The sequence below is a fragment of the Rana temporaria genome, chromosome 2, assembly GCF_905171775.1.
Source record: "Rana temporaria chromosome 2, aRanTem1.1, whole genome shotgun sequence".
NCBI classification, from domain to species: domain Eukaryota; kingdom Metazoa; phylum Chordata; class Amphibia; order Anura; family Ranidae; genus Rana; species Rana temporaria.
The window spans coordinates 393,222,023-393,435,138 of NC_053490.1; the positions used below are offsets into that span (position 1 = coordinate 393,222,023).

The following is a 213,116-nucleotide window of genomic DNA, read 5'->3' on the forward strand; positions in this document are numbered from 1 at the left end:
TGTTTAAGCGTATCTCTGTTTGAGCATACGCTTAAACATAAGTCGGCGTAGATTCTGAGTTAGGTCGACTTATCTACTGATAAGTCGGCCTAACTCTACCTGAATCTACTTACTGGAGAACAGAAATCTGACCCTGGGCCTGCAGAGCATGCCGGAGCTGCCGGAGCTGCAGGTATCTATAGAATTGGTGCCTAGGAAGGTTGAATTCAGTCTGCAAGTCCTTAAATGATTTAAGTATATTTTGTTAAAATAATTAGGCAATATTGTAGATACAGGCCAGTCTCCAGGACAGGAAGCCGTCTAACTTGTACATTTCCACTAAGTTGGGATTGTCCCAGAGCAGTGTATCAGCAATAAATCCTGAGACGCGCAAGTTAGACCTCATCATGGACCATAATTTCTTAAGGAGAACTACAGTAGGCGCCGTCTGTGGCAGGTGAGGAAACCCTGCCTCCAAACACGCCAGCAGGCATATTATCTTTAGACACAGATGCTATAACCCTCCCAGTGCTGCAGTCTAACCTCCTTACTGCCTTTATCAACACTGACTACAGGATACCAGAATTCACCTCTTTGCTTCCCTAGTAGGCAGAGATTCTTTACACACACCACTTCAGACTTGATCTATCCAAGTGCTGGTTCCATTTAAAGGGACATACTGTACTTCAGCCAAAATCTGTTTTCCCCTTTTCCTTCCAAAGCAATCTCTGTTACCATCTGACATCCTTAAAGTGACTCTTGACCCTACCTGCGTTTATTGAAGGGGAACGCCGTTAGCTATTGTACCTTCTTTTGGGCAACTCGGTTTACCCCACAGAGACTACATTTCTATTGCGCACCAATATAAGGGCCCCAACTAGCCGGCAGAAGAGTTCCTTATGTGCTTGGGGTATCTGCTGAAAATTTACTTGCCTAAGTTAAACTCTGACTGTGTTCACCGACAGTCAGCAAGTGGGCTAGCCCAGTGTTTGTTCTTTCTTTCTCATCTTATTCCCAGGGCCGGATTTGCTCTCCCTGCCGTCCCAAGGCCAGGTTCCGCAATGCACCCCCTCCCCGCCAACCAAACCCCCCCCCCAAATCAACGGAGAATGGGCGGCACGGTTAGTTGAAATATTTTTTATTTATTTTTTACTTTTTTACTTTTTTTTTGTAGCTTGTCGCTTACTTTTATAAATTTTTGTATAATTTTTTTATTATTTTCCTTATTATTTTTCTTATTCTTTAAATTTTTATTTTATAAATTTAATTATTATTTCTTATTATTTATTTATTTTTTATCAATTTTTTTCACCTAACTTTTTTGCTATGACACAGGAGAAAACAATTCCCTGTGTGATAGCAATTGGAGGTGACATGTTCTCTTTATTGACCCTGTCACCTCCAAAACAGGAGTCCTAGCACTGTGCTAGAACTCCTGTCACAGCTGAGATGGGAAGAGCACAGCTCTCCCCTCTCTCTGTGTACATCGGCAGCAGTGACAAGAGACAGACTCGGTGGCCGGGGGGAGGACGGAGTCCCGAAGACAGAGCCAGCAAAGAGAGATATGTGGGGTGGGGGGAGAGGGGAGGACAGACGAGAGCACACATTTTACAAGTGATTTCGGCGACATCGCCGCAATCACTTGTTAACGAGCGAGCGGATTCCCCCATAACTTACCGCCCTTAACTGTATGTTACTGTACGTCGGGGGACTCCATGCCACTGCCGCCCCTTGGTGCCCTGCCGCCCCAAGGCCTGGCCTCAGTGGCCTTGTGGGAAATCCGGGCCTGCTTATTCCCTCACTTGGGGAACATTTCTTGGTTTGGGAGCTCATGTTTACATTTTCAGTCCTGCAGTACGGGTGTGAGTGGCTTACAGTGGTACTGTATTGTGTTATTCTGTTTTACCATCTCCATGACATTAATACAAGTTAAACATTTATGTTATCAGTATGTGCATGTTTATACTTTGTGTGACAGCCAGGGAGTAACCTAGCCAAGGTATTTTGGTGGTGTCGGCAGGGGCAACACGCTGCTCAGGGCTCAATAGTGAACAGGGTAACCAGAATACTCAGCGGCTTCTGAGGGGGTAGCTGTTCTGGTGTGAACACAAAATTTGGGATTTTCTTCTACTTTCACTTTCAATGATAATAGTAAAGAGGACAAATAAAGATGTGGAATCTCTGCAACAGGGGTCACAGGTGTCAGGTGTTCTAATCTCTTTCCACTCTATCCAAAACAAAAAGAAAAAAAAAATCACACTTTTCTGTGTGAGTACTCATCCTTTTTTTACGTGCATTTCCAACATTTATATGCACTGCCATTGTTAATGACAGGCTCTTTAGTTTACGTGGATGCATAAAAAATAGACAGAGGTCAACTAGCACCATTTAAAAACAAATGGTTAATTAGCAATTCGTTGTTACATCGTTTATTGTCTGGAGGTGGCATTTAACTACTTGCCACCCATATAACTTACTTATACAGCGGCAAGGTGGCACTACTGCGCCAGGTCAAGTACCTAATATGTGATCCGACACTTGCGGGTCTGGGGCGTACATGTGGGCCCCTGGCGACCCTCTCCAGCTATGATTACACACAGCAGGAGTTGATCTGCGGGTACCGCAGACTCATTTTCTGCCAGCACCCGCCAATCATCCAACGCAGAGGCAGAATGGCGATCTGTCTATGTAAACAAGACATATCGCCATTCTGTCAGTAGGGAAGGCATGGATCCTGTGTTCCTGCAAAGCAGAGACATGGATCCATGCCTTCCCCTAGTAAAAGCACCTCCCACAGTACATAAACACACAAGATAGGCACACCGCAAACCCTTTGATTGCCCCTGATGTTTAACCCCTTCCCAGCCAGTGTCATTATTTCGGCAGACACTAACCGACACGTTTAACACATTTTGGGGAACCAGTGACACTAGTACAGTGATTAGTGCTAAAAATATGCACTGATCACTGTATTAGTGTCACTGGTTCCCCAAAATGTGTCAAAAGTGTCAGTCAGTGTTCAACTGTCTGCCGTAATATTGCAGTCCCGCTTTAAGTCACAGATTGCCACCATTACTAGTAAAAAAAAAATCCCATAGCTTGTAGTCGCTATAACTTTTGCGCAAACCAATAAATATACGCCTATTGGGATTTGTTTTACCAAAAATATGTAGCAGAATACACATTGGCCTGAATTTATAAAAAAAAAAAAAAAAATGTTATTGGATATGTTTTATAGCAGACAGCAAAGTTGTCTGTATTTTTTTGTTTATAGTGCAAAAAAAACAAACCCGCAGAGGTGATCAAATACCACCAAAAGAAAGCTCTATTTGTGGGAAAAAAGGGACCTACTTTTTATTTGGGTACAGCGTGGCATGACTGTGAAACTGTCATTTAAAGTAATGCAGTGCTGTATTGCAAAAAATTGCCTGGTCATGAAGGGGGTAAATCTTCCGGGGGTCAAGTGGTTAAGAACTGCAATGCCAAAAGATAGAGGGCCAGATTCATGTAGATTTGCGGCGGCGTATCGTATCCCGTTTACGCTACGCCGCCGCAAGTTTCCAGCGTAAGTGCTTGATTCACAAAGCACTTGCGTGTAAACTTTCGGCGGTGTAGCGTAAAGCCGTCCGGCGCAAGCCCGCCTAATTCAAATGGGGCGTGTACCATTTAAATTAGGCGCGTTCCCGCGCCGAACGTTCTGCGCATGCTCCGTTTGGAAATTTCCCGCCGTGCTTTGCGCGAAATTACGGCGCCCCGACGTGTTTTTTGAACGGCGACGTACTTTCGTATTTCCGGACGTCTTACGCAAAAAAAAAATTTTTAATTCGACGCGGGAACGACGGCCATACTTTAACATGGATGCTGTAATTTTACACCATCTAAATAGCACACTTAACTTTACGACGGGAAAAACCGACGTTAGAGAATGCGACGTGGATCGCTGTAAACAGCTAATTTGCATACCCGACGCTGGAAAACTACGCAAACTCCACCCAGCGGCCGCCAGAGAATTACACCTACAATCCGAAGGCGTACGAAGCCGTACGCCTGTCGGATCTATGCCAAAAGCCGCCGTATCTTGGTTTGAGGATTCCAAATCAAGATACGACGCGGCAAATTTGAAAATACGCCGACGTATCAGTAGATACGCCGGCGTATTTCTGCTGTGAATCTGGCCCAGAAATTTTAGTTTTTTGGTAAAGGTCTTTGTATGCCTTTGCCGGTAAAAAACTACTTCCCCCCCATCATTCTCAGCATCCTTAAGCCCAGTTCCACTTTAAGGCATGTAGTTATAAAAAAAAAATTGCATAGCTATTTATCTGTGAAACTGCATGTACATTTGTTTTGTATGAATACCAGCAAATTTGAAAGTTACTAGGCTATTTTTTCCAGGTTGGATGTTCTTCATTCATAAGATCATAATGCAGCATTTTCCTGATTGATTTTCTTTTGTGTAAATCAAGAACATTCGAATGAAAGAGAAAATAGGTTGGTGACATTCAATTTTAGCAAAGAATGTATGTGCATATATTTCAGCAGTATGAATAGCTCTGCAATTTTTAATACATTAGGCTGCATTCACACCTAGGCGTAGGCAATAGCGGCGTTTTCCGGCGTTTTTTTCTGGCGTTTTGTCGCGCGGATTCATGCTAATATGCACGTTTGCATACAGCGTTGTCCGACGTTTTTGTACTTTGACGTTTTTTTTTTAGCCAATAGGAAAAACTATCATCTTTTCATCACTTGTTGCTATGTTGGTAGATTTTTTTAATCTTCTGCATGGGCGACAAGTTCTATTGACGAAACGCCCGTAGCAAACGCCCGTTGTCGCGCAAGTCGCTTGAATCGAGCGTTTCCATTACTTTCTATGGGAAATGGAAACGCTCAAATACGCGCATATCGCTCGATATGCGTGCCAAAAAAGGGTCCGGAACTTTTATTGACTACATGCGATGCGCGTCAGGCGCATCGGCGTTCAGATGTGAACCATGCCCATAGCCTTACATGTATTTTGGTCCCTCTGGCGTTTGTGCACGTCGCGCTACAGGCGACAAAACGCCAAGGTGTGAATGGGCTCTAAAGTGTTAATTCATGTGGCTCAATTCGCTACACTTTATACAAGAATAAATATTTTTATGTACAGCTGCGTGACTGTCATTTTTAGATCTCATTGGGGTCAGCTCTAAAAAATTGTCTATTTTTACAAAAAATAATCCGGCTTTTTACTTTGTCAGGATCACTGCTGTAAATTTGACAGCATGATTGTAAATGTTGCGGGCAATCTAACTATAGTTTAGCTATTCTGAATCTGTAGGCCACTACTTGATCCTTTAAAATAGCTTTGATGAAAGTTATTCTAAAAAACAGATGTTTAGTTTCCAACTTGTTTGAATAATCAGTTGAGTAAACTAATGATTCTGTGTGTGAACTGGTCCAAGTCCCTCCTATTCCCCATTGACCCGGCTGCCCGGGAACAGGCTTCCCCAGATTTGCCGCTTTTGTGGGTGGAACATTTTCGCTACCTTGGAGTGGAGGTTTCTAGGAAGGCCACAGACTATATAGCTCTGAATCTGTCCCCAGTGGTCCGAGAGGTTAGGCAGAAGCTGAAGGCATGGGAGTCCCTACCCTTATCACTGTTAGGTAATAATAAACCTGATTAAAATGAACGTTCTACCAAAATGTACCTATCTTTTTAGGCACTCACCACAATGGATTCCCAAATCTTTTTTCACTCAACTTAACAGTATGTTCTCCTCCTTTGTCTGGGGCCCTCAGTCTCCAAGATATAGGTGGACCACATTGCTGCGACCGGCCTCCCAGGGGGGACTGGCATTCCCTGACCTATACGAATACTTTTTGGACACACAACTGGTCACAACCGGTATGGTGGCTGAATCCAGATGCTACCAACTCCGCAGTGCTACTGGAGGCGGCAGTGGTGCAATCTCTTAAGGCCCTCAAATTATTGCTCTTCAATGGCCCTCACGCTCCTTATAACCTAACCCCATCAATGCGTACTACCTTACAGGTGTGGAGAGGTGGTCTAAAACTTGAACATTATCCGAAAGATGCACATTCCCCGAACGCTCTGTTGTGGTGTAACCCCAATCTGGCCCACTTCTACATGATACCTGAGCCTCACGCCTGGATCAAATTCAACGTGAAAACGCTTTCCCAAGTAGTTGAAGGTGATTCCTTGATTCCACTATCTCTCCTCATTTCTAAATTTAATGTCCCAGAGTCATAATTCTTCAGATATTTACAAATCTCCCATGCCTTCAGCTGCCAATTTCCCTATTCTAGCCCTCAGTTTATACAGGCCTCTCTGGAGGATATCCTCAGACTCGACTGTTTAAAAAAACCGACTTCCCAGATATACTCTCATCTCCTTAGAGTCTCCCTACCAGTCATAGAACGACTCAGGGCTCGTTGGCTCCAGGACGTCCCAAAACTCCATAGTGATGACTGGGATGATATCTGGGACTTCCCTTTCCGATCTCTAGTCTCTCTTAGAGACCGTATAATGCATTTTAAAATAACCCATAATGCCTATTTTACCCCATACAGACTACACAAAATAAATTCCAGTCTTGCCCCAGAATGCTGGAGATGTGGGGGAACTCTGGGAGACTTTACCCACATCTTCTGGACCTGCCCAGCTATATATATATATATATATATATATATATACTGTATATATATATATATATATATAGTGGAATTTTGGGAGGAAATATTGTCATGTATCGGTTTGGTTAGCAACATCTCTTTGCAGCTCTCTATGTCGATATACCTGTTAGGACTGGTTGAGCAGTTCATCCCCACTGTAGCAGAGCGCACTATGGTGAGTTTGTTACTATTTTATGCCAGAAAAGCCATCACACTCCATTGGAAGAAACCAACCCCACCGACAAGCATTTTCTGGAAAAACTTAGTGAATCAGAACCTTCCCCTTTATAAAGACACTTACTTTAACAGAGGTTGTCCCAAAAACTACCAGAAAGTATGGTCTAAATGGTTAGCAGAGCCGTCCACAGCATAAAATATCCCCCCCGCTGGTGAGGGGAAGATTTTTCACGTTCATGTCCCATAGACTTTAACCACTTCCGGACCGGCTCCTGTTTATATACAGCAGCAGGATGGCTCTCCTTAGGGAATCGCCGTATATATAGGGCAATCCCTTTAAAAAACCAAATCAATATATGCTTATTGTTTACCAAACATATGTAAAAGAATACATATTGGCCTAAACTTTTTTTTTAATTAGGGGTATTTATTATAGCAAAAAGTAAAAAATATTGGGCCAGATTCACCAAAGAGATACAACGGCGTTTCTCCTGATACGCCGTTGTATCTCTGTTTCTATCTATGCGACTGATTCATAGAATCAGTTACGCATTGATATCCATAAGATCCGACAGGTGTAATTGTTTTACACTGTCGGATCTTAGGATGCAATACCACGGCCGCCGCTGGGTGGAGTTTGCGTCGTATTCCAGCGTTGGGTATGCAAATTAGCAGTTACGGCGGATCCCCGACGGATTTTCGCGTTCGCTACGTCGTCCGTAGTCAAGTTTCCCGTCACAATTTTAGTCGTTATTTGACCTGCCCTAACTTTAGTATTGCTGTCTAAAGTATGGCCGTCGTTCCCGCGTCAAAATTTTAAATTTAACGTCGTTTGCGTAACACGTCCGGGAATACGGAAGTACACTACACGCGTCGCCGTTCGAAAAAATTACGTCACGGCGCGCAAAGCACGGCCGGAGTTAGGAAACGGAGCATGCGCAGTAGGTCCGGCGCAGGAGCGTGCCTAATTTAAATGGCACACGCCCATTTGAATTGGCCCGCCTTGCGCCGGAGGCCGCCAGCGTAGTTTTCATCGCAAGTGCTTTGTGAATCAGGCACTTGCGATGAAAACTTGCGGCGGTGTAACGTATGATACGTTACGCCGCCGCAGTTCTATGTGAATCTGGCCCATTGTGTTTTTTTTCTTCAAAATTCTTGCTCTTCTTTTGTTTATACCGCAAAAAAATTAAAACTGCAGAGGTGATCAAATACCACAAAAAGAAAGCTCTATTTGTGGGTAAAAAAAAGACTTAAAGTTTGAATACAACCTTACAGGACCACGCAATTGTCAGGTAAAGCGACACAGTGCCATATCGTAAAAAATGGCCTGATTCTTCCAGGGCTGAAGTGGTTAAGCCAGCCATGATACATTCTTCTTCCTATGATTTGCCTGGTAGAGTCTGCCAGTCAAAGGTACAGTGCACCTATATTGGGTGTTTTGTGAGTACCATAAAAAAGGGAAGTGATCCTTTGTATGAAATCTTGCACAATGTATCTGAATGTGTTTCCATGGTGTTAAAGATGGAGCAATGCAAATTCTTTACTAGAAAGAATTAATCATGGGACATAGACGTATATTCAGGATATGATTATACACCCTTGGCAGATAAAAGGGCGAAGCCCTAGGATCAGCACGTCTCTTATTAAACAACTAACCACAGTGTGATGTCAAGCGTGTCTAGGCAAAAATGCACATATTATTTCTCAATAGGGAGACACACCAATGCTGATACACGAGTATCGTCAAATTTTTATTATGCAGTATTTTGGGAGGGTATATTATGTCGGTGTTTGTTTTCGTCACTGGGGCAAAGTGGGGATGACGTATTGGTGCCATGCCAGATGAAATTAGACTATTGCGGGAGACTTCATGAGATAAGATTTTACCTGAAAGGTTTGTTTCATGCCTCATACATCAATCAGCCTGATTCAGCAAGTAAGTGTTATGAACAACAAGGATGTGCAAACTACAGTAGCAACTGGAAAATACAAAAATTATTTTCGTAACTGATTTGACTACAGGAAACTGAAATCTAATGTGTTGCTGAGGATTGTGAACTTTAGCACAAGCTCCTTACTTTTTACACTCACTACTTTTTTAGATGAACCTTTGTACCTCAAGGTTTGGTTTTTGATCAGAGCAGTGTGAGCAACCGTCTAGAAAGTCATCATGGGATGGGAGTGGATTTAGGGCATCATCAATAAAGCATCATGTCTTGTTCATTCCATCTACTGAAGTAGCCTTCCTGTGATTGATACTAAACTCATGCTTTTTTTGTCTACACCTTGCCTTTACTTGCATCTCTCCCTTTAAAGGCCCAAGGGGATGGGGTACTGTGCCATTCGTTCATGTTCCCCCGGGAGACCTTTAGTATCCCTAATGGGAAATATATAATATAAGGCATATCTCTAGTGCTATTTAACCACTTGCTTACTGGGCACATAAACACCCTTCGTGCCCAGGCGAAATTTCAGCTTCCGGCACTGCGTCGCTTTAACTGACATTTGCGCGGTCGTGCGACGTGGCTCCCAAACAAAAAAAAAAAAATCGCAATAAACGACTGGTTTGCGCAAAAGTTATAGCACCTACAAAATGGGGAACAGAATTATGATTTTTTTTATTATTCTTTTTTTTACTAATGGCGGCGATCTGCGATTTTTATTGAGACTGCGATATTGCGGCGGACGTATCGGACACTTTTGACAGACAGAGCTCCACGTCCCTGCTGTCACCTGCCGTGTCACCGATGATCGTGTGTACCCGGCGGACATCGCGGCCGCCAGGTACACGCATCGGCTCTTCGGCGATGCGCCGGGACAGTGGTTACCCGCTGCGGGTAATGCATATAAAAGGACGTCTAAAGACGTCCACTCGGCACTTGAGAGCCGCGCTATGGACGTCTTTTGTCAATAGCACGGATCTCAAGTGGTTAAGCAAATGCCTGCCTGTTTGGGATACAGAGTGCACACAGGCCACTGCAATGAGACAAATTACTGAGACATGGATTTTTAGTCACGTTATTTTATACTGAAACTGTTAAAGAAAATGTTCCTCTTATAAGAGAAGTATGGCCAAAGATTTTTTGCCCATACTTCTCTTCTGGGTAACAAAAATTAAGATTCTTTGGCTTTCCTTTGACCCAGACTCAGGCTAAAGCCCGCTGTCAGCTGATGTCACAGATCGGCTCCAGGCTCTGAAAGGATCCTGCCCATATTGTCAGGATCGACCCAGCCGTCTGATGGACCCGCTGGCTTAGGCATGTAGCTAAGAGCTGAAGACAGCTGTGCCCGCTTCCTCTCCTGCTTGGTGCTCCGGTGAGCGCTGGAGCAGCAGAGCGGCGAGGTGTCACATCCCAAAGTCTGTCCAGGAAGTAATAGAGACGTTTTTTTTTTATACAGCCAACTGGGCACAGAGAGCCAGATTCACAAAAGAGATACGACGGCGTATCTCCTCATAGAATCAGTTACGCACAGTTTGCCCTAAGATCCGACAGGTGTAATTGAATTACACTGTCGGATCTTAGGATGCAATACCTCGGTCGCCGCTGGGGGGGAGTTCACGTCGTAAACCAGCGTCGGGTATGCAAATTAGTACTTACGGCGATCCACGCCGGATTTTCGCGTTCGTTACGTCGTTGGTAGTCTAGTTTCCCGTCGCAAAGTTAGTCATCGTTTTAGGTGCCCTAACTTTACACAGCCCACGTATGTGCTGTTTAAAGTATGGCCGTCGTTCCCGCGTCAAAATTTAAAAATGTTTTGTTCTTGCGTAAGACGTCCGGGAATACGAAAGTACGCTACGCACGTCGCCGCTCGAAAAAATGATGACGATGACCCGGCGATGTGCGCGGCCCTGGCAGTTCAATGCTTCCACGCATGCGTCGAAGTCATTCGACGCATGCGAGGGATGGCGGCCGCTCGGACATGTACGGTAAGTCTGTACAGACGACCGAACATGTCCGACGGACAGGATTCCAGCGGGCATGTTTCTAAGCAAGTTTAGAAACATTTGCCCGCTCGAAAACGGTCTGGCGGGCAAATGTACGCTGGAATCCTGTCCGCTCGGCTGTACAGACGACCGAACATGTCTGCTGAAACTGGTCCGCGGACCAGTTTCAGCAAACATGTTCGGTCGTGTGTACGGGGCCTTAGGCCGGGTACTAACGAGCAAATATGTACGATGAAACCGGTCCGTCGGACCGTTTTCACCGTACATGTCTGCCCGAGGGCTGTACTAACCATCGTACAGAAGTCCGCGCGTAAACAATACGCGGGGCGTTGCCACGGCGATGACACGGCGACGTGGGCGGGCCTGCCATTTAAATGCTTCCACGCATGCGTCGAACTCATTCGACGCATGCGAGGGACGGCGGGCGCTCGGACATGTACGGTAGGTCTGTACTGACGACCGTACATCTCCGAGCGGTCAGGATTCCAGCGGACGGTTTTAAAACACGTCCAGGAATATTTGTCTGCTGGGAAAAGGCCCGGCGGGCAAATGTTTGCTGGAAATCTGCCCGCTCACGCCTACACACGACCAAACATGTATGCTGAAACTGGTCCGCGGACCAGTTTCAGCATACATGTTTGGTCGTGTGTACGGGGCCTTAGAGTCATGGTTTATTGCCAGCAAAATTTACTTGGAAGTCGTTGATGTTCCTCCTTCATAGTTATTTTGCCGACACATGGTGGACTTTATTTTCATTTCTGGACTTTGAAGCTTTTCACATGCATTCCTTATATAATTCATGTTGATATCACATTTATTGTCTTTGTCACAGTGAGCACATCATCATTATATATTAATTGGGTTTTATTTCCTATGTAAATTGTATAAGTGCTACGCTTATTTTATCCAGAGCGGAGAGCGTTGACTGACAGTCATGTGATTGCTCACTTCTCAGTCTTATGCCACGTACACACGGCCGTTTTTTGTGATGTAAAAAATAAAAAATAAATTTAATATCATTAAATACGATTGTGTGTGGACTCCACAAAGTTTTTTTTGAGACGTTAAAAATGGGCATTAAAAATTTAGAACATGCTCTAAATTTTCGCATAGTTTTTAACATTGTAAAAAATGGTCGTGTGTGGGCATTAACGACGTGAAAAAAACACGCATGCTCAGAAGCAAGTTATGAGATGGGAGCGCTCGTTCTGGTAAAATCGTTCGTAATAGCGTTCGTAATGGAGATAGCACATTCATCACGCTGTAACAGACTGAAAAGCGTGAATCGTCTCTCACCAAAGTTTTACTAACACTAAATCAGCAAAAGCAGCCCCAAGGGTGGCGCCATCCGAATGGTACTTCCCCTTTATAGTGCCGTGGTACGTGCTGTATGTCACCGCGCTTTGCTAGAGCATTTTTTTTTTCATGATTTACGATCGTGTATAGGCAAGGCCGGCTTAACAATAATCGGGTTGAAAAAAACGTTGTTTTTTCTAGACCATTAAAAACGGTCGTGTGTACACGGCATTAGAGCTGGGAGGGGACAGCTGCAGCATTACAGTGATGCTGCAGCACCAAGGTGAGAATGTATTTTTTTTTTTTTGATAACTCCATATATCTACTTTAGGTTAAAACATTTTTTTTATTGGATATCCAAACATATGAACAATCAATCATTCCAACCACCATTAAAAGATGTTGTGTAATGATGAGACAGGTACCATTAACAGAAGAAGCCAACAAAAGAAATAATAATAATAATAATAATAATTGTCTATAAAAGCAAAACCTGGTGTGACAGCCAATCACAACGGTCACGTGACCCGAATGCCTGCCTCTGTGCTTTTAGAATTTCTTAAAGGGCCAGGACACGAGAGGGGGAATGGGTTAATACACAGTGCCTTGAGAAAGTATTCATACCCCTTGACATTTTCCACATTTTGTCATGTTACAATCAAAAACTTAACCAAAAACAAGCCTCTGAGGGCTTTACAGAACAGCTGTATTTATACTGAGATTAAATTACACACAGATGGACTCTATTTACTAATTAAGAATGCAGTTGGTTCCACTAGATTTTAGTTAGGGGTAACAGAAAATACAAATGCATGTAAATAATGTGTGATTTTTGCGAATTGACTGATTTAGAGATAGATACCTCATGAATTATTTAAACTCTAATACTTATGCAATATTTAACTCTTAGTATACTGAGCCTGTTGACCTTTTGTTCCCTCTTGTATTAAATTGCATCTGTACTATATCCCCCCATTTTGTAAATAGCAACGCAAACTGTTGGCGCTATATAAATCCTGTATAATAATAAAAATAATAATATTGATGTGGGCATACATCCCTGGGCCTGTGAATATGAAGGTCAGGACTGTTACCTGATGAATTAGGGATGTGAATCTGGCACTAGTTAGAGCAGAATAAAACCCATCAATTTACCAGGTTATGGCAGAGTTCCACCCAAAAGTGGAACTATCACTTATCTGATTACTCCCCCCTCCGGTGCCACATTTGCCACCTTTCGGGGGAGAGGGGAGCGGGTACCTGTTTTTGACAGGTACCCTGTCCCCACTTGCATCAGACCTCTTAGCGGCTTGATACGTCAGAGGCTCAGCCCCCCTCCTTCCCCTGCTGCCAGGTCAGTAAGAGAGCGCAGTGCGCTTCGGGCACGCGCAGTAGGGACATTGGCTGTGAATGCCGACATCGCTGGACTCCTGGACAAGTAAGCGTCCTAATATTAAAAGTCAGCAGCTGCAGTATGTGTAGCTGCTGACTTTAAATTTTCAGGGGGAAGCCAGAACACTTCTTTAATGAAATAGTTACATTACTGCCATGCCGAGAGCGCTAACGGTCATGTTTTTGTGCTCTCAACCAAACTGTCAAACCATCAAATGGCTGGTGTCATAACTAAACACATGTGCAGCACCATGGCAGTTGCAGATCAAACAGAGGCTAAGATGGCAGCTTCCTTGGCTTAAAAGAATAGAAGGGTTCAGTTCTGTTTTAATACAGCAAAACTAATGCGACTGTTTTTCAAAAGAACAAGCTATACTGCAGATGCAGAAGGTTTGAGGGATGAGACAAGCCATTTATCACTGACAGTGGTGCTTACAATGATCAGTTTTTATTTATGAAAAACCTTTATTCCAAAACACAAAAACTGTTATGCCTTGTACACACGACGAGAAAACTGCCATGTGTTATATTGGTCGTGAAAACCGGTCGTGTGTATGCTCCCTAGCAGTTTTCTCGATGAAAAAACTGCCTGCAAAAAAATTGAAACCGGCTCTCATTTTTCTCGCCGTGTTTTCCCGCCAGTCTTTTTCTCGTCGCAAAAAAAACGGTTGTGTATGTTTTTCCAAGGGGAAAAAAACACGCATGCTCAGAAGCAAGTTATGAGACGGGAGCGCTCGTTCTGTTAAAACTAGCTTTTGGAATGGAGATATCACATTCGTCACGCTGTAACGGACTGAAAAGTACGAACACTGAAAAGCGTGAATCGTCTCTCACCAAACTTTTACTAACACGAGGATCAGCAAAAGCAGCCCAAAGGGTGGTGCCATTTGAAAGGAACATCCCCTTTATAGTGCCGTCGTACGTGTTGTACGTCACCGCGCTTTGGTCGAACGTTTTTTTGCATGAACGTGTGTATGCAAGTCAGTTTGGAGAGGAATCACCTCAGAAAACTTCGTTTTTTTTCCTGCCGAGAAAAATGGTTGTGTGTACGAGGCATTAGGGCTCATTTACACTTGTTTTAACTCTGACATATATTAAAACATCTACCACTTTTTTATGCGTTTTTGATGCTTTAGTAAAACTTTTCTAAAGCTTGGCAAATGCCCTGTGTGTTGATTGTCTGTTTGTTTTAAAGGGGCCCAGTAGAACCTCCACTCAGCAAATCCTCAGCTTATTAGTACCCCTATTCAGCAGACCCCTAGCTTATTAGTACCTTTGTTCAGCAGATGCCCAGCTCATTAGTACCCCTTGTTAGCAGATCCCCAGCTTATTAGTTACCCTTGTTTAGCAGATCCCCAGCTCATTAGTACCCTTGGTTAGCAGATCCCCAGCTTATTACTACCCTTGTTTAGCAGATCCCCAGCTTATTGGAACCCCTGTTAAGCATGACTCCAACTCATTAGTACCCCTGTTCAGCAGATCCCCAACTTATTTATTACCCTTATTCAGCCGATCCCGTGCTTATTAGTAACCCCCAGCTCTGCTGTTCCCTGACTTTATTGCTTTCCCACTGCTCTGCTAGTTTCTCCTGCTCTGGTCTCCCAGCTGGGCTGATCCTCCCTCACCATCTGCTATAGTGCTCCCATGCTGCACACCACATGTGCTGTCTGCTAGTTGCTCCGCTCCAGTCCGGACGCCGCTCACCTTCCTGCTGCACACCAAATGTGACATCTGCACTAGACACTTCCAGAATATATACATGTGAACCGGAAGTGACTGCTGATGATGTCTTTCCAGTTCACTTGTTGGTTTCCCAGTGCATCCTGGGATACCTCATACCTTTAATATCTTCAAAACAAAGTGAAGCTAACACTAAATAAAAGCTCTTCCTAAGATTCAGGCCCCGTGCACACGTTTGAGGAACTCGACGGTGCAAAACACATCGTTTTGCTCGTCGAGTTCTTTGTGAAGCCGCCGAGGATCTCGTTGAGCCAAGTTTCCCTATTGACTAACGAGGAAATAGAGAACATGTTCTCTATTTGGCTCGACGAGTTCCTCGTCGGCTTCCTCGGCCAAAAGTGTACACACGACCGGGTTTCTCGGTAGAATACGGCTCCGATCGAGTTTCTGGCTGAATTCTGCCGAGAAACTTGGTCGTGTGTACGGGGCCTTAGATGCCTTAAGCGAGAATTGTCATAGCCTTCTATGGAGGCTCTGGAGATGGTCTGAGACACAAAAAAAGCAACATGGGGTATAATTTTTAAAGCAAAGCAAACACAGCATGTGAACAGGACTGTAAGCTTACCATTTTATTTAGTGACAGGTGCTTTGATTGGCGTTCAAAGTGCTTTAAAAAGCGTGTCCAATGCCAAATTTTTAAGCAAATGTAAAGGAGCCCTTAATGTGACAACTGCTTAAAATGTGTTAGCTGGAGCAGGGCTTCTATTTGACATTAGATGCCCTAAATTTGCTAGGGCATCTACTGCTCCTTTCCCGCCAAATGGACAATTCTGCTGTCCAAAGGTGTCAGTGTTGCTCCTTCATTCAAAGTGGAGACACTCTAATAATAGGAAGTGTGAAAAAAAGTCTTCAAAATAATCGAATGCATGCAGCCAGAACATCCAATGACTGGTAAGCTGAAATATACACTGCTCAAAAAAATTAAAGGAACACTTTTGAATCAGAACTCCTGGGATATTGATCTGGTCAGTTAAGTAGCAGAGGGGGAGGGGTGTATACAGAGGGGGTTGTTCATTTCAATTAACAGCAAAGCAGCTGAAACTGATTAACAACAGTTGCACTAGATGGGCAACAATGGGCAACAATGCGTCTTGCCCTCCAAAACAGGAATGGTTTTTCATGTGGAGGTGTCTGACATTTTTTTTCCCTACTCATCTTTTCTGTCTGTTTTTCACTAGTTTTGCATTTGTCTAGGGTCAGTGTCACTACTGGTAGCACAAGGCGATACTTGGACCCTATAAAGGTTGCACAGGCAGTCCAACTCCTCCAGGATGGCACATCAATACGTGTCATTGCCAAGAAGGGTTGCCGTGTCTCCCAGCACAGTCTCAAGAGCATGGAGGAGATTCCAGGAGACAGGCAGTTACTCTAGGAGAGCTGGACAGAGCTTTAGAAGATCCTTAACCCATCAGCAGGACCGGTATCTGCTCCTTTGTGCAAGGAGGAACAGGATGAGCACTGTCAGAGCCCTACAAAATGACCTCCAGCAGGCCTGACGTTCCTCTAGTGTGCTCTGTGCTCCCCGCCGGACACTGTGGAGCTCGATTGGCATTTTCCATTGAACACCAGAATTGGCGGGTCCGTCACTGGCGCTCCATGCTTTTCACAGATGAGAGCAGGTTCACCCTGAGCATATGTGACAGACGTGAAAGGGTCTGGAGAAGCCGTGGAGAACTTTATGCTGCCTGTAACATCGTTCAGCATGACCAGGTTTTGTGGTGGGTCAGTGATGGTCTGGGGAGGCATATTCATAGAGCCCTCTGTAGGTGGATAATTTTAATTTCCATCAAATGATAAGCCATCATTTCATTCCTAACACATTACCCAGTCCATATCAGTATAGATATCCAGCATGAGATTTTTGCCCGTTGAGATCTGATATGTTTTCAAAGTGTTCCTTTCATTTTTTTGAGCAGTGTACTACACTATTTGTTTGGGGTTTATTACCTTCTTCAGGTAAAAGTGAGAGGTTATTGCCTCTATAGTGTGTGTTTGTAGAGAACATATCCTTTGTTATTGCTGTAAATGTAGAGAGGATTGAAGTCTATTGAACAGACTTTTTTTTTCAGTGTAGATATTGGTACATCTTGTAACCCTCACCCAGCCTAATGAGAGTCATTGTGAGCCCAGCACAAGAATGCAGACGAGCCGCAGGCAGTTGCCTGATTGAGTGACACTTCCAAATTGGAGTTCCGGCTTTTCTCACTTGCTGATCGATACAGAAATTGGAGTACAGTGTGGAGATTCCGGTGGTGGAGGAGATCTATTTGTCTCTGCAGAAGGTTGTATCTGGTTGCGTGTATGACCTTGCTATTAAGGGTACACCTTATCTGGTAAGGGAACCCACTCACAGAGTGAGAACGATTTTCAATCGGAGACTCTCATACATCTCCTTTTCCCCTCCTCTTCTCTTCTTTGGTGATGGTGAATGAACCCTGGATTTTGTCTCATTGGACTTTGTTTTTCTTCCCATCAATGCTCTCTTTCCCAGTTTTATATGGACTTAATGGCCCGGATTCACAAAACACTTACGCCAACGTATCTCGAGATACGCCGCGTAAGTGTAAGTATGCGGCGTCGTATCTGTGTGCCGTGCCCACAAAACTAGATACGCCTGAAAATAGGCTTCATCCGACCGATGTAACTTTCCTACGCCGGTGTATCGTTGGCGCATATTTACGCTGGCCGGAAGTGGTACTCCCATTAATTTCCTATTCACCTATGCAAATGAGGGAGATACGCCGATTCACGATTGTACTTGCGCCCGGCGCATAATATACGCGCTTTGCGTAAGTCGTACGTCCGGCGTAAAGTTATTCCCCATATAGGAGGCGCAAGTCATGCAAATGTATGGACCAGGGAACATAGCCGTCGTATTTTACGTTGTTTACGTAGTACGTGAATAGGGCTAGGCGTAGGTTACGTTCACGTCGTAGCCAGTGATTCGACGTATCTTAGGCAGTTGTTTCGACGTGATTCTGAGCATGCGCACTGGGATGCGTCCACGGGACGGCGCATGCGCCGTACGTTATTCGTAACTTTACGACTCTCTTTCATTTACATGGGGTCACGCCTCATTAGCATGGCTCAGGCCCACTTCCGCTGAGGAAACCCAGCGTATCTTTAACAGCGACTGGGGGCGAGTGCTTTGTGAATACTGTGCTTGCCTCTGTGCGCTGCGTCGGCGTAGTGTATATTCGATACGCTACGCCGGCATAAATATGCGCCAATGTATGTGAATCCGGGCCTATGTATTTTGTGTGTGTTTTTTTTTCACTAATCAAGTTTTTCAATCATCTTGATGCCACTAGTTCAGTACAAGCGCAACTTATATTTTTACTATTTTTGTTCACCATATAGATATTTGATGTTTTTTTGTTGCAGCTGTTTTTTAGTTTATGCTATTTCCTCTTTTAGGGTGGTATTAACCCTTTTATACTACACAGATATTGGTACATTCTGTATATTAAGAGGTCTGTAGGCCGTGTAAATATAATACAGTAATGCTTTCACTGTTGGTACACTCTGTGTAGGAAGAGGTCTGTATACTGTGCAATAATGCCACAGTAATGCTTTCACAAGTTCTAGTAGTAAAAACCTTTTTAGAAAAATGTACCATAAGGTAAAAAAAGGAACAGCAATTATTTAATGAATATGACTCTTCATGCTGGTAAGTTTGACTGCATTTATGTAGAAAGTCAGGAACCTCCTTTTCCAACTAAATATTAACTTTTTGTGTAACTGAACATAAAGTGCTGTATGCATAGTACAACGTGTATCTGTTAAGTAAACAAGCCCAGTTTCCTCTGAACATCTGAAATTTGTGCAGAATAAAGACACATTATTATTTTAATAGAATGTTTATTCTGCATAGTTAGTGTCATAACATAAATTAACTAATAAATAAACAAATCATGATAAGACAACTAAAAAAACACGGTGAGTCATATAAAAGCGGGGTTCCACCCGCAATTTTTTTTTAAAAGTCAACAGCTACAAACACTGTAGCTGCTGACGTTTAAAAAGGACACTTACCCATCCTAAGCACCCGCGATGTCGGCCCCCTGAGGCCGATCCCTCGTTCGAGGCAGGTCCTGGCGCCGCCATCCTCACTAAGGGTAACAGACAGTGGAACCTTGCGGCTTCACTGCCCGTTTTCTTCTGCGCATGTGCGAGTCTCGCAGTGCTGTATGAATGGGTGGCTGCTCTCTGGGATACACACAGTTCCCAGAAGGCAGCGCGCCCCATTCCCCAGAAGACAACGTGAGGATGAAGACCAGCCGCAGACTAGGAAGAGGCAGATTAGGAAGATCCGCCTAGCAACCACAATTTCTGGTTAAGTAAAACATTTGTTTTTCTTTTTTTTTGTAGCATTTTGGTGCAATTTTGATTTTTTAGGGTGGAGCTTCACTTTAAGATATGTATATTTTTCGGGAGGGTATTCTGGCATACTGGTCTCCTGCAACACAAGTACCTGACTATATGTCCTTCAGCACCAAGTAGATACTTCAAGAGGGGGAATGTTGAACCCCCCCCCCCCTATTTCCTTGAGCTGTACCCTCGAGTTGATGGGCACACAAGGTGTTTTTTTCTTGCAGCTTACCTATGACTATGCATTGAACTGGTCAAGTTTGAAAAACAAGACACCAGGGAGAACTTTCTACAAAATAAAACATTTATCCAATCATGAAATTGCATAAAAAATAAGAGAATATGAAAAGTCCTATTAAAACTCCACATTATGAAAATAGGATTTTTTAATACAGCTTACCTGTAAAATCCTTTTCTTGGGAATACATCATGAGACACAGAGCCTTAATTACTTAATGGGTTATGTAGTCACCACAGGTGATTGGACACACCCAATTGCAATTGAGTTTCTTCCCCTATATAACCCCTCCCAAATGGAGAATACCTCAGTTTTTTAGCAAAGCAATAAGTGTTTCACGTTAACTCTGAAGAGGGGTGGGAGCTCTGTGTCCCGTGATGTATTCCCAAGAAATTGATTTTACAGGTAAGCTGTATTAAAAAATCCTATTTTCATAATGATCATACATCAAGGGACACAGAGCCTTAATTACTAATGGGATGTCCCATAGCAATGCTAACATTTGAGGGGAGGGAGATACAGATCAGAATAAGACCACTATACTGCAGCACACTATGCCTGAAGGCGGCATCCTTGTAACCTCTCACATCTACCTGGTAGAATTTAGTATGGACCGAAGACCAAGTAGCAGCCTTACAGATCTGAGCCATGGAGGCCTGGTGATGCACTGCCCATGAAGCACAAACTGCTCTAGTCGAGTGCGCTTTCACCTGAAAAGGAAGGATCTTCTTTTCTAAACCATAGGCCTGAATAATGACTTGTCGAATCCACCTTGCAATAGTGGATTTTGACGCTGCCTGGCCCTTCTTTGGGCCTTGTGGCAGAATGAATAGACAATCAGTCTTCCTTATCTGAGCCGTAGCTTGCAGATAAACCTTTACCGCTCTTACAACATCTAGAGAGTGTAGACACTCGTCCTCCGCAGACTGCGGATCTGGAAAGAAAGACGGTAGGACTATACCTTGGTTCAGATGAAAACCTGAAACCACCTTAGGTAAGAAATTCGGGTGAGACCGCAGCACCACCCTGTCTTCATGAATAATCATATACGGTTCGTTACACGAAAGAGCCGCCAATTCCGATACTTTCCTAGCCAAGGATATGGCTACAAGAAAAAACTGTTTATGTGTCTTCTGTAAAACAGACAACACCAAATTCAAATCCTATAGGCACACGGGAGACTTAATCGGCGGATTCAACCGCATTGTCCCCTGAACAAAGGCCCTGACTAGAGAATGAGAGGCAAGGGTTTTTTTTTAAAATACAGACTGAGACTGAGATTTGGCCCTTGATAGTGCTCAAGGCCAACTTAATATTTAAGCCCAACTGAAGAAAGGCAAGAATCCAATTAATGGCAAACTTCCTAGGATGCAACTTTCTGGGTTCACACCAGGAAACATATGCCTTCCAGATTCTGTAGTAGATGAGCTTGGAGGCTGGCTTCCTAGCATTAACCAGGGTGGATAGGACTGGCCCTGAGAGTCCACGTTTCCTCAGAATGTGGGTCTCAACAGCCAAGCCATCACATTTTTACTTTGTAAGTCAGGATGGAATATTGGACCCTGCGATTGTAGGTCTGGGCGTAATGGAAGAACCCAAGGACTTCCTACTGCCATCCTTATGACTTCTGCATACCAGGGCCTCCTGGGCCAAGCCGGGGCGACCAAAATCACTGACTTTCCTTCCTTTCTGACTCTCTGAAGGAATCGTGGGAGGAGCGGTACTAGAGGGAAAGCATAAATCAGGGAATACCGATCCCATGAGATTGTCAGGGCATCTGAGCCTTGAGCATAGGGATCTCTTGTTCTTGACACAAAGCTGTCCAGTTTTGCGTTGAACCTGGAAGCCAACAGGTCCACATCTGGGGTTCCCCATTTCTGACATATGATTTGAAACATGTTGGGGTGTAGAGACCATTCTCCTGGACTCAGGTGCTGGCAGCTTAAAAAATCTGCCTGCCAATTCTCTACCCCTGGAATGAAGACTGCAGATAGGCGAGGAATATGCCCTTCTGCCCAGGCCAAGATGTGATTCACCTCTTTTTGGGCATCCAGACTTTTGGTGCCTCCTTGGTGATTGATATAGGCTACAGCCGTAGCATTGTCGGACTGAACCCGAACTGGCCAACCTTGCAGTCTGAAAGACCAAACTTTAAGGGTCAAATGAATTGCCCGACTCTCCAGATCGTTGATGGGTAGGGGCTTTTCGGCCCGGACCACTTTCCCTGGGCAAATGCTTCTTCTAGCACTGCCCCCCAGCCCAGAAGGCTGGCGTCTGTGTTCACCATATTCCAGGTAACTGGAGTGAAGGATTTTCCTTCTGATAGATTTTGGGGAGCAACCACCAACTGAGGCTCTGGCGAACCCCTGGAGATAAGATCATAGGAAAATCCAGGGCCTGAACATCTTTGTTCCAAGCTGACAGAATTCCACCCTATAACGGTCTTGAGTGAAACTGGGCGTAATGGACAGCCTCGAAGGAGGCCACCATCTTTCCCAACAATCTCATGCATAGACGGATAGAAGGCCTTCTTTTTGCCTTTACCAGTCGGACCAAGACACCTATGGCTTTTGCCTTTGGCTTGGGAAGGAATACCTTGCTTATGGACATTTCTATAATCATGCCCAAGTACTCTAGCCTTTTTGAGGCTGCAAGGAAGATTTTTTCAGATTGAGGACCCAGCCTAGGTAACTAGGAAATTTTCCACTGTGCTGTGCTGTGCACACTGTGGCCCAAGCATGCGGCGGACTGATCTATGATCAACAGATCGTCCAGGTAGGCTGTTATCTATATGGCTCTTGCCCTTAGCCTTGCCGGGGGCCAGTATTTTTGTGAACACTCGAGGTGCCGTAGCCAGCCCTAAAAGGAAGGGCCACAAACTGAAAGTGGCGCTGATCCACCGCAAACCTTAGAAACCTGAGCGGGAAATATTGGCACATGTAGATATGCATCTCTGATGTCTATTGATGCCAGGAAATCTCCTCCCTGAAGGGTGGAAACAACTGAACGGACAGACTACATGCGGAAGGAGCGAATGTTCAGAAACTGATTCAGACTTTTTAGATCTAGGATAGGTCTGACATCCCAGTTTGGTTTTGGAACCGTAAACAGGTTTGAATAGAATCCTGACCCCTGATCCTCTGGGGCTAACTCTATGATTACCCCTTGGGACAACAGGTGTTCCAAGGCCAATAGTAAAGGCCCTTTTTTCTGTATATTTGGCAATTCTTGATCTCAGAAAACGGGGTGGCAGAAGTTCTCTGAACTCTAGCTTGTAGCCTGAGGACACTGTGGCGATGACCCACTTGTCCTGAACCTCGTTCCGCCGGGTGTTTGCAACATGCAGCAGCCTTCCCCCCACTCGGCCGGGGGCATCCCTTCATAGGGAAGTTTTGGGGGTCTGTTTAGACCTTGAACCCAAAGTTCTTTTCTGCCCTTGGGCTTGGCTCTGGGCTTTTCCCCTAGTGTTAGACTGGGGCGGCCGTCGCCACTGCCTGGAGACCGTGTTCCCAGGGGCTAGAGAAAGACTACGTTTAAATGAGGGACGCTTACTCTTTTTCTTAACCGGCAATAGAGTAGACTTGCCTCCGGTAATCTTTTAGATGCATTTATCCAGGTCATCTCCAAACAGGCGTTCTCCCCCAAAGGGTAACGCTGCCAAGTATTTTTTGCAGGAAGCCTCTGCCTCCCAAGGTTTTAACCAAAGGGACCTGCGCATGTGTACCTGTAGGAGATTCAAGCGAGATGCTTGTTAAACAGAGTCCATAATCGCATCAATCGCAAAGCACAAGGCCTTAGAAAGGTAGGGAGGAGGTTAATCATCTGCTTCATTTGTTCCTTGAGGAACTGACATACACCAATGGCTGTAACTGCAGGTTGTACTACAGCCCCAGCCATGGGAGAGGAGGCTTTTAATAGGGACTCCAGCTTTTTATCAGTTGGATCCTTAAAACCCTGCGCGTTGTCTAAAGAACGGGTCGGGTTTATGTTTGCACAAGAAATAGCTGCATCTATAGCAGGTACCCCCCCATTTCTTAGTGAAACCTGCCTCCATAAGATAAAAGGAGGGAAAACTGCTTAGGAGGAGAAAACTGTTTATCTTGGTGAACCCAGTCATCATACATCAGTTTATCCAGCAAGAGATGAACTGGAAAGGCGCATGCAGCCTGTGAGGATTTCCGGGATCCCAAAGAGGAAACAGAGGGCCTAGGAGCTTCAACAGGAGGCAATTTGTAAATGGCACGCACCATCTCTGCATAATATTGCACCTGCATCTTTAGCAACTGAGAAGAGAGAGCCAGAGCAGATGAAGGGGATCTACCCCGTTTTCTGCCATCTCTCAAGGAGGTTGCGACAATATTAGCAATCCTTCCTTCCAGGCCATCCAAAGGAACTTTTAAAGCATCCTCAGTGACGTATACAGGAGCTGCCATAGGAGAAGCTGCAAAACCAGACAGGGGTTCATCCTGTGAGGCTGCTATAAGGCTGACAGAGGGGGATGGTAAACTGCAGGCAAGCTCAGAATCCTTAGCCTTACGTCTGGATTTTCTGGTGCCTCTTTTACTAGCCCTAGACCCTCTTCTCTGGGACATAGTCCTTACTGCAAAGAAAAGGTACTATCCACAAATATAAATGCAATCATTGTTGTGCTATACTGTAGTCTTACAATACCTGAAAAATGGAAAGAAGCACTCACAATGCCACATCCATATATTGTAGAGGGGAACATAGAAAGTTACTAAAAGGAAAAGTAACCAAGGTCGGACAATTTCCCCCTTTTTTTCCTGCATAGATTCCAAACTGCACATAATACACTCTCCCTCCCTATATTATCCTCGAAATTTAGTTTGTTTTCATTCTAGTGTGGTTATTTTTCATCTCTCGTTATATAAAAAAAAAAAAACACAATTCTGAAATGCGTTGTGTGTGGTTCTCCACCACGGTGGTCCAGAACCCTTCAGTAATATACAGTCTTGTGTCATTTTGACGTGCATTTGCACAGCTACGTATTATGTTTACATGTATCTTGATATGAATTTTATTATACAAGAATAAAAAATAAAACATTTTCATACATTTTTATACTCTTTACTATGATATTATGTAGTATCCATAATGACTGTACTTAAAATCACCAGGGCCTTAAAAAGTCCAGTGAGGGGGACTCAACTTTCTTGTCCTATGTAGTGTAAGGAAAGGAGAGGGACACCAGGTAGAATACAAAGAAATACTACTGTTAGGGGTAACAGATGAGAAAGTTCTGTTCTTACAGGGGTTCTCTATAAGTGAGCGGATCTGCATTCCTCTAAAAGAAAGAAGAGATTTAGAGGTTCCCTATCTGATGAATATCAGGGGATTAGAAATGCTAGGCATTCTCTTGTGAGAGTCTGTAGAGCAGTCACATATTTGAATATGTTTGGAGAGATGGGCAAAAAAAAGTCTGGGAGGTGTCTACAGAAAACATGTGCAGGGAAACAAGCACATTAAGGGGATACTGAGGACAGATGCAATGCAATGTAATCTTTTTCAGTATTAGGTTGGCATAGAAGTTGACTAGTGTCAAGGCTATATGACGGTCCCTATATTCACAGTGTTGTTGATCGGCACGTTCCACAGCATAAGAACCAGTGCAGTTGGTATACCATGCAAAGGAAAACTAATGCCTCGATAGTGTAAAATCAATGGTATTTATTGGAAGTAACAAACAGTAAAAACTCACAGCACGCCGCTCGTTCGGCCTGACGTCATCACCCTCCACTGCTCGATGTCCATACGAACGGTTTTGCCTGTTTGCGTCCGGCCGGCACAACAGGCTTAAGGCTGGTCTTATCTACAATTAAATTCGAGTTTTTACTGTTTGTTACTTCCAATAAATACCATTGATTTTACACTATCGAGGCATTCGTTTTCCTTTGCATTGTATATCAACTGCTCTGGTTCTTATGCTGTGGAACGTGCCGATCAACAACACTGTGGATATAGGGACCGTCATTTGCCTGATGGGATTTAACACATGCTTTTTTGGGTCCTCTGTCACAAGGGACCAAATTGCTCTGGTAAGCAGTTCTACTTACTAATGGTGGTCGACTTCACTTTGGTTATCATAGTCTGAGAAGAGAGTCTGGGTTATTTCTTCTCCACTTATATTTTCTGTATTTTTGAATTTTTCATATGTGGTCACTTTACTGTTGGCATACTTCATAGTCTTTTGCACCAACTATTATTGTTTTTGCACTGTATGAACTTATTCACTTAACTTACAGTTGTGTTCAAAATTATTCAACCCCCCAATGCTGTAAAGGGTTTTAGGGAATTTAGTGTACATTTGTAATTGTATTCAGAATGAAATCCTACAAGGACTTCTTAAAGAACCATATGCAACTAAAATGACATCAATTGGTTTTGAAATACAGTAGTCAATGTTTCTTTTGTGAATTCTACATTTACACAATTATTCAACCCCTTAAAGACTACCACTCTGAAGAACAGAGGTTCATTGAAGTGTTTTCAATCAGGTATTGAAAACACCTGTGGATGTTAGGGAGCAGCAATATAGCCTAATATGCACCAATTAGGCAGCTTTAAAATGACTGATACTCCTTCTAGACATTTACTGGTGTGGTTACAAACATGGGGAAGTCAAGAGAATGGTCCAGGAAGACAAGAGAAGAGGTGATTACTCTTCACAGGAAGGGCAATGGCTATAAGAAGATTGCAAAGATGTTAAACATACCAAGAGACACCATAGGAAGCATCATTCGCAAATTCAAGGCAAAGGGCACTGTTGAAATGCTACCTGGTCGTGGCAGAAAGAAGATGCTAACTTTGACTGCTGTGCGATACCTGAAGCGTAGAGTGGAGAAAAGTCCCTGTGTGACTGCTGAGGAACTGAGAAAAGATTTGTCAGATGTGGGTACTGAAGTTTCTGCTTAGACAATACGGCGCACACTGCGTAATGAAGGCCTCCATGCCAGAACTCCCAGGCGCACCACCTTGCTGTCTCCAAAGAATAAGAAGAGTCGACTGCAGTATGCCAAAAGTCATGTGGAAAAACCACAGAAGTTTTGGGATTGTGTTCTGTGGACTGATGAAACAAAATTAAAACTGTTTGGGCCCATGGATCAACGCTATGTTTGGAGGAGGAAGAACAAGGCCTATGATGAAAAGAACACCTTGCCTACTGTGAAGCATGGCGGGGGGTCAATCATGCTTTGGGGCTGTTTTGCTTCTGCAGGTACAGGGAAGCTTCAGCGTGTGCAAGGTACCATGAATTCTCTTCAGTACCAGGAGATATTGGATGACAATGTGATGCAGTCCGTCACAAACCTGAGGCTTGGGAGATGTTGGACCTTTCAACAGGACAATGATCCCAAGAATACCTCCAAGTCCACTAGAGCATGGTTGCAGATTAAAGGCTGGAACATTTTGGAGTGGCCATTGCAGTCACCAGACTTAAATCCGATTGAGAACCTCTGGTGGGACTTAAAGAAAGCAGTTGCAGTGCGCAAGCTTAAGAATGTGACTGAACTGGAGGCTTTTGCCCATGACGAATGGGCGAAGATACCCGTAGATTGCTGCAAGACACTTGTGTCAAGCTATGCTTCACGTTTAAAAGCTGTTATAAAACTGTAAAAGGATGTTGTACTAAGTACTAAGATTGAATGTCACTTGGGGGTTAAATAAAACTGATAATGATGTGAGCACAGAAAAGACATTTGTGGTTATTTCATTATAAATGTTATGTTATATTTGTCTGACCTACACGTGCCTCTTTGATTTAATTGTAAGCAGGATGACTGAATGATCAAAATCAATGTCAAACTGGCCAAAACAATCAATTTCAGTGGGGGTTGAATAATTTTGAATACAACTGTATATGTAATGACCTATGACCTACCAGATGGTAGCCATTTATCACTAATCCATTTCAGGGTTTGTTTTTGAGGTTTAGCGCAACTATATATATATATATATATATAATTTTCCACTCTGTTCACTGTTTTTTGTTTTCAGGTTAGTTGCTGCTTATAACTAAGAGCCTTAGGCATTTTTTGCGCCAAATTTTTTTCTACATCCTAGCGCAGTTTCTTTATTCCTATTTTTCAAGGCTATATAACCCACGGTCTAAGAATCAATGCGTGTTCGGTACCATACAAGTAAAATAAGATTTTGGGTTAATATACAATGCCTTGAAAAAGTATGTATACCCCTTGAATTTTTCCACATTTTGTCATGGTACAACCAAAAACTTAAATGTATTTTATGATAGACCAACACAAGGTGGCACAGAATTATAAAGTGGAAGGAAAATGATAAATGTTTTTTCAAATTTTTTTTTTTAATAAATATCTGAAAAATGTGGCGTGCATTTGTATTTAGCCCACGAGTCACTACTTTGTAGAACCACCCTTTGCTGCAATTACAGCTGCAAGTCTTTTTGAGGATGTCTCTACCAGCTTTATTTTTGACCATTCCTCTTTGCAAAAAAGTTCTATGAACAGCAATTTTCAAGTCTTGCCACAGATTCTCAATTGGATTTAGGTCTGGATTTTGACTGGGCCATTCAAACACATGAATATGCTTTGATCTAAACAATTCCATTGTAGCTCTGGCTGTATGTTTAGGGTCGTTGACCTGCTGGAAGGTGAACCTCTGTCCCAGTCTCAAGTCTTTTGCAGACTCTAACACAAGAAAAACAGCCCTGTATTTGGCTCCATCCATCTTCCCATCAACTCTGATCAGCTTCTCTGTACCAGCTGAAGAAAAGCATCCCCACAACATGATGCTGCCACCACCATGTTTCAAGGTGGGAATGGTGTTCCTCAGGGTGATGTGCGTGTTAGTTTTCCACCACATATAGCATTTTTCTTTTAGGCCAAAAAGTTCAAATGTGGTCTCATCTGACCAGAGCACCTTTTCCCACGTGTTTGCTGTGTCCCCCATATGGCTTCTCGCAAACTGCAATTGGGACTTCTTATGGCTTTTTTTCCCAACAATGGTTTTCTTCTTGCCACACTTCCACTAAGGCCAGATTTGTGAAGTGCACAACTAATAGCGTTTCTGTGGACAGATTCTCCCACCCGAGCTGTGGATCTCTCTCTGCAGCTCCTCCAGAGTTACCATGGGCCTCTTGGCTGCTTCTCTGAATAATGCTCTCCTAGCCTGTCAGTTTAGGTGGACGGCTATGTCTTGGTAGGTTTGCAGTTGTCCCATACTCTTTCCATTTTCAAATGATGGATTGAACAGTGCTCCGTAGGATGTTCAAAGGTTGTGATTTTCTTTTTTAAAACCTGACTCTGCTTTAAAAATTCTCCACAACTTTATCCCTGATGTGTCTGGTGTGTTCCTCGGCCTTCATGATGTGGTTTGTTCACCAAGGTTCTCCAACAAACCTCTTTTGTCATGTTACAACCAAAAAAAACCTCTGAGGGCTTCAAAGAACAGCTGTATTTATACGGAGAATAAATGACACACAGGTGGATTCTATTTACTAATTAGGTGGCTTCTGAAGACAATTGGTTCCACTAGATTTTAGTTAGGGGTATCCGATGAAAGGGGGCTAAATACAAATGCACACCATACTTTTCAGATATTTATTTGTTGGTCTATCACATAAAACCCAATAAAATACATTTACGTTTTTGGTTGTAACATGACAAAAGGTGGAAAATTTCAAGGGGTATGAATACTTTTTCAAGGCACTGTACACTTTGAATGGAACTGGCTGTTTACTTATGTCACTCAAAGTTTGTCCATTAACTTCTGGGAAACCCACACTAAATCAACAAGTTGGCACGGATGCAGGTCACAGTCAGAGAAATGTGAGTGCACATAACAGGACATTAAGATTATAAAATAAAAAAATTGAATGTCTGCTAATTTCTGTATTCACTTTCAGCTATTTTCTAGCTAATACCATTATAAATATTAAATAAGGAGAAAAACAAAATCATACAACAGATTTGTTTAAATGCAGAAATTTAATCAAATAAGCATATTATACATTACAGAAATGTTGCATATTTGAATGTTTGGGGAAAAAAAAAAGAAGTTTAACGGTCATTAAAAATTGAGCTTTCACAGGATCTGGATATGGATGGTTGAAGTTACATTGTAAAATGCCGCGTGTAATCATATTCTATTGTAGGAATGACAGCCTGTACAAATTTTAGAAAAATAAGCAGGTACCTGAGGATAGATGGTTAAGGAAATGGTAGGTATAAACTCTATGCACAGTCATTGCTATCCCTTAGTCAATGCCTTTTTTCCCCCAGATTCTCCATTTAGTATTTAATACAAAAAAAATAAAGCATATTAGGTCCTTTCAAGAACATACTGCACATAAAAACTCACTGTAACGCATCAAAAATGCATCTGTGATCATATGCATTGAACATGAATTTTTACATGCGTTGTGTAATGTTTTTATCCATGTTGGAATCCGTTTTCATGGCATTTGTTGTGAAGCAACATGTCCCTGTAAGGGGGCAAATTACTAGCAACAATTTATTTTTTAATCTTTACTCTAAAGAGGCATTCCACCCGTGATTTTTTTTTTTTTAAAGTCAGCAGCTACTAACACTGTAGCTGCCTACTTTTAATAAGGACACTTACCTGTCCTAGTCGCCCGTGATGTCAGTCCCCCGACAGGCGATCGCTCGGTCCTTGCGCCTCCATCCTTACTAAGGGAAACAGGCAGTGAAGCCTTACGGCTTCACTGCCTGTTTCCTACTGCGCATGCGTGGCGCTTTGTGAATGGGCGGCTGCCTCCTGGGATACACACAGTTCCCAGAAGGCAGCGCGGCTCAGTCTCCAAAAGACACCGCGACAGAGGAAGAGGCAGAAGTTCCACCACGGTGGAGGAAGAGGCAGAAGAGCTACTTCTGCATAGCAACTGCCCTTTCAGGTGAGTATAAAAAAAAATGTTTTTTCTTTTAAAAAAAAAAAATTTATTTTAAGATTTTTTTTTTTGGAACTCCACTTTAAGTTGTGTTGCTTCTACATGCATTCATGTGCATTGCGTGAAAATGCAGACAGGTTGTATTTTATAGCATTGCACAAGTACACAACAATGTGGTGTGAATGAGGCACAGAAAAAACACAAGTCGCTGCACATGGGGTGAACAAGCCCTATAAGAGATCAAATTATAGGGACTCTAATAATGTCTTGGAAAAATTAAATAAACATATAGAATTCCCCTTAAGGCTGAACTCCAGGCAAATGACCCACAATACACATGAAATGCATATTAGGGGGGGCCATTTTCTCTGTCAAAGCATTTACATTTCTGTCCATCCAGTGTGTACATAGCTCTATGTGTACATAGCTCTGTCACAAAGCCCTGCCAGCCTGGTGACCTTATTTCTCAGTTGCTGTTAAACAACACAGTGAGCTCTCTCCTTGCTCTCAGCCTGTAAATAGATAGTAAAGAAGCATCAACAAGGTAATTTCTTTGCTCTATCCCTTTGTCTTCATGTTCCACGTCGACACATGTGAACTGGTAGAATTCTATTGAGGCACTCTTTAGAACAATTGCACTCTTTATTGGTCAGATAGTGCTGTAAGGAGACGGTCTCAATGGATGCAAAATCCTGTGTCGAACGTTTGTCTTGTATATTTGTTACAGTATTGAAGGGGTTAAAGAGTAACTCCACTTTTGTTGAAAAACAAAAAACAATACTCTTTGGATAATCAATGTACATTTCAGGGATTTTTACCAACTTTGCAGCGGATTCCAACATTTGTGTGTGAAGAAATAGCCCTCTTTTTCGAACCAGGATGATTGCAGTCCAATTTTAAATATGAGTGACTGGTTTGTTACAATCAGCTGGTGCGTTTTTATGTTTGAATGAGGAAATCTGCAGTGTCTGTATCCCTTTAGAAGTAATAAACTCTTGGGAGGTATCTTACCAATACTTAAAGTGGAATTGAAGTTCTGCTGTAAGAAACAGCAAGCAGGCAGGCTTTTTAGTGTCGAAGATACATGCACTGTCTCTTCTGCAATATAGTGCCCCCTACCTGCCCGCTTGCTGTCTTCCCTGGCGCTGTAAAGTGAGACACACATATAGAAACATGAACTTAAAGAAGAACAAAGGATACATATGAACTCCCAGCTCTCCTCCGCCGTCTGCGACTGTCTCAATTATCTTCTTCATTACCTCCGCATGCCTAAAAGTAAAAAAAGGAAAGGAAACAGTAGTGTATTTATGGAAATGGCATTAAAATTAGGATTATCCTGTATGTGTGTATATACATGTAACATAATAGAAACACTTTTGAATAGATAAAATGTTATTTGAACTGTGGCATACAACCAAGGTTGTTAGGCCATTCTGAAATAGTCCAGCATTGAAGTAAAGTGTACATGTAGGAAGATAAATGTGTTCTGTCCCTATCGATAAAAGATATTAAGCCAACCTTATCTTCTGATGGTATGCACCACCCAGTGCATGCAGACTTCACTAAAATCATCACATTTGCCTTTTCTGTGCACTAGAAGTCCCAAGCAGCAGTACTACATGAAATTCACCTATATTCAACAGTGCAACAAGGGCAATTCCCTACTCACCGCATTGCAGGATGTGGTGTCTTCTGAAAACCCAAGATCTGCTTGTAAAGATTTGAGTCTCCCATGGCACAGCAAAGACATTCTGAAGTTAGCAGCTACAATCTGCTAGTACCTTTAAAGGTAGGGGTGCCCAACCAGTTGCCCCGGGGGCCACATGTGGACTGGCGGAGCCCTCTGATGTGGCCCGTGACCTCCTTCTCTGGGATGACTGGTTGGCAAGCCGATCCATCATCCCAGAGCATCAGTCTTGTGAATGAAGCCAGCAGAAGAGAAAGCAAGCGGCCGTGGAGCAGAGCCGCATAAGACAATGCTTGCTATATAGCAATGGCTCCTGTCACAGGCAGAGTGATACCAAATATGGGCATATCTGTTCTGCAGTGGTTACTAGGCTGCTTTCAAACTGATCCGCAGAGCACCGCCTACCTCCAATCCACTTGCCTAAAAATAAAAATCCTGGGTGGATCGGATCGAAGGGCCTATAGAGCAGAGTGGGCTGTGTCCATGTCTGCTCTCCATATACAGTGGACACAGACCTGTCATCCGCTCGCTCCACTCATTGTGGCCCGTGACCAGTTACAAGTTTCTTAAGTGGCCCTCGCTCTTCAAAAGGTTGGGCATCCCTGCTTTAAGGCAACTGTAAAGACATGTTTTTGTTTTTTAAAAGGAGAAAAAAAAAAAAAGTTACACTTACCCACTCTGTGCAATGTTATTGCACACAGCGGCCCCTTACCTCCTCTTCTGAAGTCTCCAGACAGTTCCGCTCCTTCTCTGCTGCATGTGGCCCCCATAGCAAGCTGCTTGCTATATCAGCAAACATGTGGGTGCACTCCCGAGCCATGCTCAGACATACACAGCACAGCTTGGCCCCGCCCCCTGCTAACAGGATCTGACTGGCAGCAGGAGCCAATGACTCACACTGCTTTAAATATGTCTTGTAAGACCAGTGCTGTTGCAGGTGGGCACAGCGCTGGATCGAGAGAAAGCTCAGATACATTTTGTGGTGGGAGGGGGGGGGGGGGGAGAGAGAGTAACAGGAAGTGGGCCATGTTTTACCTTGAAACAGGTAAAGCATCAAGGTAAAAAAAAAATTGATGACTTTAGAATAACTTTAAAACTGAAGGCTGAGGCAATTAGTAGGATTCTAATCACATTAGGTTACTACATAGTTACTACAATATGCTGGGTTAAAATTATGTGTAAAGCCATATTTTAGTTTTGGCTTTAGGGACAAGGAATGGCTAAGTCCCCAGTTAAGTATTCATTTTTTTCTGCGGTCTGTATCCCATTCAGATTTTCCTCCACTCCAATTAAAGGTAAAAACAGGAAGCGAGAAGTTCTCTCCTAAGGGAAATCTTATTTTAGACAGTTGCCCCCAAAACAAGATTTGGTCTTTATTCCCGTTTCAGTTGCAACCCAAAAACTTTAGATTTTCCCTAAATTTCAACCGTAGAAACGATGGTCTCCAGGACAAAAAGAGGCACTGAATCTCTCCAGCGTGGACCAGACAGTAATATAAATCTGCCAGTGGTTCTAACCCCTTGCCAATCTAGAGAGGCATTTGATGAACTAAGAGGGTTTAAAAGACTACTAAAAGCATATTTATAAGGCAGCGAATGTGTCTCTGCAAACATTAACTGCAGGTGATTCAATCACTAACGGATAACAAATGCATCAGGAAGATACACCTGCAGTGAATGTCACATTCACTGCATTATAAATATACTTTGTTCACCTACAACCAATATCCACTAGAGGCTGAAACACAACAAGAAATAAATACCTGCATGGGTGTACAGAACACATTGGTGGAGGTGGGAGGTTAGGGTGGTTCTCAATGGTCACAGTTTTCTTCACATGGTCTTGGCTAATATCTTCATACATGTGTTCTACGGTCAATGGTTTACGTTGCTTAAAAAAGAAAAATGCAACAACATTTGGTTAGTAAAATTGCAAATTGTTATTTAAAGAAACTCAGAAATCTAACCTCAACAAGAAAAAGCTTTTGCACATACATACATACATACATACATAAATATATATATCCTTCTATTCCCACAAATAATAATGAATATGTAAGAGAATGTTAGAGGGGAAAAAAAAAAGAATTAAAAATGAATAAGACAATCATGCAAGGCCCAAGAGTTGAAATTGGAGCATTAGTTATAAGCCAAGCCTATGATAGCCTACGATAGCAAAGTCTGACAACAACTAAGTCTTATGCCCTGTACACACGACCGGGTTTTGCAACAGGAAAACTGCGAGAAGAGCTTTTGGCTGGGAATCCCGGCCGTGTGTATGCTCCCTCGCAGTTTTTCCAACGGGAAAACTGCCAAACATGCCGGTCAAAAAAGAGAACCAGCTCTCTTTTTTCCCCCGTCAGGATTCCCAACTGACTTTTTCCCGTCGGAAATCCAGAGGGTGTGTACAGGGCATTATACTTGAAGTCCAAACATGAAGTCCATATGGCTATGTATGAAGAACACAGTACTCAGATGTGCAATATACCCCTCATAAAACTTTTAAATAAAATCCTATAAAGCTTCCAGAGATTGAAGGATTAAACATAATACAATGTTGTCATCATCTAGGATCCTACCATTTTCAGACTGCACCCTTTGATCATTCAGTGGATGAGAGTACTTGAAATTGCTCCATTTATCCAGCTACCACCTTCTGGTGATGTTCGGCTGCAGTCAAGTGCACTTCAAGAATTGAATCTGCTGAACTGAGGACCTTGCTTAAATAACCAAGATTGAATCAGTAGAATACTTCACCAACTGAAAGATCCAAGGGTTCTATACCAAGAGCAACACAATTGTGGATTACTACAATGTGTACGCTGTTAACTCCTTCCCGATGAGCACACACGTTAGCGGCCTCATGGAAGGGGGTCTTTATCCGTGGGGAAGCATATATGTGCTTCTGTGTTTGTGCTGGGAGTGCACTGCCCAGCGCCCTTCCAGCACAGGGTTCAAGGTCTCACCGAGAGCTCTGGGTCTCCTACCAACGTTTGAAAACTGGGAGACCTGGTTCCCAATCACCTAATAACTTTGACAGTCCCTGATTGGCTACCACAATGATCAGTGACTACCATATTTGCCGGTGTATAAGGGGACTGGGTGTATAAGACGACCACCTAATTTTTTACTTTTTTTTTTACGATTTTTTTGCCTGTACTCACTGTATAAGACGACCCCCCTTCAGAGGCTTCATATTTCTTCCTTCTGGAGCCATATTCTTCTTCTTGCTGGAGCTGGAGCCAATCACGGCGAGCAATGTATTCTATTAATGAATACAAAGCCTGCTTGGATTGGCAGAGGCTGTAACATCAGGCCACGCCTGTCTGACTCTCAAAGCCAATCCAAGCAGGCTACCGTATGTAGCCTGCTCGGATTGGCAGAGGTTGTTACTCCAATCCGAGCAGGCTCTGTATTCATTTGAATGCATCGCTCACCAGGATTGGCTAAGCGGTATATACTGTATGTAGCCAAAGCTACATACAGTATTACTGCACATCCAGCAGGCATCCGAGCAGCTGACCCAGCGTATAAGACGACCCCTGCTTTTTTTAAGTGTAAAAGGTAGTCTTATACGCCAGCAAATACAGTATATAGCTCATCCCTGAGGTTTTTTCCCCGCCTCCTCTTAAAAGGGAGAAAAATAAATATTGTAAAAATAAAAATAAAATAAAAAGATAAAATAGCTACATCAGCATTTGATCTAGGTCAGTGTCAGGCAAAACACGCACTATTGTATCTGGGCCCTACTATGGGTACAAACAATAACACACATACACTGCAGATCTAATTTTGAGAGCAACCTACAATTATAAAAAAAGTCAAGGTCACTGCTTAGTCCTTTTTTGAAATGATCTAAACAGGAGTAAAAGAGCAGTTCTGAAAAGCATTATTTCATGAGTTGCATATATTAAAATAAAAGAATAAAAAAAACAACACTTCAATGAGATCTTAAAAAGAACATTGGTCAAAATTAGAGAACACTTTCAGATACCTCCCAATTATTGGTGTTAATCTGGCACCTTGTGCCAATTTCTTTAATTATCTGACAACCCCCATTTAACTGGCAGCCTTTCACTGACTTTGCAAGATGGTGAGCCATTCTAATGTGATTGAAACCCTCCAACAGCAGGTTGTCAAGATAAAGGGCAAAGGGATAACCCTTTCAGCCATAGCAAGAGAAGTTTGACGTTCCAAATCTGTGATTTCTAGAATATTGCATCTTTACAACTCATTCAAGAACCCCAAGAAGGCTGGATAAGCGGGGAAAAAAAAACAAAACAAAAAAAAAACGGATGGCTGCACTCTCACAAACTATGCAAATTGAATTTAAGAAGGAAGATCAATAAAAGCATAGCACAATGGCATACAGACAGAGGAGGAAAAGGTGTACTCTACGGATTTGCTTACTAGGATTGCAACATTGCTGGTGTCTTGTCAAAATGGTTCCCCCCCATCGGATAGGTTCTAACCTCTACTGCGCAGGCGTAGTTGGAGGCTATGGAAATCTCCGACACCGAAGGAGCTGTTTGTCAGCTGTAAACGGAGCATGCGCAATGAACACTGCGCTCGCTCCCGACCCAATGCTTGGCGCTGGTTATACACGCCCCCTCAGCTCACTCTATACATCAAGGGCCAGTGGTTATACACGCCCCCAGTTATTTGATAAAGCCATGGCCCCAAAAAACACTGCTTAACCACTTAAGCCCCGGACCTTTAGGCAGCTAAATGCCCAGGCCAGGTTTTGCGATTCGGCACTGCATCGCTTTAACAGACAATTGCGCGGTCGTGCGACGTGGCTCCCAAACAAAATTGACGTCCTTTTTCCTCCACAAATAGAGCTTTCTTTTGGTGGTATTTGATTACCTCTGCGGTTTTAATTTTTTGCGCTATAAACAAAAATAGAGCGACAATTTTGAAAAAAAATGCAATATTTTTTACTTTTTGCTATAATAAATATCCCACCAAAAACATATATACATTTTTTTTCCCCTCAGTTTAGGCCGATACGTATTCTAAGCGTTTATCGATTAGTTTGCGCAAAATTTATAGCGTTTACAAAATAGGGGATAGTTTAATTGCATTTTTACTATTTTTTTTTACTACTAATGGTGGCGATCAGCGATTTTTTTCGTGACTGCGACATTATGGCGGACACTTCGGACAATTTTGACACATTTTTGGGACCATTGTAATTTTCACAGCAAACCATGCATTTAAATTGCATTGTTTATTGTGAAAATGACAGTTACAGTTTGGGAGTTAACCACAGGGGGCGCTGAAGGAGTTATGCTTCACCTAGTGTGTGTTTACAACTGTAGGGGGGTGTGGCTGTAGGACTGACGTCATCGATTGCGTCTCCCTATAAAAGAGATGACACGATCGATGCAGCCACCACAGTAAAGCACGGGGTAGACGTGTTTACATACAGCTCTCCCCGTTCTTCAGCTCCGGGGAGCGATCGCGAGGGGGCGGCTAGAAAGGAATAGCCGCGCCCTCATCCCGGATCGCTCCCCGACGATTTCCGACCGCCACATGTACCGGGGGGGGGGGGGGGGGGTGTCCCAATCAGACGTGACCCGCGGAAAGGCAGGGACGCCCATCTGCCTGTACGTGCCATTCTGTGGACGTACATATACATGCGGCGGTCGTTAAGCGGTTAATATGACATCCGCCCCTTTGACAAAAGCACTGGCCATTGAGCGGAGGGGCCGTGTATAACCACTGCCCCTTGCTGTATAGAGCGAGCGTGTAGAACCACCCCCAAGAATCGGGTTGGGAGCGAGCGCAGTGTTCATTGCGCATGCTCCATTTACAGCGGACAAACTGCTGTTCGGCCTCAGAGATTTACGTAACCTCTGACTGCGCATGTGCAGTCGAGGTCGGAAACCTATCCGATAGTGGAACCATATTGTCAGAACACCGCCTCACCTGGAGCAGTGGGACTGGCTTCCCCCAAGAAGGCTGGTCGTCCATGAAAGACAAACGCAAGAGAGGACAGGATAATGCGGAGAATCTCAATGGGCAATTGGTTCAACACTGCAGCTGCGATTGTTCAGCACTGAAATGGCAAGCAGAGTAAAGGATCTGTCTCATCATACAGTGTCTCGCCATTTAAGAGAATTTGGACTGAAAGCCCACTCTGCAGTGACCAAACTGCTCATTAGCAGAAAGAATCAAAAGGCTAGCCTAATCTTTGCTGAGGAGCATGTTGTGTGGACAGAGGAGAACTGGTCCAAAATTCACTTAATGATGAAAGCAGGTTTAAATTTATTTGGGTTGGATGGGATTATGTTCATTGTCAAAATGGGGAAAGACTAACCCCAAACTGTGTAAAGAAGTCAGTGAAAGGTGGAAGGGAAGTGTCATGGTTTGATGTTTGTTTGTTGAAGCAGAAGCTGGGCCTCTTAAACAACTACATGGCAGAGTGAATGTAAATGTTTATCAGAACTTTCTTCGACAACATGCGATTCCTTCCCCGCGTTCATTACCCAATCAGCCAGCAATTTTGGTGCACGACAATGCCCCCCATCACACAGCAAAATGGGTAAAGCAGTTCCTTAAAGTTGAAAACGTTGACATGATAAAATGGCCAGCCCAGTCCTGATCCAAACCCAATACAAAACATCTGGAAAGTAACATAACATTTTTTTTTGTTGAATAGAATTTTGAAAAACACTGTTAGCATGGTATAGCCACAATAAAAATTCCATCAAAAAGTGAGTACATCCCTGACATTTTTGTAAATATTTTATTGTATCTTTTCATGAGACAGCACTAAAGAAATTAGACTTTGCTACAATGTAAAGTAGTGGGTGTACAGCTTGTATAACAGTGTACATTTGCTGTCCCCTAACAAAATAACTCAACACACAGCCATTAATGTCTAAACCGCTGACAACAAAAGCAAGTACACCCCTAAGTGAAAATATCCAAATTGGGCCCAAAGTGTCAATATATTGTGTGGCCACAATTAATTTCCAGCAGTGCCTTAACCCTCTAGGGCATGGAGTTCACCAGAGCTTCACAGGTTGCCACTGGAGTCCTCTTCCACTCCTCTATGACGACGTCACAGAGCTGGTGGATATTAGAGACCTTGCGCTCCTCAACCTTCCGTTTGAGAATGTCCCACAGATGCTCCATGTGGTTTATGTCTGGAGACATGCTTGGCCAGTACAACACATTTACCCTCAGCTTCTTTAGCAAGGCAGTGGTCTTCTTGGAGGTGTGTTTGGGGTTGTTTTGTTGGAAAACTGCCCTGCGGCCCAGTCTCCGAAGGGAGGGGATCATGCGCTGCTTCCCTATGTCACAGTACATGTTGGCATTCATGGTTCCCTCAATGAACCGTAGCTCCCCAGTGCCGGAAACACCCATGCAGCCCCAGACCATGACACTCCCAACCACCATGCTTGACTGTAGGCAAGACACACTTGTCTTTGTACTCCTAACCTGGTTGCTGCGACACACGCTTGACCCCATCTGAACCAAATCATTTTATTGTGGTCTCATCAGACCACAGGACATGGTTCCAGTAATCCATATCCTTAGTCTGCTTGTCTTCAGCAAACTGTTTGCAGGCTTTCTTGTGCATCATCTTAAGAAGAGGCTTCTTTCTGGGACAACAGCCACGCAGACCAATTTAATGCAGTGTTCGGCATATGGTCTGAGCACTGACAGGCTGACCCCCCCACCCCTTCAACATCTGTAGCAATGCTGGCAGAACTCATACGTCTATCCCCCCCCCCCCAAAAAAAACCTGCATATGACGCTGAGCATGTGGTCTTGGCCATCGCGCTGCAGCTCAGTTTCAGGGTCTTGGCAATCTTCTTATAGCCTAGGCCATCTTTATGTAGAGCAACATTTTTTTTTCAGATCTTCTGAGTTCTTTGCCATAAAGGTGTCATGTTGAACTTCCAGTGACCAGTATGAGAGAAATAACACCAAATTTAACACACCTGTCCCCCATTCACAGCGGAGACCTTAAAACACTAATGAGTCACATGACACCAACATGACATGTACTCACTTTTGTTGCCAGCGGTTTAGACATTAATGACTGTGTGTTGAGTTATTTTGAGGAGACAGCAAATTTACACTGTTATACCAGCTGTACACTCACTACTTTACATTGTAGCAAAGTGTCATTTCTTCAGTGATGGCATATGAAAAGGTATAATAAAATATTTACAAAAATGCAAAGGGATGTACTCACTTTTGTGAGATACTGTGTCTGTGTATATATTATATACATATATATATACACACACACACACACACACACATATAATTATATATCTATATATATCTATCTATCTATCTATCTATCTATCTATCTATCTATATATACACACACACACACACACACACATATATATATATATATATATTATACACACATACATACATACACATTTTATTGTGACAGTACAGTTCCCTGTCCTGGTAATGGTTGCCCAGGATTCTCAAATAGGCAGGTTGAGGGGCTCCAAGGTTATTTAATGTGGAGGAATCTGATCGGTTTCCTCCAAAGTTTGTAAAATCCACTTGGGGACCTGGAGCCCGGAGATTCCATAGCGATATGGGTGGGATGGAATCTCTAATCCTGGGACCGGGATTTGGAAACAGCCGGGGAGTCTGGCTGGTTGATTGAGCAGGTGGGTCCTGGGCTCATAGCGGAGTCAGGAATAGGGTTCTGGGCTCCACCCTCCCAAGGAGTCCAGGCAAGCAAGGGAGAAGCATACATGTCTGCATGGTGTAGTCAGAGGGCCCAAGGCTATGGGCTGAGCAGCACGAAAGCTGTTGTATGGCCAAGAGGGCTGAAGTGTAAAGCCTAGGCGGCAGCATTTCTCAAGCGAGCCAGGTGGCTCGGCATTTTCCTTTGATTATTATTTTACTACTGTAGCAACCTGAAACCCCCTGCGTGGAAATTCTGGATGGACATTTTTTTTTCTTTAATAAAAGTTGGCCAACAAGCCCTTAAAGAGCACAACTGGCATGGACCCTGCTCACTGGTATGCTTTTTAAATTTTAAGAAAACGCGAATCTCTACTGCTGTTTTTCGTTTCACAAGTATTGTGGTCTATTGCAATTTAGTTACCAATCTGACCTTGAGCAAACTTTTATTATGCAACATATGTAGTAATAAGAAACACAGACACACATATCTTACTGAGGGGTTAAAAGGAATCCACATTTCTACAATAAAGTAACATTTTACCATACAGGAATAAATATTTGAATTAATGTGAACCTGGCCTAAAACTTGGGGAGCTGCATGCAGAAGTTTTTTTTAATATTACCTTATACCTGCATCAAGGTAAAAAAAATGTTCTACCTTTACAACACTTTCAATTATCTAAATTAGAAATGGCTCCCTTTCATAATTTAAGTGTACCCCCCCACCCCAAACATTTCAGTCTAATGAGCTTTATCCCGATTAGTGGATATGGTGTGGACCTAGCATCCAAGAGGGCTCCACAGGGACCAGTTAAAGTCTATTACAGGTGCTCGCATAGACCTCAGTGTGTGCATTGTGGCTAGGTTACTTCAGAAATGTTTAAAGAGGAGTTCCACCTAAAAATGGACCTCTGCTTAACCCACTCCTCACCCCCTTACATGCCACATTTGGCATGTCATTTTTTTGGGGGGGGAGTGGGGGCTTCAGGAGAAGGGGACTTCCTGTCCCACTTCCTCCTTCCGCCGAGGGGCTGGAAAGGCGATTAGCTTAATCGCCTTTTCACAGCCCCTCCCTGTAGGCGAGCGCCTGTCCAATCGGACGGCGCCGCGCCGCTCGCGCATGCGCAGTGGGTGCCCGGCCGTGAAGCCGAAAGCTGTCACTGCCGGGTGCCCACACTAAGAATGAAGACGCCGGCCGGCGAGGGGGGGCGAGGAGTGGAGCCCCGGCCGGCGCGTCGCTGGAGCCGGTAAGTGTCAGTTTATTAAAAGCCAGCAGCTACACTTTTTGTAGCTGCTGACTTTTAATAAACTTAAAAAAAGGTGGAAAACCCCTTTAAGACTGGTTCAGGTTCACTTTAAAATACCTTCATATCCAGCTCCTCAATGCTCTGCAACTGCATATATTATACACACACCATATAGCAGAGAATTAGACATGTGCACTGTCCCTAATTAAATCAAGGTATGTTTTTTATGACCTCCTAAATCCCTGTAAAATATCTAGTGAACTGAAATCATTCTTCCTTTCTTAGCAATAGAAGAATCTGTTACCAGGTTATTCATCGATTAATGCAGAAAATCTGGTATTGAAGTGACTAGCTTAAAGACCAAGTTCACCCTTCGGAAAAAAACAACAACTCCAGCTCCCGCAAACTCTCAGGATAACCATACCTCGAATATGCGAAGGCCGTTACTTGAGAGTAGGATAACCAATGCACTACACGGAACCTCACCGCCACCCACATACTTCATTGAGAACTACAAACCGTCAGCTACAATGGATGACAGTACTTATCAGGAAAATATAAATGAATGACACAGTCGTGTGGGCGGATCCCCTAACAGCTGCGCTTTTTTCAAATTGTGACAGTGGGTGTCGGGGAGAAGGTGCAGATCCTGGAACATGTTACACCCTAAAAAAGCATGGAACATGCAACATGTTCCAAAGGTGAACTTATCCTTTAAAGCGGGAGTTCACCCGAAATTTTTTTTTTAACATTAGATTGATGCTCATTTTGTCAAGGGGAATCGGGTATTTTTTTTAAAAACAAAGCAGTACTTACCGTTTTAGAGAGCGATCTTCTCCGCCGCTTCCGGGTATGGTCTTTGGGACTGGGCGTTCCTATTTGATTGACAGTCTTCCGACGGTCGCATACATCGCGTCACGAGTAGCCAAAAGTCGGTGCGGCTCTATACGGCGCCTGCGCACCGCCGTTCGGCTACTTTCGGAAAATCGTGACGCGATAGATGCGACCGTCGGAAGCCTGTCAATCAAATAGGAACGCCCAGTCTTGCAGCCCATACCCTGAAGCGGCGGAGAAGATCGCTCTCTAAAACGATAAGTACTGCTTCGTTTTTAAAAAAAACTACCCGATTCCACTTGACAAAACAAGCCTCAAAACTAATGTTAAAAATTAACATTTCCGGGTGAACCTCCACTTGTAGTTCAGAAAGAAACTATTGTAAAAGATTTGAGGAAGGATCCTAACATGTTCCAAAGTTTCCATGTTCATCAAGTTCGTGAATAAGGTCTCATTCACAGGGGGCATTTTTACCCACACTGGGATGCACAGGTGTTCAGGGGCCGCTCATCTGCATGGATATTTCATTAGGAGTAGCGACTGTTTGTGCAGCGGCTATATCCCAATTTACAGCAATGCGAAAGCCTGCCCAGTGATGTACAGAACACCTGTGCATCCCCCATACGGGTAAACATGTCCCTCACATGAGGTTCAGATTCATATGCCGAGTCCTAACACCAAGGTCAGTTTACATTCCTCCGTCATCCGCAGCTTTCCTGTCCTCCTCTGTGCTCTCGTCCCCCTCCCTCCCTGCCTGTCGGATCCTGGTACAGTGCCCGCCCCCGCAACTCCTGTTGCTCGCATAACACTCAAAATCTTACACATTCCTCATTCTTTCATAATGACAGCTGCTCCTGTCTGTTTTTTATTTAAAAAAAATGCCTTATTTACCGAATATCAGAGCGTCTCCCAGCCGGCTCTCCCTCCTCCTTTTGTCCTGGCTGACTTCAGTGGGGGAATCTCGGCCACGCCCCGCTGCATCTGTCAGGCGGGCAGAGGTGAGAGCTGGCGGGTCATGCGATTGTGGAAAAACACTGAAATACGTAAATAAGGCTTTTTTTTTTTATAAAGCACAGAGACAGGAGCAGTCGTCATTAGGGAAGGGGGAGGTTTGTGTAAAGTTGGCAAAGTGGGTTAACTACCACTTTAAGAAACATATTATAGCATTCATATGTACCAATAGTTCATTAAATGCTAACATTTGACTTGTAATTGTAATACTATAAGGATGTTTGAAAAGAATACAAAAAAAGCTGAAATCTTCTGCCCTTGTTGATTTAACTTTGGATAGTAAAAAAAAAAAAAAAAATTCTGCCACCTTATACGGTCCACTTTCTGTTTCTTGTCTGGTAAAAGGCCTAGGCTTATGACATCATGCACAGTTCTCTCTTTCTCTCTCACTCTTGTGAGTTTGCCAGAAAGGGGGGTGAGTCATAAGAGGGCCAATGAGAGCTGCAGAGCTGGAGCTGTGCCTGTGTGTGTGTGTGTGTGTATATCCAGGAAGTGATCAGGCAGCAGCTTCAGCTGCCCACAGTTAAAACGATTGCAGCCAGACTTAATGGAGGGAGATTTCAGTGCATATGTGGCAAGTACAGAATCACAGTATATATAAAATATGCAAAGTGGTTGGAGGGAAGCTTCAGAATGGCAAAAAAAAAAATGTATTACAAAATTTTGTGAGCAGACTGCAGTTCCTCTTTAAGTTCTGCATAACCATTTCATGAACTGTTGCTGAAAAAGTTCTGTGTACAGAGTATACTACTCAGGTTACAAAACAAACCCCTATTTTTCGTCAAAAATTACAGGTACACGCCGAGATTACCACAGAGAAATAATAAAAAAAAAAAAAAATAATTCATGCAGTTTTATTACAACGTACTTTTTTAAACCATTTGGATCATGAAAGACCCTAAAAGCAAGGGGCCAGATCCACGTAGCGTGGCGCATTGTTCAATCCGGCGTAGCGTATATCTGATACACTACGCCGACGTAACTTACAGTGTATTTTCCTTATCCTGAAAGAATTTGCGCCGTAAGTTATGGCGGTGTAGTGCAACTTCGTCGGCGTAAGGGCGCGCAATTCAAATGGATGTGATGGGGGCGTGTTTTATGTCAATACGTCTTGACCCGACGTAAATGACGTTTTTTTTTTAACGGCGCATGCGCCGTCCGTGGGGGTATCCCAGTGCGTATGCTCGAAATTAACCCGCAACAAGCCAATGCTTACGACGTGAACGTCATTCTAAGCAAAGCCCTATTCGCGAACGACGTACGTAAACGACGTAAAATCTTCAAAATTTGACGCGCGAACGACGTCCATACTTAACATTGAGTACGCCTCATATAGCAGGGGTAACTTTACGCCGAAAAAAGCCTTACGGAGACGTAAAAAAATGCGCCGGACGGACGTACGTTTGTGGATTCGTGCATCTACCTAATTTGCATACTCAACGCGGAATTCGACGGAAGCGCCACCTAGCGGCCAGCGTAAATATGCACCTTAGATCCGATAGCGTACTAAGACGTACGCCAGTCAGATCTAGCCCAGCTTCAGGCGTATCTTGTTTTGTGGATACAAAACAAAGATACGCCGGAGCAAAATAGAAGTTACGCGGCGTATCAATAGATAAGCCAGCGTAACTTCTTTGAGGATCTGGCCCAATGTGTTTTATGGAAAAACCTGCTTCCTCAGGACAGAACGGTAATGTAACAAAGCGCTGATAAATAGTAACTTAAATCGACAAAATGGCACGACTGGGCACAAGGGGCGTACATGTACGTACCCTTTAAGATCCCAGGCGAGCGCTCGCGACCCGGTCCTCTTCTCCATGACCGTCCCCGCGGGAACAGCGGACCCGATCGCCGCTGGTGTCCCGCGACTGGGTCACAGAGAGAGGTAAGTGTAAACAAACCTCTCCCCATGCTTCCTAGTGAGCCTGTCACTGATCGTCTGTTCCCTGTCATAGGGAACGATGATCAGTGACGTCACACGTCCAGCCACACACCCCCACAGTAAGAATCACACATTAGGGCACACTTAACCCCTACAGAGCCCCCTCCTGGTTAACCCCTTCACTGCCAGTGTCATTTTTACAGTAACCAGTGCATTTTTATAGTACTGTTCGCTGGAAAAATTACAATGGTCCCAAAATGGTGTCAAAAGTGTCCGTCATAATGTCGCTGTCACGATAAAAAACTATCCCCTATTTGGTAGACGCTATAAATCTTGTGCAAACCAGTCAATAAACGCTTATTGCGATTTTTTACCAAAAATATGTAGAAAAATACGTATCGGCCTAAACTGAGGAAAAAAAATGATTTTTTTCTATATTTTTGGGGGATATTTATTATAGCAAAAAGTTAAAAATATTGAATTTTTTTCAAAATTGTCACTCTATTTTTGTTTATAGCGCAAAAAATAAAAACTGCAGAGGTGATCAAATACCACCAAAGGAAAGCTCCATTTGTGAAAAAAAAAAAAAAAAAAAGGATGCCAATTTTGTTTGGGAGTCACGTCGCATGATCGCGCAATTGTCAGTTAAAACGACGCAGTGCCGAATCGCAAAGAGTGGCCTGGTCTTTAAGCTGCATAATGGTCCGGGGCTTAAGTGGTTAATACAACTTGGCACAACAGAAGCACTGGCATCTCCCGGGCAGACATAGGGGCAAGAGGAAACCACCAGCAGGACACAGCGAATGAGAAACAGACCACAGCTATGGCAATCATTCAAGGATTAGAGGGCCTAGTGGTTGTTAGGCTGGCCATACTTTATTATATTTCATTTAGATTTACCAAAATATAATATGACATCAAACCTAAACACTTTTAATGTGAGTGAAATCAGACAGGTCCCTTGCACTACATAGTTGGAGGTAAATGTATAGGAAATTGAAGAAGAAAATTGTATAATGTATGACAACTAAAGTATGTAGATGTTAACAACCCCCCAAGAATCCTTAAAGCCATCACAAATCAGTGGTGTGTGTATGTGTATATATATATATATATATATATATATATATATATATAGATAGATAGATAGATAGATAGATAGATAGATAGATAGATAGATAGATAGATAGATAGATAGATAGATATAGAAGAACATGGTTTCAGGATGTGTGTGTTATGGTCTGATGAAACCAAGGTTGAACTTTTTGGCCATAATTCCAAAAGATATGTTTGATGCAAAAACAACAATGGACATCACCAAAAGAACACCATACCCAAAGTGAAGCATGGTGGTGGCAGCACCATGCTTTGGGGCTGTTTTACTTCAGCTGGAACAGGGGCCTTAGTCAAGGTAGAGGGAAATATGAACAGTTCCAAATACCAGTCAATATTGGCACAAAACCTTCAGGCTTCTGCTAGAAAGTTGAACATGAAGGGGAACATCATCTTTCAGCATGACAACGACTCAAAGCATTCATCCAAATCAACAAAGGAATGGCTTCACCAGAAGATGATTAACCACTCCAATACCCAGGCCCGTCGCAACAGGACAGGCAAACCAAGCATTTGCTTGGGGCCCCGAGCTGGCCTGGGGCCCCCAAGCAGGGCCCTTGCCTAGGGTGACCACGTGTTTTGGACTGCCCGAGATTATCCCGCAATTAATTTTCCTGTGTCCCAGGCACCTTGTTGTCCCGGAATGAAATTAGGACAGACACATCCACTGGTTGCTAGGGCCGCGGCCGATTCGTGTCTAGCAACGAGTGACGTCACATGTCAGAACGCAGAGTCTGTCACAAAGAGGGTGCTGCCTTTACCCAGTGCAGCCCTGCACTAGCCTCCGAGAACCACCTGACCCACCTCCTCTCCTTCTCCATCTGCGCGGCAGCAGAGAGAGCAGCAGCGAGTGTGTAACCGTCATCCTTCTGCAGTGCTGGCTGGCTAGTGGCTTAGATCCAGATCCAGTGCTCACTGCTCAGCTGCTTGGCCAGTGCCCGTCCCGACTCCGTAGTCCAGCTACATTGCCCGACTTCTCCTCACTTCCGCGGCCCGGGCCGACTCGCAGACCCACCCAACTGCCTGCAGCATGCTGGACCAGACCAGGGAGGGAACGAACATCATAGACCGGCGCTTGATCAACCGCTCACCGACACACAAGACAAGACTCCAGCAGCCAGCTAGAAGGTGAGCAAATTAATTTGGAGCAGCCAGGTCAGAATGAATGGCAGTTTGTAAATGTGGTCACCCTACTCTTGCCACGCCTCCTATAAATTCTGCAGCCTCTCTCGTTACTTCCCCAGTTCCCCTTCCCTGTAGCATGGCCGAGCTCCTCATCCTTCCTCCTGTCAGTCTGGCCTGAGTGCTCTCTTCCTTTCAGTCTGGCCGGGAACAGGAAACTGAATCTCCTGCCACGCGGTAAGGTAGAGGGGGGGGGGCCTCCATGTCCATTTTGCTTGGGGCCCCCTAATTCCTTCAAATGGCCCTCCCAATAGCAGGCACAATCTCCCCTTTCTGCCAAGGACAATTTTTAGCCTTCAGCGCTGTCGCACTTTCAATGACAATTGCATGGTCATGCAACACTGCACTCAAACTAAATTTTTTATAATTTACTTCCCACAAATAGCGATTTCTTTTGGTGGTATACGATCACCTCTGCGGTTTTAAAATTTTCCGCTATAAACGAAAAAAGACAGACAGACTATGGAGGAAGAATGGAGAGGCACACACACTGAAAGATGTGAAGTTTCCACAGTCTGTGTTGATTTGGGGAGCCATGTCATCTGCTGGTGTTGGTCCTCTGTGCTTCATTAAGTCCAGGGTCAACACAGCCGTTTGCCAGGAGATTTTGGAGCACTTCATGCTTCCTTCCACAAATGAGCTCTATAGGGATGCTGACTTCATTTTCCAGCAGGACTTGGCACCTGCCCACACTGCCAAAAGCACCAAAACCTGGTTAAGTGACCGTGGGATTACTGTGCTTGATTTGCCAGCAAACTCGCCTGACCTGAACCCCATAGAGAATCTGTAGGGCATTTTAAAGAGAAAGATGAGAGACATGAGACCCAACAATGCAGAAGAGCTGAAGGCCGCTATTGAAGTATCCTGGTCTTCCATAACACCTCAGCAGTGCCACAGGGTGATAGCTTCCATGCCACGCCGCATTGAGGCAGTAAAAGGGGCCCAAACCAAGTACTGAGTACATATGCATGCTTATACTTTTCAGGAGATCCGATATTGTTCTATGTACAATCCTTGTTTTATTGCTTGCATGCAATATTCTAATTTTCTGAGATTGTGGATTTGGGGTTTTCATGAGATGTAAGCCATAATCATCACAATTATGGCAAATCACGGCTTGAACTATCTTGCTTTGCATGTAATGAGTCTATCTCATATATTAGTTTCACCTTTTAAGTTGCATTAGTGAAATAAATGAACTTTTGCACGATAATCAAATTCTCACCTGTATTAGTTTAAGGGTGTGCACACTTATGTAACCATATTATTTATTTTTACTTCTCTCCACCTAAAAGATTGCAGTTTGTTGTTTAACTGAGTTGTACAGTTTACAGGTCACATTAAAAAAGGTGGAAAAATATGATTTACCTTTGTCTCATTTTTTTTTACATCACAGAAAACTGGCATTTTAACAGAGGTGTGCAGACTTTTTTTTATTTCCACTGTACATATAAAACTAAAAAGCCCCTCAACTCACACAAACAAATGGGGAGAAGGAGGGGTGTATAAGTACGAAGTGTGACTATCTGTACTACATAGAACAGACCATATACAAAAAAAAAAAAGTATTTTTTTTTTGCTGGTACCTGCTCCCACTTCCTCGTTCCTCACTTAGGCAAGGATGGTATTGTCCTCCTGCCTCTTCCACCCGAAGCCTCCTGGGATAAATGTCACACATCCCAGGAGGCTACAAGGCCAGTGTCACAGTAACATATGTCTCGTGTAGTAGAGGGTTAGCTGTGAACCGACTCTCTAAATGAACCACTTGCTGACCAGCTCCTATAGAAATACAGCAGCAATGGGGCTCTGTCCCGCAAAACGCTGTACCCATAAGGCGCTCCTTTAAGAGCCAAAGCAAGCGCATGCACGCTGCATGGCAGGGAGACACGGTGCGCGTGATCGCCACCGGCCACCCGCGATCGTGGGCGCGAGAGCCAGAAAGGGGAATTATGTATGTAAACACACAAATCCACATTCTTGGTGGGGATAGCTTCCCCCGCCCCGGGAGAACACAATGGCTCAGTGGGAGGGATTCCCTGTCAACACTGTGATGGGGGAATCAAGCAAATTTTTTTTTTTTTTTTTTTTTGCTGTATCTTAGAGACATTTAATGTGGCCTGGTGACACCTATGTTAAAGTTCTTTTTTATATATATATATATACACATACTCACACTTGTTTTACTAGGCCGACACGGTATAGAATGATTCATGAAGCTCGGTATTAGGGCTCTAATGACAATTTTATTTAGCATTATTAAGAGATTAACAAACAAAGGGGGGAGGTAATTTTGACATTAATTATAGTATGCACACTTGGGTATCCTACCCTCCCATTGCTTGAGGAGGGGAGGTGTAGTATTAACAAGGGGTGGGGGAGGGGACCTTCTTCCCCCCCCCCCTTTTTTTTTTTTTTTTTTTTTTTTTTTGCTTTTTGCCCTTGCACCTTGGAGGTATTTAATGATACCTGGTGACACTCATGTTAAAAGTACCTTTTTATATATATTAACACATTTTTTATTACGGTGTATAGTGATTTATGAAGCTCGGTATTAGGGCTCTTAAGATAAAATTTTTTTTTTTTTTTTTTCCTTTTTTTATGTGGGGCAATATTTGTCACAAATAGAGATACGTACACAAAAATTTCACTAAGGAATGTTGAGTAACACGTAAGAAACAATTAGCAACTAGTCAATTAGCACATTTGTACTGTAAGTATATTTATGATGTAAGGTTTTTCCCCCCTAGGGCTGTGTCCCAAGAGGATCTAATACAGGGGGTTGGTACTATATAGTTAAGGGGGGGAGTGGCTTGGTTATTACCCCGTAAAATTATTATTTACCTATTTATTCATTTATTTTTTTATATATATATATTTATTTATTTATTTATTTTTTTATTTTTTTTTATTTATTTATTTATTTATTTTTTTATTTATTTTTTTTTTTTTTTTTGGGGTGCCGGTTGTTTTGATTCCATTTTTTTTTTTTTTGAGGGAGAGAGAGAGGGAAGGAGGGACATGTGTTTGTGAGTCTGTAGGATGTGTAAGAGGAAATGTAGAGAGGTCACTAGACAGGTCCCAAAGGGGTGCCCAGCAGGGCGGGGTAGGAAGAGGATGGGGGGGGAGGGGAGGGTGGGGCTTTGTGGGTGGGAGGGGAGGGAGGGTATGGGAAAGGTTAAAGGGAGGAGGCAGGAAGCGTATGATGCTCGAACTAGGAGCTGTGCTGTTGGGTGGGCTAGAGAGGAGTGGGATGGCCACTTGCCTAGGCGGTAAAATAAATGTTGAGTACCTTATTACTATGGCATCTCGTCTAGATGCAGGATAGATTACTGACCATCACCTCCTGGAATGTAAGAGGAATGGGGGACCCAATTAAGAGATCATCTGTTATGTCACTCCCGGAAGATAGTACGCCGGGAATGATATGCTTACAAGAAACACATTTGATCAAGGATTCAGTTTCATTACTGAATAGCCGTAAAATTCAATCCCAGTTCCATTCGGTCCATTCCTCTTACTCAAGGGGGGTGAGTATATTGGTGGGGAGGGGTGTGACGTTCTCTTGTACCGAGTCTCAGATAGATGACCAGGGTCGTTACATATTTCTTTCCTGCCTAATTGAGAACAGCCCATATGTTTTGGCGAATATGTATATCCCCCCACCATTTAAGCTAGATGTGTTACACAAGCTCCTTGAGTTTACACTTGATAAAACAGGTGTTCCTGTCATAGCTGTAGGGGACTACAATGAGGTCTTGGATAGCAGCATGGACAGATTTCCACCTGGGAAAAAAACTGGGGAGGGGCGCCTAGCTCGGTTTTTGGAGGAAATAGGGATGAGAGATATATGGAGAACTTATTTTCCCCTGGACCGCCAATACTCGTGCTACTCCAGCTCCCATCATACACTTTCCAGAATAGATTTGGCTGTTGGTAGTGAGGAGGTAATACCACGGGTAAAGAGAATATATTATGGCCCCAGAGGGGTCTCGGACCACTCCCCTCTGGTGCTAATAATAAAGATTGGAGTTAAAGTCTCCTGTAAAGAATGGAAATTTAACCCAGGTTGGCTGGAGTTAATTGGTGATGTAGAATCTTTGGAGGCTAAACTAAAAGAGTACGTACATATTAATACAGGATCCGCACCGACGGGAATAGTTTGGGACTCTCTAAAAGCCTTTATGCGAGGCTTACTAATTCAGCAGGTTGCCAGGGTAAAAAGAGAAGGGAGAGAGCAGGAGGGTAGGTTGGCCTGTGAGACCACTCAGGCAGAATCGAGGTTTATCGAACAACCCACTCCAACTATGCAGGAAGCATGGCTGACAAAACAACTAGAGTATAGAACCGCCATTCTGAGAAGTGCTGAGAACAAACGAACTCTACAAAGACAGTGCCAGTTTGGCGAGGGAGAGAAGGTAGGGAGGATCCTGTCACTCCTGAGCAGAACTAACTCCCCCCCGTCAAACATCCTAGCAATAAGGACAACAACGGGCGAAATCTCTATGGATGGCCAAGTGATTCTACAAACGTTTTGCGAATATTACAAGGAACTGTATAGATCTAAAGGGGGGGCTGGGAGTGAAGCTATGCAAATGTTCTTTCGGAATATAGTAGTTTCTACGTTGCCTGATGAGGGCAGACAGGCCTTAGATGCACCAATCACCTTAGGCGAAATCCAACAAACTGTAACCGAGATGCCAAACCAGAAATCCCCTGGCCCGGATGGGTTACCTATCGAGTTATACAAGAAATTTGGCGATATTTTGCTTCCAGAGCTGTTAAAGGCTCTGGAGTGGGCTGAACATGGAGGTACACTTCCCCGTTCAATGTCGGAAGCAACGATTATAGTAATTCACAAGGAGGGGAAAGAAAAATTGACGCCCTCATCTTACCGCCCAATTTCTTTGTTAACCACCGATGTTAAGATCCTAGCTAAAATTCTAGCAAAACGCCTAAACAGATTCATTAGTAGCCTCATTCACCCAGACCAGTCAGGGTTCATACCAGGCAGGGCAACATCTACCAACACAAGAAGAACGTTTCTAAATTTACAAATACCAACGGATAATGAAAGACATAGAGCAGTCCTATCTCTCGATGCCGCAAAGGCATTCGATAGCCTGGAATGGAGCTACTTATGGGAAGTATTAGAGAAATTTGGTATTGGACCCCGCTACATAGGATGGGTTAAACTGCTGTACGGCGAGCCAAGAGCCAAAATTAAAATTAACAACGAGACGTCGGAAGTTTTCCAGTTGGAACGAGGGACGAGGCAGGGGTGTCCTCTGTCCCCCCTTCTGTTCGCCCTCGCTATGGAACCACTTGCAATAGCAACCAGGGCGAGGGAAGACATAATGGGGTTCAGGAGACACCAAGGAGAAGACAAGGTTTCATTATTCGCAGATGACATCTTGTTCTTCCTAGGGGATGTTGAAAACACTCTAGATAAAGTGATGCAATTGGTAGTTGACTTTGGTAATTTCTCAGGTTTGACGATTAACTGGGAAAAATCTGCCCTCCTACCACTGGATGATCCTGCCAACTTCCAGCTCTTGCCAGGTACCTCCCGATTAAGTGTGGTCACAAAATTTAAATACCTAGGGATTTGGATAACGAAAGACGTTTCCCAATATGCAAACTTAAATCTCGCCCCATTGTTATTAAAGTGGAAAAATCAATGTGATATTTGGAAAAGACTCCCCTTGTCAGTAGCAGGACGATGCAACCTAATAAAAATGTTGTGGCAGCCACAATTATTATACGTCCTCCACAATGCACCTTTATGGTTAGGATTTACATGGTTCAAGAAAGTAGAATCACTATTTAGAGAACTTATATGGAGAGGTGGCCAAGCTAGGATAAGCTTGCAAACACTCCAATTACCAGTAAAAGAAGGGGGCATGGCGGTTCCACACCCGAAGCTATATTTTATTGCGTCACAATTGCAACATCTGGCAGGGTGTGGAACCGCTGAGAGAGATGGCTCCATCAGCCGTTTGATGTTGACAAACAATCCTCACAAACTGCTGGTGGAAGCCCTAGAGGCAGATTTCTTCCCCGATAAACATCTAACAGTAAAATTAGCTATCAAAGTATGGCACACCACAAAGACCCTATTGGGGTACATTGGCCTAACAGAATTCTCACCTCTATGGAAAAATAATAACCTGCAGGAAGTAACAAGTATAGAAGAATCAAGTGAGTGGAAGAGACAAGGCATAACCCGCTTAAAGCACATATTTGAGGGCAATACCCTAAAAACTTTTCTAGACCTAACTAGGCAATTTAATATCTCAAACAAAACATTCTACAAATACCTACAGGTCCGCCATGCTATTCAAGCACAATTTATCTCCAAACCAATTATATGGACCCAGATCCCTGTCCTTCTGAAGATAATCAAGGCAAGTACGGCCAAGGGCCTAATAGCACTAACATACAATAGCTTGAGTGCTAATGCGATAAGCAGAGCAGGACCGGCCAAGAGTAAAGCAGCGTGGGAAAGAGACTTGGGAATAATATCACCCGAACAGTGGGATAGGATTCTTCAACAAGGCGCATTGGTCTCAATTGCCCCAGCGCAAAGACTCTCCCACCTGTTCTTACTACACAGGGTATATTTTACCCCGCACAAAATGTTTAAAATGGGGTGGAGACAAAACAACGAATGCCAGAGATGCAAAAATAAAGGGGACTTAATACACATGGTTTGGAAGTGCCCCAAACTCTATAGCTACTGGAGGGAAATAGTAGAGAGGATAAATAAGGCATTTGGAACATCCCTTGATCCAGTGGCTAGGACCTGCCTCTTGGGGAGCATAGAAGACACAAGAGTCCCTCAAGGCAGCGGGGAAGCTATACTGAGATGCCTCTTCCAGGCACGTAAGACGATAGCCCAAAAATGGCAGGCGCAGACCCCCCCGTCAGTAGTCAACTGGCTAGCATCCATAAAATTAACAATTTCAAATGAAAGAGTATACTTTACCAGACAGGGGAACTATGAGAAATTTGTAAGAATTTGGGGGCCATGGTTGAGGACGACGGGAAACCTAGTTTAGGGGATCCCGCGTAAACGATTCTAGAATGCCATCAGTCCCCGCCCCCCCCGGCATCGATGGTTGTTTTCCCCCGATGCCGGGGTGGGATTGCCGGGAGCGCCGTTAGGGCAAATCACCCCGGGGAACTTGTCTTCTCATATTAACACAAGGGGACTCGGTTAACAGAAAAGGGCAGGGGCCTCCTCCAATCTCCTCTTGTTGTCCTACACAGCAGATCTTTTAAAGGGCCAATACGCTTCCTTAGGTAGGGGTAGGTGGGGGGAAGGGGCAAGAATAGATGCATGGCTAGGAGATATAGCAGGCAACAGGTACCCAAGGGTAATTATGATAGGAGTGCGGGCAGTATTGGATGTAGATGCTGTTTCCCTTATTCTGTTTTTCTTTTTTTTGTTTTTTCTCTTGGCCCCTCCGTATTGTATGTACTCTTATATGGTGTAACACTGTTACCTGATGTAATATGTGCCTGCTGTACTAAGTCATTTTAAAATCAAATAAAAAAACAATTAATAAAAAAAAAAAAAAAAAAGGTGGAAAAATATGATTTACCTTTGTCTCATTTTTTTTTACATCACAGAAAACTGGCATTTTAACAGAGGTGTGCAGACTTTTTTTTATTTCCACTGTACATATAAAACTAAAAAGCCCCTCAACTCACACAAACAAATGGGGAGAAGGAGGGGTGTATAAGTACGAAGTGTGACTATCTGTACTACATAGAACAGACCATATAAAAAAAAAAAAAAGTATTTTTTTTTTTGCTGGTACCTGCTCCCACTTCCTCGTTCCTCACTTAGGCAAGGATGGTATTGTCCTCCTGCCTCTTCCACCCGAAGCCTCCTGGGATAAATGTCACACATCCCAGGAGGCTACAAGGCCAGTGTCACAGTAACATATGTCTCGTGTAGTAGAGGGTTAGCTGTGAACCGACTCTCTAAATGAACCACTTGCTGACCAGCTCCTATAGAAATACAGCAGCAATGGGGCTCTGTCCCGCAAAACGCTGTACCCATAAGGCGCTCCTTTAAGAGCCAAAGCAAGCGCATGCACGCTGCATGGCAGGGGGACACGGTGCGCGTGATCGCCACCGGCCACCCGCGATCGTGGGCGCGAGAGCCAGAAAGGGGAATTATGTATGTAAACACACAAATCCACATTCTTGGTGGGGATAGCTTCCCCCGCCCCGGGAGAACACAATGGCTCAGTGGGAGGGATTCCCTGTCAACACTGTGATAGGGGAATCAAGCAAATTTCAGAAATTCACTATGTCTATGGCCGTCCTTAGTCTGGTTTGGATTACACAGTGATCCCCGCGCTACAATGGACCACCCGTGGAGAAGGAAGAATGGACAAAAGTGATTGTTTTTAACCTGAAAACTTCAGAATTTTATTAAACTCCCATTAGGACAAACTACAGCCTTGAAAACAAAGGATTATCCTGCGGTAAAAAAAGGAGCAATTAAGAAGCTCCGTTTCATGTTACTACTCAATGTATGAAAACTGCATAAAATTCCTCTATATGTATTATGTGGACAGAAAATCATTAAAGCATAACAAGTGTTCAGTAAGAAAAATAACAACTGCGGTTTTAAATAAATAATAAATAAAAAAAAAGCATACACAATTTTTAGCCAGCCGTAACTTGTTCCACGCTCCATGGCGCCCCCGGGACTGTCGAGGCCTTTTGGATTTTGTGTCGCCGGGCTCTGTCTAGTGCGGAGGTTGTGGGATACACTAAATGCGCCGTGACTGCTGTTACTGCCTGTGCCCCCGCTTGCACCCCTAGGGGGCTTCCCCTGATTCAGTCTGGGGGAACACCTCTCCTACTTCCACATGTGGGCAAGAGATGGGGAAACACAGTGTGGAAGGTTTGTGCATGAGCTAGCTCTAGTCTCATTGGACTGGCTTTGCTCCCAATTCGGCCGATTCCCGATGGTCAAGTGGCGCTACAGACAACTTTATCCAAAGTTTGACTCATTCCATTTGACCTCCCTCCTTCCTGACCCCATTTAAAAGGCTGTGTATGTCTGCAGACCCTATTTCCCACTCTAATTCTGTGCTCTATGAGATGTTGCAGTCTGCGGAGTCCCAGAGTAAGCCAGTATACGTACGAGAATGGGAGAAAGACATGTGGCATACATTTACAGAGACTCAATTGAGTCATCTATATCATCTTACCCACAAGAGTTCAGTGGATACAAAGATGCAAGAAAATGGCTTTAAACTGCTGACTCGCTGGTACAGGGTTCCGGTCACCTTGGCCAAAATGTATCAGACAGCTTCTGATGCCTGCTGGAGGGGATGTGGGCTTCGAGGCACCTTCCTACATATATGGTGGGAGCCCTTCTGGTAGGACAGCAGGGCCCAGATAAAAGCTATTTTAGATATAGACATGCAAGAATCCCCATTGCAGTTCTTGCTTCACATGCCATCCACTCCTCTTAGCATCTACCGTAAATCGATTCTACTGCACCTTTTAAACGCCGCCCGATTCCCATACATTGGAAATCGGCCCATGTTCCTGGGTGACCCCGACTGGGTACGTTTGGTCAACACAATTATGGCAGCGGAGGAGTGGATGGCAAAGTGTAAGGACAGACATGACAAGTTCTACACTACATGGGCCACGTGGTTACATTATACGTCTAATACGGTACAAGCACCAAAAACTGCAATTATGCTCCCTCTCCCCCTTTCCTTAACCCCCCCCCCCCCTTATCTCGCTTTGAGTCATAATAGACACAGCACTCACGGTTCTGTCTCTAATACATGAGAACGCAATCCTGGCTTGATACAATGGTTTGAAAATACACACCCCTCAGTTTGGGTATAAATTGATGAAGTCATATGAAGCTGGCTACCGAATGTATCAAAGGGCCTTTTGCACTTGTGGCCTATGCCCCCCCCCCCCTCCTTTCATTTATTGTCTCATCTTTGTTTTTCTCAATGTATTTTATACTAAAAATATAAACTATAAATTATACAAAAAAAGCATACACAAATAAAACAGCCACAATTGGACCCTGCTGTAGGAACTTTTAAGAATGTAACTTCATCTGCCATAATTCCCCAAGACATACCTCATCGTAACCAAATAACCAAAGTCTTGGTGTTTGATAATACTTGTCATATGTGATGTAAAGGTCATAAGTCCTGGTTTGTAAGATGGAATCATCACCCGCAACATCAGCTTTTTGTTTGCATGCTTCTGCAATTTTTGCCGTGTCCACAGTTGCCTAATTTGAGAAGAAAAAAAAAAAAAAAGTCAACTCTCCCATTGCAATAAATGCTAAAATAATAACGGATACAACATTCCTAAATACAATTCCCCCCATGCACTTCGAAAAAAGCTGCAGATACACATATAGAAATATTTCACTCAGCCTGCAAGCTGAACGGATTTAACAAGTTCTTTCATCAACGCCAATAGCATGGATGGATGAATCCCCCCTGACTGGCAGTTGTTTTAAAATACCCAAACAGTGCCTGCATCTGGTTGGATGCAGGTGCTGTTTAGCAGACAATTTTTCAACAGACTCCTTCGACAAAAGTTGATTGAGCAATTGACATTTGTCAAACAGAGCAGTGCCAGCAGGCCATACACCACTTGAACCTGAGTACAAGGTGGTTACTGAATGGCAGAGGAGTGTCAACACGCTTGTTTGGGCGCGGGAGAGGGAAGTTTCTCCCGCCTCTTTGAAAGAGGACACAACTTACTGTATATAGTCAATACTACTACTGTACAGTGCATTGTGGTGTCCCCAGTAGCCAGACAATTCTATTATATTAATAAATAGGGAACTCCGCGCTATGGTAATAAAAATATAAATATATTAAAGAAGCTGTTCCCCTAAAGTGGTGTGAAAACAACTTTAGCAATGTGGGGGGTGTATAATAATAAGGGGGCGCTAATAGTAGGTGATAAATAAAATAAATTCCAAATTCTAGCTTGAAACAATATATTAACTATAAGGTCAACAATATAATAGTAATTTAAAGTGCAAGTGCTTATATAATAACAATATCAAAAAATAGGTGCAAACAGGTCCAAAAAATGCAGCAATGGTCACTAAATGATATGCATTGGTAAGCCCATGCATCAAATGGTTGACTTGAGAGTAGACACCATCACCACGGAACAGATATCAAACTGGCGACACCTGGGTGAAAGGTAGAGGTAAGTGCCTACTTACCAGACCACCATGACCCTTCGTTTGAAAAAAGGATCAGGTGGAGCTTTAGTACAGTTGGTGGCCTAAGGTCTGTACTGGTACCTGGATGTGACTGGCCAGGAATGGACTCCAACAGAAGAAATTACCATGAATAAAATGAAGAAAAACGGACCATAGTGAAGTTCTGCGATTTATTGTAAAATAGATTAAAAACAAAAGCAAAATGGCCGCTTACTTGTGCAAGTGCCGAGATCTTGGCACTAAGAAATCAAGCGTGTTACAGCTAGATGTGATGTGGAGCACCAGCTGCACTGTGTCTCACTCTCGTGGGTAGGTGTAACGTGCGTTACACCGCCTTTCTGTGACAAATCTGGAAGTAGCTGAACGCGACCAGGAACGCCTCGACGTACGTTTCATCTATTGATGTCGTCAGGTCCTGACGACATCAATAGATGAAACGTACGTCGAGGCGTTCCTGGTCACGTTCAGCTACTGACGATATCAATAGATGAAACGTACGTCGAGGCGTTCCTGGTCACGTTCAGCTACTTCCAGATTTGGCCCACATTTCACAGAGCCTGCCTTCTGATCTACAGAAGTGCTGAGTGGAAGTGGGGCTAATACAGGAATGGCTGCTTGCAGGCAGCAAGGTATCATGGGATATATAGTCCTTAGTAACTAGGGTTGTCCCGATACCACTTTTTTAAGACCGAGTACAAGTACCGATACTTTTTTTTAATCTCATGTGACAGCGGCACATGTGTCAGAAGTTATTTTTTTTATCTTTAACAATTTGTTTTGAATTTTTTTATTATAATGCTTTATTTTTTTAAGGGGGGGTGTTTTTTTTATTTTTTTATACAATCATTTTTTTTATTCTTTTTTTTTTATTAATTTTTTTCAGCCCTGTTGGGGGGCTTTGGTGAGATATCAGGGGTCTTAAGAAAACCTCTGACATCTCCCCTTTTACACAGAGAAAGGGACTAGGGACACATGTTCCCCAGTCCCTTTCTCAGCAGCATCAGCTGCGCTGAAAATGAATGGAGTGAAGACAGCCGCTTCTCCTCATTCATAAACTGAAAGATTGTAATCACAGTTTACAATGTGTCAGTTATGTGAATAGACAGAGTCAGTGACCACTGACTGTCTATTCGGAGCAGTAAGGAGCCGGATTAACCGGCTCCTACCCCACTCTCCATCCTGACAGTTCCAGGGGGTGGAGGAGGAGCACGGAGGGAGAGAGAAACACGGGGGGGGGGGGGGGGGGGGGGACACGGAGGGAGAGAGAGAGAGAGAGAGAGAGAGAGAGAGAGAGAGAGAGAGAGAGAGAGAGAGAGAGAGAGAGAGAGAGAGAGAGAGAGAGAGAGAGAGAGAGAGAGAGAGAGAGAGAGAGAGAGAGAGAGAGAGAGAGAGGGGGGAGGGGGAGGGGGGGGAGGAGGGGGGGGAGAGAAGAGGGGGAGGGGGAGAGGGAATCACTGTATCTCCCTCATTTGCATATTTGAATAGAAAATCAATGGGAGCGCCACATGCGTCCAGCGTAAATATGCGCCCACGATACGCCGGCGTAGACAAGTTACATCGGTCGGATGAAGCCTATTTTCAGGCGTATCTAGTTTTATGGGCACGGCGCATAGATACGACGGTGCATATTTACACTTACGCGGCGTAAGTGCTTTGTGAATCCGGGCCTTCCCGTCTAATGTGGGCCACAGATGTATAGATTTTCGTATGAGGATTTTCAGTTTAAAGCGGGAGTTCCCCCTGAAAAACTATTTTTAACATTAGATCTTCTCCGCCGCTTCCGGGTATGGTCTTCGGGACTGGGCGTTCCTATTTGATTGACAGGCTTCCGATAGTCGCATACATCGCGCCACGAGTAGCCGAAAGAAGCCAAACGTCGGTGCGGCTCTATACAGTGCCTGCGCACCGACGTTCGGCTACTTTCGGAAAATCGGGACGCGCTGTATGCGACCGTCGGAAACCTGTCAGCCCATACCCGGAAGCGGCGGAGAAGATCTATCTCTAAAACGGTAAGTACTGCTTCGATTTGAAAAAAAAAAACACCCGATTCCCCTTGACAAAATGAGCCTCAATCTAATGTTAAAAATTTACTTTTTGGGTGAACCTCCACTTTAACAACTTCAATACTGGGCACTTTCACCCTCTTCCTGCCCAGGCTTTCAGCAATGTCACACTTTGAATGACAATTGGGCTGTCACGCAACACTGTACCCAAATGAATTTGTAATAATTTTCTTCACACAAATAGAGCTTTCTTTTGGTAATATTTAAAGCAGAGTTCCACCCAAAAGTGGAACTTCAGCTCATCGGATTCCTCTCCCCCTCCGGTGCCACAATTGGCACCTTTTCGGGGGGAAGGGTGGACAGAATACTTGTCAAAGACAGGTATCTTTTCCCACTTCCGGGAGTCCGGTCCGTGGCCCGTGATGTCAGCACGGGGGTTCCCTCCTCCTCCCCTGGACCAGTAGGAGAGAGGAGCGGACCTCGCGCATGCACATTAAGGTTACCGACATGAAGCCGAAAGGTTACACTGCCAGGTAGCCTTACCCGCAATGACGGCATCAGCACCCGACATCGCTGGACTCCAGGACAGGCAAGTGTCCATTTATTAAAAGCCAGCAGCTGCAGTATGTGTAGCTGCTGGTTTAATTTTTTTTGGCCGGAACACTGCTTTAATCACCGCTGTTTTTTTTTTTACTAAAGAAAACAAAAGAATACCAAAAATGTTTATTTCCGTTTCTGTCAGAAAATTTTGTAAATAAGTAATTTTTCTCCTTCACCATGTGCGCTGATGAGGCTGCACTAATGGGCACTGATAGGCTGCACTGATTGGCATAACTGCTGGGCACAGATTGACCTCACTAATGGGCACAGATTGGCCTCACTAATGGGCACTGCTGGGGCTGCATTGTAATCAGGGCACTGATGATCAGTCTCCTGATTACATTTTCACATCTTCCCTTTGAGGAGATGCCGCTGTTCGGCTCTCCTCACCTCACACTGTCAGCGTGGGGCGAGAAGAGGCAATAAATGGCACTTCCTTGTTTACATGTGATTGGCTGTGAATGGACACAGCGGATTACATGGGCAAAGAGCTGCAGCTCTTTGCCGAGATCAGGGTCACGCAGTGCCCAAATAACACGGCACATTCACGATCGATGCTTGCCCACACGGGCGCACAATGCAAATATTTGCCAGCACACCACGGATCAACAAGATGGCGTCCAAACAGATTTTTTTATTGCATGATCGCATCACAAAGTAGTGCAACGTTTCGGAGGCGCGCAAAGGCCCCTACGTCAAGCATGTGATGTGGGCTCTGCGTGGCTCGAAACGTTGGACTACTTTGTGATGTGATCATGCAATTAAAAAAAAAAAAAAAAATCAGTACCTTGTCGATCTGTGATGTGCTGGCAAATATTTGCATTGTGACTTTTTGAACCAGTTCCCAGCTGGCCGTTGCTGAAGCACCCAAATCCTTTTGAGCTTTATCCAAGAACGTGTGGGATGGAAATATGGGGTATTTAGATGGCTAAACTGAAAGCCGTCATATGACGTCGTCCCAGAATGGGAGCCGCTCCACCGTCATTTGACTGTGGGTGGGTAGCAAGTGGTTAAGAAGGTTGGTTTGATTTTCTTATTGTTAGTGGAATCAAAATTGACATTCCTTTTCAACCACAGTGAAGAGAAAATTTTAAAGGATTAGGATGGAAATATTTTCTCAAACAGCCAAATTTCAGTGTATGTGGTTTTCATTCCAAAATCGAATGTAAAAAGAATGCGAGATTTTTGATCGACATTTGTCCGGTCATCGAATGTACAAAATACGTTTTATATGAATGTATTTATTTATTAATAGTAATTATTAATATGTTATTTCTCGCTTGAAAATATACAAGTGCCCAGCCAGCATTACAGTGGCTCCACTCTACTGAGGAGCAATGAAGTCACCTTAGGACAGCATGAAAATGGGTGGGAACTAATGCGCAAACCAACCTAACAAGGGCACAAAGACCTAAACTAAAAAATGAATAAAATAACTAAGCAGCAGCCACGACTAGTAGTGCTCACACACTGGTAACAGATAAAAAATGGGGGGGGGGGGGGTGTAATGGCGCTTGCAAACATAGAAGTGAATAAATATTTATAAAAACAATACCAATAGTGAATAATCCAGAAATAGAATGTGAGTATATCCGTCCCCTGCTGAGGGTCTAAATATGTTCCACTCTGGGTCTTTAACCAAGAATACCACCCAGCATCAATCACATAATGTGGAGGGTAATAAGAGTGAAATAATAATAAAGTCAGGTAAACAAATGTGCCAATGACAGCACAGTGTTGATGAGGTGAAAGAGTAAAATCACCATAAAGGAATTCCAGATAATAAAACCAATAATCAATCATTTAAACATAATTATGCAATGTGAAAATCCGTAAAGTGCTTCATCCATTAAAAGTGCAATGTGCAATAATCAATGAAATAAATGGTGAATAAAAGTCCAAAAAAAACAACAAGCGGTTTTGTAGACAAGGTTCCTGAAAACAATTTCAATAACCATGCAGGGGTGATCAGAACCAATAAAAATATAGTTTCCTGCAGTGAGAGTGTCCCATATAATCCACCAAGGGATCAAACACAAATAAGTGTCATAAATAATCGAACATATATATATAAAAGATATATATATGAAAAAATTAAATTAAAATAATATTAATAAACGTGTCCAGTGCACAATCGTGCAGAAGTGAAATAAAATCCAAAAATAAAATTCAATCATAGATTTCTAAAGTGCATAGGTGCTCCACTCAAAATGAAAAGTCCACAGGTAATTACTTCAGTGTATGATAAAACGTGCACACGTGCTTGTGAACACAGACGCCCGGCTTTCCACAGTGTAAAGATGTTTTTACCAGCCCCTTACCTTGAAGAGGCTTTTTACAAGCCTATAAAAATGCTGCTCAATAACGTGTCCCACAGCCAGCCTGCTGATCCAATCCAGTAAGAAGGCTCACAGAGTCACAGCGATGGCTCTCAAAACAAAGCACAAGGAAGCCTCCATAGCATATAATCATTTGACATTTTAATGAAGTAAAAACAAGTAACACTCACAGACAGTGCTGTACAAACAGCGTGTGTAGTAGCATGCGTCTCTGCTCTGCGGCCGCGAGCAGATGACGTCACCAGCAACCCTCCTCTTCCTCACGCGTATTTTGACAACCTATGATTAAGTGACGTTGGTTGTCACGATACGCGTGAGGAAGAGGAGGGTTGCTGGTGACGTCATCCGCTCGCGTTCGCAGAGCGGAGACACATGCTACTACACACGCTGTTTGTACAGCACTGTCTGAGTGTTACTTGTTTTTACTTCATTAAAATGTCAAATGATTCTATGCTATGGAGGCTTCCTTGTGCTTTGTTTTGAGAGCCATCGCTGTGACTCTGTGAGCCTTCTTACTGGATTGGATCAACAGGCTGGCTGTGGGACACGTTATTGAGCAGCATTTTTATAGGCTTGTAAAAAGCCTCTTCAAGGTAAGGGGCTGGTAAAAACATCTTTACACTGTGGAAAGCCGGGCGTCTGTGTTCACAAGCACGTGTGCATGTTTTATCATCATACACTGAAGTAATTACCTGTGGACTTTTCATTTTGAGTGGAGCACATATGCACTTTAGAAATCTATGATTGGATTTAATTTCACTTCTGCACGATTGTGCACTGGACACGTTTATTAATATTATTTTAATTAAATTTTTTCATATATATATAATATATATATATATATATATATATATATATATATATATATATATATATATATATATATATATATATATATATATATATATATATATATATATATTTGATTATTTATGACACTTATTTGTGTTTGATCCCTTGGTGGATTATATGGGACACTCACTTCAGGAAACTATATTTTTATTGGGTTCTGATCACCCCTGCATGGTTATTGAATTTTTTTTCAGAAACCTTGTCTACAAAACCGCTTGTTGTTTTTTTTGGACTTTTATTCACCATTTATTTCATTGATTATTGCACATTGCACTTTTAATGGATGAAGCACTTTATGGATTTTCACATTGCATAATTATGTTTAAATGATTGATTATTGGTTTTATTATCTGGAATTCCTTTATGGTGATTTTACTCTTTCACCTCATCAACACTGTGCTGTCATTGGCACGTTTGTTTACCTGACTTTATTATTATTTCACTCTTATTACCCTCCACATTATGTGATTGAAGCTGGGTGGTATTCTTGGTTGAAGACCCAGAGTGGAACATATTTAGACCCTCAGCAGGGGACGGATATACTCACATTCTATTTCTGGATTATTCACTATTAGTATTGTTTTTATAATTATTTATTCACTTCTATGTTTGCAAGCGCCATTACACCCCCCCCCCCCATTTTTTACCTTAGGACAGCAGCATTACCAACCTGTGGAGAAATTAGTGTTAGATGCACAAACAAATGAAGATGGAGTTGGATAACAAATTAAGCCAAACATCAATTAACATTTCTCAAGCAGTTATAGAAACTATTTTTACCCCCTTTTGGTATAAAGCAGTGGTCTCCAAACTGCGGCCTGAGGGCCGGATGTGGCCCTTTGCTTGCCTTTATCCGGCCCTTGGGGCACTATCCCTCCCACTGATACGAGACACTATTCTGCCATCTGACACCGACAATGGAGGACCATTTCTCCCACTGACACAACTAATAGAGCACCATTCCTCCCTATGATACCAGCAACAGGGCACTATTCCTCCCCCTAATACCAGATGTTTACTAACAATGATGCCAGGAAAATTTCCACTCCTGCTGGCCAAAGTTCGGCCCTCCAAGAGTCTTAAGGACAATAAACCGGCCCTTTGTTTAAAATGTTTGGAGACCCCTGGTATAAAGGTTTCTTCTATATAATACCGTGTTTCCCCGAAAATAAGCCTGGGTCTTATATTAATTTTGGCAACAAAAGACACAGTAGGGCTTATTTTCGGGGTAGGTCTTACCATGTAATGTGCCGTCTTCTCCCCCCCCTCTCCCTCCCTGCCTGTCAGGAATCCCCAGTGTGAACTGAGTTAAAATGCTTGTAAAATCCTATAATCCACTCTATTACAGTATTATATAATGTACAATGTGTGTGTTTCTATAATATAATTGTGCCAAATACCTTTGTTATAGCGCCGCTCTGCACTTCTGTTACCCGCCGGAGCTCTCTTCCCCGCAATTATATTACAGAAACACACACATTGTACATTATGTAATACTGTAATAGAGTGGATTATAGGATTTTACAAGCATTTTAAACTAGGGCTTATTTTCGGGGTAGGGCTTATATTGCAACTCTCCTGGAAAATAACGCTAGGTCTTATTTTCGGGGAAACAGGGTATTAAAGCTAACCATTGCAATTACTCCTGAGAGTTTTAAATGGTTTGTCTTAAAACTAACTGACATTTTTGCTGGGCAGCTTGGTCTGTTAGGAAAGTTGAAATATCACAGGCATACTGGCCGGACACCAGGTAAAAAAAAATAAAGAAAACGAATGCAGTCACCACATGTAGGCACTGATAAGCAGCAATATATTATACAATGTAGTAAATTCTGCACTTTGAATGGATAGAAGGTAAAAGCAACAGTAGATAAACAGGAGAATATGTTTAATCTCTGTACATCACCTGATGCCAGTGACTTCACTTGGTATATATGCAAGGGTTTGCAACCACTTTAAGTCTGACCTTGGCATCTAGTAATTACCGTATTTTTCGCTCCATAAGATGCACTCCCCCCCCCCCCCAAAAAAAGAAGGTGAAATGCATGTGCATCTTATGGAGTGAATACTGATCAGCCGCCACCGTGTTACAATATCGGGCACCTTTCCTTTCCCCGCTATGCCTTCTGGGTCCTGTAGGCTGGCTGGGGTTCATGTTACTGGTGCACGTGCAGTGACGATTTTTCGTACCTGCTCAATCGGTGATGTCAGATGCCAATCGAGCGGGGGATACAAGAGGCCGGCATCTCCAGCGTGTCATCTGCTAGAGTGACCATGCGATGTGTGTACATGACGACAGGTAATCTAGTCAGTCAATTTCTAAGTCTTTTTTTGTCAGTGCTGTGCTCACAGCCTGCATGGTGAATTTGTTATAAGATGGTGATATTTTTTGTGAATTGTATATAGACTGAATTTGGAGACAGGGTGATATTTGTTTGCTGCCTGGCACACTTGATAGATGCCCATTTTTAGGCTTCAGCTTTGATTGGTTGTGTAAGTTACAAACTATAGTATATTGTGGATGTGGGCATCCTCTCCTGTGCTCCAAATCAGCAGCATTTTGTGCAGAATATTTTTTTTCCCCCGTTTTCCTCCTCTAAAACCTAGGTGCGTCTTATAGAGCGGAAAATACGATAACGTCTTCTGGCCACAAAATAGTTAAAGCGGTTGTAAAGTTATTTTTTTAACTTTTACCTACTTGCCGGAAAGAAGTCTGTGCGGGAGTGACGACATCGTGGCTCCAGCCACTCACAACGCTGGAGCTGCGATGCCCAGAAGACACGCAGAGGAAAGATGTCAGCTGCCTCGACGTGGACCAGGAGGGACACCGACGCCTAGTTCCAAGGCAAGTATTTCATAATGAGCTAGAATGCACCGCATACTAGCTCATGCCTTTTCCCTTACAGGTGTAACCTCCTTGTCAGCAGGTGATTTGTCACACTATGCTCACTTGTAGGGTGGTACAAGAACTTATATGATATATGTTAATGTTTGTAGAGTTTAAGACAACTGTACAGATGACTACTGTCATGTGTGTGCCAGTGGTGGAGAGGAGTAGTTTGATTGGTCTAGGCCTGCCTATGAACCCTCTTCCTGGAGATTGATGACACAGTCACTACCACAGTATTTTATTTTGTATGGAGTTCCCCTTTACCTTGTCTGCTGGGTCATTGATTACGTTCTGCTACCTAGTTACCCTTGAGGATCCTAGACACAAGATACAATAGTATAGTGCATATTAAGAATGAAGCCCTAGTTCATAAAAAGAAACGTGTCAGTATTGTTCCCAAATGTAGCGAGGAAGGCCTGGGAAATCAAGAGAATTTTCCAGAGTTTTTGAAGCCGCTTTGTATTTTAATTTAGAGAGCCGCCATACAGAAGATATTCTATCAGACAGTTGTTTCATGAGACATTTCCCTTGTGTGCAAAATTAGCTTAATACTCGTGCAGATTAAAACTTACTGGTTACTTATCTATATAAAATATTTGTTTGCAGAATGTCTTTCAAAATATAAAATTCTAAGGCTTACGTCATCATTTTCCAGCAATCCGCTTTCTTCATACTCTAGAAAAGAAAGTAAATTATAAAATTTGGTTGCCAGCCTTTTCTTTTTGGTCAAGCTATCTATTTCACAAATATTTATCTAAAGTTTTGCATTTCTATCAGACGCAATACAATGACAACGCAATGCCCACGATTCTAGTTAAATGACAAACAAAAGGATCAGTGTTCTTAGGCTCCATTTCACACTTGTACGATTTGTCGATCCAAGTTACACCCCCTTCTTTTATAATGGCACCTGTTCAAGTCGCTGCGACTTTGAAAAGGTGCCTGCACTACTTTGGTACGACTTTTGATGCGACTTAGATCCATTGATGGTAAAGTTGGATCAAAGTCGCAGTGGAAATCGTGGAAAAACTTTGGAGACTCGCTAGTGTGAAGAAGCCCTATGCCGCGTACACACGGTTGTTTTTTGTCTTGTAAAAAAAACGTTGTTTTTTCTCTCATGAAAAAAAACGACGTTTTTCAAACTTCATTTTAAAAAACGAAGTTGCATACACACCATAGTTTTTTCAAAATGCTCTTGCAAAACGCGGTTACCTACAACACTTACGACGGCACTCTGTTCCATTCAAGCTCGCGTCATAACTTGCTTCTGAGCATGCGCGGGTTTTAAAACGTTGTTTTAAACGTCGTTTTAGCCCACACACGATCATTTTTTATGACACAAAAAACTACATTTTGAAAAACGACATAAAAAATTGAAGCATGTTCGATTTTGTTTTGGGACGTTTTTTAGAAGACAAAAAAACGACATAAAGCCCACACATGATCATTTTAAATGACGTTTAAAACGTCATTTTATTTCATCCCAAAAACAACCTTGTGTACGTGGCATAAGCGTAAATGAACTCTGGAAGCTGTGCCCATAAAAACAGGCAGGCAGAAGGCAAAGAACCAGTCAACATTATTGCCTGTGCGCTCCCTGCAGCCGATCCTTCTGTGTTATTGATCTACTATCCCTTGTTCTGCACTGTCTTTTCCATCTTGGTAGGGACAAGACTTTGCGTGCTAATGGCAAAGCTACAGGAGCAGCACAGTGGTGGCATCACCAAATCGTATAAGACTAGCAATTAGAGGCAGCAGTGCCTTAGATCTCACATTGCAAATATACAGTATAGAGGCTGTAGGCACAGGATTGCCTAGACACCCTCACATACCAGAAAGTGCATTAGGAGAAATCTCAAGTGCCAAGGTGCTTTTAGATAATGGGAAGGAACCAGGTAGCTTTCTTTACACATTTACAATAAATACAATCAGAACCATGCAAAGGATAATATGAAACTGAATTAGTGAGCATGGCAAGCACCAAACACTATGCTGAACCTCAATGACAAAAGGCAGCACAATCCCATTTGATAGATTACATTTCAATTAGTAGAGGTGAATAGCCAATGCATTTCAGGGAAGTGTCTTCTTAAAATGGAGCTCCAGGCTCCTTTAGAAATAAATAAAAGTCAGCAGCTACAGATACTGTAGCTGCTGACTTTTAATATTAGGACACTTACCTTTGCCCACGGATCCAGCAGTGTCTTCACCCGAGCCCATTTTTTCAATTGGTTCTCAGGTGCTGCCTCCACTATTTCAGCTAAGGGAAACCGTCAGTAAAGCCTTTCAGTTTCACAGCCAGTTCCCTATTGTGAATGCGCGAAGCTCGCTGCTCTTCGTGAATGAACCAGCGGTGGGGAAGAAGGAGGGGGCTAAACTTCTGGCTGGGTTTGGTGAAAGTGGGTACCTGTTGACAGGTATCCATTCTCCCCCCTCTTCCCAAAATGTGGCAGCAGAAGGGAGAGGAATCAAACAAGCAGAGCTTCCCCTTTTGGGTGGAGCTCTGCTTTAAGAGCTGTAAAGCTGGTCATAGACAGATCGAAATTAGATATTCGAATTTTCGATCAATGTATGAGCAGGCTGGTTGTATATATGCGCACACACAAAACAGCCATAACATTATGACCACTGATAGTCAATTACATTATTATATTACAATGATACCTGAAAGGGGGTGGGATATGTTAGGCAGCAAGTGAACATGCTATTCCTAAAGTTGATGTGCTGGAAGCAGAAAAGATGGGCAAGAGTAAGAATTTTTGCGACTTTAACAAGGGCTGAATTATAATGCCTGGGTGTCTGAGACAGAGCAATTTGAAAACTGCAGCTCTTGTGGGATTTCCCCAGTCTGCATTAATCAGGGCTTATAAAAAGTGGTCAAGAAAGTAATACGATTGATCCAGCAACAGGGTTCTGGGGTGCCAAGGCTCACTGATTCACATGGGGAGCAAAGACCGGCTTGTGCAGACCGATCAAATAGAAGTGCTACTATAGCTCAAAATTGCTGAAAATTATTGCTGGTTCCAATAGAAAGGTTTTAGAATGCACAGCCATCACAATTGGTTGGGTGTAGGACTGCATAGATACAGACCAGTCAAGGTGCCCATGCCGACATATGTCTACAGCCAAAATCAGCTACAATGGGCATGTGAGCATCAAAACTGAACCAGAGAGCAATGGAAGAAGGTGGCCCGGTCTAATGATTTTAAGAATGGTTTGGGGAACATGATGAGTTTGAGGTGTTGACTTTCCCTCGAGATTCTGAGTTCTCCAGTTTTAGTGACTCTACCCCTGTCTGTCATTCTCCCCCATATTCAACAGGCATGCTTGTAGACTGCCATTGGTTTAGTATGCTGCAGTTTTGTTCAATTTTTGTATTAGCAAGTGATGAAATTTGAATTGCAGTAATCAGTTCCAAGAAAAATTGGTGAGGGTAGATATGGAGAACCTTTACTATATAATTTTCCCCTCTAGCTAAAAAAAGAAAATGGGTAAAAAACAGGCATACAATAATATATGACTGGCACTGTGGCTATATGAAGAGAAAATGTTTTACCCCCGAATACAGGTTTCTTCAATCTAAAAAGGTCCTTCAATTATTTTATATTCTGTCTATACTGATACATTTGTCAGAACAGGAGCAAATCAGATAGTAATTTTTAACCACCATAAAACTCCCTCACAGGGAACAAATCTTCCTTTTAATTTATTGATACCAGTGTTGGGCATCAAAACAATTTCTGATAACTACCATACATTCCAAATTACTAGTGCAGGGTGTTTGAATGCTTGCCCTATACAGGCTCCATATGAGGCCACATTGTAGACTGGTATTTTTTTTTTTTTTTTCACAAAGAATCTTTATTGGGTGAATAATAAAGCATAATACATCGTACACTTACAGAAGCACAATAACTGTGAAGGAATGTATACATCAAAGAATTGACAATCATAAAGAGGTTGCAAATAATCAATTCCATTTAGGCATATATGTAGCAAAAGTGCCTTCATTTTAGAACTAAGATGAGAGAATATAGTTGCTAAGTCAAGCAAATTTGTGAAGGGGGGGGATGGGGACAGGAGGGGGAGGGGGGGAGGGAAAGAGAAAGAAAAAAAAAAAAAAAAAAAAAAAAGTTGTAAGTCCTGAAATGTTTCAATATCTACTCCTATCTATACCTTTATTTTATAATAGATTTGTAATGTTGAGAGTCTTTGAATGTTGACCAGTTAGACCAGGTTGCATAGAATTTAGTAATTCTTTCTTGGGAAATACTAATGAGTTCCTCAACTTTTTCCATGTTATTTATTCTCCTGAACCACTCAGCTTTCGTTGGGGTATTAGAAGAGCGCCAGTGTGAAGGGATACAGTGTCGTGCTGCATTAATCATGAACATGGGAAGTGATTTCAAATACAGATTCTTAGGCAAAGAACTAAAATGTAAGAGATACTGGGCCGGGGTAAAGCTTAGGTTTGACGATGTAACTAATTTAACTGTTTCATGTACCGATACCCAGAAGGACTGAATCAGAGGACATGACCACCAAACGTGCAGCATAGAACCCTCCTCTCTTTTACATCTCCAGCATCTGTCAGACACCAGGGGTGAAATTTTATGAAGAATTGTAGGGGTTCTATACCATCTGGTGATGAATCCACTTTCTTGTGTGGCCACATTTAGTGATCCTTTGTGTGCGTAAAGATAAATTGTCTCCCAGTCATCTTCAGTCAATTCTATGTCGAGATCTCTTTCCCATGCTTTACAGGATGAGCTGGAGAAATCATTGTCGTCTTCAAATAGAGAGTTGTAAACGGTCGAGATAATATGTCTGTGTGGGGATGTTTTAGTGCAGAGATTTTCTAGCGAAGTGAGGGGCCTTTTCCAGTGAAGGACGTTCTCGTTATTGGTTAAAAAGTGTCTAATTTGAATATAGTTCCATTGAGATAAGAGGGACGGTTTGATATCATTTAAGATGTCCTCTCTAGAGAGGAATTTCCCATTTTTAACAAAGTGTTTTGCCAGGATCTCTTTGTACGGCCATTGATGTGTTGGAAACGATTTTTCCATGCCTGGGGGAAAGTCAGGGTTGTGTCGTAGCGGCGTAAGGGGGCTGAGCCATGGAGACTGATTTTTGACTTTAAAAGTATTACGGAAGCTTTCGAGTGTGGGTCCAATAAGTGGATGTGTTTTTAGGAAGTTTGGGTGGTACTTGGGATTGATCCATGGTAAAGTTTTTAGCTCATGAGGGTATTGCGCTTGTTCTAGGGTGACCCAGTCTTTCACTGTGTGATGTATATTCCAGTCTACAATTCTTGTCAGTAGGGCAGCTTGATGGTACTTCCTAAGGTCGGGTAGGGCTATTCCACCTCTGCAAATGAATAAGGAGCACGCTTTTCTGAATGCGGCGAAAAATGACAAGGGGATTTTGATTGGAATTGTCTGCATAATATAGAGAAACCTTGGTAGGATGGTCATTTTTATCAGGGAGGCTCGACCGAACCAGGATACATTTAGGGCGTTCCATCTTTTCAAATCTTCCTGTGTTTCAGACTGGTATTACACTGTATGTAATTACATTCTACTGCTGTAACAGCACAGTAGGGAATCACTATAAATATGATTCCCTAGCAGCGTCACTATCTCAATGGTTTGCATTCCAATTGCTTCACTTGTTTAGATGCTGCCTGCCCATGCTCCTCATTGTAAGAAAACAAAAAAAAAAAAAAATGTACAGGGCACAACCCCCTCAGTCAGCATATTCCAAAATGTGCCCTTCAGTTTGGGATGAATGTCAGAAGGTAACTCATCCACCGACTTCCTATATAAAGCACCAAAAGTTGCTACCAGAATTCCAATAAAAAGTGACCCTGTCAATGCTTGTTCTTCCATATTTTTGTATTGTATTAGATTCAAAGATTTGTAGATTAGAGGTGAGAGGAAGACTAGTTTAACTACATTTCCATCAGTAAAATGTACCAACTTTGGGAAAAGTATTTTAGGTTGTTTAAAAATTCACCTTGCATATCGGCTGCTTCCCCTTCATCATCGTCGTCATCATCATCATCATTGCAAGCCGTGTTACCAACTGCTTTCCCAGAATCCTTGGGGATAAAAATACTACATGAAAAATTGGTATTAACCAAGGACAAACGCACTGCCTTTGTATTAGTAGCATATTAAAGTTATTCTGAAAACATATACACATCAAAACATATGTCAGCTAGGGAAAAAAAAGTGCATCTGTAACACTGCAGACCAGAAACCAAGAGGGTTTAAATAATGAATGTGGCAGAAAAAAAAAGTTTAAAGCGGAGGTTCACCCTCAGAGAGCACATTTTCCCCTTAGATTAATGCTCGTTTTGTCTAGGGGAATCGGCTAATTGTTTTAAAATATGATCCGTACTTACCGTTTACGAGATGCATCTTCTCCGTCGCTTCCGGGTATGGGCTGCGGGAATGGGCGTTTCGTTCTTGATTGACAGTCTTCCGAGAGGCTTCCGACGGTCGCATCCATTGCGTCACGATTTTCCGAAAGAAGCCGAACGTCGGTGCGCAGGCGCAGTATAGAGCCGCACCGACGTTCGGCTTCTTTCGGCTACGAGTGACGCGATGGATGCGACCGTCGGAAGCCTCTCGGAAGACTGTCAATCAAGAAGGAACGCCCGCTCCCGAAGACCCATACCCGGAAGTGACGGAAGAAGATGCATCTCGAAAACGGGTAAGTACTGCTCATATTTGAATACAAATAGCCGATTCCCCTAGACCGAACAAGCAGGAATCTAAGGGGACAAGGGCAAAAATTTAATAAATGGGTGAACTCCCGCTTTAAAGTGCAAGTTTACCTTTACAGAAAATCTGTAAGGCGACCTTACACTAGATCCCCTCCCCATCAAATGCATCAGCATTTCTGGAGGCAATTTCAGTTTTACGCGCATTTGTGTGTACAATACTTTCTTATGGAAAAATATATGAATATTCATGCTCATATGCGCATGTAATTGTGCGTACTGGCGCAAAATACTAATGGGGAAAGCAGCTCTTGTTTACGCACCTGTGTGTACAGGCACATTGTTAAGAATGGTTTGCATTTTAGATCAGTATAAAAAAAATTGTTCTCATTCACTTACACACTCCTACAAAAATTTGCCTTTACATTGTAAAATTTTTTTATTGCAAAAAAACAAAAAAATTATCCCCTTAATACCCGACGGTAAACATTTCAATTAAGTGTGCATTCACACCTGAGCGTTTAGTAGCCTGAAGCATGAAGCTCCAAAAAGCTAGAGGGAAAAAAAATACATTATTCTCAATGGAGATGGTTCACATCTCCACTCCAAAACATCTGAAGCCGAACGCCTGAAGCTCAAACAAGTTCTGGACCCTTTTTTGTTGCGCGAATCGGGCTGATTTGAGCGTTTTTGAACGTTTGTATTCCCATAGAAACTAATGGAAATGCTCGATTTAAGCGTCTAGTGCGGCAACGAGCGTTTCTACGGGCGTTTTGTCGCTTTAATCTGTTTTGTGAAATAGAATATTAACCCAGGAAGAAGATAAAAAAAAAATCTAAAAACATAGCAACAAATGATGAAAGAGATGATCATTTTTCCTATTGGCTAAAATAAAAAACGACGAAGCTCAAAAACGTCGGACAACGCTGTATGCAAACGCGCAAATACACGCTACGAAACGCCGGAAAAAACGACCGAAAACGCTACGCTCAGGTGTGAATGCAGCCTATTAGCTGGATTTAGAGAGAGTTAGGCCGGCGTATCAGTAGATACGCTGACCTAACTCGGAATCTGCGCCGTCCTAAGTTTAAGTGTATTCTCAAACTGAGATACACTTAAACCTAGCTAAGATACGACAGCCTGCGCCGTCGTATCTTAGGGTGCAATATTTAGGCTGGCCACTAGGTGGCGCTTCCGTTGAGTTCGGCGTAGAATATGTTAATGACTAGATACGCCTATTCACGAACGTACGTGCGCCTGTCGCAGTAAAGATACGCCATTTACGTAAGGCGTTTTCAGGCGTAAAGTTATTCCATCAAATAGCTGGACTAGTCAATGTTAAGTATGGCCGCCGTTACTGCGTCGAAATATGAAAATTTTACGTCGTTTGCGCAAGTCGTCCGTGAATAGGGCTGGACGTAATTTACGTTCACGTCGAAACCAATACGTCCTTGCGGCGTACTTTGGCGCAATGCACACTGGGATATGTACACGGACAGCGCATGCGCCGTTCGTAAAAAAACGTCAATCACGTCAGGTCACCCCCCATTAACATAAAACACGCCCCCTCATCCTAATTTGAATTAGGCGCGCTTACGCCGGCCCTATTTACGCTACGCCGCAAGTTAGGAGGCAAGTACTTTGTGAATACAGTACTTGCCTCTCTGACTTAAGGCGGCGTAGCGTAAATACGATACGCTACGCTGCCTTAAAGTTGCGGTGGCGTCTCTGAATCCAGCTATAAGTGTCAATTAAACTGCACATATCTTTGCAACTATTTTGTGTATTCAGGTGAATTATCCCTTATTTTTGGGACAAATTGGGCATGCGTTTGGTGGTAAATGTTAATGGATATGTCCTGAATTTATTTTATTATCAAAGGAAAACTGGCCCAAAATTGAATATTTCTTGCCATCACCATAAATCACAAAAAAAAAAAAAAAAAAAAAAAAAACAATCCAAACTAAAAATTACCCTACTCATGACAAGCATGCCATATGTGCATTAAATGTTGTCTTTACTTGTAGTAGGGCCCAGAAAACAATGTATATTTTGCCTTTAAAGAGGTAGTAAACCTGCTTTTGACACTACACAATAACAAATCCTTTATTTATTTATTTGAAAGAATTGGATGCTGACATCACCACTGGCACTTACACAAACGCTGACACACTAAAACAGTAAGTAACAGGCTTGGTTCACACTAGCCGACTGCAAAGTTGCGCGATTTTCAGCGCAACTTTGGAAACCGACTTTGATACAACTTTTAAGTGACTTTTTACACTCTCTGGTATTGATGCCGTATCAAAGTAATAAGGGAACCTTTTCTGAAGTCGCAGCGACTTCAGCAATGTCAATTGCAATGGCTCTCTTAAAGAGATGCATTGCATTTCACATGTCCTATGACTTTGGGTCTCACAAGTCAGACCCCAAGTCGCAGGAATATAAACCGAGCCTAAAGCTAAAAAATTTTTATCCCAAGACGCAGACAACAAGACTGCCACAGACACAAACACTGACAATAAAGGCATGCATTTTTATCCTGACATTTACACTGGCACTGACTCTATAATGACAACAGAACACTGAAATGGACACTAAAGCTGACAGGATCTTTTGATTTGTCATTAATAATGTCTATACAGTTTAAGCTTTTATACTTAGTAGGATGTTATGTTTGTGCAACTAACATGGGACTGACAAAATCAGTAGCTCTACCTTTATATTCTACCAGACCTATTCTTTGAGAAAATGTACAGCTTGTCGGTCTTTTACAAACTCTGAAAGCTGAAAATGAAAATATAAAAAATAAATGGTCTGGCCACCTGAGGTTTAAAGTGAAGAGCAGGGCCTGGCAGGGAAAGGGTTAAAGGATCATAGTTAGCTGCAATTACGCTTTAACAATGGTATAATTAAACTTTTTCCTGATTTCAAGCCTCACACCAACCTGGGACTCAAGCGTTATTTCTTTTACTGACTCGGTTAGATTGCCCACACCTAAAAAATAAATAAAAAAAATAGGCAAAAAAATTAATCCAGCTTTTAATGATTAATTACATTACTTAAAAAATCTTATATAAAAAAGGATTAAAATACATACACCTAAAAAAATCTGGAATTCAGGGTATGAAGATAATAAATATAAAAAAATAACAAAGTTGAATGGCCGAATTTCTATCAATGTATCAATTCCTGCTCAAGAGAAGTTGATTGTTTGATTGAATTCTGTCGAAGGGACATGCTGTAAAAATACAATGTCCTAGCGGGGGGGGGGGGGGGGGGGGGGGTTGGGGGGGTGCAGGGTGGTTGGGAATTCATTCATCAAACTCATTTGTGAGGATGGGGGGAATCCATTTTCTTTCACCCAGTGGCTTAATGATAAATATTACCTCTCTATGTTCACCTGTAGAGGTCTGTTAATACCACCAATGATGATTTTGGGTCAAATAGATTTTTTGTTTGCTTATATTATTAATAAGTTGTAAAACTTATTGTATCCCGCAGCACCGGTCAAGGGGTCTGCTGATACAGCCAGCGAGAGGCAATGAACTACCCAATATAACATTTTTACATGTACTGTATATTTCTTTAAATTTTCAGAGTTCAGAACTGTATTAGGGTATCTGGGGTATGAAGGCAAGCATTTCTTGCTTTAAATATACCAACTGTTTTTCCTCTATTCAAGAAATAAAATATGTATCGCACAGGCATTCATTAAACATTACACATACAGTGGTACCTTGGATTGCGAGCATAATTCGTTCCAGAAGAATGCTTGTAATCCAAAGCACTCGTATATCAAACACGTTTCCCCATAGAAGTCAATGGAAACTCAGATAATTAGTTCCACATTTACTTCTATTGTATGCAGTACTGCATGTGGCCAGAGGTTGGGGGGCGCCAGAGAGACTCAGAAACCGCTTGAATGCATTTGGAAACACTCAGGGAGGCTCGGAAACGCTCAGAAACGAAGTGTTTCCGAGTGGCTCCAAGTGCATCTGAGTGGTTCCTAGTGTCACCGGTGCCCCCCACCTCTCGCCAAATGTGGCACTGCACACCGCAGAGGCTTGAATCCTGCTAGTTTTGTGATACAACGCTAGCAGACCAAGTCAGGATTTAAACTAGGGTTGTCCCGATACTAGTAATCGGTACCGATACTGAGCATTTGCGCGAGTACTTGTACTCGCGCAAATGACCCGATGCTTCGCCCGATACTTTTTATTTGCAGTGACGAGCATGGGGCTAAGAGGGGGCGGAGAGCGGCCTGAGAACATGCTGCGGGGCGGAGAGTGGGCGGACGGAGAGTCGGCTGAGAACGTGCTGGTGGGCGGAGAGCGGCATGATGCTTCACCTGATAGTTCCTCCCCCCCCCCCCCCAAAGACGAGTGGGTGGAGAGCATGCTTAGAGGAGGCAGAGAGCAGCCTAAGAATGTGCTGAGGGGCGGAGAGTGGGCGGAGAGCGGGATGAGAAACTTCTGAGAGGGGCGGAGAGCGGCCTGAGAATGTGCTGCCTTTCTCTCATGAGTAAGATAACCAACTCTTAAGGAGGACAGTGCCACCCGCTGACAGTTATTCTGTATTGCACCCATAGTGCTTAATAGAAGTGTAAAATCCAGTAAGTTAATGTGAAAAAGCAGCAGTGATTAATTTACAACTCGCAAAATAGTGACCCCAATGAATATTTTCTTTTCGCCATCTGTAAAGGGGCATTCTTTCCACCGACCACCAGTGTAAGGGGCATTCTTGCTAATAACCACCAGTGTAAGGGGCATTCTTGCTAATGACCACCAGCGTAAGGGGCATTCTTCCCACCGACCACCAGCGTAAGGGGCATTCTTCCCACCGACCACCAGTGTAAGGGGCATTCTTCCCACCGACCACCAGTGTAAGGGGCATTCTTCCCACCGACCACCAGTGTAAGGGGCATTCTTCCCACCGACCACCAGTGTAAGGGGCATTCTTCCCACCGACCACCAGTGTAAGGGGCATTCTTCCCACCGACCACCAGTGTAAGGGGCATTCTTCCCACCGACCACCGGTGTAAGGGGCATTCTTCCCACCGACCACCAGTGTAAGGGGCATTCTTCCCACCGACCACCAATGTAAGGGGCATTCTTCCAACCGACCACCAATGTAAGGGGCATTCTTCCCAACGACTTCCAATGTAAGGGGCATTCTTCATATCATTAGTCTGTATTGTGGTTTGAAAACTGTCACATGACATTAAAAAAAAAGTATCGGTATCGGCGAGTACATGAAAAAAAAAAGAAAAAAAAAAAAAAAAAAAAAAAAAAAAAAGTATCAGAACTTGTACTCGGTCCTAAAAAAGTGGCATCGGGACAACCCTAGTTTAAACAAAATAATAGTTCGTATTGCGAAATGCTGGTTAGCTGTATTACTCGCAATCCGAGGTATTACTGTACAAGGAAAACCCTAAAAATAAAAAACATACCTGCATGATGAAATGTGTCAACCCAGCCTCCGTCTCCATCATCCTCTTCTATAATTGCCTCTTGTTCATCCGAATATTCCATCTGCTTACATCTTTTGTAACATGGAACTAAAGCAGTGGTAGCTGTATTATTGAATGCACTTTCTCTTGTAAATCAGAACATTAAAATGCAAACCACAGCTATTTGACCTATAAATATTTTTTTTTACATTTCATTTGTGCCAATGATGCAGCTGATTTTGCACAGAGCCCATCACTCCTTGCTCTCTATGATTTTACATAATGATAGTTAAAAACTGCCTAAAATATGTAATAAAAAAACAAGTAGAGAGTTCTGTTGGAAAAAATATCAGTCCATCCAATATCTGTTACTTGAACTGTTTTGTTATTGCTTTTGCACCACACAAAACGAACAAACCATTGTATAAGGTTGTTGAACCTTTAACACAGGGGTGTCCAAACTTTTTTCAAAGAGGGCCAGATTTGATGAAATGAACCTGCACAAGGGCCGACCATTTTGACTGACATTCTTTGAACCATTAAAATGTTATGCAAATCAACGAATACACTGCCCAACAAGAATTATCTTGCCTTTGTGGCGGTGTGTGGTGAAGAGTCCAAGAATGAGCCCGGGCGTATGAAACGCACCTTCACTTTAGGGAGGGAAGTTTCAGGAAAAAAAAATGTACATTTTTAACCACTTGACCACTGGGCACTTAAACCCCCTTAATAACCAGACCAATTTTCAGCTTTCGGTGCGCTCACATTTTGAATGACAATAACTCGGTCATACAACACTGTAGCCAAATGAAATGTTTGTCCTTTTTTCCCCACAAATAGAGCTTTCTTTTGGTGGTATTTGATCACCTCTGCGGTTTTCATTTTTTTCGCTATTAATGAAAAAAAGAACGAAAATGTTGTAAAAAAAATGATTTTTTCCTGCACTGATGGGCACAGGTGGCACTGATTGGCAAAGGTGGCACTGGTGTGGATCAGATGACACTGGTGTGGATCAGATGACACTGGTGTGGCTCAGATGACACTGGTGCGGCACAGGCGACACTGGTGCGGCACAGGCGGCACTGGTGTGGCACAGGCGGCACTGGTGTGGCAGTGTTGTAGCACAGGTGGCACAGATGGCGCTGGTAGGGCACAGATGGCGCTGGTAGGGCACTTACGTTTTGTCACTAATCTCTCTCCTCTTCTCTCACGCTGCAATGGTGTGAGGAGAGGAGAGAGATGACCTGCAGATGACCCATCCGCCCGTGTTTGTTTACATTTGTGATCGCGCAGTCATTGGACGGCACGATCACGTGGTAAGGAGCCGCTTCCATTGGCTCCTTACCGCGATCCTTGTTGCTGCGGGTCCCGTGTACCCGGCGAGCGCCGGTGATCGCGTGTGCGCGCCCGCTCGGGCGCGTGGGTCTGATTCTCCGGGAGGACGTATATTGACGCCCTCCCAGAGTTAGGGAACCACCTTGTAGCCGTATTTCGGCGATAGGGCGGTTACTAAGTGGTTAATAGAGAACTGTGAAGCAAAATAAGGGTCAGTGCCTCACCATTGCCATGAATGCAGAAACACAAGTGCCATCGGTGTAGCCTGATCCATGCAAATCTGCAGCCTCGGAGGGGACAGGGAGGGGGGCAGGACGAGGGCCAACAGATTACATACAGGAAAATCTCCTGTTTACACAACGGTCTCTTTAATACAAAGTCCCGCCTCCTATGAGAGACAGAACAGTCAACCAATGCCAGCCCAGGAGAGGGGACTTCCTATTACAGAGGCTGCCGAGTAAACAGGAGATTCTCCTGTATGTAATCTGACGGCACTTTGCCCGCCGCCTCCCTGTCCCCTCCGAGGCTGCCAGAACTGAACGATAAATATGGTATATAACCCAGAGCGCCAAACAGAATTGAAGACCTGCGTTCCAGCTTAGTGAAGCCAAATTGGGAGACAAAAGTGTGTCGCAATTGGAGGTAGCGAAAGAGATAAGGATTTGGAAGCTCAAATTTCTGTTTTAAATCTGCAGAGTGTAAAGGCTTGCCCCCTCTGGTGACATCACCCAAAGTTTTAATCCCCTTTGACACCCATATGATCGGATATAGTGAGCAGATGGGGGAAATGGGAGTTCCTCCACAACAGTGAGGCTGGTGAAATGGCAGTAGAGGCAGGCACCAGTAATTCCTGAACACAGTCCCAAACCTTAACAGTGTCTTGCATTGTGCCCCGTCAGTGGAAACTGAGCCCCAGAGCCTCTGTACACAAGGAGACATAGGCTCTCATAGGAGCCCACCACAGCAGCCATCTACGTGCAAAAACTCTCCAGCCAGCTAAGAAATATTTAAAAAGATCAGGGAGAACCAGGCCCCCCTGTCCCCAAGTGCTGTGAGGCCTATTCTGGGAGGAGAGTTTCCCCATATGAAAGAACCAAAGATGCCATGTACCCAATGAAAAAAAGTAGCGTGGAATACAAATGGGCGAGTTACGCAAAAAATATAGGAAAACCGGAAGTATCTTAATTTTTAGAATGTTTATGTGTCTCATCACCGATAGGGGAGATTCCTCCATATCTCAGTTTTCCTCTTAAAGGAGATCCAATGGGGGCTGCAGATTTAGACCAAAATAGTCTGCAACCCTGGCAGATATACGAACCCCCAAGTAGATAAACTGATTGACCCACTGTAGTGGCAGCCCAGGGTCTGTACCAGAATCCAGTGGGAGAATATTGGATTTGTCCCAATTAACTTTAAGGCCTGAAAATTTCGCAAATTCATCCAAAATGCCAAGGACTGCATGAAGAGACATACCCGGATCCTTTAAAAACAGCAGCATATTATCCGCCTACAGCGCCCAACATTCCTTAATGTTTTCCACTTCCAAGACCCCAACCTCAGCAGAGGAACGCAGTGCCACCGCCAATGGTTCGATCATTAGGGAAAACAAGAAGGGGGGGACAAAGGGCAGTCCTGCCTGGTTCCCCTACCCACCCCAAAAAAACAGCTTACTGTATTATAAAGGACACCCACTTACAATATTTTGGCTCAAAACCCATATGTTCCAACACCATTTTCATGTAGCCCCAATCAACGGAATCAAAGGCCTTGGTCATATCCAGCGAGACCACCGCCCTAGTTCCAGTTGTGCTGTGAGAAATCTGCAAATGAGCAAATGTAGATTGGTATCTGTAGCGTTCCCTGACATAATTGGTCCACATCAACCAGGGCCGGGAGCACTATGGACAATCTGGTGGCCAAAACATTTGTGATTATTTAAAAAAAAAAAAAAAAAAAAAAAAAATCGGTGTTGAGGAGGGCTATTGGCCTATAGGAGAAACAGCATGTAAGAGCCTTACCCGGTTCAGGTAGGAGAACCATATAAGCATCCAACATGGGTACACTAACCAGTGCCCTCTGATCTGCCACCAGCACTGCCAACAGCTTATCATTTTTGTCACCCTTTTCAAAAAGGGATTAAGCTCTATAAAGCAAGGTATTGTGTGCAAAGTTTGTGTCAAATAAAGTAAGCGGACGCTTAGCTCCCTCTAAGGATGCAAAGGTGGCATCCCCAGGGACAGCTGCATATTCCACCTCTAGCCTACATTCCTCAGACTGCAACCTCAACCTTTCTGCAATATGTTCCTTACAGGCTGCCTTGATGGCTGATATATACTGTCCTCTCATTACCGCCTTGAATGTGTCCCAAACCACTGACACCAGACATAGGCGTTTGCACCTGTTGTGTCACCTGCTCCGTCTGTATCCAACCAGGCGATAAAACCACCATGCACTTTCTCCAATCCTGGCAGCCAATGAGTGGGTCATTAACAAAGGATTATGATCCGACAACCCCCCTGCCAAATATGTGACAGTATGGACTAGATTTAGACATATGAGATTGGCGAAGGCAAGATCAATTCTGGATGCTGTTCTATGGGTGTGGGATAAACAGGAGTAGCTTCTAACCCCCGGATATTTCCACCTCCACAACTCAGTACGTAGAGCGGCAGATACCCAGGACAAAAAGTTTAGAAGCATCCAGCCCGCCATCGAGAATGGCATTAAAATCACCAGACAAGAGTAGAGGAAGATGCATATAGGGAGTCAAGATTACCAACATATACAATAATTGTGGTTGAAATGGCAGAGGAACATACACACAGGTCATCACCATTTTTGTTGGATACATTTCCAGCACTAGGATAACATATCGTCCTTCCGAAACCAATAGAGAAGAGAAGGGATCACCGCTCCAGGTGGGTCACTATGTAGAGATGGACTGACTCGGCATACCGTGGGTGCTGGCGATGCACTGACCATGCATAAGATACGAAGAAAGAGGATGGATAGCCGCACTCCAATGACCAAACGGTTGTCTTTTATTCAAAAAAACACAGCAAGTACATCACTTCACAAGGTGCAACAAAGGAACAGGTAGATAGCCATCTACCTGTTCCTTTGTTGCACCTTGTGAAGTGATGTACTTGCTGTGTTTTTTTGAATAAAAGACAACCGTTTGGTCATTGGAGTGCGGCTATCCATCCTCTTTCTTCGTATCATATCCATATCGTCCTTCCGGATGAGAAATCACCTTCTGGACTGTGCAAAGGAGGCATGGTACATCTTCTGTATCCACGGCCTACGTAGACAACACCTTGCTCTCATACAAATTGGTCTCTTGCAGAACAACAATATGGCCTGGCTGCTTTTAAATAAGTGAACAAAGCCGCTCTTTTAACTTTATCATTAAGGCCCTGTATATTCCAGGACAATATATTAACCGACATAGCCATTAGTACAATTTAAAGAACATAGTAATATACGTACTCCAGAGAAGATGCAAAGCATATTTAATATGATGTTGTTTCATAGACTCCCCACAAGATGGCACCCGGAAACTAGAAAAACATACCCTACTGTAATACCCAACAAAAAAAAATGAAACAGAAACCTGCCATTCAGCTTATACCCCAAACCCATGGCGACAGTCACTAGACCAGGGGTGGGCAATTATTTTTTCGATGGGGCCACATGAGAAACTAAAAATATTTTGGAGGGCCGGGCCAAAAGGCTAAACTCAATACTGCATAAAATCAATTGTATTTCTTTATAAAAAGCAGTAAATATCATTGTTGGAAAACTGGTACGAGTACTTGTTATAGACATGGCACAGGAGGGGGACAGAGGCTGGGGACATGACACAGGAGGGGGACAGAGGCTGGGGACATGGCACAGGAGGGGGACAGAGGCTGGGGACATGGCACAGGAGGGGGACAGAGGCTGGGGACATGGCACAGGAGGGGGACAGAGGCTGGGGACAGAGGCTGGGGACATGGCACAGGAGGGGGACAGAGGCTGGGGACATGGCACAGGAGGGGGACAGAGGCTGGGGACATGACACAGGAGGGGGACAGAGGCTGGGGACATGACACAGGAGGGGGACAGAGGCTGGGGACATGACACAGGAGGGGGACAGAGGCTGGGGACATGGCACAGGAGGGGGACAGAGGCTGGGGACATGGCACAGGAGGGGGACAGAGGCTGGGGACAGAGGCTGGGGACATGGCACAGGAGGGGGACAGAGGCTGGGGACATGGCACAGGAAGGGGACAGAGGCTGGGGACATGGCACAGGAAGGGGACAGAGGCTGGGGACATGACACAGGAGGGGGACAGAGGCTTGGGACATGGCACAGGAGGGGGACAGAGGCTGGGGACATGGCACAGGAGGGGGACAGAGGCTGGGGACATGGCACAGGAGGGGGACAGAGGCTGGGGACATGGCACAGGAGGGGGACAGAGGCTGGGGACATGACACAGGAGGGGGACAGAGGCTGGGGACATGACACAGGAGGGGGACAGAGGCTGGGGACATGACACAGGAGGGGGACAGAGGCTGGGGACATGACACAGGAGGGGGACAGAGGCTGGGGACATGACACAGGAGGGGGACAGACGCTGGGGACATGACACAGGAGGGGGACAGACGCTGGGGACATGACACAGGAGGGGGACAGACACTGGGGACATGACACAGGAGGGGGACAGAGGCTGGGGACATGACACAGGAGGGGGACAGAGGCTGGGGACATGGCACAGGAGGGGGACAGAGGCTGGGGACATGGCACAGGAGGGGGACAGAGGCTGGGGACATGGCACAGGAGGGGGACAGAGGCTGGGGACATGGCACAGGAGGGGGACAGAGGCTGGGGACATGGCACAGGAGGGGGACAGAGGCTGGGGACATGACACAGGAGGGGGACAGAGGCTGGGGACATGACACAGGAGGGGGACAGAGGCTGGGGACATGACACAGGAGGGGGACAGAGGCTGGGGACATGACACAGGAGGGGGACAGACGCTGAGGACATGACACAGGAGGGGGACAGACGCTGGGGAAATGACACAGGAGGGGGACAGACGCTGGGGACATGACACAGGAGGGGGACAGACGCTGGGGACATGGCACAGGAGGGGGACAGACGTTGGGGACATGACACAGGAGGGGGACAGACGCTGGGGACATGACACAGGAGGGGGACAGACGCTGGGGACATGACACAGGAGGGGGACAGACGCTGGGGACATGACACAGGAGGGGGACAGAGGCTGGGGACATGACACAGGAGGGGGACAGACGCTGGGGACATGGCACAGGAGGGGGACAGACGCTGGGGACATGACACAGGAGGGGGACAGACGCTGGGGACATGACACAGGAGGGGGACAGAGGCTGGGGACAGGCAGCCACTGTTTAATCAATAACAATTGATTAAACAGCGGCTGCATGTGATGGCACAGTGGCTGCGTGTGATGGCACAGTGGTTGCGTTTGATGGGCACAGTGGCGACAATTGATGGCACAGTGGCTGCGTGTGATGGGCACAGTGGCAACAATTGATGGCACAGTGACTGCGTGTGTTGGCACAGTGGCTGCATGTGATGGCACAGTGGCTGCATGTGATGGGCACAGTGGCTGCGTGTGATTGGCACAGTGGCTGCGTTTGATGGGCAGAGTGGCTGCGTGTTATTGGCACAGTGGCTGCGTGTGATTGGCACAGTGGCTGCGTTTGATTGGCACAGTGGCTGCATGTGATTGGCACAGTGGCTGCGTGTGATTGGCACAGTGGCTGCGTGTGATGGGCACAGTGGCTGCGTGTGATTGGCACAGTGGCTGCGTTTGATGGGCAGAGTGGCTGCGTGTTATTGGCACAGTGGCTGCGTGTGATTGGCACAGTGGCTGCGTTTGATTGGCACAGTGGCTGCATGTGATTGGCACAGTGGCTGCGTGTGATTGGCACAGTGGCTGCGTGTGATTGGCACAGTGGCTGCGTGTGATTGGCACAGTGGCTGCGTGTGATGGGCACAATGGCTGTGTTTGGGAACAGTGGCAACAATTGATTGCACAGTGGCTGCGTCTGATTGGCACAGTGGCTGCGTTTGATGGGAACAGTGGCTGCGTGTGATCGGCACAGTGGCTGCGTGTGATGGGCACAGTGGCGACAATTTATGGTGGCACAGTGGCTGCGTGTGTTGGCACAAGTGGCTGCATGTGTTGGCACAAGTGGCTGCATGTGTTGGCACAAGTGGCTGCGTGTGATGGGCACAGTGACACCTCCCGGCCCTGCCTACTGTTATCACCGCGGCGGGGAACATTACAGACAGCGTTTGTTTGAACAGCTGTTTTCCCCGCTGCGCATAGACACTCCCCCTTGGACGGATCTGTCCAGGGGAGGGCTGGCAGCCTTAGGCCTGGGGGGCAAGTCTAGTCAAGTGGCCCACTGAACCAGCTCACCATCCATCTGCTCCACATTGCCCGCAGAGAGAGAGAGACTTCTCCACATTGCCCACATTTCCGGAATTTGCCTAAACAGAGAGAAACCGTTTCACATTGCCGGAACAGAGAGAAAAATCAATCCACATGGCCGTTTCTCTCTGGAAGCAATGTTGCGCAGTCTCTCTCTCTGTGCGGTCAATGTGAAGTGGTCCCTCTCTCTGTGTGGGTAGTGCAGTGCAAGTGCAGGCACAGGCCTATGCACTGGCCCCCAGGACCAGATTAAAGGCATTGTGGGCCTGGTGCGGCAGTGGAGCAGATTTAGGAGCGGCATGGATATGATGCAAGTAATGTTCTATCCCAGCTTTCCTCTTACTGGCCACTCTCCTGCGTTTCCAGGAGCCTGTGCTGGCTTGTGCCCAGACTTGGTTGCAGCCACACAGGTGTAATGCTAGGCCTGGCATTTGATTTACCAAGCTTTCGTAAGAGAAATGTGTCAGTGTGTGCTGTGCTCTGAGGTGAACGTTTCCTAGCCATCAGAATACAGTGATCACTGCCGGCAGCTATAGCAGCCAGCAGTGATCGACAAAAAGAAAAAAGGACAGGCTGGCTGTACTGCAGTCAGCAAGCAAACTGAAAAAATTCAGAAAAAAACATCAAATGCAGCCACTGTTGCCCATCAAACGCAGCCACGGTACCCCATTAAACGCAGCCACTGTTGCCCAGAAAACGCAGCCACTGTGCCCCATCAAACGCAGCCACTGTGCCCCATCAAACGCAGCCCCTGTGCCCCATCAAACGCAGCCCCTGTGCCCCATCAAACGCAGCCCCTGTGCCCCATCAAACGCAGCCCCTGTGCCCCATCAAACGCAGCCCCTGTGACCCATCAGACGCAGCCCCTGTGACCCATCAGACGCAGCCCCTGTGCCCCATCAAATGCAGCCACTGTGCCCCATCAAATGCAGCCACTGTGCCCCATCAAATGCAGCCACTGTACCCATAAAACGCAGCCACTGTACCCTGTGCCCCATCAAATGCAGCCACTGTGCCCCATCAAATGCAGCCACTGTGCCCATCAAAAGCAGGCAATGTGCCCCATCATATGCAGCCACTGTGCCCCATCAGAAGCAGCCACTGTGCCCCATCAAATGCAGCCACTGTTCCCCATCAAATGCAGCCACTGTGCCCCATCAAATGCAGCCACTGTTCCCTGTGCCCCATCAAATGCAGCCACTGTACCCATCAAACGCAGCCACTGTACCCCATCAAATGCAGCCACTATGCCCCATCAAATGCAGCCACTGTTCCCTGTGCCCCATCAAATGCAGCCACTGTGCCCCATCAAATGCAGCCACTGTACCCATCAAACGCAGCCACTGTGCCCCATCAAATGACACCCCCTCCGGACACGGACACCTAAATAGGGGCTGGGCACGGCGGCCATGGATAGATTCATGCAAGGCAGGAATCTATCAATTTTACATATAGGGGGTGGCATGATAGAGGGGGCAGCGCCTGTGCACCCTTAATAGACAGGCCACCACTGCACTGATGTGCTGGCGGTTTTCCATAGCCGCAGTACCTCAGACTTCTTTTAAGTTGTGCGTTTTTGCTGCATTTTCTGGAATTGCACCAAAGATGAAGCATGCAGGACTTTATGTGCACTTTCAGAACATGTAGCAAAAAGGTACAACCTAATAGAAGTCTAACGGGACCGGGGGTAACATGCAGCAAGACAGTGCCAGTACACCAGCATTGCGACCAAACTGCAGCGTACGTGTGTGTGAACCCACATCAAAAAACATAGGAGGGCAAGAAACTGTCACAGGCTGCAGTGCTAGTAATGACAGGCTGCTGGTAATATGCAGAGGGGGGGGGGGAGAGAGAGAGCAGGAAGGGAGGGAGGAGAGGCTCAGTCACTTGTCACTTACTTGGTGGCAATGGACAGTCCCAGGAGGCTCACTTCTTCTTTTTTTTTTTTAAGCCTGTGTATGTCGAGCAGAGCAGCAGACTGCTCTGTTTTAACTTTCCCTCCCACATATCCTCTTCAGACAACACGGGCTGCCAGTGTGGGCGGGGAAAGAGCAAGCAGATCCACCCACCCCCTGATAGAGCTTCGTGTGGAGGAGGGAGGGGAGGGGCTGGGCTGAACTCAGACACACAGAGACTGTGTCAGGCTGTCAGCCCAGACCAGAGCCCATCGCTGCTGCAGTACTAAATCCGGCCGTGTCTTCCCCCCGAGCTGCCGCTCTCAGCCAGCTCAGCGGCCCTTGTACAGAACATTAGAGCGGCCCGGGGGGAAGATGCATGGCTGTCACCTGGATCTGTCCAATCGCGAGCAAGGGGGAGTGTCTATGTGACTCCCCCTTGTTCGCGATTGGACAGATCCGTCCAAGGGGGAGTGTCTATGCGCGGCGGGGAAAACAGCTGTTCAAACTAACGCTGTCTGTAATGTTCCCCGCCGCGGTGATTAACGTGGCAGCGGCGGCGGGGGTGGGCCGGATTAAAAGGTCCGCCGGGCCGTATACGGCCCGCGGGCCGTAGTTTGCCCAGGTCTGCACTAGACGGTGGCTATTGTATTAGCACACAATAGTCCTGAGGTAGAAACATCCACCTGCAGATCAAAGAAATAAACAAAAAAGTACCGGTATATAAAACTGTAGTACTTTCCATGAGCTCTTGACATGACTCCAGAACACAGGATGTGTCACCCCACACCATTAGGTAACAAACTGGGGATATCCCTGATGCAAACAGACAGCTATTGCATCCAGCAGAAAACGAACGGCAGATGAAGAGGACTCAACAAAATCATGTCATGGAAGGAACATATGAGCATAAATGTGGAAAACAGGTATGCGAAGGACCCTACATATCCGCACGCTCATTCACATGAACAACTCTTAACACCCTTAAGAAAACAGGCTTAAAAATGGTATCAAGCCAATCCGTGGCATCTACCGAGGATTCAAAATACTTAACAATACCTTGGTTTTCCACCCGTAGCTTACTTGGGTACAACATGCTATACTTCAGGCCTTTAATTCCTCAAACACTTACGAACCTCGGTGTAAGAGTGGCGTTTCTTCTGCGTTTCCACAGGAAAAAGTATTATTTTGGCATTCACACACTGCACCTCATCCTTCTTGCTTGCCTCTGTCATGAGCCAATCCCTGTCCCTGAAATTGAGAAACCGCACCAGGAACGTTCTCGGTGGGTTTCCTGCCGGACGTTCCCCTGTGGGCACCCGATGAGCCCTTTCTACCACATAAGGAGAGACCTGCAGCAGCTGGAGGAGATCTTGAAAGAACTGCTCCGCAAACTGAGCCAGATCATTCCCTTCAGCCTTTTCCTGGACACCCACCACTCTTTATGTCATTGCGACGCTGTCTATTTTCAGCGTACTCCATTTTGTTCACCTGGGCCCACAATTCAGCAAGCGGTGCAGAATGTGTGGTCGCCGAGTCCTCCAGTAGCACCCAATAGGGTTAAAGGACCTGACAGATCTCATGTTTAACCATACGTTTTCAAGGAGCAAGGGAACCATTATTTCACACATTCTTACCATTTTTTGTCACCAGAAACTGTTTTTCGTTAGGCAGATAAGGTTTAACCTTTGAGTCTTCACCTGCTGCCCTAAATAAGGTTGAAATAGAAAACAGGATTAGGAAAAGCTATTCAGAACAGATAAATAATTAAAAAATAAAATACATCAATTATAAAAAAGACTAGTGCATGGGCATCTGCAAGTGGAATTTGTTGCTTGACACAGAGGTGGCCCTAAGGTCCTGGCCTGTCAATATGTTCTAGACTCCAATCCTATTGGGGCCCCATTGGCAAGTCATTGGACCCTCTTTAATCCTCACCTCTCAGAGATGCTGAGCTTTGGTTGCCTCCCATGGAAGTTTTTCCTACAGACACAAGAGGACCCATGACATTTAGAATGGCTATCAGTGTACGTGGACTCTGCCCTTCATAAAAAAAAGATAATAGAGTTCATAATAATGCAGGTGGCCTTGTGTTTTTAACAGACTTAGTCAACCCTCTTAGTCGACATTATTGTTGATCCTCATGCCGCTCGCATTAGTAAATAGATAGGAAAGTATATATCATATTTACTCGTTAAACTTATTTTTTTACATTTCTTCAGTTACATCCTGGTTTCTATGCCTAGGCAAAAGGATGTCACACATCCCAGGAGTCTTCAGGAGGGGAGGAAAGGAAAGGAGGAATACATTTTCTCAGCTAAGCACACATGAGCTAAGGGCAGATGGATTCCAGGAAGTAAATGCTACATTATTCTCCCTGCAGAAGGTGAATGCTACAATGCATGCTTTTCCTCCTCTCTCTCCTACCGCAATTCAGCTGCTGCAGGGAGAAAAACACAGCCCATTTGTTCCACTAAATGACACTCCCACTGCCCCTCCTCTCCAGATTTCTCTTCTGTGTGTTGCCCAGTCCCCCTGTGTGCTCCATTTCCCTCTCCGCTGCCAGGCTCCCCTCCTCATCTCTCTCACCGGCTGCTGTAGGGGATAGGTCATGATGGAAAGCGGGGAAGGAGCTGGTAATGGTCTGGTAAGGAAGGGACCGATAAATGACAGAGACGGTACTGATCGCTTCTGTGACCATTTATCACTGTATTAGTTCCAGTATAGCGGAGGCAGCAGAGAAATTAACTTGGGAATCTCTCTCTCCTCAGTCCCTTTCTTGGTCTGAGAAGCGAGACCTCAGGGGTCTGTTAACACCCTTGATTTTTCACCAAAGCCCCCCCCCCCCCCCCTCCCAACAGGGCTATAAAAAAAAAATGTAATAGAAATAATAATAATGTAAAAAAATAATAAAATAATAGAAATAAAAAACTACCGACACAATCCTCTGCCCTTCTAACACGTCCACTGCTCTATAGACATCATCCACTGCCCTACTGATGGGACTTGTAGTTTTCCATTCACAGAGGACTATGAATGAGTGACGCAGCCGGGCGGGCGGAGACCCGCAGGATTGCGTTTTTTTTTTTAAAGCTTTGACAGCTAGCAGGGAAGCTCGGGGCCGCTCCCTTCATAACATATTACACCCTGAATAAGGTGAACTTATCCTTTAGTTTCTTTAAAAAAAAAAAGCTGTCGATCCCTGGTGACCTATAATCCGTTTCATGTTGATCTTCACCTCTCAAAAAGGTTGCCTATCCCTGCATTAGGGCCAGATATTCGTTATTCATTTAAACAGAATAAAATGTGAATAAGGTGGTGTCTAAGCTATTATTTAAAGCCAAATTTATGTTTTTTTTTTTTTTTGGTGGGTGGATTCAGTACTTAAAGCGGGAGTTCACCCTAAAAAAAAAAAATTCTAACATCACATTGAGCTGACTTCTGACACTGACAGTATGCTAATATTTATTTTTCCGTTTATACCGTTTTATCGCTATTTTCCACCCCGGCTTTCGGGTAGTGAATCCTGCGGGAGTGGGCGTTCCTATTCACAGGCTAAGTGATTGACGTGACGACAAAAGCTTCCCACCGGCGCATACAGCGCGTCACGAGTTGCCGAAAGAAGCCGGACTGCGAGTCAGCTCTATACGGCGCCTGCGCACCGACGTTCGGCTTCTTTCGGCAACTCGTGACGCGGCCGTATACGTCGGTGGGAATCTTTTGTCATCACGTCAATCACTTAGCCTGTGAATAGGAACGCCCACTCCCGCGGGATTCACTACCCGGAAGCCGGGGTGGAAAATAGTGATAAAACGGTATGTACGAAAAAAAAAAAAGAAGATCAGCATACTGTCAGTGTCAGAAGTCAGCTCAATGTAATGTTAGAATTTTTTTTTTAGGGTGAACCTCCGCTTTAACATTAGTTATGTGTAATCGTGTATATACCATTACCTGCAGGCAGCTGTTTTGGGCAAAAAAATTCACTCCAGTATCCCATAACCACTGGATATTGCCCCAATCGGCTGTCTTCCAGTGCTGTGAGAGTCAACAGCCATCATTTTCTGCTTAAAAAAAAAAAAGTTGCGCTAGTCCTTATGCCTTGTACACACGATCAGAATTTCCGATGGAAAAAGTCCTGTCGGTGTTTAGAAATAGAACATGTTTTATTTTTTTTCCAATGGAAAAAAAAAAACGATAGGAAATTCCTATCGTCTGTGTGGAACTCCGACAGAGAAAAAAACCCCACGCATTCTCAGAATGCATGCTCGGAAGCATTGAACTTAATTTTTCACGGCTCGGCGTAGTGTTTTACGTCACACGTTTTGGACGGTCGGAATTTGGTCCGACAGTGTGTATGCAAGACAGCTTGAACGGAATTCCGACGGAAAATTCCATCGGAATTTATCCCAGTGTGTACAGCGCTTTACTCGCATTACTAGTCTTCCGCAATGCATCGCATTCTGTAAAATTGAGGAGGAGCAGCTGAATGATAGATCTCCACCAGCCATTCATAGAAGGTCATGCATTATGGGAGAATAATAGTATGAGCAATATCAATGGGGAGAGAGCAGAAGGCAGCAGGCAAGTGGCCAACTTTTTTCAGTAGCAGTGGCAGCTTAAAAGTGGTTCAAAAACCCAAGTTTTTTTTTTTTTAAGCCTTAATGCATTCTAGGCATTAAGGTAAAAAACATCAACGTGTGCAGCTCCCCTCCCCCCACCCTGATGTCGATCCAACGCTGTGCAGAAGAGCGACATCTCCGCTCTCTCTTTCAGGCACAGAATGGGGAGCCATTGGCTCCTGCTGCTGTCAATCACAGCTAGTTAGGAGGTAGCAGGGTCGAGCCGCACTGTGTATTTCAATAGACACACAGAGTGCGGCTCGGAAGCGAGCCTGCATTAGTGCCCCTAAAGCAAGCAGCTTGCTATGGGGTCACTCAGTAGAGGGAAGTGCTGGCGAGGGATCCAAGAAGAGGAGGATCGGGGCTGCTCTGTGAAAAACCATTGCACACAGCAGGTAAAAATACCATGTTTGTTATTGAAAAAAAAAAAAAACACCTTTACAATTACTTTACACATCATAGAGCCAGAAGACAGTCAGTCAAGGCAATATTATGAGACCATGAAGGCGATGTAGCCATTTGCAGGTAATGGTATATGCACCATTACAAATAACTAATGTATTTAATGCAACCGCCAATGAAAACTGTCTCAAACTAATGGCATTGACACAAGCCCAAACCCTGTTATCAAGGCCCTAAAACCCCCATGTTCGTTCTCTTTGGACTCAACAGGCACATAGCCAACCTCTCTTGCTGAATCCTAACCAGCCAGCTAGATAAGAATGCTGGGAGGAAGTTTCTTTCCTGCTTAGACTGTTGGAGAGTCCCAGATAAAACGTGACAAGCAGTACTATATAGAAGACCTGGTTGTCCTGAACTGAACTTTCAACTCAACAGGCTGAAATAGGAACATACAGTATACATGAAAGGCATATCATATGACCCTTTGAAATGTCAGTGCCGGTGTACAAACATATTGTACTAGACTTCTAAGCACAAAATGAAATGTCAGGGTGTACTTTATTATTGTGCAAGAGACCCACTGATGGAAAGCACTAGATCTTCTATATCACTATATCTTATACCATACGGAACTCCAGCTAAATTAAAAACGCACAACACACTACCAGGCAGTCAATCCGATTATGTATTAAAATTAAAAAAAAGAAGAGCTGGTCACTTTTTTTAAAAAAAACGACACCGATCTCTACGCATTCCAACCTAAACCAACATAGAAGCCCCCTACCAAGCTGCTTTCTTACATCAGCATGACAGCCACACCTACAGAGTAAGCCCCTATTCACTTGAATAGGGAACTAGTCAGCATTTTGTCAGTCTCAGCGAAGGAGGCTGTAGCTGTCATGCTGAGGTAATTAGTTGGATGGGGATTAAAAGTTTGTTAGTTTCGGTTAGTGAAATAGTGCACTTTTCCTTTATTTATTACAGGTACTTACAAAGGGGAAAATAATTATACGATCCCTTGCAGATTTTGAAAGTTTGCCCACTTACTGAGAAATGAAGGGTCCATCATTTTTTTTCATAGGTGTATCTTAAATGACAGAAAACAGAATATCAGATGAAAATCCCCCCAAAAAAACATGATACAAATGTTATAAATTGAGTTGCAGTTGAGTGAGTAAAATAAGCATTTGATCCCCTACCAACCGACAATAATTCTTACTCCCACAGACTGGCTACAGTATGTGCTCATGTGGTACATAGATTAATCCTGTCAATATAAGAAGGTGTAACAACTCATTATGTGTATAAAAGACACCTGTCCACAGAATCTTTCTTCCATTCAGGCTGGGTTCACACTTGTCCGACAAACGGTCCTACATTGGGAGCCTCATGTAGCATGACGTGTGAAAATCAATGTTTCCCTATGGGAGCTGTCTTAACTGGTCCTACACAAGTCGGTCCGACTTTGAAAATACTCCCTGTACTACTTTTGGTCCTACATTGATCCTACTTCAACCCATTGAATATCATTGAAGTCGGACCAAAGTAGTGTCCTGTTCATGAAAATAGGATGGATGTAGGACCAATGTAGGATAAATGTAGGACCAATGTAGCAGAGCAAAGTAGGATGAAAGTAGTGTAGTAGTGTGAACCCAGCCTCAAACCTCAATATCATGGGCAAGACCGAAGAGCTGTCAAAGGATGTCAGGGACAAGATTGTAGACCTGGACAAGGCTGGAATGGGCTACAAGACCATCAACAAGAAGCTTGGTGAGAAGGAGACAACTGTTGTAGTGATTATCCCCAAATGGAAGAAATACAAAATAACCATCAATTGCCCACAGTCTGGAGCGCCATGCAAAACATTTTGCCTGGGGTAAGGATGATCATGAGAAAAGTGAGGGATCTGCCCAGAACTACATGGGAGGAGCTTGTGAATGATCTCAAGGCAGTTAGGACCACAGTCACCAAACAAACCATAGGTAACACAATACACCACCATGGATTGAAATCCTGCAGCGCCTGCAAGGTCCTCCTCCTCAAGAAGGTACATGTACAGGCCCGTCTGAAGTTTGCCATTGAACATCTAAATGATTCAGAGAAAAATTGGAAGAAAAAGTGCTGTGGTCTGATGAGACCAAAATTGAACTCTTTGGCATTAACTTCACTCTCTGTAGTTGGAGGAAAAAAATGCCGACTATGACCCCAATGCAGCGTACTATCGACGAGAAAACTGACCGCAAAAAAATTAGAACCTGCACTATTTTTTCTCGTAGTTTTTCCTGTCGTTCTTATTTTGGTCGCGAAAACAGCTTGTGTGTATGCTTTTTCGAGGGGGAAAAAAACGTGCATGCTCAGAATCAAGTATGAGACTGGAGCGCTCATTCTGGTAAAACTAGCATTCGTAATGGAGATGGCACATTCGTCACGCTGTAACGGACTGAAAAGCACAAAGACTGAAAAGCACAAATTGTCTCTCACCAAACTTTTACTAACATGAGGATCAGCAAAAGCAACCCAAAGGGTGGCGCCATTTGAAAGGAACTTCCCCTTTTAGTGCCGTTGTACGTGTTGTGCGTCACCGCGCTTTGCTTGAGCGTTTTTTTCATGAACACGTGTATGCAAGGCAGGCTTGAGAGGAATCACGTCGAGAAAAACTTTTTTTTTTTTGCATGACAGGAAAAACGGTTGTGTGTAGGCGGTATTAGAACACCATCCCTACAGTCAAGCACGGAGGTGGAAACATTATTCTTTGGGGCCGTTTCTCTGCTAAAGGTACAGGCAGACGTTGCTGCATTGAAGGGCCAATGAACAGGGCCATGTATTGTAAAATCTTGGATGAGAGCCTTCTTCCCTCAGCCAGAGCCCTGAAGATGGATCGCGGATGAGTCTCCCAGCATTGACAATGATCCAAAACATACCACCAAGACAACAAAGGAGTGGCTCAAGAAGCAGCACATTGAGGTCATGGAGTGGCCTAGCTAGTCTCCAGAGGGAGCTGAAACTTTGAGTTGTCAAGAGACAGCCAAGAAACCTTAAAGCTGAGGTTCACCCTAAAAACACACACACACACACACACACACACATATACAAATATATATATATATATATATATATATATATATACCAGGGATATGCAATTAGCGGACCTCCAGCTGTTGCAGAACTACAAGTCCCATGAGGCATAGCAAGACTGACAGCCACAAGCATGACACCCAGAGGCAGAGGCATGATGGGACTTGTAGTTTTGCAACAGCTGGAGGTCCGCTAATTGCATATCCCTGATATATATATATATACACACACACACACACACACACACACACACACATTACATTCTGCATACTTCCAACATTTACAGTATGCTGTTTGTTTTTTTGCTGTACATACCGTATTATTGCCATTTTCCACCCGGGCTTCCGGGTGCTCACTCCCGCGGGAGTAGGCATTCTATGCAGAGGCGCAGTGTCATGTGGGACTTCACCCAGATGATTGATGTCTTGAGAAAAAAACTCCCCACCCGGCGGATAAGGCGCGTCACGAGTTTCCGAAAGTAGCCGAACTGCGAGTCGGCTCTATACGGTGCCTGCGCAGTCAGCTCTACATGGCTCCTAGTCGGTGCGCAGGCGCCGTATAGCGCCCTATAGAGCCAACTCGCAGTTCGGCTACTTTCGGCAACTCGTGATGCGCCTTATCCGCCGGGGGGGAAGTTTTTCTCAAGACGTCAATCATCTGGGCGAAGTCCCACATGACACTGCGCCTCTGCATAGGAACACCTAATCCCGCGGGAGTGAGCACCCGGAAGCCGGGTGGAAAATAGCAATAATACGGTATGTACAGCAAAAAAACAAAAAACAAACAGCATACTGTAAATGTTGGAAGTATGCAGAATGTAATGTTATATACATGTTTTTAGGGTGAACCTCCGCTTTAAGGATTTAGAGAAGGGGCCAGATTCACGTAGATCAGCGGATCTATAGATCCGCTCGATCTACGCGATTTAAGATCCGCTCCCGCAAGTTTGAGAGGCAAGTGGCTAATTCACAAACCACTTACCTCCAAACTTGCGGCGGCGGATCCTAAATCCCCCGGCGGAATTCAAATTCCGCGGCTAGGGGGAGTGTACTATTTAAATCAGGCACGTTCCCGCGCCGATTTAAATGCGCATGCGCCGTCCGGGGAATTTCCCGGCGTGCATTGCTCCCACTGACGTCAGTGGTTTCGACGTGAGCGTGACTTGCGACGCGCGTGTTTGTGAATCGGCGTACGCAAACGACGTTAGAAAATTCAAATTTGACGCGGGAACGCCGGCTATACTTAACATTGGCTGCGCCTGATAAAAGCAGGGGTAAGTATACGATGGGAAAGCCGCTACGGAAACGTCGGAAGAAGACTGCGTCAGGTCCGCGTACGTTCGTGAATTTGCGTATCTCGCTGATTTACATATTATTCAAGGTAAATCAGCGGGAACGCCCCCGGCACCATTTTTAAATCGAAAATAAGATCCGACAGTGTAACACATTGTAACACTGTCGGATCTAAGCCCTATCTATGCGTAACTGATTCTATGAATCAGGCGCATAGATAGGACCAGTGTAAGTCAGAGATACGATGGTGTATCTGTAGATACACCGTTGTATCTCTTTGTGAATCTGGCCCAAGATCTGTAAAGAAGAGTGGACCAAAATCCCTCCTGAGAAGTGTGCAAATCTGGTAACCAACTACAAGAAATGTCTTACCTCTGTGCTTGCCAAACAAGCGTTTCTCCACCAAATACTAATCATGTTTTGCTTGCGGATCAAATACTTTTTTCTCACTGAATTGCAACTCCATTTAGAACATTTGTACTGTGTTTTTTCCTGGATTTTTGGTTAATATTCCGTCTCTATCATTTAAGATACACATATGATAAAAATGATAGACCCTTCATTTCTATGTAAGTGGGCAAACTTACAAAACCTGCAGAGGATCAAATAATGAATCTTCCCCACTGTATATAGTGCTGTCAATAGCGCTTTAGACATATATTGTACGTCTACATCCATCCCTGCCCCCAAGAAGCTTACAATCTAAGGTCCCTAACTTACACATTCCTTCACAAAACAACTAGGGTCAATATAGACAGGAGCCATAAAAATCAGCACACCAGAAATGCGTGGTGAGGGCCAGTACTATGGGGCTATAAGCTTCATTGAATTAAACAGTGCTGCCATTTAAAAATATTTCAGGCAGTGGAGGCTGGAGGAGTAAGGGTTTAGCACAAGGAGACTCCCAACAGATTAGTAATACTGAATCATAGTTCTATACAGCAGATGGGAGTTAGAGTTGAGACAGGAAATTAAGAGAGGAAGTCGTAAAGCTGTAGGCTCTAAATAGTGTTATCACCAGTCTATGCAAAAGTGACGGGAGCTGGGACTCACAACAGTGGTTAAGGCAAATGTCAGATATTTCAGCAGCCAAAACACGCTACAAACATCTGAATGACAACCAAAAGGTTTATGGTAAACTTTTCCACCCGTGCAGGATATTACAACAATAGTAAAAGAAATGATGTTGTTAGAATTAAAGGGGTGGTTCACCCTAAAAACTACTTTTTTTTTATTAGACTGGCCCCCCACATTACAATACGATTAAGGCTATTATTTTTTTTTTCATGCTGTACATACCTTCGTACAGCATATTCACCCGTGGCTTCGGGGTTGCGAGTCCCGCGGGAGTGGGCGTTCCCAACATGTCTGTGATTGACATTTTGACCAAAAACGAGCTCCCCCCGTCGCGTAAGCCGCGTCACGATTGGCGAAAGGAGCCGAACGGCGATGCGCATGCGCAGTATAGCGCCGACTCGCCGTTCGGCTCCTTTCACCAACCGTGACGCAACTTACGCGACGGGGGGGGGGGGGGGGCTCGTTTTTGGTCAAAATGTCAATCACAGACATGTTAGGAACGCCCACTCCCACGGGACTCGCAACCCGGATGCCACGGGTGAATAGCTGTACGAAGGTATGTACAGCATGAAAAAAAAACTAATAGCCTTAATCGTATTGTAATGTGGGGGGCCAGTCTAATAAAAAAAAAAAAAGTAGTTTTTAGGGTGAACCACCCCTTTAAGTTCACCTGCTGGTGGCACTATCCTGCTCTGGGCTGTTTGCTGCAGTTTCAGTGTCCACCAGCAGGTGTCTCCCAGGAGCCAGCAGGCTGGTGTAATCAGGCTAAATTAATGTTTAGCTGCCTGGGGGCTAATTAAGGCTTCTCCTCCCTTCCCCTGGCGCGTCACGATTTTGGTCCCTGCCTTGCTCCTGCCTCCCTCTGTTCCGTTCCCAGCCGTGATCCCCCTTCCTTGCAACCCTTGTCCCTAGCTTGGTATGTATGTATGTATGTATGTATGTATGTATGTATGTATGTATGTATGTATGTATGTATGTATGTATGTATGTATGTATGTATGTATATATATATATATATATATATATATATATATATATATAAATATAAATATAGTTGTTCAGGTTCAACAGCTCTTGTAAGAGCCCATTCACACAGGGACGACTTTGGATCCGACTTCAAGTCGCCCCAGGTGGCCTCAAGTCGCGCTGCATGAGAAAATCAATGTAAGTGAATGGAGCCATCTTAATGTATACTACTGCAGTCGCTCAGACTTCAAAAAAGGTTCCTGTGCTACTTCAATCCGACTTCTAGGCAACTTGAACCCATTGATTTCAATGGAAGTCGCCTCAGAAGTCGGATCACTGTCTTAACTGAAGCAACAATACAGGAAGATAACATACATTTCTGAGGCAAACCCCTCCCTCCCACAGAGCTGATTGTTGTTTGATTGGCCACTGGAAATCCTCCTGTCCTGGAGGCGACTTGAAGTTGCCTTGTAAGTTGCCTGATGATTCATACTCAAGTTGTGTCCAAGTTGCCTCCCAAAGTTGTGCTGGAAGTCGTGTTGCCCCTGTGTGAATTGGCTCTTAGTGGGGTTATTTGTCTTTTGGTGTTGGTTTATGTTCACGTTTGCTGTGTTTCACCACTATATAATAAAGTGAAATTTATTTATAGTGAAACACAGCAAACGTGAACATAAACAAACCCCGAAAGACAAATAACCCCACTTATATATATATATACACACACACACACACACACACATAATATAATATATTTATATTATTGCATGTCTACTATGTGCATTACTAGATTGAATTTGAAATCAGGCGGCATTGGGACATTTAATAGTGTCTTTTTTTTGTTTATTAGTTTTAGGCAAAGTGAGCAAAGATTAATACCTTTTTGGTGTTTTTTTTTGTTGGAGATATCAGTTTAATAATTTTTCAGGTGACAGATTTTAACCCCTTACACACTATTTAACCAGTTCCCGACCCCCGCATGTACATATACGTCCACAATATGGCACGTACAGGCACATGGGCGTACATGTACGTCCTTGCCTATTAGCGGGTGGGGGGTCCGATCGGGACCCCCCCTGCTACATGCGGAGGTCGGGTCCGCTCGGGGAGCGATCCGGGACCACGGCGCGGCTATTTGTTTATAGCCGCTCCGTCGCGATCGCTCCCCGGAGCTGAAGAACGGGGAGAGCCGTGTGTAAACACGGCTTCCCCGTGCTTCACTATGGCGGCGCATCGATCGCGTCATTCCCTTTATAGGGAAGACGCGATCGATGACGTCATTCCTACAGCCACACCCCCCTACAGTTGTAAACACATACTAGGTGCACCCTAACTCCTACAGCGCCACCTGTGGTTAACTCCCAAACTGCAACTGTCATTTTCACAATAAAGAATGCAATTTAAATGCATTTTTTGCTGTGAAAATGACAATGGTCCCAAAAATGTGTCAAAATTGTCCGAAGTGTCCGCCATAATGTCGCAGTCACGAAAAAAATTGCTGATCGCCGCCATTAGTAGTAGTAAAAAAAAAAAAATTAATAAAAATGCAATAAAACTATCCCCTATTTTGTAAACGCTATAAATTTTGCGCAAACCAATCGATAAACGCTTATTGCGATTTTTTTTACTAAAAATAGGTAGAAGAATACGTATCGGCCTAAACTGAGGAAAAAAAATGTTTTTATATATGTTTTTGGGGGGTATTTATTACAGCAAAAAGTAAAAAATATTGCATTTTTTTCAAAATTGTCGCTCTATTTTTGTTTATAGCGCAAAAACTAAAAACCGCAGATGTGATCAAATACCACCAAAAGAAAGCTCTATTTGTGGGGGGAAAAAGGACGCCAATTTTGTTTGGGAGCCACGTCGCACGACCGCGCAATTGTCTGTTAAAGCGACGCAGTCCCGAACTGTAAAAACACCTTGGGTCTTTAGGCTGCATATTGGTCCGGGGCTTAACTGGTTAAAAAACGTAAAACTATTTTAGATTGAGATACATTTAGGAACACAGCTACTGAAACCCATCAGTTCAAGCTGTTCATGAGGGCAAAAGCACTGGTGCCCAGTAGTAGCCTGGGAACTGCAAAAGACTTCAGACACCAGCATGCGGTTTATAGTTTTAACATATAAAATTCCCTTAGCCAGAATTCTATAATTAAGCCTGCCATTCATAGATAAACATTTTACTTTAAATGGATTATCACAAACAAAAGAAGATATTCAGTTACTTGCTAAAGACACAACAACTGTGAAAGTGTGACCAAAGTTATTTGGAGAGGACAGAAAACAAAAATGAAGTTTCAACATTGAGGGTCGGTCATCAATTAGTGTGAAATATAATCCAACCTATGGAGAAATTACTTACCACTGCCAAGTAGGACAGTGATGAACTAGGTGATCACCAGCAGCCAGAAACTGAAATAAAGAAAAACAGGGATAAATTTGCAGTTACCGATTCAGACTGAAATTGTACTCTAAAGTATTCAATTAGTCCCAAAATTTCTGTTAAGACAACAAAGTCATAATAAAAATGTAGGCAGAATAAATATGTCTTGCATTAGGAAGATAGAAATATGAAAATGTATAGCTCAATACCCACAGAGTATCAATAGGAAAGGACTAGGTTTTTGATGTTACCAATCAGTTTTAGACTACCGTATATATTCGAGTATAAGCCGAGGCACCCAATTTTACCACAAAAAAAAAAAAAAATGGGAAAACGTATTGACTCGAGTAGAAGCCTAGGGTGTCCATCTGCATGCCTCACTGTGTCCATGACTAGACTGAGTAGTGCTCGACTTTGAAAAATTGGTACTCCCCAGCCGTAGGTCTCCCAGACAATAAACTTTGCACACTTTCCAAATTCCAGGTCCAGGGGACCTATGACCGGCCAGTACCGGGTCCCCAAAGTCACCGGAGAAATTACCATTTAACATGGAAGTCTATGGAAGGGGTGCCCAGTTTGAAAATCGGTGCTCTCTGGCCGTAGGTCCCCCGGACAACAAACTTTGCATACTTGTAGAAGAGTGGGGCTACATGTGTGCCAAGTCCAGCGGACCTACGGCTGGCCAGTACCGGGGTCCCCAAAGTTTGGGAGATCAGGCGCAAAAAGGTGACTCGAGTATAAGCCAAGGGGGGCATTTTCAGCACAAACAAAAATGTGCTGAAAAACTCGGCTTATATTCGAGTATATACGGTATTTAAGTTTCACCTATGGGAAAAAACGAATCTGATTGGCGGCTGTGGGAAACCCCCTCCTTTTTTAGCATATTTTAGCTGAATTATAGAAAAAGATAAGGTTTTCTCCCTGGCTCAGATCTATTCTGATCCTGGAAGAGAAGTGGACCTGCACTGAAATCTTCAAATTTAGAGCACAAGCAACTGGCATGTGGAGTTATGGGAACACTATAAAATGGAAATTTTCTGCACAGAAAACGTGTAGATGTTATAAAATTATATCGAAGATATACGCTATGAACGTTATAGATACACACGCTTAGAGACTGTTCTCTTAAGTAGTATTAAAGTTAAAAAAATATTCTTTGCTCTACATGCAAGCTTAAAAAAGTCTTACGTGTACGTGCCTTGTAAAGCAGCTTAACCGTGTGCCATTTAGTAGATAATAACAGCTCCAGTCGAAGGCATCATCAGTGCATGCACAGGAATCTCTGCATTCACAGAACACGGAGTGTCATAACTGCAGAGAGTGCCATGCCACTAGGATAACTCCTGTGTGCATGCGCAGAAGTGACATCATTGCGGCCTAGCCAGTCAAACAGCCAAAAAGCATGAGCCCAGGACGAAGACCAAGAAGATTGAATCACCATGACCTGTGACAGTTCAGCGCTGGAGAGCCATGTTTGAAAGGTACTGTAAGCCTGTTATGTGCTAGTATGTGGTGCATACTAGAACATTATGGTATTAATCTGCAGGGGAATGATTTTATTCTCTTTTTTTCTTGAGAGTTTACTACCACTTTTTTTTTTTTTATTAAATTGTATTTTTATTGAAAAAAAAAAAATAATTCAGAAGACATATCAAGCAGTATTTTGACATATCAATTAGAAAAATAAGCATTTGAAAAATATAAAAAACAGTGGCATTAAACGCAATATGAACGGAAATAACTAAAATAATAAAAAAAAAACAAACAGATGATCAAACTGTACTGATCAGAAAAAGCTACCTTACATTAAGAGGCTATGTCCATCATTAAAGGGGGAGAGAGTTGGATAGGTAACAAAAAGGTGGGGTCAAGGACAAAAAAAAAAAAAAAAAAAAAGGGGGAGAAGATAAGTGGCATACAAAAACCATAACAAAACCACAAGGGGAGTTGGGGGAAAAACCTTCACGAATGAAATAAAAACAAAGTACAGGGTGATAATAGAGGGGTCCCAGGAATCCCATATCTTGTCAAATCTATCAACAGTATCCTCTACCATGGCTGTCATATGCTCCATTCTGCGGATATCATTTATAGTTTGTATAAGCTGGGCCTGAGTTGGAGGGGAGGTGGACAACCAACATGCAGGAATAGCTCTTTTTGCTGCTAGTAAGACATAGGAGGCCAATCTATTTGAATCTTTTCCCAATCCAGGGATTGGGAGGCCCAGAAGGAGGTGTACCGGGTCTAAAGGTACGGGGGAGTCTAAAATCTGCTGAAGTAAGAACACGACCAAGGACCAGAAAGGAGCAATCAGTTCACATTGCCAAAAAATATGATAAGGAGTATCTCTGAGTTTACCACACCTCCAGCAGAGAGGAGAGAGGGAGGGGTCAGAGCGATGTAAAACCTCAGGAGTCCTATACCAAAAAAATAACACTATGTATGCAGTCTCTCTTATGCCACAAAAGTTGAGGTCCAAATTTTAGCCCATTGGGAAGGAGAGATTTGTTGTGTAAGATGCGACCATTTACTCATGTATGAGTGGGGTTCCATAGAAAGCGGGAGATTCTCTTGCAAGAGTTGGTATATAGCATATATTAGACATGATTGGTATGGTCCCTGAGAGCAAATAACTTTGAAGTGTGTAGGTTTGGTCAGAGTGAGGGTGAGAGTGTTGCTAAATAGTGGGTCATTTAGAGATACGAAAATAACAAATGGTTAGGGATGTGGCTTGTAGATTGAAGGTCTTGGAAGGAGTGAAGCTTGCGGGTCACAGGGTGCACAAGACGGGGGAGCTGGAACAGGCCTGCCTTAGCCCAGGGGAACATCCGAGAATGGGAGAGACTATAAGGGAGTGATGGATTAAAGAGTACATTAGAAAGGGGGGGACATGAGGATGCCAGAGAAGATTTGGTGCGACAGGATCGCCAAATCCCGAGTGAGAACAGCATAGGGCCCAAGCAGAGGTCATGGAGCTTGGGATCCAATAAAAATGTAGGACACCATACAATGGAGCATGTTTGGGTTTGGGGGTCTCAAACTAGACCAGGATACCACCGCATGGAGGTGGGATGCCAGGTAGTACTTGTGAATATCCGGAGCACCCATACCTCCCTGACTTCTGGGGGAAAAAGAAGACGGCGCTGGCCACTCTATGTGCTCTGTCTTTCCATATAAAATCAAGAAACCACCTTTTAAAGTAGTTTCAATTGAGCCATGGGGATAGGGACAGGTAGCGCTTCGAGTTTATTACCACTTTAACAGCAGGAATCAAGAGTGTTTGCAAACTGATTTCACATTTTGTATGCGACCATGAGCATGTTTTAAAGATGAAAACAGATTACAGTACACAGATATTACAGAATATCAATGAATGTCCAGTTGTAACAAGTGAAGTTTGAACAGTAATGCCGCGTACACACGATCGGTCAAACCGATGAGAACGGTCTGTGGGCCCCATCAGTTATATCTTGTTTTAAATTAAAGGTTAAAAATCCACGCATGCTCAGAATCAAGTCCACGCATGCTTGGAAGTATTAAACTTCGTTTTTTTCCAGCACGTCGTTGTGTTTTACGTCACCGCGTTCTGACACGATCGTTTTTTTAACCGATGGTGCGTAGGCACGACTGACCATCAGTCAGCTTCATCGGTTAACCAATAAAAACGGTCCATCAGACAGTTTATCGGATGGACCGATCGTGTGTACAGGGCTTTACAGTAATATGGCAGCAGCTATTGCAAAATTGCTAATTCATTTTTAAAGTGCAAAGTCCAGGATGAACATTGACGATGACTCAGGGTGACGCCGGCAAGTCTTTAAAGTATATGCCAACACTAAATATAAGAGGTTAGGGTTACATTTCTCTGTCTCACCATCAACATACTTTATTTAATGAAGCTGAAGCCATACTAAATACTGGGTGTTCCCACCAATCCCCTTGGGAATGAAGGTTCCTGTTGGTTTCTGACCATGCGAACCGTGAACGCAGATCTACACTAGTGTGGTCAGTTTTAATCCCTTCTTCTAATTAAACATGCAAGATGCCAGGCCAATGCACAGCATGTCTGTAGCCAGCCTGTAAAATAAGCAGACATACCCCCACTGACAACTATGTTATGACACTGGCTGGATCGCTTGTATATAACCTCCATCCCCTTGCAGTCATGTGACTGCTGAATAAAACACATTTTGAAGGCAATTGACAGCGTTTTTCTACAGTTTAAAGTAGCATTTCATTTTTTATATATATAAAAAAAAGTGTATATGACTTTGTAGACTGCTTGTTGGTTGTAGACTTTACATGTCTGAATCCCATCATGCTTACCCACTTTCAGGTCAGTGATTCTATGGGTACCGAAGTCAGGGTGTGGCTGCATGGACCTTCAAAACACGCAACGACACCTCTCGTATTTTCATCTTTATTAAAAGTTAGCCAGTGGTGCAAATAGAATAACAATTGCCAAGACTTATGTAAAATACAAAACCTTATTGGCAAGAGTTTCAGACCACAGATGAAAAAAAATAAAAAAATAAAATCTGCCTTCCCTAGCAGTGTGAATAAGAAATATTTTATTCATTCTCCTTCTGTGTCTGTCCATTACCTTTCTCACCACTATATTTCACTCTACCCTTTCCCCCTCATGCCAACCCTTACAACAGGGTTTGACAAATTTGCTTGGAATCTAGGAGTCAGCTAAAAAAGTTAGGAGCCAAAAAAACGCACCCCGTCCCGCCAAGCTCGCGTGCAGAAGCGAACGCATACGTGAGTAGCGCCCGCATATGAAAACGGTATTCAAACCACACATGAGATATCGCCGCGATTGGTAGAGCGAGAGCAATAATTCTAGCCCTAGACCTCCTCTGTAACGCAAAACATGCAACCTGTAGAATTTTTTAAACGTCGCCTATGGAAATTTTAAAGGGTAAAAGTTTGTCGCCATTCCAGTGGACGCAGTTTTGAAGCGTGACATGTTGGGTAACAAATTTACTCGGCGTAACATTATCTTTCAAAATATAAAAAAAAAAAATTGGGCTAACTTTACTGTTGTCTTATTTTTTAATTAAAAAAAGTGTATTTTTTCCCCAAAAAAGTGCGCTAAGACCGCTGCGCAAGTACGGTGTGAAGAAAGTATTGCAACGACCGCCATTTTATTCTCTAGGGTGTTAGAATAAAAAATATATATAATGTTTGGGGGTTCTAATTAGAGGGAAGGAGATGGCAGTGAAAACAGAACTGCTGTTTTCCTAATTGTAATGTAATCTGTAATGCCAGGCTTTTAGCCTTCTGCAGGCTTCAGCTTCCTTCTGTGAAGGCCACAAAGACGCGGCCTCAATTACCGGCGGGCCCGCCGCGATTGTGCCAGATGGCAATTAAGGCCGCGGCTTCGCTGCCTTCTGCAGCCCTAAGCTTCCCCATGCGCCAAGTCACAATTTCTTGTCACAATTGCGATCGGGCGCCCGGATTTTGTCGAGGCCTTCCTTACAAACACACCTTTTATTTTTGTACGGTTCTTCCGATTTTTTTGTTTGCTTTGATGTTTTTACATAGATTAAGAAAATAGGTTTACACAAAAAGAAATGTGTATAATGACCTATCCCATCAGTGAAAAACATAAATTTTACTGGGTTATAGCAATGATGTTTGTGTTATACAACTCCGTTTTGAAATCTCTAAACTAACCAATACCTGCATACAATGATTTGGTTGTATATCTTCGATATGTATAAACATAGAATGTCAATTTCTGAACTATGGCTAGAACATGACTGGTATCAAGTGTTCCAGTCTAAGCGGCTTGTGGCATCAGATATTTTGGAAGAGATTAAACAACATCCATCAGTTTTCTATTTAAGATACATAAATAAATGTTGTTTATTCAGCACCAAATGGAGCTTAGTTATGTAGCATGAGGCTGTATATTCTGCAATGTGTCAAGGTACATATCATTTGGTCACAGATGACAGAATAAAAAAATAAAAAAACACCACACAAGCATACGTGAACATCGGAAGTACTTTTAACAGCTTAATAGAAAGTGAAAGGCATTGTTTGCCACCCCCGACACACCATCTGGGAACACACTGTCTCGAGGGGGAGACAACGCAGCCAACCCTTACGTTTCATTGTTCTTCACTGAAGCTTGACACTTATGGGGAGGCAATAGGGCAAAAGAAGGGTAAGCATGGGCCTAATTGGCCCAGTGGAGAGAAGTGAGAAAGCGTGCAGCACTAACTAAAAACAAATATAATCAGGTACATGCATTGTATTAACTCAAACCGTATATTATTTGGAACCGCCGGTCAGGGGTAATATAGCTATATAAAAGTTTTAGATCTTTGGTAATAAAGATAAACAAATATTGGGGAAATTCTTGTTCATGTATTAGAAGAGTGTGGATGTGCCAACCAGGAGTCCCACGTTAAATTAAACTTTGTCAGGGAGTACCGTATTTATCGGCGTACACCGCGCACTTTTTTGCCCTGAAATTCAGGGCAAAATCATGGGTGCGCGATATACGCCGATACCCGCGCCGAGTTTGAACTACTGCGCCGGCATATACCGAGCGCAGTACACTCGTGTATAGTCGGGCAGGCTCGGGTTCTCTCGCAGTCACGTCCTGTACAGGAATGCGGGTCCACTTTAGGGGTGCGTGCTATACGCCGGAGCGCGCAATTTTCATAGCAAACATCCGTTCTAGAGGACAACATCTATTTACTTCTCTAATGACGTTTGATATGCTTGGGGCATTTAGGGAGCCCCAGTGTCTCATTATATTGAGCTTAGCAGACAGAAGGATGTAAACTACAATAACCCTGTTTTTTGTGTGGGATATTACTAATGTTGAGCTGCAGGAGGGCTTGCTCAACCAAAATAGGAGTAGGGTGTAGAGTGAATTTGGACACCATTTAAAAGATTGGATTTCAGTATAATCTAATCTGTATCATATTATATGTACGAGTTGCAATCTCTCCAGCATTTACTGGAATTGCTGGACGATATTTTCGATTATTTTATATGGGGTGTAGTACCACCTATGTATTATTTTCTGGAAAGGTTCCCAGTGATCCATGCATAGCATGGATTTATATGCCCAGAGTAAAGCCGATTCCCATGACCTAGTTCTTGTTCCCACTTTAGCATGTTTTGGCAAAGTTATGCGAGTCACACATTTTCTTATAGAGGAAAGTGATCCCATTAAGCGTAGAGTTGTCTGGGTTATAAAAATTACGTATCTCTTCCTTTACTTTGATTGTTATAAGAATCTTACCTTTCTTAAATAGTTGAATAAAGTTATAGTACTCAGAATTTGGTAGATGATATTTTGTTTGCAGATCCGTGAAAGATAGAAGTTTTCCTTCCACTGGGATGGGATGTTGATACCCAAGATTTGAGATTTACTTTCACCGATTTTATTATAGGAGATCGAACTAAAAAGGTATGTAGTAACCTTTGAAGTTCTTGGAGCATTAGGCGTGGGTTTGTGACCATCAGAATCACGTCGTCTGCGAATAGTCCGATTTTGTTCTGTTTGGGGTCTATTTGTATTTCTGTCACATTAGGGAAATTGCGGATCGTGTGCGCTAGGGATTCCATGATTATCGCAAAGATAAGTGGAGATAATGGGCATTCTTGTCTGGTGCCGTTGGTGATCATGAATTCTGAGGAAAAAGTTCCAGAGGTCAAGACTTGGGCTGACGGTTGAGTGCTAATACGGCTGACATGATTGGACCTGAGAATCCAAATTTATACAGGACAGCTTCTAGGAACCTCCAGTGTACATGATCAAATGCTTTCTCAGCATCTAATGAAGAGCAAAGGGGTTTTATGTAGTTCTGCATATTTCAATTTCTCCTTGTGACATCTGGAGCTTGACGTCATTTGATGAATCCTACCTGGTCTGGATGAATTATTGTGGGTAAAATATTCAGTAGTCTGAGGGCCAATGTTTTTGCGTATATTTTTATCTCCGAATTGCGTAATGAAATGGGTCTATAATTTGCTAGGGAGGGAGATATCTTTGTCTGGTTTAGGCATAGTGGGGATTACTGCTTGTGGCATTTCTTTAGGAAAGTGACCTTTGGTCATTGCTAAATTGTATATACTCACTAGATGGGGGGCTAGTGTGTCGATACATTTTTGGTAATATTCATTAGTGAACCCATCAATTCCTTGGGCTTTGGATTTAGGCAGGCTGGATAGAACCATCTTGATCTCTGATACTGTAAATGTTCGAGATAGAGTGGCCATATGGTCGTCAGTCCATCTAGGTAGATAAAGTGCCTAAAAGAAGGATTGTATCTAATCTGCATTAGATTGTGGGGTCTGGGTATCTGCTTTGACATCATATAGGCTGGCATAGTAGTCTTTGAAGAATTCTGCAATACCATTTGGGGAAGAAATTCTAGCTCTAGGAGGTTTTATTCAACATAAAGGGGATTCTATGTGAAAGGTGTTTGCCTTTAAAGCGTTTAGCTAAAAAAAAAAAAGCACCTGCCTTGTTGTTGAGGGCATAGAAATCAGCTTTGAGTGTTTTAGTATGTTTTTCATACTTCAGTTGATTTAAATCAAGCCTTTTTACCAGTGATTTAAAGTAGACCTAAACCCTCCTATCGTTTTCAGCCAAAGAAGCTGCCATCTTGGCATCGGTTTGATCTTCAACTGTCATGTGCTGCACATGTGATCAGTTATGACACCAGCCATTGTCTGGTTTGACAAGATTGGTTGAGAGCACAACCAATGTGACAGTTACATTTCCGGCACATACCGGGAATATGATTTTTTTTAAACTGTTATATCGATGAGTTTACTTCTGATTTAATCCTGAATCAAATCTACCCTGGGAATAACTAAACTGGCTATAGAAATACAAGTTATTAAAAAAAAAAAAAAAATCTTTATTTATCATAAACGGCTTTATTGTATATAAAAATATTTAAATAAGAAAATGTATAGTACAAAAGGTTAACAGTTTCAAAACGCAAAACATTTTTGAACATGGCAAATATAAAACAAGGTATACATCAAGTGTATTATAGACTATCAAGGTTCAGTACAAGTAATATATGCGTGGAACAAGTGTGTCTTAATGGTTAAAAGGATAAGCCAAACAAAACTTCTCCATGTTGCAAATTTCAAGTAGAGCTGAGAAGTTATCCTAATTCTGTATTCTCCAGGTAACTGAGGATTAATGCTTTACATGCAATTTTTTTATCTCATCTTTAAAGAGGAGTTGAGTTAAGATTGTAGTGGTTGTCTGGAAGTGCATCCAGCATGCCAATGTAGTTATATATTTAGAAAGTTTGTCATGGAATATATGTATCAACTGTTCCCATCTCTGGCAATTTTCTGGAACCATTCTCTCATGAAAGGGATTTGTTGTAATCTCCATTGTGCCAGTACACAAAAGCCTAGCTGCATTTATCATGTGCATTGCTAAGGCTGGCCTGATCATACATTATACAATTTAGATTTACCTGCAACTACGTAGTGCAAAGGCCTGCCTGAATGCATACAAATTGAAAGTGTTTAGATTGGACCTCATATTATATGGTTTAGGTAAATCTAAAGAAAAATTTGCACAAGAAAATTGTATAAATGTATATCCAGCCTAAGGACCGAAGTTAGAACCCATCATAGACTGCTGTGTGGTGAAGGAGATAATATTCCACGAGAGTGCGGACACCACCGTGACCATGTCATGAACTGCTCTTCAACAAACATATGAGGCTCTGGACAGGACAAAATTCTTAGTTACCACCAAGAACATACTTATTGGGAAATAAATCACAAGTACCTTTTTCTAAGAACATGAAGCAACCTACTTGAAATTTAAAGGAAGTAAAAGTCATAAAGAAGACCCAGAATTTGCAAACAGAAGACGTAGGGCCTTACAAAACACCAGAATGCTGATGATGGGGAAATTCGAAGCACGCAGAGAGGCGAGGCATGTTACAGCAACATATGGGTAAAAAAACAAACAAAAACAGAAGTTTGGGGAATATAAGTTTGTTATAACGTTTTGGAAAAGTAATTGTAATTTTTTTGGTTGATAATAACTTTAAAAAGAGTTTTAGGACAAAATATCACATTTTCAATTTTCTTGTGGTTCCTTAAATGTAACACCAGGAAGTAAACGAACAGAAAAAATTATTTGAAACAAAACAAACAAACCTTCTTCCTTTCCGTCATAAAATTTAGCAGATAAGTAATTTTTCTTCTTTACTGATGGGTTATGAAGAGGACTCGGGGGCAGGCAGAGGGGCAGGGTTCTACGAGGAGTCTATCTAAAGCCAATTTTGTCCTCATAGTGGATAGCGTATGAAACCTAGTCACAACCAAGGTTAACGTTTTACTGCCATCTGTATTCCCACTGGGCGATTCAGCCTCTCAATTTGTCCTGATGACCACTGTAAAAGGGACTGAAGGATTAAAGAAAAATCTATTGGAGTTGCAACTGTGGGGTTGATTTTCTAAAACTTGGGAGTGCAAAGGCCAATTGGCTACCATGCACAGCTGCACCAGATTTTGCACTCTCCAGTTTTAGTAAATCAACCCCGAAGTTAGGCCCCTTTCACACCTGTGGATCCCGTGAGGAGTCGTTTTTAAACATCCGCTTGCTCAGCGGGGATCGCTCCGTTGATCCCTGCTGAACCAGCAGATGACAGGGCGGTCCCCACACACTGTGCAGGGACCACCCTGTCAGATCTCCGCTCTCCTCTATGGGGGATCGGGTGAAAACAAGCCGTCTGTTCGTTTTCATCCGATCCGGTCCACCAGACGGATGCAAAATAGGGTTTGCACCCGTCACATTTTAGCGGAGAGGATCGGGGCTGATCGGGTGTCAACGGACATGTCACTGCTGACATCTGACGCTTCATAGGAGGTAAATGGAGCGCCCGTTTAGATCCGCCTGAAAAAAAAAAATAAAAACTGACAGGCGGATCTGAACAGTCCGCAGGTGTGAAAGGGCCCTTAGAAATTTTCCAATGGACTTTTTCCAGCTGGCATCTAATTCAGGACTTTTACTTTAATTAAGGTTATTTCCTGTTAAGCTGTGGAAAAGGAATCTATGCAATGAGACTCCGAAAGAAAAAAAAAAAAAAAAAAGGAAAAAATAACTAATAATAATCATTGATTGGTTTGTAGCAGAAATTAACGGCCATCACCTTTCAAGATTTTGATGTTGAGGTTACTATTACAATCAATGTAGCTTGATTCAACATAACACTTCTGAATCCACAAACTAGATGACTGAAAATGTTTGTATCAAGAAACCAAGTTGCATGCACTTTTACACCTTTGTAAAAAGTGCCAATATTTATATTCCCTCTAATCTGTTGTCCTGAAAGGAGCTCTCCTTGAAATGTATGAAAACGTGACGCTGTTGCTCATTTGCAATGTTTTTTTTGATTACTTTTATCCACAAAACACATTATATGTAACATGACAAACATGAGAAGTACTAAAATGATTTTACGCTTACCTCTTCAGGGGTAATAACACCAGTCTCTTTAAATTTTGATTCCTGTATGATGAAAAAAAAAAAGCAATAAGCATATCTGCACATTTTATTCTGAAAAGTAGTGACCTATTAACATTGCTGGAAACAACAAAGGTTAGAACATTTACTGAATTATGATTTTTTCATTTATTACATTTTTTAGACGTGAAACATAAAAGATACAAGTACATCCCAGAAATGTAAAAACTGTTACTCTGCAAATGTTTGGGCCCCATCTGAGCGTCTCAGAATTGCGGGGCGATTCTGCCCACAATTTTGGATCACACAAAAAAACATGCGAGAGCATGGGTCGCCCTCATTGTCAATGGCACCCCAAACTTGCAAATGAAACAAGGGCTTTGTTGCGCAAAAAAAAAAAAAAAACACTTCAGCTCCAAAAAATGAAATTTTTGGAGCAGAGGGCAGACCATTTAAAGCGGCTGTATACCCGCTGACACTTTTTTTTATACCCCTGTAAGGCAAAAAGGCATAAAGCCAGCGCTGTGAGTGGCTGGAGCCACAATGTCGTCACCCCTGCGCGGGGGACTTCTGTCTGGCGTCTGCCGGGTCTTCAGCTGAGAATCCCCTGTGTGCATGCGCCGCTGCAGTCAGCGGCTCATTGCAAGTGGAAAACTGTAAAGGATTAGGAGATTTTTTTTTTTTTTTACCTACAGGTAAGCCTTTTGGATCCCTCCCCCCCTCTGGTGTCACCATCTGGCAGGGGGGGGGTGCAGATACTCCCTTGGGAGTCCAGCCTCGTGACGTTCCCCCCCCCCCCCGCGCTGTCTTCTGGGAAACACTGTTCCTAGGAGAGACCGGGGACCAGCGACGGCGCGCCACGATCCTTGCGCATGCGCAGTAGGGAATCGGGCAGTGAAGCCGCAAGGCATCATTTCCCGATTCCCTCACCGAGGATGGCGGCGGAAGCAGCCGAGGACTGAGCTATTGCTCAGCCTCATCTGCTGACATCGCAGGCGTGCTGGACAGGCAAGTGTCCATTTTTTAAAAGTCAGCAGCTGCAGTATTTGTAGCTGCTGGCTTTAAAAAAAAAAAAAAAAAAAAAAAAAAAAACACACACACACACACACACACAACACATGGGTGGACCTCCACTTTAAAGGAGAAAAAGGTGAATGTCCTTGCATGACCTAGTCAGAGCCTAGACTTAAACCCCATTGGAAATCTGTGGAATGACTTAGACTGCAGTTCACAAATGGTCACCATCAAATTCACCTAAACTGAGAGTGGGCAAATACTGCAAAGTCTAGATGTACAAAGTTAGTAGAGACATATCCCAGCAGACTAAGGCTTGAATTAAAGCAAAAGGCCCCTTTCACACGGGCGCCTCCATGGGACGGAATACACTTGCTCAGTGGGGGGGGGGGGGGGGGGGGATGCTTTGCTGATCCCCACTGAGCAGGCGGATGACAGGTCCATCTCCGCTCACTGTGCAGAGTGAACACGGACACTCTATAGGGAGAGCAGGTGAAAATGGACCGCATGTCCATTTTTATCTGATCCGATGGACGGATGTTAACCACTTCATTACTGGGCACTTAAACCCCCCTTCCTGCCCAGACCAATTTTAAGCTTTCAGCGCTGACACATTTTGAATGATAATTGCGCGGTCATACAACACTGTACCCAAATTATATTTTTATCATTTTTTTCCCCACAAATAGAGCTTTCTTTTGGTGGTATTTGATCATCTCTGCAATTTTTTTTTTTTGCGCTATAAACAAAGAAAGACAAAAAAAATTTGAAAAAATAAAAACACAATATTTTTTACTTTTTGTTATAATAAATATCCCAATTTTTTTTATATATTTTTTTCCTCAGTTTAGGCCGATACGTATTCTTTTACATATTTTTGTTAAAAAAAAAATATCGCAACAAGCGTATATCGATTGGTTAGCGCCTACAAAATAGGGGATAGATTTATGATTTTTTTTTTTTTTTTACTAGTAATGGCGGCGATCTGCGATTTTTTTGGTCAGGCCTGCGATATTGCGGCGGACACATCGGACACTTTTGACACTATTTTGGGACCAGTCACATTTATACAGCGATCAGTGCTATAAAAATGCACCGATTACTGTATAAATGTGACTGGCAGGGAAGGGGTTAACACTAGGGGGTGAGGAAGGGGTTAAATGTATTCCCTGGGTGTGATTCTTACTGTGTGTGGAGGGGACTGACTGAGGGAGGTGACCAATGCCGTGTCCCTATGTACAAGGGACACAGCATTGGTCTTCTCTCTCCCTGACAGGACGTGGAGCTCTGTGTTTACACACAGAGCTCCACGTCCCTGCCGATCGCGGGTACCTGGCGGACATCGCGGCTGCCAGGCACGCGCATCGGCATCTCAGCGATGCGTGGGGCACAGTTTTTCCCCGCTGCGCGCATGGAGAATGCAAATGAAAGGACGTCCAGGGACGTCCACCCGGCAGTTGAGAGCCGCGCTGTGGACGTCTTTCGTCTACGTCGCGGGTCTCAAGTGGTTGAATAGAACCACCATCCATCTGTATTTTGCAGACAAGATCGGATCGGATAGCGGCGGATGTCAGCGGACTTGTCAACGCTGACATCCGCCACTCCATAGGGGTGAATGGAGGTTCCGATCAGGTCCGCATAAAAATCTGACAGGCGGACCTAATCAGCCAGCCTGTGTGAAAGGGCCCAAAGGTGGTTTAACAAAATATTGACACGGGTGTTGGGCGTTATATCTTTCACTTGGATGTAGAGGTGCACCGAATAGAAATGTTGGTGCCGAAACCGAAAATGAAGGATTCCATTGGTCGAAAACCGAAAGCAAAAGTTTATCAATTTTTTTATTATATATATATATATGTGTATGTATATATATATATATATATATATATATATATATATATATATATATATATATATATATATATATATATATATATATATATATACACACACACACACATACATATATATATATATTATATACACATACATACATATATACACACACACACACACACACACACACACACACACATATATATATATATATATATATATATATATATATATATATATATATATATATATATATATATATATATATATATATATATACACACACACACACACACACACACACACACACACACACATATACACACACATGAATATGAATTGTTGGACATTATCAGCACCTTTAGCCCAAGAAAAGCTCAATAAAAAATGCATCCCTTTAAATTCTATGTACCGTATTTATCGGCGTATAACACACACAGGGGTATAAACACACACTCTAACTTTAAGAGGGAAGTTTCAGGAAAAAAAAAAAACTTTCCACCGCCCCCTGCATATAACACGCAGGTACAGTGTACCCTCTATTTTCAGGGTAAAAAAGTGAGTGTTATACGCCAATAAATACAGTACGTCTTCACACTGGTCAGATACGCGTCTGTAGTGGTGTTAAAAATCTTGCGTGCTGCATTTTTGGTCAGAAAAAAAAAAAAAAAAAAAAAAAAAAAAAACCTGCACCTCCCCATTGAATATACTACAAGAACACATCAATAATGCACCCGTGTTAAATTTTTCATGCGTTTGAGTCAAATGACCTATGAAAAACACACAAATAAGCGAGGCAAAATTCATATGCATTAAATCGTCACAATGCTGAACAACACAATTTCCGGCCGATGTGTTTCAGACGCGGAAATGTCGATGGAGCTCTACTTGGATGTCCAATACTTGGAGTAAATAAAGCTGCAAAAAACTGAGTCTTTAATTCGGGCTGCAAAGCAACAAAAACATATTTTTTTTTAAAAGGGAGGGATTATTTTCTATACACACAATCATGGCCAAAAATATTGGCACTCCTGCATTTCTGTCAGATAATGCAACGCTTCACCTAGAAAATTGTTGCAATTACAAATGTCAGAGGTCATGGGTCTTACAGCAGGACAATGACCCAAACCACACATCAAAAAGCACCCAGAAAGGTGTGTGCTACCAAATATTAAATTGAGGGTGCCAATCATTTTGTCCTGTCCATTTTTGGAGTTTTGAGTGGAATGTGTCAGATTTAGCTTTTTGTTTCTCTACTTTTTTTGTGTCCTACCAATACCAAAAAAAATAAAAAAATACACACGCGAATGCCTGAACATTTTCTGGGTGAAGTGGTGCATTATCCGACAGAAATTCAGGGGTGCCAATATTTTTGGACATGACTGTATGAAAATCTTTAAACCGTTTCCCCAAAAATACCTCTGAATTGCTCTTCAATTCTGACATGCAGTTCCCTTTGGTCTTACGAATAAAAAAAATGTTATTACATGGACATCGAGTATTTTTGATATTGAATACGATTATTTTATATACTATTTTGAGGGAGTTACTTTATTGTAGTATGTATTGCTATATAGTGTGGTAAGGGCACCTGACTATAAAACATTTTTATGGATGAGACTGCTGTGTACAATCATTTATTATCTCCTGGATTATGATCAGTGCATCAGAAATGTTTGGGCCCCCTACACAGCTTTAGGCTTGGGCCCCCCTGAGCCTGCCCACCAACATTCCCCAGGGCCTGCTCATGGGCCATCCCACCTGTACACACTCAGCCCCCCCCCCCCCTCACACCTGTATATATGTCAGCACTCCCTCACACCTGTGTATACTTAGAACAATAAAGTGTGACTTGGTGTACCCTGTGGCGCACCTCCACCCCTATTGAACATAAAAATACTGACATTTTTGGCCTTTGGATTTGAAATGAGGTGTCACACCGGTATTAATAAAATAAAAAATATTTATTGGTTCCCACAAGATCTACAGTAGCCACAAACAGATGCCAAGTATATAAAACAGATTCATAATGTTGTACACATAATATTGCAGTGAAATCGGATGTTCCACAATAAAGGTCCAAGATAAGTACAAGAATGCATCCTAGTGACAACGCGTTTCGTGAACACCTGTTCACTTCCTCAGGGGTAGATGCAAACTTGAGGTCTATAAAAAGGTAAAACATGTATAGGTATAATAGGAGAAGAATTGGATAGAGTCAAAGTGTTAAAGGACTGTCATATTGTGCCAAATCCAACATAATGTCCTCAATGATGATGACTGTGAAAAACATATCAGAAAATAAACCTCACTACCACAGTGTGTAACTATAGTAACCAACTGAAACAATAAATATAATGCTGAACAAAAAGTGCAAGTGTATGTCAATATCACGGAAAGTGAATGTAGTATGTCAAATGCTCAGATACAAAGCAGAAAGTGAAAAATTAATAATGCCTCATTCACATGAGGTGGATCTGCTCAGTGGAGTCCACCAGCTCAGCAGGAGATTTATATGTTGATCTCTGCAGAGCCAGCAGATGACAGGTCCGTCTCTGCCCATTGAGGGGAGGGGCCTGTCAGAGCGCCGCCGACTCCTATGGAGAGACCGGACGAAAACGGTCAGCATGTCTGTTTTCATCAGATCCCAGCCGATCCGATAAGATGGACGGCGAATGGATCGCTATACGTCCGATTTTAGCGGATCGGATGGCAGACAGCTGTATGCAGGCACATCTCTGCTGACATCCGTCTCCCCATAGGAGTCAATGAATGGTCCGCTCCCGGGACAGACATTTTCAGTGGTAGACCAGTGAGTATGAACATATGTATTCCCTCTAACAGTTTTGTAAGTATGGGCACAATATGGTGGGCCTTTAACGCTTTGACCCTATACAATTCTTTTACCTCTATTATACTTATACAGGTTTTACCTTCTAGATAGCAAGTTTGCATCTACCCCTGAGGAAGTGAACAGGTGCTCACGAAACATGTCGGTCACTAGGATGCATTCTTGTACTTATCTTGGACCTTTATCATGGTAAATCGTATTTTACTGCAATATTACCGTATATACGCAAGTATAAGCAGAGTTTTTCAGCACATTTTCTTTTGTGCTGAAAATGCCCCCCTCGGCTTATACTCGAGTCACCTTTTTGCACCTGATCTCCCGGACTTTGGGGACCCGGTACCGGCCGGCCGTAGGTCCCCTGGACCCGGAACTTGGCACATGTAGCCCCACTCTTCCTCTACAAGTGTGCAAAGTTTGTTGTCTGGGGAACCTACGGCCAGGGAGCACCGATTTTTCAAAGCCGGGCACCCCTTCCATAGACTCCCATGTTAAAGGTCAGTCTAGTCATGGGCACAGTGAGGCATGCAGATGGACACCCTAGACTTATACTCGAGTCAATACATTTTCCCATTTTTTTGTGGTAAAATTAGGTGCCTCGGCTTATATTCGGGTCGGCTTGTACTCGAGTATATACGGTACATCCGTTTCAACCTTGTGATTTGTGTAACATATGTACGGTGGAGCCACTTTGTTACTAAATACAGAGTAGGACCCCCTTCTGTTTTCAGAAAGGTGGAAAGTGATGGAAATGATCATTATAGATTTTGGCCTATGCGGACTTGATTGCATCAGTTACTGTTGGCCAAAGATTCAAGCTGTGAACCTTTCCATTCTACCTCTTTTCAAAAGGTGCTCTGTCAGGACTATGATCTGAGAAATGTGAAGACCATTGGAGTATAATAAAGTCATTGACTTGATGAAACCAGCTTGTCATGATTCATACTTTTTGACAGTGAATTATCCTATTGCAAGCTGTAATTAGCCTGCAGCCATAAGTGAGAGAGAGAGAATGTGGCCAATAAAAACACCCAGGTGTGGTTCAGCATTTATGTGATGCTCAAGTGTGTTTCAAATGGAATGTTAAATGGTTTATACACATTTCCCCTCTTTCTTTATTATGGTCAGGTTTAAAAAAAAAAAAAAAAAAAAAAAAACATTTTTTAGTCAAAATATAAAATATTGCATAGGAAAATGTTGTATTGTTATATTTATTCAGACAGTGGAGCATTAAAGCGAAAGGGCACTTTAAAAAAAAAAAAAACGCCTTCCCTCTGGGTCATCTATGTACATTGCAAGGATCATAACAAAAGTGTGTTGCAGATTTCTGCCTTTTTGTTATTGTGGAAAAAAAAAAACTGTGTGTTTGTCTGTGACCATGTGAGAAAGTGTCTAATGGGAGGGGTTTCATAATTATCAGTCAGCTGTGCACCTGCAGGACACTAATAAAGAAAGCTGCTGGGCCTGCATCCCTTTAGATGCAATTTGACATTTCCAGTAAATCTTTACCTCCTGATGAAAAGATCCTGTTTACAAAGCACAGCAGCTTGAGCCTAGTACACAGGATTCGAAACTCGTACGAAAAATACAGATTTTAAAGTGATTGCATCCTAATCTGATCGTTAGTACACAGCTTTTAAGAGCCGATCAGGACAGGTCAAGCAAAATTATCCAATGGGACAAGCACAAATATTTTTCTCTTACAATACCAGATCATAACATTTTTGTTTAATCAGTACAGTTTGAAGATACAATACGTAACATCAGTTCCAAATTTTTATTCTGTCGTATGAGAATTTTCTTAACTTTAGTAACCTCTTCATTTTCGATATGGAGACGAACATGCAAAATAAAAAAAAAATAAATAAATAAAAAAAGGGATGATCATTCAGCCAATAATCTCATTTGGCCAGATTCAAGTAGAGCGCTGCATCTTTAAGGCGGCGTAGCGTATTGTATTTACGCTACGCCGCCTTAAGTCAGAGATGCAAGTACTGTATTCACAAAGTACTTGCCTCCTAACTTACAGCGGCGTAGCGTAAAAATGTGGCCGGCATAAGCGTGCCCAATTCAAATGAGGATGGAGGGGCGTGTTTTATGTAAACTACTCGTGACCCGACGATATTGACGTTTTTTTACGAACGGCGCATGCGCCGTCCGTGTACATATCCCAGTGTGCATTGCTCCAAAGTACGCCGCAAGGACGTATTGGTTTCGACGTGAGCGTAAATTACGTCTAGCCCTATTCACGGACGACTTACGCAAACAACGTAAAATTTTCAAATTTCAACACGGGAACGACGGTCATACTTAACATTGACTACGCCTCCTAGGGGGCAGCTTTATCTTTATGCGGCGTATCTTACGGAAACGGCGTATCTTTACTGCGACAGGCGCACGTACGTTCGTGAATCGGTGTACCTAGTCATTTACATATTCTACGCCGAAATCAACGGAAGTGCCACCTAGTGGCCAGCCTAAAAATTACACTTTAAGATACGCCGGCGTAGGAGACTTACGCCGCTCGTATCTTAGCCTAATTTAAGCGTATCTGGTTTCCAGAATACGCTTAAATTAACGCTGGCGTAGATTCAGCGGTACAATGGTGTATCTACTGATACGCCGGCGTAACTCTCTATGAATCCGGCTAATTGTGTGTACTAGGCTTTAAAGGTTTAACCACCGCATTCCTGTGCACATCACATGCGATGTCCACGTGGTGCAATTTGTGCCAATCATTTTGTATGCCTCAAATCACATCCCCCCCGCACATGAATCACATCACATGGGTTGCGATTCTGGCAATCGCACTGCGTTTTGCAATCTCTATCGGGGTGGCATTAATCTAACATTGTCACCCGCAGCAGATCGCATGGACGCTGTGTGATTGCTATGCAGGGAAACGTAGCAAATCTTGTGCTTTTCCCGCATTGCATTAGTATGAACCAGGACTAAATCAGAGACACAAGCGTCTGAAAAGAGAATTTACTGCTGAGGTTACTCTTTACGAAAACCCCTTGAAAATCAAGTAAGCAAACCAAGTACCACTATATCCACCACACTGCCAACCTAAATCATTGACAAGGACAGTGTCAATTCAAGGAATAAATTGTATGTAAACTAAACTAGTACTAATGGATGGCTGACAATGAATGCAATGCATTGTAAGGTATTGGCAACCGCTTAAAAAGAAAATAGAGAATTGGCTTAAAAGCGGAGCTCCACCAAAAGGGGAAATTCCACTTTAACCACATTTTGCTGGTCAATGACTGGGCCACTTTTTGCGATTCGGCACTGTGTCGATTTAACGGACAATTGCGCGGTCGTGCGACGTGGCTCCCAAACAAAATTGGCGTCCTTTTTTCCCCACAAATAGGGCTTTCTTTTGGTGGTATTTGATCACCTCTGCGGTTTTTATTTTTTGCGCTATAAAACAAAAATAGAGTAACAAATTTGAAAAATAAAATGAATATTTTTTACTTTTTGCTATAATAAAAATCCCCCAAAAATATTTTTTTTTAAATATTTTTTTCCTCAGTTTAGGCCGATACGTATTCTTCTACAAGTTAAAGCGTCTACAAAATAGGGGATAGTTTTATGGAATTTTTATTAAATTTATTTTTTTTCCTAGTAATGGCGGCGATCAGCAATTTTTATCGGTACTGCGACCTTATGGCGGACACTTCAGACTGTAAAAAATGGCACTGGCAGGGAAGGGGTTAACACTAGGGGGCAAGGAAGGGGTTAAGTATGTTCCCTGGGTGTGTTCTAACTGAAGGGGGGGTGGTACTGACTAGGGGTAATGACTGATCGCTGTTCATACATTGTATGAACAGACGAACAGTCATTTCTCCCCCTGACAGGACTGGGAGAAATGATGTGCACAACCGGCTGTGAAGCTGCAAGCTGTCATCACATCCAGGTGCCCACACTTTTAATGCCGGCGCTGGGTAGAGGTGGGGGAGAAAAGCGAGGGGTCCGGACGGCCACATCACTGGATCGTGAGATTGGTGGGGGGGCAGGGGTGCGCGTGTTTATTAAAAGTCAGGAGCTACATTTTTCATAGCTGACTTTAATAAACACAAAAACGAGTGGCACTACGCTTTAAATGCTGTATACAGCGAGACATGCTGCAAATTATAGTGACAAATAAATAGGGTTTATATAAGCACTTAAAGCCCAACTTTAAGAATACTAGGACTTTCAAAAGTTCAATTGGCCCAAACAAACTTTACTTTACTAACTGATACTGTGTCTGTCAGAGCTGTATGTACATAAACTAGATACAGTATACAGTGCTGTGTTCCAGCAGTGGTACGGGGAGTTCCCCATCTCGTTCCTGGAACAAAATCATGTTGGTCTGAGCGCTGCTCAGCCATTCATAGGGAGCTTTGTATTTTTATCAGTGAATGTCACATCAGTTCCACTGTGAAGCCGTGATTTGATCTCTATAGCTGTCAGATAGGCAAGGTTATTTTGGTTATCAGTTGTCAATTCTAAATGTGACCTTAAGGCTGGGTTCACAAATATGCGTTGCGGGAACCGGCGCGATTCCAGTGCGGGTTCCCCCATCGCAAGTCTCTCGCAGGCAGTTCACACTGCCCTATGCGAACAGCTGCGGGTGTCAATACAAAAGTCAATGACAACATCAGATCGGATCGCAGTGCGAACTGTGAAATGGTGCAGGAATCGGATCGCATAGGTATGAACATCCTTGTGATCCGATTCCAGCGCGGACCAAAAAAAGGGTCCTACACCATTTTAGTCCAATCTGTATGGATAAATTTGCATCGCACAGACATCACATGTGATCTGCACAGCAATGCGGTGAGAAACGCATGCGATGTCTGACGTTGCAATAGTGTGAACCCAGCTTAAAAGTAGGATTCCAGGTTTTGAAGCACTTTACTATTTCCATTGTTTAACAATGCAGCTACCATGTGTCTGGATCAACTGTGGGTATATGATTTTTTTAGATGGACTTTTTCAACCTGAATAACTCTGTAACTATGTGTGCAGAAGTGAATTTGAATAGTATTAGCTACATACAGTAAGTAATGCTGTGTTCCAAAAGCAGTACAAGTGACTTTCTATCTGCTGATGAAATTAGAGTCAGGCTCAGTGCTTCCTCACCATTCAGAAGAAGCCTTGCATTTTCATCAATTACAAAGCTACCTCCGATAAGTCAAGGTGAATATTGAGGCATCATCTGCCCTCCTTTTCACCTTGGCAAATCAGAGGAAGGCTTGTATTCATTGATAAAAATACAGGGCTTTTCCTCAATGACCGACTATATAATTCTGCCAAACAAAATATTTGAGGTGCATTGGATCCTGAAACTGTACTTTAACCACTTGCCGCCCGCCAATGACAGATTGACGTCGGCAAAGTGGTTGTAGAATCCTGACTGGACGTCATATGATGTCCTCAGGATTCTGGGGCGCGCATCGCGGCGATCGTTGTTGCAGGGTGTCAGTCTGACACCCCGCAACACCAAACAAGGTAAAGAGTCTCTCACGGAGACTCTTTACCACGTGATCAGCCGTGTCCAATCACGGCTGATCACGATGTAAATAGGAAAAGCTGGTAATCAATCGATTATCAGCACAGCCCCCCCCCCCCGAACCACCAGGGATGCCCACTGGACCACCAGGGATGGCCATATAGACCACCAGGGATAAAAAAAAAAAAAAGTATGCCACCCTAGACCACCAGGGATGAGGACACAAAAAAATGGATGCCAATCAGTTCCGGAATGGATGCCAATCAGTGCCCACACTGGGCATCACTGATTGTCAGGCTTTGTTTGGCATCCATTAGTACAACACATACGATAGTACCCATCTATGCCCATCCGTGCCACCTATATCCCTCTATAGCGTGTACTTGTCTCAATTAAGAGCAATAAGTGTAATTTCAGTCACCAGAAATCGCATCCCCGAATATTTTCCCTCTGTTACTTTTCTGGAGAAAACCCAAAATATGGGATTTTCTTTTACTTTTACTTTGGATGATAAGGGTAAACAGGAAAAAAAAAGAGGGTGAATCTCTCTAAAGCCGGGTACACACGGGCCAAATGTTGGGAGACATTAGTCAGTTCAATTTTAAAAAATGGCGGACATTCTCCCTGTGTGTATGTTGGTCTGTCAGACGAGCATGCTGGAAAACCGACCGACCAATCAGCACTTTCAGCCAATGGCAGAGAGCACTGATCAGTGTTTTCTGTCAGAACTCAGCAGGTGAGATCGCTGTACTTACTATATTGAGTACAGCTGCTCCGAACAGAGCTTACAGGTTTTTTTTTGCATTCAACTCGCTGACTTAAAAAACAAAAAAAAACGAATAGTGTGTACCAGGCTTAACGGGGGCACAGACAGCAATAAAAGCTAACAGGAGTTCTAATCCCTCTCCACTTTATGCAAAACTAAAAACAAGTATGCCTTTAGTTATACTTTAACCTATACTGTACCATGTCACATGCTTCATGTTTGAACACAGAGACTGCTGACAAAGAAATGTGAAGATTCACTCTACTATAGGCTGTGCATACAATGCAACTAATGACACCTTTAGGCCGGATTCACACTTGTGCGGTGCGAATTTCATCTCTCTGCAGAGAGATAAGAGGAGTGTTCAGCAGATCATCTCCGTTTTAGCTGCGAATTTGGAGACCTGGGAGAGGGGAGGGGGAGGGGGGAAGGGTATTGATTAGAATGAGAGAAATCCTGAAGAGAAATTAACACATCTGCAAATTAGATGCGTCCCTATAGAAGATAATTGGCCTGAATTCGCACCTGAGCCGCACCGCAATGCCTAGAAAACGCACGCGTTTTTTCGGCAATGCGCATGCATCGCACATATGTGAACCAGCCTCATTGAAAACAATGTATTTAGAAATGTTCTGCGAATTGGATGCGGTTTAAGCCGCACTCAATTCGCATAGGTGTGAACCCGACCTTAAACTACATCCTCACACATCTTATGCAGGTGAAAACACCACAAGGTAGAAGGGTTTAGAATGCCTTTAAGTTTTCCATCCTTACCATTTTCCCTGATGACCACTGTCACCAAGTCCCCGTTCACACCACTTTGAAATCTCGAAACAGCGTGATTTCAAAGACGTGCATCAGTGCGATTTTTATTGCGGCGTGCAACTTAATACAACAGAAGTCTATGCAAGCAGCAATGAAATAGTCAAAAAATTTTGTGCAGCATTCACCTGACACATTCACCTGACACCAGAACAGCAATAGAGGGAACATTCTTTCAGAGGGATCTCCTTTCCCTTCTGCTATGTCTATAGAACAGAAAGTGATGGAAATTCTCCCCATACGGATAGCCCAAATAAAAAACAAAAACACACAAACAAAATTTACAGGGATTTTAACCGTTCCTTACCTTTCACACGGGGCATATCAGTAATGATCTGCCTTCGTATGCTTCGTAAGCTCAGCGGGGATCATTCCGTTGATCCCCGCTGAGCCGGCGGATGACAGGGCGGTCCCAGCACACTGTGCCGGGACCGCCCTGTCTTTTTTCTGCTCTCTCCTATGGGGAATCGGATGAACACGGACTGTAAAAATAGGGTTTTCCTCCGTCTGCAAAATCGGATCTTTGCGGAGGCGGACAATTACAGGTGTCAGCGGATGTTCACCCGCAATCACATAGGGACCAATGTATGTCCCTTTTTCATCCGCAAACGGATGGATGAAAAAGCGGACATACGGTCCTCATGTGTGAAAGGGGCCTTAATCTATACAAAGTGAAAAAAAAAAGTTTTAACTTTAGGCAACCGAGATCTGACTGTATTAGAAGATGATACAAAGTGAAACGAACGCTCAGAAGGGCAAACAGATCTTATAATACAGCAAAACAGCATCAATAGACGATTCCATAGATGAAAATGTCTCGGAATATTGGCCTGTTAGCACTGCATTGATCAGTGAATGCTCCATGTTTACATCATACGTGTATGAGGTTGTGTGTCCGGCAAGGATACACCATGTGTGCATTTTTACACAGTGTAATGCATAACAACTTGACACAATGCACTACGTTGCATGAAATGGGTTAAATAGGTTAATTAAAGGTCATTCCCTGACATTTCATTAACTACTTCGCTATTCTGGGTGTCCAGCATCTGAAGGGTTTAAAACAAGCTCAAGGCTGCAGTGGCACCCAAACTTGTTACAGTTTTGTTCAGTCACCTCCCAGCTGTAAGGTGCAAGCGATCCGGGTGGCTGTAAAGCCCCAGTGTTTGGATAATGCGCCCTGCCCCCAAACCTTCTCTGGTTCCTGGCCTCTTCTGCTCTTCCTGGAAGCCCAGGACCACAACAATTTACTTTAATAGGCCAATCTGCAGGAGATTAAAGGATAAATTCACTCCTCTCCCTCCGATCTCCCCCATTCCTGCGACAGCGGGATCTTCTCCCTGCACCTGCTTTCAGAATTTAAAAACAGCATCCCACGGGCACACACTGGCTTGTTATGCGGCTGGACGTCATATGACGCCAACTCAAGATAATAACCACTTCCCGGTTGTCATTTTGCTATAGGCCAGGCAGATAGTGGTAAAAATCTAGTATTCAGTGTTAATTTTAACGACTAAATTAATACTATTTTAGTCGACTAAAATACGTCTAAAACTAAAACAATTGAGATGAATAAAATAAGACTAAAACTAAAATGCCATTTTAGTCAAAAGACTAAGGGGCAGATCCACAAAGATCTGCCCCGGCGCACTGTATCCGAGATACGCTACGCCGCCGTACCTTACTGCAGTTTGGTTTGAATCCATAAAGATTTCACACCGTAAGTTACAGCCGCGTAGTCTATCTCTCTCGGCGTAACGGCGCCCAATTCAAATCGGCGAGAAGGGGGGAGCGTTTCATTTAAATGAAGCGTGTCCCCGCGCCGAACGAACTGCGCATGTGCCGTCCCTAAATTTCCAGCCATGCATTGCGCTAAATGACGTCGCAAGGACGTCATTGTTTTGACGTGGACGTAAATTACGTCCATCCCGATTCACGGACGACTTACGCAAACTAAAAAGAAAAAATTCAAATTAAACGCGGGAACGACAGCCATACTTAACATAGCAGGTTTAACTATACGCCACAAAACAGCAGCTGTAACTATACGCCAAAAGAAGACGAGTAGAGAAGACTTAAAAAAATGCGACAGCCGCTCGTACGTTCGTGGATCGTCGGAAATAGCCAATTTGCATACTCGACACGGAAAACGACGTGAACACCACCCAGCGGACGCCGAAAAATTGCATCTTAGATCCGAAGGCGTACGAAGAGGTACGCCTGTCGGATCTAACCCAGATGCCGTCATATCTTGTTTTGAGGATTCAAAACAAAGATACGACGCGGGAAATTTGAAAGTACGCCGGCGTATCAGTAGATACGCCGGCATACTCGCTTTGTGGATCTGCCCCCAAGACTAAATTGAAATAAGACTTCAACACTGGTCTGTAGTGCATGTTCATACCTCAATACTATAAATAATAACATAATAGATTTTCCACTCCAGCAGTATATAATGAGTTTGGAAACTGTAGAGAAATGTTAACTAATGTATTACAATTTAATTACACTCAGATTTTAGACAACTAAAAGGAGTTTTAGTCGACTAAAATGTACTTGAGATTTAGTCGACTAAATACGACTGAAACTAAAACAATTGCAGAAGACTAAAATGGGACTAAAACTAAAATGCCATTTTAGTCCCAAGACTAAAACTAAATCGCAAATTTGCTACCAAAATTAACACTGCTAGTAATACATGGTGTGATCCTGCTCTGCACATGCTCAGTTGTTCTCTATTTTTAAGCATTGCCGAGTCTGTAGAGGCCGATCTTCTGTTAGCCTTAGAGCCCTTTCACACTGAACCACTCATAGCGTCGGCGGTAAAATGACGCTATTTTTACCGCCCGCGCTATGGGCGCATTTGCAGCGCATTTCAGCCGCTGAAGCAGCGCATTGCGGGTGGTATAGCCGTGCTATCCCATTGATTTCAATGGGCAGCAGCGGTGGAGGAGCAGTATACACACCGCTCCAAAGATGCTGCTAGCAGGACTTTTTTTACCGTCCTGCTAGCGCAACGTCCACTGGAGACAATGGAGCAACACTTTTAGGGCGAATCGCCCTCGGTGTGAAAGGGGTCTTAAAGCAGAATAAAAAACTCCTCCTATCCTTTACAGCCAATATTCTTCTGTATGATCTGCAACTACCATGGTGCTGTACATGTGATCAGTTATGACACCAGTCATTTGATGGGCAGGCAGTTTGGTTTGACAGTTTGAAGATCACAAGAAAATGTGACAGTAAGCATTCCCTGAATTCCAGAAATGTAATGGTTAACTGTTAAATTGATGGGTTTAGTGCCACTTTATGATTTACTGCTGTTCAGGGGCTCTGAGCTTCAAAATAACAGTCTCCACCAAGAAGAAACAGGAGCAATGCTGGAGGCAATTTATAGCACACACTAATTTTGTTAGCAGAATTGTGGAATGAATGTTCCTTGCTAAAGAAAATTATATTAATCATGTTGTTAGGGGTAAAGTTTAGCTTTATCCATATCAATCTATTCACTGTCCTACAATTAGATTCAATAAAATCAATAAGTTTTGCTCAAAACCAAATCGGTGATGTAGATGTCTTTTTGACAACTCACAAATTCGATTATATTGTGAAGAATTATCCATTCAGATCGCCACTATTAGATTTAGGCTCGGTTCACACCTATGCGAATTGAATGCGCGTTTCTCCACATCCAATTCGCATAGCAGGAGAATGTGACTGCTCTCTATGGAGCCGGTTCACATATCTCTGCAGCAGGACCGGTGCGGTGTGCAGGAAAAATGTGTGCTTTTTTTGGTGCGTTTCGGGCTGAAATCAGACCTGAAACGGTGAACCACCACGCACCGGAACCCTGCTGTGCGATGGATGCGGCAATAGTGTGAACCGGGCCTAAACAGGAAGTAAAGTCTTCCTCTTTAATTGTACCTGTAAATATCTTCTAAACTGGCACTGTTTAGGAGATATTTACTATATACGCTGCCGCCAACATCATCAGCGCATTCGTGCTGAAGGAACAGCGCGATCGTGCCGTTTCTTCAGGACCTGTGCTGTGACCGGCAGCACCCGCGTGAGAGGGACATCATAACGGCTCCTGCCAATCACAGCGCCGGAGCCAACGAACCCAGAAGTAACTCCAGAAAAGATCTCAGCCGTGGAAGCGGAGTGTGGAAAGCACTGCAGGGCTTTGTTCTAAGGTATTTCATTATGAGCTAGTATGCGATGCATACTAGCTCATTATGCCTTGGTCTTGCAGGATTATTTTTTTTCCTGAGGTTTACAACCTCTTTAAAAGGCTGGCTATACATTATACAATCTCCTTTAGATTTAGCTTCAACTATGTAGTGCAAGGGCCTGCCTGATTGCATACAAATTTTAAATGAATACGTTTATCCTCATAGTATATGGTTTTGGTAACGGAAAATTAGAGAAGAAAGTTGTATAATGAATGGCCAGCCTAACCATCAACTATGTAGTGCTTGGACCTGACTGGGTGCATACTGAATGTTCAAGCATGTCCTCCTATTACATAGTTTGAATGCATATATAAAAAAAATTAAAAAAAAAAAATAAGGAAGAAAGAAGGGAGGGGGGGGGAGAGATTGTACAACCAGATTATATGGCCATCTAAAAAGGAGAATATACATAGACTGTTCAACCAGATTATAGAAGAATGGCTAGCATGTTAAAAGGGGTTGTAAACCCTTGAGGTTTTCACCAAATGCATCCTACGCATTAAGGCAAAAAGAAACGTTTGTAATGCAGCAATCCTCCAGAGCACCCCTTTTACTTGCCTGAACCTGATCTTTCCATTGACGGGGACGAGCCCAGTAGCTCCAGCCATTGTTTCGGGTCCTCATCGGATAGATTAAGGCTGCATTCACACCTGAGCGTTTTGTCGCCTGAAGCATGAAGCTACAAAACGCTAGAGGGGAAAAATACATTATTCTCTATAGAGATGGTTCACATCTCCACTCCAAAACGCTTGAAGCTCAAACAAGTTCTGGACCTTTTTTGTTGCGTGAATCGGGCTGATTTGGGCGTTTTTGAACGTTTGTATTCCCATAGAAACTAATAGAAACGCTTGATCCAAGCGTCTAGCGTGACAACGAGTGTTTCTATGGGCGTTTTGTCGCTTTAATCTGTTCTGTGAAATAGAATATTCACCCAGGAAGAAGATAAAAAAAAAATTCTACAAACATAGCAACAATTGATGAAAGAGATGATCATTTTTCCTAATGGCTAAAATAATAAAACGACAAAGTTCAAAAACGTCAGACAACGCTGTATGCAAACGCGCGAATATGCACGCCACAACGCCGGAAAAAACGACCGAAAACGCTACGCTCAGGTGTGAATGCGGCCTAATAGCAGCAGAAGCCATTGGCTCCCACTGCTGTCAATCAAATCCAGTGACACGGGACAGGGCGGAGTCATGCCATCTGTGTCAAAGGACGCAGCAGCAGGATTCGGTAGCTATGACTAAGCATTAGTTGTTAATGCGAAACGCGTCAGCTGTCTATCCCACTGTATGCTGTTGTGTGCTGTGCATTTTTTCCTTTTTACAATAAAGAGCACGTCTTTTTTTCAACAAGACTTTTTGGAGTGCGGCTGTCCATCCATTCTCCCACCTGCTTAATTCTATGCATTGCCAGCACCCATGTGATTCCTGAGTGGACATTGATTACCTGCCTGTGCTCACCTGGAGCGGCGGTCTCCCTACCCATCATTCCTCCTATTACATAGTTTGAGTGCATATATAAAAAATAAAAAAAAGGGGGGGGGGGGATTATGGCCATCTAAAAAGAAGAATATACATAAGACTGTTCAACCAGATTATAGAAGAATGCCTAGCACGTTAAAAGGGGGTGTCAAAGGACGCAGCAGGATTCGGGAGCGCACCCGCACGAGTACTTGAGGGTAGGGACTGATGTGAATGTACAATGTATATGTAAAGCTCTGCGTAAATTGACAGCGCTATATAAAGTACCATAAGTAATAAATGTTTGTTATTACACACAAGACAGAGCGTTACAACCCCTTTAAGCTGGCGATAGACTATACAATCTGATTGTGAGATTTCTGTACAATCTCTAGATTTATCAAAGCTTTGCAGAAGGAGAACAAACCTAAAGAATACTTTCCATTTGTATCCAATCAGGCGGCATGCTACATAGCTGATGATAGATCTGAATCAGATTGTACAGTGTATGTGAACCTTTAGCACCGATTGTCTCCTGGGATGTATAGGACAGTCGGCAGCTATGACAGGTGATTGTCCTGTAAACCCAGCAGAAACATCTGATGGTCCCAATACCTTGAGCACAGGGGTCCAGTACTCGGCTACTTCCAGAGCCTTGCCCTTCATGGTGTTGATGACGTTCTGCATGGCTCTCGTCTCCCCTCACAGGGGTCCTGTACAGGAGATAAACAAGCGGGTTAGTGACTAAGAAACTGACAGCTAGCAGCCATTGTCTCCATGACAACCCCTCTCACCTGCCTGGGGAATTTCTAGGGGAAACCTCACTGTTCCGCCTCTTTACCCCACTGCCTGTCACATGGGGGCGCCACGCCCGGAAATAGCCTCTGCGCAGGACTAGACCTGAAGAGGCGTGTCTGTAGGAAAAGACTTCGGCGGTACGGTGGCACGAAAAGTAATTACAGTGTCTGCCATAGACTTATCATTGCCACAGATACTAAACAGGCGAGGTGTTATTTTGGTATAGGAATAGAATGTGGCGAGGGAAGATAGCGTGTACACGGAAGTGAGGCTTGGAACGCAAGGCGTCACACCCCGGAAGTACCCTCTTGGAGGTGTGTAGGGCATTATAGGTGTATAGAGTGTGGGATGGTTGCCAGGTGTGTGGTGACGTGTTTCTCCTCTGTGTACTTTGCTGAGAGCAGTCTGCAGGTAAGTCGCGGCAATGCTGCTGTTGTAAACTTTGCGCTGAATTCAAGTCCACTCATATACTAGGAAGTTGTCATTTATGGGGGGAAACGAGCAAACTTTCTATTTCCCATCTGGAATGTATAGAAGAATGTATTACTGGTAGTTATATAGTGCCACCAATTTACACGTATATTGTATTTTCATATCATTCCCTGTGTTCAAGGAGCTTACAATCTAATGTCCTTAAAGCAGAGGGAAAAAATATTAAAAGCCAGCAGCTACAAATACTGCAGCCTTAATAAATGGACACTTACCTGTTGGCAGCTGAAGACGCGCAATCGCTCGGCTGCCCCCGCCACCATCCTCGGTGAGGGAACCAGGAAGTGAAGCGTTGCGGCTTCACTGCCCACTTCCCTACTGCGCATGCGTGCGTGGCGCTGTGCATTTTTAGTGGTCCCGCTGTGTTCGGGGGGGGGGGGCGGGATTCTGCAGGTATCTCTTCCAGGAAGTGGGTGCAAATACCTGTATTATACAGCTATCTGCACCCCTCCCCCATGAAAGGTGACAATTGTGGCACCGGAGGTGGGGAGGAATGCGAATCGCGGAAGTTCCACTTTAGGGTGGAACTCCGCTTTAACTCGCATTCATACATACTAGAGCCAATGAACCTACCAGCTGTAACTCTGCTCCTTCCATTCTAATATTTGCAGCCACAGGATAAGCTGACTTTTCAAATATAAAGAATATGTACAAAACTGTGTCATTTTATTTACAGTAGATTTATACTTGGGGGGGGGGGGGGGAGCAGCTGTGCACGGTAACCAGTCAACACCTAGCTTTCATTCTCAAAGCTTAAAGGATAAGTTCACATTAAGGGTAATAATAAATGCAGATATTTTTGAAAATAATAATTTGCAAAACATTGCACCTGCAATCAATGGGTCCTGCAGACTCTCCCTCCAGCTTTCTTTCTTGCACCTCCATATGGGCTTTTTGTTAGAATACTGGAGAAAGACTTGTTGAGCTTGTTCAGCACCCTCACAGTCTGTTGAGACTTGCATGCCGTCTGCGGCAGATTGACGGGAATGAGTGATGCAGCCGTACGTGAATGTGAATGTGACTGTGGGAGATAGGAACCCCCACCCGTGACAGTGGGGTGAGGTGCTAGAACATTGTAAATTCTGTATATAACTGTATTCTATTCTGTATGCTTTACCTAGGTATTGCACACGGCACTAATAATGTTTTGTTTACCCGTTTGCATTCTTTCATGTCCTGATTAGAAATTAGCCTGCCTATGTTGTTACAATAAAAGTACAATGGTAATATTAACCACTTACTGACCGTCGGCACTTTGAAGAGGTGTATGTCGGTAATGGCAGCAGCTGCTTCTTTCTTCATTGTAGATTGATAGTAGCGCAGCCATTGGCTCCCACTGCTGTCAATCAAATCAATGATGCTGCGCACCGGGGGGCGGGGCCAAGTGATACACTTGGCGGCTATGGTTGCCAGTGTATCACACAGGAGCACGCCCGTAAGCTAACCCCCTTGAGAGAGTGCTTCCCAGAAGGGGGTTAGCTCTTGCGGGGAGGAGCCGAGACAGCCGCCGAGGGATCCCAGAAGACGAGGATCAGGGCCATTCTGTGCAAAACGAACTGTATAGTGGAAGGTAAGTATGGTATGTTTGTTATTTAAAAAAAAAGTAACCCTTACAACCCCTTTAATCCAGCTCTGAGCAATCCTGTTATCTTTCTTCAGTACGATAAAAACCGACACACCGAGAAATAGGTGTACATTCTTCCCCCTTGCTGTGACTGACAGATGATTTCTTTATACAGGTCATTTCCTTGTCTCATGCACGAGTGTGAGAGAGGCATTCTGTGTACTTCACATCCCCCCCCCTCTCTTCTCCAGCTCTCCCAAGATTGGCTGCTCCATACCTCAGCATGATTGGGCATGCTAAAATCATGTGGTGACTTTCCTGGCTTTTGACTGAATGTTAGTGATCATGGGGCATAATTCACAAGACCAGCGTAAGAAATATCAATGTCTGGCCAAGGGGAATGTAGAGGTGGGCGGGAAGTCTACTGACATCATGACTCAACCCACCGAGCCCTGGACAACAGACCTGCCCACAGAATCTGGAGTATTGCAGGGCTCCAAATGGCTAAAGGAGGAGATATTTGACAGGTAAGGATACATGCAGGAGGGATATATATCCTTATACAGTATCTCACAAAAGTGAGTACACCCCTTACATTTTTGTAAATATTTTTATTCTATCTTTTCATGTGACAACACTGAAGAAATGACAATTTGCTACGAAGTAATGAGTGTACAGCTTGTAAAACGGTGTAAATTTGCTTTCCTCTCAAAATAACTTAACACACATCCATTAATGTCTAAACTGCTGGCAACAAAAGTGAGTACACCCCTAAGTGAAAATGTCCAAATTTGGCCCAAAATGTCAATATATTGTGTGGCCACCATTATTTTCCAGCACTGCCTTAACCCTCTTGGGCATGGAGTTCACCAGAGCTTCACAGGTTGCCACTGGAGAATTCTTCCACTCCTCCATGATGACGTCACGGAGCTGGTGGATGTTAGAGACCTTGTGCTCCTCCACCTTCCATTTGAGGATGCCCCACAGATGCTCATTAGGGTTTGGGTCTGGAGACATGTTTGGCCAGTCCATCACCTTTACCCTCAGGTTCTTTAGCAAGGTAGTGTTCATCTTAGAGGTGTGTTTGGGGTCTTTATCGTGTTGGAATACTGCCCTGCGGCCCAGTCTCCGAAAGAAGGGGATCAGGCTCTGCTTCAGTATGTCACAGTACATGTTGGCATTTATCCCTCAATGAACTGTAGCTCCCCAGTGTCGACGGCACTCATGCAGCCCCAGACCATGACACTCCCACCATCATGCTTGACTAGGCAAGACACACTTGTCTTTGTACTCCTAACCTGGTTGCCGCTACGCACACTTGACCCCATCTGAACCACATAAGTTTATCATGGTGTCATCAGACCACAGGACATAGTTCCAGTGTTCCATGTCCTTAGTCTGCTTGTCTTCAGCAAACTGCGTGCTTTTGTTGTGCATTATCTTTCTAGAAGAGGCTTCTTTCAGGGACGGCAAGCCATGCAGACCAATGTGATGCAGTGTGCGGCGTATGGTCTGAGCACCGACAGAATGAGCCGCCCCCCCCACCCCTTCAACCTCTGCAGCAATGCTGGCAGCACTCTTGCATCTATTTCCCAAAGACAACCTCTGAATATGACGCTGAGCACGTGCGCTCAACTTCTTTGGTCGACCATGGCAAGGCCTGTTTTAAATTAAACCTGTCCTGTTAAACCTCTGTATGGTCTTGGCCACCATGCTGCAGCTCAGTTTCAGGGTTTTGGCAATCTTCTTATAGCCTAGGCCATCTTTATGTAGAGCAACATTTCTTTTCTTTTTTTTTCAGATCCTCAGGGAGTTCTTTGCCATGAGGTGGTGCCATATTGAACTTCCGGAGTGAGAGAGTGAGAGCGATAACGCCAAATTTAACACACCTGCTCCCCATTCACACCTGAGACCTTGTAACGCGAACAATTCACATGACGACATCAGGGAGTGAAAATGGCTAATTGGGCCCAATTTGGACATTTTCGTTTAGGTGTGTACTCACTTTTGTTGCCAGTGGTTTAGACATTAATTGGCTGTATGTTGAGTTATTTTGAGGGGACAGCAAATTTACACTGTTATACAAGTTGTACACTCACTACTTTACATTTTAGCAAAGTGTAATTTCTTCAGTTTTGTCACATGAAAAGATGGAATAGAATGTTTACAGAAATGTGAGGGGTGTACTCACTTTTGTGAGATACTGTAGATCAGCACTATGGAAGTAATTTAGAAATGATGAGAGTGGGTTTTCATCCACTTTAAGGTAAATAACTGTCACATGCCTGACGAAGGGGTCATGCGTGACTCCGAAACATTGCACTCTCCTTGTGTTGTGATCATGCAATAAATAATCCTTTTGGACGCTACTTTGTGTCGATCCATGGTGTGCTGGCAAATATTTACTTTGTAACTGTGGGAGGAGTTAGTCTTCTCTGGATTTTTATACCGACAATCCTTGTCGGGATCCACCTCTTATCCTTCTCCTCTGTTTAATTGGTGCTTATATTTTTTAAACTATGGATGCCCCCTGCTGAGATCACCACCTGTGGAAGAGAATTCCACATCCTAACCGCTCTTACAGTAAAGAACCCTCTACACAGTTTAAGGTTAAACCTCTTTTCTTCTAATTTTAGTGAATGGCCGCGTGTCTTATTAAATTTGTTTTTGCAGAAAAGTTTTATCTCTATTGTGGGGTCACCAGTACGGTATTTGTACATTGAAATCATATCCCCTCTCAAGCGTCTCGTCTATAGAGTGAACAAGTTCAGTGCTCGTAACCTTTTCTCATAACTAAGGTCCTCCAGACCCTTTATTAGCTTTGTTGCCCTTCTCTGGACTCTCTCCAGTTCCAGCACATCCTTCCTGAGGACTGGTGCCCAGAACTGGACAGCATACTCCAGGTGTGGCTGGACCAGAGTCTTGTATAGTAGGAGAATTATTGTTTATCTCTGCAGTAAATCCCCCTTTTTAATGCATGCTATTATTCTGTTTGCTTGCAGCAGCTTGGATGCCATTGCTGAGCCTGTTATTTACTAGGACCCCCCCCCCCAGGTCCTTTCCCACCCTAGATTCCCCCAGAGGTTCTCCCTCCTAGTGTATAGATTTCATTCATATTTTTGCCACCCAAATGCATTATTTAAAACATTTCTACGTCAGGGCTCGACAAATCCCGGTCGCCATGGCGACTAGAAATATGGTCCTGGCGACTTGGCTTGGAAGGGGGGGGCAAAAAAAAAAATTTTTTTTTTTTTTTTTTTGTGAGCTGGCACCATCTGGTGGTGAGCCATTGGTATTACAAGTTAAGCATTACAAGTTAAACAGCAATTCTAATGTAATTTTTCACTATTTTCACTGCCATCTTCTTCCCTCTAATTAGAACCCCCAAACATTATATATATATTTTATCCTAACACCCTAGAGAATAAAATGGCGATCATTGCAATACTTTCTGTCACGCCGTATTTGCACAGCGGTCTTACAAGCGCACTTTTTTTGGGAACAAATTACACTTTTTTTTTAATTAAAAAATAAGACAACAGTAAAGTTATCCCCATTGTTTTTAATACTATGAAAGATAATGTTACGCAGAGTAAATTGATACCCAACATGTCACGCTTCAAAATTGCGTCCGCTCGTGGAATGCCGACAAACTTTTACCCTTTAAAATCTTCATAGGCGACGTTTAAAAAAATCTACAGGTTGCATGTTTTGAGTTACAGAGGAGATCTAGGGCTAGAATTATTGCTCTCGCTCTACCAATCGCGGCGATACCTCACATGTGTGGTCTCGAACACCATTTACATATGCGGGCGCTGCTCACGTATGTCTTCGCTTCTGCGCGCAAGCTCGTCGGGACGGGGCGCGTTTTCTGGCTCCTAACTTTTTTAGCTGGCTCCTAGATTCCAAGCAAATTTGTCAACCCCTGTTCTACGTTAAACCTTGTTTGCCATGTAGTTGCCCACCCCATTAATTTGTGCAGATCTTCTTGCAAGGTTTCCACATCCTGTGGAGAAGTTATTGCCCTGCTTAGCTTGGTATTGTCCGCAAACACAGAGATTGAGCTGTTTTATCCCATCCTCCAGGTTATTTATGAATAAATTACAGAACCCTGGGAGACCCCACTTTCCACCCGGACCATTCAGAGTACTCCCCATTTATCACTACCCTCTGTACTCGCCCCTGTAGCCAGTTTTCCCTAATTGTCTTTCAGGACAGAACCTGAGAGAGTGGCTCCTCCCACTTGCCCACAGGAAATACATCTTGCACCGAACTTTAAAAGGAGGCTCCTTCCCACATGTTACCAGTTTTTGTTTCCTCCGGCAGGGAACACATGGTGAGGAGTCAGGAACTCTTAGGCCTCGTACACACGACCGAACATGTCTGCTGAAACTGGTCCGCGGACCAGTTTCCGCGGACATGTCCGACCGTGTGTAGGGCCTACCGGACCAGATTCCTGGCCGAGCAGACATGTTTCCAGTGGACAAAAGTTTCTTAGCATGCTAAGAAACTTGCCTGCTGGAACCATGTCCGATGGTCAGTATGACTCATCGGACATGTCCGCTGGTTATGACGTATAACCAGCGGCCCGAAATCCCGTGCATGCGTCGAATTGATTCGACGCATGCGTGGAAGCATTGAACTTCCGCGTCAGAGAACGTCGGTGTCGTATACGTCACCGCATTCTCTGTCCGCTGGGATTTTGGTCTGATGGTGTGTACACACATCAGACCAAAATCACCCAGCAGACATGTCCGATGAAAGCGGACCGTTTTCATCGGACATGTCTGGCCGTGTGTACAAGGCCTTAGGTGCTGTCCTGAGAGTCCAAGGTTCCTGCTCCAAACTTATTGGGATGCCGTTCTTGGGTGATTTACTGTTTGAGCCTGACTTGGATTCGGTGCTAGATAGGACAGCAGGTAAAAATAAGTCATTCCCCGTTAAGAAGAAAAAGCAGCCGGTTAAGCATTTATTTTATTTTTTTTCAATCTCAAAGGGCTCAGGAACACCCCCAGGAGAAGAGGAGAAATTGTCATCGCAGAGGGGAAAAGGCAAAGGAAATTCATCCAATATGCCAACGACTATAAGACATTGATAGGTGAAGCGTTCATGAAGGGCCTGATAGACCAGGACACATATGATTATCTTAACATCAAATTTCCACGGGCGCCCACTTTTTATGCCCTACCCAAGGTACATAAAAACCTCAAGGTGCCTCCAGGTAGACCCATTGTTTCGGGCATTGGATCAATCACAGAAAATGCTAGCAGGTTTATTGATTTCTTCCTAACACCACATGTCACCCGCCTACCGTCCTTTGTCAAAGACACATTAGATTTCCTTAAACAAATTGAGGGCGTGCCTGTCCCTCCCGACGCCCTTCTCGTGACTTTGGATGTGGAGGCTCTTTACTCTAGCATCCCTCACGAGCAGGGCGTCGGGATGGCACGCACGTTCCTCATGGAACAAGACCATCACTCCTGGCCATTCAATGAGTTCATCTTGAAACTACTTTTATTTATTTTGACCCACAATTGGTTTACTTTTAATGGTTCCCACTACCTCCAGGTACAGGGCGTGGCCATGGGCACTTGTTGCGCACCGGCCTACGCCAACCTGTACCTGGGGGGGTGGGAACGAGACATTTTTTCAGATGAACAGTTTTCTATCTTTACCAATCACGACGCCCTGCTCGTGAGGGATGCTAGAGTAAAGAGCCTCCACATCCAAAGTCACGAGAAGGGCGTCGGGAGGGACAGGCACGCCCTCAATTTGTTTAAGGAAATCTAATGTGTCTTTGACAAAGGACGGTAGGCGGGTGACATGTGGTGTTAGGAAGAAATCGATAAACCTGCTAGCATTTTCTGTGATTGATCCAATGCCCGAAACAATGGGTCTACCTGGAGGCACCTTGAGGTTTTTATGTACCTTGGGTAGGGCATAAAAAGTGGGCGCCCGTGGAAATTTGATGTTAAGATAATCATATGTGTCCTGGTCTATCAGGCCCTTCATGAACGCTTCACCTATCAATGTCTTATAGTCGTTGGCATATTGTGCCACTGACAGCTCTGCAATTTTTTGGTACCATGACCGATTGGATAAGATGTTCATACACATTTTCACATATTGTATGTTGGTCATTAATACAATGTTACCTCCCTTATCTGAGGGTTTAATGGTAAGGTCTGGGTGATTTTTTGGTTTCCTAATTGAGAGGGTTTGTTGTTTCGTCAGATTAGACTGTATAGGGTTGACATCAAGTGATTTGATTTCACTCACAGTGGCTAATAGAAATGACTAAACATATGAGTTGGTAGTTAGGTCTGGAAATTTGGTGGATTTAGGTTTGAACTTGTGACTAGGTAAAACCAGCTTAGGGGGTGTGGGAGCCTCCAAAACACTAGGGTCGGAGGTTATAGGTGCAACTTCACTCTCTTCTAATAATAATACCAAATCCCTAAAAGCTCGAAACTCGGCCATAGTAAAATCTTTCATCTTTTCCGCTAGATCTTTATCTTTCTTGGATCGCAAACAATCCTGATCGAATAAATATTTATAGGTTAGTTTCCTAGCGAAAAGTTAAAAATCTCCACTAAATTAAGTGGCAGATTTTTTGAGCAGGCAGAAAATTCAGGAGGCAGAGTGGAGCCTGAATCCAGAGGTTTTTGCATGGGTAGCCAGGACTTGGGGGTCACCCACAAGTGGACCTGTTTGCATTAAGGTAAAACACACAGCTCACGCAATTCTTCTCCCTCCACAGAGGCAATGGTTCTCGGGGGGGGGGGGGGGGTGTGGATAGATGCCTTGACGCACCACTGGAATTTTCAACTGGGGTACGCCTTACTCACTGCCTGGTATCTGAGGAGTGGATGCTAAGGAACAATAACTACTTTACTTTCCAGTAGGAAGAAAGTAACTAGAGCTATTTTCACCAAAGTGTGGAAGATCTAAAACTCTTGGTGTAGTTCAGAAAATAAAGCGGTGGAAGACATTGGGGTTTATTTACTAAAGGCAAATCCACTTTGCACTTGGAAGTGCTGTCGCTGTAGATCCGAGGGGAACATGCAAGGAAAATAAAAAACAGCATTTTTGCTTGTACATGATTTGATGATAAAATCGGCAGAGCTTCACCTCCTTTCAGATCTTCCCCCTCAGAGCTAAAGCGACTGCACTTCCAAGTGCACTTTTAGTGCAAAGTGGATTTGCCTTTAGTAAATTAACCCCATTGTCTCAGTATTAGAATTTCTACAAAAAGGTGCAAACAAGGGTCTTGCAGTCAGCACTCTTAAAGTGAAAGTGGCCGCATTGTTTTTTTTTCTGGAGAGATCAATTTCTGCAGAAACCTTGGTCGCAAGATTAATTTTTTAATTTTTAAGGCACTTGTCAGATCTAGACAAGTCCGGACTAAGTATTTTCCTAAATTGTATCTCTCAGTGGTTCTACAAACCCTCACAAAGAAACTGTTTAAAACCACAACAAACAGTCTCTAAAGAATATGACTTTCAAACCTGTATTTCTAGTGGCAATTACATCTGCAAGAAGAATCAGTGAACTGTACGCGCTTTCAGTTAAAGCGGTAGTTCACCCACAATCCCATGATGTTACCATCGAGACAGGCATTGTAGCGCGAGCTACAGTATGCCTGTCCCGATTTTTTTAACCCCGTACTCACCTCGTAGTCGTTCATCGTAGATTCCGGCTCCCGCGGGGAATGGGCGTGCCTATGGAGAGGGAGGATGATTGACGGCCGGCCCTGGCACGTCACTCTCCCCGAAGACAGCCGGAGTAGGTCTCGGCTCTTCACGGCGCGTGCGCACAGGCTATGCGCACGCGTCGTGAAGACCAAGCCTATTTCGGCTATTTCCGGAGAAGCGTGACGCGCCAGAGCCGGCCGTCAATCATCCTCCGTCTCCAGAGGCACGCCCATTCCCCGGTATCTTCGATGGACGACTACAAGGTGAGTATGGGGGGAAAAAATTCGGGACAGGCATACTGTAGCTCGCGCTACAGTGCCTGATTTAAAGGTAAAAGATAAAAAAATTTTTTTTTTCCTGTCGATAGGGTGAACCCCCGCTTTAAGGAACCTTTTTTTGTCCATTTATCCAGATTGGGTTGTACTTCAGACAGATCTGTTGTGTTTGTTTTTTTTGCCAAAAGTAGCAATGTTTCCTGCAACCGGTTCTGAAATTATCCTGCCAACCTTTTGCTTAAACCCTTCAGGGGAAAAGGAAGGTCAGTTTCACAACTTGGATGTGAGACGAACCTTATTGCATTACTTGGAAGTAACAAAGGATTTCAGATCCACAGACTTTATTCGTTCTTTTTTCGGGAAACAAAAAAGGCCACCTGGCATCAAAGCAGTCAATTGATAGGTGGCTTAAATCGGCTATTTTGGTAGCCTACTCTGATGGGTATATATCCCCCGCTGGGAATTCAAGCTCATGCTACAAAGGCTCAAGCCACTACATGCACAGAAAAAGCTGGTGCCACCCCAGATCAAATGTTGTAAGGCGGCTACGTGGTCAAGTTGCTTAACGTGTGTCCATCATTACAGACTGGATCTTCTGTTATCAGGTGGTCAGGCTTTTGACCAAAAGGTCCTGCAGGATGTGGTCCCTCCCTAACGGATAAGTCTCTGTTCTCCTCCCAGGACGGTCCGCACGTCTGAAAGGGGCCTAAAAGTTTAAATCTTCTTTAAATATTGGTGCTACATTGGCTTTTCTTCAATCAGCTGGTACTATTCCAGTCAGTAGACTGTTCGCAAAAATTAGGAACAATGGGCTGGCAATTACTTGACTGAGTTCCTTAAGGACCCTTGGGTGCAAGCGATCTGGTCCCGGTGACTTATTAATGTTACGTTTTTCCAAGTCTAATTCTAATTCTGTCCCCTGTTAGCCATGACGGTGCTTTCTGTGACATGTCATGAGGATAAACATTGCAGTTTTGGTTATTGAAGCCCCCTGATTCCCTTGTGAAGACTGAGAAGAATAAATTATACCTTTTAAAGAATACCTTTTGCCATCTCTCCATCCTTGGTAACAAGATTCCCTTCATCATTCTTTATGGGGCCAATATAATCTGACCTATTGTGAAGGACTTTTATGCAATTGCCTATATGCTTCAGTAATTCTCTCCCTGCTATTCTAATGTCTGTGTGTTATGTGTAGAAGGTGATTTCATGGGGACCCGAATGACTCATTCCTCTGCATAACAGACTGTTGAAATATTAATGTCCCATCCCCAGCCAGCTCTCTATTCTAAAGGGTAATTGATCTATTGTGTGTGTGAAGAAGACCTGTGTTTACCCTTAAGAGATGTGTATTGTATCGTCAGGCTAAATGATTAGATAACTGGCTCATGTTAATTATTCTGATTGCTTCGTTGTAGTAATTAACTTCACTGATGTCATTATCTAAAGAAATGTGTCTGTCAGGTTCGGTGCCAGAGTGTCTACCTATAATCTGTATGGGAGCCCCCAGTGTGTGGAAAGGGGGTGGAGATTTCATTGTTCTTTGAGTGATGATTAGATGTAAACTGTATATAACTAGGAGAATGCTGCCATTAAAGTGTCTCTTGTTCCAGCATTAAGCTTTGGCTCATGTGTGGATTATTGGGCGATTCCAGGGATTCCTACCCGTGGAATATTGGGTGATTTTCTTTATGGGAAGAAGGGAATGCTTGACGGGGATATTTTCTACTACCGTCACACCTATAATCTGACCTCCCTTTAATACTTAAAGAATTTCTTGGGATTTTTTTGCTCTCCTCTAGTTGGTGCATTTACCATCTGACCCATGAAGTTGTCCTACAAGACATTTAGGAACTGGTGAGCCTTAGATGAATGCGCGTTTCCTTCCACCCAGTCTGTCTGTATAATTTAAAATCCCCCATTATAATGACACTTCCCATTCTTGCCGCTAATCCAAATTGTGATAGGAGGGGGCCTATAGCATACTCCCAGTATTACTTTCCCCTTGCACACGATCGGCAATGGTTTTTCCGACGGAATTCCTTTCAAGCCTGCCTTGCATACACACGGTCACACAAGTCTGGTGAACTTTTGACTGCCAAGAACGCGGTGACGTAAAAGACTATGACGAGCCGACAAAATTTAAGTTCTATTCTTCCAAGCATGTGTCGAATTGTTTCCGAGCATGCATGCAGGCTGATCCTGCTTTTTTTTTTTTTTTTTTTTTTTTTTTTTTTTCCGGCAGTTTTCCTGTGGGGGGGGAAAAAGTCAGATGGAGCATACACATGGTCGGGATTCCTGACGAAAAGCTCTCATCGTAGTTTTTCCGACGGGAATACCGGCCGTGTGTACGGGGCATACGTTTCCTCCCTTTGTAGCTCTATCCATAAGGATTCAACCTCCTCCCTTGCTCCCTAGTGATGTCATCTCTCACATTCACTTGTACATAATTTTTGATATACAGTCATACCCCTCCCCCTTGTTTACCCTCTCTATCCCTGCGATTATAGGGAATACCCTTGAATGGTTGCCAGCCAATCATGAGAGCACATTGCTGGACCGGGTTCGGGCTCTGGTGATTATAAAAGGGGTCGGTATACGGGTTACCGCTTACCATTTCTTAATTTTCTCTCTATCTATCTCTCTGCAAAAGTTATAGTGTCTACAAAATATATAGATTTATAGCATTTTTATTTTATTTATTTTTTACTAGTAATGGCGGCGGTCTATGATTTTTATCGGCACTGTGACGTTATGGCAGACACTTTTGGCACCAACCGCGATCAGTGCTGTAAAAATATCACTGGCAGGGAATGGGTTAAGACTAGGGGCAATCAAGGGGTTGTGTTCCCTCATGTGTTTCTAACTGGGGGGGGGGGAGGGGACTGACTAGAGGAAATGACAGATCGTGGATCCTAGCTATTAGGAACTCACGAACTTAACAGTTCTGCCTCTCGAGATCGCTCACGGCCGGTGGTCATCACGACTGCCGGTTACAAGCATCGGCTCCCCCGTGATGCAGTGGGCGTGCGCCTACTATCCCGCTTAAAGGGACCATTTTACAGCTACGGTGGTTCACAGGAACTTGCCGACCTGCCGCAGTATAATGACTGCGGCTGGTCGGCAAGTGGTTAATCAAGTCCATCTAAATTGAATAGTGCCTTCCTTCCTTCCTTCCTGGGCTTCTTTTTTTCAACCTATGTAACTATCTTACAGTATACCCTCTCCCCAGATTGACAATTATTTTCTCCAAAGGTGTTTTCATTGCACTGATATCTAGGGTGGGAACACCCTAAAACAAGAAGTATGTTACTGGCCAGATCTTACCCCCATGATCATTCAACTCACTACCTGTGAGCCCTGGATGTCAGGCTCCGCCCCTGTCCTCAACTCACAGGTGTATGCCGTAAAGCACAGGTGTCAAACACAAGGCAGGCGGGCCGAATCCGGCCCTCCAGGCCATTTCATGTGGCCGTTGCACCTCTCCCACAGCTGCAGGAGAGCTCCAGCCCTCCTCTGGTCCTTCTCCAGACCCTGTACTTTCTGCTTTCAAGCAATGCATCCAGCTTCTTCCCAGCAGCAGCATAAGGTAAGGGGGGTGCACTGTAATGAAAGGGAGACTGAACTTCTGATGGTGGGGTGGCTCTTGACATCTAATGTAAGGGGAGGAGATGCGCTAGACATCTATTCTTACAGATACAACTGGCCCTTTTGAGGGAAATCATAATCCTGATGAGGCCCACAATGAAATTGAGTTGGACACCCCTGCAGTTGGGCATGGCACCACCGCTCTGTGAAGCATTTCGAATCCACTTGCTAATTAGGAGTAGGCATAGAGGAGATCTGCAACATCGTTGGGCCCGGATAAATTCAGCTGTAAAGATGAATATTGTTTTTTTTTTTTTTTTTTTTATTATGTGCTCCAAAGGAGTTGGGGACTAGAAGTGGTAACAGTCCAGAGATGGACAATAATAGCTAATACCATTTGTAAGGTTTTATTGTATCTCTGTTTTTTGGGGGCTATGAATATATTTTCATAGCTCTAGTTTTATGGCTAGTAAAGAAACCTGCACATCTTTACATTTTTTATAATGCTGTATATAATTCATAATTAATTGGTGGTAGTGATGTGTTTTTTATTTATCCATTTTTTTTGGAGAATGTTTCAGCTTTGAAATAATGCTTTTCATTATAGAATATTTCAGTTGCATTAATATTTATGACTCTTTCAACAATACAGATTGAAGTTGGCTAGATCAGGCCTGTTTCTTCTCGAACATCTGTGCCATGTCAGTGGTGAAATTTGAAGATTTTGGGACCAATAAGGTACAAAAAATGGTGTTTGTTCTTCACCGATCTAAGAAAGAAACATTTGCGTCCTCCAGTGCAAATAACATTATTGTACTTCATGAGTTAACCAGAGCATGACGTTTCAGGCCACAACCCTTTGACCGATACATGGTTTGCACCAAGGAGCATCCTGGTAGAAAAAGGCATTCAGTTGTGACCAAGCTCCTGCTCCTCCACCTAACTTGCATCGGCACAGCGAGTGCTCGGTCAGCACAGTGACAGGCAGTCAAGAAAGTGAACCCAGTAGAAGGAGCTGCAGCTGGAAGTATACCTACAGGTGCTGCGACCATTCCCACAACCATGTGCATTACAAGTGGTTGCAGCATAATGATCCTGCATTTAGGGGGTAAAAAATAAACACTGAAGAAATGACACTTTGCTAAAATGTAAAGTAGTGAGTGTACAGCTTGCATAACAGTGTAAATTTGTTGTCCCCTTTAAAATAACTCAACACACAGCCATTGATGTCCTAAACCACTGGCAACAAAACTGAGTACACCCCTAAGTGAAAATGTCCAAATTTGGCCCAATTAGCCATTTTCCCTCACCATGTCATGTGACTTGTTATTGCTACAAGGTCTCAGGTGTGCATGGGGAGCAGGTGTGTTAAATTTGGTGTTTTCGCTCTCACTCTCTAATACTGGTCATTGGAAGTTCAACATAGCACCTCATAGCAAAGAACTCTCTGAGGATCTGAAACAAGAAATTTTTGCTCTACATAAAGGTGGCCTAGGCTATAGGAAGATTGCCAAGACCCTGAAACAGAGCTGCAGCATGGTGGCCAAAACCATATAGCGGTTTAACAGGCCTGGTACCACTCAGAACAAGCCTCACCATGGTCGACTAAAGAAGTTTGAGTGCACATGCTCTGCGTCATATATTCACACGAAAAGATATAATGGTTATTCAGGTTGAAAAAAGTCCATCTAGTTCAGCCATAAATAAATTAAATAAAAAATATCATACAGTCCCATATACCCAATTCCATACCCACAGTTGATCCAGAGGAAGGCAAAAAACCCCAGCAGAGCATGATCCAATTTGCTACAGCAGGGGAAAAAAATTCCTTCCTGATCCCCCCGAGAGGCAATCGGATTTCCCCCGGATCAACTTTACCTATAAATGTTAGTACTCAGTTATATTATGTATATCTAGGAAAGTATTCAGGCCTTTCTTAAAGCAATCTACTGAGCTAGCCAGAACCATGTCTGGAGGGAGTCTGTTCCCCTTTTTTTACAACTCTTACTGTGAATAAACCATTCTGTATTTGGAGGTGAAATCTCTCTTCCTCTAGACGTCTTTTGCATTGACCGTAAAGTGAATAACTCAACACCAAGTTCACTATATGGACCCCTTATATATTTGTTGATCATATCCCCCCTAATTCTCCTCTTCTCAAGAGTGAATAAATTCAGTTCCTCTAATCTTTCCTCATAGCTAAGTTCCTCCATGCCTCTTATCAGTTTGGTTGCCCTTCTCTGCACTTTCTCCAGTTCCCCGATATCCTTTATGAGAACTGGGGCCCAAAACTGCATATTGCAGATGAGGTCTTACTCATGATTTGAACAAGGGCAAAATTAAATCAATCTCTTCTTTTTTTTTTTTTTTTTTTTTTTTTTTTTTTTTTTTTTTCTCTCTCTCTCTATCTCTATCTCTATCTCTATCTCTATCTCTATCTCTATCTCTATCTCTATCTCTATCTCTATCTCTATCTCTATCTCTATCTCTATCTCTATCTCTATCTCTATCTCTATCTCTATCTCTATCGATTAGTTGGCAGATTTATTGTTTCAATTAATCGGATAATAACCATAAAAAAAATATATTTCATTTTTACATTTGGTTTTTGGGCAGATGACAAAGCGCAAATTGCCGCAAAAACACATTACATACTTTTCTGCAGCTTCTCCATTAAAGTATATTGAACCAATAAAAAATAGCACCGTTTTGCGTTAAGTCCTTGCCCTTTCCAAATACGCAGCAGCCGGAAAAAAAAAAAAACATGGATGAGAACGTGTCCCATAGGAAAACATGTAAATGAACTGTAGTGTGTTTCTGCAAAAAGCACCAAAAAACAGAGGTGTGACCCAGGCCTGAGATGTTTAGTAACATAATGGGGTTAAAAAAACAAAAATTAGTACAAAAACAGCAAATAATCGCTACTGTAAGGGGTTCATTTTTTTTACTGTGGGACAGTGAAAGTAATATTTACAGTAGCGATTTGCTCTTTTTGTACTATAAAGGGCTAATTTTAGTGTTTTTAACCCCATTATGTTACTGGCCAATTAATCGATTATGAAAATTTGTAATCGATTAATTTCATAATCCATTAGTTGTCGATTAATCGATTAGTTGTTTCGGCCCTAGTCCATACCTCTCAATACAAGAAAGGACTCGCTTTTGGAAACCGCAGCTTGGCATTACATGCCATTATTGAGCTTATGATCTCCCAAAACCCCCAGATTCTTCTCCACTATGGATCCCCCCAGTTCTACTCCCCCTAGCATGTATGATGCATGCATGTTCTTAGCCTCCAAGTGCATAACTTTACATTTATCAACATTAAACCTCATCTGCCACATAGTTGCCCAATCAGACAGAGCATTGAGGTCGGCTTGTAAATTGGAGACATCCTGCAAGGACGTTATTCCACTGCATAGCTTGGTGTCATCTGCAAAGACAGAAATGTTACTTTTGATCTCAGACCCAATATCATTTATAAAGATATTAAAAAGTAAGGGTCCCAGCACAATAATATATTTACAAAAATGTGAGGGGTGTACTCACTTTTGGGAGATACTGTATGTATTCTTGTCTGCATTTATATGCGTGTGCGTGTATGGATGTGTGTATGTACGGTATGTATGTTATTTTGAATCTTCACCCTGTACAATCAAAACTGTTTTTTTTTGTTTTTTTTTAAGGCTCGTTCATAATAGCGGCAAGGACTACTGCTCCTTTGAAAAGCGGTCCATGCTCAATGACTTTTCAGAGGCATTTGACACCACTTCAACGTGTTTTTTTTTTTTTTGTTTTGTTTTTATTCTTTATTCTAAGCATACACAACGGGGGTATTGAATTAATCACTTCTGCCCCTGAAGGATTTACCCCCTTAATTACCAGGCTGTTTTTTTGTGATACGGCACTGCTTTATTTTAACTGGCAATTACGCAGTCCTGCGACGCTGTACCCAAACAAATTGATGTCCTTTTTTTTTACTGCAAATAGAGCTCCCCCTATGTATGTGTGTGTGTGTGTGTGTGTGTTCCTGCCCTCCAGGTTTTGGTCAGGAAAGGGAGTAAATCTTCCGGAGGTCAAGTGGTTAAAACAAGCTGTCGTTTTACCTCTGTAGCTATATGCAGTTTGGAGCACTCTTTCAGGTCCAATCTGGGTGTTTCTTCCTCAGCTCTCCCTGTGCCTCCCTGTGTAATACTTAGAAATAGGTGACACATGCAGGTTTGTTTTTAAAATAAAAAAACGTAATCACCATAATTGGCTGTCTTGGTAATTAACAACACAACCTGGGGAATGCCCAGGGAAAAACCAAGCCTCCTTACCGACCAGCCTGCAGAACAACCAATTAACCTGTCTAACAGCATGCGTTTAAAACAGGAGTTTTGTCCGCACGCATTTGCAAACGCCTGCGTGAGCCACAGAGCCGCGTGTCTTGGTAATTATATGATTAGGAACCATATTGATTGTTTCCAAATCTTTAGTGTAGACCAGTTTAGTCTCCATACTAGTTCTGGTAGAGTGACTCAGACAACTAGGGAAATAGTCAGCAGTAACAACCTCAAAGTCGGAGTTGCACCAATATGAACTAACTATCCCTGACAATAGGGTGCAACAGTCATGCGATTTTGGAACTGTCAAATCGCACAACAAGTTGCACAGGTGTGAAGGGGTGAAAAGTGTTTGTGTTCAGCTGCGGGCAGGAATCCTATCCAAACCAATGACCAGCTGACACTGCTAGCAACTGTTCCTAACCTTGGATTATTACATGTGGCTAGGGACTGATGAGCAGACTGTTTGCATCCAGGGCCACTCATCTCTCTCTAATTTAGAGGTCTTCAAACGTTCTAAACAAAGAGCCAGTTTACGGTCAGTCAGATTTAAGGGGGGTTGGACTGTGGCCATGGGAATAGAAAAGGTCCCAACGTCAATGGGAATAAACAATGTCCCATATTTGGTGTCGGTGGAATTAATTTATTGGTTGAACTAGATAGACTTGTGTCTTTTTTTCAACCAGACTAACTATGTTACTATGAATTGTGCCCCATCTTTGGTGTCAGTCTTTGGTGGGAGGAATTGTGCCCCATCTTTGGTGGGAGGAATTGTGCCCCATCTTTTGGTGTCGTCATTGGGAGGAATTGTGCCCCATCTTTTGGTGTCGTCATTGGGAGGAATTATGTCCCATTGTTGGTATATGTGAATGGAAATGGTGCCCTAAGGGCCAGATAAAAGCTAGCAAAGGGGTTTGGAGTCCACTGCTCTAACCGCATGTAATTACTCCATGTGCAATTATATGCGCACAGCCTGTTAGTGATTTATGAAGACAGAATGCCTGCAACTGATTGCAAATGCCCACCACAGAAATTCACTGATTTGGGTGGGTGGCCATGTGAATGAACCCTTATGTGTGGAATTTTCCTTATTGATTTGTCCTATAATTTTTTTATTTTTTTTTCAGTGTAAGTTAATTGTTTTCTTATATTTTGTTGATTTCAGTGAGTGGGACATGCTGCTCAGAATCTGAAACAATGAGGTTCAAGCCCTGCCTGAGCCAATCGTTCTTCTCTCGATCAACAGTGCACACCTTTTTGCTTGGATTCACTTATGTCGCTCTGGGATCAAGCCGCGTCCTTTTGGTCAAGTTCTCGGCCAATAAGGGTCAGACAACTTTTTTTTTATTTCATATGCTTTATTGTACAATGTGTTGTTTCCCTGCATCCAATTGGCATGGTGGGTGAGTGTGACCGGCTCTCAATGGAGCCTGTTCCCACAGGTCTGGGGCAGCCACGGAGCAGATTGCAAAGGGGTCCTGTGCATGTTTGAGTCCGGTTCAGGTGTGAATTTTAGGCAAAAATTCGGACCTGAATCTCACCTGAACCAGTGAACAGACACCCACCGGATCCCAGGCACAACCCCGCAGCCGCACATATGTGAACCCGGTCTAAAATAGTTCCACCCTCCTTTTGTTTGTGAAGGAGGGATAATGGCATCAAGAAGATTTTCTTTAAAAATAACTTATAGATGACTAAATAAAACAACAACACAAAAAAAGGATCACGAGTGATGAAGCATGACTATGCACGCAGTCTTCTCTTTGTACTGCAGCTCATTTTTTGACCAGCAGGTGTCACTAGAACCTAGAGAAAGACTTGCATTCTTCTTCAGTAACAAGCATTAAAAAAAAACTGATTTTATAGACATCAGTGAGTCTAGAATTTCATCAGTAATTTTTGTTTATTATATGCACTTTCTTTCGTAAGTAATGCAGTCCACTTTGTTATTTACCTTGCTGTGATTAAAAAGATGCAATGGGAGGTGAAGAGAAGAGCTAGGTGACACAAAGACAAAACGCGTAAGCCAATTGATTGCTGCTCCTGTGGCTGTACCATGTTTTAATTTGTCTCACTCTGAGATGTGTCTCCGCTTACAATATAAATCTTTCAGCTTTGTCATATGTTTGTCGTTTTGTAGTCTACTGTACAGCCTGACCTTCTGTGCTTTTTTTTTTTTCTCCCCCTATTTACAGCAATGATTAGAAGGTCAAGGCCCTTTTAATTGAATTGTAACTTGGCTCAGCTCAATTAATTAATTGTATATGTAGCCATTGTGGTGTTTTTTTATTTTTTATTATAGCACCTAAGATAAAGCCCTGAAATTCGGGCCTCCAAAGCTCTATTGTGTACTAAAGCTTTGTGTCTGTCAACTCGCTTTTCACAGAAAATTCAAGCTGTGCTGTAGGACACAAACCCTTAATGTCAAAAGTATATGTTCAATTACTGTGTGTTTTGTTTTGCAGATAACACTTATGACTATGTTCCAGCTACCGTTAATGTGTGCGCCGAGGCTGTCAAGCTGCTTTCCTGCTTGATAATGGCTTTTAGAGTCATTCTGAAAGGCAAGGTGTCTACATAATTTTCCAATGTTAGCTGACAGCGTACAAAGCTAGTCTAAATGAATGTGATCTGCTCTGGGACAATGTGTTTTTTTATCTGCTTTTATTTATGCTTTTGTCATATTTAGATTGTTTTTGTCATGTCGATTTGTAATTTCATTTTATCGGAGTGATGTTAGAAAAAGAAAAGTAAAGCTTAGACATTTTTTTACCTTTTTTTTTTTTTTTTTTTTTTTTTTTTTAACCACTTTCCTCTCGTACTACAGCTGACGACTACGGCATGGGTCTCCAGTTCTAGGAGGACGTTCATGCCTCCTGCGCACCCCAATGGGGCATGCATAGGGCGTACTCTGCGACCGTTGTGTGCTCTGGACACAGATTGGGGTAAAGGGCCAATCACAGAGGCCCTTTACCTTGTGATCAGCTGTGTCCATTTAAAGCGGAAGTATTGCCGAATTTAGACCAGCTATTCTCAGTGCGTCGTTGTCTACGACGCATGCGCTGTAGACAGCGGTGCCTGTCATTCTGCGAATATCTCCTAAACCGTGCAAACACCTTCAGGTAAGCCTTAATTTTGGCTTACCTGTAGGTGTGACTTACAAAAGTGGGTTTACAACCACTTTAAAGCTGTCAAGATGTAAACAGCGATTTGCCAGTTATTGGCTATTATCAGCTCTTCTTTCCTCCCACAGAGACAGCGTGTGAAAAAGGCCTGGGGGTCAAGTGGTTAACAGACCAAAAAAAGGGCAAATAAGAAATGTTCATCGTTGGGGCTTGCATAAACTTTTAAGGTTCATTTTTCAAGGCACACTAAAATAACTATTCTCCAGCTGGTTGCAGAGTATAATAAAATCTTGGATTGAGAGTAACTTGGTTTGAGAGTGTTTTGCAAGACGAGCTCTTTTTTTTTTTTTTTTATAAATTTTGACTTGATAAACGAGGGACGCTTGATATACAAGTAGTGTCACATTACAACTGAGTTTAAATGAGAGGCGCCTCTAAGTGTAGCAATATGGTAACATTTAATGAAGGCACAACATTTAGTAACTCACATTTGTGATGATTAAAACAGGCCCATCTAAGCATGCAGGCATTCGAGGTAAAGCTCTCCACATAGACCAGTGGTGGCGAACCTTGGCACTCCAGATATTTTGGAACTACATTTCCCATGATGCTCATGCACTCAGCAGTGTAGTTGAGTAGCATGGGAAATGTAGTTCCAAAACATCTGGAGTGCCAAGGTTCGCCATCACTGACATAGACCGTCCTCACTGTCATCGTCGTAATTTTTTTCACGCTGCGCTCCACAAGCGATTCAAGCCTCGCTTTCAGATCGGTCTACTGCAGGGTAGTCTTACCAGTCATGATAGCAGACTCTATTTCTTATGGGGAAATTCACTTTGATATACGAGTGCTTTGGATTACAAGCATGTTTCCGGAACGAATTGTGCTCGCAATCCAAGGTTTTGCTGTATAGGTATATTTTGTCTTTTTTTTTTTTTTTTGTCTAATCTTTTTATTTATTTTTTTAAGTGTATTTTTGTGCGTGTACTTGAGAGAGGAGCCGGACTGCAGGAGTTGGGAGTAGGCAGGCCTCCCCCAGAGGCAATCTGCCACCTTTCTCCATGCCCTCCATCCCACACAGCCCGCCCTACCTGCTCCGCTTTGAAGCCCAACGGGGCAGAGGGACTCCCTATAAGGGAGTGAGAGGATCTAGCCCGCTCAACCAGCCCCGTTAGTCCTTCGCCTCTCTTTTTAGAGACCGCGTGGTCAAAGTGCGTGCATGTTAACCCGATTTCGAGTGCGTGTAAGTGTGGTGGTTTTTGTGGGAGGGGGGTGGGCGTACTAAGTGCAGGCTTACCTCGCATAGCACACCCACCGGGAGCCGGGCTGAGACCACCAAACTCAATTATATATTTTGTCTTAACCTTTCCTTTAATACACAAGGCAAATTGTTTTTGTTATGTGCTTTTATAGACTTCAGTTGGCTTTTGTAATCTTTCATTAAAATGTTTTTTTCTTTTCCCCCCTCTTAGAAAAGCGCCCACTTAGATGCTGTATGTGTTTTACTTTTAAAGAGTTCTGTCGCTACATGAAATGGGCTGTTCCAGCATTTCTTTACTTTCTGGATAATCTGATCTTTTTCTATGTTTTGACCTACTTGCAGCCAGTGAGTACTTTCATATATGGATTTTTTTTTAGTTTTTTAGTGTAAAACAGACCCTATAAAGCAAATAATCCTTGATCAAAATCACATAAACACTCCTTATGTAAAGGAATTAAAGGGGTTAGTATGGGTTTGTTTTAAAAAATAAATAAAAATAAGAAACATGTCATACTTACCTCCGCTGCGCTTGTTTTGCACAGAGTGACCCCGATCCACATCTTCTGGGGTCCCTCGGCGGCTGTTTCGGCTCTGAAAACCCCCCCCCCCGGAAAGCGCTCCCCCAAGGGGGTTACCTTGTGGGTGCGCTCCCGAGTCCTGTATCCAGCGTCCATACCTGCCGACTACAGGACTCGGCCTTTGCGTCATTGGAGTTGGTTGACAGCAGCGCGAGCCAATGGCTGCGCTGCTATCAATCTATGCAATAAAGAGCGGGCCGAGAAGCAAACGCATTCTCGACGTGGGACTTTCGAGCGCTCAGGTAAATAAACGGGGGCTCAGGGGGGCCGGTAAGTAGCGGATGTTTTTTCACCTTAATGCATAGGATAGATTAAGGTGAAAAAACATGAAGGTTTACAAGTACTTTAAGCCAGGAAAGGATGGCCAGAAAATAGATCTCCAAAGCTTGGTCATATGTTTCTCATCTATGTGCATCCATAGAAATGCCTCCACCATAGATAATAAATGCCGCTCACATTGTTCAATGGACCCCTGTTTGCACAGACAGGTCAAGTAAGCCTTCCCACACTGGGTGTAATTATATGCTGATTGCCTCTATGGAGATCCTATGTAGTTTGTATAAGGGATAGTGTTGCGCCTATCCCTTATTGAGCTGGAAGATATAGCAGGCTGTCTGAAGTAGTACGATCCGAACTACATAGGATCTCCATAGAGGCAATCGACATATAATTACACCCAGTGTGGGAAGGCTTAATTGCCCTGTCTGTACAAACTGGGGTCAATTGAACAAGGTGAGCAGCTTGTATTATCTATGGTGGAGGCATTTCTATGGACGCACATAGATGAGAAACATATGAGCGTTGATTGGATGGATTGATGGCAGCACAGCCATTGGCTCGCGCTGCTATCATTTGCATTCAATGACGCGGCGCGTCGGGGCCGAGCGATAGTCCTCGGCCCCTTTGAGCTTGGTATAGATTGGGGGGGAATCGCACGCCATTTTTCCCCAGATTTTTTTTAAATGCTGGTAATTTTATTTTGTTACATTCAGTAATGTCGAGCAGGGCAGCGAATCACGCTTCCCTGCATTGCAGTGAATAAGGTGTACGTTTTGTACAGTTCAAATAAAGCTTGTGCACCACACTGCCCCCTAGTGCAGCCGGAAACACAGAGCAGCCTAAGCAGCGATTCGCTTCTGCCGCTCGCCTTGCGGTGTAAATATCATACAGCATTAATTCACAAACTAGCCTTAAAGCAGAGCTCCAGGCTCCTTTAGGGGAAAAAATAAAAAAGTAAGTCAGCAGCTATAAATACTATGTTTGTTTTACACTTGCCTGTCCATGAATCCAGCGGTGTCCTCACCCGAGTCGATTTTGCAATCGCCTCTCGGGTGCTGCCACCGTCATCTCGGCTAAGGGAAACTTGCAGTGAAGCCTCACGGCCAGTTTCCTACTACACATGCGTGCAGTGATTTGTGAATGGCACGGAGGAGGGGGGGGGACGGCGAACTTCCGGCTGAGTTTGCCATGGCAAACTCGCCTGGAAGTGGGAGGGGGTACCTGCCAATCAAGTACCTGCTCCCCCCCCCCCCCCCCCCCCAGCATTGACAGACAGATTTGAGGAATAATGTTATTACCTAAATGTTGAAATGAATAGCAGCAGAAAAGCGGGAAAAAAACTCCAAGTAGTTTCCCTATAATTACTGGAATTCATTCCTCCCATTTGGTCTCTAGTGTTTGTGCAGATGGTTTACAATGATTGCATGATTCATTCTTCTGTTCTATTAATTCTTCTTTTCTGTTTAATTTTGCTCTTAGGCCATGGCTGTATTGTTATCCAATTTTGTCATTATTACAACTGCATTTTTCTTCAGGATCATACTTAAGTAAGTGAAGATTTATCTAATATTATATGAGCCATTAATTAAAGGGCTTTTATGGATGAATCAGTGTGTTTTTTTTTTTTTTTTTTTTGCTATCTGTGATTGAGACGAAAAGGCTGTTTGTCTCAGTGCAACGTGCTTAATTTGCTGTAGAAAGCAAGCGTTAATAGCAGTGCTGACAAAGCAGGGTGTGTCCGACCGCTGTACAGGGAGAACAGTAGGAAATTATATTTTGCCTAAAAGAGACTTCCCAGTCCAGCAGCTGTGCACTCGCAGCCCCCCCTCACACCTGTACACTCGCAGCCCCCCCCCCCACTTCACACCTATACGCTCGCAGCCCCCCCCCACACATGTACGCTCGCAGCCCCCCCACACCTGTACGCTCACAGCCCCCCCCCCCTCACACGCGTATGCTCGCAGCCAGCCCCCCCACACACGTACGCTCCCGTCGGAAAATATGAGAACCAGCTCTCAAATTTTTCTTGCAGGAAATTCTGACAGAAAAAGTTTGTTGGAGCTTACACACGGTCGTAATTTCCCTCCAAAGGCTCACAGACTTTTTCCTGTCGGAATTTTCGATCGGGTGTACGCGGTATTTTCATATGGCTGACTGTAGCTGGAGGCATTGTGAAATGTTTGATCCTCAGAGGTCAAGATGGCCAGAATTTACAGATTTACTTTGAAGGATATATCTATGCTGAGAGAGATGCATTTATGTCTTCTCCATATAAAAATGCTAGTTACCTGATTCATTATGGTTAAGTGTAGGGCCGAAACAACTAATCGATTAATCGACAACTAATCGATTATGAAAATAGTTGACAACTATTTTCATAATCGGTTATTCGGCCAGTTGATTAGTTGGCCTGCGTATAGTATGCATTATTTGTTTACATATCAGGAAATACCATGCAGCACACATACAGCTCAGTACACCATCCATACATGTCACTAAGTGCCTGAGAATTTGTGAATGTGAAAGTGTGAGGAGCAATGCCTCATGGGAGATGTAGTCCTGGGCAGGAAGTGAGTGGTTCTAAAGGCAGAAGTTTTTTTACCTTGCTATAGCGGGCGCTCTATACTATACTTTGCAGCTTGCTATTGAGGCACTCTGAAGGCAGGATGAGCAAGAAGCATCGGTGAGGAACCCCAGAAGTGGAGGATCTGGGCTGCTCTGTGCAAAACCATTACACAGAGCAGGTAAGTATAACATGTTTGTTTAAAAAAAAAAAATCACTTTAAAAACTCTGTGCAGGGAAGATCAGCATTTGAACCCAGAGAAAGTGGAGGTAATAGAAGGCATTACAATTACTGTAGTTGGTTATTTATATTTACCACTGCATATGGATATTTAAGAATAAATTGCCTTTTTTATTTTATTTACATATTAACTAAATTGTACACCACACTTTTTTTTAAAATTATCCGATTAGTCCATTAATCAAAACAATAATCGGCCAACTAATCGATTATGAAAATAATCGTTAGTTGCAGCCCTAGTTAAGTGAAAGCTTAAAGTATAACTAAAGGCAAAACTTTTTGGGGGGGGTTTTGGACTGAATGGAGAGGGATTAGAACACCTGTCAGGTCTTTATTGCTGTATGTGCCCCCATCAGGGAGACTCAACCTCTCTATTTGAAAGTAAAAGAAAATCTGATGGGGGACACTAGTTCTGATTTCCTCTCACTTCCTGTTTGACTATGGGACAGGAAGTGAAGGGAAAACTCTGCAATGGGACAAAGATGGCAAAAAAAATCTGACCAGGTTATTACCCCCTTTCCTTGCTCTATCCAAAATGAAAAAGTTTTGCCCATAGGTCTACTTTTACACCTAAGCATTTAATCAAAATTACATCTATGACGTTGATGTGCATCCCTTTTTTAAAAGTTCAGGAATAGTTAACATTTTTCCTTCACTACAGGATTGGCTTAAACAAAATATTTTATCATTTGGAATGATTACCAATTTTCCTTTGTGACTCATCCTCGGTGCAATGTGGAGCTGGCTTTCCATTGCACCTAAATGTGAACTTAGAATTGATAAACTCTAGAGAAATGACTTTCCATGAGAAGAGGTTTCTTTTGGTTGAGTGCCAGGAACAATGGGTGTCTCCCACAAGATCCACATGCTGCTGTTTAGGACAGGTTAGATTTCCTCTTCCTGTAAAAGTTCTCTTATCTTGTCTTTCTTGGAGCAACCAACTGGAAATACCACATATGTATCTACTCTAAAGAATTTGCAAATATTAAAGTGATTTTAAGCCCTGGTTCACACTGGGCTGCGAGAGTGAAGCCGTGCGAGTTCAGCTGAACTCGCACGGCTTCACTCCCGCTGGCAGTCCCGATTTCGGACGCGATTTAAGAGACATCTGTGCAGGTTTCTGCACAGATGTAAATGTAAATCGCGGCCCGAAATCGCAAAAAGTAGTACAGGAACTACTTTTTGAAATCGGTGCAGCGCCGCAGATGCGGCGTCGCACCGATTAGGACAGTGTCATTGCCGGCAAATGCCGCCGATTTGAGATGCGATTTTACATGTGAAATCACATCTCAAATCGAAGCAAATCGTACCCAGTGTGAACCTGGGCTAAAGTGTCTTCTTTTTTTTTTTTTTTTCTTTACTTTTTAAAATAACAAACATGTTATGCTTAGCTGCTCTGTGAAATGGTTTTGCACAGAGCAGCCCGGCTCCTCTTCTCAGGTCCCTCTTCAGTGCTTCTGACCCCTCTTTCCTGTTGAGAAGCAGCTTTCTATATGGGAGCACCTGAGCCGAGGTGCAGCTCCGTTTGTCCATTCAGACATAGCTATAGTTTGGCCCTGCCCCCTCTCTCTCCTGATTGGCTAACTAACTTTAACAGCAGTGGGAGCCAATGGGCCGCTTCACTGTCCCAATTCATACCAGACCCAAAGGGCCTGGTATGAATAGGCGGGGGGGTCCCTATGAATTTGGAATTCATTCGAAAATTAAGAAGCCAGGTGAAACTAAACACATTTTCTCTTATCGTCCATGGACGGACACAGCTCCTTAAGTCTTGACAAGTGGGTTATGTTCCCTGTTTACAGGAGAGGACTAGGCAGAAACATGTTAAATGGTTAAATACATGTTAAATTAACAGAGTTGAACAGCCCCGCCCAGGGGGCGGTCCCTCCAGACATAACCCTCCTCACTGCAGCATGCAGCCTCAGTTTCGTTCTGCCTAGCAAAGGAGAAGGACGTATGGCTCCCTTTGGGCCCAGCGCCCTGAGGAGAAATTTTATTTTATTCTATCTTATTTTATTTTATTTTCACTTTTTCTTGAAGAATCTTCTTTCAACTGTCGGCTGAGTGACAGGCTGGATATTATAGATCCTTGTAGTCTACTCAGTCCGACCAGCAAGCGTGGACACACCTATGCAAAGAGGCTTGGTCTGCCACGCCGTACCTCATGACTCCTGAGGTGGCCGTGAGCTTTGCTCTGAGGTCCACATATGACTGGGCTGTGGTGTTGCCTCACTCACAGTGGACCGGGCCGACAGCTACCTCCATTGCGGTTGTATGTCTGTCAGGAATGCGTCAGCGAGTCCTCGCTCGGACGGGTAAGTACAGTCCCTCCTACTTCGGTGGGTTGGTACGGCTGGGCATTCCTGGGGTTCGGAGGTGCTCTGACAGTGGAGGAGCACTCCTCCCTTCCCTGCTCCGTTCCCTTGCTGCATTGCTAAGGCACGCTGTCCGGGGGGGGGCTTTCCTGAGAGGGCTGTGTTATCTGGCACCTTTTACTGTCTGATACTGGGTTTTTCCTGTGGGGGTTTTCACTGTAAAGGCTCTAGGAGGCTTTCCCTGTTTAAAATGTGGCGTTTTGCCGCCGTTTGGCCGACGCTGGCGCCTTTTTTTGGGAGGTTTTCAATTACATTGAAAACTCCCATTGGCGGCCATTTTGTCGTAGCCGCGCCATGTGCAGCGGGCGGCCATCTTTGTGCAGTCCTGACCCCTAGTGCTGTATCTACGGCGCACACAGGTCCCTGCAGACGCCGCAGTTCCTTCATGGTTTCTTTCCTCTCCACACGCTGTGTGATGAGAGCGGTCGGCAGCGCTGGGCAGTCTCCTCCTGAGGTGAGTCCCCTGGCTATGCTAACAGACTTATATTGGGATAAGTTGTTAACTCCCCGGGTCAGCGCAGCGAGTGGGTAAGATGCCCTGTATAGGGCCCTGGGAGCGTCAGTTTTTATGTTAAGACAGGTATTACATACACATGTAAATGTCTTTTATATTTGGAGTCAGTATCTGGTCCTTCCCCCAACATGCTCAGCGGCAGGTGTTAGCACCTGGGATCTCCACAGAGACTTCTTTGTTAGCCCTGGACACTTTTGGGCCAGGCTGGGGGCGGAATGCGGATGGGCGGGGGTTAAAAGAGTGCCCCCTCCCTCCGTTACCCCCTGGGGAATGCTCCGTATTATTGAATTTGTGACCATATGTGTTTTTTATCTTTTTTCTATGGTCTATATGACACTTTTATTTTTATTTTTTATTTTTTTGTGTGTCACCTTTTAAAGTCCCACCCTCAGGGGGGTACTTTTGTTTTTCTGCTATGAAGCCATGGACCAGGTACCTGGGTAGTAAAAAGAGCAGGATAAGGCATTTATGGGTGCGCTTCTCACTGCTGTAAGGGACTCTTTTAAGCTGTATAGTGCAGCTATGTTTCCGCCGAGGGCTCTGTCTTTTTTTGGATCTCACAAATCAGACCGCTCTGTGTAGGTTCTTTCCTTCTTGCCCTTCTTTGATAATTTCTAAGATGCGGAATGAGAAAAGCCGCTGAGGTAGTCCCTCACCGCCTGGCGGTTCAGTGCCCTTTTGAGGAGAACCCTTTCAGGGGATCCTCCGGGTGTCATGTATAGCTGACCACTCTCCCTATTACGGGAGTCCCCGCTTGTATGGATCTGGCTGTTAGAAGATCCGAGGTACTGGCCCTTGTCATGTTTACCATGCTGGGGTCCGTCTTGCGGCCTATTTTGGCTACTACTCTGGAGTCTCAGTCGATTTCTGAGTGAGCATTTTGCACCAGACAGTGGAAGAGCACCGTCTCTGTACCAAGGATATTAGGCTAGCGGACCCGTTGGTCCAGGGCCTCATATAGGTCTGTGATGCTTCTTTGAATGCTGCGTCCTTGTTATCCAGGGCTTCTGTTTCAGAGATGGTACGCGGTGGTGTAGTGGTTAATTTCATTACTTGTCAGCAAGAGTCATCGGTCCGAATTCCGGACACTGACACCAATCTAGCTGGAGCTTACTTTGTCGCTCTCTGTGTCTGCGTGGGTTTCCTCCGGGTACTCCGGTTTCCTCCCACCCTCCAAAGACATGTGTGCATACACTTTCATAATATACATACAAACTTTGTGTATGTATTATTACGGGGGCCGACAAGGGCTCAGCTGGGGGACTAAATTGTCCCTGGGTACGTAATCGCCCTATGCAGTCGTCTTCCCTCCCTGCTCTAGGTGGGGGGGGCGGCTTACAGGTTCACAATTCAGTGAATCTCCCTGCTCTCTGACTGATGGGTCTGCGAGGTGGTCTCTTCAGAGTCCTAGATAGGGTTTACGCCTATCCATAGAACAAGATGTGAGGGCAGTTTGGAATATCTGTGCATTGTTGATCGCTTGTGACTCGTCCGGCCGGTCTAAGGCAGGTGTCCCATAGGCTCAAACACATCCAAGTTGTGGACACATGCATGCATGTCCCGTTTTGCACATGTCACAGAATTTTCTGTGCTCCATGATGGGGGAGGGCTTCTGTCAGTCTGTGGCCCTCCCTCTTGATCTGGCGTTGGCACTGAGGGTTTTCACCTAGGAGCTCGCAATTATCCTAACTTTGTTGGGACAGTGAGGTTTTGCCTCGTGGGCTTCTTGAACGACCTTCTTCTGAGGGCAGCTTCTGTCTCAGACCTAATGGAGCTGTTTATAGCCATTCAGACCCCCCGAAGTCTCGGGTGGTGCTAAACATTTGGAGCCGGTCCTGAGTCCGACTCAAAGGGAGCGAAGGTCCTTCTTCCCCTGGAGAAATTGCAGACTCTTCAGTCTGCAGTGAGGGTATTGGCATCACGCTATCGGTCTTCTCTCCGGGTGCATGCTGGTCCGGGACCTGTGGGTAGCCTTCTTCGAGGCGGTACTGTATGCCCAGTTCCACACTTGGGCTTTCCAGGAAATACTGTCCAGGTGGTAAGAAATTTCTTGTCTCTGTAATCGCCAGATTCGGGTGCGCCACTTAGTCGGAGTCTTCTGAGTTGGGACGGAGATCCCTGGATCTTCGGCCCGGGAAGTTGTTCCTTCCTTCCAGTGGTCGTTTTTTACGACGGATGCAGGCCTCACGGATTGTGGGGACCCCTGGGGGGGTCCAGTCGGCCCAGAGTCGCTGGATTTGCATGGACCTACGGCCACAACTTCCTGAATGTGCCTGCTCTCTTCTGATCTTGGTGGCTACCCAGGGTCGGGCCTGGTTAGTACCTAGGTGGGAGGCCGCCTGGGTGCTGTGGACCCTGTCTACCGTTCTTTGTCCCATGATCAGGCTTTGATTCTCCTCGTGTTCGAGGCGGTTGCAAGGTACTAGACAACAACGCCACGACCGTGGCTTCGGTCTACCATGGGTATGCCAGCAGGCGGACTACTGGAGTCACCTGATGCTGGACCAGGGTGACTGGTTTTCTGTGCCCGGGGGTGTTTCGGCTCCCTTGCAGGAAGTGAGTCTCACAGGGCAGGCAAGATTATGCCTCAGCGGTAGACTGCCTGCCCTGCAGGCAGTTGCCTCTGGGTTCAAGCCCAGGAAGATCTGTGTCGTTACACGGCTCGGGCTCGCCTTGGTTTTTTTCCACTCGTGGATCTCCTGGCCGCTCGTCTCCACCACAAGGGTGTCGAAGTAGTGACCAGGTCTAGTGCTCTGGTACTGATGCGTAAGTTGCGCTGGTGACCCTGTGGGGGTCTGTATCAGCGGCCTTATACCGTTCCTCCATTTGTGTTGCTTCCTCAGGTGCTCCATAGAGTGGAGGCTGAGGGGATCCCGATGTTCCTAATCACTCCAGATTGACGTTGGCATCCTTGGTACGCCGTTTTCGGGCGCTTCATAACGAAGGTACCCTGGCCGTCGCCAGGGCGAGAGGTCCTTCTGTCTCGAGGTTCCATACTTCCTTCTGTTGTACAGTCACTAACTTACTCAATATGGCTATTGGTAGCCAGACTTTAAGAGACCAGGGTCTGTCTGACTCGGTCATCTCAACCATGTTGAGGGCATGGTAGTCTTCTTCCAGGAGAATCTACAGTCACACCTGGCAGACCTACATCTCTTGGTGCGAAGAGATGAAGAGACGTCCACGGACGTATTCGATGGCCAGGGTCCTGCTGTTTTTTTACAGCTTGGTGTGGATCTCAAATTACTTTTAAGCACCGTTTGGGAGCAGAGTTCAGCCTTGGCTGTGTTCTTTCAGTGGCCCTTTGGGGCCCGTTCCCTGGTGGGTACCTCTTCGTGCTCCCCTCTTGGCCCATCTCTTCCCCAATGAGTTTTGACTCTGGTGCTCCTGGTTCCTCAGGAGCTTTCCCTTTGGAAACTTCAGAGAGATTTTCTCTTAACACTATCTCGAAAGGTGGCCCTTTTCTTCCCTTAGAGGGGTCTCTGAGTTGGCGGGCTTGTCTTGCAAGCCGCCATGCTTGATCCTCCATAAGGATTAGGTGGTGGTGCGCCCGCGACCTTCCCTTCTTCCGAAGGTGGTCTCGGACTTTCGCCTGAATAGGGGCATTGTTCCGTCCGTCCTTTTTGTCCTCGGCCGGCGCATCCTGCGGAGGTTGCTTTTCATACTTCAGGCGTGGTACGCGCTTTGCGGGTGTATCTACCTGCTACGGCTCCGTTTTGGAGATCTGACCCTCTTTTGTGTCAGTGTCTGGCCCACAAAGGGCCTGGCGGTCTCGTCGACCACCCTGTCTCGGGGGATCTGACAGACCGTCATACAGGCCTATGCTCTTAGGGGGCAGGCCCCCCTTGTTCCGGTCGCGGCACTTTCGACCAGGGCACCTGGTGCTTCCGAGGTTTTTTCCGACTTCATACGTCGGTGTCACAGGTGTGCAGGGCGGCGACTTGGTCGTCCGTTCACGTTTTTGTTTTTCAAAATGTCCTGGTTGCTGTGAATGCATCTTATGATGCTTTCGCCCGCTAGCGTTTGCAGGCGGACGTTTTAAGTTGCATCTCCTCCGTTTGAGGAGCTCTGCTTGTTTTGGGGTGAAGTTAAAATTGGTTTTACTGATATATTTCCCACCCCTCGTTTTGACACTGCTTGGGGACGTCCCACTTGTCAAGACTTAAGGAGCTGTGTCCGTCCATGGACGATAAGAGAAAATAGGATTTTTTGTACTCACCGTAAAATCCTTTTCTCTGACGTCCATGGACGGACACAGCTCCCACCCCTCCTTTTTAGGTTTGTACTGCTTGTTACGAACTGAGGCTGCATGCTGCAGTGAGGAGGGTTATGTCTGGAGGGACCGCCCCCTGGGCGGGGCTGTTCAACTCTGTTAATTTAACATGTATTTAACCATTTAACATGTTTCTGCCTAGTCCTCTCCTGTAAACAGGGAACATAACCCACTTGTCAAGACTTAAGGAGCTGTGTCCGTCCATGGACGTCAGAGAAAAGGATTTTACGGTGAGTACAAAAAATCCTATTTTTCCGTTCTGTACATGTCTAGTGACTTTATAGAGCACAAACAAAATGATCGCATTGGTCAAAGTCATAACAAAGTTGCACTTATCCAAAGTCGCAATAGAAATCGCACAGATTTAAGATGCACAAGTGTGAATACACACTTAAGAAGATTCACCCACATCTATTTGTCCTGTTTTAAAAGTGATTTCTCAACAAAATAAAGTATAGAGACGTAGATGAGGGAGTTTGCTTTGAATATTAAAAATGTTTTGAATAGTGTTTTTGGTTTGTGGTGCTCAGATGCAGTTTAGGTCAGCTTTAAGTTGCAGCTTGGAGAAGTTGTGAAACTCGCATTGCACTCTACATTTTAGTTTTTTTTCCTTTTAATAGATAGTAATGCCACAAATTAAATGTTTGAACGTCATCATAGGAGAAATGTTCTTTTTTTTCAGTTTCTAGGGGGGGGGGGGGGAATGGGCAGGGAACTCCAAACTTTCTAAACAAAGGGCCAAAGTGGCCATCGGGATTTAAAAAAAAAATCAGCATCAGCGAGAGTAAACAATCGCTTGTCATTGGGCCCCATTGTTGGTGTTATTGGGAGAAGTTGTGCCCCATCATTGGTGTCATTGGGAGGAATGGTTCCCTTTATTGGTGTCGGTGAATAAAATGGCATTATAAGGGCTGGATAAAAGCAAGAAAGGGGCGGCATCTGCCCCCCTGGGCCACAGTTTGGAGACTACTACTCTAGGGCAGGGGTCTCCAAAGTACGGCCCGCGGGCCACATCCGGCCCGCTAGGACGTTTTGTCCGGCCCGCAGCTTCAGTCATCAGACTCACTGCAGGGACGGCTTGCTTTGCCTTCTGACAGGCATTGAGGGAGTGTGCAAACAAAGCCTACGTTATATCAGTGCAGACGTGCTGCAATTCCCAGCTCCTCCACCGGAGTTAGTTTCATTCTAACTGTAACAGCTTGTCTGTGTAAAAGGGGCGGGAGCCGGGAAGTACAGCGTGTCTGGCTTCTCTAATGCCAGCTCTTCAGAAGCAGCACAGAACACGCTGATCTACGGGGGAACTTTCAGACAGACAGTGATGGGGGGAAAAGAATGTGCTCGGGGGAGAGGAGGCTGGGGACATAAGTATAGAGGGGGGACAAAACTGTGTGTGGTGGGAGCTCTGATGGGGATGTGGTGATGGCTCTGGTGAGGATGTGGTGGGAGATCTCATGGGGATGGGCATGTGGTGATGGCTCTGATGGGGATGTAGATGTGGTGATGGCTCTGGTGGGGATGTGGTGATGGCTCTGGTGGGGATGTGGTGATGGCTCTGGTGGGGATGTGGTGATGGCTCTGGGGGGATGTGGTGATGGCTCTGGGGGGATGTGGTGATGGCTCTGATGTGGATGTGGTGATGGCTCTGATGGGGATGTGGATGTGGTGATGGCTCTGATGGGGATGTGGTGATGGCTCTGATGGGGATGTGGTGATGGCTCTGATGGGGATGTGGTGATGGCTCTGATGGGGATGTGGTGATGGCTCTGATGGGGATGTGGATGTGGTGATGGCTCTGGTGGGGATGTGGTGATGGCTCTGGTGGGGATGTGGTGATGGCTCTGGTGGGGATGTGGTGATGGCTCTGGTGGGGATGTGGTGATGGCTCTGGTGGGGATGTGGTGATGGCTCTGGTGGGGATGGGGATGTGGTGATGGCTCTGATGGGGATGTGGTGATGGCTCTGATGGGGATGTGGTGATGGCTCTGATGGGGATGTGGTGTGGTGATGGCTCTGATGGGGATGTGGTGATGGCTCTGATGGGGATGTGGATGTGGTGATGGCTCTGATGGGGATGTGGATGTGGTGATGGCTCTGATGGGGATGTGGTGATGGCTCTGATGGGGATGTGGATGTGGTGATGGCTCTGATGGGGATGTGGATGTGGTGATGGCTCTGATGGGGATGTGGATGTGGTGATGGCTCTGATGGGGATGTGGTGATGGCTCTGTTGGGGATGTGGATGTGGTGATGGCTCTGTTGGGGATGTGGTGATGGCTCTGTTGGGGATGTGGTGATGGCTCTGATGGGGATGTGGTGATGGCTCTGATGGGGATGTGGTGATGGCTCTGATGGGGATGTGGATGTGGTGATGGCTCTGATGGGGATGTGGATGTGGTGATGGCTCTGATGGGGATGTGGATGTGGTGATGGCTCTGATGGGGATGTGGATGTGGTGATGGCTCTGGTGTGGATGTGGATGTGGTGATGGCTCTGATGTAGATGTGGTGATGGCTCTGATGGGGATGTAGATGTGGTGATGGCTCTGATGGGGATGTGGTGATGGCTCTGATGGGGATGTGGATGTGGTGATGGCTCTGATGGGGATGTGGATGTGGTGATGGGGATGTGGATGTGGTGATGGCTCTGATGGGGATGTGGATGTGGTGATGGCTCTGATGGGGATGTGGATGTGGTGATGGCTCTGATGGGGATGTGGATGTGGTGATGGCTCTGATGGGGATGTGGATGTGGTGATGGCTCTGATGGGGATGTAGATGTGGTGATGGCTCTGATGGGGATGTGGTGATGGGGATGTGGTGATGGCTCTGATGGGGATGTGGTGATGGCTCTGATGGGGATGTGGTGATGGCTCTGATGGGGATGTGGTGATGGCTCTGATGGGGATGTGGATGTGGTGATGGCTCTGATGGGGATGTGGATGTGGTGATGGCTCTGATGGGGATGTGGATGTGGTGATGGCTCTGATGGGGATGTGGATGTGGTGATGGCTCTGATGGGGATGTGGATGTGGTGATGGCTCTGATGGGGATGTGGTGATGGCTCTGGTGTGGATGTGGATGTGGTGATGGCTCTGGTGTGGATGTGGATGTGGTGATGGCTCTGATGTAGATGTGGTGATGGCTCTGATGGGGATGTAGATGTGGTGATGGCTCTGATGGGGATGTGGTGATGGCTCTGATGGGGATGTGGATGTGGTGATGGCTCTGATGGGGATGTGGATGTGGTGATGGGGATGTGGATGTGGTGATGGCTCTGATGGGGATGTGGATGTGGTGATGGCTCTGATGGGGATGTGGATGTGGTGATGGCTCTGATGGGGATGTGGATGTGGTGATGGCTCTGATGGGGATGTGGATGTGGTGATGGCTCTGATGGGGATGTAGATGTGGTGATGGCTCTGATGGGGATGTGGTGATGGGGATGTGGTGATGGCTCTGATGGGGATGTGGTGATGGCTCTGATGGGGATGTGGTGATGGCTCTGATGGGGATGTGGTGATGGCTCTGATGGGGATGTGGATGTGGTGATGGCTCTGATGGGGATGTGGATGTGGTGATGGCTCTGATGGGGATGTGGATGTGGTGATGGCTCTGATGGGGATGTGGATGTGGTGATGGCTCTGATGGGGATGTGGATGTGGTGATGGCTCTGATGTGGATGTGGTGATGGCTCTGATGGGGATGTGGATGTGGTGATGGCTCTGATGGGGATGGGCATGTGATGGGAGCTCTGATGGGGATGTAGATGTGGTGATGGCTCTGATGGGGATGTGGTGATGGCTCTGATGGGGATGTGGATGTGGTGATGGGGATGTGGATGTGGTGATGGCTCTGATGGGGATGTGGATGTGGTGATGGCTCTGATGGTGATGTGGCGATGGCTCTGATGGGGATGTGGCGATGGCTCTGATGGGGATGTGGCGATGGCTCTGATGGGGATGTGGCGATGGCTCTGATGGGGATGTGGCGATGGCTCTGATGGGGATGTGGTGATGGCTCTGATGGGGATGTGGTGATGGCTCTGATGGGGATGTGGTGATGGCTCTGATGGGGATGTGGTGATGGCTCTGATGGGGATGTGGTGATGGCTCTGATGGGGATGTGGTGATGGCTCTGATGGGGATGTGGTGATGGCTCTGATGGGGATGTGGTGATGGCTCTGATGGGGATGTGGTGATGGGGATGTGGTGATGGCTCTGATGGGGATGTGGTGATGGCTCTGATGGGGATGTGGATGTGGTGATGGCTCTGGGGCGGGATGTAGATGTGGTGATGGCTCTGATGGGGATGTGGTGATGGCTCTGATGGGGATGTGGATGTGGATGTGGTGATGGCTCTGATGGGGATGTGGATGTGGTGATGGCTCTGATGGGGATGTGGATGTGGTGATGGCTCTGATGGGGATGTGGATGTGGTGATGGCTCTGATGGGGATGTGGTGATGGCTCTGATGGGGATGTGGTGATGGCTCTGATGGGGATGTAGTGATGGCTCTGATGGGGATGTGGTGATGGCTCTGATTGGGATGTGGTGATGGCTCTGATGGGGATGTAGATGTGGTGATGGCTCTGATGGGGATGCGGTGATGGCTCTGATGGGGATGCGGTGATGGCTCTGATGGGGATGTGGTGATGGCTCTGATGGGGATGTGGTGATGGCTCTGATGGGGATGTGGTGATGGCTCTGATGGGGATGTGGTGATGGCTCTGATGGGGATGTGGTGATGGCTCTGGGGGGATGTGGATGTGGTGATGGCTCTGGGGGGGGATGTAGATGTGGTGGGGATGGCTCTGGTGGGGATGTAGATGTGGTGATGGCTCTGGTGGGGATGTAGATGTGGTGATGGCTCTGATGGGGATGTGGTGATGGGGATGTGGTGATGGCTCTGATGGGGATGTGGTGATGGCTCTGATGGGGATGTGGTGATGGCTCTGATGGGGATGTAGATGTGGTGATGGCTCTGGTGGGGATGTAGATGTGGTGATGGCTCTGGTGGGGATGTAGATGTGGTGATGGCTCTGGTGGGGATGTAGATGTGGTGATGGCTCTGGTGGGGATGTAGATGTGGTGATGGCTCTGGTGGGGATGTAGATGTGGTGATGGCTCTGGTGGGGATGTGGTGATGGCTCTGATGGGGATGTGGTGATGGCTCTGGTGGGGATGTGGTGATGGCTCTGATGGGGATGTGGTGATGGCTCTGATGGGGATGTGGTGATGGCTCTGATGGGGATATGGTGATGGCTCTGATTGGGATGTGGTGATGGCTCTGATGGGGATGTAGATGCGGTGATGGCTCTGATGGGGATGCGGTGATGGCTCTGATGGGGATGCGGTGATGGCTCTGATGGGGATGCGGTGATGGCTCTGATGGGGATGTGGTGATGGCTCTGATGGGGATGGGGATGTGGTGATGGCTCTGATGGGGATGGGGATGTGGTGATGGCTCTGATGGGGATGTGGTGATGGCTCTGATGGGGATGTGGTGATGGCTCTGATGGGGATGTGGTGATGGCTCTGATGGGGATGTGGTGATGGCTCTGGGGGGATGTGGATGTGGTGATGGCTCTGGGGGGGGATGTAGATGTGGTGGGGATGTAGATGTGGGGATGTAGATGTGGTGATGGCTCTGGTGGGGATGTAGATGTGACCTCCCTTGTAGTGTTGGAAAAGCTTGAGTGGGGCCTGTGTGATATAATGTGTATGTGTGTGTCAGAGAGCTGTGCTTACCTGCAAGCCTCCAGGCGATGCTCCATTCAGTCTTCCTCCTCAGAGCCTGCAAGCAGGCAAAACGCTGACCTCCTCGTGGTTGCAGGCTGCAGTTTGCTGGAGCTGAGAGGTCCCTTCCCCCCAACCCCCCCCCCTGTCGGCGGGCGCGCGCGCGGCGCGCGTTCACGTATTATAGGCGCAATTGGCGCCGTTTAGCTGGGGGGGAAGGGCGGGTCAGTAGCTTAAGGAAGGGGCGGCCCTTCCTTGTTTGTTCCATACAGCTCATTCAATACTTTGGAATGGGGAGGAAAGACCAGAGCGGCAGCACGGAGCGCCGAGGACACACAGTGGCCAGAAAGAATATTGCAGTCTTCAGAAGACTGTTTTCAAGCCTAGGAATAGGCTGTTTCTTTTCCATCTCATAGTTTTTCTTGCAATACTACTCAGGGGGACAGAATGTTTTTTCTTTCCTGGATTTGAAGCAAAAAAAAAAAAAAAAAAGTCATCTAGGGGAGAGGAAGCATTTTTTTTATCCCCCAAACAGGTGTTTGGGCAATTAACTATTTATAGTCCCAAGTACCAATAAGCTAGCAGGTGTACCTCGGTATTGTACCATGGCATCCGGGTCAGAGGGTACAAGAGGTGGGGATTCCCCCAGAGAGTCTGAGGTCTCGGACAAAATTATGCCGCTGCTTTCCCCACAGGGAGCCTTGGGGCCATCGGGATCTGGGGCTGGAGCTGACGCGGGTCAGTCCAACCCTAAGACGGTCACTGACGAGGTATTACTCACCTCTTTAAAAGAGATGGAGAAAAGAATGGGAAAAATGATAGCCGCAGCTATGCGGGGCAGTAAACGGAGTAGATCTCCGTCGCCCGAGCGCGGACCCTCAGAAGAGGAGGTCATTTCCTCAGGGGAATTGGACGACCTCTTGGACAAGGACCAAGTAGGTTCAGGGATCGAAGATCCGGATACAGAGGAGTCTGGGGCAGTCTCCCTGAGGGAGAGCTGGTGGATTCAAGGATTAACGGACTTGGTCCATAAGGCATTCAACTTGCCAGTACCAGATCTCCAGGTATCGACGGTTTCAGCTTTGGGCTCACTGAGGGCGCCTCAAAGCAAGGCTGTGTTTCCGATCCATCCTCTATTAGAGGGAGTTTTGTTCCAAGATTGGAACAAGCCAGATAAAATCTTCTTACCACCTAAAAGATTTTCTGTCCTATATCCTATGGAAGATAAATTTTCCAAAAGATGGGCTACCCCTGCAGTGGACGCAGCCATCTCATGTGTTAACAAATCGTTAACATGCCCTGTAGAAAACATACAGGTGTTCAAGGATCCAGTTGATAAACGCTTGGAAGCACTACTTAAGAACTCCTTCACTACTGCAGGGGCAGTAGTACAGCCAGCTGTGGCTGCGATTGGGGTCGCTCAAGCATTATCGGATCAATTTAAGCAGATGCTTAAACTTATTCCTGCCCAGCAGGCAGAAGAATTTTCGGACGTCCCTAAGGCCATATGTTTTACGGTAGACGCAATTAAGGATTCTATCCAGCAAGCGTCACGTTTATCGTTATTCCTTGTCCATATGAGAAGACTCTTATGGTTAAAGAGCTGGGAGGCTGAGCCCCCATGCAAGAAGCTCCTGGTAGGGTTCCCCTTCCATGGAGGACGACTCTTCGGAGAAGACCTAGATAGATACATTCAGACCATTTCAAACGGCAAGAGTACTCTCTTGCCAACTAAGAAGAAGTTGCAGGGGCCTGCGTTTAAACGACAGTATTCCCCTGGGCAGGGGCCCTCTAATGCCAAGCAGTATTGACGGCCTCCTGCGAAAGCAAACTTCGGCTTCAACAGCAAGTCACAAGGACAGGCTGCTAGAGGCAGAAAGCAGTGGTTTCGCAAACCAGCAAAACCAGCCCCCAAGTCGACCTTATGAAGGGGCGCCCCCACCCACGAAGGTGGGGGGAAGGCTGCGACTCTTTTCAGAGATTTGGGAAGCCAGCATTCCCGAAGAGTGGGTACGGTCTTCCGTGGCCACGGGCTACAAATTAGATTTCCTAAAGTTTCCTCCTCCTCATTTCCAGGAGTCGAGGATTCCAAACGATCCGGAGAAGGGAGCCGCATTAAGATCGGCATTAGATCATCTACTTTCCCAGGAAGTAATAGTAGAGGTACCAGTCCTGGAACAGGGGCTGGGTTTCTACTCCAACCTATTCATCATCCCAAAGTCCAATGGAGATGTCAGGCCAATTTTGGACCTAAAGATGGTAAATGCATACTTAAAAGTCCGCTCATTTCGGATGGAATCCGTGCGGTCAGCAGCTGCCACACTCCAAAAGGACGACTTCATGGCGTCCATAGACATAAAGGATGCCTACCTTCATGTTCCAATTTATCAGCCACATCAAAGATATCTACGCTTCATGGTGGCTTCGCGTCATTTCCAATTCGTGGCGCTTCCCTTCGGGTTGGCTACGGCCCCCCGGGTGTTCACGAAGGTCCTAGCTCCAATCCTAGCCAAGCTAAGGATCCAAGGGGTCACGATCCTAGCATACCTGGACGACCTCCTAGTCATAGACCACTCGTCTCCCGGCTTGGAGCGAGCAGTGGCCCTCACGGTCCAATACCTCGAGAGGTTCGGCTGGGTCCTAAATCGAGAAAAGTCAGCTTTCCTGCCCACAAGGCAGTTGGAATATCTCGGCATGAGATTAGACACAGAACAACAAAGAGTGTTCCTACCTCTGAGGAAGGTCAAAGCCATCAAGGAATTAATCCTACTGGTTCTAAGCAAGAAAGAACCGACTATTCGCCTAAGTATGAGGTTACTAGGCAAGATGGTGGCCACATTCGAGGCGGTACCATACGCCCAGAGCCACACTCGCATCCTGCAGGCAGCCATCCTGTCAGCATGGAGCAGAAGGCCACAGGCCTTGGATATCCCGTTGCCGCTCTCATCAAGAGTCCGACAAAGTCTGTGTTGGTGGTTAGACCCTCAGAATCTACTGAAGGGGAAGTCTTTCAGCCCAGTGGCTTGGAAGATAGTGACCACAGACGCGAGCCTGACGGGCTGGGGAGCAATTTTGGATGGTTGCACTCGCCAAGGTACTTGGGCAAAGCCAGAGAAGCAGTTGCCCATCAACATCTTGGAGCTCAGAGCTGCTCGACTAGCCCTCAGGGCTTCGACGTCAAAATTGCAGGGGTTCCCGGTGAGAATTCAATCAGACAATGCCACGGCCGTGGCATACATAAATCACCAAGGGGGAACCAGGAGTCAAGCCGCTCAGAGAGAGGTGAGCTTGATTCTCCTATGGGCAGAGGCTCATGTGCCCTGCATATCGGCAATATTCATTCCAGGAGTGGACAATTTTCAGGCGGACTTCTTAAGCCGCCAGACTCTATGGCCGGGGGAATGGTCTCTGCATCCACAAGTCTTTCAAGCACTCTGCCAAAGATGGGGAGTGCCGGACGTGGATATCATGGCATCGAGACTCAACAAGAAGCTAGACAGGTTCATGTCCCGCTCAAGGGATCCGATGGCCTGCGGAACCGATGCGCTGGTTTGCCCTTGGCATCAGTTCAAACTTCTTTATGCGTTTCCCCCGCTCCAGTTACTACCCCGCCTGCTACGCAGGATCCGGGTGGAGCACATACCAGTTATCCTGGTAGCTCCAGCATGGCCCAGAAGGGCATGGTACTCACTAATCCTAAGGATGGTAGTGGGAGACCCTTGGACTCTGCCTCTAAGGCCAGACCTGCTATCGCAAGGTCCGATCCTCCACCCTGCCTTACGGCATCTAAATTTGACGGCCTGGAAGCTGAATCCCTGATTCTCAGGGGTAGAGGTCTGTCTCAGAAAGTAATCTCTACCCTAATCAGAGCCAGGAAACCGGTCTCTAGGGTGATTTATCACAGGGTCTGGAAGGCCTATGTAGGCTGGTGTGAGTCCAAGCTGTGGCCTCCTCGCAAGTTCACCATTGATAGAGTTTTAAGTTTTCTCCAGCTAGGAGTGGATAAAGGATTGGCATTAAGCACAATCAAAGGACAGATTTCGGCTCTGTCAGTGTGGTTTCAGCGGCCGCTGGCCACCCACTCGCTGGTTAAGACCTTCCTTCAAGGGGTCTTACGTATTAAACCTCCAGTTAAATCCCCGCTTTGTCCGTGGGATTTAAATCTTGTTCTGTCAAGTTTACAGAAACAACCGTTTGAGCCGTTGGCTGAAATTCCTTTGGTTTTACTGACAAGGAAGTTAGTATTTTTGGTTGCCATAGTTTCCGCAAGAAGAGTTTCGGAACTGGCGGCCTTATCCTGTAAGGAACCATATCTTATTTTTCATAAGGACAGGGTCGTTCTCCGCCCTCATCCTTCCTTCCTACCGAAGGTTATATCCAGTTTTCATTTGAACCAGGATTTGGTATTACCATCCTTCTTCCCTAAACCTACTTCCAGAAAGGAAGGGTTGCTGCATACCTTGGATATTGTCAGGGCCATGAAGGCCTATCTTAAAGCTACAAAGAAGATCCGGAAAACAGATGTGCTGTTCATTCTACCGGATGGGCCCAAGAAGGGGCAGGCAGCTGCAAAATCCACCATTTCTAGGTGGATTAAGCAATTAATCACTCAGGCCTACGGCTTGAAAGGGTTGCCTCCTCCAGTATCATTAAAGGCTCATTCTACTAGGGCCATGGGCGCCTCCTGGGCAGCACACCACCAGATCTCTATGGCTCAAGTTTGCAAGGCGGCAACCTGGTCTTCTGTCCACACATTTACAAAATTCTACAAGTTGGACGTAAGAAGGAATACTGATACTGCCTTCGGGCAGGCAGTGCTGCAGGCTGCAGTTTGAGACCCTCGGATTCCGGGGGCTCCTCTTTTTTTTGAGTTAAATTTAAAATGTAAGATTATTTTTCTCAACTAAGTTGGATTTATTATGATTTGAGTATACCTCTAAATTAAATCCTTTTGTCTTGGAGATGTTCTCCCTCCCCTCATTGTAAGCATTGCTTTGGGACATCCCATATAGTAATGAATGCCGCTCTGTGTCCCGTGATGTAACGATAAAGAAAAAGAGATTTTTAATACAGCTTACCTGTAAAATCTTTTTCTTGGAGTACATCACGGGACACAGAGCTCCCACCCCTCTTTTTGAGGACCATTTTGGGAGGCATACTGCTTGCTACAAAACTGAGGTACTCCTCCTATGGGAGGGGGTTATATAGGGAGGGGCATTTCCTGTTTGAGATTGCCAGTGTCTATCACCTGAAGGTACTCCATATAACCCATATAGTAATGAATGCCGCTCTGTGTCCCGTGATGTACTCCAAGAAAAAGATTTTACAGGTAAGCTGTATTAAAAATCTCTTTTTTCTGTGAAGTAAAAAATGACGTTTTTGAAACTTCAATTTTCAAAGATGAAGTTGCCTACACACCATCGTTTTTCTCACAATGTTCTAGCAAAGCGAGGTTACGTTCTCACCACTTTTTCCATTGAAGCTCGCTTCTGGGCATGCGCGGGTGTAAAAACGTCTTTTTAAACAACGTTTTTTGCTACACACGGTCAATTTCTGTGAAGTAAAAAACAACGTTTTGAAAAACGACACATAAAATTGAAGCATGCTTCAATTATTTTTGGTCGTTTTTTACAAGACATAAAACAACGTTTTCCCCCACACACAGTCAATTAAAGTGACGTTTTTAAAAACGTCGTTTTTTTTCATCACATAAAGTGATGGTGTGTACGGGGCATAAGGCTGCATTCACACCTGAGCGTAGCGTTTTTCGTGGTTTTTGCGGCGTTTTTTACTGCGTTTTGCCGCGATTTTGGACAGGTCTGAAAGGGTCACCAATGTTAAAAGCAGAAAAATGCCCAAAACTTCCTAAAAAAAAGTCCCAGAACTTGTTTGAGCTTCAGGCGTTTTGGAACTTCTGACTTCAGGCGTTTTGAAGTGGAGATGTGAACCATCTCCATAGAGAATAATTGATTTTTTTCCCCTCCAGGTTTTTGTAGCTTCAGGCTTCAAGCTACAAAACGCTCAGGTGTGAATGGGGTCTTAATGCATGGGGGTAGAAGGGTAAAGATAATAGTGTCCCTGGCTTTTTCGATAAAGAAGTAATGTGCTTTAGTCTGCCAAACAGTGTAAATGATCACATTAGGTGGGTCAATACTGATGTAGAATTTTGCTTTTAAACTGTTATTTCTCTGTAAATCATAAGAGTGATTTTATTCTGAAAATCTGAAATGCATTTTTAGAGCCTTATGTGTCTGTATTGTGTCCTCTTGCAGGCGTCAGCTTTCATATGTTCAATGGGCATCCCTGCTTATTCTCTTCTTTTCTATTATGGGCCTGACATCCCACCACGGTACCCAAAAAGATGCGTCTGTTCATGAAGCTCACCACATATTCCATTCAGCCCCATCCAACAGTTGCACTTATGTGTCAAAGACTGATGTGGGAAACCAGGAGTCTAGAACTTCGATGTTACAGTCTGCACTGAAAAATATGCCCTTTGGATTTGGTCATTTTCTCATTATAATTCAATGTGTTATATCAGCTCTAGCGAACATCTACAATGAAAAAATTTTGAAAGAAGGGGACCAGATTTCTGAGAGCATTTTCATTCAAAACAGCAAACTTTACGTATTTGGCGTGTTGTTCAATGGCCTCACGTTGTCTTTTCACAGCGAGCACTTTAGCAAAATAAAATCCTGTGGATTTTTCTATGGCCATAATGGATTTTCAATTGCTCTCATTTTTGCAACTGCGTTTGTAGGATTGTCGGTGGCTTTTATATTGAAATTCCGAGACAATATGTTTCATGTCCTCACAGCACAAGTGACAACAGTTATAATTGCGACTGTGTCGTTTTTTGTATTCAATTTTAAGCCCTCTTTGGAATTCTTTCTAGAAGCACCTGTGGTTCTTCTCTCTATATATATTTATAATGCCAGCAGAATTTCAGAATCCAAAGGACCCGCACAACGTGAAAAGCTAAAAATAGTAAATGGAGATGTTTGGGAGCGATCTGGCGGAGTAAGTACCTTTTGCTTTGGTATACATCTTTCCATTGTTCTTTTTATAAGAGTTTTAACAAAGTGTCAACTTAGAGACCAGCTAACCTAAAATATAAGTTTCACATACTTTATTCAGTTGGAAAAAAAAGACACATGTCCATTGAGTTGAGCCAAAAGAAAAAAAAAATGAAAAACCTGCATTCTCATAACCCTAATTTAGGGCAAGTCGTGTAAAAAGAAAAAAAAGAAAGAAAGAAAATCATCCCAATCACCTCCAAAAGGAAAACATTCCTGATCCTCTGACAGCCATATTCAACCAGAGTTCCTCTAGAGATCGCTAGGGGTTCATTGAGTTGTGGTAGATTAACCTCCAATTTGATGGTACCTGTTTCGGCCAATACCACATGGCACAGTCAGCTGCATGCCTTCAATGATCTTTTTAGCTATCTGCATGGGTGGCATTCTGACCACTACTGTAAGGGTGGCATCCACCCTTGTAAGGAGCATTTTTCTCACATTTAAAGGTTCATTGGGGGTAAAAAAATTGAGACAGGCTGCTTTAATGGGATCAGATTTTCACTGCCATTTGTTATAAATTCACCCTAATCCGTGTTATTTCTTAAACATATTGATATTCGGCTGTGTTTTGTGCAATTTGAAACCTATCCAGCCTTTTTTTAAGCAACTTACTGAGTTTGCTAGAACTAGCTGTTTCTTATATTTACAGTTGTTGCTGTAAAGAAGCCTTTCCATATGTGGATGTTAAACCTCAGTTTCTCCAGGCACAATGTGTCTCCTTGTCATTTGCAGTGACCTCAAGTTGAACAATAGAACCCTGAGTTTTAATATAAGCACCAATTATATGTTTGAACAAGTTGATCACATTCCTTCCAGCCCCCTCCCCCCCAAATTTACTATTTGAAAGTATTGGCATTTCATGGTGTTAAGCCTTTAATCTGCTAAAACCCCCAGATCCTTTTGTCAGTTTCGAATATCGGGGATTGTAGATCTTTTGGATCTGATGTGTGCTATTATGTCCTGGCTGAGGAGTAACATTGAGTCAAAGTGCAACATTGCTGTATGTGATCAGGCCAGGAAGAGAATTGACAGATGCTGACAAGCATACATACAGTATCTCACAAAAGTGAGTACACCCCTCACATTTTTGTAAATATTTTATTATATCTTTATTCATGTGACAACACTGGAAAAATGACACTTTGCTACAATGTAAAATAGCGAGTCAGCTTGTATAACGGTGTCAATTTGCTGTCCCCTCAAAATAACTCCACACACACAGCCATTCATATCTAAACCACTGGCAACAAAACTGAGTACACCCCAAGTGAAAATGTCCAATTTGGGCCCAATAGGCTATTTTCCTTCCCCCGGTGTCATGTGATTCGTTAGTGTCACAGGGTCTCAGGTGTAAATGGGGAGCAGGTGTGTTAAATTTGGTGTTATTGCTCTCACTCTCTCATACTGGTCAATAAAAGTTCAACATGGATCTGAAAAAAAGAATTGTTGCTCTACATAAAGATGGCCTAGGCTATAAGAAGATTACGAAGACCCTGAAACTGAGCTTCAGCATGGTGGCCAAGACAGTGGTTTAACAGGACAGGTTCCACTCAGAACTGGCCCCACAATGGTCGACCAAAAAAGTTGAGTGCAGGTGCTTAGCGTCATATCCAGAGGTTGTCTTTTGGAAATAGACGTATGAGTGCTGCCAGCATTGCTACAGAGGCTGAAGGGGTGGGGGGTCGGTCAGCCTGTCCGTGTTTAAACCATACACCGCACACTGCATTAAATTGGTCTGCATGGCTGTTGTCCCTGAAGGAAGCCACTTCTAAAGATGATGCACAAGAAAGCCCTCAAACAGTTTGCTGAAGACAAAACTTATTTGGTTCAGATGGTGTCAAGCGTGTGTGGTGGCAACCAGGTGAGGAGTACAAAGATGAGTTTGTCTTGCCTACAGTCAAGCATGGTGGTGGGAGTGTCATGGTCTGGGGCTGCCGGCACTGGGGAGCTACAGTTCATTAATGGAACCATGAATGCCAGCATGTATTGTGACTAGGGTTGTCCCGATACCACTTTTTTAGGACCGAGTACAAGTACCGATACTTTTTTTCAAGTAGTCGCCGATACCGAATACCGATACTTTTTTTAAATGTGTCCCCAAATGCAGCCATGTCCCCCCCATATGCAGCCATGTCCCCCACATATGCAGCCATGTCCCTCTAGCCATGTCCCTCACATATGCAGCCATGTCCCTCTAGCCATGTCCCTCACATATGCAGCCATGTCCCTCTAGCCATGTCCCTCACATATGCAGCCATGTCCCTCACATATGCAGCAATGTCCCTCTAGCCATGTCCCTCACATATGCAGCCATGTCCCTCTAGCCATGTCCCTCACATATGCAGCCATGTCCCTCTAGCCATGTCCCTCACATATGCAGCCATGTCCCTCTAGCCATGTCCCTCACATATGCAGCCATGTCCCTCTAGCCATGTCCCTCACATATGCAGCCATGTCCCTCTAGCCATGTCCCTCACATATGCAGCCATGTCCCTCTAGCCATGTCCCTCACATATGCAGCCATGTCCCTCACATATGCAGCCATGTCCCTCACATATGCAGCCATGTCCCTCTAGCCATGTCCCTCACATATGCAGCCATGTCCCTCTAGCCATGTCCCTCACATATGCAGCCATGTCCCTCTAGCCATGTCCCTCACATATGCAGCCATGTCCCTCTAGCCATGTCCCTCACATATGCAGCCATGTCCCTCACATATGCAGCAATGTCCCTCTAGCCATGTCCCTCACATATGCAGCAATGTCCCTCTAGCCATGTCCCTCGATGCAGCGGCGCGATGCGGCGGCAGCGGCGGGGGGGGGGAAGTATTCTATTTAGGTATCGGGGGTATTTGCGCGAGTACGAGTACTCCCGCAAATACTCGGTATCGGTCCCGATACCGATACTGGTATCGGTATCTGGACAACCCTAATTGTGACATACTGAAGCCCCCAAACACACTTCCAAGACGACCACTGCCTTGCTTAAGAAGATGAGGGTAAAGATGATGGACTGGCCAGACCTAAACCCTGAGCATCTGTGGGGCATCCTCAAACGGAAGGTTGGGGAGAGCAAGGTCTCTAACATCCACCAGCTCTGTGATGTCATCTTGGAGGATTCCAGTGACAACCTGTGAAGCTCTGGTGAACTCCATGCTCAAGAGGGTTAAGGCAGTGCTTGAAAATAAGGGTGGCCACACAAAATATTGACACTTTGTGCCCAATTTGGACATTTTTCACTTAGGGATGTACTCACTTGTTGCCAGCGGTTTAAACATTAATGGTTGTGTGTTATTTTTAGGGGGCAGCTAATCTACACTGTTATACAAGCTGTACACTCACTACTTTACATTGTAGCAACGTGTAATTTCTTCAGTGTTGTCACATAAAAAGATAAAATAAAATATTTACAAAAATGTGAGGGTACTCACTTTTGTGAGATACTATAAGTCAGGTGGTATTGCTGTTTCTACCTTTCTCAAGTGATGGTCCCAGAACAAGATTATGTAATGAGGGTCAATGAGGCTAAATATCCATTGTTGGAGCACAAAGCAATAATAGCCCAACAAAGATGCCACTTTCCACTCTAGCCAAGAGTGAAAAAGAATTGTTTTGGATGGATTTCCAGTTCAATACATTTTATAATTTTGTTGTTTTACATTGTTTTTTTGGATAGTGTGGACAGGGATTATAACACCTGCCAGTATTTCTCTGTGTCCCCATTAGGCAGATTCACCCTCTCTAGTTCTGCTTACCATGATGATTGAAAGTTAATGGAAAATCCCAAATTTTGGGTTGTCCCCAGAAAAGTAATGGAGTGTAAATATTCCAATGGGGTAACTAGTCCTGATGACCTGGGAGTTCCCAAGGGATTCCCTTAATTTGCAGGGATTTCCTCTCGATTCTTCTTTTAGCTATGTGACAGGAAGTGAAGGAGAACTTCCCCAATGGGATACAGATGGCGGAAAAAATGAGGGTTTAAAACCTTCCCTTTATCCTAAAAAAATTGCCTATAGTTTTACTCTAAACTCTAGCATGATTCTTACATTTTTGTCAATGTCTAATAATCTTTCATAATTTAGATTTCTTCTGTTTTCTGTAGGATGGCCAAGAACTTGAAAAACTTACCAAACTAAGCGATGACTCTGAAACCGATGAAGAAATGTTCTAATTAAAATGACTGATAACCCAACCAAGGCTTGCTTTCAAATGTTAAAAAAAAAAAAAAATGGAAATTCTATGATAATCCTTATAGTCTAAGATATTTAGGATGGGCCTAAATGAACCCTCTACCCTAAATACCATAGCCGGTTAACCTCCCTGGCGGTATGATTCTGTCAGAAAAAACATGCTAAAAGCGGTACCATTATTTGCAAGGAAATTTGGCGTTTTATATTGTAGGTCTGTAATTTTTAGAAATAACTCACTTAAATCTGACCAAACAAGATTCTAATAGGCATCCCAGGTATGACATTTTTTTAAAAACAAAATTATAAATTATAATATAATAAATAATTATAAATAATTATAACAAATAATAATATAATTATAATAAAAATTATTCAATAATGTAATCAAATCAAAATCACTGAAATTTGCTCAGTTGCAGAATTGTTGCTGTCATTATTTTTTTTTTTTTTATGACGAATTTCCCCACAAATCGCTATCGCACAATTCTGCAAGTGATTATAATTTATTATCGCTGTTTTTTAGCTGATCTAAAACTATTTTTGACATAAAGGGACACTTTTGGTTGCTATGGACAATCTACAGTTTGCAGGGAGAAAGAAACGTTTTTATTATATAAAATGACATGCATGACACAGGACAGACCACTAGGGACAAGGGGGGTGTGTTTTTTTTACATACAGTACTGTAATCTATAAGATTACAGTATACTGTATGTAAGGTGTTTGTTTACTTTTTTGAATTTGGCGCCGTTCTCCGTCCCCGTGCGTCGTAACGTCGCAGGGAACGGAGATCGGCGTCACACGGAGGCACTGTGTGAATCGAGCGAGGTCCCACTCGCTCACACAGCGCGGTGGCATCGCTGGATCCAGGGACAAGGTAAGTAACTTGTGCCTGTGGATCTAGCGAGGCAAGCCCGAGTCTGACTCGGGGTTTCCGCTCGCAGCAGGAAAATCTAACCCCGAGTCAGACTCGGGAAGACCGCCAGGCAGGTTAATGTTCACCAATTCAACAAAAAAACTTCCTCCCAGGGACCTTACTTTTTTGACTGTTTTTAGTAAAAACCAGAATGGCTAAAACCTTTTTCAGTTTTTTGTGATTTTTTTATTTATTTTTTGTATTTGGAAAACGCAAAAGGTATCAAGTTGTATGAAGCACCTGAGACCGTACCAGTAGTCCCAAGCAAATCCAATAAAGCGGATTGTTTAAAACGGCTTTTTTGGCCTTTTAAATTAGAGCCAATTTTTTTTTAACGTTCAGAACTATGTATTCTAATGTTTCCTTTCCAGTACCAGTCCTGAAACAGCTGCAAAGAAATGTTATTTGATATTTTAAATGAACTAAAGAATAGAGCTAAATGGAGGGGCTAGTGAAGACAGTTATAGCTCTGTGATATGGTAGGCTTTTTTTATGTTTACTTTTAACTTTTTAATAACCCAGCTGAAAATGTCTTTGGTTGACATGGTAAATGGGAAAGGGCAACTCCACCCAAACCCAATATCTTTGATAAATCGCTGATTCTTTTCTTAGGCTCCATTAGTCAGGTTTTCTCACAGCTGACTGGGTCTCATCCCCTTCTGACAAGATTATTTTACCCACTTCACACCACATTTCCCAATTAAAGGAAGGTACTAATAATTGGTTATGTTATCACTGTAGATAACTGAGATATCTTGTGAGGACACTTGTGTCCCCTAGAGCTGCAGCAGGTAATGTTGCTTTCCAATATAATCAGCTTTGTGTGGAGTTGACCTTTTTAAGAATGGAATGAGCTTGCTATGGAATAAAACTGCTAATGAAACATGGTTACAAAAGAATGTTCAATATGAGTGCCTTAGTTTCCATTTTAGGTATCGTATTTATCGGCGTATAACGCGCACCCCAATTTTAAGAAGGAATTTTCTGGAAAAACTAATTTTTTAAGATAAGCAGCAATGTATAGTACCTTAGGGCTTCTAAGCAGGCTAGTAAATTACGTGAAATATATGCATTATTAAATAGGATGCATACCAAATAATTCATGCAATAGTGTGCACCAAGTGAATATATGACAAGTGCTCCTCCACAACAATGAATAAAATAAAATAGGTCCAATCACATTCACAAATGAAAAAAATGTACAGTACCTTAGGGCTTCTAAGCAGGCTTCAGCAGTCTGTGGTGAAGGGGAGGGTGAGGAAACCCTTAAATGCGGGTAGCGCTGGCCGAGGCTGTAGTGCTGGCAAGACTGTAGCGTACCTATGGCATACCTCGGAGGGGAAGGAGGGGGACGAGCGCCCGTCGGAAATCACCGAGCCGTCATCTCCACTCGGCTGTCACGTCACACGCACAGTCCCGCCATCAGCATTGGACCATCTTCTGTGACAGACGGAACACTGGTCCAATGCTGGTTTCGGAGGCAGGACTGTGTGTGTGTGACGTGACAGCCGAGTGGAGATGACGGCTCAGTGATTTCCGGCGGGCGCTCGTCCCCCCTCCTTCCCCTCCGAGGTATGCTATCAGCGTATAGCGCGTACCCATGATTTCCCCCCTATTTTCAGGGGAAAAAAGTGTGCGGTATACGCCGATAAATACGGTAGTGTGCCTACTGTGTGGGAAGTATTGCATTAACTACTTAAGGACCGCCTCCTGCACATTTTCCGCCGGCAGAATGGCACGGCTGGGCACATGCACGTATAGGTACGTCCTGTGCTAGTAACCAGCCGTGGGTCGGCGGCTTCATCGATCGTGTGATCCCTTTTATAGGGATACACAATCGATGATGTCACACCTACAGCCACACCCCCCTACAGTTGTAAACACACATGAGGTCACACATAACCCCATCAGCGCTCCCTTGTTGTTAACTCCCAAACTGCAATTGTCATTTTCGCATTTTAAATGCATTTTTTGCTGTGAAAATGACAATGGCCCCAAAAATGTGTCAAAATTGTCCGAAGTGTCCGCCATAATGTCGCAGTCATGAAAAAAATCGCTGATCGCCGCCATTAGTAGTAAAAACAAAAAAAAAAACATAAAAATGCAATAAAACTATCCCTAATTTTGTAAACGCTATAAATTTAGCGCAAACCAGCCGATAAACGATTATTGCGATTTTTTTTTTTTTTTTTATTATTTTTTTTAATAGGTAGAAGAATACGTATCGGCCTAAACTGAGGGGAAAAAAATGTTTTTTATATATTTTCGGGGGATATTTATTATAGCAAAAAGTGTAAAAAAAAGCTGTATTTTTTTTTTATCGCAAAAAATAAAAACCGCTGAGGTGATCAAATTCCACCAAAAGAAAGCTCTTTTTGTGGGGAAAAAAAGGACTCCAATTTTGTTTGGTAGCCACGTCGCACGACCGCGCAATTGTCTGTTAAAGCGACGCAGTGCCGAATCGCAAAACCTGGCCAGATCCTTTAGCTGCCTAAAGGTCCGGGTCTTAAGTGGTTAAATTTAATTAGTTTTAACCACTTGACCACCAGGCCTATTCTGGCACTTCTCTCCTTCATGTGAAAATCACAATTTTTTTGCTAGAAAATTAATCAGAACCCCCAAACATTATATATTTTTTTTTAGCAGACATCCTAGGGAATAAAATGGCAGTCATTGCAATACTTTTTGTCACACCGTATTTGCGCAGCGGTCTTACAAGCGCACTTTTTTTGGATAAAAATCACTTTTTTGAATTAAAAAATAAGACAACAATACATTTTGCCCAATTTTTTTATATATTGTGAAAGATAATGTTACGCCGAGTAAAATGATACCCAACATGTCACGCTTAAAAATTGCGCCCGCTCGTGGCATGGCGTCAAACTTTTACCCTTAAAAATCTCGATAGGCGACGTTTAAAAAATTCTACAGGTTGCATTTTTTGAGTTGCAGAGTAGGTCTAGGGCTAGAATTATTGCTCTCACTCTAACGATCGCGGCGATACCTCACTTGTGTGGTTTGAATACCGTTTTCATATGCGGGCGCTACTCGCGTATGCGTTTGCTTCTGCGCGCGAGCTCGTCGGGATGGGGCGCTTTAAAAAAAATTTTTTTTTGTTTTCTTATTTATTTTTATTTAGTTTTATAATTTTTTACACTGAAATAAAAAAAAAAAAATTGATCACTTTTATTCCTATTACAAGGAATGTAAACATCCCTTGTAATAGAAAAAAGCATGACAGGTCCTCTTATATATGAGATCTGGGGTCAAAAAGACCTCAGATCTCATATTTAGACTTAAATGCAAAAAAAATAAAAAAAAAATAAAAATGTCATTTTTTCAAATGACAAAAAAAAAATGTTTCTTTAAGAGGCTGGGCGGGACTGACGTTTTGACGTCACTTCCGCCCAGCAGAGCTATGAGGACGGGTGAAGGAGATTTCTCCTTCAGTCCCGTCCCCGCTCAGCTGCCGGACACATCCGATCCCCTCCGCCGCTACCGACGGCTCCGGTAAGCGGCGGAGGGCGCGGAGACCGCCGTTATCGTGTACACCACCGCCCCCTGAAAAGATGAATATCTCGGTTGTGGCAGCAGCTGCTGCCGTTATCGAGATATTCAACTTTAAAAACAGGACGTCTTTTTGACATGGGGCGGTGGTCAAGTGGTTAATAGATAAAATCTAGTCAGAAAAAAACTGCTTTGGTTGAACAGTTTGTCCGCTTGCTAAATGTATTAGTTAATGCGGGAACAGGGAAAGGAAGCTACGCTTTGTAGTGTCATTACTTTTTTATATATATTGTGTGGTATATAGTGTACAGACAACACCTGAAAAACGTTTAATTTTAACTTCAAGTTCCATTGATTTATTGTCAAACTACAAATACAAGGTTGTAAAAGATTTCAGACAATAGTTATGGATTTATTTTTCTGTGTAAATATATTTTATACGATTAACAATTTTAAAAATTTCAAGTCTGTATTTAGGTAATGGGCTTATGTTAAAAAAGAAAATCCATTAAGCACTCTTTGTATCTAATTGGACCCTTGTATCTAATTAAACCATGTAATTCTTTCTTTTTTACTTAAAGCGGAGTCGCTGTCTCCCTTTCATAAATTCAAAGCCAGCAGCTACAAATACTGTTAACAATAGTATAAGAACGCTTCCCTGTACAGGCATCCAGCGGTGTCCTGAGCTGATTCTAAGGGCCCTTTCACACGGAGCGGATCAGTAATGATCCGCTCCGTGTGTCCGCTTTGCTCAGCGGGGATCCTCCGTAAAATCCCTGCTGAGCTGACAGGGCGGTCCCCGCACACTGTGCTCTCCCCTATGGGGGGACTGGACGAACACGGACCGTATGTCCGTGTTCATCCGATCCGACAGACGGAAGAAAAATAGGATTTCTTCCATCTGCAAATGCGGATCTTTGCGGAGGCGGACAAATTACGGGTATTAGCGGATGTTCATCCGCTGACACCCGTAATCACATAGGGACCCATGTATGTCCCGTTTTCATCCGCAAACGGACGGATGAAAATGCGGACATACGGTCCGCTAGTGTGAAGGGGCCCTTAAAGCGGAGTTCCAACCACAATTAGCCTTTTTTAAATGTATGTCCTTTCATCATGCGCTTTTATAATATAAATCCGGTCACTTACTATTTTACAATCCGCTGTCGCTCCGCATAGTTATTCAAAAAAGATAGTTTATAAAACTAAGTCCATACCGTTGTCATTTTGCTTGTGGGCATTGTGAAGCACACAAGCACTTACTTCCTGGATGGGGAGTGATAATTGGGTAGCGCACTGCATCCTGGGAAATGATGACACACATTTCCCAGGAGCATTAGAGGGAGATGTCAGGATCCTAGGTGATTCCAAAGGCAGATTTCGTGGGACTGCATGGCAACAGGCATTTCCAGATGAGTACATTTTTTTTTTTTTTTTCTTTTTTAAGTCTAATGAGCACAATAATGAAAACACATTTTTGGGTTGGAAACTCCACTTTAAATCAGCTAAGGGAAATTAGCAGCGAAGCCAGTCCTGCTGCACTTTGTGAATGGACCGGCTGTGGGGGTGGGGAACTTCCGGCTTGCTTCACCACAGTATACTGAGACGAAAGTGGGAGCAGGTACCTGTCATAACCAGGGGCGGAGGCAGTCAAGCGGAGCTTTCCCTTTTGGGTGGAGCTCTGCTTTAAGTTGAAAAAGACTCGGGTCAATCAAGTTAAATCTTTATCCCTAATCCTTCCTGACTAATGGGTTTATTTGTAAAATAAGGATCCAGCTTTCTGTAAATTCTGTCATTGATTTCACCATTAATAACTTGTATGATGTAAACTGATAACATTTTTCTTCTATACACTATTTAAAAGGTTTAATAGCCAAATCATTATACTGACCTTGGAAATCTAAACTTACCTTTACATTTTTGAGATCTTCCATTCCTTTTTGTAAATTTAAGCCTGGGTTCAGATATATGTGGTGCGGGACCCCGCATGTGATTCGGATAGGAATTAAACTGCAACTCTATTCAAATCACATGCGATTCTTTGCAGTGCAATTTGAGCCCATTCATTTTGTATTGGCTCAATTTGCACCAAGCCACTCAAAAAGGGGCTGCCTTCTTCTTTTTTTTTGCCACACCGGAATTGGAAAGCATGGGTGTTCACACAGATCGCATGAATGGAGTGCGATTTCAGTGCAGTGCAGAAAATGCTTAGGATTTTCTGTGTTTATCACCCTGCATACATGTGAACCATGGCTTTGGTGTCTGCCCTTGAACTCTCTACAAAATGACTTTATTTTTAAAAGCTACTTGTGAAATCCACTAGCCTGGTGCAGCAAAACCTAGGGCACCAAATTTCAGGAAATGTTACCATAATCTTCAAACTCGTTTAAATTATCTTTGTTCGGGTTGGGTGACAATCTCATGAAATCTATATGTCTGCAGACAGCACCACCTGAAGCCCATGGATGAAAATGGTAGTTCATAAAAAAATGCTTTTTTCTTTTTTTTTTTTTTGTTGAGAGAACTGAATTTATTAAATTTTTACAACAAATCATAGCAATTACAACAGTACAGGCAACAACCTTTTACACCTGTGACTAGTACAGCATACTCGACATCCTAAGATCATACTTACAATTGTGAGACCCATTGTCTTAGAAAGGCAGTGTAGGAAGCGTCATTCAATAAAAAAAAAAAAGTGTAATTCTCAAACGCAAGTTCAATCAAAGATAGGTAAGTGTAATTTACCCAATCTTCCCAGACTTTATGAAGCTTCAGGGGCACTCCTGAATAAATTGCCTTGTTTACTAGTAACTTCCAGGCTGCTAGGTGGGTGCCAAGAATCTTTTTTTCAGGAAAGAATATTAAGTTTCCTTGCATTATAAACTAATGGTGTGAGTAAAATACATATACGTAGCTTGTGTAGGAGCAATAGTTAACAAGGCTCAGCAGGCATACTCTTAATTGAAGGGCTAAGATGTATAGTAGTTACAGTATGAATACAATCTAAAACCACAACCCAGTACTGCTGAATGACAGGGCACTCCCAGAAGACATACATGAAACCTGCACCATTATAGGAGCTATACCAACTGGAGGAAGATTGACCGCTGTAAATTCTGTCTAAAAAACGTTTAGTTGATTCCTAGCTGAGACCAGTCGTGTAAAGGGGCCCCACAGCCATCTTCCCAGTTTTTGTCATCAAGGTCTGGAACACTGGATACCCACATGGATCTACATGCTCAAAGCAATTTGTGTTTCAGGATCTTATATAGTGGATATGGGCTCGGTAAGGTCAGCACCTTGTAGCATGGATTCTAGATCAGCAGGATGGAAGGAGGCCTGACCACGACCATGTTATGAGTGGAAGGCATGCCAAAGCTGTAGGTAGCGGGGGAAAAAAAAAAGAGAATTTGGAAGCTGGTTTCAAGAATTCAACTCATCAAAGGACAGTAGTACACCATTACGTGCAACATCACACAATTTCTTAAAACCATGTCTAGTCCATACAAAAGGATCTGCATATTTGTAAAAGTGAGAGAAATTAGATTTTTTTACATTGGAGAATGTGGAGACACGGGGAACGGTCCTCCAAATTCCACCCCTTGTCCCACCCTCCAGGCTCTGATGACAACTCATGGATCACATTAAAGTATGGGGAGATCTTGGGCCCCTATAGACTAAATGAGACAAAGCTTCATATGAGCTAACCACAGCTGTTTCTAAAGATACCATGGCCTTGTCTATGGAGCGAGGCAGACAACGGTGTGCAAAAATTGATTGGCCCGCCAAAAAATATGTATAACAATTGGGAACTGCCAGGCCTCCCTCTTTCCAGGGTTGTTGCAAGACTGCAGATTTTATTCTAGGGGAGATGCCTTGCCAAAGGAAATCTGAAATAACCCTGTGAAGCATCTTGAAGATTAATTTGGGGAATTACAAAACATGTACAGGAATAAGTGCATGAATTCTATTATAAGAAGATTATTTTCCCAAATTAAGTGGGAGATTTCTTTAGGCATTTATCTTGTGTTTTGAGGAGAGACATTAAAGAGGGGAACATTCAAATGACTGAAGTGTGCAACAGATTTGAAAATGATAATACCTAGGTATTTTATCTGTTTTACCCACTGCAGGGGGCTGTTATCCAATATGGTCAGGGTGGATAAGGATTCAAACTCTTCTACAGAAGGAAGAACACTAATTTGAGTTAAAGGGCTTTTTTTTTCCGCCAATGTATGTGAATCCGGGCCCTGGTGTTTATGTATACAGTGGGTTATTTTTTTATTTTTTTTTTAACAATCTTTGTTTGCAATTCTGACAAAACCGTCAAAAAGACCATGGCAACCAAATAAACAGACATTAAAAAAGGAAAAGGTATTTAAGCATTCCCTATACAGGTTCCTACCTCCTTAAAAGCCGTGAACTGAGCATTGGCCCAGAAGCCCCCACGACTGGCACAAACAGTTCTCCGACTTCCAAAACTGCGGGGAGGTATAGCCTTGCCAGATGCCAATCTCTACTACACGGTGTGTCCTCTAACTCGTATTTTGGACTGGTGTCGTCACGGTGCTCTGAAACAATGGGTGCAAGTAGAACAATCCCTAAAGGGAGTTCAGCTGGAGAGGCTGTGCTGGTGTCGGAAACCCTTGCCAAAATGGATTTCAGACTATCCCATGGTGGGAGTGACAGTACAGACTGCCGGGAAAGCTTTCCGCGACTTCTCTGTCGTGCCACTCCCATCTCCACTCACCCCCATAGTCGGCAACCCGGCTTTCAGTCCGGGACTCACTGATTTGGGATTCCTGGAATTGAGGCTGGTTGAGAGGTCGCAGGCCCAACACTTCCTTACCAACGGCCAATGGAGAAATGGGCAACAGATCATGGAAGACCCAGCCTTGACGGGCTCTCTTTTTTTTTTTTTCAATCATCTGATATTAGCTCATTGCCCTCCCTGGCCGCTTTCGAGAGGCAACTGACCCCCTTTGAATTGCTAAGATTAGACCAGTCTCCCTTGAGGCATGCAATCTCCCTGACATAACTACTGGTAACCCCACCACCAGACTTTGGGCCTCTTTATATTGCCAGGTGGGAATGTGAGCTGGGATTGCAACTAACAGAGAAACAAGTCGTCTGGATAATCCTTTTTTCCCACAAGATCTCTATCTGTGCTAAACACCACTTTAAAATACTGTCCTGATGGTACTACACACCAAAAAAAATTCACAGGATGTTCCCTCAGAGAACTGGCCTATGTTGGAGATGTGGGGAGAAGACTGGAACACTCCTTCATGTCTTTTGGTCTTGCTGCATCTTACAGCCCTTCTGGACAGAGGTACATTGTATCGTTCAGAAGTTCACAGGTCGGAGGTACCGGCAGCCCCCGAGTTTTTCTGACTGGATGGTGGTACTACCATTTCCCCCTCCCCTTTTTCTTTTTTCTCTTTTCTTTTTTTTGCCTTTCCGACAACGTCGGCATGCGACTGTAGAGCCAGTCGGTACCGGGCTTTATTCCTCATTCCTTTAAAACGATGATTGCTGTAAAAATTACCATGCGGGGTACGGAAGACTCCTGTCCCCCTGAAGCTTAATGTGATTCCCTTCTGCTGGAAGATTTTTTTTTCTCTTACACTATGATGTTATTGGGAACGACTATTTTGTTATGATGTACGCCAGTTTAGTCTCTGTATTTCTGCATGTTCTTCTTTCTTAAATAAAGAATTTTATAAAAAATAAAAAAAGGAAAAGCAAAGCAACCCAAGTGGTTATTGGGTCAATGTAGATAGCGTAAGGCCCAATTGGTCATCCAACATAGAGGGTGTTAGAGACGGCGGCGTCTACTTAGTGGTCATAAAAGCATATGAAATATATAGCCATTGTTTTGTCTCTGGCCCTACTATCAACCTTGGCGATAAAGATGAGCATATACCACTAATTTGGGTAGAAAAACTAGAGCCCAGAGAGCAGGCAGATAAAGGGAACATAACACAAGTGAACCAAAAGAAAAGAAGCACTCTACTATGATGTATGAGCAGTCATATATCAAGTATCTCAGAGGATCAAGTCAAGTCTAAAACATTTCTGACAGTTAGACTTCTCCCATAGAACCAGTACCCGTTGGTTGTATGTTCGTTTGGGCCTTGTCAACATAAGAATTCAAGTGGCCCAAATCCCATATCATTTGTTGTGTCGCCATCCATTCTTCCACAGCCTTAATATCGTTGACAAGACGAATCCATTCCGAGCGGCTTGGAACTTGGCTCCTTTTCCAGTATATGGGGATCAGTCTCTTAGCCGCATTCAGGAGGTGGGGTAGCACCAACTTTCGATAAAGGCTGTAAGGAATGGTGGGGACATGAAGGTAGAAAACCATTGGGAAGTCGGGAAGATCCATATTCAAGATGATGTTTGGGTTCTAATGTCCTTCCAATAGAGCTGTAACTTTCCCACCAAACATGTAAAAACGAACCCCTACGTCCGCAGTCTCACCATCAAGCATCCGAGGAAGCTGGGTATATCCTAGCAAGTTTGGTGGGACTTTATACCATCTAGACATAACTTTGAACCCATTCTCTTGCATTTTCGTGTCAACAGAACTAGAATGTGTAAGGCAGTATAAGGCCTTGTACACACGACCGAACATGTCCACTGAAACTGGTCCATCGGACCAGTTTCCGCGGACATGTCCGACCGTGTGTAGGGCCTACCGGACAGTTTTCCGTCCTAGCGGACAGGTTTCCAGCGGACAAAAGTTTCTTAGCATGCTAAGAAACTTGTCCGCTGGAAGCCTGTCCGTCGGACATGTCCGATGGTTAGTACGACTCATCGGACATGTCCGCTGGCCCGAAATCCCGCGCATGCGTCAAATTGATTCGACGCATGCGTGGAAGCATTGACCTTCCGTGTCAGAGAATGTCGGTGTCGTCTACATCACCGCGTTCTCTGTCCGCGGGGATTTTGGTCTGATGGTGTGTACACACATCAGACCAAAACCTCCCAGCAGACATGTCCGATGAAAACGGTCCGCGGACCGTTTTCATCGGACATGTCTGCTCGTCTGTACAAGGCCTAAGTGAGCGAGTTGTAGCTCAGTAAACTCATGTTGCAGGTCTTTCTCATTCTCAAATGTATATTGGCTTCCCCTTGGGTCCCAGCCCTAGTAGCATAGCATAGAGGACAGATATGGAATGCAGGATTGGTTTGGCTGACATGCAAATCTTCTCAAAAGTAGTGGAGGAGGTAGGGGAGGAGGAGGAGGAGGTAGCTTGAGGTAAACCACATGGAAAATTTTTAAGCTGTCTAAATCTCCAATTGTCTAAGGGCAATCTACCTTACTGAACTCTAAGTTCCTCCAGTAAGATTAATCCCTGGTCTTGGATGAACCTACTGCACCTCACCTTGCCATCTGCCATCCAAGTACGGAAGAAAGACTGATGTTCAAACCAGGGGAAGCTTCCCAGGGGAGCTAGGGGAAGAACTGACGGGCAAGCTTTCCTGACCTATTTAGGACATCCCATTGCTGCAAAGCGTGAATAGTAGTTGGAAAAACAGAAGCAGACAGTCCTCTATGTGCCCGAGGTACCCATGGTGCATGGGATAAGTTGTGGCCAGCCAAGTTTTTTAAGGATACCCACACCTTAGTGGACACCCCATGGTAATATCCACTGCAGAGCGATCGCCTCAAAATATTGGCATATATGTGGGACGCCCATGTCTCCCAGCCGCTTGGGTTCTTGTAGGGTACAAAGAGCCACCAGAGGGCTTCTCCCATGCCAGATATATTATAGGAAAATACTTTTGAGTTAAAGATTGAAAAGAAAGCCTTGAGTAAAGAAAGAGAACTGGATTCAGGGTAACATGTTTATCTTATACACACTGACACGCCCCATCCACGAGAAGGTCTCGCGGTCCCAGCTGTGTAGGTCTGCTTTTATGGTGGAGAGTAGCGGGGCGTAATTACTGTTATAAAGCTGGGAGCAAAGGGGGGTGAGATAGACACCCAAATATGTCATGGGAGTATGGCATCAGGTGAAGGAGAACGACGATTGCAACCATGTACACAAGCTCGAGGGAATATTCAAGGATGGAATTTCTGATTTATTATAATTAATTTTGAAATTAGAGAGTAAGCTCGAATTCTGTAATTCATCCATGATATTGGGGAGGGAAATCAAAGGGTCGGCCACATAGAACAGGACATTGTTCGCATAAGCGGATAATTTATGCTTCCTTGGCCCAACACAGAAACCTTTAACATTTTGGATTCATGTGAATCCTATTGAGTAATGGTTCCAGGGTGAGGGCAAAAATAAGGGGGTACAATTGGCATCCATGGCTAGTTCCATTCAAGATAGGGAAGGCGTCCGAAAGAACGCTGTTCATCCTAACTTGGGCCTCAGGGGATCTATAGAGCAAAGCTAGCTCCAGGAGAACATGTTGGGGCCAAGTCCCAGTCTAGTAAATACAACTCGAAGGTAGACCCAATCCACCCTGTCAAATGCCTTTTCAGTGTCAGTGGAAAGCAGGAGACAGGGTGGATGTTTGGGCCCTATGGATCAATTCAATTAAACAAGATGTATATAAAAAGACCTATGATACACCACTCGGCACCAGAGGAAATTAATACTGTTCCTAAAAATACCGAAATGGTACTAAGAAATGCAAGTAATGTTAAGAACACCCAGTTAATTTTGCAAAAAAAAACAGGATTAGATACTATCTAAGCTGCTGTTTAAAAACCATGCAAAATATCAAAGATTTGTATATAAAAAACACAAACAGTTCAAAAACTGTGTTGGTCAGATACTAAAAAACAGCGCTAAATGTTGAGCAATAATGGCATGTGGCCAACTTCACAGTAAAGTCTTTAAGAACAGTGATGCACAATACAGTAGTTCAAAATAATGTCCACGGGTGAGCCTAGAGATAGTTGCAGTGTGCACCGATCACTCAAATTCCACCACGTGATACACACTCCCCTCAGGGGGTTAAACTCAGCAGAGCTAAAAAAAATATAAACCAGCCTCTAAGAGAAGTGTTGCTCTGAATCATATACTGCAGTCACCACCGTTCCAGGAGATCAATAAATGATAGGGGCTTCGATAAAGGTCATACAACAAAAGAGAGCAGCACATGGTCGTAATCTCGTTTATTTAAATCACAAACCCCTCACATCAAATGTCCCCTCATAAAATATACATTCAAAACTTCGCAATCAATGAAGCTTTGAAAGTAAAATTGGGTGGACTTCACCGTATAAGCCGTCCGGCATGTAGATCTGTGTGGCCATGGAGCGATCGTAGTCACTTCCTTGTTCCGGATCCAGCCGCGGTGGAGCGCACGCATCACTTCCGGGAATTATGTTGTGTGGTTCACGCCCTGATGCGTTTCATCATATCCGACTTCAGCAGAGGGGTATAAGATGTTCTCATTCAGGCGCCAAGTCCATGAGGTGTCAGAGGACGGCGAATGTATAAAGAGAGATACCGGGGCATGATCCGACATGGTGTGTCTGGAAAGAAGGAAGAAGGACAACTGCGCCATCAAAGTCTACGTAGCAGACACCTCTGACAAGGAACATTATGCATTTCTTCAGTGAATATTTGTGAAGCTTGCAAATGATATCCCTTGGTTTAGTAGGGTCATCTGAAGGTGGATGGAGAACTCTATGAGCACGGTCTATTTCAATGTGGTCACTGGTCAGGTGCTTCTCGGGCGATAATTTGCTTGAAAAGACCTTGCAGGTTAGGAACTATATCTCTGGGACCAGTAGCTTCTGGCCAGCCCTCTAATACGGGTGTTAACTCTGCGACTTCTATTTTCAAAGTCATCCATTTGATCTATTAACCTCTTTACCACGCCCCATGTCAAAAAGACGTCCTTTTTTTTTTTTTTTTTTTACAGAAAAGACGTCCTTTTTAAAGATGGATATCTCGGTAACGGCAGCAGCAGCTGCCACAACCGAGATATCCATCTCTTCAGTGGCCTGTCCTGTACACGATAACGGTGGTCTCCGCGGCGGATTCACCGCAAGATCGCCGTTATCGGTGGCGGGAGAGGGTCCCCCCCCCCCCTCCCGCCGCTCTCCCGCGCCCTCCGCCGCTTACCGAAGCCGTCGGTAGTGGCGGAGGCGATCGGCTCCGTTCGGCAGCTGACTGGGGATGCGAGTGAGGGAAAAATCGCCCCCACCCGTCCCCATAGCTCTGCTGGGCTGAAGTGATGTCAAAACGTCAGTCCCGCCCAGCGTCTTAAAGAAACATTTTTCAATTTTATTTTCTTTTTTGCATTTAACTCTAAATATGAGATGTGAGGTCTTTTTGACCCCAGATCTCATATTTAAGAGGACCTGCATGCTTTGTTCTATTACAAGGGATGTTTACATTCCTTGTAATAGGAATAAAAGTGATCAATTTTTTTTTTTATTTCAGTGTAAAAAATTATAAACTAAATAAAAATAAATAAGAAAACAAATTTTTTTTTAAAGCGCCCCATCCCGACGAGCTCGCGCACAGAAGCGAACGCATACGCATATGAAAACGATGTTCAAACAACACAAGTGAGGTATCGCCGCGATCGTTAGAGCGAGAGCAATAATTCTAGCCCCCTGCAGACCTCCTCTGCAACTCAAAAAATGCAACCTGTAGAATTTTTTAAACGTGGTCTATCGAGATTTTTAAGGGTAAAAGTTTGACGCCATGCCACAAACGGGCGCAATTTTTAAGCGTGACATGTTGGGTATCATTTTACTTTATTACATTATATTTCACAATATATAAAAAAATTGGGCAAAATTTATTGTTGTCTTATTTTTTAATTCAAAAAAGTGATTTTTTTTAAAAAAAAGTGCGCTTGTAAGACCGCTGCGCAAGTACGGTGTGACAAAAAGTATTGCAATGACTGCCATTTTATTCTCTAGGGTGTTAGAAAAAAATATATATAATGTTTGGGGGTTTTAAGTAATTTTCTAGCAAAAAAAACTGTTTTAGTCTCGTAAACACTGAATCTGAAAAACAAGCCCGGTGGCAAAGAGGTTAAAGAGTTAATCCGTCGGTCTTGGGTCTTGCAGCATTCATTAAGTGCTTGAAGGGCAGGTGTAACCACTTCCCTTTGTAAGCCCTGGTTCACACTGGGTACGATTTGGAACGATTTGAGATGCGATTTGACATGTCAAATCGCATCTCAAATCGGAGGCAATTGTCGGCAATGGCACTGTCCTAATCAGTGCGACGCCGCATCTGCGATTTCAAAAAGTAGTTCCTGTACTGCGATTTCGGGCCGCGATTTACATTAAATTGCGGCCAAAATCGCGGTAAAATCGCGCATTTTACTGCGATTTTGAATTCGCAGCAGTGTGAACCTAGGCTAACTCCCGGTCCTCCAGTCTTCCCCAATATGTGCTGCATCAGCAAGTGCTTCAATGTCCTGCCTAAAGGCCTTCTCAACCCTGTGGGCGAATGGCTCCAGGTCAGCTTTAGTGGTGAGGGAGAGAATAATGCCGCGTCCAGACGGTCGTTTTTTGTGATGAAATAAAACAACGTTTTTTATCATGAAACAAAACAACGTTTTTCAAATTTCATTTTAAAAAACGACGTTGCCTACACACCATCGTTTTTTTCAAAATGCTCTAGCAAATCGCGGTTACGTTCAGCACGTACGACGGCACTCTGTTCCATTCAAGCTCGCCTCATAACTTGCTTCTAAACATGTCAGATCTCTGCAGGAGTGCCAACAGAGTCTAAGCCTAGGTTCACACTGCTGCGAATTCAAAATCGCGGTAAAATGCGCGATTTTACCGCGATTTCGCGGCCGCGATTTTGCCGCGATTTCGGACGCAATTTTATGTAAATCGCGGCCCGAAATCGCAAAAAGTAGTACAGGAACTACTTTTTTAAATCGCAGATGCGGCGTCGCACTGATTAGGACAGTGCCATTGCCGGCAAATGCCGCCGATTTGAGATGCGATTTGACATGTCAAATCACATTTCAAATCGTTCCAAATCGTACCCAGTGTGAACCAGGGCTAAGGAAGGGTTCTCAGCGTGGGCTTGAGTACAACTTAATTTCCTGTTCCTGCTATCAGAAATTTAAGAGACCTGAGAAGAGCACGTTTGTCCAGGATAGTAAAGAGAATTTTCCTGTGGAAAGGTGGTAGAATGTAAGCATTAACCAAGGATCGTAAATGTGAATCTGTCAATGATGACAGCCAGGTATCTCTCCACAGGGTAAAAAAACACCTGTTTGATGGAGCACAATAGAAACACCCCCAGCATAAGTAGAATAAGTAGCGTGCAATGCTCTCTGAATCCAGTTCCTTCTCAAGGAGAGAATTCTGTTACCCAGCAAATAGGCTCCCTGCAGGAAGACAATGTGTGGATAATACAACTTCAAGTATGGAAGGACTAACGGACCTCTCAAATTTGTAATTTAGCCCCCAGACTTACCAGGAAATATGTACAGTATTGGTCATAGGATGTTGATAATGTAGTCCTGCAAGCAGCTTCTTTGCAGCACTTTAGGAGCAGTGAATACACCACTCCTAAAGCGCCCCTTCCCATTGAAATCAATGGGAAGAGCCTGCAAAGTGCCTCGGCAGTGGCGCTTTGTGGGTGCTTTTAATCCTTCGGCCACTAGCGGGGGGTTAAAAGCGTCCCGCTTGCGCTCGAAAAACGCTGGTAACGCGCCGCTAGTTTTAGCGGTGCTTTACCAGCGTTTTTTGGGCACTGGCAGTGTGAAAGGGCTCTTACGATACATTTTACACCAATATAATCCCCCCTCCCATGTTCACCAAAATCACTGTCCTTATAATATTTTTTTGAATCTACCTTTTTTAACCACTTCCTTACTTGTCATGACGTCCACAGGAACACTCTGTCCCTCCGGGCGGGCGTCAAGGGGGCGCATGCACACAGATCCACAACCTGTCAGGGAGAGGAGATTGATCGTGTGTACCCTGTATATAGTAACACCGATCGGTCACCTCCCCTCATCAGTCCTCTCCCCCCACAGTTAGAATCACTCCCTAGGTAACACATTTAACCCCTTGATCGCCCCCTAGTGTTAACCCCTTCCCTGCCAGCGATATTTTTAAAGTAATCAGTGCATTTTTATAGAACTGATTGCTTTATGTATGTCATTTGGTCCCATAATAGTGTCAAAAGTGTCCAATGTGTCCACCGCAATGTCACAGTCACAATAAAAATCGAAGATCGCTGCCATTATAATAAAAATTACATAAATCTATCCCCTATTTTGTAGACGCTATAACTTTAGCACAAACCAATCAACATGCGCTTATTACGATTTTTTTTACCAAAAATATGTAGAAGAATACATATCGGCCTAAACTGAGGTAAAAATGTTGTTTAAAAAAAAAAGGGATATTTATTATAGCAAAATTTTTCGCTCTTTTTTTTTTTTATAGTGCAAAAAATAAAAACTGCAGAGGTACCACCAGAAGAAAGCTCTATTTGTGGGGGAAAATATGAATTTGGGTACAGTGTTGCAGGACTGCGAAATTGTCATTTAAAATGTTACAGCGCTGAAAGCTGAAAATTGGCCTGGGCAGGAATGGGGTGAAAATGCCCTGTATTGAAGTGGTTAAATATGTCATCTGGCTTTCATTCTTGCCTAGACGAAAGAAAAAAAATTACTCCACCAGTGCATCATATGATAGCAACATCGCATCCCAGGGGGCTTTTCTTATTACCGAGGGGCATACGTTGAAAAAAATACTTGATCTTTTTTTGAAAGTTGCTGAGTGACCCACTATACTTGCTGAAATACATGTTTGTGTCTAAAGCTAGGTAGACACTAGAAGTGAATAAAGCTAGGTACACACTAGATGTTTTTTTTTTTTTTTTTTCAACCAGGCGAGCTGAGCGAAAAAATAAAACTTACTAACACAAGCAATGTTGGTGCAGTGATCTCCCCTGTTGTGCTTTTGAGTTCTGACGGTGGACTCCCCAGCCGGATTAAACAGATCAGCGCTGCCAGCCATTGGTTGCCAGCGTTGATTGGATGCTAGTTTTCAAGTATGCCCCTTTCAACAGAAGCCGGTCATGAGACGGACAGCTTTACACAAGCACCAAAAGTCTACCAATTCTTTGGCCCATGTATACAGGGCTTAAGTGTTGCTAAACACCTTTATGAATGCATTTGTAATAACTTACAGTATATCATAAGATTAGTTGCATTACCAGGGAAAACTAGTTATCAAAGCACAAACACAAATAATACGGACACATGTTGAAATATGTGAACAGTTGCTAGCTCTCCTAGATCTTATGCAGGTAAGTAGAAGTGACATACCTAGGGGGGGGGAAGTCTGAGCCGGGTGTCACTTGACTCTTTTTTTTTCATTTTTGTGCTGTACACCACGACATTGCTAATGCTATAAGCACTGCAGTGCTAGGTCCCCATTCTGTCAGCAGCAGATCAGAGCTGATGGGTGGACGTCCCTTCGCTCTGAACTGCCCTTGCTACTTAAAGTCAAATGCTACTTAAAGTTAATAGGGGAGATCTGTACTGAAGGGAATCTGTGCCCAGTGATTGGGAGGGCTCTGTACTGAGGAGATGAGCTGAGAAGGGGACTTTATGCCTCGTACACACAATCAGTTTTCCAGTCAGGAAAACTGCCATGACAGCTTTTGGCCAGGAAAACTGGCAGTGTTTATGCTCCATGGCAGTTTTCCCAACAGGAAAACAGTGGGGGGATCCCGGCGGGAAAATTGAGAACATGTTTTATTTTTTCCTGCCTGGATTCCCGGCTGTCTTTTCCCTGGCAGTTTTCCTATGGCAAACACTGCGATGGAGCATATACATGGCCGGGAATCACGGCCAAAGCTCTCATGGCAGTTTTCCTGCCAGGAAAACTAGCTGTGTGTAGGGGGAAAAAGCTGCCGAGCAGGTTCTCGGTTTTCGCCTTTGTTTTCCCGGCTGACTTTTTACCGCCGCAAAAAACGATTGTGTGTACAAGGCATAAGGCTGTGGGGAATTAAGGCTGGGGGGGGATTTATACTAGCTGGAGGGGGGTCATTTTTGGTTGCATTCTGTATAGTTGCCTGTGCATGACCCATCTCTGACCCCTACACTCATTGCATTGGGCACTTCTGACCCTTACCCTCTATGCATTACTCATTCCTGACTTCTGCACTTTCTATATTATCCACACCTGACTCCTGCACGTTCTATGTTAACAACCCCAGACCCTTATACACTTCTAAGCCCTGAGCATTATGCATTCCTGTTGTACTTTTCATACTCCTGACTACTGCACCCTGTCGCTGGGCTTTATACGATACACCCCTGATCAATGGCTACTCTCTTTTATTGTGGATAGAACACTGCCGTTTTTCTTGAAAACTGGTAGGCAAGGAAGTGAATACCATTTTCACTTGTCACACCTTTTATTAATTGTACAAATTTTCTTATGGACTTTGAATTTTTTGCAAATTGACATTTTAAAAATGCTTTTGTTATGACATTTGTTATTTGCATCATTAAGTTGCTATCATATTGTTCACACACACACACACACACATACTGTACTTTATGTTTGAACACTTAGGTAGATATCTTGTTTATTCACTTTATTTTGTTCATTGTCCCATCCGTTCACAATTTAAAGTAACAGCGCACCATTAGTAATTTCTAAAGCCTATATAATGAGTTTCATTTTTCAAAAACGATTGTCTCGAGGTTCGTATGTGTGTGTTAGGGCGTGTTTACACATGTGGCTAATATTGCTACATTTTACAGGTGCTGAAGGGGTGATTTGTTGCCTTCTCATAGCCTGTTTAAATCCTCAAAATGCTGACCCACCAGGGTGGTTGTTGCATGGCCCCTTTCACTTAAATGGGTTGTGCTAAATTTTACATAACATTTCATTGTGTCAGGGCTGGGCTCAGCCCTCCCTTCTCAGAGCTCAGGCTGCTCAGCTGTCGATTATTTGCCAGTACTCATCATTCCACAGAGACTCACCTGATGATCATATCCTGCTCGCCAGCCTTGCTGGCTATTTAAACTGCCTGGATCAGATATCATGGGCCTTCAGCTTGGGCAACATATCCAGATACTCTCTGCTGTGTTTTCCTGTTAAAGTCTTTTGAGTCGCTGACTTCCCTTATGGTTCCTGACTCTGTTTGCTGCTTCTGACTACACCGATCTCTGGATTCTTGTTTTCCTGGCTTGTTCCGACTACCTGCTCTGGTTACCAAACCCTGGCTATGTTTTGACCACATTTATTCTGTTTGTACTATTTTGCCATTTTATTAAAGTGTGGTTTTTTTATTGCACTTTTGTCTCATTTTGATTTATGGTTCCTGACACATTGTTGACATGGCTGTGAAGCAAAGCCCTGAACAGTTGTGTTTCTGTGTGTAGATGGTCAGGTGGGGTCTGGTCAAACTGTGGATAAGTTATGTACTTTTACCATCCCCTGGCCACCTGTATGAACAAGCCCTTAGGCTTTTGCATGTGGTACAGTAATTTAGGCATATTTTGTGACTACAAGGACTGTGCCATATGATTGCTCTGTGTATACAGTGGGGAAGCTCAGGTATTCTCTGGTATATGCCACGCTATCCATGGGGTGTTAAAAAAATATATAACATTTGATTAGCCTAGGTGCCTGATATGCTAGGTACTCTACTGGCCAGAATTTTTTTTTTTGCAGCATCTAATGGGCAAACTGTATAATCAAGATAAAAGCAAAAAGGATGCAGGACCAATGCATTAAAACTGACATGATTAAATTACGACTAAAGAAAATATTGCACTCACAATTGACTGCGCTTTGTTTCAAAGGCGTAAGTCGGCGTAGGTGGAAGTGGGCGTGAGCCATGCAAATGAGGTGTGACCCTATGCAAATAATGGGCCGAGCGCCAGACAGATACGTATCACCAACTGCGCATGTGCCGAGACGAGGACGCATCTCTCTGCGCATGCTCATAACCACGTCGGAACAACTGCCTAAAATACGCCGGATCACTGCCTACGGCGTGAACGTAACCTACGCCCAGCCACACACACGTCCAACGTAAACTCCGTAAAATACGCCGGCTTGTGTTCCCTGGTGCAGTCCTTTGCATGTCTGCTGCTGGGTTATACCTTCTTTATGGGGCTTAACTTTACGCCAGACGGACAACTTAGGCCCCGTACACACGACCAAACATGTATGCTGAAACTGGTCCGCGGGCCAGTTTCAGCAGACATGTTCGGTCGTGTGTAGGCGCGAGCGGGCCGAATTCCAGCAAACATTTGCCCGCCGGGCCTTTTCCCAGCGGGCAAATATTCCTGGACGTGTTTTAAAACCGTCCGCTGGAATCCTGCCCGCTCGGACATGTACGGTCGTCAGTACAGACCTACCGTACATGTCCGAGCGCCCGCCGTCCCTCGCATGCGTTGAATGACTTTGACGCATGCGTGGAAGCCTTTAAATGGCAGGCCCGCCCACGTCGCCGCGTCATCGCCGCGGCGACGACGTGGACACGCCCCGCGTAGTGTTTACGCGCGGACTTCTGTACGATGGTTAGTACAACCATCGTACAGAAGCCCTACACGTACATGTTTGCTGGTGAGTACCCGGCCTTACGCGCACATCGCGTAGCCTGCGTCGGGCGCACTTACGTTCGTGAATCGCCGTATTTCCCTCATTTGCATATTTGAATCGAAAATCAATAGGAGCGCCACATGTGTCCAGTCTAAATGTGTGCCCACACTACGCCGGCGTAGGCAAGTTACGTTGGCGGGTTGAAGCCTGTTTTTAGGCGTATCTTAGTTTGTGGGTCCAGCGCACAGATACGACATCGCACATTTGCACTTACGCAAGTGCTTTGTGAATCCGGGCCAATGTCTCTGCATTTTATGTATTAACCATTTTAACAGAATGACTAAAGTGCTGTTGAATAAGCATCCATTTGTTTATGTACATATGTCCTGCGTGCATGCTGCTCAGTGATTCCCCCCCCCCCCCCATATGTGGTCCCATATTAACCCTTTTCTCATTAGCCTGTCACATGTTTCCATTTGGATGAAAATGCATTCCTTACAAAAATGTTGCAGCTATTATTAGCTTATGCTTTAGCTAGGTCATTGATTCATCAGTGTTTATATTGTTCCACATCAGCAGCACAAAATTCCAATTCAATGTTTTACTGTGTGTGTGTGCATATATATATATATATATATGTGTGTGTATACAGTATATGTATGTGTAGCGGGATATCACCCTTTTAATGTGATATAAAAGACTACCATTGCTGATCGAGAAGGATCTCAGCTCCCTCCTGTAGCCGAGATGAGTTAGAGCCACCTGTTGTTTACCTTTTGTTCTGGTACCGCAGAGAACGTTGGGGGATTAAGTACAGAGAAGAAGAGACTCCATTTGCCCTAGCTTGTAATAGACTACATTACCCAGAGAGCAGCTGTACAATCCCAGAATGCTTTGCCTTCCATGCAGCCTGCTGGGGGAGGTAATTTTAGGGGGAGGACGTGTTTAGCGCTCTCTCTGGACCGCCTCTTCAACCCAGGAGGGCACCTGTGGAAGTGTCCCCACGGAGAGTAGGCCGCAAATGAGGCCTACAATGCCCCGGGCGGAGCGCCTTTGAGAAGGAGAGACGGAACTTCTAACGGAGTGATCAGACAGGCTTCCAGTATCCCTGCAATCTGTCTAACCGGAAGCTGCCATCTAGCAGGACTGTGACCGGAGATTGTGGATGGAGTTTCACGGAAGGACAAGGCCTGAACTGGTTGGGTAAGACAGGCACCTGCCCAAAGACCCACTGACTGTGTTGTTGGAGGGTGGATCGTCTTCATTGGCCAGCGAGATTTCACTGTTTGGGACTCTTTTGCCAGTTTATTTATTACCACATTGGATTACAAATTACCCCTTGCGCGCCAACGCATTCCTACGTATCAGTGCATGGACTCTTGGGATAATTTGAACTGAGGTTTGGTCTGATCAACCAAACCACGTTAGTTAGGAATACTACCAAGAGACAGCCTATTTAGTTATCATAGAGTACGGATATCTATTTTATATTCTCTAATTGATTAACTGCTTTTAATACATTGTGCAGTATTGTAGAGAGACAGAGAGCTGGGTGAGGCTTGGCAAGGGGGTGCTTCAGTGTGGATGTCTTGTTGAGGGAATCCCCCTGCTGTGTGCTTGCACAGGTCTGTATGATATTGTAGTTTAGCTTACACCTATGTGTTACTACTGTTACTGACTGCAGGGCTCTGCAGATAGTTTATCACTGTTTTACCCTTGTTTCTTTGTTTTATCTTACAAGTAAAGTACCACTTTGGTTACTCTGAGGTCTGTGTACAGTCTGTCTGTCATACTGCAGGATCCATTCCATTTAAGGTAACCTCTAATTTGCATAATTTGTTGCAGTGTAATGGGATATTGTGCTCTCCAGCAAATTACTGGGGTCCACAACTCCCATTTTACCAGTTGTGCCAAGGGAGGGTTTTGAGCCACTTTCAGGGGTTGACCACAGAGCGTAGACCCAAAACAAAGCAGCAGCTCCTCCGGGGGTAGTGCTACATATGTGTGTGTGTGTGTGTGTATATGTATATATATATATATATATATATATATATATATATATATATATATATATATATATATATATATTGTGACAGGAAGTCAGGTAAATCTGTGGGTGTTGTCACGGACGGGACATACATTTCTGCCTTGTTAGACAATACAGTAATTGTTATTGGGCGTCAGCTGAAAAATTTAGCCAGGAAAGCGAAGAATTTCTGTGAATATAGCGAGCAATTAATGCCTTCTCAACATGAAGGGATGCTGAGACCGTCTGAATGTGACAGAGACACGCTTTCCAGTAATATGTACCAGAAGAATGGTCTGCATCACGGCAAGTACACTGTGAAGAAATCTCGCAGGACAGATGTGGAAGACCTGACTCCAAATCCAAGAAAACTTCTGCAGATTGGTGGTGAACTGCGTAAACTGAATAAAGTAATCAGTGACCTAACACCCGTATCGGAGCTTCCTGTCACTGCCAGGCCGCGATCTCGTAAGGAGAAAAACAAGCTGGCTTCCAGAGCTTGCCGTCAAAAAAAGAAAGCCCAGTATGAAGCCAATAAAGTGAAGCTGTGGGGCCTGAATACTGAATATGATAATTTGCTGTTTGTGATCAATTTAATAAAACAAGAGATAATGACACGAATACAAATCCCCTGGGTGAAATGGGCTTTGGATTCTCTCCGGTACTACCTCGTGGGTAGACAGTGGTGGTGACGGATCATGCCCAATTGAAGTGGAAGGCACAGACCAAAGATTTAAAGGCACGGATTAGAGATTTAAATGAGCTACAACTAAAGCTTAAAGAGGCCCTAAAAACTAGCAAGGCTAGAGAGAATAACCTCACAGAAGTCCTTTAAAACCTAAACCAAGAGTTGCGAACAAAGCAGAGAACCCTTAATAAGCAACAGACGGAAAAAGATGAAGTACAGAGCAAGTCTGATCTGGACAGTGAACAGAGCATGATAGATGAGAAGAAAATTAAAAAGCTTTAACTGGTAACGCATCGCCCCGGTGCTAAAATGGGGAATGCAGATGGGTTGTCCCGAGTGCATGCCTGCCTGGCAACCTGTGTTCCAACCCTAGGGTTGAAACAAGAGGGGGGGTAAGTGACAGGAAGTCAGGTAAATCTGTGGGTGTTGTCATTTCTGCCTTGTTAGACAATACACTACTTGTTATTGGGCGTCGGCTAAAAAAAATGTAGCCAGGAAAGGTTTAAGGCCGTTGAAAAACTTCAGCTGTTCAGAATGAGGCAATTAAGGCCTCTATAAGTAGCCCAGAGGGTTACCACTAATTTGCTGCATCCTGAAGCTTTGTGAGGAAGGAGAGCAGTACTGAAAGTCTTGTGAGGTGGTGAGGAGAGGATTGATTTTTCTGTGTGATAAAAAATGTGATAAAATTATTGTGCTGTATGACCAGCACTGCTTGTTCCCTGTGTCCTCTCCCCTGGCGTCACTGCCTTAGTTGCTGCAGAAGGCTTCATTGGTTTCTTGTCTTCTGTGCATACCCCATGTCCTTCCAGCGTGCTATTTGGTTGCACTGTGCCTGAACGGGTGTGCTAGAGAGCCGCAACCTGGGGGCTGCCTCGCAGTGGATGCTCTGGTGAAGAGCGGGTGGCTCCTTAGAACCTGCAACTTTGGCACATCTCTGTTTGCATGCGGTTACACTGCTTCTGCATCTGTGAGGACTGGTACCTGGGAATACCTGTTTAGTTGTTCCATTGGCTCGCTAGAACTTGAATTTACCGTTCTGGGTGGTCTTACTCTCTGATCGTGACAAGGGTCCTGAGTTTAGTAACACTTTAAAAATTCAGGTGTCCTGCAAAAAGGGTGAAAGTCTATTAAAATGTCTGTACTAAAATATCTTGCTGCTCATAGTGAAGGCCATAATAGGAAAACGAGGTGAACTGACAGCGTGAGGTTCTAAACTGCTTCATCAATTTAAACAGTTCCATGCAGTCACAAACATCCACATATCCACAAAAGACCTGAGAAACCTTAGTGGGGGAGCGTGATCAGAAGTCTGGGAAAAAATGAACCATTCAAAAGACTCATTATGCCTCATAGATTATATGTTGGGGTGTTAGCTTTCGAAAATGGGGTCATTTTGTGGGCATTTCCATTGTCCTGGTGCTCCAGGGCCTTCAAAAGTGTAATAGGTGGTTGACAAATGAGATGTGTAATTTATGCTCCTAGAACGCCTGAAGTTGCTACTTCAATGTAGTTCCTCTGTATTTGGCCAGGCTGTGTAACAGTCCCACACATTTGGTATCGCCATACTCAGCAGGAGTAGCAGAATGTATTTTGGGGTGTCATTTTTGCTATGTACATGCTATGTGTTGGAAATATCTTATAAATGGACAACTTTGCGTACAAAAAATGGGTTTTCATTTTTTTCCACATTTTTCAAAAAAGTCTGGAAAAAAATGAACCGCTCAAAAGACTCATTATGCCTCATAGATTATACGTTGGGGTGTTAGCTTTCCAAAATAGGGTCATTTTGTGGGCATTTCCATTGTTCTGGTGCTCCAATGCCTTCAAAATTGTAATAGGTAGTCAACAAGTTAGATGTGTAATTTATGCTCCTTGGACGCCTGATGGCGCTCCCTGCATGTTGGGCCTATGTATGTGGCCAGGCAGTGAAAAAGTCCCACACATGTGGTATCGTAATACTCAGGGGGAGTAGCAGAATATATTTTGGGGTGTCATTTGTGGTATGCACATGCCATGTGAGAGAAATAAGCTATTACAATGACAATTTTGAGAAAAAAAAATCTTAATTTTGCAACGAATTGTGGGAAAAAAATTACAATTTCAAATAACTCACCATGCCTCTTACTACAGTGAGGAAAATAAGTATTTGAACACCCTGCTATTTTGCAAGTTCTCCCACTTGGAAATCATGGAGGGGTCTGAAATTGTTATCGTAGGTGCATGTCCACTGTGAGAGACATAATCAAAAAAAAAAAATCCAGAAATCACAATTTATGATTTTTTTAACTATTTATTTGTATGATACAGCTGCAAATAAGTATTTGAACACCTGAGAAAATCAATGTTAATATTTGGTACAGTAGCCTTTGTTTGCAATTACAGAGGTCAAACGTTTCTTGTAGTTTTTCACCAGGTTTGCACACACTGGAGGAGGGATTTTGGCCCACTCCTCCACACAGATCTTCTCTAGATCAGTCAGGTTTCTGGGCTGTCGCTGAGAAACACGGAGTTTGAGCTCCCTCCAAAGATTCTCTATTGGGTTTAGGTCTGGAGACTGGCTAGGCCACGCCAGAACCTTGATATGCTTCTTACAGAGCCACTCCTTGGTTATCCTGGCTGTGTGCTTCGGGTCATTGTCATGTTGGAAGACCCAGCCTCGACCCATCTTCAAAGCTCTAACTGAGAGAAGGAGGTTGTTGCCCAAAATCTCGCAATACATGGCCCCGGTCATCCGCTCCTTAATACAGTGCAGTCACCCTGTCCCATGTGCAGAGAAACACCCCCAAAGCATGATGCTACCACCCCCATGCTTCACAGTAGGGATGGTGTTCTTGGGATGGTACTCATCATTCTTCTTCCTCCAAACACGGTTAGTGGAATTATGACCAAAAAGTTCTATTTTGGTCTCATCTGACCACATGACTTTCTCCCATGACTCCTCTGGATCATCCAAATGGTCATTGGCAAACTTAAGACGGGCCTTGACATGTGCTGGTTTAAGCAGGGGAACCTTCCGTGCCATGCATGATTTCAAACCATGACGTCTTAGTGTATTACCAACAGTAACCTTGGAAACGGTGGTCCCAGCTCTTTTCAGGTCATTGACCAGCTCCTCCCGTGTAGTCCTGGGCTGATTTCTCACCTTTCTTAGGATCATTGAGACCCCACGAGGTGAGATTTTGCATGGAGCCCCAGTCCGAGGGAGATTGACAGTCATGTTTAGCTTCTTCCATTTTCTAATGATTGCTCCAACAGTGGACCTTTTTTCACCAAGCTGCTTGGCAATTTCCCCGTAGCCCTTTCCAGCCTTGTGGAGGTGTACAATTTTGTCTCTAGTGTCTTTGGACAGCTCTTTGGTCTTGGCCATGTTAGTAGTTGGATTCTTACTGATTGTATGGGGTGGACAGGTGTCTTTATGCAGCTAATGACCTCGAACAGGTGCATCTAATTTAGGATAATAAATGGAGTGGAGGTGGACATTGTAAAGGCAGACTAACAGGTCTTTGAGGGACAGAATTCTAGCTGATAGACAGGTGTTCAAATACTTATTTGCAGCTGTA

General features: G+C 44.1%; 2 protein-coding genes across 6 annotated transcripts; one reads left to right on the forward strand and one right to left on the reverse strand.

Moving 5' to 3' along the window:
* Window positions 1-29,769: 29,769 nt before the first annotated feature.
* ATG3 (autophagy related 3) lies at window positions 29,770-134,890 on the reverse strand. 2 transcript variants are annotated; one of them, XM_040338053.1, is made up of 13 exons: window positions 134,726-134,890; window positions 134,543-134,640; window positions 115,447-115,488; window positions 103,941-103,990; window positions 91,785-91,855; window positions 80,451-80,558; window positions 77,946-77,995; window positions 74,287-74,371; window positions 68,912-68,946; window positions 58,475-58,630; window positions 34,158-34,285; window positions 31,909-31,977; window positions 29,770-29,996 (listed from the first exon to the last, which is right to left on the reverse strand). In XM_040338053.1, exons 2-13 carry the CDS (start codon window positions 134,612-134,614, stop codon window positions 29,915-29,917), a joined length of 948 nt encoding a protein of 315 aa, XP_040193987.1. In that variant the 5' UTR covers window positions 134,615-134,640; window positions 134,726-134,890; the 3' UTR covers window positions 29,770-29,914. The 2 variants fall into 2 exon arrangements, with proteins under 2 accessions (XP_040193987.1, XP_040193986.1); XM_040338052.1 differs by having other exon boundaries at window positions 134,722-134,888.
* A 52-nt stretch (window positions 134,891-134,942) lies between these two features.
* Window positions 134,943-186,665, forward strand: SLC35A5 (solute carrier family 35 member A5). Of its 4 annotated transcripts, none has more exons than XM_040338049.1 (9): window positions 134,943-135,039; window positions 148,988-149,073; window positions 153,826-153,987; window positions 155,126-155,224; window positions 157,258-157,391; window positions 159,383-159,450; window positions 179,876-180,623; window positions 184,784-184,991; window positions 185,862-186,665. In XM_040338049.1, exons 3-8 carry the CDS (start codon window positions 153,858-153,860, stop codon window positions 184,850-184,852), a joined length of 1,248 nt encoding a protein of 415 aa, XP_040193983.1. In that variant the 5' UTR covers window positions 134,943-135,039; window positions 148,988-149,073; window positions 153,826-153,857; the 3' UTR covers window positions 184,853-184,991; window positions 185,862-186,665. The 4 variants fall into 4 exon arrangements, with proteins under 4 accessions (XP_040193983.1, XP_040193982.1, XP_040193984.1 ...); XM_040338048.1 differs by lacking the exon at window positions 134,943-135,039 and adding an exon at window positions 135,046-135,136; XM_040338050.1 differs by lacking the exons at window positions 134,943-135,039; window positions 148,988-149,073 and adding an exon at window positions 135,046-135,136.
* Window positions 186,666-213,116: the final 26,451 nt, after the last annotated feature.

Excerpts from the sequence above, each read along its gene's own strand:
- ATG3 (XM_040338053.1), bottom strand. The coding sequence starts at position 134,614 with ATGCAGAACGTCATCAACACCATGAAGGGCAAGGCTCTGGAAGTAGCC. Across the intron at positions 34,286-58,474 it reads GGTTATTTGGTTACGATGAG|CAACGTAAACCATTGACCGT; the intron begins GTATGTCTTGGG and ends TTCTTTTTTAAG. Across the intron at positions 31,978-34,157 it reads TGTTCTGTACACCCATGCAG|GCATGCGGAGGTAATGAAGA; the intron begins GTATTTATTTCT and ends TTTTACTTTTAG.
- SLC35A5 (XM_040338049.1), top strand. The coding sequence starts at position 153,858 with ATGAGGTTCAAGCCCTGCCTGAGCCAATCGTTCTTCTCTCGATCAACA. Across the intron at positions 153,988-155,125 it reads CAAGTTCTCGGCCAATAAGG|ATAACACTTATGACTATGTT; the intron begins GTCAGACAACTT and ends TTTGTTTTGCAG. Across the intron at positions 155,225-157,257 it reads TTTTAGAGTCATTCTGAAAG|AAAAGCGCCCACTTAGATGC; the intron begins GCAAGGTGTCTA and ends CCCCCCTCTTAG.